This window comes from Culex pipiens, chromosome 3, assembly GCF_016801865.2.
Source record: "Culex pipiens pallens isolate TS chromosome 3, TS_CPP_V2, whole genome shotgun sequence".
NCBI classification, from domain to species: domain Eukaryota; kingdom Metazoa; phylum Arthropoda; class Insecta; order Diptera; family Culicidae; genus Culex; species Culex pipiens.
In genome coordinates, this window is record NC_068939.1 from 26,416,142 (window position 1) to 26,704,499 (window position 288,358).

The 288,358-nt window shown below is 36.1% G+C and overlaps 4 protein-coding genes and 1 pseudogene across 7 annotated transcripts; 2 read left to right on the forward strand and 3 right to left on the reverse strand.

The window, feature by feature from the left end:
* Window positions 1–39,995: 39,995 nt before the first annotated feature.
* Window positions 39,996–157,583, forward strand: LOC120417400 (uncharacterized). The gene is made up of 8 exons (XM_039579436.2): window positions 39,996–40,299; window positions 53,160–54,216; window positions 127,360–129,369; window positions 133,935–134,082; window positions 134,526–134,639; window positions 139,794–139,878; window positions 147,980–148,109; window positions 157,470–157,583. Exons 3-8 carry the CDS (start codon window positions 127,677–127,679, stop codon window positions 157,481–157,483), a joined length of 2,184 nt encoding a protein of 727 aa, XP_039435370.1. The 5' UTR covers window positions 39,996–40,299; window positions 53,160–54,216; window positions 127,360–127,676; the 3' UTR covers window positions 157,484–157,583.
* Window positions 84,573–88,421, reverse strand: LOC120417399 (agrin-like). 2 transcript variants are annotated; one of them, XM_039579430.2, is made up of 5 exons: window positions 87,551–88,417; window positions 87,287–87,490; window positions 86,034–87,234; window positions 85,573–85,981; window positions 84,575–85,520 (listed from the first exon to the last, which is right to left on the reverse strand). In XM_039579430.2, the coding sequence occupies exons 1-5, from the start codon at window positions 88,260–88,262 to the stop codon at window positions 85,446–85,448; spliced, it is 2,601 nt and encodes an 866-aa protein (XP_039435364.1). In that variant the 5' UTR covers window positions 88,263–88,417; the 3' UTR covers window positions 84,575–85,445. The 2 variants fall into 2 exon arrangements, with proteins under 2 accessions (XP_039435363.1, XP_039435364.1); XM_039579429.2 differs by having other exon boundaries at window positions 84,573–85,520; window positions 87,287–88,421.
* A 578-nt stretch (window positions 157,584–158,161) lies between the features above and the next one.
* Window positions 158,162–162,275, reverse strand: LOC120417402 (uncharacterized). Its single transcript, XM_039579441.1, has 4 exons — window positions 162,159–162,275; window positions 161,783–162,101; window positions 158,632–158,771; window positions 158,162–158,573 (listed from the first exon to the last, which is right to left on the reverse strand). The coding sequence occupies exons 1-4, from the start codon at window positions 162,258–162,260 to the stop codon at window positions 158,211–158,213; spliced, it is 924 nt and encodes a 307-aa protein (XP_039435375.1). The 5' UTR covers window positions 162,261–162,275; the 3' UTR covers window positions 158,162–158,210.
* Window positions 162,276–166,914: 4,639 nt separating this feature from the next.
* On the reverse strand, window positions 166,915–178,807 carry LOC128093465 (serine protease hepsin-like; annotated as a pseudogene).
* A 19,660-nt stretch (window positions 178,808–198,467) lies between these two features.
* On the forward strand, window positions 198,468–287,554 carry LOC120417401 (uncharacterized). 3 transcript variants are annotated; one of them, XM_039579438.2, is made up of 2 exons: window positions 198,468–198,880; window positions 284,884–287,554. In XM_039579438.2, exon 2 carries the CDS (start codon window positions 285,305–285,307, stop codon window positions 286,952–286,954), a length of 1,650 nt encoding a protein of 549 aa, XP_039435372.1. In that variant the 5' UTR covers window positions 198,468–198,880; window positions 284,884–285,304; the 3' UTR covers window positions 286,955–287,554. The 3 variants fall into 3 exon arrangements, with proteins under 3 accessions (XP_039435372.1, XP_039435373.1, XP_039435374.1); XM_039579439.2 differs by having other exon boundaries at window positions 198,468–198,668; XM_039579440.2 differs by having other exon boundaries at window positions 198,468–198,663.
* Window positions 287,555–288,358: the final 804 nt, after the last annotated feature.

The following is a 288,358-nucleotide window of genomic DNA, read 5'->3' on the forward strand; positions in this document are numbered from 1 at the left end:
TTCCGAGTGGTGTAATGTGTCAAATTTATGTTGGAGAAACTTCTTACTTTATTCAAATCATGAAATGTTATTTTTCTAAAACAGCAATTCCCCACGAAAACAGCATGATTCAAAAAAAAAGTTCTCCGATCGGGCTCAAAATTTTTCTGGGGGTCAAAATAATTCGACTAGTATTTTTTTGTTTGGCCATTAAGGTGGCATACGCCGTGTTAGGGTGGTCCAAAAAATGACAATTTTCGTCGATTTTCGCAAAAACCACTTTATTCAAAAAAAAACATATCTCCGCGCCATTTCATCCGATTTTAGCTGTCTTAGAAAGGTGGCAAAAGGCAAAAGAAAGGTGATTAGTTTGGCTATTTGGGGAAAATAGTAAGAAGTTCTAAAAATCTAGCTTAACATTTGAAAAGGTCGTATGAAAACTTCAAATGCTGTTTTGTAGGTCTCGGGACCAAAGAGCCTATGTCTGAAAATATTTTTATCAGATTCCTCGGAAGCATAGCATTTCAAAATATGGTTAAGTAATGTTTTCAATACTCTGAGATACGATTTTTTGAAAATAAAAACTGGGGTTTTCGACGCGCCACGCGCAAAAATGGGAAAATTACGAAAACGGGAAAAATCGACTTTTTTACTAAAATTACGATAACTTCAAAATTTCAGCGATGATCTTTACATGTTAGGGTACCAAAAGTTGCGTATTTCAATTACGAAAATTTTGGTACCCTAACATGTACAGGCCATCGTTAAAATTATTTTGCTTTGAAAACGAGCATAATTTGTATTTGTTTCGTGTTTTTTTCCCCATTCCAGGCGTTTGTTGCTAGTGGAAAAATATGAACAATTTAAGAATTAGTAATTGTTAAGAATTTTAAAGCACAGCAATTCTCTCAGATTTCGGTCATTCGATTTTTTTGTATTTTTTAATCCGACTGAAACTTTTTGGTGCCTTTGGTATGCTCAAAGAAGCCATTTTGCATCATTAGTTTGTCCATATAATTTTCCATACAAATTTGGCAGCTGGCCATACAAAAATGATGTATGAAAATTCAAAAATCTGTATCTTTTGAAGGAATTTTTTGATCGATTTGGTGTCTTCGGCAAAGTTGTAGGTATGGATATGGACTACACTGAAAAAAAATGATGCACGGTAATAAAAAAAATTGGTGATTTTTTTATTTAACTCTTTGTCACTAAAACTTAATTTGCAAAAAACACTATTTTTTTATTTTTTGATATGTTTTAGAGGACATCAAATGCCAACTTTTCAGAAATTTCCAGGTTGTGCAAAAAATCTTTGAGCGAGTCATGAATTTTTGAATCAATACTGATTTTTTAAAAAAATTGGTCGCAAAAATTTTCCAACTTCATTTTTCGATGTAAAATCAAATTTGCAATCAAAAAGCACTTTAGTAAAATTTTGATAAAGTGCACTGTTTTCAAGTTAAATCTATTTTGAGGTCGCAAAAAAAAAACAATTTTGAAAAGTTGAGAAAATTCTCTTTATTTTGCATTTTTGAACTTTGTTGATACGACCATTAGTTGCTGAGATATTGCCATGCAAAGGTTTAAAAACAGGAAAATTGATGTTTTCTAAGTCCCACCCAAAAACACACCATTTTCCAATGTCGATATCTCAGCAACTAATGGTGCGTTTTTGCGACCAATTTTTCGATTTTTTGAAAAAATCAGTATTGATTCAAATATTCATAACTCGCTCAAAGATTTTTTGCACAACCTGGAAATTTCTGAAAAGTTGGCATTTGATGTCCTGTAAAACATATCAAAAAAAAAAAATAAATAAAAATAGTGTTTTTTTGCAAATCAAGTTTTAGTGACAAAAAGTTGGGCATACTGAAGGCACCAAAAAAGTTTCAGTTGGATTAAAAAATACAAAAATTAAAATATAAGAAAAAAGACCAATTTCGTAGAGAATTGCTCAGCATGAAAAATTTTATTTCGGCATATATCAGCATTAATTTGGCTCATTAGGGTAAATTGTTAAAATTTTAATGTACAGATCCGCAAAATGCCTAGCGCTTTAAATATAATAAATATTATATTTTATATTTCATCAAACACCGGCATCATCAATTATTTATTATTATTATATTTTTCAAACTCCGGCATCTGGAGCACATCAGGACAAAAGAAGTGGCAAGGCGTAATTTTTTGCATAATGTTTTAGTTATTTTTTTTTATTAACAGAAACAGAACAAAACAGTTTGTACATCGATTTCAAAATGTGTTAGGGTAGAGTAGTCATCAATGAGACACGGGGAACAATGATAAAATGGCTCTCACAAGTCGTAGTTTCAACCAATCAGGCTCATATTTGGGGGAAAGGTGTGTCTACTGGATACACGTCTGCCATATAAGTGGCTTTGGTTATGGACGCTCCCTTGAAAAGTAATTCATAAATGTTTGATTCTGGGGTGTAGAAGTAAATCATGGACAAAAAATACTTTTTCGCTCGTAGGCTGCCATTTACACAAAAACTAATATTTCATCAAATTTCTTTCGACGTTCCATAGGGATTAAGTTGGGCTACAATGTCCTTTCATTAGATTTGGCCAAAATTTAGAATACACCCAGAATCCAGGACTGTCTCATTGTTCCCCACTCATTTCAGCCCATGGGTAACAATGAGACACTTTGATTTTTCTTAAATAAACTTTTCAAAATTGATGGAAATCTTTCAAAACATGAATTAAAAGTGATTTTTGGCATATTTATAGAGTTTAAACTTCATTTAACCAAAAATACAAAGTTATTTGGTATTAATATATGGATTTTACCAAATTTCAATACTTTTTAGTGTAACTTTTGTTATTAAAAGTTTTATGTTGGCAAAATTGCTCTAAAATGTTCAAGGCAAGTCACCTGCAATGGAACAATACAAAAACATGATGTTTTGCTAGAAAAATGTTGATTTTCGTAAAGTGTCTCATTGTTCCCCAGCTGTCTCATTGTTCCTGCCAAGTGCGTCTACAATGAGACAGTTGAATAACTCTGGCTGTAGATGTCGGATCGATCTCATATTTTGGTCAATGATAGAACACATTAAAAGAAAGATAATGCAACTAAAAGCTCATTAAGACATGCTGATGAAAAAATTAGAAAAATCGTTGAAAGTTGAAAACCAAAAGTGTCTCATTGATGACTACCCTACCCTACTCTAAAACCTCTTGTATGTTTTCAAACTGTTCCGTTTTTTCCCAGTTGGCGGTAGTGATTTAAAGATGATTTGTAAAATATGTTTTATATAATTTATAATTGATTACAATTTATTAAACTTATCTAAAGTGTTACATTGGTTGGTATCATTTGTTTTATTTCGTTTCTTGATTATAAAAAAAGTTTAAGAAATTTATTAATAAGAAACATGTTCATTGGATTTATTTTAAAAGATTTCCCAGGATTCCGGGAATTCCAAGGATTTAGAAAATATTATTCCCTTTTGCCGGGAAATCCAAAACCCGGGAAATTTGACGCCCTAGTTACGAAATTCAACCAAATTTTTCAACATTCTTGATCTTGAAAAAAAAACAAGACATTAATAATTATAAAAAAAAGTATGAAAAAAGAAGTTCAAAAATACTTTTACAAACAGGTTTCGAGCAATTCCATGTCAAATAGGGAATCGGTTGTACCCGACCCTCTTCGATTTCAATGAAACTTTGTAGACATGTTATCCTAGGCATATATAAGCCATTTTTGTGTATATGGAGCCAGTAACACTCGATAATGACATTTGAGAAGAGCGTACGTGTTTTCAATATTTTTGTATTTCGTAATTTAAATATTGCTGTATCTCGAAGCCGTTGCATCGTATCAAAGACAAACTTGTAGGAAATTTGAGGGCTTTCCGAAAAAAAATACACGGAAAGAAAAAAACACTCTACTTTTATGAGATTTTTTGATTTTTAAGATTAAAAGTCAAATTTGAAGGTGAGCTCACGATTTTTTTTAAGCTCAATTTTTTTGTGAAAATAGCCTAAGATGTTACAAAAAGACTCACGAAAAATGCAGGATGGAGCAACTCACCTAAAAAATACAAAAATCATTTACTGAAACAGTTTTTTTTGAAAAGTGCTCTAAACGTCAAAATTTTCAAAAGCCGATAATGGGAATCGATTCTCCAGACAATTTTACATAAAAGTCTCCATATTGATGGTTTTTGGCAATTTCTATATGACGGACTTGATTTTTCAGTTTTGAAAATATTTTTACCGAAAAGCTCGTCCAATTTCCCATAAGTTTATCTTTGACCACATTTCAATTGGATGTATGTGCTTACAGATATAAGCTATTTTTTCAACATTTTTATTTTTAAAACCGCTGTAACTTCACAAGGATTGGACTTAGGACAATGGTCAATATGGAGACTTTTATGTAAAATTGTCCGGAGAATCGATTCCCATTATCGGTTTTTGCAAATTTTGACGTTAAGAACACTTTTCAAAAAAAAACAGTTTCAGTAAATGATTTTTGTATTTTTTAGGTGAGTTGCTCCATCCTGCATTTTTCGTGAGTCTTTTTGTAACATCTTAGGCTATTTTCACAAAAAAATTGAGCGAAAAAAAACGTGGGCTCACCTTGAAATTTAACTTTTAAACTTAAAAATGAAAAAATCTCATAAAAGTGGAGTGTTTTTTTCTTTCAGTGTATTTTTTTCGGAAAGCCCGTCAAATTTCCTACAAGTTTGTCTTTGACCACTTTTTGATACGATGCAACGGCTTCGATTTTAATATTTATATTAAGAAATACAAAAATATTGAAAACACGTACGCCCTTCTCAAATGTCATTATCGAGTGTTACTGGCTCCATATACACAAAAATGGCTTATATATGCCTAGGATAACATGTCTACAAAGTTTCATTGAAATCGGAGAGGGTCGAGAAAAAAGTACCTAAAAAATTCCTGTTTTGGGCTGGAATTGCTCTTTCATAGAAATTTCGGGCACTTTTGAAATTTGTGCGGTTATGTTAAGGAATTCTTGGACCTAACTAGGGGAATAGCATCTAATTCCATCGTGCCTCTAATGTTGCCATATCAGCATTTTGGCTCATTAAAAGCGTTTTCAACTGAAATCGAGTGATAAATAGCTCAACAAGAAGTGAGCAAGCAAGTTTCTATCAAAAGTTTTGCAAAATTAGTTGCTTAAATAGTGAAAGTGAGCAAATTAGATAGAGTTGAGATCGAGTGCTTAACCTGCCAAACATACGAGAATTTCCCCTACATTATGAAAAATGTTTTAAATTCATTTGGAAAAAAGTTGCAAAATCAACACCGAAAATTAATCATATGATAAAGAACAACTGCTGATGGAAATTGAATCATCGGAATGAGTAATCGCATTCTGGTCAATCAAGTAAATTCCCGTTACTTCCATTTGGTTGATGGTAAGTATTTCAAGCTGCAAACTGGTCAATTGTGGATGCAACAGAATTATATTTAACCACAATGAAACCGCAGCAAAACAGTGGTCAATGATCTTTCTTCATACAATATGAGAGTTTAGACTTTACGGTGACGGGCTCGTTTGTCGATATAATTGTGTCAATCTGCTTAATTTCACAGACAAAAAACATGGTAATATTACATCTGGAAAGGGGTACATCTTTAATGTCAGAAAAAAATGTGTAATTTTACCTCTGAAAATGTGTAATTTTACCACCATTCTAGTGTAATGTCGCAGTTTCAGTCTAAATAAAGGTAAAATTACATCATAAAAGAGGAAATATTCAACCTACTTAAATTACACCTTCCAAATTTACACTTTTTTTTGCTGTGTTAATAATTGTAATGCTTTTTGTAATGTCATACTTTAGGTATATTTATTTCAAGCTTAAGAGGTCTTAAACAAGCAATTAAGAGTGTTTATCTCTTGTTACAAGAAGAACATTGTATGTGCAATGTTGATGCTTAAAGTTTGAAGTGAATGCATTAAATCATCACTAACCTATATTTTAGAAAAAAAAACATGCCAAACAAATCACTTCCATCAGACACATAAACTAGCCCATTCAAGTGCAAATAAAGAGCAAACTGGTCAAGAGAACGTGTACTGTGCATGCTGCTCAGACACAGTGTCAAACATCGATAACATCGATAGATAATGCTCCCCCCTCCTTCCCCATTGAAGTTCAGCCAAGCCGGTGTCAATTCAAGAGTCCTTCCGACTGTGCTGCTATCAGCATGTGAGTGTTTTGCACGTGCACCACACCGGGCAGCACACACTACTTGAAGTTATGCAATTTCAAGCTGAGTATCATTGACTTCTCACTTCTCGTGTGGTGTAGTGTCGTGTTAATTTTCTTGTTCAGCCACTCCATTTTACAGCAGATTGTGTGCATTTCCAAGCACTTTTCGATATTCTTCTGGTCGGTGTGCTGTCGATTTTGCTTGCTAGGGTGGTTCTTAGGAATAGTATTTTTTCGTTTATTCTTTGTGAGTTTAATTTTTAAAGAATCACCCCAAGTTCACATACTACATGTAAAGCGTCGACCATATTTATTCATGAACGTCGGTCAATTGCACGTCTACCAAGTAGAATGAACGTTTAATTAGGTTGTCCATGCTGGGTAATTACTGCTATCAGCTGCGGGCATTGACGGGTGGTGGTTATGGGAACGTGGCTTAGCTAAATTTACCTAGCAGGTGCACACATTACACACGAATAAGTTTTATCATGTTTTTTCCCCAACTTCAAGCTCGATTAAGATAATCCTTGTAAGTAGTCACTCCATTTTACACCTTGACAATGTCCTAAAGGCAAATGTAGTAAAAAAATGGAAAAATCTAGCCAACTGCTACCGCGAATAAGCCAAACAGCTTCCCGAGCTTGACGGAAAACGGAAAATACTGTCTGATGAGCTCTTGCAGGAATGGAACAAAAAAAAGTCCCACTTTACATTCCGTTGCAACGAGGATGTCGCGGAAACGAGCACTTTTGCTGTGGGTGGTAACTTTTCGAAAAGGAGTAGTGAGAAATTTACGATTGAAATTGTATTTATAAAAAAATTTAATTAAAACTAAAAACTAAAAACTAAAAACTAAAAACTAAAAACTAAAAACTAAAAACTAAAAACTAAAAACTAAAAACTAAAAACTAAAAACTAAAAACTAAAAACTAAAAACTAAAAACTAAAAACTAAAAACTAAAAACTAAAAACTAAAAACTAAAACTAAAAACTAAAAACTAAAAACTAAAAACTAAAAACTAAAAACTAAAAACTAAAAACTAAAAACTAAAAACTAAAAACTAAAAACTAAAAACTAAAACTAAAAACTAAAAACTAAAAACTAAAAACTAAAAACTAAAAACTAAAAACTAAAAACTAAAAACTAAAAACTAAAAACTAAAAACTAAAAACTAAAAACTAAAAACTAAAAACTAAAAACTAAAACTAAAAACTAAAAACTAAAAACTAAAAACTAAAAACTAAAAACTAAAAACTAAAAACTAAAAACTAAAAACTAAAAACTAAAAACTAAAAACTAAAAACTAAAAACTAAAAACTAAAAACTAAAAACTAAAAACTAAAAACTAAAAACTAAAAACTAAAAACTAAAAACTAAAAACTAAAAACTAAAAACTAAAAACTAAAAACTAAAAACTAAAAACTAAAAACTAAAAACTAAAAACTAAAAACTAAAAACTAAAAACTAAAAACTAAAAACTAAAAACTAAAAACTAAAAACTAAAAACTAAAAACTAAAAACTAAAAACTAAAAACTAAAAACTAAAAACTAAAAACTAAAAACTAAAAACTAAAAACTAAAAACTAAAAACTAAAAACTAAAAACTAAAAACTAAAAACTAAAAACTAAAAACTAAAAACTAAAAACTAAAAACTAAAAACTAAAAACTAAAAACTAAAAACTAAAAACCAAAAACTAAAAACTTAACTACTACATTCATAACTCTTAACTCTTAACTCTTAACTCCTTACTCTTAACTCTTAACTCTTAACTCTTAACTCTTAAATCTTAACTCTTAACTCTTAACTCTTAACTCTTAACTCTTAACTCTTAACTCTTAACTCTTAACTCTTAACTCTTAACTCTTAACTCCTTACTCTTAACTCTTAACTCTTAACTCTTAACTCTTAACTCTTAACTCTTAACTCTTAACTCTTAACTCTTAAATCTTAACTCTTAACTCTTAACTCTTAACTCTTAACTCTTAACTCTTAACTCTTAACTCTTAACTCTTAACTCTTAACTCTTAACTCTTAACTCTTAACTCTTAACTCTTAACTCTTAACTCTTAACTCTTAACTCTTAACTCTTAACTCTTAACTCTTAACTCTTAACTCTTAACTCTTAACTCTTAACTCTTAACTCTTAACTCTTAACTCTTAACTCTTAACTCTTAACTCATAACTCTTAACTCTCAACTGTATATTGTATACCATTTTGACAATCCTTTAGGTGTTCAATATTTTTTTTTATCTGACCACAATCGAAAATGTTTTTACCTAAAACTGACTGTGAACTGTAACATTTATCGATACCATTGAATTGCTGAGAACCAGTCCTTCAAAAATTGATGTTAGTCAATATCGGAACAAATTCAAGTCGATTTGATGTAATTGTTGGTAATGTTTAAATTAAAAAAATAAAATTAGGGCCACATCTCCTAAACCACTACACTTGTATTCAAGCAAAAACCTGCAAATTCTACAATCTGATTCTACGTTTGGACATTATAATAAAATAAAATATTATGAAAATCAATATAAATCATTGAAGCAAAAGTGATATTTTCGATATTTTCAAAATTCTGCTTTTAGAAGCACTTTTTCGTTTTAGTGCAAAAATTTAAAACATTTAAATAAGAAACCGAAAAAGCATTCCCCAAAAATTTAAAAAAAATCTTCAGCCACGGCTTGTCTAAAGGTTATTTTTATAAAACTTGAATGAACCTCGGTAATTCTTTCTGGAGCTTGTTTGAGGGACTGTCCCGAGTCAGGGAAATTGTTTATCGAAAAATTCTATCGGTAAACATTGATTTTATCTCATTTTGAAATTTTATTTACAATATATTCAAGCAAAAATCATAAAAAAGTATTGAATAAATTGTTGAAATTATGATGTTTTTTGTTGTTATTTCATCAAAGCATTAGTTTCAAGTTCTCTGAACATTTCTTCAATATAATACATCATGGAAAATCTTGGTCGTCAGTTTCGATAATAGGTGCAAAATAGGTTTTTTCCTAGTTTTTTTTTTTAATTAATCTGGAAACATCAACTTTATTCGTGTTTATCAAAACTGTTTACGTGGATTTGTAGCTAATTTTCAATTTCAAATTTTCGGTATTCTCAACTCAAAAAAGTTTAAACATAATTTTTGTTAGGTCATAATGGTGATTCCGGCCGCGTCAGGGAGGTTCAAAGATGACAATTTTGAGATTTAGATTTTTGTGGCCCACCCTAACGCGTCCGGAACCACCCTAATAACCTAACAAAAATGATGGATAAACTATTTTGGGTAGAGAATCCCGAAAATTTGAAGCCGATCAGAACACTTTAGAGTTTGGTCATGCCATTTGCTGAGGAAATTGTTGTATTGAAACACCGTAAATACAACATTTTTATTTTTATTTGTCATCCTGAAATTATTTTAAATAGTAATAGGCCGAAAAGGGAATGAATATCACAGAATTTTAAAATTTGCAACATTTTCTCTACATTAACATTGTTCTAACATTTCAGAAGTTTGATGTAATAGCATGTTTATTTTTCTAATTTATTTTGGATGTCATTTGCTACAAATCCACGTTAAAAGATTTGATAAACACGATTAAAGTTGATGTTTCCAGATTAATTTTAAAAACAAACTGGGAAAAAACCTATTTTGCAACTATAATCGAAACTGACGACCAAGATAAACATTTTTCCATCATGTAGGATATTGAAGACATGTTCAGGGAACTTGAAACTGATGTTTTAATGAAATAACAACAAAAAACATCATAATTTCAGCCATTTATTTAATACTTTTTAATGATTTTAGCCTAAATATATTGTATAAAAACTTCAAAATGAGATAAAATCAATTTTAACCGATAGATTTTTTCGATAAACAGTTTCCCTGACTCGGGATAGTCCCCCCAATAAGCTCCAGAAAAAATTACCGAGGTTCATTCAAGTTTTATAAAAATAACCTTTAGACAAGCCGTGTCAGCATCTTCAGCAAAAACGACCCTTAAATATTATACCTTCCCTTCAAAACACCATCCACCAGTAACGACAACAAAAAAACCGAGCACAATCCTCATCTCTTTGACTTCCGCTGTCCTTGTTGCTAGCAGCTTTTTAATATTAATGAAAAAAAAGCATCTGCTGAACAAGGTAGCGGGGAGGGTTCACAGAAAAAGTTTTCCGGCGTTTTTTGCTGCTGCTCACCCACGGATTTTACTCACCACCCACCTCCACTGGCTGAACCGGAAAACAGGAATTTTTCGGTTTCCGTCCACGACACGGGAAGCGCAACAGTTGCCAGCCAGCCAGGAACGTGCATCCACCGTAACCACTTTCGCGTTTTGGTGAAGTGCACTTTCAGGACTTTTTTTTTGTGTTGTTGCTATTTAGTTCAAGAGCATGCTAGTTATGCCGGGGGTGGGAGTGACAGTTGGGAATCTGAAGGGGAATATTTTAAGCGCAATTATTTTGATTTTTTTTTGTGGCGGTAGAAGTTTTTAAAATCTTGTCCAATGTATTCTCAATAATAATTTTTGATTCTTCAAGAATAAGTTTATAAACTTTTTCCAAAAAAGCTCCCTAGGCAGGTGCTTTAACCTTCGTCCATAAACATCTTCAACCCACAAAAGGAGAAGCACCCAACAACTTCTAGAACAGCACCCTGCCTACTTTAAGGCGCAAAAGTACCCACCGGCAGCATCTTCACAGCCCTTTAAACTGCAACCGACAGCATGTTTGTGGGTGGAATGTGGAAAATTTGCTGTAACTTTTCTCTGCCAAAGTTGCCTTCTTTTTCGCTCTCTCTTTTCAGAAGACCTTATTTGTTCAAGCACAATCATCCTGGCCCACATAATGCACATCCCGGAGCCTGAACACGTGGTACACGTGCATTCAGAGCAAGAGAAAGGAGCTCATTAGCCTCGCCCGTGTACACGGGGGTGTTTGGATGCACGTGCAACGTGCGGCACCTACATTGTGTACTGGGTGAAACACAGAAAATAATTTGAAAAATACTTGCGTTGAATTTAAGGATACATTATTGCTTGAGATTTTTACTCATGGAAACAAATATTTCTAAAATTTAATGATTATTTTTTCTCAGTGTAGTTCTACGTAACAAGGATGGATTAAAACAAGAGTGGAATGTTTGCGCAAGGAGGTGATTTTGGCGAGGAGGGAGGTGTTCTCTGTAACAAGTGCCCAGCAGTGATTCACAATGCGGGTCGGGCTGCCTGTTGCACAACGGAAATGCCGATGCTGGAATGCAGATTCAGCAAATGAGGATGTGACGTGGGGTGAGTAACACTGCAAGTGTACAACTTGCTAGCAAATTGTAGTGCTTATTTAAAATGAGATGGAAACTGCTGGCAATAGCTCACTGAATAATCTCCTGAATAATGTATTACTATGATTTTAAATATTTTTATATACTAAGTTCATTTTTCCATCGATACGTAGCAATTATTTACAACACAGCAAAAAAAAGGTGTAAATTTGGAAGGTGTAATTTTCGAAGGTTGAATATTACCTCTTTTATGATGTAATTTTTTCTTCAATTTAGATTGAAAATGCGACATTACACCAGAATAGTGGTAAAATAACATATTTTCAGAGGTAAAATTTCACTTTTTTCAGACATAAAAGATGTAATATTACAATGATTTTTTTTTTCTGTGAAGAGAGCAATTTTCTACCAAAACCGGTAATGGATTTTATTTGTATTTTTTGATTTGGCTCAAACTTTGTGGGGGCCTTCCCTATGACCAAATAAGCTATTTTGTGTCATTGGTTCACCCATACAAGTCTCCATACAATTTTGGCTGCTGTCCATACAAAAATGGTACGTAAATATCCAAACAGCTGTAACTTTTGAGTAAATTTTCTGATCAAGAAGACACCAATTCGGCAAAGTTGTAGATATTGTTGAGAAATATTGATAAAATAATAAGTACACGGAAAAAAATTTGCTGATTTTTTATCAACTTTTTTTTTCACAAAAACTCAATTTTCGAGATTTTTTGATATATTTAGGGGACAAAAACCCACAACTTTTTAGCCATAGAGAAACATGGTCAAAAAATCTGCCTACGAGTTATATTTTTTTGAAAAAAATGAGATTTTTGGAAAAAATCAAAATTTCTTGCAAAACAAATTTGACATAATTTTTTAATTTAAAATTGAATTTACAATCGAAAAGTACTCTACAGATTTCTGTTTTCAAGATATAGCCACCGAAAGTTTGATTTTAGCGAAATATTTGCAGTTTTTTTGATTTTTAAAAATAGTGACCATGAGTGACCATTCCTAAAAATATTTTTTTTGAAAAGTTCAGAAAATTTGCTATGAAATTATCTAAGAGACATTGAAGATTGAACCTTCGATTGCTGAGATACAGCGGCTTAAAAAAAAGAAACAGGAAAATTTAAGTTTTCTCACCCAAACAACCCAACATTTTCTAATGTCGATATCTCAGCAACTAATGGTCCGATTTTCAATGTTATAATATGAAATATTCGTTGCAAAAAATTAACATCAAGACTAACATTTCAAAACGGCCAAACTTTCAATATTACGCCCTTTTGAAATGTTAGTCTGGATTCAAAAATTTAGAAAATATATTTTTATCGAAAAGAAAATTTCACGAATGGTTCATATCAGGGGCGCCGACTAGTCCAAAATGTTGGGGGGGCACAGTTGTTTTCCGAAATCGATAGGTAAGAGTGGCGATTAGATGTTAAAGTTTCTTTCACGAATTTTAATAATTTTATTATGATGTGCTACGATTTTTTTTCATCCGGAATCGTTTTTCTTTAGAAAAAGATAATTTATAAAAACGTTATTGAGAAAGTTGATTAATGGGAATTTTTTATATGATTGGAAGGCGAATTCCTTCTCATTGGCATATTCTCACTTATTTTCTAGAAGTAACAGTCAATAATAAAAATAATCAGATATTTAGTTATTCAACAATACAAATATTCTAAAAATAAAAACAAAAGTAAAAAGCAAAAATTTTGAACTTCAGAAACTTAAGAATACAATAACACATTTAAAAAAACATCCATTTTTCAAATCTGCAATTTGAAAAAAATAACAGATACACCAAATTCAATATTCCAAAATTAAAAAAAAAATAATACAGAGAAGCTTTTTGAAAGCTTTAAAAAGCCTTTTGTAGATCTGAACAAAACCTACAAATTGCTTTTTAAAAGATTACAAAAATGTTGCGTCGTTCCAGAGAAATTTACAAATTAGAAAAACGTAACGCATCGCATAAAAAGAGGTTTCATTGCAGTATAAAAAAAATCATGGCCTGAAAATGTTAAGAAATCAAAAGCAGAAATTTAGAAATAACAATAAAATTCAATGTTTAAAAAAATCGAAAATTTCAAAATTATGATACATCAATTATTTTTCAAGAATTTAAGAATTTAAGAATTTAAGAATTTAAGAATTTAAGAATTTAAGAATTTAAGAATTTAAGAATTTAAGAATTTAAGAATTTAAGAATTTAAGAATTTAAGAATTTAAGAATTTAAGAATTTAAGAATTTAAGAATTTAAGAATTTAAGAATTTAAGAATTTAAGAAATTAGGAATTTAAGAATTTAAGAATTTAAGAATTTAAGAATTTAAGAATTTAAGAATTTAAGAATTTAAGAATTTAAGAATTTAAGAATTTAAGAATTTAAGAATTTAAGAATTTAAGAATTTAAGAATTTAAGAATTTAAGAATTTAAGAATTTAAGAATTTAAGAATTTAAGAATTTAAGAATTTAAGAATTTAAGAATTTAAGAATTTAAGAATTTAAGAATTTAAGAATTTAAGAATTTAAGAATTTAAGAATTTAAGAATTTAAGAATTTAAGAATTTAAGAATTTAAGAATTTAAGAATTTAAGAATTTAAGAATTTAAGAATTTAAGAATTTAAGAATTTAAGAATTTAAGAATTTAAGAATTTAAGAATTTAAGAATTTAAGAATTTAAGAATTTAAGAATTTAAGAATTTAAAAATTTAAGAATTTCTACTCCCTGATTTGTTGGCATATTTTTTCAGGGTGCAGTTGAAATTTCGATCATAAATTGCAGAAGGCGATACACTTGTGTTTTTTTTTAAATTATAATGTGGAATTGTCTCGGATCATGTTTTAATTTGTCGGTTTCTCAGTAAAGCGCTAGTTTTAAAAAATTTACTTTTTTTGAAGCAATTGTATTTTTTGGCTAAAATTAGTATAGAACGGTTAACAATTAACAAATGTATTTGAAATCTTTTCAAATCCTTTCTAAAATTACCAAAAAAATAATTGAATTTGTCAGCATTTTTGAAAATGTAAAGCAGCCAACAAATGACCATTTTGAAAAGTGTTTCAGTTTATATTTGCTAAATCCTGATCTACAATGGCAAATCGCAGAATGTTGCGTTGAAAACTTGATGATTGTTTTCGCAAGAGTTTGCGTAAGTTTGATTGTAGGTAAGGTGCTATGGAAAAAGTACATTGGTTTTGTTTTTGGAACAACATGCACAGATAAAAATCTTATGAGCAAATCCGTAAAATCTATGTTGACGACATCTCTCAAATCATATAAAGATGCCTCTGTGCTCTTGTACTAAGCTTACTGATTTTCCTAGAGAGCACAGTGGTATAGATAAAACGTTGTCGATTTAGAAAAAAATGCATCTAAATCCAGAAAATTGTAAACGATTTTGTTCGAAAAATTTCAGCGATTTCGAAAACAACAAATGTTTTTGAGCTATTTTACGGATTCGCTTAAAGAATTCTATACGTGTGTTCAAACAATGTTCCATTTAAGTTTTAGATATTAATTTCAATTATTATTGTATTTTTTTTATATATGAAATAAAAATATTTTTCTTCCAAAATTTCTGGGGGGGCACAATATATGGGCTGCCCCCCCAGCCAAATTTTAGGGGGGGCAAAAAGTACCGTGCCCCCCCAGAGTCGGCGCCCCTGGTTCATATTTAAAATTGTGGGTGAGACTAAGAAAACATAAATTTTCCTGTTTTTAATCACGTGCATGGCAATATCTCACAACTTAGGGCCGTATCAACAAAGTTCATAAAAGCAAAATATAGAAAATTTTCTCAGCTCTTCAAAAATATTTTTTCAAAAGTGGGCAAACATGTGCACTAATTTAAAAAAATGGAAAACTGCTACTATTTTCATAAAAGTTACCTAAAAATGGCTAAAACTTGAAAACGGTGCACTTTATCAAAATTTCACTAAAGTACTTTATGATTGCAAATTTGATTTTACATCGAACAATTAAGTTGAAAAATGAATCACTCAAATCTCAGAGAACTGCTTATTTATATTTTGTGAGTTTTTCCATGATGCTTTGAAAATAATGAAATCTTGTTTAAGTATTTATTATGGAGTTTTTTTTTTATATTAATTCAAATATCAACAGTTCTTTTAGAAGTTTTATGTGATTTTTAAATCCAAGTATTTTATATTACAACAATTTCTTCATTTATTTTTCTAAGTAGGGGAACGGCATCTAATTCCAGCGTGCCTCTAATGTTGGCAGGTCAGAACTTTGACATTCAATTAAAGCTAATTAAAAGCGTTTTCAACTGAAATCGAGTGATAAATAACTCAATGAGAAGTGAGCAAGCAAGTTTCTATCAAAAGTTTTGCAAAATTAATTGTTTAAATAGTGAAAATCAGCAAATTGGATGGAGTTAGGAACGAGTGCTTAACCTGCCAAACATACGAGAATTTCCCCTAGATGTTATTTGCAAGCATGGACAGGTTATTTACAAAAGAAGTGACATACTGTGACAAAAAATAATAAATCTTGTTTCGAACATGTTTCCAAACAAATATTATTATTTACTAAAAGAGCACTCAGTTAGCTGAAATTTATCTAAACTGAAAGGTTCTCCTAAACTCTGAACTGAAAATGTCAAATTTTGGGAACAAAACTGATAAATTCAAATAAATACTAAATTGAATTTAATAATCTTATTATAACTTCATTGTTTATTGTTGTTTGAGTCATAGTTTATTAATTCATTCAAACATTAACTGTCCTTTAAGTAATTTAATGAGAAAATCGTTCAATTCAAACGTGGTTTTTTACTCTTTCAAATTAATATTCTTGTATCTGCAATATTTTTGTGACTTTTTTTATTCATTGCATGAGATGAGATTAGTTTTGTATTTAACATATTATTCTTTTTAATTAATGTAGGAAGAGGGTAACACAAATGTAGGAAGAGGGTAACATAACATGCCATGGTTACAAATCAAAAGAAAATGAAGAAGTCCAGTTGTTTTTTTTTTTTGGTAAACATGATTGAGCTCATGCAAAATATGGTAAGCAGAGCACGAAAATGCATTTTTTGTATTCAGTTGATTTCACTTCTATTTCCAGAATTTTTTTAAACAAATTATATATTGTTTGCCTCCTGACTTTTTTTGGCCAATTTTGAAGGTAGGAGTTTATGAGTAGGGGTAAGACTTCTACAAAAAACGTTACTTAATCCACCTTTAGGTGGTTGGTGCCTTCCTCACATTCATAAAGTCAATACATTCAGTAAAAATAGCAATATTCCTCCTTAACATGTTTAACAAATCAACTTTATTACTTATTTCTTTTGATAGGGTTCGCAGACCTTCAATTTCTAGATCATCGGCAAGGTCTGATAAAAAACCTATTCAACGATAGTTCGCATGGAAGATTCAGACAATATTTCTATCACAATATCTGAAATCCGGCCTCCAAAAAGTGTATAAATAACACTTAAGTGATAATAACTTTTGATAGAGTTGTCAGATCTTCGATGTTTTAGGCTCATTTGAAAGGTCTTTTGATTATCTAACTAACGACAAGTCGCATGATTAACCCGGACATCATTTTTAATGAAATATCTGAGATCCGGCCTCCAAAAATTGTATAAATAACACCTAAGTGCCTAAACTTTTGATAAGGTTGTCAGATCTTCAATGTTTTGCGCTCATTGGAAAGGTCTTTTTAATACCTTTCTGAAAATGTATAACATGATACAAAAACCACCCTTTTTACAATTCTCCGGACATACGCCAAAATCTAAACTTGCTGGTTTTAAATAGAGACCTATGGGACCCCAAGACGGATCGAATGAGACTAATACGGTCAAAATCCGTTCATCCAGTCCGGAGATAATCGAGTGACATTTTTTTTGTACACCCACCTACACACATCCACAAAGACATTTGCCCAGAATATGATTCTGAGTCGATATGTATACGTGAAGGTGGGTCAAAAAGGAAGGAGGAAGGCAAAAATGAATAATAATATCGAATGCATGAACAAGTATGTTAAATCTAAAATCATGAAAAAATAAAAGTGAAAAGGGGCTTACCAAAACCTTGAAAGCAATGGTTTAAAATCTAACTTTATAGTTACAATTTAAAAAACGCATTAGAAAAAGTAGTTTATGCTGCAAGTTGCAAAAAGAAGATTCTTTCAGCACGATTTATCCAATGAGGTTCACCAAGTTGATAAATGCGATGGGTGCTGAAAAAATTAAGTTTTGCAACGAGCATCATGCAACACTTTTAGCAATTCCTAAATACACCTTTTGAATAAATTTATAAGTCAAATGTTTATGAATTTTGACAATTAATCATTTAAATAAAAAAGTTGAAAAGTGTTAATTTTTTAAACAAGTTCTAAAAAGTTTAACTTTCAGCATGCATTTCATAGCTGAAAATTGTTAGTATTCGATTCTTAGCTTTCTTCGATTCTCAATTTTCAATGAAAATAATTTTGACATATCGGTAAGACTTATTTATTAAGGTGAAGCCGTTGATCATTTCCGAAGAAAATTGATCATCACTGAGCAGTTCTCTAGGATTTCGGTCATTCGATTTTTTTTGTATTTTTTAATCCGACTGAAACTTTTTTGGTGCCTTCGGTATGCCCAAAGAAGCCATTTTGCATCATTAGTTTGTCCATATAATTTTCCATACAAATTTGGCAGCTGTCCATACAAAAATGATGTATGAAAATTCAAAAATCTGTATCTTTTGAAGGAATTTTTTGATCGATTTGGTGTCTTCGGCAAAGTTGTAGGTATGGATACGGACTACACTAGAAAAAAATAATACACGGTAAAAAAAATTTGGTGATTTTTTTATTTAACTTTTTGTCACTAAAACTTGATTTACAAAAAAACACTATTTTTAATTTTTTTTATTTTTTGATATGTTTTAGAGGACATAAAATGCCAACTTTTCAGAAATTTCCAGGTTGTGCAAAAAATCATTGACCGAGTTATGAATTTTTTAATCAATACTGATTTTTTCAAAAAATCGAAATTTTGGTCGTAAAAATTTTTTAACTTCATTTTTCGATGTAAAATTAAATTTTCAATCAAAAAGTACTTTAGTGAAATTTTGATAAAGTGCACCGTTTTCAAGTTATAGCCATATTTAAGTGACTTTTTTGAAAATAGTCGCAGTTTTTCATTTTTTAAAATTAGTGCACATGTTTGCCCAGTTTTGAAAAAAATATTTTTGAAAAGCTGAGAAAATTCTCTATATTTTGCTTATTCGGACTTTGTTGATACGACCTTTAGTTGCTGAGATATTGCAATGCAAAGGTTTAAAAACAGGAAAATTGATGATTTCTAAGTCTCACCCAAACAACCCACCATTTTCTATCGTCAATATCTTAGCAACTAATGGTCCGATTTTCAATGTTAATATATGAAACATTTGTGAAATTTTCCGATCTTTTCGAAAAAAATATTTTCAAAATTTTCAAATCAAGACTAACATTTCAAAAAGGCCAAGCATTCAATATTACGCCCTTTTAAAATGTTAGTCTTGATTTGAAAATTTTGAAAATATTTTTTTCGAAAAGATCGGAAAATTTCACAATTGTTTCATATATTAACATTGAAAATCGGACCATTAGTTGCTGAGATATTGACGATAGAAAATGGTGGGTTGTTTGGGTGAAACTTAGAAAACATCAATTTTTCTGTTTTTAAACCTTTGCATTGCAATATCTCAGCAACTAAAGGTCGTATCAACAAAGTTCAATAAAGCAAAATATAGAGAATTTTCTCAGCTTTTCAAAAATATTTTTTTCAAAACTGGGCAAACATGTGCACTAATTTTAAAAAATAAAAAACTGCGACTATTTTCAAAAAAGTCACTTAAATATGGCTATAACTTGAAAACGGTGCACTTTATCAAAATTTCACTAAAGTACTTTTTGATTGCAAATTTGATTTTACATCGAAAAATGAAGTTGAAAAATTTTACGACCAAAATTTCGATTTTTTGAAAAAATCAGTATTGATTAAAAAATTCATAACTCGGTCAATGATTTTTTGCACAACCTGGAAATTTCTGAAAAGTTGGCATTTTATGTCCTCTAAAACATATCAAAAAATAAAAAAAATTAAAAATAGTGTTTTATTGTAAATCAAGTTTTAGTGATAAAAAGTTAAATAAAAAAATCACCAAATTTTTTTTACCGTGTATTATTTTTTTCCAGTGTAGTCCGTATCCATACCTACAACTTTGCCGAAGACACCAAATCGATCAAAAAATTCCTTCAAAAGATACAGATTTTTGAATTTTCATACATCATTTTTGTATGGACAGCTGCCAAATTTGTATGGAAAATTATATGGACAAACTAATGATGCAAAATGGCTTCTTTGGGCATACCGAAGGCACCAAAAAAGTTTCAGTCGGATTAAAAAATACAAAAATTAAAATTGAAGAAAAAAGACCGATTTCGTAGAGAATTGCTCCACTATAAAATATTCTGTATAAATTTCAATTCAACGAATATCTGCACCAAAATGAATCAGCAAGTGCCGGTTGTTGCCTTCTTGAAGCCACTGAAGGATTTTTTGCTCTAAATCAAATGTGTTTCAAAATTTATATAATTTTGTGGAACAATCATTGACGCCCAAGTTCACAATCATTGATTAATGACGAATTCCATATCTTTACAAGGAATGGGATAATCGTTACCAAAAGGAATCAGCATGTGTAGGGCACTATTCTAAACAACTTGTTGAAGGAATTTTGTCAAAATATTGAAAGCGACGCAAAATTTATATCTTTGAACGAAAAAACATGACAATGATGGAAGTCTTCACTTAAACAGATGAAAGATGAAAAGATAAAGTTCTAGTAATTGCAAAACATATAAAACCACATGATGCTGGTGGAAGTAAAAGATTTAAACTGACAATGGAAAAATTTCTTATTCCAAGATGTTGTTCCCAATTTGTCTCGTATTTTCTTTTTTTCAGTAAAAAAGTAACAAGAAGTGTCCTTCGGCAAACATTTGCATTGCCGTACAATAAAAAAGTACACATTTTCCAACAGTAGATAAAACATAGCCTCTTCTTTGTCTGGTCGTTGTTCCAACTTTTCAAGGATTTCCCCGCAGCCAGCAGCATTTAATCAAGACACACGTCACCGGTGCCGTCATTCAAGTCATTCCGGCAAAATGGGAAAACAATGAACTTGAAAGGAAAACTTTTCCCGAAAACCCAAACCCACAGCAGAGACTGGCACAACTTCTCTTCCTGAAAAGTAAGTGTGGGGGCCGTCTGTCTCGATTGACTAACTTTTTGGAACTGCTGCAAAATGCTGGCTTTTCTAGACCACAATCGTGCACACACCTGCTGCGGAAAGGTGAATTCCGACCAATCTCATTTCACCGCCAGAAAATTTTCCATTTCCAGTGGCTGCTCAAAAATTTAAACCCCGGCCTGGGTGGCGACGGCGCGGAAGGAAGGACGGAGCAAAAATGACAGCCGCAACAAAATTGCAGGAGCAGGAGAAATGCAATTTTCCCGCCGTTTTTCCACCTCAAGTAGGGTGGGGTGGGGTTTGGTCGGTGGAAAAGGCTTATCTTTTGTGATTTTCTCTCGGTGAATCTGAATTCGCCCTGGCTGACTGGTGGGAGAAGAGTGCGCGCTGATAAATGTTTCACGCCGCAATTTTCCGCCCCATGGAGTGTCATGCATGGTTGAAATGTTGAGCCAGGCTGGAAAATGGCGAGGTGGAGACAGGTTCGCAAGTTGGCTGCTGAAAGAGGTTCAAAATTAAATAACGTGAGAAGCAGACGGTGGGGATGGAGGAGAGAAAACTTAACTGGTTAATTAACGGCGCAAAAAGGAGAATTATTGAGAAAGTTGGTCTTGTGAAGATTTCAACCTAAAAATAGTTGGTGATGGATTTTATTACTAAATGATTGTGATGATTGACATCAGCATATCTTGAAATTAAACTTATGCTACAGAAAATGATGAATTTTTTTAAATTTACCAAATTTTCGAGATGGATAATTCTCCGAGATGGATTCCAACTCACACCCCTCTTCGATTTGCGTTAAACTTTGCCCTAAGTCCCTGATCACGAATCCGAGGTCCACTTTTTTGATATCTTGTGACGGAGGGGCGGTACGACCTCTTCCATTTATGAGCATGAGAAAAAAGAGGTGTTTTTTCAATAATTTGCAGCCTGGTGATGAGATAGAAATTTGGTGTCAAAGGGACTTTTATGTAAAATTAGATGCCCGAATTGATGGCGTACGCAAATCGAAGAGGGGTTGGAGCAACTATTCCCGATTTCGTGTGAGTTGGTACACCATATTCTTGATTTACACAACGAAATGGGGGTGTTTAATTCGAGAATCGTTTAAAAAAAGAATGTCCATGACTTAAATTGAGAATATGACTTAAATTAAGAATCTTTGGGATTTCGTAATTTGTCGGAGAATTTTCAAAATGTATCAATAGTATTTTGTTTAGTCATGTTATAAAAACATTTAAGCATGGTTTTGGAACACCTGGGATGTTCTAGTCCATCCGAAACTTCCGGAAATTTTGTGCAGCAGGCTAACCGAAAAAACAAGTTGAAACTTCAAAATTTTGACAACGGATCCTACCCAGAGTGCTTCAGTGAGTGCGGTAGGCTACAGTGCATTGTTGTAACAACTTATTGGGATGATCTGGGACATCCAAGGACTCCCTGGAGTTAAGATCTGTGGGTCTACCACCGTAACAAGCAAGAGGTCGACGGATTTTGACAACGGAACATATCCGCATAGCTTCAGTGAGCATGGTAGACTACTTTGCTGATGAGTAGGAATGTCCTGGGTCATCCAAGGACTCTCTGGAGTTAAGATCTGTGGGTCTACCACCGTAACAAGCAAGAGGTCGACGGATTTTGACCCCGGAACATATCCGCATAGCTTCAGTGAGCATGGTAGACTACTTTGCTGATGAGTAGGGATGTCCTGGGTCATCCAAGGACTCCCTGGAGTTAAGATCTGTGGGTCTACCACCGTAACAAGTAAGAGGTCGACGGATTTTGACTCCGGAATATAACCGCATTGCTTCAGTGAGCATGGTAGACTACTTTGCTGATGAGTAGGAATGTCCTGGGTCATCCAAGGACTCCCTGGAGTTAAGATCTGTGGGTCTACCACCGTAACAAGTAAGAGGTCGACGGATTTTGACTCCGGAATATACCCGCATAGCTTCAGTGAGTATGGTAGACTACTTTGCTGATGTGTAGGGATATCCTGGGTCATCCAAGGACTCCCTGGAGTTAAGATCTGTGGGTCTACTACCGTAACAAGCAAGAGGTCGACGGATTTTGACCCCGGGACTTACCGGCATAGCTACAGAGCGTATGGTAGACAACTTTGGTAATGTGTTGGGCTGACTTGGGTCATCCAAGGACTCCCTGGAGTTAAGATCTGGTGGTCTATCATATCTCCAGGGAGTCCTTGGATGACCCAGAACATCTCAACACATCAGCAAATTAGTATATCATACTCACTGAAGCTATGCGAGTGAGTCCCGGGGTCAAAAACCGTCGACCTCTGACTTGTTACGGCGGTAGACCCTCAGATCTTAACTCCAGGGAGTCCTTGGATGACCCAGTACATCCTAGAACATCAGCAATGTAGTCTACCATACGCTCTGAAGCTACGCGGGTATGTCCCGGGGTCAAAATCCGTCGACATCTTGCTTGTTACGGTGGTAGACCCTCAGCTCTTAACTCCAGAGAGTCCTTGGATGACCCAAGTCAGCCCAACACATCAGCAAAGTAGTCTACCATACTCACTGAAGCTATGCGGTTATATTCCGGAGTCAAAATCCGTCGACCTCTTGCTTGTTACGGTGGTAGACCAACAGTTCTTAACTCCAGGGAGTCCTTGGATGACCCAGGACATTCCTACTCATCAGCAAAGTAGTCTACCATGCTCACTGAAGCTATGCGGATATGTTCCGGGTTCAAAATCCGTCGACCTCTTGCTTGTTACGGTGGTAGACCCACAGATCTTAACTCCAGGGAGTCCTTGGATGACCCAGGACATTCCTACTCATCAGCAAAGTAGTCTACCATGCTCACTGAAGCTATGCGGATATGTTCCGGGGTCAAAATCCGTCGACCTCTTGCTTGTTACGGTGGTAGACCCACAGATCTTAACTCCAGGGAGTCCTTGGATGACCCAGGACATTCCTACTCATCAGCAAAGTAGTCTACCATGCTCACTGAAGCTATGCGGATATGTTCCGGGGTCAAAATCCGTCGACCTCTTGCTTGTTACGGTGGTAGACCAACAGATCTTAACTCCAGGGAGTCCTTGGATGTCCCAGATCATCCCAATAAGTTGTTACAACAATGCACTGTAGCCTACCGCACTCACTGAAGCACTCTGGGTAGGATCCGTTGTCAAAATTTTGAAGTTTCAACTTATTTCTTGGGTTAGCCTGCTGCACAAAATTTCCGGAAGTTTCGGATGGACTAGAACATCCCAGGTGTTCCAAAACCATGCTAAAATGTTTTAATAACATAACTAAACCAAATACAATTGATACATGATGAAAATTCTCCGACAAATTACAAAATCCCAAAGATTCTTAATTTAAGTCATATTCTCAATTTAAGTCATGGACATTCTCATTTTAAGTCGTGACTTAAAAAAAGTTGCGTAAATCGAGAATCGTTTAAAAAAAGGTGACTTAAAAAAAGAATATGGTGTAGAGAATTACCCAGATTAAAACTTAAGCAAAATCGTGACAGTTCTGTGATTTTTAACCTTCACGATATTGAGATATTTTTCGAGCTTTTGGAAAATACATTCCACTTGTATATTGAACGAACCTTTCCTAACTCCTAAAGGTGCGTTCATGAAACAAGATACATTAAGTCTGAATCAGTCGGTGAAGTCAGAAGCCGGAGTTTGCGGAGGAGTTAGTTTTAAACAACGTGTATGGGAGTTGTTGTTGGAGCGCTAAAGTCGGAGTCAATAAATCCCATGAAACCGTAGGTGGCGTCACTTCATAAATTGCCCTACTTGGTTGTTTTGGCTTTCAACCAATATCAGAACAATAACATTTATAGTTATGATAACATAAACTGTTATTAAACCTGTTATTGTTTCGGGAGCTCTAATTTTATGAAATTATGTTTTGGAAATGATGATCTAAGAATCTCCCTACCAAAACTGTACACCCAATAAATACACTTAAGGGGTTACATACATGTAGAAAATCGCAAAATTTCATATTGCAGAAAATTTATTGAATCCACTAAAAAGATGATTTTCAATCACTCCTGAAAGTTTCATGAAGATATTTCATGATTAAACAGAGTTAGAGACGATTTTAAGTTCGCGCAAAGCGGACTGTCAAACTTTCTGAGCGTTTTTCTCGAAACACCGAGTTGATTTACGGGTTCCACGATATCTCGAGATGGGATGGACCAAATTGGCTGAAATGCAGGGTGAAGACTCTCAAGATATATCCCGTGTGCATGACGAAGTCCGATTTTAAAATTTTGCTTTTTTAAAAAATACAAAAATCAAAAATTAACGTTTTTTTATGTGAAAAAAACAAAAATATTTTTATCTTTTTTTTTAAATAATCTTTTTAAAAATCAGCCTTCGTCATGCACACAGGACCGGTTTAACGAGTCTTTATCAAAATTTTGAGCCAATTTGGTCAAGGCAGTGTTAATATATCGTGGCATCCGTTTTTTGAAACTGCTAACTTCAAATAGCTATATCTCGGAAATGAAACAGCCAAATGTCTTCAAATTTGTTTTGATAATAGATGAAAATGCATATTTTAATGCTCTGAAAACAGATTATAAATAAAACTAAGTGTGTGCTGACACCGACCTCTGACTGTGTTGTCGATTTACATGTATGTAACCCCTTAAATAGAAAGTGTTGAATCAGGGTCTCGTGGCGCAGGGGTAGCGGCTTCGGCTGCCGATCCCGATGATGCTATGAGACGCGGGTTCGATTCCCGCCTTATCCACTGAGCTTCTATCGGATGGTGAAGTAAAACGTCGGTCCCGGTTTCTCCTGTCTCGTCAGAGGCGCTGGAGCAGAAATCCCACGTTAGAGGAAGGCCATGCCCCGGGGGGCGTTGTGCCAATAGTTTCGTTTAGTTTCGTTGAATCAGGTTGACATGTGTTTTTTTCAATTTGTTTTTTTTAATTTCTTTAAAATTCCGATAGTTTTTGTTTGATTTGACCACTGTGCTTTAATTTTGCAGCATTTTTTAATTTTCAGGTGCCTTTTGATTTTAATTTTTTGTTTTAATTTTAATCTAGAGCGTTTTTAGACCTTCAAACATTTTGTCCCGATATCAATCAATATTTTGAAAGAAACCAATGCACAGTGGTCTGAGAAGCAAATCTAACAGGACAAAAAAATCTGTTTGCTTTGGAAAACATTTTGGAACTTATGTGTCAAAGAAACGTTTTTTTTTATATAAGATTCTGCTTTTTTGCAATATGAGTACTAGGGTGGTCCTAAATTGTAATAATGTATCTAAAATTATCTCTGAACCTTGAAAACATAAAGAATTAACGTCAGAGCCATTTTGAAGAACTTTGCTCAAGATACCAATTCCTTAATCCCTTAATTTGTTCATTCTTCAGCATTTTATATGAAAAGCACTAGGGTTACTCTTCGAACATGTTATTTTTCATATTTTTAAGCAATTTTGGTGACTCCGAAGCTTAAAACGCGTCTATTGACGAAATAACGAAGTCTCTGTTCTGGTCAGTCTGTCAAACAATTGCATCTTTTTTTGATTCAATTAGGCCGTTGCTAATATTTTTTGAAGTTTATGTCCCTCGACTCTGACCAAAGTCGAGGAGGAGGGGGTCAAACAAAAGTTTTAAAATTGAAATAACAGGCCACGGTTTCAACTATTAAATGAAAAAAATGTTTTGAAATGCATTATACATCTGTCCAGTTGTTTTCAAAATTTCAAAGTATTGACGAACATTATTTTTTTGTGAGAAAAAAAAGTTTTTGCGGTACTGAACATTGTAATTTCATAGAAATTCAAAATATTTTTAAATGAGCCCAAACATGCTCAATATGATTGTCAATGCGAAAAACGGGGTTTTAAACTGTTTTGAGTTGATTAGACTTTTGTTTTCATTGACATTTTTCAGTTTTAAGGAAACATATTTTTTGCCCCCTGATTTTTCGAACCAATTTTGAAGGGGGCGACATAAATGCTGAATATTTGCAATGGCCTAATTTGTGTCTAAGAAATAGTTTTAAATTTTCAAACCTTTTTTTTACTGTGGATTGATTTGATTATTTTTTATGTGAACACAGAGGTACTCAACCAAAGATTTACGTTGGTAAAAAAAAAAAAAATTTTAGAAACAAAATGTTACAATTTGGGCCAATTACTAACAAAGAGAATGAGCAACTTTCCACGAAAACAAGAAAAAGATTTCATTTGTATTTTAGTCATTGGTCGAAACCATTTTAGGTTGCGTCTCTATGACCAAGGAAACCAATCAGCATTGGTCTGAAAAATCAAGGGGCATTTTTAACATGTTTGGGCTCGTTTAAGTTTTGTTTTAAATTTTTAATGAAGTTTCAATGTACAATTTACAATGTACTTAGATATATTGGAAACTAATGATTGCAAAACAATTGCTCCTGACCAGTGCATTTAAAAACACTTTTGGGTAATTCTCCGCTAACTCACACAGCAGATGCCCCAACCCCTCTTCGATTTGCGTGAAACTTTGTTCTATGGGGTAACTTTTGTCCCTGATCATGAATCCGAGGTCCGTTTTTTGATATCTCGTGACGGAGGGGCGGTACGACCCCTTCCATTTTTTAACATGCGAAAAAAGAGGTGTTTTTCAATAATTTGCAGCCTGAAACGGTGATGAGATAGAAATTTGGTGTCAAAGGGACTTTTATGTAAAATTAGACGCCCGATTTGATGGCGTACTCAGAATTCCGAAAAAATGTATTTTTCATCGAAAAAAACACTAAAAAAGTTTTATAAATTCTCCCATTTTCCGTTACTTGACTGTAAAAAATTTTGGAACATGTTATTTAATGGGAAATTTAATGTACTTTTCGAATCTACATTGACCCAGAAGGGTCATTTTTTCATTTAGAACAAAATTTTTCATTTTAAAATTTCGTGTTTTTTCTAAATTTGCAGGGTTATTTTTTAGAGTGTAACAATGTTCTACAAAGTTGTAGAGCAGACAATTACAAAAAAATTGATCTATAGACATAAGGGGTTTGCTTATAAACATCAAGAGTTATTGCGATTTTACAAAAAAAAAGCTTTGAAAAAGTTGGTCGTCGTCGATCATGGCCGTTCATCGTCACCCGCGACAGGCACGGACGACGAAACAAAGAGAAACGCAAAAAGTAACTTTTTCAAAACTTTTTTTCGTAAAATCGCGATAACTCGTGATGTTTATAAGCAAACCCCTTATGTCTATATATAAATTTTTTTGTAATTGTCTGCTCTACAACTTTGTAGAACATTGTTACACTCTAAAAAATAACCCTGCAAAGTTAGAAAAAACACGAAATTTTAAAATGAAAAATTTTGTTCTAAATGAAAAAATGACCCTTCTGGGTCAATGTAGATTCGAAAAGTACATTAAATTTCCCATAAAATAACATGTTCCAAATTTTTTTACAGTCGAGTAACGGAAAATGGGAGAATTTTTAAAACATTTTTAGTGTTTTTTTCGATGAAAAATACGTTTTTTCAGAATTCTGAGTACGCCATCAAATCGGGCGTCTAATTTTACATAAAAGTCCCTTTGACACCAAATTTATATCTCATCACCGTTGCAGGCTGCAAATTATTGAAAAACACCTCTTTTTTCGCATGTTAAAAAATGGAAGGGGTCGTACCGCCCCTCCGTCACGAGATATCAAAAAACGGACCTCGGATTCGTGATCAGGGACAAAAGTTACTCCTTAGGACAAAGTTTCACGCAAATCGAAGAGGGGTCGGGGCAACTTTTCCCGATTTCGTGTGAGTTGGTAGAGAATTACCCTTTTATCATACAAATGTTAATACCATGAATTTATTTTTTGTCCCTCGCCCCTCGTCTTTGGTCAGAGGATATAAACTTCAAATAATATTTGCAACGGCCTTAGACAAAAAAGTGCACCTTTCAATTGTTATCTGAAAAAATATCAAACTTCATCCCTTCCTCCCCACTCCGATCGAAAGGACCTGCTCCTCCTCTCACAAACACGCCGGAAACCGCACAGGCCGCTCACAAAAGCCACTCACGCCACACACCATATCTGGCACGAACCCAGCCGTCAGCATCCTTCGAGCAGACCGCACAATCGTCCGAATCGCCGCTTGATGTGCGGAAATGGTGCCACCTCTCACCCCTGGTCCCTTTCCCCATTTCCTTGATTCACATTTCATCACCACCGTCGTCAGTCAGCGGAGACTTTCTATGGAACTCGATTTTGAACCGCGCCGGCCGGTCCTGTTTGCCTTGTCAGCTCGCAATGTGCTCTGCCGAGTGGAGATATGGTCGGAGTTGTTGGTCTGTGGGCGCTGTTTGTCGATGCAGAAGGAGCGAAGCCTGGGTGCATCCAGGCACCAGGAACGTGTCAGTTACGTGGTTTGAAGGTAGGGGAGAGTGGGGATTTATTTGGGGGTTTTGAAGTAATGTAGTTAATATTGTATTGCCGATTGCGGTGTAAAATTGTAGATTTCAGCGTTGACTGAACACCAACAGCGTAAACTTTTGTTTTGGGGGTTTCGAGGTTAGAACATTCCGATGTACTTTTCGGCCCCAGCATCCCACCGAAGAAGAAAGATAAATGAGAGAAAAACATCACAAGAAGCCACAGCAACCGAACGACGTGAATAGACGCTTCCCACTTGGCAGCTCTATTTTCGCGGGCGGAAAAGCACAAACAACAGCCGCGCCCCGAAACGCTTTATGAATCCGAAATCAGCCAGGGGAGAGACGAAATGAATTTCACATCGCAGCCGTAGATGCAGCCTGATGATGTTTTGCTTGGCAGGGACCCCACAAACACACACTGTACGAGTTCGAAGAGGCCTGGATCTTGTGCAGACCTCAACACATGCAACAGTTTGCCAGGATTCTCGAGGAGCGGAAATGATTTATCTGTGAAGATTGCCGCGACAAGCCGGGACGTTTAGCGTTGCCAGAAGTGGGACATCCTTTGGCTTTGGTGGCATCACTCAATGCAAGCCTGGGCTGAGCGACATGACAAATGGTGTTTGTGTGTTTGGGGTTTTGGCTTATTTCTGCAAACATCATCTACTCTGGTGGATAAATAAGTGCATTTGAATGTTTCAATTCGTCATCTTGTTATGACAGAATTTGGCTTCGTTCATTGTGTTGCATATGAATTATTTTAATGTTTTTTGAGGTTTTAATAAAATAAAAGCAACACAATATATTGCTTTTAAGAACTTCAGAACATCAACCACAATTGATATACTTTACTAAAATTTTAGGTTTCTTTATACAGCGGAAACATTTGGTATTGAGAATTACCCCCAACTATAAGTAATTTCAAAAATACTCAAAAAGCAAAAATAAAAAATATGCATTGTACGTTTACAAAAATCTCTGGATATAAGTAAAATACAAGTTTTTGGGGATATTCTATTAGGAATAAATTAAGAATGCAATAAAATAAAATTTGGATTATTGGACCCTCATGACAAAAAATCAGATATATTTTCCCGTTGCTTGCACGAATTTTCCTTGGAATATGAAAATGGTAATGAAGTTAAATGTATTTTAATTAGAATATATACAAAACTACTCTTCTGAGATACTCTCTTCTTTTAATTTTGTTTGCGAGTTTGGCAAACTATCTAACACGAAAAAGTGCAAGTTTGGTTTATTGTTTGCTGTAGTGTAAAAGCTCGTTTAGAAATTATGAAATTTGCAAATTTGTAATTCATGTTATTTTGCACTTTTTCTAAATGACCCCTGATTTTTTGGCTAAACAAATAAATTTTCAAATAACTGGTAATATCTATTTTTAATCTTTTCAAAAGATTCTTTCAATTTTCTAAGAAAGCATTTTTTTTAATATTATAAAACTTGATGGAAATTTAACACTGTAATGTTCGTTCCAACATTTCCAAAAGAAAAATGCAGTATTTTTTCACCTCCAAAGTAAAACATTCTATCATGTGTCAACAACATATAAAAACAGTATTAAGAATATTGGGTAATTTTCTAGAAACCATATATTAATTTGATTTGTTTGACAATATTATATTGGGCCAAGGTCATCGTATGGCATTCTTCATATTAGGGGAAACTCTCATACTCCTTAAAAAAGCTTACTCGAGAGGAATTTTTCTTTCTTATTGGTGCACTTCAACCAGAGCTTTTGCACCAAAATTTTTGATGCAGACATTTTAGTATTTTCAAAACTACGGGAACTATTGATACATTTTTTTATCCATCCCCTAAAGTGCAGTCTACCAAATAATTTACAACAAAGTTTGACTATTTTTACAAAGATTTTAGCAGGATTGGGTCCGTAATTTGTCAATTTTGGTATAAGAAGACAACAACTTCCTTGGTTGCTCAAAAATAAAAAAAAAACCAACTTGTTTTCAGCAGTTATCACTAGTCAAACGAGTTTTCCCTTTTTCAAAAAGAGAAAATTAAACGTTTGTTAGAGGTTACCATAAGCTTTTATAGAAGGGAAATCTGTCTTGAGATTACAACGCAAGCAGAACACTTTTTTTGTAAAGGTCTGCGTTGTAGCGTCATGTATACTGCCCACCATTGAAAAAACGGCTAATATCCACTTTTGGCAAAAACGAGTTATTGGCACCAGGTGGTAGAGGATGTTCCAACGCTGAATTTCACTGAAATAGTGTTTAGACTTGGCTGCCGATGCGAAAATCCAAACGGCTAATATGCCACTTTTATGGGAAATTGCTTTGACGGAGATTTTGTGACAAACACTCAAACGCGTTTTTCTTGATTTGGCATAATAGCCGAATTTTCAATTATCTAGTCTGTCCCATTTGTTAAAAACAGCAAGCCAAAAAAACGCAATTTGTCCTGTCCATAAGGCTACGTGTTATGATTTTACTAAAAAGTGAAATTTTCTACTGATTTTTTAAATAAACTTCTATATTTTATTAGTTTTTCTTAAAGTTCACATGATTTTGAACCAAACTGCATCATTTACTCAAAATAGACGAAATTACATATGGGACGGACTTGATTTGAGCGGCAGTATTAATAGTGGCTGCTAAAAAATAGCTAAACATTTTTCCTAGACCAATGACGGCATTCGACTCAGCATAGAGCGTCCAATTTCCCGGGGTTACAAAATTCCTGGGAAAACGGGAAATTTTCAACAAATTTCCCGGGAAATCCCGGGAATTCCCGTAAAATTTTAAATTTATCGAAAATTGTTCTGATTTTGGTTTTGCTTGATATTTTGCAAAAAATTGAATAGAATAGAAACTATAATGTTCAAAATTAATTTTAGGTTCAATAAATGCCTTGGCTGCAGGTATAAAAAAACATAAAGCTTGAAGAAAATATAAAGAGTTTTTCTAAAGGTCCTATAAACAATTGAAGCTAGGTATTATTTTTTTAATCGATGCCTCTGTGCTATCTTGTACAAATCTTGCTGGTTTTCCTATCTAGTTAGCATAAGAGAGCACAGAGGCATCGAAATATGTTTTTCATAGCAAATATTTTATGCAGAACAAATCTTACTGGCTTGAGTTCATGAACAAATAAATAAGCATTGAATTCACCTTAAAAATCTGCTATTCCTTTGAAATACCATTTTTATGCAACAACAACTCAAAGTTTTCAAATGTTTGGATCGAGTGTTTGAAATATATTTGTGTTTTTGGGCACCTTTTATATAATACGAAGCAGTTTTTTAAAATGATTTTTTAATAATTCGGTAAAAAATATTTTCATAGAAAAACAAGTAGTTCAGTTGTTTCATATTTAAACCGCCTAATACGCCCTTGGTAGCTCTAGTGCTTTACAAATTTTCAACTTTTAACTGTAATTTCTCGAAAACTTTTAAACAAATTAACCTAATTCTTCTAGCAAAAATCCTCTTCTCCTTTGGTCAAGGTAAAGAAAATGAAATAAAACTCTATTTTGATCTTGGCGGCCAGAGGTACCTTAGTTTCAAATAATATAACATGAATTTTTGTTTAAAAAGCTTACCAAAATTATAACAGTTTATTTTAATTCCATAATATCGTAATTTTTGTTGCCCAACAAATAAACAAGACCTGATCCCAGTTGTGAATGCTTCAGAAATTAATATCATCTGAAATAAATCTTGACATGAAATTTTCAGACGAACTGATAAGTTCACTAAAAACAGTAAATTTAATTTATTGTAATAAAATTGTTCTTTCATTATTTTTTTTTTGTAAGTTAAACAAAATTTTACCAAAAAGTTAGGAAAATGTATGCTTCCGCTTGCATTTCGGAAATTCCCGGGAATTTACAAATTTCCCGGGAAACGGGAAATGTTTTTTTTTTTGGGAAATCCCGGGAATTTTTTTCCCGGGACGGGAAATTGGACGCTCTAACTCAGCAGCCAATTTTAAGTTTAAAAGTAATGAAAAAGTCTAGTTTATGTTGATTGACACAACATAATCACAGCTTTCAAAACAATAGTTTAAAAACAAAATTCTCCACCGTTGTAACGCCACGCTACATATTCATAGAACTCATAGAAAAGCATCCAAAACGTCAAATCCTTAGCCCAAATGTTGATTGCTATTGTAAATTTAACGTACTTTCAGAATCTATAATAATATTGAGGTGTTTTTTTTAATTTCCGAGTTACAGCACGCCAGAATGTGTCTATGGCATTTTCTCTACTGCTTCTAAAACTTGAGTCATGAGGCAAACAAGTTTAGCCATCCTGTTTCACCTTAAGTTATAATGTTTGCATTAGACTTATGGGTAATTCTCCGCCAACTCACACAGCAGTTGCCCCGACCCCTCTTCGATTTGCGTGAAACTTTGTCCTAAGGGGTAACTTTTGTCCCTGATCACGAATCCGAGGTCCGTTTTTTGATATCTCGTGACGGAGGGGCGGTACGACCCCTTCCATTTTTGAACATGTGAAAAATGAGGTGTTTTTCAATAATTTGCAGCCTGAAACGGTGATGAGATAGAAATTTGGTGTCAAAGGGACTTTTGTGTAAAATTAGAAGCCCGATTTGATGGCGTACTCATAATTCCGAATAAACGTATTTTTCATCGAAAAAAACACTAAAAAAGTTTTAAAAATTCTCCCATTTTCCGTTCCTCGACTGTAAAAATTTTTGGAACATGTCATTTTATGGGAAATTTAATGTACTTTTCGAATCTACATTGTCCCAGAAGGGTCATTTTTTAATTTAGAACAAATTTTTTCATTTTAAAATTTCGTGTTTTTTCTAACTTTGCAGGGTTATTTTTAGAGTATAACAATGCTCTACAAAGTTGTAGAGCAGACAATTACAAAAATTTTGATATATAGACATAAGGGGTTTGCTTATAAACATCACGAGTTATTGCGATTTTACGAAAAAAGTTTTGAAAAAGTTACTTTTTGCGTTTCTCTTTGTTTCGTCGTCCGTGTCTGTCGAGGGTGACGATGAACGGCCATGATCGACGACGACCAACTTTTTCAAAGCTTTTTTTGTAAAATCGCAATAACTCGTGATGTTTATAAGCAAACCCCTTATGTCTATATATCAATTTTTTTGTAATTGTCTGTTCTACAACTTTGTAGAACATTGTTACACTCTAAAAAATAACCCTGAAAAGCTAGAAAAAACACAAAATTTTAAAATGAAAAAATGACCCTTCTGGGTCAATGTAGATTCAAAAATTTCCTATAAAATGACATGCTCCAAAAATGTTTACAGTCAAGTAACGGAAAATGGGAGAATTTTTATAACTTTTTTAGTGTTTTTTTCGATGAAAAATACGTTTTTTCGAAATTCTGAGTACGCCATCAAACCGGGCGTCTAATTTTACATAAAAGTCCCTTTGACACCAAATTTCTATCTCATCACCGTTTCTTGCTCCAAATTATTGAAAAACACCTCTTTTTTCGCATGTTCAAAAATGGAAGGGGTCGTACCGCCCCTCCGTCACGAGATATAAAAAAAACGGACCTCGGATTCGTGATCAGGGACAAAAGTTACCCCTTAGGACAAAGTTTCACGCAAATCGAAGAGGGGTCGGGGCAACTGCTGTGTGAGTTGATAGAAAATTACCCATATCCAATTTACAAACCTATGCCATCCTTTGTCAATCCGTACCCGGTATCGACACCTTTCTGTGTGCAAACCTATCAGCCGCAAAAACCAATCCCATTTCCTCTTGCCACCGTCGGAACGGAAAGTCAACTCAGTTAGTGCCCCAATTGGCAAACACTAATCCGCGCTCGCGAACCACGTTCTCGAATCAACAAATATCCCGCACAATGCCTCACCTAGCAAAAACCTCGACGACGACCGTTGGAACTGGTGTCGTCACCACGTGCCAATTCTCGGAATCGGGCATTCCCCGGAAAACCTATCGCGTCCACTTCCGGCCTCTCCAGCGCACCACTTCGACTCTCTGGAATGGCCCAATTTCCCGTACAGCCTCACACAACTGCTCCACCGATATGACACAGTGAGCTCGGCCAAGCTCACCGTTCTCACAATCATCAGCTCAGAAGCGCAACAGGACGACCGTCCCCAGCTCATCCTACCTTCCATCAGCTCTCACGTGCTTTTGTTCTCTCTCTCTCAAAGTGCTCTCTCACCGCTGATTTCCCCACGGTGGTAACGTGCGTTTTCCGTGGTGAGAGAATTTCCTCACTCGTGGTGAGTATTTTTCAGCTCGCTAGTAGGCCAGCTTGGACCAGCGAGTTCAGTGCCGTCAGGAACTTTGGCGCGTTCGGACAGCCGCCGCCTGCTTCGTCGTACGCGCGAAACGGTCAGTCACGGTGCTCGGTGAACCTGTGAAAGTGTGTGTGCGTGTTTGCATTACAGGACTAAGTAGGCGCTGCTAGATGTGGTAGTTGTCGTCGTCATTGTCGTGGATGATGACCTCCTTGCAAGGATCTGTATCACAAGAAGAATGCTTGGGGGATGCTGGAGTGAGAGGATTCTGAGAGCGGATGATTAACGAGGAGTGTGTGAGGAGAGTCTTTCTCGTTTTTTCTCTCATAGAAGAGTGTCCTGTGAACCCACGAGCTTGGATCAGTACGCTGTTTTAATTATTTTTTTTTTAAATATATTTCCTCACTTTTCAGTTTTAAATGACTTTGAAGTATTTTTAAAACAAAATTTGAAATAAAATATTGGATTAAATTCATTATAAAAATGATGTATTCTAAAATTGTAATCTACATTCAAATTCAACAATCTTTTTTTTCAAGTTTGCAAATTTTGTTGTTGTTACTTTCCTAAAATTTCTCCGAACGGATGCTGTGCACGTTTTTCCAACATTAGAAAAAGAGAGCGTGAGAGAATGTTAGTGCGAGAGTCACCTGCTGATTGCACGCACACCTGTGGGGAGAATTCCACAGCTGGGGGTCGTCCGGTGGGGGTGGTGCGGGGGTAGAGTGCAAGAAAGGTCAAGGGATCCGTCTGCGAATTGGGTGAGGATGACGGGGGGACAGGATGTGATAAGCTAGGTTGGAAAAGTGATAGGTGCTTTATAATATATTTTTTCCTCTCATTTATTGTTGTTTTGATTTGAGAATTAACAAGTGTATATACATTTATTGGAATTTTGACCATGAAGCAATGCTTTTGTCTATCCATCTTTAAAATTACAAATATTAACAATAATTACAATTTTTAAATATTAAAAACAAAAAAATCAATCGATTTTAAACTTTAAAAATACAATTCCATCGTTAAACAACTTACTACTCCTGTCATTCTAGAATGACAAAACAGTTTCCTTTCTCTACCATTTCAAAACTAACATTCAAAAATGTTAGACCAAAAGTATCACAGAACGTAAATTGTTACATTTAAGTTATTTGCATAACATGAATGAATTTAAGAAAGAAATAATCTATTTTATCTATTACGCATTCAACCGATCTGTGGTTTCAAATTCAAAATTTGTTAAAAGCTTAAACAGTTTTTATTTGATTAAAAATACAAAAAAACATTGGTACAATGTATTCTGAATAGTTTACCATGGATTTTTTGATGATAAAAAATAACAACTTAAGTCATTAATATTTGTTGCTTTCTCATTTGTAGGAAAATTTTCCCTAATAAGGTAAAAGTGCAAAAAAAAAAACAAATTAATAAATATAATAAAATATGAAGCTCGTTACAGTAATGCTGTTTTTTAAAATAGCAGAATATCAATGCGGATAAATACTACATTTCCTAAGGGTTAACATTAAATTGTGAAAGTCGTACCTACATTTATCCAACGAAGTTTACCGAGTTGCATAAATACGACGAGCTCTTAAAAAAATAAGTTTTGCAACGAGTTACTTACAATATTTTTAGCAATTCCGAATGTCAAACACAAAAAAATACTCAAAAATGTTACTTTTCGATATTAGTGCTGAAAAGTTTAACTTTTCAGCTCACATTTTAGTGCTGAAAAGTAGAATTTTTCAGCGCTGGTTTTGAAAGGTTTTAATTTTTCATTCTGTTATTTTTGGTAAAGAAAAGTAGGCCGTTTCGACGTTCGATGATGACAGGAAAAGAAAAAAAAATTTCGGAATTGTTTAGAATCACACTGACCGTGGTAGAGAAGTGTTTAAAGTACCCCAAAAAGAACTTTTCATTAAATTTTTAAGAGTTTCAAAAGTTAGTCAACTATAGTAAAGAAAATGTTTATGAAAGTCAATATTTTAAACTTCTCAAAGTGTCATGATTTTCTTAATGAACATGATTTTGAATCAGAAAACGGAATTCATTTTCGGATTCTTTGGACAATTTTCCACTAGGAGAAGGGTAAATAAGTAAAAATGATAGATAATACAGGCAATTTCAATTGAACAAACTTCATGTAAAATGTGAAAACTTTTGATTCGTGCTTCGAATTAGCATAGCATAGCATAGCATTGGTGTCTACCCGTAGCTGCTACTTCGTTATTGACCAGGACCCCCAAACATTGCTCCGTGGACCACAGATGAAAAGTAGGAACCAATCATCACCCCTTCGCCATTTTCAAAGGTCCCTATCGTGCTGATCAATACCGACGCCGGCCACGACCAGTGGTAAGACACGGGGAAGTGGATGGGAATGTTAGCCGATACTTGAGTGATGGGACCGCCAAATCGACTGCGTCTCCGACAAAGTATCACATGAGTTTTGAGGGGTTAGTAAGATGGGTATGAGGTCAGGATTCACTGTGGTAGGTGATGCGACCATGAGCAATTTGTTTATGGGTTGAAATTTTAAAAATCTTAGGCAGCCGGCTGCGGAAAGATACCTATCTAGGGATTTAAATATAGTATTAATTCGACCGCGATTCTCCAGAAATTCTCCGTCGGCGTGCCTTCCGATCAACGGTGATGTAGGAAGGGCTTCATTCATTTAAATTATTTTATATCATAAGCCTTAAAACATATCCGTCGACGTGCCTTCCGATCCTCGATGATATGGAAAGGACTTAATCCAGCAATACGACTTGCTTGTCTCAAAAAACAAAAATCGGATCGTTTCTATCGAAAACTATATAAAGAGAACAAAAATAAAATTCATCGGCCAACGAACGCGCGAATTTTGATTCGTGCTTCGAATTCAGTGAAAAATATAATATAAATCAATAATATTATAAACAAAACCAGTTTTAACAAATTTAACGGCAAATTCCGTCTTTTTAACAATTGTACCAAAAAATTATATGCATTTTGTTAAAAAGCTTATAAACTTAGTTAACTAATTATGAACATTGATTTTTTTTTCTTAAAAACTATATCAGCTATTTCAGTGATGGTACATCTAACGTGCAAATAAAGTTTAAACATCTTAAATATGATTTAACAAGAAAAACTATGATCATCAAAGTAACTCCGGAATTAAATTTTTAACGTAACTATTTTTCTAAACACTATTGAAAAAACTTTTTTTTTCCAAAATAGTACATGGACTTTGTGTGGCCTACCCCAGCACATGTTTTAAAAATAATAATCTTGAGAAAAACCTTACTTATTGGAAAATATTCCAAAAACAAATTGAAATCCTATCAAAGTCACCCCGGTTTGCAGTGTTACTTTTTTATAAAAATGTTGAAAAGTCTTACTTTCTAGCACCCATTTGAGTGCTTAAAAGTATTGCTTTTCAGTTCTTGTTTCAAAAAGTAAATCTTTTCAGTCTTTATTTTAAATAGTGTTACTTATCGATTCTATTATTATTATTTTTTTTGAGAAAAAATTTAGGCCGTAGTATCAGAATGACACAAAAAGTGAGTAGTTTTACAATGGTGTTGCAAAAAGTACCACCAAAAGACCATCTTTTAGTTTTGGATGACAAACTTTTATCATTAGAAGCATTTGATTGGGTGGTTGTCTTTGTTTATAAGGTAATTTAAATCTGGATTTCCGGATAGAGTCACTTCATTTTTCTTTTTGAAATCGCGCATATGTTTGCTAGGATCAAAGCTGAAATGAAAATTGATTTCTACAATCGAATTACTTCGATAACATTTTTATGTATTGTAAATATGAGACTAAAAAAATGGGTGACTAATGGGAAATAGATTGCTTTAAAATAAATGCTCCTGTATTTTTCAATGCTCAATTTTGCGTTCGGGTATTATATAATGATCATAAAAATATAGAAAAAATAAAATAAAAAAAACATGAATTTGTACATAAAACCATCGGTTTTCATCGACCTTTCTGAAAAAAATACTCAAGAACCCTTTAAAAATAATCAGATTCACCCCACCTAATTTCGAGAATGCGCCCTTCTTTCGTTGTGCAAAATATCAGACCTGCCTTTTTTCTTATCTTAAAGTTATCGGAAAAACGTGCTTTGTCGTATTGGTCATGTCTGTTACATAACCACTTGAAACGTTTTGTATTGAAGTTTTTTTTTCAATTGATTTTTTGTTTGCTCCTTGATTTTTGGGAATCCTTATTTAAACTTTTTAAACCTTTTCTAGGAAGATTATAAATTTATTTACGTATATTTTTATAAATAATGATGCAAAAGGTATAGTTCATTCAAGATTTTTCTCAAGCCATCTATTAAATGGAGACGCATGGTGATTAAGACATTTTTTTAAACTTAAAATACCATACTTCTCCATTTGTTTTGCAATCGTTTGTTGAATTTTTTATTTCCTTGTTGAAACCACCCTAATGTGCGTGTGCTTTTTGTCGGGAGATCGCTGCGTGCGTGAGTGAGATGTGAACTCGCAGGCGGCAGAGAGAAAACGACCCAGCTGTGTGAGAGAGTGGACTGAGCACGAGCGAATCTCGCCATTAACGAGTAGTGTGGGTGGAAGGCTGCCATCATCATCGGCATGCCAATGACGACGACGATGTTTCTGCTGGTTGGTTGGTTAGTTGGTTAGAAGATAGGACGTGACGACGAGAAAGGAGAAAGGAAAGAAAAACAGTTTTTAATTAGAGGAACAACCGGGCCAGGACGACGAACACACAATGGTCAAGTGGAGAACGAATTGTGGCACAGGAATTGTAGGTTTGGAGGGAACAGTGTGAAGGTGGAAAAGTGACCGAAGCAGATGAAGAGGAAGTTCTCGAAGTATTCATCAGGATTCGACGGTACGGAACGAAGTTTGGAGTTATTTTGGGCTGCCTGGGGGCGGCTAGAACCGTTGGACCAAAGTGGCTGGAAAAAGTTTTGGAGGCTTTTTTCTAGCCACAGTCGGGAAAAGTGTGCAAATTTTCCGTGGTTTTTTCGTGGTGGGAAAAGTTGAGGAAAATCGTTCACACGAACGCTGAATGCGAGATGGCGAACGCGCGGTGGAGTGATTTGACTTCGGAATTTTTGATTAGTTGATGCTGGAATGTTGCTGGTCTCGGATACACACAATTCGGCAATCCGCAGAGAAGAAGGAAAAGTCCCGGGGATTCTGCGGCCAGGGACGGAGCTGGAAAAACGAAATTGTGCATTTGTGCGTGAAAATCATTAATAAAAGCTCAAAAGTGTTCCCAATAGATGCTGGGTCAGTCGTCGACGTTAATTGAAATATAATCATCTGTTGAAACCCGGAGCAGAACCATCGGAGAAGAAGTCCTGGTGGCCCTCGATGCCAGCAGAAACTGGTGCAGCGCGCTCCAAGTGAGATGAGCGGAGACCAGACTCCAGGTGGTGAGGGATGAGGTGAGGTGATTCTCATCCTTCTCACTGTCGACGACGTCGGACGTCTCGTCCGAATCCCATCATCAAGACCATGGATTTGTGTGAATTTCACTAAAGTTTCTCAAACATAAAAAAGTGATTTCATGTTTGTTCGAAGGATTCGTTCCAAACAATGCATCCTTGAAGGGAGTCATCATGCTTCGAGTCAGTTTGCGGTCATTGTTGTTCAGCAAACTCAGTACAAGAAGAAAATACTCAAAGCACACAGATAGTAGCAAGTAACAAGTAGAAGAATTACACGGGAAAGTAATCGCCAAACGGAGAAGAAGAGAGTGGAGAGTGGAGTTGTGTTGTGTATTATGTAGCCTGTTGTCAGCAACAGGAGCCTGTGTGCTGTCGGGGAGTAACAGTCATGTTCTGTGTAGCAGCATCAGTATCAGCAGCAGGCACGAGAGTGATGTTCTCTGTTGTTTAGGGGAGGAAAAGGCAGAGAATGGACGGGGTGGGCGGTGAAGAAGCAAACATCACCGTTTTTTTTTGGTTGAGATTATCGATTTGTGATTGAAAAGTTGAACGGAGTGGGGAAAATTTTTCGAAGAGGAGGTCATGGTTTTGGAGTGCACTAGTTTAATAGAAGGATCAAGTGGAGAAAATTAATCTCACGAAGATTCAAAGGCCATGATTACATCAGCACAGTTGAACTCCTAAGAAGAACTTTTTCTGTCATTATAAGCCAATGCACCACGAAAAAATTTCTTTGTGTGACCACAACATCTTGCTTCCTTATGACTAACAGTTTATTTTTTTTATGTTCCAATATTTTGCATGAAAATACAAAAAAAGTGTCTAGACATAATTCTCTGGTATGCCCTTTAACTTCCAGAGTGGCCAGTGAAATCCCTTGTTTTTAATTCCCAACTTTTTCCAAACGGTTCCAGAATTTCAAATAAAAGGCATTTAGAATTCGAAGTACAAACTATAAAAAAGTATGCAATATTTATGAATAAATTTAATAAAATCAAACCATTACCAATTCAAATTACTTCAAAACTATCACAATTTTGATTCAACCAGAAAACTTTTACTATATTAAGCTTTTCAACAATAATTACATAAAATTTCAAGGCTCACTTAAAAAATGGGCAGGTTTCTGTTCCTTGAACTTTTTACTGGAAAATATAAAAAAGTAATGCAAAAAGTTATAATAAAATTAGACCGTTGCAAATATTTTTTTAAATTTATGTCGCCCCCTTCTAAATTGATCCGAAAAATAAGGGAGGAAAAACAATTTTTTTTTCAAAACACTTCAAAATTCTAATGGAAAAAGAAGTCTAATGAACTGAAAATAATTTGAAATGCATTTTCCTGCGTTCAAAATAATATTTTGCATATTTGATGCAAATCGATCAACAATATTTTATTTTTTGTGAAATTCCGTTCGCAAATAGTTTATTTTTTTCTCGACAAAAAAATAGTTCGCCAATGTTTTGATATTTTGAAAACTTAAGATTGCAAAATATATGGGCAGGTGTAAAATGCATTTTGAAACATTTTTTTTTGTTTGAAATGTTAAAACCTTGGCTTGTAGGTAATTTAAATTTTTATATTTTTTTTTGTTTGCCCCCCACATCGACTTTGGCCAGAGTCAATGGACATAAATTTCAAAAAATATTTGCAACGGCCGTAATATAATTGGAATTTTTATCTAAAAATGCTTAAAATAATTAATTTTTTGGTTGTTAAATGGTGCGTTCTTATTCAATGTAAAATCTAGTTTAATAAAATTTCATACTGTAAATCTCATTAAATGCAATGATTTCGCTAAGACATATTCTTAAACATTTGAATAACAGCCTAAACAAATTTGAAAACCCCATGGATCTTTAATCAAAACAAAAATAATAGGATTTTATTTTGTAGTTAAGCCAATGCAAATATTTTTCAAAGTTTTTGTCTCTCGGCTCGGGGGACAAAAAAAATAAAAATTGAAATAGTTTTCAACATTTAAATGCAAAAAGTTTAAGAAAAAAATTAAGGTTTGAGGAAAATAAAAAAAATAGCGAAAACAATCTTTTTTGCGATAATCGAATATTTTCAAAAATTCAAAATGTTGTTAATGAACCCAAAATTGCGAAAAATGATTCTAAACGCATTGAAATTTTGAAGTTTTTTGGAAAAATATTGTTATTGCCCCCTGATTTTTCGGGCCAACTTAGAAAGGGGCCACAAAAACTTTAAATAAAATTTGCACCAGCATTCTGATGAAATAAAAATTAAGCACTATTCACATGTTTTCAACACATTTTAAATGATTTTTTTATGGGATTCCTAAGGGCCAATGTCTCAAATATTGGTTTATTCTCAAGTAGATTGAAATGTTGAAAGGAATCTTTGAGTATGAACATTTTAATATCATGCTCATGACGAAGTTAAAGAATATTGTTTCATAATTATTTAAAAGCTATAAAATACTGTTCAATCAAGTATGCATGAATTTTTGCAATTTTCTTGACTTTGTACCAAAAAATAACAAATTCCCGACTTTAAAGATTTCACGACTTCAGTGGTCACCCTACTTTAATATTGTAGGTCAAATTTTATTAGAGTCTTACTGTCCAGAAACGCTTATCTGTTTCACGAGCAAAATTAAGCAATTATTGAGAAAATTGCGTTTGAAGTTTCTATTCCACCACCCTTGGTATACAATAAGGTTTGCACTAGGATTTATTTTTGTAGTTTTTTTTTACAAATTTGACGGTTTTTGAAAATAGGTAAATAATAAAATATGTAAGGCCACTACAGATATTTTCTGAAGTTTATGTCCCTCGGTTCTGACCAATGTCGAGGGGGGGGGGAGCAAAAAAATATAAAAATTGAAATTACAAGCCTAGGTTTCAACATTTGGATGGAAAAAGGGTTTTAAAATGCATTTTACACGCGTCCAGTTGCTTTCCAATCATGATTCTTCAAAATAACGATGTATTAATGGAATTTTTTTTTGGCGAAAAAAAAATTTGTCAGACTGTACTTTGGTATTTCATGGAAATTTAAAATGTTTTCAAAGGAGTTTGAACATGCTAAATATGATTATAAACGCATGAAAATGATTTTTAATTTGTTTTCAGTTGATTTAACCTTTATTTTCATAAAAATTTTGAAGTTTTACGTTTTTTTTGCCCCTTCCCCCCTCATTTATTCAGGCCGATTTTGAAGGGGAGAGGGGGGGGGGGGGCGACATAAACATTGATAAATATTTGCAACGGTCTAATTTAGTTCGAATAATACAATAATTACATGATTTCACATGAGGCAGTTATGCGTTGATGGGTAGTTTTAGAAATTATGAATAAATGTTCAGGTAGTACAAATGAGCAACTCTCTACGAAATCGGCCGATATCAACCATTTTTATTTTTTGTATTTTTTGATTTGATTTAAACTTTGTGGGGGCCACTCCTATGACCAATTAAGCTATTTTGTGTCATTGGTTCACCCATACAAGTCTCCATACAATTTTGGCTGCTGTCCATACAAAAATGGTAAATATTCAAACAACTGTAACTTTTGAGTGAATTTTCTGATCAATTTGGTGTCTTGGGCAAAGTTGTAGGTGTTGACTTTTGAGAAAAAATAGGTACACGGAAATTTTTTTTTGCAGATTTTTTAATCAACTTTTTTTTACTAAAACTCAATTTCCCTTAATACGTATTTTTTATATGTTTTAGGGGACAAAAATCCGCAACTTTTAAGCCATAGAGAAACATGGTCAAAAAATCTGCCGCTGAGTTATGAATTTTTGAAAAAATAGTGATTTTTGGAAAAAAATTGACATTATTTTTTAATGCAAAATTGAATTTGCAATCGAAAAGTACTCTACAGATTTTTTGATAAAGGGCTCCGTTTTCAAGATATAGCCACCGAAAGTTCGATTTTTGCGAAATATTTGCAGTTTTTAGATTTTTAAAAATAGTGACCATGAGCGACTATTTCAAAAAATATTTGTTTGAAAAGTTCAGAAAATTTGCTATAAAATTGTCTAAGAGACATTGAAGATTGGACCTCGGGTTGCTGAGATAGAGCCGCTTTAAGAAAAAGAAACACGAAAATTGAAGTTTTCTAAATCTCACCAAAACAACCCACCATTTTCTAATGACGATATCTCAGCAACTAATGGTCCGATTTTCAATGTTAATACATGAAACATTTGTGAAATTTTCCAATCTTTTTGAAATTTTTTTTTTAATTTTTTTAAATCAAGACTAACATTTTTAAAGGGCCAAACATTGAATATTACGCCTTTTTGAAATGCTAGTCTTGATTTAAAAAAAATACGAATGTTTCATGTATTAACATTGAAAATCGGACCATTAGTTGCTGAGATATCGTCATTAGGAAATGGTGGGTTATTTTGGTGAGATTTAGAAAAAATCAATTTTCGTGTTTCTTTTTCTGAAAGCGGCTCTATCTCAGCAACCCGAGGTCCAATCTTCAATGTCTCTTAGACAACTTTATAGCGAATTTTCTGAACCCAAAAAAAAACATATTTTTAGAAATGGTCACTTGTATGGGTGAACCAATGACGCAAAATAGCTTATTTGGTCATAGGGAAGGCCTTATCAAAGTTTGAGCCAAATAAAAAAATACAAATGAAATCCATTTCCGGTTTTGGTGGAGAATTGCTCAATTGCAGCTATACAACCTCAAACATTAGTGCCAATTTTGGGCGAAATTGGTTAAGATTAATCCATTGATACCCAACCCTGAAGTTGGTAAAAACATGTTGTTCATACAAAAATAACTGTTGTTAATCGCTTATAACTTTTCAGGATCGAGTTTTACGGAAATTTAATTTTCTACAAAGTTGTAGAGAATCACATTTCCAATGAGAATCTAATATTCGTATGGAATTAGCACACCTTGTAGACAAAACCGTTAGAAAATTGGGTTTTTCATACATTTTTTCGATTTTCCCATACAAACATCACCATCGAGTATCACAGGGTAAATGTAAACCGATTTTGCTCATATTTGACCCAGAGTCCTAAAATAGCTCAGCAAACAATAATCACCTTAAGGAGCGAGGTTTTAAAAAGAGTTCCATATTCTGGGCACCATTATGGTCATTTGGCTTTTTGTTGCTTGCCCATATATTCAGTTCTGATAAAAAACATTTTGAAAAGCTAGAACCAATTATAAGACGTCGCTCAAATAAAAAAAATCATTAACCAAAATAAAAGCATACCAAATTAATCACAAAACAAAACAAGTACCCAACTCTGCTCCAAGATTGAGTTATGCAGCAGTTGGAATCCCAGAAGTTTCCTCAACTCTCCGTGGGGCTTGTCATGCCAAAGTGGGCGTGAGGAGGACGCGTCCACCACCAGCAATTGATTAATATTTTAATACGTTTTTGTATTATTGCTCGCTTCCATATTCATGACCGAGAGGCGGCGCAAAACACGACTCCCCACAGCCGGCCTAGACTTGCTGGCACTCACTGAGCAGCTGGAAATCTTGCAGTCTTGCAGCACCAGTGCTCTGCCGTCGTCGAGCCAAATTGAATTTTTAATTTGTTGGTGAGCCAAAGTGGGGCAGAAGCTCGAGTGCATCGGGAGCTTTGCTCACGGGAAACTGAGGGCACGAGAGCAAAGTGCCAAGGTGCCAAGAGAAAGTTCATTAGGACAGTAATTTGGACAAGATGGGTTTTTTTAGATTGTTCTGTTTTCCATGGTTTGTTCTGATATTATCTTGTTGTTCATGAAATGCTTGATGAATTGCCAGAAATTAATTCTTTATATTACATTCCCAAGATCTCTGAATTGCAATGCAACCTTTAACAGTAATCCTATGATTTCAGCATAAAACACAGCCTCACTTACCAAGTAAAACTTTAACTATCTGGCACGATTCCAACGCATGTCCTTGTTGTAGCTCGGCACTTTTATACGCTTGGGTTCAATGACCATAAAATGGAACAATTTTGCAAACGCAGCTGATTGAGGCAATAATTCTCTCGAGTAAAAATAATTCCGCCAATTCAGGAAACTTACCTCATCAACGCAATAAAAAATCTTCATTGTCAAAAAAAAAACGAAATAAAAAAGTGCACTTTGAAACGAGTGCCCTCTAACCATTTTACGGGCACTTAAATGAGGCCCCATTAAGTAAATCTTTCCCAGTTCCTGAGGGGAACACCCTTGAAGAGTATCGGGGCCGGCATTTACAAAGCGGATTCAGTGGCAGTTTCTTTCTCAACTTAATGTTAACATGGTAAGGTTAATGATAACATTCCATAGGTCGCCTCCCTAAGGTGTCGTGATAAGGTCCAGTTTGTGACGATACACTACCTTCCCTTTACTAAGCAATCGAATCCAGAAGGGAAAAAGATCACCAGTTGTGTTGGTCCGAGCCGGGATTTGATCCCCGATCTACCGCTTACGAGGCGGAAGCGTTACCACTAGGCTACGTGGCTCGGTCAGGCCCCATTAAGGGGTCATTTTATAGTTTTTCATCAGCGAGATTAAGGATTTTTGTGACAAACTCAAGACGCAAGAAGTGAAATCCAAAAATCGATTCTATTATGGGTGGGTGGCAAAAAAACCTCCCTTTATTCTTTTGTGATTTTTTTTGCTCAGAAAAAATGCCAATTTTTCCTCAAGTTATCTCTCACTCAGCTAGGGCAGAGGAAATTTGAAGCGTCAATCTAGGCGTATAATATTTAAATTACAGCCAGATGGGATCATCCCGGATGAGAATGCGATTTAATATTGTGACTTGAGAGCAGCAGTAAAAAGAACCGAGCTAGAGAAAACCTGAAGTTGTTTCTTTGTCGTTTGGATGCCTTATGTCATGTTACTGTCGAATTACGCGAGGTTTATGAACCTTAACATGGGTAAATTTTCTGAACTTTTTCTAATGTACGATAGAACGGATTTTTTTTTTCAAATATTTACTACTTTGCTTGGAAACTCATCAAAAACAACACCAAGGCTGTTTGTCCTATCGTTACAGTTCTACGCATAATTGTCCCACCAATTATTTTCTATCTCGAAATCATTATTTATAACTGCAACCTTCCATCGGATGAGGTAGTAAAATGTCGGTCCCGGCCTTGGTTGTTAGGCCGTCAAGTCATTCCAGGTGTAGGAGTCGTCTCCATGCCATAAGTACAAACAACACACCAAACCAAGCCTACTCCGGTGGAATCGCTGGCGGCGGTTGGACTCGCAATCCAAAGGTCGTCAGTTCAAACACTGGGGTGGAAGGTTCCTTGGAGTAAAAAGAGATTTGGGTGCTCTCCCCATTCAAGCCTTCGGACTCCTAGGTTCGAGCAGAAACTTGCAATAGAGACCACAAAAGACCCGGGGGTCGTTAATGTGAATGGTTTGATTTTTTTTTCGTATAACTTGTCTCGTTTACATACTGTATAGCAAGAGGATCATAAATAAGAGTGATAAACTACTAACTGGGGCGATTGGGGACACTTAGGACGAACAAGAACCCACGGTACTTTTTTGTAACTTTTATTTATAACAGCATTTTTTAAACCATTACACTTTTCTGAAAGATCACACGATTCTGATCAAAACTGCATTATCAACTCATAAAAGACGAAAATGCATATGGGACATTTATGCGATCATGGGCAGTACAGGTGTTGAATGTTTGATTTTAAAATGTGTATTGCTAAAATTACAAAAATAAACCGATTTTTTTCGACACTTTTCAATATTCTTTATCCAAAATCTGGCTTAAAAGTCAGCTTGCGATCTATTTTTATTTTCTAATTATATGAAAAAAAAAATAGTTTGACAGAGAAATTTCAAAAGCATTTCAAGAAGAAGTTTTAAAGCATATTTAGAAACAGTGCAATGAAAGATAACAGTTATTACGAAAATGTTACTCATTAGGAATACAGTCGTGCCTCGGTTTTGCACCGCATATGGGGGATGCTAAACCGAAGCGTGCATAACTGAAGCACTGAGCTTATGGGATTTTGGCTATACAGGTGACATTGGCTATAGTCGTATGAAAAATCATGCAAACCTAAAAAAATTAGTGTTTTGGAATCGGGATGATGTCAGCTAAAAAAGTATATTGTTATTGCAATATGGGTATCAAATTATCAGATTTTTTTTTTCATACATTTCGAATTATAAATCATTATTTTTAAATGCTCAAAATTTTCACAAAACTACGTATGTTCGAAAAAAAAAATACTCAAAATTTCAGTTTTTACAATATGGGTATAGCAATTGAGATTTTTTTTATGCATTTAGATTGTAATAACAAACTTTTTTGAGAATATTCATCATTTTCACAAAACTACGTTTTTTTTAAAAAATACTCCAAATTTCTGTGTTTACAATATGGATATCAAACGATCGGGATTTTTTCATACATTTCGAATGAAATAACAACATATTTTAAAAATTCTCAAAAAAAAAACATTTCCATTTTTAAAATTTGGGTATCAAAATATGATAGGGATTTTTCATACATTTCGAATGCGATAACAACATTTTTGAAACTACGAAAAAAATACTCAAAAATACAGTTTTTACAATATAGGTTTCAAATGATCGGGATTTTTTCACACATTTCAAAAGTTATAACGCAAACTTTTGAAAATACTCCAAATTTTCACCATACTACGTATTTTTGAAAAAATACCTAATTTTTTTTTAGTATTTTCAGAAAATGTTATTTTATTCCAAATGTATGAAAAATCTCAATTATTTGATACCCATATTGTAAACACTGAAATTTAGAGTATTTTTTCGAAAATACGTAGTTTTGTAAAAATTTTGAGTATTTTCAAAAAATATTGTTATTACATTCGAAATGTATGAAAAATCCTGATCGTTTGATACCCATATTGTTAAAAACAGAAATGTTAAGTTTTTTTTTCGAAAAACGTAGTTTTATGAAAATTTTGGGTGTTTTCAAAAAATGTTGTTATCGCATTCGAAATGTTTGAAAAAATTCCGATCGTTTGATACCCATTTTGTAAACACTGAAATTTTGAGTATTTTTTCGAAAAAACTTGGTTTTGTGAAAATTTTGAGTGTTTTCAAAAATATGTTTCATTTAAAATACAGGAAAAAAAGTAATTTTGGGAAAATTTTCATGAAACTATAATTTTAATGGATAGCTGACATCATTCCGATTTCAAAACAATATAATTTTTTTATGTTTGTATGATTTTTTATACGATTAAAGCCAATGTCTCCCATATAGCCAAAACCCCATAAGCTCAGTGCTTCAGTTAAGCACTGGACCGTGCTTAACCGAGGCAGCTGAACGAATCAAAACTGGGGCAGTGCAAAACCGAGGCGTGCAAAACCGGGGCATGACTGTAATTAAATTTTCTTAAATTGTCATGATTTCTGTGAGAGTTTGAAATAAGTTTTAATAGGAATTTGTACATTATTTCCATATTTTTTGGCAATTCTTATTAAGAGCTGATAAAATTTAATTTTAAGTAAATAAGCGTATGTATACCATAATTTGAAATCTTATGATTACAGAACATTTGGGCAGATGTAAAATGCATGTTGAAACCCTTTTTTTCATTCTAAGTTAATATCATCGCTTGTAATTTCAATTTTTATATTTTTTACATTTTTGCTCATTTTAAAAGGGCAAACATTAAAAAATTCAAAAATATTTTTTCGAAAAGATCGGAAAATTTCACGAATGTTTCATATTAAAATTGAAAATCAGACCATTTGTTGCTGAGATATCGACATTAGAAAATTGTGGGTTGCATGGGTGAGACTTAAAAAATTTCAGTTTTCCTGTTTCTTTTTCGTTAAGCCGCTGTATCTCAGGAACCAGAGGTCCAATCTTCAAAGTCTTTAAGACAATTTTATAGCAAATTTTCTGAGCTACTCAAAAAATCTGTAAAGTATTTTTCGATTGCCAATTCAATTTTACATAAAAAAATCTGGTAAAATTTTTATGTCATAAAATTTAGATTTTTTTTTTCAAGAATCACTATTTAAAAAAATGTCTCAAAAGTGGCTTTTGTCCCTTAAAACATATCAAAAAATGTCGAAAATAAAAAAACACGTATTTTGGGAAATTGAGTTTTTGTAATGAAAAGTAAATAAAAAAAATCGTAATTTTTTCCGTGTACCTGGGTAATTCTCCGCCAACTCACACAGCAGTTGCCCCGACCCCTCTTCGATTTGCGTGAAACTTTGTCCTAAGGGGTAACTTTTGTCCCTGATCACGAATCCGAGGTCCGTTTTTCGATATCTCGTGACGGAGGGGCGGTACGACCCCTTCCATTTTTGAACATGCGAAAAAAGAGGTGTTTTCCAATAATTTGCATCCTGAAACGTTGATGAGATAGAAATTTGGAGTCAAAAGGACTTTTGTGTAAAATTAGACGCCCGATTTGATGGCGTACTCAGAATTCCGAAAAAACGTATTTTTCATCGAAAAAAACACTAAAAAAGTTTTAAAAATTCTCCCATTTTCCGTTACTCGACTGTAAAAATGTTTGGAACATGTCATTTTATGGGAAATTTAATGTACTTTTCGAATCTACATTGACCCAGAAGGGTCATTTTTTCATTTAGAACAAAATTTTTCATTTTAAAATTTCGTGTTTTTTCTAACTTTGCAGGGTTATTTTTTAGAGTGTAACAATGTTCTACAAAGCTGTAGAGCAGACAATAACAAAAATTTTGGTATATAGACATAAGGGGTTTGCTTATAAACATCACGAGTTATCGCGATTTTACGAAAAAAAAGTTTTGAAAAAGTTGGTCGTCATCGATCATGGCCGTTCATGGTCACCCGCGACAGACACGGACGACGAAACAAAGAGAAACGCAAAAAGTAACTTTTTCAAAACTTTTTTTCGTAAAATCGCGATAACTCGTGATGTTTATAAGCAAACCCCTTATGTCTGTATACCAAAATTTTTGTAATTGTCTGCTCTACAACTTTGTAGAACATTGTTACACTCTAAAAAATAACCCTGCAAAGTTAGAAAAAACACGAAATTTTAAAATGAAAAATTTTGTTCTAAATGAAAAAATGACCCTTCTGGGTCAATGTAGATTCGAAAAGTACATTAAATTTCCCATAAAATGACATGTTCCAAATTTTTTTACAGTCGAGTAACGGAAAATGGGAGAATTTTTAAATCTTTTTTAGTGTTTTTTTCGATGAAAAATACGTTTTTTCGGAATTCTGAGTACGCCATCAAATCGGGCGTCTAATTTTACATAAAAGTCCCTTTGACACCAAATTTCTATCTCATCACCGTTTCAGGCTGCAAATTATTGAAAAACACCTCTTTTTACGCATGTTAAAAAATGGAAGGGGTCGTACCGCCCCTCCGTCACGAGATATCGAAAAACGGACCTCGGATTCGTGATCAGGGACAAAAGTTACCCCTTAGGACAAAGTTTCGCGCAAATCGAAGAGGGGTCGGGGCAACTTTTCCCGATTTCGTGTGAGTTGGTAGAGAATTACCCACCTATTTTTTCTCAATAGTCCTCAACAATACCTACAACTTTGCCGAAAATTCACTCAAAAGTTACAGCTGTTTGAATATTTACGTACCAATTTTGTATGGACAGCTTCCAAAATTGTATGGAGACTTGTATGGGTGTACCAATGGCACAAAATAGCTTCTTCGGTCACAGGGAAGGCCCCCACAAAGTTTAAGCCAAATCAAAATATATAAAAAATAAAAAAAAGTTAAAATTGTCCAACTTTGTAGAGATTTGCTATTTTTTTTAAATGTATTTTAACAATGTTGAATCAAATTTAAAATCGAAATTTTATTTACAGAAATTTTAAGAAAAGTTTTTTTAAAATTGTGTCTTTTTTAACCTGTAAAAAGAATTATCAGAAAATTTCCTTTAGTTTTCATATGCATATTTTGTTTTTATTATATTTTAGATATTTTTTAGAATTTTTTCAGCCAATTTTTTCAAAAATTTGTGTTGATCATTTATGTTTGTAATATCTTGTTTTCAATTTTAAAATATACAGTAGACTTTCACAGCATCTGGATCGAATCAAATTTAGGTAAATTTCAACAAATGAAAACCAGCACAATATTTTTGAGCAAAAATCAATAATTTATCTGTAATTTAGTTTTTTTTTGTTTTTGAAAAAATCAGTCATTTTTTTCATATTAATAGTCATATTTATAGCTTTTCAAAAAGGTTAATGTTTTGAGGAAAAAGTCGTATTTGTGCTATCTTGAACAACGTCTGAACATGTTTGAATTGACAAATGAAAAGTTAGCACATCATCATGAAAATCCTTTTTCATGATCTTCAACAAATTAGTAAAGCAAGTAGTTTTTGTGTCTAAAAGTGTGTATAAAGAAAGAAAAATCATGAATATACCACCAACAAATTCAGCGTGACGATGAAATCCTTTGGAAAAGTCATCTAAAATTGAAAAAGTGCATCGAAGCGAAGTTTTATCAAAATCCAGAAAAAGCACCGACGACGTGAAGAACCAGAGTGAAAAGTTTATCCCCACTGCTGAGAAAGAGGGGAAAAATTCGATTTGAGAATATCAATTGAAGAGAAGACCGCCAGCGATAAGGTGAAGAGGCAAATAGAATTGCATATAAATCAAAAAATAATAATGGAGCGAAATTGATGACCCAAATTGGATTGGAAAGTGAACCTGAGGTGTGCATTTCGTGAGTGAGAGGAGGAAAAATCAACTACCCAAGGATTACAAGTTCATTTATCATAGCGGGAGAAGAGATAGTTGAAGAAGGAAAAAAAACTGCTGACATTCATCCGAGGTCTCCAGAGGCGATCATCATGGATTCGGTCCGTCGAAGCTCCATCTGTATTCGGCTTCCCAAACCAAACGACGAAGAGGAAAAATCGAGAGAAAAAGCTATCGCAGCCCATAAAGCAAGTGAAAAATAGAGTGCTGCTATTTTTCTGTCTGTGTGTTTTGGTCCAAAATAACCCGAGGGCCCTGAAAAAAGCAAAAAAGAAAAGAAGAGTCCCATCAGTGCACAAAATCTGTACACGCTCGATTGAGAAGCCGATGTGGTGATTTATGTGAGTGTTTATATGGAGCAATATAACCAGAGAGTCGTCCTTTGAGCAAAAAAAACGGTCCTTTCGAGGGGTCCTATCGAAAAAAAATAGTAGTAATATAAAAGTCGACTGTCTGTCTGCTTGTCTGGCAGCACTGCCCTACTCGTCACCCTCCTCGGTTGATGATGTAATATTGTTTGGTCTGGCAACCCTGCACTCTCGAATGATAATAGTTTATGTGAGCCAGTGAAGAGATCCTCGACGAAAACGGACCATACCGGAAGAGGAAGCAGTCTGCGGGAGGTCCCAGTCCCCAGGAGCCTTCAAAAGGCAAAAGGTAAGCATCATCAGCAGTCCTCTCCCTCCCCCCTTCTCACCCAGTCATGTTTGTCTGTACACCCAGGGTGGTGGAATCGTTATTTCTGTTCCGAGTGTGTTGATTGATGGTTTTATGGGTTTTCACGCTTCACGGAAGATTAGATTTGTGCTGGCTTCTGTGCAGTTATAGCCGTGGAGCTTTACCAGAGTATGGACGAGATTGATTCTGATGGGTCTGTGATTGCGCTGGCAAACGACCTGCCATTATTGCTCAAATGGACTCCAATTGACGAATTGAGACGGGGAATAGAGAAAGGGAGCAGGATGCATGCCTGGATGAGCAAGGAATGGTTTGACGTGGTGAATTTATTGCGTCGTTTAGCGAATATTTATCGATGTCAACGGATATTGATCCCAAATGTTGTGATTTTTCTGCAGCTACATAAAAACATATTCTGTGGATATCATTTTGCCAACCAAATGGTTTTGTAATACTATATGTAGAATTCTAGGAGCGAGTAATAGTACTTATTGATGTTAAATTGTATGGAATTAAACCGACCAACAAAACTTCTGCGCAGACTAAACTCGAGAAGAAGCATGAATTTTGGGGTCCCTAGAATTACGTGCATTTTGAATTTTTCAAAAATAGTTTGTCTGGACCGAATGGTTTCTACCCAAAGTTTGTATGGAGAATTAGTGCGTAATGCATGCAATTTTTGGGTTGTATTCAAGAGCCAAGAACCACCCTAATTCTCCATACTAATTTTGAAGAAAAACCATTCGGACCAGACAAACTATTTTTGAAAAATTCAAAATGCGCGTGATTTTGGGGACTACAAACTTTATGCTTCCCATCGAGTTGAGCCAGCGCAGTCATTTTTGTCATTTCTTGTAGGTCAGTGTTATTATATTAAAAAGTTGAAAGAAAAAGGAAACACATAAGAAAATCTGAGTACTTTTCAGCCCACAAGTAGACCTTTTTAACTGTTACCTTTTTATTGCCAACTTTGGTCATTTGTTGACAAAAACTAACTTAATCCACCAAGAATCAGAAATGATTAGCATCAGAATTGTTGACTTTTTGTAAAACTACTAAGCAAGATGGGTGAGGAACCAGATTTTAAAAATTCATAAGAGCAATTCTGTCCCAAAACCGGAAATTTAAATTAATTAATCAGCAATTCCATTTGAAAAAAAAATTCCATTTGAAATTTTTTTGTGGGGGTTCCTTGGACAAAATGATTAGACCCGTGGATTCAAAAGTGGCAATTTTCGTTAAATTTTCGCAAAATCAACTTTTTTTTTAAATATACTTCCGCATCATTTCAACCAACTTTAGCTGTCTTCGATGAAATGAGTTAGTTGGCCTTTCAAGGAAAAATAATTTGAGGACCGAAAAACATTTGGAAAAGTCGTATGAAAACTTAAATTGGCGTTTTGACGGTTAAAGGGCCAATGTTTGAAAATATTTTCATCGGATTCCTAGGAAAATTTTACGTAAAATACTCAAAAATTCCGAGATATGATTTTTTGAAAATAAAAACCGGGATTTTCAGCGCGCAAAGTCAATAAAATGATGAGAACGGGAAAAAACTACTTTTTTCACAAAAAAATGCGATAACTTCAAAATTCAAGCGATGCCCTATACATGTTTAGGTACCAAAAGTGGCGTCTTTTAATTAGGAAAATTTTGGTACTCAAACATGTATAGGTCATCGCTGAAATTTTTAAATTATCGCAGATTTAGAGAGAAAAAAAGTTTCGTTAATTTTTCGATTTTTCGCGTGGCGCACCGAAAATGTCGATCAAATGTTAGGCTGGATTTTTTTTAGAAAGACTATTTATTACCAATCATTTGCGTCCAAGACAACTAAAATCGGTTGAAATGGCGTGAAGTAGAGCGTCCAATTTCCCGGGGTTACAAATTTCCCGGGAAACGGGAAATTTTCAGCCAATTTCCCAGGAAATCCCGAGAATTACCGGGAAATTTTAAATTAATAGAAAATTGTTATGATCTTGGTTTTAATTAATATTATGCAACAAAATTGTATAGGACATCAACATCAATGGTTAAATAAGTGTCAAGATCAATTAACAGCTTGACAGCTTGTATTTTTTGATGAGAAATTTTAAACTTGCCTCTGTGACCAGTTTATTGAAATGAGAAAAAAAACATGCAGAAATTATGTTTTTCATGACCAATACTGGTTTCAGCTCTTGAACAAATGGTAAAGCCTTTTAGTGTTGGTTTTACTCCAAACAACCCAATGTTTTCAAATATTTGACGCAAGCTTTGATTATATTTTTTGCATTTTTTGAGAACAAACAATAGAAAGTAATTTTAAAATGATTTTTTTGTATTAGTATGCAACATGATTTAAATTATACGATAAATTAAAATCATTTCACAAAAAGTCTTCTATTTTTCACATTTAACCCTCTAACCTGAAGTTGCACCAGCGCTCCATAATTCTTTTACTTCAAATTGAAATTTCTTCAGTAGTAGGCATTCAACCAATTGAATTAATTCTTTTTGCACAAATTCGATTTTCATTTCATTTGATCATGATAAACAAAAACGTAAAAAAATCTCAATTTTAATTTGGAGGTAAGGAGTTAATATTGTTTTGATAAAATGACATGAACCTGTTAAAAGCTTACCTTATGGAGCACCCGCAGTCGAGCAGTTTTTGACAGTTCGCTCCATAAGAAATACATTGTAGAAAAAAGCAAAAACTGCTCGAATGGAAGTGCTCCATTGTAATAATTTAATACTCATTAATAGGGTTAGTGAAATTTCGCGATTTCGCGGACAGCGTGAAATCCGTGAAATTTTGCTTTTTCCGCGAAATCCCATGAAATTGTATGTTTGTGTGAAACTGTAACAATATTTCTCAAAATAATTTATTCAACTCAAATAGGAATGAAAACAAATTTCAATAATTACTGCAAAGTTAAGCGGTTTAACTACTAATATAGGGTTAGTGATTTTTGACAATTTCGTGTACGTCTTAAACTTCGTGAAATTTTCTGAAATATGTTTTTTAAATAACAAAATAATAAATATTCGATCCATAAAGACTATTTTAGTAAATTTTATTATTTTTCAATTGAAAAGCTTGATATGAAGCATTTGAAGAATTGTTCAGTTTTTTAGAAACTAACTAAATTTAATAATACACATTTTGCTGCTATTTTATTTGAAAGGTATTGTGTCAATAGAAATTCGAATAATCCAGCTTTGTTTTATTCAAAATAAAATGAAGAGCTTTTTTTATTTTTCAAATAACCTTTCAAAAACCCTTTCTGAGTCCTGTTTAATTTTAACAATATTTGATTATTTGGGTGGATAATTCCCGTGAAAGATAAAAAATACTTTTTTTTTGTTTTCTATTTTCATTTTGAATTAAACATTTCGATTTCGTTACAAATCATATTATTTTTGCCTATTGATTTTAAATTAAGTTTTTGATAAGTAAAATGAAAACTAAAAAAAAATATTTTTAATGGGCTTACTGTCGCAGAAAATTCTAATAATTTTACTCATTTTGGCTGATCTTGTTTAATCTTGCTTCGATATGAAATTTAATAAAATGCAAATCAGTGAAAACTTTATATCTTTACTAGTCGAATATTAAAAAAAGCAGTTCAGTAAATGAGAAAACGCATACCCTACATTTTGTTTCAAAAAGTATAAAGAGCTCATCCATAAACCAGGTGAAAACTTTTTTGAAAATTAGGAGAATTTTGTTTTTGTGTCACGTTCAAATTAAGTGAAGTTTTTTTTAGTTTATTGCAGAATAATATATAATGAAGCATAAAAAGTAGTTTCTGTGATTTAAACATAAGATTTTCAGAGTTATTTTAACATTTTCACGTTCCGCGAAATTTGCGTGAAATTTTGTGTTTTGAAATGGAGGTCCCCGTGAAATTTGCAATTTTGAAGCGTGAAAAATTACTAAGCCTACTCATTAAGCAAGATCTATTCCTAGTTGCTTCACATTTTTTTTCAGTGATTTTTTTTCCGGGACGGGAAATTGGACGCTATAGCGTGAAGTTATGATTTTTTTGAAAAATGTGGTTTTTGCTAGACAAGGAAAAAAAACGAAACTATTGGCACTACGCCCCCCGGGGCATGGCCTTCCTCTAACGTGGGATTTCTGCTCCAGCGCCTCTGACGAGACAGGAGAAACCGGGACCGACGTTTTACTTCACCATCCGATAGAAGCTCAGTGGATAAGGCGGGAATCGAACCCGCGTCTCATAGCATCATCGGGATCGGCAGCCGAAGCCGCTACCCCTGCGCCACGAGACCCAGGCTAGACAAGGAACTTTAGGAAATATTTTGAGCCCGATCAGAGAACTTTTTTTCTACCCTTTTCAAATGGAATTGCTGCTATATTTTATGATTTGGTTCAAACTTTGTGGAGTCCTTCCCTTTGATCAAAGAAGCCATATTGTGTCATTGATTCACCCATACAAGACTCCATGCAATTTTGGCAGCTGTCCTTACAAAAATGGTCTCAAAGTATTCGAAATTTTGTAACAATTGGAGAAATTTTCTGATCGATTTGTTGTTTTCGGCAAAGTTGTAGGTATTGATGATGACTATTTAAAAATAGGCATACGGAGAAAAAGTTGCCGATTTTCTAATTGACTTTTGTCACTAAAAGTAAATCACCTAAAATCCATAACTTTTAAAAATTTGTGATTTGTTTTAGGAGACAAAAACCCGCAACATTCGAGACATAGATAAATATTGACAAACATTTTTGCCACAGATTTATGAATCTTTGAAAAAAAAAATGTTTGTTTGAAAAAAAATATGTTTGTTAATATTGTGTTTGATGTAAAATCAAATTCACAATTGAAAAGAAACGTACAGGTTTTATGATAAAGTGCTCTGTTTTCAAGGTATAGCCACTTGAAGTTTAATTTTAATCAAAGAATTCTTGTTTTTGGTTTTTTATGTTGTGTCCAAGATTGTCCATTCCTGACATTTTTTTTCAAAAGGATCGGTAAATATCTTATAAAATTACCTACGAGATATTGAAGATTGAACCTCTGGTTGCCTAAATACAGTCTAGACTCGATTATCCGAAGTTTCGATTATCCGAATTCCGATTATCCGAATATTTGTATGGGACTTCGGATAATCGAATCACGAATAAAAAATAATTTCGTTTTTTTTTTTTTATTTTCTTACGTTTGACGACAAATTAGAGTTCTGTGACCCCATTTTAGTCAAATTTGAATGGTTGATAGCCTTAAAAATGAACAAATCCAGAGTTTTTTTATAAGGTACTATTAACATATGAAAGACAATTTTTTTAAAAACTCAAGAAATGTATTTTTTTCAGTATTTCGTAACCGCCATTTTGACCACCATCTTTGATTCGAAAAGTCTTAATTACTTTAGAGTAGTTGAGGGGCCGTACTTATGCTTGACGATCGAAAATAAGACAAAGAAAAAAAATCTTTTTTATTGATTCGATTATCCGAAGTAAAATTTTTCTGAAGCCTTCGGATAATCGAGTCTGGACTGTACAACAAATAAAAGAAAAAGAAGGTTTAATTTATCATCCAAACATTCCCACATTTTCTAAAGCCAATATCTCAGCAACTAATGATCCAATTTTCAATGTTGAAAAATGAAACATTTGTAAAATTTTATGATCTATTGAAAAAAAAAAAAACTTTGAAAGTTTTGGAATTAAGACCCACATTTTAGTAGGGCCTAAACAGGGGTGCCAGGTTGCCAGACAAATCTGGCATTGCATTGATTTTGGTTAAAATGAATTAAGTGCAACAACATAGGTAAACATTGCTTTTTTTTAAATTATAAGATTTTAAGTGCTCTTAAATTCTGTGTTCTTATTCAGACTGTTTTTCTTTGAAATTAGACAAAAATATTAAAAAGTATCGGTAGTTAGACTTATAACATTTATTTGAAAGAAAAAAAATGATAGTTTGTCTTTTGACTTGATTCAACATTGAAAAGCTCCAAAAGTATTTTTTAATGGTTTTTATAGTTTTGTGGAATGTTTTATTCTGGGGTTTTCCATCCTAATTTTGTTACCAGGCTCCAATTTGATAATAATAAAACCACCAATTTTTTTAAGGTACAAAAAACCAACCTTTTCTATGATGCCTTCCCTACTCGTCTAAAGAGGCACTTTCTAGAGAAAGGGTCCTTAAATTGCAATTTGTCAGATCCTTGGCTGCCAAAAAGCGCATCCCTGAACTGCACTTGCTCATCGCTCCTTCAACCTCTAAGTTCGGTTCAATTTGCGGTAACCCTGTACTGCCTGATATTTATAAACAGGGTTTTTAGCTTTTCTATAATTTAAAGTGATTTTATTCAGGCAATTCAATATTCAGCAACATTCTTTTCCATTCTGCTATTTAAAAAATAGGCCTCTACCAACCCATATCACTTTCCAACTTAGTGGTGAGGAAAACAGGCAAATAAACAGATTCCGGACGCGAGTTTGTGGCTGGAAAAGCGCATCCGCATTGAAAAGTGAGAAAAAGAGTGAAAATTCCATGTTGGATGGTGGGGGTGTTGTGTGGAACTAATTGAAACCGATTACCGGCTAATTTGTTTTCAATTTGTTGCGGTAAGTGTGAGCAAAAATGTGGAGCATGTGAATTGCACTCGTTTACCTTCAATAGAGGGTAATTCACAGGTGGTGCCAGTGTTGAGCTACTTTTAGAAACTCAACTTATTTTTAGCTGATTAATATTTGTGTGCATAACACAAAAGTGTGCCAAAGTATACCTTGAGGAAATCAAATTTGTCGAAAATTCGTTTTGATTACTGACAAAAAGCCAAAGTCAATAACAATAAACCCATACGAGCCTCACTTCCTAACTTTCTCACTTCATCGGAGTATGTTTTTGCCACTTTAACCCAAAAGGAGGAGGGATCCTATTATTTCCCCCTTAATTCTCCCGTAATGGGACATAATCTGAGTGCAAAAGACTACCTCAATCCAAAGTGTACGCAACCCCTCCATCTCATCACGAGAAGAAATCCATATTCTGAACGTGCCTAAATTGTGTCCCAGCAGCAGAAGCAGACGCCTTCCCGTATCGATCCCCATTCGTACCAGTTGCGCCACAGAAGTTGTGAAATCCGGCAAAAGGACCAGCACGCCTGTGTTCCGTTCAATGTCGGAACTTGACTTGATGCGTAATCCCGTAGCGCCCAATCCTAACCCATAACGACGACGACGACGATGGAGGACGGACTAAAAGCAGTGCCCCTTAAATATGTCTAACATTTCGAATCAGGAGGAAACTTTTTCCAGTGACGCGAACAAACACATGTATAAGATTGCGCGTGTGTGTGTTTCTGTACGTGTGAAACTTTCCTTTTCCGTTGAACAAAGACCGCTGGCGAAAGACTACCTTTTCATTCCGGCTTAGCACTCGGAAGTTGATCCTTAGCTCAGCCTCCGACTATGTTTACTTGTGTTTGTGGGGGTATGAAAAAGAAGAAACGAACGTTATCACACGCACACTAAACCACCAACACTAGCATATAATCGCACTCAAACATATGAGCGCTCTGTAGTTATGTGTCTGGCCAGCGAACGGGACGAGGACCAGTGTGTTCTATTGCTTGCTGATTATGCTGATGAAGGCATTATGAAAGTGAATTGGACAATTCTATTTTCCAGTCGTTTCGTTTTTTCTTACTCCAGTTTGTTTGTTGGGGATGCTGCTGCTGCTGCTGAAGTGCCTTTCCATATTCCGGTAGCACGATATTGTTGGTTCTGGAGATTATTTTCCAATCTTGTTCGATAAGGATGAAGTTTTTGTACTTGGAAACGTTTTCGAGAGTTGCTAGTAGTTAATTGCGAGCAACTGTGTGCATCCCTTCTATTTGCTTTGAATAAAAGTTTTTTTTTGTTCGGATAACTTTTCTTTTGAGTTGTTCTAGAAGATCTACAAGTTCCATCAAGTCTCAATTTATTTGATATTGATCTTTTTTTTAGTTGAAAAAACTAACAACTAAATATACTAACAAAACAACACTCAAAATACTCAAAATACTCAAAATACTCAAAATACTCAAAATACTCACAATACTCACAATACTCGCAATATTTAAAATACTCAAAATACTCAAAATACTCAAAATACTCAAAATATTAAAAATACTCAAAATATTCAAAAAATACTCAAAATATTCAAAATACTGAAAATATTTAAAATACTCAAAATACTCACAATACTCAAAATATTAAAAAAAAAATTAAAATATTCAAAATATTGAAAATACTCAAAATACTCAAAATACTCAAAATACTTAAAATACTCAAAATACTCAAAATACTCAAAATACTCAAAATACTCAAAATACTCAAAATACTCAAAATACTCAAAATACTCAAAATACTCAAAATACTCAAAAAACTCAAAATACTCAAAATACTCAAAATACTCAAAATACTCAAAATACTCAAAATACTCAAAATACTCAAAATACTCAAAATACTCAAAATACTCAAAATACTCAAAATACTCAAAATACTAAAAATACTCAAAATACTCAAAATACTCAAAATACTCAAAATACTCAAAATACTCAAAATACTCAAAATACTCAAAATACTCAAAATACTCAAAATACTCAAAATACTCAAAATACTCAAAATACTCAAAATACTCAAAATAGTCCAAATACTCAAAATTCTCAAAATACTCCAAATACTCCAAATACTCAAAATACTCAAAATACTCAAAATACTCAAAATACTTAAAATACTCAAAATACTCAAAATACTCAAAATACTCAAAATACTCAAAATACTCAACATACTCAAAATACTCAATATACTCAAAATACTCAAAATACTCAAAATACTCAAAATACTCAAAATACTCAAAATACTCAAAATACTCAAAATACTCAAAATACTCAAAATACTCAAAATACTCAAAATACTCAAAATACTCAAAATACTCAAAATACTCAAAATACTCAAAATACTCAAAATACTCAAAATACTCAAAATACTCAAAATACTCAAAATACTCAAAATACTCAAAATACTCAAAATACTCAAAATACTCAAAATACTCAAAATGCTCAAAATACTCAAAATACTCAAAATACTCAAAATACTCAAAATACTCAAAATACTCAAAATACTCAAAATACTCAAAATACTCAAAATACTCAAAATACTCAAAATACTCAAAATACTCAAAATATTCAAAATACTCGAAATACTCAAAATACTCACAATACTCAAAATACTCAAAATATTCAAAATACTCAAAATATTCAAAATACTCAAAATACTCAAAATATTAAAAAAAAAAAACTCAAAATATTCAAAATATTCAAAATACTCTAAATATTCAAAATATTCCAAATACTCAAAATACTCACAATACTCACAATACTCACAATACTCGCAATACTCAAAATACACAAAATACTCAAAATACTCAAAATACTCAAAATATTCAAAATGTCCACAATATTTGAATGCAGCTAATTTAAATTGGTAATTTTTAGACGGAACTTCTTTTCGTGTAATGTGTCATATAAGTGCTCATTTTATTATTTATTAGGGACCGTCCATAAACCACGTGGACACTTTTTTGAAAATCTTTCCTCCTCCCCTGTGGACAATCTTCCATACAAAAAAAAATCATTGGAGCGTGTACAATTTTTTGAAATCTCAGATCCCCTCCCCTCCGCTCTAAAGTGTCCACGTGGTTTATGGATGGTCCCTTACAGTTTTGATTTTTTTTTGCCCGATAGATGTCTTGTTGATCTTTAAAAAGATTTACCACGATGTTATTTATGTTTTAATTTGAACCATTGGGATCATTCTCTGCCAACTCATACATCAGTTGCCCCGACCCCTCATCGATTTGCATGAAATTTTGTTCTAAGGGGTAATTTTTGTCCCTGATCACGAATCTGAGCTTCATTTTTTGTACTTTTCATCAAAATAAAGTTAAAAAATAGTTTTAAAATCGCTGCCATTTTCCGTTACTCAACTGTCAAAAATCGTGAGATTTGTCATTTTAGGGGAAATTTATTATACTTTTTGAATCTGAACTAACTGACTGAGAAGGGTAATTGTTTTCATTTAAAACAAAAAAAATCAATTTAAATTTTGTGTGTTTTTTTTCAAATTTTCCAAAGTTATTTTTTTAGTGTGTACCAATGTTGTACAAAGTGGAAGAGCAGACAAAAAAATTTGATGTGTAAAAATTGGGGCTTCGTATGTACTTTTGACGAGTTACCAGAATTTTACAAAAATATGTTTTTTTGAAAAAGTGATAATTTTTACCATTTGAGCAATTTTTTGATTTTTTAACCCCTAAAACTCAATCGTTTGCTTTAGAAAGATTTTTTTTTATTAGTTCAGCTAATTTTGCATGATACTAACCCTTTGGACGGTCGTACCGCCCCACCGTCACGAGATATCGACCTCGGATTCGTGATCGGGGACCAATATTTTTCCTTAGAGTAAAATTTCACGCAAATCGAAGAGGGGTCGGGGCTTCTTTTTCCGATTTCGTCTAAGTTGACGAAGAATTATCCTTGACCCATTTAAATTTGGACGATATTTGCTGAAGGAATCCTGTTTTACAGAAAGCAAAATTTTTTTTCCTGACACAATTAAATACGTCACTTCATCGTAAACAACAGGTGCCTGAGGACGACAATTTTGTTCCGGTACAATCTACAAGACAAGACGAGTGAAACGAGTAAAACAGTATGACATGCTCGAAGTACAATTCCACGTTGAATAGGAAGAACCGAACAGACTCTATACAGACCGGAAGTTGTAAAACTTTACTATGTAACAACTGCCGAAAATTGGATAAGAATTCATTTCCTTGAAAACATATGGAGATGCATGGTAGTTGATAAATTCCATGAAATACTCGGCGTCACCATCAGATTGGTTCAAACAGAATGTCAAACAAAGTTGAAGAGCAACTTCAGATCACGCGCTCATGCTTGCTCAAGAACCACTCAAAAAAGTTCACACTATATGCATACGAGTAGCTTTAAGTACGTGGAAGAATCGACCAAAAGGTTACACCACTAATCCAGAAAACCACACTAGACTCTTCAACCGCTCGCTCCAACGATGAATACATTGGACCATAGAAACTGGGAGGAAAAAGTCCCACAAGAGTGGATATCATGTCGAGGAAATGAACACATCTGTCGCCAACGTCGTCGCAGTTTGGCTATTGTTGTTGAAAGCGAGCTTGAAGTGCGGAGCAGGGATATGTTGTCAGAAGAGGAAACTTTTTTTTGTATCAGCAGCACTTTTCCGCTGGATTTCCCCTTGTCTCGCCACTTTCCGCTGAAAGCTCGTTGGTGCTAGTTTTACCAGTGCATGTTTTTCTTTTCTTCCACTAGCACTTTTCGCTCTCAACTTTCGCGGCAGAATGACGCTACTGTCGTATACTTTTATCAAGTTTTGGGAGACGATAAAGTTGTGGAAAATAGTACAACAGATTACAAGTTTTCTAAAACAATTACTAGTTTCGAAGTAATTTTGGTTTGCAATGAATACTTCTTACAAATTAGTTAGCATTAGTACGATTTTGAGTTACATTAAACTTACAATTTCATCACCGAAGACAAACAAAATTTATTTAAATTCCATCAGTGTCTTGCGAACCTTCGTGGTGAACGGACACTAGAGCTGCGGTATTTTTTACTACCTAAGCTCAGAGTTATTTCAAAACAAAATTCACAGTCTTTTTAAAGACTACCTGAGTTATTTTCCAAAATTCTAAACAGTCTTTTCAAGACTAACCCCGCCTGAAATTTTGTTGTATTTTACAAACGAAGCCATCTTTTTAAGAGAACTTTGCTTGCAAAATGCGTCAAAACAAAGGTAAACGCAAATCTTCTGAAGATTTGGTCGTTACGTCGGTGAAGCGTTTGAACGCTAAACCGGCTAACGGAAACAGAAAAAGAAAACAGCCTCTTCTGAGGTCTGATTCTGATTCTGAATGTGAGGTCAATCCTCCAATTCCATTGACAAACAGTTTCGGTGTTTTATCCGAAACTGATGACAAGGAACCTTCTCCTCGTACTGAGCCTTCTGCCGTCGAGAAACGAGTAAAGGCTCCGCCAATTGTTGTGACTTCCGTCTCCGATTTGGCCAGCTTTCGAACGCAACTGAAGAATTGCAAGGAAACTTGCAATTTGAAGGTTTCGTTCCAGCTTGGTCGAAGAGGAGAATGTCGCTTGTTGACGGAATCTTTACAAGATCACCAAACTTTTGTTGGTTATTTGAAAAACCACAAACACAATTTCTACACGTATGAGACCAAGAATGCTCGGCCATTCAAGGCGGTATTGAAAGGTCTCTCCAACGACTTGTCGGTGGATGAGATCAAAAACGAACTTAAGGTGTTGCTTGGCTTTGCCCCATCCCAAGTAATACCAATGAAGAAAAAATCAAACGGGAATATTTCTCGCTTTGGTTTGACTTCACAATTTTATCTGATTCATTTCAACAGAAATGAAATCAACAATTTGAAACTTTTGGACAAAGTTCAGTTTTTGTTCCATGTACGGGTAAAGTGGGAGCATTTTAAGAAACATGGCGGTAATGGCCAGAATCTGACCCAGTGCCGGCGTTGCCAGGCATTCGGTCACGGTACTGATCATTGCGCCATGGTTCCAAAATGCATGGTTTGCGGGGATTCTTCTCACGACAAGGACAATTGTCCCGTGAAAGAAGTCACCCAATTTAAATGTGCAAATTGTGGTGGAAATCACAAATCAAATTTCTGGGATTGCCCCATCAGAAAAAAGGTTTTGGATTCTCGTGCTAAGCATCAGCCGAAATCCAAACCGAAATTTTCTCAAAGTCAGGTTGTACCTGCATCTTTAAATCAAACGTTCGTGCTGTCTCACTCGAACAATTCTAGAAATACCCCTACCGTGGAAAAGTTAGGTAACAACAATGGCATTTCTTATGCTAACGTCGTTTCGGGTTCGGGTTCATCCACGAATTTTAAATCCTCTACCAATCTTTCTGAAATTGGGCAGGTACCTCAAATCTCATTTGAAAATTTTTCTGCTGGCAACGCTTTGGGATCTTCTGATCTCGGCGATGTTACGTTTGAAAAAATGACCTTTTTGCAAAACTCACTGTTTGGTTTGATTCAAACAATGAGTAATGCTACATCCATGATGGAAGCAATCCAGATTGGATTAAAATTTGCGAATGATGTTGTTCTTACCCTGAAGTTTAATCATGGATCTAAGTAATTCCATCAATATTATGAATTTTAATGCTCGCTCTTTAAAAGCGAAAGAAAATGAATTTTTCAACTTTTTACGAGTTCATAACGTGCATGTTGCTGTTATAACCGAAACTTTTTTAAAAACTGGCACTTATTTGAAAAGTGATCCAGATTATAAAGTTATAACTAATAACCGAATGAATCGAAATGGCGGTGGAGTTGCAATAGTTATCCACCGTAGTATGACTTATAGCACGTTACGTGACTTTAAGTTAAAAGTTATTGAAAGTTTGGGCATTGAACTTGAAACTTCTTTTGGGAAAATTATGATTGCAGCTGCATATTTGCCATTCCAATGCACTGGGGAAAATAAAAATTATTTCAAAGGGGATTTGAATAAACTTACTCGGCATAGATCTCGATTTTTGATAATCGGTGATTTTAATGCCAAACACCAATCTTGGAATAATTCAAAAGTAAATTCCAATGGTAAAATTCTGTTCAGAGATTGCACTTCTGGTCTTTATTCGGTTTTATACCCGAATGGGCCAACTTGCTTTTCTTCTGTTAGAAATCCATCAACAATTGATTTGGTGTTGACAAATCAAAGTCAGTATTGTGGTCCTTTAGTGACTCATGCTGATTTTGATTCTGATCATCTTCCAGTAACTTTTTCACTTTCTCATGAAGCAGTTACCAGACCCAATAGTTCTGTGTTTAATTACCACAAAGCTAATTGGAACAGGTATCAGCATCATATTGAGAATAATTTAAATCATGATTTTGTTTTAGAAACCAAAGCTGATATTGATTCAGCCTTGGAATCTTTAACTAATGCAATTTTGGATGCTAGGAATATTGCTATTCCTAAAGTCCAAGTCAAATTTGATTCTCCCATTATTGATGACGATCTTCAGCTTCTGATTCGTCTGAAAAATGTTCGCCGAAGACAGTATCAACGTTCTCGTGATCCTGCACTGAAGCGAATTCAAAAAGATTTGCAAAAGGTTATTGACCACAGATTCACTCTCCTGCGAAATGAAAAGTTCGCAAGAGATGTCGTACAAATTTAACCTTATTCCAAACCTTTTTGGAAACTTTCAAAGGTTCTTAAGAAACCTCAAAAACCCATCCCTTCTTTAAAAGATGGTGATAATATTCTATTAACTAATGGGGAAAAAGCTTAAAAACTTGCTCAGCAGTTTGAGAGTGCTCATAATTTCAACTTGAATGTTTTGAGTCCTATTGAAAATCAAATTTCAATAGAATTTCAGAATATTGTTGAACAAGAATTTTCATCAGATGAAGTTTTTAATACGGATCTGAATGAAATAAAATCTATTATCAAAAAATTTAAAAATATGAAAGCCCCTGGTGAGGATGGCATTTTTTACATTTTAATTAAAAAATTACCAGAAGCAACTTTAAGTAGCTTGGTCAAAATTTTCAACAAATGTTTTGATTTGGCATATTTTCCCAGTAGTTGGAAAAATGCCAAAGTAATTCCGATTTTGAAACCGGATAAAAATCCTGCTGAAGCCTCAAGCTATCGGCCCATTAGTTTGCTTTCATCTATTAGTAAATTATTCGAAAGAATAATTCTTAATAGAATGATGACGCACATTAATGAAAATTCAATTTTCGCTGATGAGCAGTTTGGATTTTGCCTTGGGCATTCAACTACTCATCAGTTGTTGAAAGTTTCAAATTTAATTCGAAGCAACAAATGTGAGGGCTATTCTACTAGCGCTGCTCTTCTAGACATAGAAAAAGCATTTGACAGTGTTTGGCATAAAGGTTTGATTGCGAAATTGAAATGGTTTAATTTTCCGATTTATATCGTGAAAATTATTCAAAATTATTTGACGGATCGTACTCTGCAGGTATGTTATCAGAATAGCAAATCTGATCAACTACCTGTACGTGCTGGCGTCCCTCAAGGAAGCATTTTGGGTCCAATTTTATACAATATTTTTACTTCTGACTTGCCTGATTTGCCCCCAGGATGTCAGAAATCACTTTTTGCTGATGACACAAGCATCTCCGCCAAAGGCAGAAGCCTTCGTGTCATCACAAGAAGATTACAAAAAAGCTTGGATATTTTCAATTCTTATTTGAAAGAATGGAAAATTACTCCAAATGCTGCAAAAACTCAACTTATTATTTTCCCTCACAAACCAAGGGCTGATTTTCTTAAACCAAAAAGTCATCACATTATAAAGATGAATGAGGTAAATTTAAAGTGGGAGGATCAAGTGAAATATCTTGGACTTGCTTTTGACAAAAACCTTACTTACAAGGATCACATTGAAAGTATCCAGGTTAAATGTAACAAATATATTAAATGTTTGTATCCACTTATAAACAGGAATTCTAGACTTTGTCTCAAGAATAAACTGTTAATTTATAAACAAATTTTCAGACCTGCCATGCTTTATGCTGTGCCGATCTGGACAAGCTGTTGCTTAACCAGGAAGAAAAAACTTCAGAGGATTCAGAACAAAATTCTGAAAATGATTCTGAAACTTCCTCCCTGGTTCAGCGCCAGTGAACTTCATCAATTAGCCGAAGTTGACACTTTGGATGTTATGTCCAATAAGATAATTGATGCATTTCGACAAAAATCATTGCAGTCTTCAGCTGCATTGATCCGCTCTTTATATAGTTTATAAGTTAGTTTTAAGGTATCCCTTTTCCCTTTTGTACATGTAGGACCTCCTACATTTGAAATCACTGAATAGCGAAAGCTACAATATTTCATGAATAAATGAAAGTTGCTAGTATTTAAAATTGAGGTGAAAAGTCATCGTTTGTGATTGGACACTCAATAATATTTTAACTGAATGAATGTACATGGAAAAGAAATTTGAATAAATATAAAAAAAAAAAAAATAAAATAAATTCCATCAAACCATTCTCATCGCTTTGTGCAGCTGCTTCCATTTCATAATTTGATTAACCGGCTAACTACTCTTCTTTCTCCATCGCCAATTGCCACTGTGTTGCTTTCGTCTTGAAGCGCCAGCCACTTCTCAATCTCTGTTCTTCAACTGTGCCCTCCTCGTTCTTCGGTCCTCATTTCTTCTGTGTAACTTCCGGCGACTTTTCCCGACGTCAGACGTGCCGCCGCCGTCGAGCGAGAAAAACTTCTTTACCACCGAAATTCAATTATATCAAATTTGATTCAATCTTCATTCACTACGGAGGAAATGAAGACGGACTCTCCTTGGACGTCTGGGCCAGTTTCATACGCAGCGAAGCAGAATTTAATACAATTTATGTCCTGGTATTCTGGAACGTGGTCCCCAGCCAGCTTTTGCCTCTGTTTCTGGTCATCGTCCTCACCAGTATAAATCGTACCGGTTTCGTTGGTCAGCCAACAGGGCAGTGTATTATGAATCACCCAAAGAAGAAACCTTAACCATAATGGTAACCGTAAATTTATCCATTGTCGTTTAGAAGATTTACAGAACGACCCTTGAAACGTTGGCTGGAACGTGTCAAAATATTGCGGGCCACACAAAATCGGTTAGGACCAAGACTATTTTGAGTAAACTACCCGGGCAGACGGTAATAACAAAATTCATGCAATTGCAATAACAAATACTGTTAAAACAATAATTTTTGCATAAGAGTTCAATAACAAATAATGTTATCATAACAAAAATTTTAATTGGTCTGATATTGATTGGTTGAAAGCCAAAACAACTTGGGAATAACATTTTTTTTGTTATGGAAAAATACCACCAACTGTTATTGAGATGATCGGATTAGTTGTTGAAATAACAAAAAATAATAACAGAGAACAAAAAATAATATCAGAGATTTGATCGAAGAATAACTAAAAATGTAGTCTGTTATTACAATAACAATCCAATAACAAAAAAATCATAACGACGAATAACAAATCTTGTTATAAATAACATACAATGTTATTGGTCTAGTACAGGGGTGCTCAAAGTTATTGAATGCCGGGCCAAATTTGTAGCTCACAAGAGCTTGCGGGCCAAATGTAAAAATTGTTATTTGAGAAAAAATAAATAACTTTATTTCAATCCATAATAGCAAAAACTATAACTACCGGGTTTTCTTTTGTATTCATTTTGTTTTTTTTTTCGTCGTTGAAATATTAGTAAACAAATAATAAATTTTTGCTATTTTGTTCCAAAAAGCTTACAATTTCAAGTAAAAAGTAAAAAAAAATGCATAACATATTATTCGAGAGCCAAACATTCAATCAGGAAATACAGTATTTTTTGTAAGAATTTTAAATACTATGGCCTGGTCAAGGTCGAGAGGTGGTTGAACATTTTGTGGCTGAAAACAGTCACATTTTCACAAAGATAGTGGAATTGGAAAAAAAAATTAATTATTTGAATTCACTTGTATTTTCAACGATTCTTATTATATTTTAAAAATGGTAAAATAAACTTTGAAAAATAAAAATAATTCGTTACAAAAGATTTTTCATCAATTCTTCAATAAAATTTCAATATTTTTTGTCTGTCTGAATCAGATGTTATGCACTCAGATTTGTCACCAAAGGAGAATGGGTAAATTTGTGTGGGAGCTGGTCCAAGGATGTACACAAACGCGAGAAACTTTATTCGAATGATCTCGCCGAGACATGAAAAAAAGTCTTCTGGACGATTTCTCTAAACCCTGGGGTTCAAAAGATACAAGTTGGTGAAGTTTGAGTATTTTAGGGTTAAAACGTACAAAAAATCGTATATTTGCTATTGCTAAAATCACTCATAAAATTCTTATTTTATCATGGATTTCGATTATCTTGACTTCATTCGACGCGTATCAGCAAAAACTATTAGTTCTGATATGTTTTAGCATGATTGAAACATGACTTCTCTGGTCTTTATTTTAAGGCTCAGTCCTTTAAAAATGGTGCGTTCTGAGTTTTGAATTATTTTTTAATGGAATGCCTATATTTTTGATATCTTTACAGTTTTTTTCAATTTAGTCAAATTTGCATTCTACTAAAACGCTTAACCAAACCACACCTGAACTAAACCTTATTTTTTAAAAATTACAAATTACTGTACAGATTGGTCAAAGGGCCATTTTACATGATCATTCGAAATGGGCCCGCGGGCCACAAAAAATCACCTCGCGGGCCACATTTGGTCACCCCTGGTCTAGTATTTTCAAACATCATAAAATGTTATTTCCAAGTTATTTTCGTCTGCTCGGGTATAGGTTGGCAAAACCGCTTTTTAGGAGCCGTTCATGTGAGCGGTTCTTTTGAACGGCTCTTTCGTCGTTTTTTTTTTTTTTTTATTTTGAAGAAAAAAAAAACTTAAAACGAGATGATTCGCTTGAAACCATAGGTCTTGGTGGTCTCTTTGTCAAGATTTCTGATCCAATAATTTTGAAATACATGAAAAGTTATTTATTTTGAAATCATTCACATTTAGAGTAATTTCAATGAAACCTAAAAATCTTAATTCTTCATTAATTTGTTGGAATTTTAATTACAACAAGTTTAAAAATCATTCCTTCATGGAACGGTTCTTTCAAGAGACTGGAATTTAAAAGAGAGCCGTGGTTCATTATTTTTTAATTGCAGTCAATATCAATAAATTCCTTTACTACATTTTTCTTCATTTTCATTCCTTGCAAGGCCACATCTCAGCAGCCTAAGGTAGGAAGAACAATATTAAAAAGAAGTTGTTGATAGTAATTTGCATAGCAATTGGATTTATTTTTCTGATTTTTTTTAAGCTAGAACAAATATTTTTTGTCATGAATTTAACTCTTTTTTTATTCGCATATTTAAATTTTCATCCGAAAGTTATGTTTTTCGAGATTTTTGTGCACTAAAAGAAATGTTTTGGTGCATAAGACTATTAATAATATTTTTCAAAGTTTGTCTATGCATTCCCCATGTCAAAAGAAACAATTTGCATCATTTGTTTTTTCATATAATTTTGGGGGCTGGTAATACAAAATGGGTATGTAAACGTATGAAACTCTGTACCTTGGAAAGGATTTTTTGATGGATGGTTGGCAAAGTTGTAGGTAATAATTAGGACTTTTCAGAACAAATAGGAAGACAAAAAATATTATTATTTTCATTTAACTTTTATTTACTGAAAGATAAAAACATCCTAAAATGCTTTTTTTTTTAATTTTCGAGATTTTTAATACATCTTTTGAGTCAGAGTTGATTGAGATTTTGAACTGATGGTTCATCTGGTTTAGGCTATTTTTTTAAATCGTGTTTTTTTATTGAAAATATCCCAAACCTAGACAGACAATATTAAAATCATTTTTTAAGCAAAATCAAATCTGAAATCTTAATCTTGATCGTTTTTGCCTTCCTCACCTCAATGAGGAAAGGCTATAAAATTACTCGAAAAATGAACTTCTTTACTCGACCTCGTAGACCCACCTTAACGTATACCTATCGACTCAGAATCAAATTCTGAACAAATGTCTGTGGGTGTGTATGTCTGTAAGTCCGTGCACCGAACAATATGCACACGGACTGGCTGAACTGATTTAGACTGTTTTGGTCTGATTCGATCCGTATTGGAGTCCCACAAGACCCTAGTTAATGCTATGAAGTTTAAAAAAGTACTTCAAAAGTAATGCTAATAAAACGGTTTTAGCTAAATTTCGGAAGATTGTAAAAAGGGTGGGTTTTGTAAGGAAACCCATCATGCTATACATTTTTAGAAAGGTATTTGAAAGACCTTTCCAACGCGTTGAAAAGATTGAAGATCTGACAACCCCATCAAATGTTATAAGCACTTAAGTGTTATTTATACACTTTTTTGAGGCCGAATCTCAAATATTTTGATGAAAATTTGTCATGCGACCCATCGGTGGATAGGTAATCAAAAGACCTTTTCAACAAGCAATTTCAACATTTTTGATAAAAAATAATCGTTATTTATACACTTTTTTGGGGCTGTGTAGTGTATTCACTTTATGAATGCGAGGAAGGCACCAACCACCTAAAGGTGAATTAAGTAACGTTTTTTTCAAGAAAACCCGAATATGTGAATCAACTATTCGCTACACAAACTAACTTAATCCACCTATGTCATTGGTGCCTTTCTCACTCTTTACCACCAATGGGTGCTATGATGGGTTTGGTTTGAATTATTTTAGATCCGATATGAAAAGTACTCAGATTTTACTTAAAAGGTAAGACAGGGACAGATCTTCAATGTTTTGGACTCTTTGAAAAGGACTTTCGATTACCTAACCAACGATGCACTATGGGGTTTCAGGCGGCCATAAATCGAAAAACCGACATACTCTAATTATTTTTTTGGTATTTTTTTTCGAAAATAAACATTCTAACTTAGAAAAATCCGGAGTTTGAAAGTTGTAGGTTTAAAATTCACTGAATTGCAGACCTTCAAAGGCGAAAATGGTAAGAAAAAACATGTTTTTTGACAAAAAAATGATTATTTTTTATAGTTGTACTGTGTAGCTGTTTATGTATTTTTTCCTGCATCATTATATATATTCAGAAAGGTAATTGATTCAACTTTTCAATAAAATTTTACAAAACACACTTTTACAGGCTAAAAAAAATAATAAAAATCAAAAAAGTTGGATTTTTATTCAAAATTTAGTTTTTTTCAACTTTTTTAATGGAGTACTTTTTTTGTGTGCATTTGTGCGATCTGAAAATTTTGCAGCTTAAAATTTGAACCATGTCCTAACTTGTCTCCAAATTTCAAAGTGCACTTATGTGCACTTTTTGAGTTATGCCATTTTGAACATTTTTATTCATGCAAGAAAATTAATGATTTCGCGTATACGCTTGGTTAAAATCACAATACCGGCTCTGTGGCTTAATGGTTACGGCTTCTGTCTCACAAGCAGAAGGTTCAGGGATCAAATCCCGGCCGGTACCTTTGAAATTTGGAATCAGGAATTTGAACTTTGAATATGAACAAAAACGAAAATGAATCAGGTGGGATTCGAACTCACACCTCTGGATTGGTGGTCTGGGACGCTAAGCATTCGGCCATCAGAAGGTTTACACTCTAGCAGTGAAATTATCCGTAGTGTTGAAACATGTTATCTTCTCATATTATTATATACGCGCTGATCCCTGATTTGCCTGACGGGATTGGAAGTCTAAATATAGATCGAGTTTCCTTCAGATGCTTGCTTCTATGTTTAGGCGGGGCCGAACAATGCCCAGCGACCTCGGAATTGGACCGCAAGGAGCTCTGTCATTCTGAAACGGGTCGTTGGAAGCAGCGCGAGGGCTATCACCACCTAATACCCGGGACTGAGATAAGTTGTATCAGCATTCGACATATACAAAGTCTGATACAAACTATGCTTTCCCATAATATCGCTACCGGTTAGCGGGTATTGGATTGGATCACACACGCTTGGTTAAAATCACATTATTTACCTGCGGAGACAGAAATGACGTACCTGCTATGTATATTTTGAAATTGATTTGATATTCATGACTTTGTTGGTACTTAGGTACGTTTAATAAAATTAGAAATTCCTATTCTATGTATTTTACAGAAACGATTCGTCGAATATTCATATCAGTTCGTTTTTGTGTCCTTTTGAAAGTATGGATAACAATACCGTAGTGTCCCTGTACGATATAACGAAGCACTATTCTGAAAACGTGAGAACTGCTTTCGAGTATATTTGTAAGAATTACAACATTGCAGAACCATCACATGATCAACTCAGGGAAAAACCACAGAGGAAAAACTACGCATGTTGTTCTGTAGCTTCAAAACGAGGTATACAAAAGCCCATAGAAGAAGTTCATATTTTAAGTAATCTAACGACAATCGGCTCCATAGTGATTTTGATTTAGAAGAATTTATCGTGGAAAACGTGAATTTTGCAAGTGGATCAACAAAAAACGTGGACGAGAATCCATACAATGTTCCATAAAATAAACCGTCTAAAATTCTAAAACACCGCAAAAATCAAATTTTAATTGGAAGGGGAGAGGAGGGGAGGGTCTTCAAAGAGAGGTGGATTTTAACTCAAGAAGAAGGGGAGGGAGATTGAACGTAAATCAGAAACTTTAACATAGCATAAACCGCCATTCCGTGCATCAAAAAGACAGAGCAAGAATATTAAAATTCACCACTTTAATGCATGTGGCCTCAAATATATGAAAAAATCGAAAATTAAACTTTTTTTTTGGAAAAATATCAAAATTCATTTGTTTTCATTATACTAAGTACAAACACACAAAAAAGTCACAAAAAAGCAAAAAAATATTTTTGGCCGCTCGCTTATATGGAAATACCCCATAGTGCGATGGTTCGTATGATGGATTCGGACATAGTTTACATGCATTTAAATGAGATCCGACCACAAAAAATACATAAATACCACTTAAGTAATCATAACATGAGACAGGGTTGTCAGATCTACAATATTTTAGACTTGTTGGAAAGGTCAATTACCTATTCAACGATATATGACATAGTGACATTTGGTACGATTTCAGGTAATTTATCGTACTTTCGGATATATGCGAAAACTATTTTACATTTTTTACCTAATGTACCGTTTTCAAGTTACAGTTTTTTTGCATTTTATTAATATCCTTGAAAGAATAATTTTGAAAAGTTGAGCTTTCTCAGACTTTGATACCCGGGAAATTCGTTTCTGAAATACAGCCAAATAATTCGAATCGATGAAAATGAGTTATTTTAAGTGTCACCTAATTACCTTATAATTTTCAAATGACAATATCTCGGAAACTATTGGTTCAATTTTCAGTGTTAAAAATTAAACTTTTGATATTTTTATTTAAATCAAGTTTTTCTTTGGGAATAATCTAAAACTGGATAGTTTTCCTTATTGCATAGTTAAGACCAAAAATGTATTTTTTTTTGAAATATTTTTATTGAAAAAATCTTGAAATTTCAGAAAAAGTTTTATTCATCAACCTTGAAAAAAGCTTGAAATTTGTTTCACCCTCTCCCCAGAAATTGATCCAAAAATCAAAGTTGCAGTACGGTGACAAGAAAAAAGACAATTTTGGAAAATTTCAAGAGATTCCTCCTGGCTCGATTCCTTAAGCAAAAATAATAATCTACGCTATTTTTGAGTTCCATCGGCGAAGGTTTGTTGATCACTGTTAATCGTTGAAGTTTGCATAGAAAAATCGAAAAAATGTATGGGGAAAAGCAAACATTTCTAAATTCCTACAAAAAGTGGCATTTTGTAAGTCGGATCATTGTCAAGTGTGACATTGTTATGGGAAATTGTATGACTAACATCTTTTTCGAAGACCGCAGAACGATCCGAGTTAACCCTGACGAGTTATTATTGAAAAAATCATTTGTAGTTCTTTTCATTTTATTATGTATATTTCCGTTGAAATTTTAAACTTGTTTGAAACCACTATTTTTGCAAAAGAAAGCTCATTTAACTCATATTTAAATATATTAGTTCATCACACATGGCAACAACAAGAAAGATTAACGGAAGCGAAAATACAGATAAAACCAAAACAGTTTTCTCCGCAATGACTGTCCCAAGGTAGAAATAATACCAAACGACATCCAAACTACTTCCAACTGAAATGTGCTCCGGATGTAACACAAACTGGCCACTACCGTTTCATCCGACTTTAGAGTTCGTAATGAAATTTGCATAAGCACCAGGGGACGGACTCGTAAATTACGACCATAAAAAGAAAAGCAGATCCTTGCTGATTACTGTGTGGCACACACACACACATTACCGTACAATCACAACCGGCGGACACTAAAAACTCTGTCTCTCTCGCTCCTTACCGGTACACCAGTCGGACCAAGTTGGAATCCAAAAGTGGACACAAAAGTGCTCACCGTAAACGAATTTGAAAGCCTCAATCCTCGTTTGCTGTGTGTGTGTGTGTATGTGTGGGAAAATCTCTTATTTAGATCAATCAGTACCGGTGGGATTAAGTTGGACGGTTTTAAAACTGCTGAAACTGCCCGAGAAAGTGTGGAATGGACCATTTTGAGGTGGTTAGAATTTTGATGACAAATTATCTTAAATAGCATATATATAAAAAAAATAACTTGCCCTTATTGAATCATTGATACGCTAAGGGAATCTTCAACCAAAACAATAAATACGAGGTGTTCATTTTCAAGCACCACTTCTATCTAATATCTACCTCTTGGCTTCGGAGTCTGCACTGAAATAACTCAAATTCCTGGGGATGACCCCTTAATTGACTCTCGGCCAGAAGGAAAATTTGCGGCAAGCTAGCAAGCAGTCTCATACACCAAGGTACAGTTGTTGGTAAATCATAACCAGTTTATTTATGCAACAGTTTGAAATATGACTGTGAACGGAAGAGAGAAAAGCAAGAGTTTATTTGTGCACGTCAGATTTGGGTGTGGGAAAACTGAATGAATATCTGCAGATTGTTTCTGCTTCCGGCTTGTGGGAGCATGCAAGATACCAAGACTGGGACACTGAATGTCGATCACCATAAACTAAATCTCACCTTAAATTCATCACTTTTCTAGAATTTTGCTCTATTTACGACAGGACTCTGCACCGTCATCAACCTCCGTCAGGAAAAACATGGAAATTTAATTTCCCAAAAAGTTTCCTCCATTTTTTCCAGCGTGTGCCAGCAACTTTTCCACAAAAACATACCGCAGCGAAAACCTACCACCTTCTACTCTGGAAGGTCCCGGCGGACAAACAGCAATGTTTTGCTTGCCCAGGTTAAACTTTTCTGTGCGGAGGAAAATTTTCCGGCCTTCGTCCACTGCCCCATTTCTTTCATTCCGCGGTGTGTTTATATAAGCGGGGAAATTGTGTTATTTTCCACCCCCCAAAAACCGGCTTTGTTTCGGTAGGGCTTACCAAAAAATGTGTACATTGTTGATCGAGAATGATTGAAAATTATATTTTTAATTGTTATTAAAACTGAAAAAACTTGAATATCTAAGATTTTTTTCTAGAAATACTAAATTACCCCACTAAACGGTATTTTCAAATACCTACACAGCAACTTTTCCCACAGCAGCCTGTCTGGCAGCGAACAGAAATGTGAGCGAATGGGCAGTTTTTCCACCCGCAAACAAAACACTTTCTCTGAACCGGACCCTCCCGAGGGGGGTTTTTCTCCCACCCTTCTGTATTCCAAAGAAAATATGACAAAGATTTGAAGAAAAGTGAGTGTGGGCCCCCAAAAAAAGAAGAAGATAAAACACACTTACACTACAGCAAAAAAAAACCAGAGATCGTTGCGAGTGGTGGTGGTCGTAAACAGTTTAAACTCAACCAACTGGGAAAGTTTGGGGGAAAAAACGCACAGAGCGCGAAAACACACGTGCGTAAAGTTATGAGTTGTGATTTTTCCGGTTTAATGGATATAAAAGGTCAAGCATAAACTTTTTTTAAGTTTAAAAATTTTAATGTTTACTAAGAACATGACTACAACCTGATTTTTTTTCTAGATTTCTAGATTATCTCAACAATCAAGGTGATTTCAACAAAAAAAACATAATTTCAATGGAAGTATTACAAAGTTTTTTAGTTTTTTTTTAAAACTATACTAAACATTCTGAAGATTTTGTAACCTTTTCCGAGAATTTATTTTTACTATTTTTTTTTATTTATACAAAACTTGTCCAAGCATTCCCTGTCCTCACAGAAAAAATGTGCATGCTAGTTTTTTTCCATTCAATATTCCATACAATTTGGTGGACTGGGCAAACAATACACAGAAAAAAAATTCATGGTAATATTACATCTGGGAAGGGGTACATCTTTTATGTCAAAAAAAAGTGTAATTTTACCTCTGAAAATGTGTATTTTTACCATTTTTCAGGTGTAATGTCACTTTTTCAGTATAAATTGAGGTAAAATTACATCATAAAAGAAGTTATATTCAACGTTTCAAAATTAAATCTTCCAAATTTACACAATTTTTTTTGTGTATGGTACGGTACCTTTAAAATGTAAAAAAACGGATTTTCTGATCAAATTGGTGTATTTGGCAATATAACAGGTGGTAAAATAAAAAAAAAAGTTCGAAAAAACATCTCGATTTTATTGCACTTTTTATCACTGAAGTTGAAACATCAAAATACGTTTTTTGTAATAAAAAAAAAGTAGTTTACACAGTGTTGTGTAAATTTGGAAGGTGTAATTTTGGAAGGTTGAATATTACGACTTTTATTATGTAATTTTACCACAATTTAGACTTAAAAGGTGACATTAAACCAGAAAAGTGGCAAAATTACACATTTTCAGATGTAAAATTACACATTTTTTCTGACAGAACAGATGTACCCCTTCCCAGAAGTAATATTACCATATTTTTTTGCTGTGTATGCAACAAGAGGCAAAATGAAATTTTGTTCAGCACGAGCCTTGAACCAACAATTCTTGCAATTCCGAAAAAGGTTTTTTTATGTAATTTTATGTCAAACATCCATGTGTTAAGGAAATCAACCATTCAAAACAAAAAATATTGGAAAATGGTACTTTTCGATACTAGTGCTGAAAAGCAGTCTTCCCGAAACGCCCGCACGCCGTACACGCCGTACAAGTTTTCAGTGCAGAAGAACCTTAAACACACCAGGCTACCATGTTTGAGTTCTCCCCGCACGGCGCACTCAAGTTTACACGCGGTGTAAACACGGGGTGCACACCTCGGGTACAACGCCGTGCGAGCGAAGAGCGTATAAAGAGACGAAAAAAATGACTGCTTCTCATTCTCTCTGTGGCAAACACTGTAGTGTGACTGAAGCGGAGAATGAAACACCGCTTTACAGCAGAGGGAGCGTGAGGGAAATATTTTTGTCTCTTTTCTGCGTCGTCGGCCTGCACGGGGTTTGTACCCGAGGTGCAAGGTTCGGTTTAAACTTGAGGTTCGTGTACAGGTACAGCCTGTACACGGCAGAGTTTAGGTTTGCTTGTACGCGTGCACACGCGGTGCTGGTGTTTGATCGAGTACAGAAAACAGAGAACGCGGTGCACGGGGATCACTGCTGAAAAGTGTAAAAGGTACCAAAATTTTCGTAATTGCAAGACGCAACCTTTGGTACCCAAACATGTAAAGGCCGGATGTGCGACAAAAGGTCGAAAGACATAAGGTCGAATGGACAAAACGTCGAAAATGGACAAAAGGTTGAATGGACAAAACGTCGAAAGGTAGGTCGAAGTGTAAAAAGAATAAAATACCTATAATGTTTAATTTAAAAAAAAAAAATCGTTTATTATAATTTTTAAAAACAACCTTTTATTTGCAACAACCTTTATATTTGCGAGTTTTTCCATTCTTTCAAACATGAGCAGTTCTTTGAAAGTGGAACTTCGACTTCTATAATATTTTGGAGGTGTATTTTTATTTTCAAAAACAACCTATTCTTGTTTGTCGTAATGTTTTTGTGTGAAAAGCATGAACTTTTCTTCCAAAAAAAGTTCGACTTCTAAAATATATTTGAAGTGTTTATGTTTTTCAACCACTTAAGTTTTTTTCATTTTTTCAAATATGAGCAGTTATTTGAAAATAAAAATTCGACTTCTAAGAGATTTTGAGCATGAGCATGAGCATGAGAGACCACCCATGACCCATGATGATGATGCGACCCAATAATCAATGAATTTTGTTTAATGATGTAATGTATTATGGATTCTCAAGGCAAACAGTCGGATGATGCGGATGAGATTATTCCCGGTTATTTGGTGTTGAGTTTAGCATAAATGATTCAATCTTAGACAGCCGGCTGTGGAAAGATAAAACCAAATAAAATGCGAAAACGCGAAACCGACCGGACCGAAAAACACACACAATCGGGGGGAATACAAAGACGGAATCGGCAACGAAAAACCGGCGTGTTGACCGCGACCCGCACCGTTCGAATTCTCCAAAGCAACTGTCAAACATCGCGAAATCGTCCGGGTCGAAATACACACACAATCGGGGGGAAAACAAAGACGGAAACGGCAACGAAAATCCGGCGTGTTAACCGCGACCCGCACCGTTCGAATTCTCCAAAGCAACTGTCAAACATCGCGAAATCGTCCGGGTCGAAATACACACACAATCGGGGGGAAAACAAAGACGGAATCGGCAACGAAAAACCGGCGTGTTAACCGCGACCCGCACCGTTCGAATTCTCCAAAGCAACTGTCAAACATCGCGAAATCGTCCGGGTCGAAATACACACACAATCGGGGGGAAAACAAAGACGGAATCGCCAACGAAAAACCGGCGTGTTAACCGCGACCCGCACCGTTCGAATTCTCCAAAGCAACTGTCAAACATCGCGAAATCGTCCAGGTCGAAATACACACACAATCGGGGGGAAAACAAAGACGGAAACGGCAACGAAAATCCGGCGTGTTAACCGCGACCCGCACCGTTCGAATTCTCCAAAGCAACTGTCAAACATCGCGAAATCGTCCGGGTCGAAATACACACACAATCGTGGGGAATACAAAGACGGAATCGGCAACGAAAAACCGGCGTGTTAACCGCGACCCGCACCGTTCGAATTCTCCAAAGCAACTGTCAAACATCGCGAAATCGTCCGGGTCGAAATACACACACAATCGGGGGGAAAACAAAGACGGAATCGGCAACGAAAAACCGGCGTGTTAACCGCGACCCGCACCGTTCGAATTCTCCAAAGCAACTGTCAAACATCGCGAAATCGTCCAGGTCGAAATACACACACAATCGGGGGGAAAACAAAGACGGAAACGGCAACGAAAATCCGGCGTGTTAACCGCGACCCGCACCGTTCGAATTCTCCAAAGCAACTGTCAAACATCGCGAAATCGTCCGGGTCGAAATACACACACAATCGGGGGGAAAACAAAGACGGAATCGGCAACGAAAAACCGGCGTGTTAACCGCGACCCGCACCGTTCGAATTCTCCAAAGCAACTGTCAAACATCGCGAAATCGTCCGGGTCGAAATACACACACAATCGGGGGGAATACAAAGACGGAATCGCCAACGAAAAACCGGCGTGTTAACCGCGACCCGCACCGTTCGAATTCTCCAAAGCAACTGTCAAACATCGCGAAATCGTCCAGGTCGAAATACACACACAATCGGGGGGAAAACAAAGACGGAAACGGCAACGAAAATCCGGCGTGTTAACCGCGACCCGCACCGTTCGAATTCTCCAAAGCAACTGTCAAACATCGCGAAATCGTCCGGGTCGAAATACACACACAATCGTGGGGAATACAAAGACGGAATCGGCAACGAAAAACCGGCGTGTTAACCGCGACCCGCACCGTTCGAATTCTCCAAAGCAACTGTCAAACATCGCGAAATCGTCCGGGTCGAAATACACACACAATCGGGGGGAAAACAAAGACGGAATCGGCAACGAAAAACCGGCGTGTTGACCGCGACCCGCACCGTTCGAATTCTCCAAAGCAACTGTCAAACATCGCGAAATCGTCCGGGTCGAAATACACACACAATCGGGGGGAAAACAAAGACGGAATCGGCAACGAAAAACCGGCGTGTTGACCGCGACCCGCACCGTTCGAATTCTCCAAAGCAACTCAAAAAAAAATTCGACTTCTAAAAGATTTTGGAAGTTTATTATTATTTTAAAAACAACCTATTCTATATTATCAAAATATTTTTGTGAGTGTATCCATTCTTTCAAACATAAGCAGTTCTTTAAAAAAGGTCGACTTCTGTATAATTTTTTAAGTTTTTAAAATAAAATAACCTATTCTTGACTGTCGTATTGATTTTAAGATATTTTTTTCCATTCTTTCAAACGTGAGCAATTCTTCCAAACAAAGTTTGACTTGTAAAATATTTTTAAAGTTTATTTTTTATTTTTAAAAACCTATTCTTGACTGTCGTAATGATATTGTGATTTTTACCATTCCTTCAAATATTGGCGTTTTTCAAGTTTTATTTTATTTCTAAAAATCAATGGAATATTTTAGAGACTTTTACATTCTTTTAAATTTAAATTAAGTTTGAAAAACTTCAGAATGGCTTAAAAGATGCGGGGTTTTGTCGCTTCAAACATATAAAAAATTTAAAAAAAATTATAAAAATACGGATTGTGGGAAATTGATTTCTGGTAAAAAAATCCATGTACCTTTTTTTCCTGTATAGTCCTCATCAATACCCACAACTTTACTGAAGACCAATCAAAAAAATCCTTGAAATGTTACAGATTTTCGAATATTTATTTCCATACAAAATTGTGTGGAGATTTGTATGGGTGAACCAATGACACAAAATGGCTTCTTTGATGATAGGGAAGGCCCCCACAAAGTTCGAAATGGGCCGATTTCGTAAAGAATTGCTCCTATGATAAAACTACTAGCAAAAATGTTCAAATGAATGTTTGAAATTTATTCAAGTAATCTTCTTAACAATTTCCAGATTTACTATTTAAACAATTTAAAACCAGATTTTAAAATAAAATGGATGGATTTTAATAGATGCCCTACCGGCAATCCACATACTCACAAATCAATCAAACAAACAACCCATTTTTACAGCCCAATCTGGCACAAACATCGACGTCAATTGCCTCATAATCCCCCGGGGGGACAAGCCGTTTGAATGTGGCTGATACCGGGAACAGTCCGATACACACACACACACCCACCCACCGGAAAACCCATCATTTTATGCCGGTTGCATGCGTAATGAACCGGAGCGGCTGGTTGGTTCACAGAGTTCCGGAGGCCACTCGAGATTGCAGCTGCTGCCAAACTTCCGGTCCGGGGAGGGGGAAAAAAAGCCCTGGGAGGACTTTACACATCATTCCAAGGACGACGTGGCGGCCAGATGGTGCCACCAACCGCCAAGCCCCTTTTTAATGGGAAATTATGTGGTGGAATAATTCAGGGTTCGCGGGTCTGTTCGGTTGTTCCGGGTAGAACTTTCGGACAAGTTTCGACACAATCAACAGGGAAGATGGGGACGTGTTACAGGGAGTCATAATTTTAATTACAGTTTAATTTTTATTGCTGGCGCGATCGCAGTTTGGGCGCAGTTAGTGGCAATTTTCGACGTTTTTGGCGTTGCTGAAGCTCGTGGACATGTTCAGTGGAACGTTTGAGATTGTCAGCTGGAATGAAGTTACTTTTAGTTAGTTATCTATTAAGGTTTTTCAAACTAACCTCTCCAATGCATCCGCTGAATCCTATCCTCGATCCATTGAATCGATAGCTATTGATGTGTTCATCCAGTCCTCCAAGATGCAAATTGCGATCCCTTTCGTCCGATCTGGACGACACATTTGTAATCAGAGCGGATTCGTAATCGACTTGGAAGTAGACTTCTTTTCCCTGAAGTTCGATCAACACGGAGTACCAGTTGTCTAACTTTAGAGCAACTGATGATTGAAGAACCAACGGTTTGACTTCCATATCTTGGAAAATTTGCAGCTGCAGCTTATTGTCTGCCAAAAGTAGAGCAATACCATTGTTGGCATCATAGTTGTCCTCCGAGAGGAAGGCAACCAAGCTACGTTGCTCTACGCTGATTTTCACTTGGAATCGTATCTGAAGATTGGTTGCACTGGTGATTCTGTAAACAACAAAGTCGTTAAGATTCTGCTGAAATCTGCATCGTAGCTCACCTGTAAAGTGCATAACCGTACGAGTCAAATCGTAACGATTCACCAGATAGAACGTTTGGTCGCTCACAGAATCTCCCAGTTTTATCGTTTGGACACATGCAACGAAATCCTTCTTCATGATCCTTGCAAATCCCATCCCGACATGGATTCGAACTGCATCCAGTCCCTCGGTTAGAACATCTCCTGCCTACGAATCCTTCTTCACAAAAACACTGAACCGGATCCGACCCAAGTGATTCCACACAGACGCCCCCATTTTGGCATGAATTCTCGAAGCAAGGTAAACACTGAGTTACATTTCGGACTCGAGTAGAACTTTTCCACAAATCAATCTGCTCGTCGTTCAACACCAAACCACTAATGCATCCAACAAGTCCACTTTCGACGGAATTTTCATAACCTCCAAGGTAGACAAAGTTTTGACCAACATAACAACTTTCAGAAGCGATATCCGCGTGGAACAACTCCTGCAGTCGTTTGTCCAACAGGAATAACCCTTTTCCGTGAAGTATTTTGATTTCAAGCTTGTGCCACTGCCCCAGCTGAACCCCATTCTCCAAGCTGGTAATCTTCCTCGTAGTATTGCGCTCCGTCCAATACTGAAACTCGACTTTTCCATTATTCAACACAACGCTAACCAACTCCTTACCGCAGCCGTCCTCCGCGTGAAACAACGTCCCACTGAGCTTCTCAACGTGGAAACTCAACTTCAAGTTGAAGTAATCCCCACGAATCCTAATCGGAAGCGCCATGTAAGCTCCCCGATCAAACCGGGGAATCACTCCAATCACGGACACGGTTCGGTTATCCCGAACGCTTGTTCGATCACCGTACTCCACAGCGCAACTGTACCGTCCCGAGTGGTCCGCTTCCAGGTGTAGCAACGTGAGAATGTCATTACGTACGGACTCTCCGTAGGTTAGATCCGATGAGAGTTCCACCTGTTGGCGGTATTCCCCGATTTCACGCGTCCACCGGATTGACCGGATTGTGCTGTTTGGCTCGTAATTACACACCAGTGAAATGCTGGAGTTGCGTTCCGCAATGAATACACTTTTGAACTGCTGGAAGCACTCCGGAGGAGTTGGGTTAAGTGCGGTGTTCGTTGGGGGGGACCACGTCGTGGTACTTGTAGTTGTGGTTGATGTTGTGGTGCTCGTACCAGTACTGACGTCAGGATTCATGATGCGTGGTACCCGAACTACAAGAGATAACTGTTATGAGATATCCGTACTATATTGTGCACAGCTTACCTTGCCTATCAAAAGAGTCCAACTCCTGTTGGATCCACTCTTTATAGTGTGGAACATTCACAAACACCGCAAAGCTGTACAAATCACAGAGATTTGTTCCGTCACGCGTCGCTCCAAACGAGACTACTCCTCGCAGCTTCCACTGGTTATCCCTGGACGACACGTACATCCCACCACCACTGTCACCATTACAAACGGAAGAACCTGAAACCAAGTGATACCAACCGTTACTAACAGATCCGCCACGATGTTTCCGGGACCAACCGTTCTTCGCTCCAGCGCAGAACATTCCCGTGTGGATCAGCTGGCCGAACACGGCCGGATTGCTCATGGCACAGTCCACGTAGCGAACGATGGGCATCTGCGCTAGCCGTAGTTCGTTGGAAAGCGTATCACTCTCAGTAAGTCCCCAACCGACTACCGTCCCTGAAGTACCCGCCGATAGCTCGATCCACGAGCTATCTCCAACATCCAAAGCAATCGGACGCACAAACTGATTCAGCTCGACGCTCTTCTTCAGCAGCATCAGTGCAAGATCATGCCGGTGACCGCCCGTGGTAAACTCCGGATGGACCTTCACCGAATCCACTTCGTACTCCCAGGCCGTGCGCTGATCAACGTGATGCTGACTCAGATCAAACACACCCAACTTCACTCGTAGCAACGCCACACTGAAGCCGTACCCGGTGTCCGGATTGAAGCAGCAATGAGCCGCCGTCAACACGAACCACTCGTTGACCAGCGTACAGCCACATTTGTACAGTCTCCCGAAAAACAACGCCCCATGCCATGGCCAATCAGACTTATCAGCTTCTTCGCCATGACCAATCCTCGGATCGAATCCCGCATCCAACACGGCACATTGCTCGTCCCGATACACTTCACCGGCCAAACTTTCGCCAAGCACTAAACCGAGAATCACAACTCTCAAAACCACTCTCAAGAAGGAACCACCGGACGTGCTTCCCGCCAACATTGTAGACTCGGACTGGAAGCGCACCCAGCAGGGTGCGTTGTTATCACGTGTGACGGAGTGACCTTGACCTACAGCAGCGTCAAGATAACGACGACCGGGAAGTGTTCACTGTTTTGGTGGAGATTTGCAGAACCACGCGGAACAACAGTTTCTTCGCCGTTACTGGTGAAGCTTGTTCGGGTGGGTGATTCCCCGGTGAGATGAACTTGCGTTAATTGCCGGAACGTGATTCATGCAACGTTTTTGGAGGAACAGCAAGTGATGTGAGCTGTTTACGACCACGATTTTTTGTAAAACCTGTTGAACAAATGAGGCCTGAAAAAAAAAATTCACGACAAAAAAAACAACAACAACAAACAAATTTCATGAATGTTTCATGTTTTAACATTGCAATGGGACCATTAGTTGCTGAGATATCGACATTTGAAAATGGTGTGTTGTTTGGATGAGACTTAAAAATCATCAATTTTACTGTTTCTTTTGCCTTCCTCACTGAGCTAAGGCTATAATCCTGCTCGAAAAATGAACTTTTAAAAAACAGCTCGTAGACCTATATTCATGTATACCCATCGACGCAGAATTGAAAACTGAACAAATGTCTGTGTGTGTGTGTGTGTGTGTGTGTGTGTGTGTGTGTGTGTGTGTGTGTGTGTGTGTGTGTGTGTGTGTGTGTGTGTGTGTGTGTGTGTGTGTGTGTGTGTGTGTGTGTGTGTGTGTGTGTGTGTTTGTGTGTGTGTGTGTGTGTGTGTGTGTGTGTGTGTGTGTGTGTGTGTGTGTGTGTGTGTGTGTGTGTGTGTGTGTGTGTGTGTGTGTGTGTGTGTGTGTGTGTGTGTGTGTGTGTATTCTCCTTGGTGCTAAAAATTCTTGTTTTCTAAGCACTGGCTGATCCGATATGGGTCAAACAAGTTGCATTCGATCCGGTTTGGTGCCCTATACTGCGCTATTGAATTTTTTGAAGATCCAAAAAGTAGTTCAAAAGTTACGTATAAAAAAGTGTCTGAGTTGTGAATCGGGTGCTGGAATTTTGATGCCGGATATCACTTAAATGCATGTAAACTATGTCCGGATCCATCATCCGACCCATCGTTGATTAGGTAATGAGTCCATGAGTCCTAAACATTGAAGATCTGGCAACGCTCAGTCTCAAGTTATGACCGCTTAAGTGATATTTGTGTATTTTATTATTGAGAAATAGATGGAATTTGTGTCCAATCCATCATATCACCAAATTATGGTAAAAAGTGAGGAAGGCACCAACCACATGGGTGGATTAAGTAAGTTTTTCTTAAAGCCGCTGTATCTCAGCAACAAGAGGTCCAATGTTCAATGTTTCTTAGACAATTGTATAACAAATTTTCTGAACTTTTCAAAATAAAAAAAAAATTAGAAATGGTCACTACTTTAAAAAATCGAAAAACTGCAAATATTCCGCTAAAATCAAACTTTCGGTGCCTATGGCTATATCTTAAAAGCAGAGCCCTCTATCAAAAAATCTGTGAAGTACTTTTCGATTGAAAATTCAATTTTACATTAAAAAATTACGTTAAATGTGTTTTTGCATAAAATTTCGTATTTTTTTCCAAAAATCACTATTTTTTTAAAAGTTCATATCTCGGCGACAGAAAATCAAAAAATACGTATTTTGGGAAATTGAGTCTATGTGAAAAAAAAGTTGATTGAAAAATCTGCCATTTTTTCCGTCTGCCTGTTTTTTTCTCAATAATCCTCAACAATACCTATAACTTTGCAGAAGACACCAAATTGATCAAAAATTAACTCAAAAGTTACAGCTGTTTGAATATTTGCATACCATTTTTGTATGGACAGCAGCCAAAATTGTATGGAGACTTGTATAGGTAAACCAATGACACAAAAAGCTTATTTGGTCATAAGAAAGGCCCCCACAAAGTTTGAGCCAAAACAAAAAAATAGAAATGATCGAAATCGGCCGATTTCTTAAGAGTTGCTCCCTTAAAATGTTTGCAAAATTGTTTTCAAGTAATCTTAGAATTTGAAGAAATATTAATTCAATAGGGTAAAAATATCGAGAGCAACGAAGATTTCACTAATGCACAGGAATTTTTTTTTAGCAGTGATGGTTTTGGAATGTCAAAAGTATTTCCAAGAGATCTTAAGAGATTTTGTTTTTTTTTGTTTTTGTAGTAAATTTGATTGGAAAAACTGCCATTTAGAATGAATAAAAATATTTTTTAACAATTTGTTGGATTAGGGGTAAAACAGGTTTTCGCCTACTTGATACAGCATTTGACGTATTGATCATAGGGTAAATAAGATCCATTTCTTTTTTCAAAAATGTTTTATTTGATTATTTTTTAAATCCAATTTACAACTCCAATACTTCTAACTTACGTGAAATTGTCCGAGGATTCCGAATATGACATAATTGAGACCAAAAAGTGCTGCTATGGCGGCCTACAGGGCAAAAACTAACGTTGTAAAATGTTTGTTCTAGAAAAATCGAAAAACTATGAGAAAAACTGCGATTGGCCAAAAAGTTAACACTATAGGCTTATAGTCCATGTAATTACCTATCTTTTGACCTATGGGAGTATGGGTGTTGGAGGCTGTTGCAAACAGATATTAGGGTTTTAAAAAATCAATTTTTGACAGTAATTTGCAAAAGCTAAGAGAAAAAGTCGATTCAATCCTGGATGTCTATGGCACATTTTGAAGTGCTTCAAAAGACCTTTCGAATGCATCTAAGAGAGTTGGAATTGATGAAGTTTTACGGAAATGTGAGCAATTTTAAGATCTTTTTGGTTTTTTGGACCTCAAACTTCAAAGCCCGTTTTACCCCACTTCCCTTTGTCGTAGAGGGCTCATATTTGGCATGAGTTCATCTCATGTATAGACAAACAAACGCTGATAGTTTCATCCAAATCGGAGCACCTCGATACGACCTCTAGAACAAACCGAGCAATATTTACAAATACTGCCTCTTAACTACAGTTGAAAATCAAATGCTAATGATAAACAAAAAATAAAAAAAAATTAAATAACGACCACGGTTTTAACATTAAATTGAATAAAGAGTTTAAAAATGCATTATACACCTATCCTGTTGTTTTGCAATCATCAGTTTCCAAAATTGTCAAATATTGACAAAATTTGATTTTTACAAGAAAAAGAAAAGTTATTGCAATGCTGTACATTGTAATTTCATAAACGTTTTATGTTTAAACGAGCCCAAACATGCTAAATATAACTATAAATCGTTAGCTGTGTGCTATCTTGTGACATAGACCATTTTGGTCGAAAATGAGTTAATGATGACGTTTTGCTATACTTAACAAACACTACAAAATGCTTTAACCCGATTTTGGAAACTCGTTTCCGTTTCCCGGATATCGCAATACACACTTGTGACATAGACCAATTTATCATCAAAATGATTGTGCACACTTGTGACACGTCATACATGTTGTTGGAAAATGTGGAACATTTTTCTTGTTTTTCACAAATTTATGTACACACATACTTTCTAAAGGCAATGCAACCTTTTGTTTATAAAAATATACTGATTAAGGAATTCTGTGCACACTTGTGACATGTAGTACAATTTTACTTTCGAAACACACTTGTGACACGTGCTTTTCAGATTTTTGTAAATGGTCGTTGTCACAAGATACACAACTGATGAAATATAGAAAAAGGAATTTTAGATTGATCTAGCTGATTAGACTTTTATTTTTATTGATGTTTGGATGTTTTTTGAAAATATTAATATTTTTTTGCCCTCCTGATTTTACGGAGCAATTTCGAAGGGGCGACATAAACTTTGAAAAATATTTGCAACGGCCTAAGTTCAAAGTTCTCACAAAATTTCAAACAGTCACTCAAATACATATTTATTAAATGCTTACTGGCATCATACGCTGTAACATTTTGAATTGATGTTCACTACATTTTAGTTTTCAATAAAAATACATAAAATTCACAAAATACCGTAATTATATAAAAAATAATGTGATGGGGGTATCAAATGACGATAAATTAATTACAAATGTTTACTGTTTATTTAATTTACATCAGGCCCTTGCAATTTATTATGGATCTGCTCTCGGAATGGACCCAAATTACCAAATTATCGATTTTTTGTCATATTTTGGATTTATATGACAATTTTACATAAAAACTTAAAATATGACCAAAAGTCGTTATTTTAAATATTCTAACAATGAATTTGTCAAGAAAGGGAAAAAATACAAAAATAACCTTAGAGATATTCTAAGGAAAAGGATAGATACGATATATAGATGATATGATTACCCCAAATGGGTAATTCTCTACCAACTCACACGAAATCGGGAAAAGTTGCCCCGACCCTTCTTCGATTTGCGTGAAACTTTGTCCTAAGGGGTAACTTTTGTCGCTGATCATGAATTCGAGGTCCGTGTTTTGGTATCTCGTGACGGATAGGCGACAAATATGATGAAAAAGACCCGGACTAGGAGTCCATGTTGACAAATCCTGTAAATATTATATCGTGCCATCATGTAGCACGTCGCTTTTTGACATACCGAGAAAAAAGCGTTTTAATGTTTGGCTTTGAATGAACAAAAACTAGAGCACGCAATCTAAACAATAACAAACACGTTTTGTTTGGCTGACCGTTCTTTGAATTGTCCCTAGTTTTGGTTGAACTTGATCGGGGGAGTTATAATTCAAAATGTTTACAATAGTCGGGCATGTACGTGTGTCAAACGCGTTATGACTAAAATCCCTTTATCCGGTTGTCACACTTGCACCAATTTTCAGGTTGTTTCAGATAGCAGATCGAAACTTGTTTCATATGAGAAGTGACAGAACGCCTGGTTTGAATATCTCAGGATTGAAATCTAATTTTCGGGATCTGTGAAGATCAAAAGGTGAGGCACTGAGTGCTCCACAAAATGCCGTTCTAAACTCATATCGGCCCAAAATCGACGTGCGACAAAATAGCACGATCACGACAATATCTTAATTAGAAAGCTTGAATATTTCCAAGAATTGCCCTACTCCAAATCTCAGAAAATCAATATTCTAAACCATCTCGATAAGACACTTTCCTCAATAGCTCAATTTGCCGCTCAAAGAGCGTGGTTGTAAAAACGGTAGTCCCGTCTCAATTTACCCTGCTCAATGTCCCAATTATCGCGAACGCGTCACGTCATGCGATCTCTGCGCCCCGATTAACTGCGGCAATTTATTCCGGAACCCGTGTGATAGGCCATCAATCCGCTTCATTCAGTACGCAGAATTTTGGCGGGGGTTTTTGTAGGGTGGATCTACAACAAGCAACACTCAATTTGATAATTTAAAGTTATTTTCAATTTGATCAAGAACCACCCTAACCAAAATCTTCGCAGTTCACTTCCCGCCAATATTTTCGATATCTCTCTCGCGTGTGTCGGGTCGGTACACTTATAAATCCATCATAAAAGCTCCTCTTATGTTTGCTCTTGCCACCCCCGAACATCGGTATCGGCAATGAGAGTCTGCCTGTTTATGTTTACGTGCTTTCATGATAATCCTCCCGAAGGGTAGTTTGTGCTGTCTCATTTTTTTCGGAGTCTTGCCTTGTCTCGGGGAAGTTTTCCGACACCGTGGAAGACCGCGAGGGCGAAGTTTGCTGACGATGTATCAGATAGCGTCGTAAAAAAATGGCAGAGTAAAGGTTGAGGAGGAGCTTCTTTACTTTCTCCGGAGGAAATGGTTCATGGATACACGTGGGGGGACTCATCGGAAGTTGTTCTTCTGAAATATGATACGAGGAGAGATATGAACTTTCCCACCATAGCCGTTATTTTGACCGTTTTGATAGATTTCATAAAATCAAAATAATCTCAACCTTGTCTTGTCTTACTCTGTCAAATTTCAATCAACTTCATACAAAATTCTCAAATACCATCGCTCCAAACCTACCGGCTGTCATAACCTAATCCAAACAAAAACGAATCCCAAACGCCCAGCCGGTCGATAGTGCGGCAAGCCGCCGAAACGAAAATATAGTTCAGGGTTAATTTTAGCTCTAATGCATCTCAGTTTGCCCGTCCCTGCCATAGAGCGCAAACATAAACATTGACCCGCGCCGCCTGAATGCAAAGGTAAGATCGTTGGCCGGTACTGGCTCTGAAATCGCCGCGGCAGTATCGAAAAATTTCACGTGTTTTGTGTGCTGTACGAGGTTCGATCAGAGAGCGATCGATATTACGGCGATGACGATCGGTGGATGTTTCCGGGAAATGTGACTTAAATGCCTGTTTTAGTATTTGTATGAAGAATTGTGGATGAAAAACGTTTTGTACATTTTTTTTAATTTATCCTCCAAATATTTTTGTATCTTAAAATATCCATGTTTATTTTTTTATATTGCAAAAATGGAAATTTATCCTTAAATCGACTGTAACTTAGACGGTGAAATTTTATTTGACAGTATTTTTTTTTCAAAAACAAAATTAAAAACAAAAAAATATTCGGTACAGTCATGCCTCGGTTAAGCATTGTATATGGGGGATGCACAACCGAGGCGTGCGTAACTAAGTCACAGAGCTCATGGGATTTTCGCTATCTGGAAGACATTGGCTATAATCCTATGAAAATCATTCTAACATTAGAAAAATTATAGTGTTTTAGAATCTGGATGATGTCAGTTATCTACAGGGCTGCGGAGTCGGGTCATATTTCAAGCGACTCCGACTCCGACTCCGACTCCGGCTTTCTGAGATTAGACGACTCCAACTCCGACTCCGGCTCCGGCTTTCAGTCCCAACCGACTCCGACTCCGACTCCAACTCCGGCCTACCAACTCTAGCCGACTCCGACTCCGACTCCGACTCCAGCTTTCTACAAATTGTTGGCTCCGACTCCGACTCCGACTCCACATATTTTGAAATGTTTCAAAAGTTTGTTAACTATTATTTTGAAAACATTGATAAATTGGATTATTTAAATACTCTCTACGTGCTATGTTTTTCTCAAGGAAGAATCAACGGAAAAAAAAATGTCTAGGTTACAAGTTTTATACGTTGTTGAACGAAAAAACGAAGTTGACTTTATAGCTGTCGGCCACCATTGCTAGTACCAACCACTAGTGTCTTCCTTTTTATCTACAAGGACTTCGCCGCCCTGGGCTCCTAAGTGTATGAAAGTATGGCACGGAGCGACGGCGCCGAATACCCATATTTACACAAAGAATTTTAGAGCGCCCGCCGCGGGATTCGAACCGACCTCTGGATTGTAAATAAGTATCGAAAAGTCACATTTTTCAATATTTTCCAATAATTATAATAATAAAAATAATAAAAAGCGTTTTTCGGAATTGCAAAAAATGTTGTAAGCAACTCGTTGCAAAACTTTTTTTTTTTGCAGCACTCATCGTATTTGTTCAACTCGGTAAACCTCGTTGGATAAATGTACGACTCGTGCTTAAAACAGCTTCTTTTTGCAACTTGCTGCATATACTACTATTTAAAGATTATGATCGCAAATCAAGGTATCTAAAAAATGTCTTCGTGGAAAAAGTAATTAAGGGGTCCTTTTAAAATATCCGTGAACTAGAAAATGGGTAATTCTCTACCAACTCACACGAAATCGGGAAAAGTTGCCCCGACCCCTCTTCGATTTGCGTGAAACTTTGTCCTAAGGGGTAACTTTTGTCCCTGATCACGAATCCGAGGTCCGTTTTTTGATATCTCGTGACGGAGGGGCGGTACGACCCCTTCCATTTTTGAACATGCGAAAAAAGAGGTGTTTTTCAATAATTTGCAGCCTGAAACGGTGATGAGATAGAAATTTGGTGTCAAAGGGACTTTTATGTAAAATTAGACGCCCGATTTGATGGCGTACTCAGAATTCCGAAAAAAACGTATTTTTCATAAAAAAAAACACTAAAAAAGTTTTAAAAACTCTCCCATTTTCCGTTACCCGACTGTAAAAATTTTTGGAACATGTCATTTTAAAGGAAATTTAATGTACTTTTCGAATCTACATTGACCCAGAAGGGTCATTTTTCATTTAGAACAATAAAATATTTTTTAGAGTGTAACAATGTTCTACAAAGTTGTAGAGCAGACAATTACAAAACATTTGATATATAGACATAAGGGGTTTTTCTTATAAACATCACGAGTTATCGCGATTTTACGAAAAAATAGTTTTGAAAAGAGGTACATTGCACAGTGGGAAAAAAGGGCCCAAAAAATTACCGCAACATGATTTCGCGCAAACCATCGATTGCTATACACCAAAAGCTTCGTTTTTGCACCAGGAACAATTATCCGATGAAAAATCGCACTGCACGGACCGGTGGCCGGAGTACAGGCCACCGGAAGATCCGGATTTTTGGAAAAAGTGTCCGATTATTCCAGTTGTGAACTGATAAGCTTTCTTCTACTATGAATAGTCATGCAAAACAATCCTAGAATAATATTAAATAACATAGGACCCATCGGAACCGGTTCCACCGATCTCCGGTGGCCAAATCCGGAACCGCATTAGAAAACAGTGTTAACCAGTCATGCGACGTATCAAACTTGATTTGCAATGATAATCACCTTCCGAAATATTGGCGTGGGACATACAATATGAGAAAATTATTAACGGTTGAATAATATTTTAATTTGGTGTACTTTTTGGTACTGAAATCTTGAGATTTGTTCAACGATTTTTTGCAACGATATCAAAATAGTTTGTCAAGAATCAACATTCTCAGATTTTAGTAGAGAAATAATAAACATTTAGATAATCGATATATTTAACATATTCAATGATTATTTCAAAATAAGTTGCAACTGTATTGATAATTTTTGTCAGTTTCAATTATTTTAAATGCAACCCTTTGATTTTTTTGTACTTAGTTTAAAACAAAATGCACATGTTGATTTCTTAGAAATAGATTGTTATATTGATTGAATATTTGTTGGAAGAGTTATACTGTCAGTGACATTTTCCGATTTCCAAAAACAGCAATTATTATTTTAAATCTTTTTTTTATACCTCGTATTTTTTCCCTGAAAAATGATTGACTTAAAACCTCCAAGACATTCGCTATCAGGGTAAAAGATGACTATGTGTGTACTTTTGTCAGAGAGAACTAGATTAAATTTGGTCAAATTTTGATTGAAAGGGATGCAGTCAAGAATCAATTAAATATTTCTGACTACAAAAAGTTATAATACTAAATACTTGGGTAAGAGGGAATAAACAGGTTATCATTTAGTAAAATAACACAATAAGAGTTTTCCAATCACAATAAAAAGCTTCAAAAACATAATGGCATCTGATAAATCTTTAAAAAATGGCAATTCAGTGCATACGACTTAAAAAAACAGTTAAAAATACAAGAAGTTTTGTAAATTAAGCTGTTTTATAGCAAATACTGAACAACAAGATTTTTTTTGCATTTAAGATGACTCCGACTCCGACTCCGACTCCGACTCCGGGTTATCAGAAATTTTCGGCTCCGACTCCGACTCCGACTCCAGCTCATAAAATTTAGCCGACTCCGGCTCCGACTCCGACTCCAGCTGTTCGAGTTTTGACGACTCCGACTCCGACTCCGACTCCAGGTCCCCAAAAAGACCCGACTCCACCGACTCCGGCTCCGACTCCGACTCCGACTCCACAGCCCTGGTTATCTATATTGGAATTAAAATTACACGAAAATTTTCACAAAAATACATTTTTTTCTGCATTTTCTTCTCGAAAAAATACTCAAAATTATTAATATTATCAAATGATCGGGAGTTTTTCATACATTTCGAAAGTTTTAACAAACATTTTGATAATACTCAAAATTTTCAGAAAACTACGCAAGGCCGTTACAAATAGTTTTTGAAGTTTATGTCCCTTGACTCTGACCTGCGGAAAAAAATCAGTTTTTACAGTATGGGTGTCCAATTTTTCAAACATTCAAAATTAATAACACAAATGTTTGAAAATACACAACATTTTCTCAAAACTAAATTATTCAGTTTTTACAGTATGGGTTTGAAACGATCAGGGATTTTTTCATACGTTTCGCTGTTAATAATATTTTTTGTGAACTAGACAATTTATTTTAAATTTTTTACAAAATTACGCCTTTTTGAAAAAATATTTGATTTTGTTTGTTTTTTTTCAAAATGGGTGTAACATGAGTGAGATTTTTTAAAATAAATTTCGATGTATTCTTTTTTTTTAAGATAACTAAAATTTTCACAGAAATACTTGCATTAAAAAAACTCAAAATTTCAGTGTTCATTATATGGAAACTTTAAATTTTTTTAGATCCGTTGTTTTATGAAAATTTAGAGTGTTTTAAAAAAAGTTGAAAAATCTCGACCATTTCATACCCAATGTAAAAAAACTTTTTTTCAGTATATTTCAGTATTTTTTCAGTAATTTTTGATAATATGTAGTCATGTAAATAATTTAGGTTTTTCACAAAAAATATTATTAATATCGAAATGTATGATAAAATCCCGATCATTTGATACCCATACAGCAAAATCAATAATATTGAAAAAAAAACTAAAATTTGAGTATTTTTCAGATAAAATGTAGTTTTGTGAAATTTTTGAGTATTTTCACAAATATGTTTTTCCACTATCAAAATGTATGAAAAATCCCGATTATTTGATTATATTGTAAAAATTAAAATTTCTATTATTTTTTCAAAATATACGTAGTTTTGTGAATATTTTAAGTATTTCCATAAATGTGTGAAATGTATGAAAAAATAATGATCATTTGACACCCGTATTGAAGAAACAATATTTTTTTGTATTTTTCGGCAAAACATTTCATTTCCAAAATACAGGAAAAATACGTATTTTTGTGAAAATATTCATGTAATTAAAATTGGGGTCGTGCTTAACCGAGGCACCTGAACGAATCATAACCGGGGCAGTGCAAAACCGAGGTGTGAAAAACCGGGGCATGATGTTTTGCTTTTTTGCTTTTTTGCTTTTTTGCTTTTTTGCTTTTTTGCTTTTATGCTTTTCTGCTTTTTTGCTTTTTTGCTTTTTTGCTTTTTTGCTTTTTTGCTTTTTTGCTTTTTTGCTTTTTTGCTTTTTTGCTTTTTTGCTTTTTTGCTTTTTTGCTTTTTTGCTTTTTTGCTTTTTTGCTTTTTTGCTTTTTTGCTTTTTTGCTTTTTTGCTTTTTTGCTTTTTTGCTTTTTTGCTTTTTTGCTTTTTTGCTTTTTTGCTTTTTTGCTTTTTTGCTTTTTTGCTTTTTTGCTTTTTTGCTTTTTTGCTTTTTTGCTTTTTTGCTTTTTTGCTTTTTTTGCTTTTTTGCTTTTTTGCTTTTTTGCTTTTTTGCTTTTTTGCTTTTTTGCTTTTTTGCTTTTTTGCTTTTTTGCTTTTTTGCTTTTTTGCTTTTTTGCTTTTTTGCTTTTTTGCTTTTTTTCTTTTTTGCTTTTTTGCTTTTTTGCTTTTTTGCTTTTTTGCTTTTTTGCTTTTTTGCTTTTTTGCTTTTTTGCTTTTTTGCTTTTTTGCTTTTTTGCTTTTTTGCTTTTTTGCTTTTTTGCTTTTTTGCTTTTTTGCTTTTTTGCTTTTTTGCTTTTTTGCTTTTTTGCTTTTTTGCTTTTTTGCTTTTTTGCTTTTTGCTTTTTTGCTTTTTTCTGAGATTTTGAAGGTTTATTTTCGCTTAGTAAAAATGTGAAAATATTATTTTAGAATGCAGTTAATATTCATATAAACGTTTAGCAAATACGGTAACCAGAGAAATAATTAACAAAAAACTCAATCTCAATAATTCTAATTATTTTGCCACTTACTCCAGATAGTAGAATTTAAGAAATTGTTCTGTTGTATGCAGCAGACATTCTCTACCGAAAATGCACGGACACATACAAACACCAACATGGAACGGTTTGCAAGCAAACATCAAACAAAGATTGATGGGTGATGTGTGTGTGCCAGTAAAGGTGAATGTGTCTGTGTGTTTGTGTAGATTTTAAACATTTTCAGATGGTTTAATCTAAATATTATTCAAGCGGAGGAGTGAAAATTTCCCCTCCCAAGATTGTGACGTCTGGAAGGTTATCGCTGTCCAAAGTTTGCCCAATATATTTTTGTTTACATGTTCGGAATCTATTTTTTATCGATTTCAGCTTGGCTTATCCAAACGCTGCCGAACTCATTTTAATTGCATTCCATGTCATTTAGTGTTGCCTATGAAACGAAAATCGAACAGAATAGAAGTGAAAATGGAATAGTGCAATTCCATTAACGACTTCCGATTACGAGGGAAATTCTGTATTTTCGGTCTGGAAGCACTCGACAACGAATAGTTCGATGGACGATGACCTTCCGTTGTTGGTAGCTCGTTTCGATACCCGATAATTATGCAGCCCCCCCCCAAAAAAGTGGAATTCAGGAGGATGTAATTAAAATCCACTGAGTTCTTTTTCCTCGCTTATGGCGCTCGGTTCCGCCTTTTTCCGTTAATCGATTCGAGTGAACTAGTAGTGATCGATTTTTAGGGAAATAAAAAAGGCTGTAATGTAGAAGTAAATTAATGAAATGAGGGTTTTTTTATTCGAAACCTTTTTTCTCGAGATAAAATGAATTATTAGGCACTAACAGACTTTGTTTCTGCTATAATTCTGGTTACGTACTCTCCTCCAGTAGTCCGATAATAATCGTTAGCCACTATTAAAATACAGTCCACAAGAAGCAAAAGTGTCCCGTCTAAGAACATAAACGAAAATAGCCCCATAAAACAGAAATCATCCGCCCAGTGATTACACCTTCTGGCCTTCTACTTGTACGACACAAGGAGGAAAAAACACCCCAAACTACAGCTTAACAGCCAACTTTGTCCAATTTGCGATTATTATTTTTATCGCGCGCTCAATTTTGTCATTTGCAACATAAAGTCTCATCTACTACAGGGAAACGGCAAACAACTACCCCGCAAGTACCCACCAAGTACACAAGCACACACAACTTGATTTATTCCATTAATCACCCCATTATTTGTGCCTCATTTACCATCTTGACGCCCCGGTGGTGGTGGTGACGACAAACTCGCTCTTCATCGCCACCGCGCCATGCCAAGATGGGTCCCCTGCTCTGGGAAAGGAGAGAAACGCAACGTCTTTGGCCGCAGAAGTGCCAACGTCAGCTGCTCATCCACTCATCAGCAGCTCAGCAACCCGAGCATGGGTAAATAACAAGGGAAATGCGTAATAATACCTTTCTCTGGTATCAATACCAAATTTTGGTATTCCTGGACCCTTTAAAATTTGTCTTAAGGATTATGCAAGAGCAAAATGTGGTATCATACCAATTTAAGGTATTGTTTTGATATTGCAAAATTGCAGAATTTGTCAATGATCGAACACCACATTTTGGTATTCTTTTGGTATTACAGTATTTTATCAAATTCCTTTGCAACTATGGGAAAATTTTGACCAATTTTGACAAAATAATTAATTTTGCGCTATAATGATGTCTCAAAGCGAATGCTTTCATTCAAAACCGGAAATTTCAAACTTGATTTTAAACATTTTTGATATACCCCCTATAGAAATGACTTGAAATTGTGGAAAATTTTCAAAGTCAGGATGGCACATTTTGGTATTATTTTGGTATTTAAGTGTTTTATCAAATTCCTCTGAAACTATGGTAAAATTTTGACCAATTTTGACAAAATAATTAATTTAGCGCTATAATGATGTCTCAAAGCGAATGCTTTCATTCAAAACCGGAAATTTCAAACTTGATTTTAAACATTTTTGATATACCCCCTACAGAAATGACTTGAAATTGTGGAAAATTTTCAAAGTCAGGATGGCACATTTTGGTATTATTTTGGTATTTAAGTGTTTTATCAAATTCCTCTGAAACTATGGGAAAATTTTGACCAATTTTGACAAAATAATTAATTTAGCGCTATAATGATGTCTCAAAGCGAATGCTTTCATTCAAAACCGGAAATTTCAAACTTTATTTTAAACATTTTTGATATACCCCCTATAGAAATGACTTGACATTGTGGAAAATTTTCTAAGTCAGGATGGCACATTTTGGTATTATTTGAATATTGAAAGGTTTCATCAATTTTCTCTGAAACTATGGGAAATTTGTTAAACAAATTTTACGAGTTAATTAATTTTGCGCTAAAATGACTTGAAACCCAAAAATGTTAAAGATGATTTTAAAAATTAGTGTGATATACCCACTAATATTTTTTTCAAAAACGTTGAAATATCTCTAAGTCGGGATAACCGAATACTTTGAAAAACGAGTCAATCGACAGATTAATGAATTTTGGTGAATTTCAATTCAGTTTCATTTTAATAATACTTATTTTTCAATCTTGTTATTTTTCAGAAGCTTCAAGAACTTCAAGCACAGGCCGTTCATCAATGACAAATGCATTCGGTGTGGTGAAGAATATCACTAATAACAACATGGAATCATCAGGTGAGTAGATTTGGCTGTTGCATACACAGAAAAAAATATGTAAATTTACACAGCACGTAATTACTGTTTCTTATGTAAACTCACTCAATGTAATGTTGAAATAAGATGTAAAGAGTAAGAAGTCATGGAAATTACTCCAATGTAAATCTAAATCTAATGTAAATCATGAATCTAATGGAAACGTTGAGCATGGAAACTCAAATCTGATGAATTTCTACCCGTGTTCGGCTTCCTGTAAATTCCTATTTGATGTAAATCATATATCCAATGTATTTCTGCCAAACGTTGACTTCGAAGCTACCCGAACTAAAAATAGTAATATTTGGTTCTCTTTCTATCGCTCTCATACTTCGCTGGCCCACTGCCTGAGCCTCGCCCTGAACAAGTTGATGCTTTAGCCGCTCGTTTATAAAATGCGAAGATGGCTCAGTCGGCAGCGGGTAGCAGCAGTAGGTTGGCGAACGACTGGACATGGCGTACCATAGGTACTTCGAGTACCGCAGGAATAAAATAGACCCACCAAGTGGTCCATTAGCCTCTTGTCCAGTAACTCCGATACCCTGGCCTCCCCGCGGCGCTAGCCGGGATACTAGTAACCATTGGAGAGATCGGGTAACCAACCCCGGTGGGAACTATGGTAGTATGCTGACAGGGAAGGGGGGCTCCATCCTCTTCGGAGGGTGTAGCTATACCGTTAGGCCTCGAGAGAAAGGCCCCCGTTACGGTGTCGAGAGAAAACCGGAGCTGGGTCTCGGTAGCTTCAAGGTGGCAGCCCCACCCCGAGACTAGGTATCGCAGCCCCAATCCGGCTGCATACCGAAATCAAAACCATTACGAACAATCAAGAAGGAATAAGGATCCGGAACAAACGGCATAGACCTAGGCACGAAAAGGACACCGATTGGAAACTCGGAACATGGAACTGCAGATCGCTACGTTTCGATGGGTATGAGTACGCTCTGTTGAACGAGCTCAAACCCCGCAACTTCGATGTTGTAGCGCTGCAAGAGATGTGCTGGAAGGGAGCGAAGATGTGGGAGGATGATGCTTTGGAGCTCACCATGTACCAGAGCGGCGGAGCCGAAAACAAGCTGGGAACCGGCTTCATAGTGTTGGGCAAGATGCGGAGTCGTGTGATAGATTGGGAGCCGATCGACGACCGGATGTGTAGATTGAGGATTAAAGGCCGTTTCTTCAACTATCACATCTTCAACGTACATTGCCCACACGAGGAATCATCCGATGCCGAGAAGGAAGCGTTCTACGCGAAGCTGGAGCAGAAGTTCGACAGCTGCCCGCAGAGGGACGTCAAGATCGTCATCGGAGATATGAACGCCCGCATAGGAAGGGAGGAGATGTACAAGCCGGTGATCGGGCCGAACAGCCTGCACACCGTCACGAACGACAACGGCCAGCGGTGCATCAACTTCGCAGCCTCCCGCGGTATGGTGGTACGGAGCACATTCTTCCCCCGGAAAGACATCCACAAAGTCACCTGGACATCGCCTAACCAACGAACAAAAACACAAATCGACCACGTCCTCATCGACGGCCGATTCTTCTCGGACATACGGAACATCCGCACGTACCGCGGTGCGGACATCCACTCGGATCACTACCTGGTGGGTGCAAGCATGCACTCAAAACTGTCGACGACGTATCACCGACGACGGAGCCGGCTCCCACCGCCGTTCAACACCGAGCGGCTGCAGGACACGGCTGCGGCTCAGCACTACGTGCAGCAGCTGGAAGCGAGCCTGCCAACGGAGGAGGAACTCGGCGCTACCTCGCTCAACGATGGATGGAGCAGAATACGCTCGGCCATCGGCAGTGCCGCTGAAGCCGCGCTAGGTAGTACGGTCCGAGTTGGAAAGCAGCGCTGGTTCGACGAGGAGTGCCAGCGGCTACTTGACGAGAAGAAAGCAGCTTATGCGGTGAAGCTGAGAGCTGCAACTGATGAGAACGTGGCCAGATACAAACAAGCGCTGAAACAGCAGAGAACGGTCTTCAAGCTCAAGAAGCGCCAGCTGGAAGATCGCGATCGCGCCGAAATGGAGCAGCTGTTCCGGCAGAACGAGACGCGTAAGTTCTACGAGAAAGTTAACCGGTCCCGCAAAGGCTATGCGCCGCAAGCCAACACTTGTCGGGACGCCGAGGGAAACCTTCTTATGGACAAAGGCGAGGTGTTGAACAGGTGGCAGCAGTTCTTCAACGAGCACCTCAACGGCGATGTAGCGCATGGAGACGGCTTTGAAGCCCAACTTGGACCGCCCGCTGCCGACGAACAGTTCCCGGCACCTGATCTGGAGACGGTGAAGAAGGAGATCAGGCAGCTGAAGAACAACAGGGCCGCCGGTAAAGATCGGTTACCCGGTGAGCTCTTCAAATATGGAGGAGAGCAGTTGGCGAGGGCGATCCACTTGGTGATTTCTATGATCTGGAGGGATGAATGGAGGCAGAATGGATGGATGGTGTCGTGTGCCCCATCTACAAAAAGGGCGATAAGCTGGACTGCGGCAACTACCGCGGTATCACGCTTATCAACGCGGCCTATAAAATCCTCTCCCAGATCCTCTGCCGTCTGCTGACACCGTACGCACGGAGGTTCGTGGGCCCCTATCAAGCGGGGTTTACTGGCGCTCGGGCCACCACGGACCAAATTTTCTCGCTCCGGCAGATCCTCGAGAAATGCCGTGAGTACAACGTGCCCACACATCACATCTTCATCGATTTCAAGGCAGCGTACGATACAGTCGACCGCGAACAGCTATGGCAGATCATGCACGAGAACGGATTTCCGGACAAACTGACTCGGCTGATCAAGGCTACCTTGGATCGTGTGATGTGTCACGTGCGAGTGGCAGGGGAGCTAGCGGACCCCTTCCAATCGCATCAAGGGTTACGACAAGGTGACGGCTTATCCAATGCGCTGTTCAACATCGGACTTGAGGGAGTTGTGCGAAGAGCGGGTATAGACGCGAGAGGCACGATTTGCAACAGGACAGTCCAACTTCTTGCTTATGCGGACGACATTGATATTATAGCGAGAGACCTAGAGACGGTGAAAAGGGTTTACACCGCCTTAAAGACGCAAGCAGGACGAATTGGATTGGCCATGAATACGACGAAAACAAAGTACATGAAAGGGAGGGGCTCAAAGGACGTTGACCCCCCAAGACTCACCCCTCTAGCTGTGGATGGCGATGTGCTAGAGGAGGTGAGCGAATTCGTGTACTTGGGATCGCTGGTAACGGCCGACAACGACACCAGCTTAGAGATCCGGACTCGTATCCACTCCGCGAATCGCGCCTACTTTGGATTACGGAAAACCTTGACATCTGATCGAGTGCAACGCGCCACGAAGCTGACCCTGTACAAGACACTGATTAGACCGGTTGCCCTCTATGGCCACGAGACCTGGACGCTGCGGCAAGAGGACGAACGAGCCCTTGGAGTTTTCGAACGGAAGGTGCTGCGAACGATCTACGGTGGAGTACGTACAGCTCAGAACGAGTGGCGAAGGCGCATGAACCACGAACTGCACGCGCTGCTGGGAGAACCGACCATCGTCACCCTGGCGAGAATCGGGAGGCTCAGGTGGGCCGGCCATGTCGCGAGGATGGATGAAGACCATCCTGTCAGGATGCTCTTTGACCGCGCGCGACCGGATGGCGGCACTGGCCGAAGAGCAGGAGCGCAGCGTGCACGATGGGGTAATCAGATCGAGGCGGACCTAAGAAAGATCTGCAACCTAGGAGACTGGCGAGCTGCAGCCCAGAACCGAGCAACATGGAACAACCTTCTTGATACAGCACGGGCACCGCGTATGGTGTTCTAAGCTGTTTGGTATGGTATGTAGCAGCAGTAACACCGAATATCCTACCCGTCGTCCGTTCGATTCCAGTCCAGCGTTTTTCTACTTGGCCGTCGACGAGAAAGCGTCCCCTACCTGTGAAACAACGTTTTAAAATCCGAATTTCCTTTTGCTGCCCGTTTCAATGATTTTAAAATAGAATATAGGCCACACCCTTTTCCTACTGCAATCCAAGTCGAGCTTCTCATTCCCATTGGCCAATCAGAATTAGTTGATTTGAAATAATGTAAATTCCAAAAGTAATGTAAATTCCAAAACTAATGTAAATTTTCAAAACTAATGTAAATTTCCAATGAATCTAATGTAAATTTCCAATGAACCTAATGTAAATATACATCATTTATCATGATACCTTTTGGTACATGATAAATAATGTAAATTCACAGGAATATTTTTTTCTGTGTATGAATAATTTCCGTTTTTTCACTAACTGCAACTGCTGCACTAAAAATGGTATGAAAATACCAAATTTTGGTATTACTTGTTCAAATACCAGCGACCATAATGTGCTCTTGGTTGCCCAGTAATAGATGGTAAAATACCATGAAATCTTACCAAAATCATGTATGTGAAAGACCACAGGAATACCAAAATATGATTTTCCAAGGGCGCGGGAATACCTAAAATTAAAACCATGACAATACCAAGTTTTGGTATTCAAGCAATGTTCAAAAATCCAGAAGACCTCAACTTGGTATTGAAATGATTTTATTTTGTGGTATTATTTTACCCTTGGAATAACATGGTTTGGTATTGTTGTGCCCTTACACATACAAGCTTTTGGTATGATTTCATGGTATTTTACCATCTATTACTGGGCAACCAAGGGCTCATTTTGGTCGCTGTTATTTGCCCAAGTAATACCAAAATTTGGTATTCCCGTGTTATTTACCCCTGCTCGGGAAGACAGCTACACGAATCCAACAGTTAAGGAGTGGTTAATTTGAACTTGAAAAGGTGACTTTAAATCATATTTGTTAATTTTTATTTGAGAGAAATTAAACATTTTTGAATTCAAAAAAGTAGTTTTACAAAAAGACATTGAAATTATAGAGTTTAATATAATGAAAGATATTTATGACTTTCCTAAACAATCTAAACAAATAAATATATTTTGCCCCAAATGTAAAATTCATGAAATAAAAAGTACACTTTTGGACTCGACCTTCACTGATTTTGAGCAAATTTGGAGGAAACGTTCATCTATCGATAGTAAACAGAAATTTCTAGTTTGGTTCCGATTGAACCATCTCCCAATTTTAGGGCCGCCGATTTGACGATTTTCAGAAAAAATCCCTTTTATTCTTTTACTCATAACTTTGCATGTTTTAAAGCAAAAGACTTTCTTCAGTTTGCATTTTATAGTGTATTTGTCTTTATTTTGGACATAGTACCTATTTTGGATCTACCAAACTTAATTCAACGAAATTGTGCATTTCGCCAAACCTGATAGGAATCTGCCACACTTGAGAATGAAACAATCACTAAACTGCCACCAAATCAATAAAATAACTGATTACAGAGAGCATGGATATATTTACGGTACAATTCTACAAACTGTTACAGTGTGTGTGTGCGCTTCTCGAATGTTACAGTCTTTCTTGCATATTCCGGGCTTTTTGTTTGGATACGCAGTAAATGTTTAATTATGTTTAGAACGCTTAAATGAATGATATAAATGATTTTCAAGCTTATTATGCACGTAATGCGTCAAAAAAGTTCACCCCGTGCTTCGAGATTCCAACCAATCAGAAGGTTGGTCGAAAATATGCGCATTGAAGTTCGGGTTCTATAAGCAATAGACCTTAAATAGGAACAAAACATGTTCTAGTTTTTCGGGCTTATTCAGTGATAAATTCCAGCATTTTTGTATGACCCAATTTCACCCCCAAACCCAATGTCACCCCTAATGACCCCCCATTGACGAGAAACAGCGATTTTATTGAAAATTTTTGATTGTACGAAAAGTAGCACACGAAAGTTGTTTAAGCAAATCGTCGCTCTCGTGCTTAATTGTCGTACGTGCATTTTGGGCCAAATGGAGTTAAGAACGCCATTTTGTGTAGCTCACAATGCCTCACTTTTGACCTTCACAGATCCCAAAAAATCGATTTCAATCCAGAGATATTCAATAAAGCCTGAAAAAACTCCGTGCATTTTTGTCACTTTTCATTCTCCGCCAACTCACACAGCAGTTGCCCCGAACCCTCTTCGATTTGCGTGAAACTTTGCTCGAAAGGGTAATTTTGGTCACTGATCACGAATCCAAGGTTCATTTTTCGATATTTCGTGACGGTGGGGTGGTACGACCCCTTTCATTTTTCTGGTTTTTTACTGAGACACGTTTTTCAGTGATTTGTAGCACGCAACCATGAAGAGATAGAAATTTGGTGTCAAAGAGACTTTTGTGTGAAATTAGACGCCCGATTTGATGGCGTACTCAGAATTCCGAAAAGACGTATTTTCATCAAAAAGTGTTAAAAAATTGTTTTAAAATCGCTGCCATTTCCCGTTACTAGACTGTCAAAAATCGTGAGACATGTCATTTTATGGGAAATTTAATGTACTCTTCGAATCTGAAATAACCCAGAAGGGTCATTTTTTCATTTAGAATAAAATTTTTTATTTTTAAATTACGTGTTTTTTCTAACTTTGCAGGGTTACATTTTAGAGTGTAACAATGTTCTACAAACAAAAATTTTGATATATAGACATAAGAGGTTTGCATGTATTCGTCACGAGTTATCAGAATTTTACAAAAAAGTTTTTTGAAAAAGTTATGATTTTGACCATTTTTTACCAGTTTTTTTAATTTTTAACCCCTAAAACTCAATCGTGTGCTTTTGAAAGTATTTTTTTCGGAAAGCTAAGCTAATTTTGCATAAGAACGACCCCTTGGACGATTGTTGTGACTCGTGCATTGCGAGAATCAGATTTTTTTTTCAAAAGCATATGTTTGTGGTGGTCCCCACATAAAAGCAGTGCACGAGCCGTTTGCGAACGTTTGCGAACTATAAATCACAGAAAAACGTGTCTTATTAAAAAACCAAAAAATGAAAGGGGTCGTACCGCCTCACCATAACGAAATATCGAAAAATGGACCACGGATTCGTGATCAGGGACCAAAATTACCCCTTAGAGCAAAGTTTCACGAAAATCGAAGAGGGGTCGCACAGTGGGCGAAATGGAACCCAAAATCGGACTTAATTGAACGCGGCTGGTTCCCTGATATGAAAAATAGTGTTTCTTATGTAAAAAAATCCAAGGAATCGATTGATGATGGTTTCATCCACCGCACAAAACGGCAAAGGGTCCATTTTGCCCCAATTCCCTATTTTTTAACATTTTTTCTTGAAAATTGGTCTGTATTTAGAGCGGAGGCTTTATGCGGCCATCCAAAATGCACTTAACTTATGTGAAAATGTTCCAGGAATCCAGTAAAAATAACCACTTGCACCGCAAAAATCATCTAGGGTCCATTTAACCCCAATTCCGCTGTAAAAGCATTTTTGGCCCTTTTCAAATGTTAGGTCAGATTTTAAAAATCTGAAAATATTTTTATCGTAAAGATCAGACAATTTTACATAAGGATGACGATTTGCACTTGTTAGTTTGATACATTTATGTTGATATAGAAATTAAATTAAATAAAAAGATTGAAGAATCAGTTTCAAGCCAATTTTCCCAAACGCAGAATAAACTGCCTTTTGCATTTTTTTTTATTTTTATCAGCATAAATGTGTCAAACTATCAAATGCAAATCGTCATTCTTATGTAAAATTGTCTGATCTTTACGATAAAAATATTTTCAGATTTTTAAAATCTGACCTAACATTTGAAAATGGCCAAAAATGCTTTTATAGCGAAATTGGGGTTAAATGGACCCTAGATGATTTTTGCGGTGCAAGTGGTTATTTTTACTAGATTCCTGGGACATTTTCACATAAGTTAAGTGCATTTTGGATGGCCGCATAAAGCCTCCGCTCTAAATACAGACCAATTTTCACGAAAAAATGTTATAAAATGGGGAATTGGGGCAAAATGGACCCTTTGCCGTTTCGTGCGGTGGATGAAACCATCACCATTCGATTCCCCGGATTTTTTTACATGAGAAACACTATTTTTCATACCAGGGAACCAGCCGCGTTCAATTAAGTCCGATTTTGGGTTCCATTTCGCCCACTGTGGGTCGGGGCAACTTTTTCCGATTTCGTGTGAGTTGGTGGAGATTTACCCATGAAAGAAATTTCAATCTTGTCGTGCTATCTTGACACAACCTGAAAATTGATGTAAGTGTGACAATTGGCCAGAGGGATTTCAGGTCAGAACGCGTTTGACACAGGAACGCGCTCGACTACCGCAAACATTTTCAATTATAGCTCGCGTTTTCGTCAACCAAATTCAACCATACTTCGGTTAAATGGACAGAATGGTCAAATGACAGTGGAAACATGATGTCTTTGTAGGTCATAAATTTGTTAAATTGACGCTTGCTAGCAACAGCTATGTCTGTATCCATGTTCTTTATTTCGCACAATCAAACTTTTTTCAGTAAAATCGCTGTTTCTTTTCAATGGTTAGTTTTAGTTTGAGATTTTCCTTGATCTTGAAGTAAAATTTTCTGGGGAACACGATCAATCAAATCAAACCATCCACATTAACGACCCCCGGGTCTTTTGTGGTCTCTATTGCAAGTTTCTGCTCGAACCTTGGAGTCCGAAGGCTTGAATGGGGAGGGCACCCAAACCTATTTTTACTCCAAGGAACCTTCCACCCCAGTGTTTGAACTGACGACCTTCGGATTGCGAGTCCAACCGCCGCCAGCGATTCCACCGGAGTAGGCTTGGTTTGGTGTGTTGTTTGTACTTATGGCATGGAAACGACTCCTACACCTGGAATGACTTAACGGCCTAACAACCAAGGCCGGGACCGACATTTTACTTCCTCATCCGATGGAAGGTTGCAGCAGATAGGAATCGAACCCAGAATCATCCGCTTACAAAGCGGACAGCGTAACCATTCGGCCACGTACTGCCACATAATGGGAACACGATGGTGATATAAAATAAAAATAACAAAAATAGGCATTGGGTCAAAACAACATTTTTAAACTATAATGGAAAAAAAATGGGGTTTATTCGAGGGTTAGAATTTTATTTTTATAGAATTTCTTGGATAATTTCCTTTCAAATGCAACCTGAAGATAGTCTTTCGCTGTGATAGTTGCAAAGTTTTGAGTAAAAATACGTTTTTTTTTTTGAAATTGTCAAAAAGGGGGCGGTGCCAAAATAGATGAAAGACCCATCGGCACCAAACTTGGGATTTCTCATTACTATCGATGGATGAACGTTTCTTCCAAGGTTTGGTCCAAATCGAAGGTGAAGGTCGTGTCCAAAAATTCTTGGGACTACTGTTTCCCACGTGAGAAACGCTTGACAGGTACCCCACTGTCTTCTTCTAGTGCACTTTTGGCAACCGCTGTGATGTTTGGTGTGAGGAGGTGAGCGTGACGATGATGGAACAGAATCGTTAATTTACGCGCCAGCTCTTTGCTGTGTCTTGGAAGAGGGGGGCCTTTTATTTATGTGAGGAAAATCCGAAATTATCTTTTATGTTTTTTTTTGTTATAACGTACATGAATTCCGGGTGAAATTTACAGTTTGACCAAATTGAAATAAAGATTGAAATTCAAATTAAACCTTTTTGATAATTTAGCAAACTGAAAGATTTAAAAATGTTTTTAAAAGTGCTTAAATAATTTTTGAGAGTCAATTGTAAATAAAATATTATCAAATTGAAAAAAAAGCTTAATTTGTATAACCTAATTCATCGTTGGGCTCCTCACTGTCAGAGATCTCCTCAAGCCGCAGAATGACAAACGACAGACAGTCGTGTTACCCCCGGGCCAAAAACCCCGCGGGAGTCGGTAGCTCACCGTTCGTCTTCTTCGCTGTTCATCAACCGCCAAAAATTTCCCTAGAGTCAATTTGCGATGCCGTCGTGTCACGAGAACGTTCCCGCAGCGGGTTAAACAGAACGCTCAAGAGGAGCACTGCTAATAAATTGAATCAATTGCACTTGGCTTGGCTGAGTCTAACGAAAGAGTGATGAACAGTAGGTTTGATGAAGTGATGATTAAGTTTATTATAATCAACTAAACAAAGAGAGAATGAATAATGTTTGAACAAATAAATATTCTGGTTGATCTAGGAACTGTAATCGTTCATCAAATAGTCAATCTGTAAACCATTTAAAGCTACCAAATAATCGAAAGCTTCTGATTTTTCCCTCAACTGCCCCCACAAATCGATCAATGTCATTTGCACTGTTCGCACCAGGATTTCGATTTCAATGCGTTGCTTTTATGCTCTTTTGTCACAAATATTTTATTAATTCATTTATTTTTGCTATTTGAAATAGCTTTCAGTGATTTTAGTTTTGATTCAGTTACAAAAATCTTAACATTTTGGTTGAAATTTCAGCATCCTGCCTTCTTTGAAAATGCTGTAAAAAACCATATTGGTCAACCGATCACAACGAAGACCAATCGCTCACGAAATCGAGAACAAAAAACGCTAATGAATGGAATGGCAGTGGAATAACTTCCCAAGGACCAAGAACTTGTTCAATCTTCTCCGCCGTCTTCGAACGATTAGCTCTCATAATGGGACACTACAAAACGGCCAGACCAGACCAGTCCTGAGGCAAGGAGGGTGCGGCAGAAGTAGACGACTTCTGGTAAGCCAAGCCTCGACAATGAGTAAGAGAGCCTGAACTGTATTAAAAGCTCTCTGGTTGCGACTGAAAATCCAGGGACAGGGAACTGGGGTGGTAGGAGCGAAGCACTAGCAATTAAGAGGAACTAGGGTGATTGGTTATATTTTGAGTTGTTGACTTTTATTATTATTTCTTTAAAAATAGTTTATGTTTGAATAAACATTTAAACAATCCCAGAAATCATAAATGTTTTCAGAATTAAAAATAATAATTGAATAAAAATCAAATTGCAGTTCTTCACCCTATTTTTTTTTTTTTTGGATTTCCAGTACAGTACACACCATTGCACAGTGGTCCAGATCGCAAAATTAAGTGGAAAATGAATTTTCCGAAAAATGGTGACGTTTTGGAGCTTTGGTGTCTTCAGAAGATATGTTGCAAATGGAAAGGGGCAACTTTTGGTTTGGTTGAAAATTAGGGTGGTTCACGATTAGGGTGATTTTGAAAATCTAACTTTTCAGGAATATTTTTGGGAATTTTTATGTCTTCTAAAAAGTTGTTGGGCTGGCCAATTCAAGCAACTTTGTCGAAGACACCAAAATTTTATCTCGTAATCTACGCCTTCTATGACCTAATTTATAGAAAGCATCTGAGCAAACCTTCAAAAATCAGTTTTTTGAACGTGGCAATTCAGGGTTAATTTTTAGAGAAAAGTGTTATTCGGAGCACTTTTAGAGCTCTACAAAACAAACATTTTCATTTTTTGACATGTCAATTTGGACTTAAGGGTCAAAAGTTACAGCCATTTTAAGGTAAAAAAGATGCAAATTTAAAACTTAAATATCTCAAAATGGCGCAAGCCAAATTTTAAGCACTAGGTTGCATTTGAAAGAGGAGATCCAGCACTACAAACGCTGAAAAAATCTCAGGGGTGTTTTTCTTTAAACTTGAGATATCTTCATTTGAAAAAGTCTAATTTTCAAGGGAAAACCATATGGGACCACCCTAACGAAATTCGAAAATTGTCCAAATATATGTTTTTCCATGTAATTTTGCCCGCTGAATCTGAATCTGCCCTCAGAATTGAGCTAAAATGTCAACAAATCGATTTTTGGTCATATTTTGGGTTTCCATGTAAAATTATCATTTAAACCCAAAATATGACCAAAAATCGATTTGTTGACATTTTGGCTCAATTCTGAGGGCAGATTCAGATTCAGCGGGCAAAATTACATGGAAAAACATATATTTGGACAATTTTAGAATTTCGTTAGGGTGGTCCCATATGGTTTTCCCTTGAAAATTAGACTTTTTCAAATGAAGATATCTCAAGTTTAAAGAAAAACATCCCTGAGATTTTTTCAGCGTTTGTAGTGCTAGATCTCCTCTTTCAAATGCAACCTAGTGCTTAAAATTTGGCTTGCGCCATTTTGAGATATTTAAGTTTTAAATTTGCATCTTTTTTACCTTAAAATGGCTGTAACTTTTGACCCTTAAGTCCAAATTGACATGTCAAAAAATGAAAATGTTCGTTTTGTAGAGCTCTAAAAGTGCTCCGAATATCACTTTTCTCTAAAAGTTAACCCTGAATTGCCACGTTCAAAAAACTGATTTTTGAAGGTTTGCTCAGATGCTTTCTATAAATTTGGTCATAGAAGGCGTAGATTACGAGATAAAATTTTGGTGTCTTCGACAAAGTTGCTTGAATTGGCCAGCCCAACAACTTTTTAGAAGACATAAAAATTCCCAAAAATATTCCTGAAAAGTTAGATTTTCAAAATCACCCTAATCGTGAACCACCCTAATTTTCAACCAAACCAAAAGTTGCCCCTTTCCATTTGCAACATATCTTCTGAAGACACCAAAGCTCCAAAACGTCACCATTTTTCGGAAAATCCATTTTCCACTTAATTTTGCGATCTGGACCACTGTGCATTGTCTATGGAGGAAAATGGGGCAGCTGGAAAATGAAAACAAATAAAATCACTTTATTAGACTTTACGTGGCACCAAATGGCTATCAAGTGCAGGCTGGGATTTGTTGGTCATTTGTACATAAATCTGTAGATTATATCGAGAATAGTGCTTCGTTTATAGACCATCCTAAAGTGGGTTATCATTAGACGACAAATCTTATCAAACATTATTTGTGTAGTACAAATAACGTTTATTTCGTTAATTTTCATTTCCATTTACTCAGAAGATGATCCAAGTCTCGCCAAACGGTCCCTTAGATGATGAATGGTGCAGGGCCGTATCTAAGGGGGGTGTTATGGGTGTTCAACACCCCCCATGGAAAAAATGGCTTACACCCCTAACGCCCCAAAAAAAACACGGCCCGAAGGGCCGCCATTTTTTTTGATCATCCACATCTAGACTCTAGATACGCCCTCATGGAAAATTATAGACATTAAAAAAAAGTGATGTAGATGGATGAAGCCTTCTACATAACTAACACTTAAAGAAAAACATCACTATCACTAGATACGCCATCATAAACATGTTTAAAAAGGACTTTGATCGCTAATTCCCATAGAAAAACTCAACTTTCACTAGATACGCCCTCATAAAAATATTTAAAAAAACTTTGATCGTTGAAGCCAATAAAAAAAACTCAACTCTTACTAAACACGCCCTCATAAAAATATTAAAAGAACGACATTGATCGTTGACGCCAAGAAAAAAAACTCAACTCTCTTTAAATACGCCCTCATAAAAATATTTAAAAAAAAACTTTGATCGTTGAAGCCAAGAAAATAACTCAACTCTTACTAAATACGCCCTCATAAAAATATTTAAAAAACGACATTGATCGTTGACGCTAAGCAAAAAAATTCAACTCTCACTAAATACGCCCTCATAAAAATATTAAAAAAAACTTTGATCGCTGACGCCAAGAAAAAAAATCAGCTCTTTCTAAATACGCCCTCATAAAAATATTTAAAAGAAACTTTGATCGTTGAAGCCAATAAAAAAAACTCAGCTCTCACTAAATACGCCCTCATAAAAATATTTAAAAAACGACATTGATCGCTGACGCCAAGAAAAAAAAAACTCAACTCTCACTAAATACGCCATCATAAAAAATATTTAAAAAAAACTTTGATCGTTGAAGCCAAGAAAATAAGTCAACTCTCACTAAATACGCCCTCATAAAAATATTTAAAAAACGACATTGATCGTTGACGCCAAGAAAAAAAAATCAACTCTCACTAAATACGCCCTCATAAAAATATTAAAAAAAACTTTGATCGCTGACGCCAAGAAAAAAAACTCAACTCTCACTAAATACGCCCTCATAAAAATATTTAAAAAACGACATTGATCGTTGACGCCAAGCAAAAAAATTCAACTCTCACTAAATACGCCCTCATAAAAATGTAAAAAAAAACTTTGACCGCTGACGCCAAGAAAAAGAAATCAGCTCTTTCTAAATACGCCCTCATAAAAATATTTAAAAGAAACTTTGATCGTTGAAGCCAATAAAAAAAACTCAACTCTCACTAAATACGCCCTCATAAAAATATTTAAAAAACGACATTGATCGCTGACGCCAAGAAAAAAAATTCAGCTCTTACTAAATACGCCCTCATAAAAATATTTAAAAAAAACTTTGATCGTTGAAGTCAATAAAAAAACTCAACTCTTACTAAATACGCCCTCATAAAAATATTTAAAAAACGACATTGATCGTTGACGCCAAGCAAAAAAATTCAACTCTCACTAAATACGCCCTCATAAAAATATTTAAAAAAAAACTTTGATCGTTGAAGCCAATAAAAAAACTCAACTCTTACTTAATAAGCCCTCATAAAAATATTTAAAAAACGATATTGATCGCTGACGCCAAGAAAAAAAAACTCAACTCTCACTAAATACGCCCTCATAAAAATATTTAAAAAAAAAACTTTGATCGCTGACGCCAAGAAAAAACTCAGCTCTTACTAAATACGCCTTCATAAAAAACTTTGAACGCTGACGCCCAAATCAAAAATCAACTCTTAATAAACAAACCCTCATAGAATAATTTTGAAAAAACTATTATCGTTGACGCCCAGAGAATAACTAAACTCTAACTAGAAACACCCTTATCAAAAATTATTGAAAAAAAAAACTTAGATAGTTAACGCCAAGAGAAAATTTCAATTCTCAATTCAAATTCAGCAAAATCGATTTCGAGTGGTGTGCCGCGTAAAATGCCCCTAAGCCTTTGTATGGGCAGCTTCGAAGTTTCTATGGAAACCTGTACGGACGAATCAATCAATTTATTTAAAAAAAAAGCTAAAATGCTGGTAAATCAGGTTTGAGAACGTTCTATTGGTGTTCAAAATTAGGGGCATTTAGCCTCAACTGTAAACGAAAATCAACAAATTCGAAATCGAATTTTTCAAATTATGCTCAAATTTAGTGGGGCTATTGATCTGTTAAAACACGGCACCGCCCCAAAGTTTTGCGATTTTCGTCAATTTTCCAAAAAAACCTCTTTTTTCATTGAGCATGTCTTTGAAACAAAAATTAATAGAGCAAAACTCGACTGTTATTATTAAAAGAAGTTGGACGCTGAATTGCGCCCCGCCCATGTGGATCAATCGGACCGCGCACTGGACTCACAATCCAGAGGTTGCAGGTTCGAATCCCGCGGCGGGCGCTCTAAAATTCTAAGTGTAAATATGGGAATCCGGCGCCGTCGCTCCGTGCCGTACTAAAACACTTAGGAGCCCAGGGCGGCAAAGTTCTTGTAGTTAAAAGGAAGACACTAGTGGTTGGTACTAGCAATGGTGGCCGACAGCTTCGTTGGACGCTGAATTGAATGATGTCAACAGATCTTCGATTGCTGCATTGAGCATTTTAAGCAATTGAAAACTTTTTCAAGCATTTTTTTCAACTTACATGTGATTTAATTTCAAATGATTTAGATGTTTTTTGGATTGATATGTAAATAAATCCATCGACTTTTAGCGACTTTTCTGAAGAATTATCATTTATAGGGGAAGGTGGGGCAAGACGACCATATGGGGCAAGAGGAACAATCGCTCTTACGGCCGTAATTTTTACAATTTTGATTATTTCCAGTATGAGGAATTGTTGCTAGCAATGCAATCAGCTGATTCTACTACCACATAACCGCCAAAACAACGTAAACGCCACGGGGCATAAGATTTAATGAAGTTTTTTAAAAACCTTTGTTTTCTTATAATATTTGGAAAGTACAAAATAAGGCTTAGGGTTCGTTTTAAGGCTCATTTTATCAAAATGCAATTTTTCCTAGATCAGTAGTGTCCCTACCAATGATTTGCACCTATTAGATGATTTTAGTATGATTTGACTTTTGGTTATTTTTGTTGAGAGCTTTTAAAAAATCTTGTTCAGGTGGGGCAAGTGTACCATATGAATTTTTAGTATGGAAAAAAATACGAATTGCTGCAGCAACATATTTTATTGGGAAATAAATACAAAAAAGTTCTTAAAAACTGATAAACAATTGTTAAAAAAAAATTTCCACGCAAAATAAATTGATACTATGAAAATTTACTATTTATCATCTAAGTAATTATTTTTTTCGTAAGAGCGATCAAATTTTTAGTAAAATATTATTATTTAACCTAAAAATGAAAGAAACGTTTCAAATACATTCTAATCTGATGTTTCAAAGTGATAGCAGTTCACTTGTTAGCAAATTAACATGTTTTTTCATGCATTGTTCCTCTTGCCCCAACGGGTTGTTCGTCTTGCCCCACTAGTTGAGTAGAACGTACGGAAAATCAAAAAATTTAAAATCAATTTTTAACATTGAAAAACAGGATTTTTTCAAAATTTGTTCTATCAAAGTCTTAGTCAAGACCTGAAATAAGATGATTATGATAAAATCCGGCAGATGTTTTAACATTTTAATGGGTTTTAACGAGCATTTCCTTAGCTTGTTACACTTGCCCCACTTTCCCCTAATTAAAACAATCTTCAAAATAAAAAGATGCATTAAACTCCTCGACGAAATATTTCAATAAACCTCGAAAAGTTTTGAGAATAAACCTCTTTTCATGGTGCCAAATATCACCTGCGATTTTTATTTTAACTTAGGCCGTTGTTTTTTGAAGTTTATGTCCCTCGACTCTGACAAAAGTCAAGGGGAGCAAAAAAATAAAAAAGTTAAAAAAATGAAATTACAGGCCACAGTTTTAACATGTTCAATACACCTGTCCAGTCGTTTTGCAATCATAAGTTTCCAAAATTTAATATTATTAAAAAAAATTGCGAGAAAAATGTTATAAATAACACTGATACAAATCTTGTAAGCATATCCGGTAACTCTATGTTTATGAATTCGTAAATTTGGATTTTTTTTCAAAATCGTCAAAATTTTTCTTGAACTCGATGTAAATGTAACTCGATGTTGTCTTCGGCAAACTTGTTCCTTAAAATACGAACAATAACCTTATGACGTTTTTGAAAAATAAAAAAAAAATCCATAAAACGGTAATAACCAAATTGTGTTGATTTCCTCTAAAAATTGATTTTGTTTCGGGGGATCAATCTGTGAACACAGAAAAAAAATCAATTCCCGAAATCGTGAAAATTGTTCATGAATGTGAGAACCACGAAGAAATATATTCATGTTAGTAGTGTAAATGCACCAAACTCATGAATAAATTCCTCCGCGGTTCTAACATTCTTGAACAGAATTCACGATTAAGGGAATTGAATTTTGTCTGTGTACTACAGCTGAATAGAGTCATTTGTATTTATTTTTTTGTGCATCCCTCCCTGAAAAAAAATGGGGGCAAAACAAATTATTGATGAAAAAATAATAACTTTTGGAATCATGTACAATAGATTGTAAATTATTTAGGATTTAATATCGTTAAGTTTTATAATTTCAATCATATAGAGCATTCAGAAATTTACAAAATAGGATTTGGGGATCGCAGAAATTAAAATATATAATGAGTTTATTGATGTTGTTTGCGCATGCAAAAGGTTCAGATTGTAGATTTGTATCAGTTCAGTTAGATCTAGTACAACAGAATAATTCTAAGCATCTTCAAATGAGTTCTTGGCATTGTTATAGAATTTCCCGCTAGAACTACCAGCTTTGGTCACAAGAATCTCCTCTAGAAGTGGCAATTGCTCCGCGAGACACAGTACAGAACAGATCAGACAGAACAGAACCGTCCTGTTCTGAAATACAGCTCAAGATGTAGAAAGATACAGTTTTCTCGTCTAATTACCGTCCAGTACAGTTCAATAAACCGACAGAAACCAAGAGCAATAAAGTTTTGATTACAAATAACTGTGCACTAGCTAACCCGCGAGCTTCAGTTCTGTTCAGATCCGATTATGCCACGAACCAAGCACCAGACGCTCTTATGTGCGTTAACAGATGTTTAGATTATTTTTTAACATTACTGTTACAATATATAAAGCAAATATCACGTTTTGGCAAAAAATGTTTGAATTTTAGTTTAAGGATTAAGGGATCGCAGAAATTAAAATATATAATGAGTTTATTGATGTTTAGATTATTTTTTAACATTACTGTTACAATATATAAAGCAAATATCACGTTTTGGCAAAAAATGTTTCAATTTTAGCCAAGGGACAAAAACTTTAAATTATTTTTTTACTAGCCATAACCAATTCCACCACAATTCATCATTTTGTATCAAAAATCAGCGCCCAAGGAAGGTTTGTCAACTGCGTTAACATATGGCACTGAAATAAACGCCTATGTTGACTGTATACGCCCTTCCTACCACACACATACACCCCTAACGCCCTATTGGGGAAAACACCCCCCATTGAAGAATCCTGGATACGGGCCTGGAATGGTGTGCGAAAACGACGGAAAAGGTTGCGATAATAAACGTCGAAAGGTCGTTTTGGAGCGTAATTAAATTCATCTTTTGTGGCGTGTTTTCACTTATTTCTGCTTGTCGTTGTTATTCACTCTTCAGCGATTAATTAGAATTTATTGAAGCTGTTTGGTGAAAGCGATTTGAAGATTCATTGAATACCATTTTTAAAGATTTAAAGCCTTCTATAACCGAGTTAAAAAAAACTCAACTTCCCAAAAGGTCGTAAAGTCAAGCAGCCACCAGACTTCTGGCAAATTTCCACATTCCTAGAGAAAGCGAAAAAAAAGCCCACCCCTTTTCAACAATTCAATCCAACCGAACCAGATTGAATTCCAAATTGAGTTTCGTTTTCATCGTGGAAGGAAACCCTTTTTTGCAGAAGGCAGAACGCACAAGAATATCATATTTTCAGCTCGCCTTTCGAGTGCATCTCCGTGGGTCGGAGAACCTTCAAGATGGCACAGGGAAAAAAGACCGAGAAAAAACGATAAGGATCTTCTGCCAAGCGTGGATTCAGTGCCAGAACTACTTCGCTTCAATGGACCTTCCTTTTGTCCCCCTTGTCCCCGTTGTCGTTCGAGTGCCTTCCAGGTATACCTAGCTTGTTCTGGAAGTGGATCCTTTTGCCACTTTCTGCAAGTTGAGAGTTGTTCTCGCGCTGGTACAGCGAGGACTGCATCTGGTGTAAGATCCGATTATAATTATCTTCATCGGGTTGAAATATGCTCTAACCAGGTGGCTTGCGTTAATGATTGTGCTTTAAGAGGTTGATCACTGGAAGGACAAATTTTCATTTCAAAGCAAACCAGGTTTTTGATCAGGAAACATTTGATTTGATTTCAACCGATTCCCAAGCAATTATCAGACCACAACTTCCATTAGTTAACCACACGAAGCCATCCCCGTCGTGCAATTTACCGTCAATTTAGCAATGCCCACACAAACGCTTTTCGAGCAGGTTGCCGTAATTCATTGTGGCAATCGATGACCAAAAGGACCAGCGTCCATCGACAACCATATCGGGTGGGATGAGGCAGATAAATTACAATGCAAATAAAATTCAATTAAATCGATAAACATAAATATGAAAACGAGTTGCAAGTTTGTACTTCCACTGAAGCATTCCAGGACGAGGGTGCTGGAAATATTTATGACGACATGTATGTTGGGAAAATTCGATAAAATGTCGTGATGTTGTGCTACCTTCTGGCTATCTGTGCGTCGTGAAACGTAACTTTTGGAATAATTTGCTATTGGAAATGGCCATTAAATTAAATTAATGATAAATTTCATCATGAATCCAACGATTTATTAAACCTAACGTATAAAAAATTAATTTGCTAAATAAAATGGTGCTAACACAGACAATATATTTTTAACAAACATTAAATTAAAAAATTAAATCCCACCAAAAACAACCATCACGTAATGGCAATCGATGGCAATGGCGGCACTGGGTAAACTTGTGACGATCGACTGCGACGATTTGAACAATAAACAGTCGGCAGGATACTGTTTTTAGCTCACAAAAAAAAAACACAAAGCCAGCTCTTCAGTGGATACCTCAACAAGCATGGCAGAATATTCATGATGGGAAAGGACGTAGCCGTAGTGAGAGAATGAAATATGCATGGTCTTTTGTGAGTATATTTGGAAAGATATTAGAGTTTGTAGAGGAGTAGATTTGTATGTTTTGATGAATTTTGAACAAATTTCACTTAGCTTATACAAAACATATACTCTTTAAAATGCCCATCTAAGTAGACAAATAATTGCTTTGAACACGATTTATTAAAAAGATTTCAAATAACAGGTCCTAGTCCGGTATAAAAAAAAATCAGATTGAAGTTTAGCAATTGTGACTTACTCTTGATAATTAAACATTAATTACATATTTTGTATTACAAAAGTATTCAATACTTCAAACAGATCGTGCAATTAATCCGGACAAATCAAAGATCACATTTATTTTATTTGAAATAATTTTGCATAATATCGTCTGACTTTTTCCAAATGCAAAAATTTGAAATAATTTAAAAAATGAAATAATTAAATGAAAATTTGTTGCCCTAAATATATTATTAAGTATTATAAGTTTCTAACAATTTCTTAAAGAAATCAGTTAAGCTAAGGATTTTGAGCGATTAAACGGAGGTGAAATTTGGTAAATACCGTGAAATGCCGAAAAGTTGGAAATAATCTATTGTCAAATAGCTGCTTAATGTAATTAACTGAGAATTTTTTATTTAATCACTCCACATGTTTGAAAACGGCTATTTGGAAAATTCAAAATGCATTACAAATTTAAAACTGTTATTGAAGATGTTATTTATTACAACATTAAAAAAATGCAGATAATGGAATGCATTTTTCTAGTGAAAATAGTTTTGATTGGTTATTATTAAGGCTACAAACTCTAAAACTCAAAACTGTCAAGAATTATTTTTACAAATGAAATTAAATAAATTTGAGAAATTTGAGAAACTGTGTCGTTTTTACAACTAACAAATTTCACAAAATGCTATCAGAATGCTTATGACTTGCACGTTTAAAAGTGTTCATAAAATAAACTGTGATTTGAATCAAAACATTATGTTCTTATTTTTTTTAAGTTTAAAAGTTAATGAATTGTCAAGTTTGCTTTAACGAATAATATCGTTCTCAGTGTTTTCACGAGCACATTTCAAAAAAAAAATTATTGAAAAGGTTCTATAACATGTGAAACACAACAGTTTATAGGAAATTAAAAAAAACTCTAGATTTGTTAATTCAAATGTTCAAAGGTTTTCAGTTTATGATGGCCTTTGGATCTTTTAATGGATAAATATATTTAGTATGGAATTTCTAAAAGAACAATTCGATTTTTTTTAAAGTTCCTATCAACATATAAAAGACAATAGTTTATAGGAGTTTAAAAAAAACTCTAGGCTTATTGATAATCAGGTTTGAATTGAGGAAACTCTGAAATGCTCTTTTTTTAAATCAAACTCACAGTAAAATAAAAATAAAAATGTCTAGTTAAAAAAAGCTTTGACCAAATAAAAAAAGCAATTCAATGTTTAAATAGTTGTTAAAATTCCGTACAAATCCGTATTATGCGAAAAACTCCCTACAATAATTCCGGCCTGTTAATAATCCGCGATATTTTAGCAAATTTTCTTAAATCTCGGTTAAATAAGGATAGCAGGATCTTAAACTTAGCAGATGAAAATTCTACGACATTTCACAAAGTTGATAAATTGTTTTATTTTTTGCAGTAATATTTTTTTGTTAAGGACTTATGTTTTGCATCTTGAACTACTGCTAACTTTTTCAGTAACTATAGTTTACACAATTATAATAAAGTAAATTTTCATAAAATTCCATTATTTTGTAATAACTTACCTTAGTAATTAGGCCAGTATAAATTTTATTTAAAGTTTTTGTCCCTTGGCTCTGCTTGAGGTCGAGAAGAGTGGGAGACGTTAAAAAATGCAAGTTCGTGCTCTTTTGTAATTTTGAAGCAAAATGTATTGCATAATGCTTCATTTATCGATATAGATATGCTACAATCAACAATTGGTAAAATATCAATGATTTCATCTTTTACCGCTCTGTGGTCGCTAATTTAAAAGAAAGTAAATTATTAAAAAATCTTTATTTGATTGAGAATGCATCTATAACTGGTCAAATTTTTATTCTGAATGTGTATTAATAATTGAAATTTAGAGATATTCCGGGTGATATTCCGTTGTACAGTACCGCAAAAAGTTTCTTTTTCCGGGAAAAAATGCGTTTATGCTTGGTTATTTTGAATACGAATGATTGCAAAACGCATGCTAAAGCACTTTTGTCATCCAAATTTAAAAACCATGGCTAATGATTTAAATTTTTATACTATTTTTTTCAAAATCGTGCCGAAAAATCAGGGGGCAAACAAATATTTTTTTCAAAAAAACTTCAAAATTTTAATGGAAATAGAAGTCTCATCAGCTGAAAACAAATTAAAATGCATTTTCCTGCGTTCAAAATTATATTCAGCATGTCTGACAACAAGTTTTTTTTCGGCTGAAAAAAAGGTTCGTCAATATTCAAATATTTTTAAAACTAATGATTGCAGTACAACTGGGCAGGTATATAATGCATTTTAAAATAGCTTCTTCTCGACTTTGGCCAGAGATGAGGGACATAAACTTCAAAAAATATTTGCAACGGCCTTTTTTTTAAGATAGGGCCAATTCTCTCCCAAATAAAAGGGAGTTCAGGGGCCTGAATTAAACCAGATATCGTCAGTTCTGCATATTGAGCTACCCTAATCCTTACTGATTAATCATCAAAATTTGTCCAATATATCTAACCATTTTCGAAGAGATATTTTATTTGAAGAATTTAAATTCTGCCCCCATATCTCCAACCACGTGTGCGTCCTTATTTATAGCGCCATTAATTACCGACGACCGCACGTTGTAAACAAAAAGCTATATAGTATATTGGACCCGGTGGGGACCAACAAACAAATAAACACGTCAAAATGATCGAGTGTGTACGACGGTTTTTGTATAAATCGAGATTCCCAAAATCGTTTGCTCGCAAATGGCAGCAAGTCTGGGACGGAAATCGGACAAAAATATGCGTGGGAGCAAAAAAAAAAAAGATTGGCGCCCGATAAAAATCGATCCACGCACATGTTTTGTCCCAGCTTACGTAACAGTAAACACTGGAACTGGGCACGTGTCGCGTCCCAGGGCCACCCGTTTTTCACTTCGTCAACTGTAAATAGATTGAAATGTATTCTACGCACATCACCAAAATGGACCAAATATTAACCCGGTGAAATTGAAAAACATACCGCGTTAGCGATGGTTATCTCTCGGCACGGAAGATTTCCACGCGGACATTTGTACCGTTCTCCACGGGGAGGACAGCAAATCAGACTCAGAAGGCGAGAAAAACTTCGCCGGTTGATTAAACATTCTCACGTTCAGCTAATTATGAGCAAATCAACGTTCAAAAGATAGTGACTCCGTGGCCAGAACCTTCCGGTGGAGCCTGGGGCCGGAGGGAATGATAAAAGCAACACGGTCGTCCAATTTAGTATTCCGAGAGCAGCGCCACCAAGTGCTGCACTTGTGAACGACGATGGCACCGGATTCGCTCCAAACCAGGGGGCCAAAGGACTTCTGGGAAGGAGGGGGTGTTGGGGGTTTCTGGTTTAATATTTACTTGGATTTCATGGTCCATGGCGGATTGGACGGTTTTGAGCATTATCATAAAAAAAACTGATGACAGCTGCTCTGCGGTAACGCATTTCTTTGGGGGGTTGATTTTGTGTTGTTTGCTGCATAAAGTGCGAAAATTAATAGGTTGGTTTAATTAGGTGGAGATTTGTTGAGTTTGAGTGTTCAAAGTGTTGATTGCAAAAAATGCCTCAGGATGAAATCTTGCAACAGTAAATGTAAATCTGATTCACTTGAACCTTCGATTAGATATTAGAAAGTTTTTTTTTTTCAAATCAAAAATATTTATCTGCCCACCATTGAAAAAACGGCTAATATCCACTTTTGGCAAAAACGAGATATTAGCACCAGGCGGTAGAGGATGTTCCAACGCATCTCCTGGAACTTGAATTTCACTGAAATAGTGTTTAGACTTGGCTGCCGATGCGAAAAACCAAACGGCTAATATGCCACTCTTATGGGAAATTGCCTTGACGGAGATTTTGTGACAAACACTGAAACGCGTTTTTCTCGGAATACTTGATTTGGCATAATAGCCGATTTTTCAATTATGGGCAGTTATGCAACGCATACTGATAGTTCTGGAGTTTTTTTTAAAGGTCCAATAAACTAAATTTCCAGTATTTGCTATATGGGTGTTTTTAAACCGCCTTGAGTCAGGGGTATTAAAAAACATCCAAAAGCAAAAACTGAAAATTTGGTTTATTGGACCTTTTCAAAAAAAAAAACTCCAAAGTTGCTTTGGGTTAACTGTAAGTAATTTTGATGAACATATTAAATTATTTTAAAATATTTCAAGATTGTACTAAAAATTTTCCCAAAAGAAAAACTGCCACTGTATCGCATAACATCACCGGCCACAGAATCAACCCACCTCACCTTGAAACGATTCATTTCCCCGACCTCATTACGAAACCATAACCAAAGTTAGTTTTCTTCCATTTCACCCACCCACAATGGACAGCCTCTCGGTAGAGACAACGGAGAAAAGCCTAATTTGTTCTTCGTCTATCTTTCATTTCAGATCTCCCCCCGTCGCCAACGAAACAAAATGAGATAAAATGAAGATGATGTCATCATCAGCCGGCTGTTTATCAATCGAACTCCATCTCCTGCGACTGGTCCTCGAAGGGCCGTAGCATTCACCGAACCCCAATTTGTCCTTGTCCCGTTGATAGCTTCATTTTTTTGCGACCCCCCTCTCCGTTACCCCAACCAAGTTGTGGGAACTTTTCTGTGGAATGTGGCCGAATCGGTAGACACGCAGATGCGACACCGTTACGCCGTACGATCCGACGGCCTTGGCAGACAGCTGGCCAGGGTTAAACGGAAGCGGAGAAGATGAAGGTCGACAAGGCCGTGTGTACGACGGACACGTACGAGGATTTGAACCGGGCGATCCGGTTCGAGGCGGTTTTTTCGACGCTGGTCGAGAACAAGATCCTGGCGATCAAGCGGGAGTGCGAGCTGAAGAAGCGGAACAAGAAGTCGCGGGCTTTGCGGAGGATTCTGTTTGGGAGGAGGTCGTGCAAGAAGACGGTGGTGGGGAAGAATGGGGAGGCTGGGAAGAGGAAGAGCAATGGCGGGGTGGCGGTGGAGGGAGGAGGGGACGGGGAGGAGGAGGAGACGGGTGGGTTGGGGGCTGTTGGAGGATTGCCGGTTCAGGAGTACTCGACGGTCAGCGATGGAGTGGATGAGGTTATTGTGGAGATTGGAGACTTTTCGTCGCTGGTCGATGCCATTGGAGGGGTTGGGGCGGAGGGGAGGGATCGGGTTGAGGGGCTTGGAGTTGGGCGGGACGATGACAGCACTAGTGGAGCCGTTGGAGGTATGACCTTCGGCGATGAGTTGCCTTCGAAGAGTGAAGCGATAGCACAATCATTGGAGGATGATCGGAAGTCGATCCGATCGAACGATGTCCGGTTTAGGGACCGGTGCGGCACCCTGGAACCGGTCAGCGTGTCCATCGAGATAGAGCCACATTCCGATCCGTTGAGCACCCAGTACGACATGGAGGATAGCGGTACCAACGTGTCCATCGAGCTGGACGTCAGCGAGATATCCGAGATGAAACGAAGCATAGCTTCCGAACCGGTTCCGATCATCAAGAACGTTAGCAAGTATCGAATGACATCGACTCGACAGCCGGCACTGCTGGGTACCGCTTCCCACAGGTTACGAGTCCTCGAGGCCAAGTCCATCAGTGCCCAGAACAGTCCGGTTCTACCCCGACAAAAGTCAACCGAAGCACGCCATCTTACGTTCAGCACCGCAACCTACCAGACGACGACAGCGCCGTCGACGAAATCGAAGAAAGACATCGAAGACACCTCATTCGTGATCGATCTCAGCCGGAACGCCGAGGACGCCGCCCTCCCGGAAGCCGGCAACCTCAGCAACAGTAACTCCAATGTGATACCGAAGGAGAAGCAGCCGCAACCGCCGGACAGGCGGAGCAGCAGCAAAAAGCAACAGCAAGCCCTAGTCGATAGCAGTAGTAGTAGCGCTAGTAAATCCAAGCTCAACAAATTGAACGCCGTCAAGCGGTTCAGCGACGTGCTCGTGTACGACAATCCTCCTCCCCCGACGCCGGGACTCATCGAAAGCTTTAATCAACTGACGGCCCCGAACCTACCTGTGATATCGATGCGCCAGTCCGCGTCGCCGGTTAGTGATATGATCAAGCTGCACCGACTATCCACTGCCGCCGCCGCCACAACTCCAACGGAACACCCTGCGACGACAATCGGTGGCGGCGGCGCTGAATCCAGCCGAAAACCGCCGCGCCACGGCTTTCTGCGGCAGTCGAGCTGCGACGTGGAGCTGCACTATCGACCTGCCGGAAGTGGTGGTCAGCAGAAGCACAACACTAGCCGTAGTCATAGGGATAGCTTTAGTAGCAATCGTGCAACGACGACGACGACGACTATGGGGATGGCGCTGGCCAGGGATCCTGGAGACTGTGCGGACGATCCGCTGATGATGGGCGAGCTTAACGAGAGCGACGAGGAGAAGCTCAACAAGCGGAAATATAGTAAGTATCTGGTCCAGGTTGGGCTTTTTAACTATTTGCTCTCTGTAGTCTCAACTTTCTAGCGTGGTGTAACAGCACTGATCATCACTTCACTGTATTTGGACGCACGAGAGGTTGCAAAGTAGTAGTTGCCCTGCAAATCGATTTAAAATTTGACTCAGTTAATTAAATCCCAACAGGTCAAAATTATATTTAAACCACAGACAATCAACTTGGAAACACTTTCAAAATGAAGACATAACCAATAAATTATCCAACAACCTGTGAACACTAGAGCCATAAATCACACTCGCACCATATCAATTTGCACATGAATGCTGGTACTATTTTTAATACGTGCCTCTGGCCACGTGTTCTACGCGATACATTGGTACTGTCGCCAACAACAAATATAATGCATCATCACGTTCGTTGTTAGCCGTTATCGCCTCCAAACATAAATCATTTCACACGTGTGTACATATTCCGCGGCCAATGCAATGCATCCTTCCACTTTCTGAGCATCCTGACGTAGTGAAGCCTTCACAAAGCCAATAACGAACGATGAGTATTATTGGCTCGTAAAAGCCAACGTTGACAGCCGGCGGTGGATGTGAGGTTTTGTGTGTGAAGGGAGGGGAAAAAGGATCCTCCTAGAATTTTTCAACAAAACTGTCCCCCGACGACACCCACATGAACTCACAGAACAGCAAAAATCTTTAGGAAAAATGCATTTTCTAAATTTGCTGTATTATGTCCAGATCATTTTGAAAAATGTCTTAGAAAATTATTACACAATTTGACATTTTTGAAGGTGTTAAAAAATAATTTTATTTACTGGGAACGCATTCACTAAAATTCAATTCAGTCGATTGAATCGTGTTCTAGGAGTCCAAATCTATCATACCATGACGAAACTGAAACGTTTACTGATATCAAAATCATTCAAAATTGTCGAGTTGTGTTATTTAAACCTAAATCTTAAACATCTTGTAAGTTTCAATCTTTAAACAAAACGTTAAGAAAAAGCCAGAGTTCATAAGGGACCATCCATAAACCACGTGTACACCTAAGGGGGGGGGGGGGGGTAATGCGATTGTCCACGATCCATACAAAAAAGTTTTTTTTTGTATGGCCAATTGTCCACGAGGGGGGGGGGGGGGGGTAACAGATTCCCAAAAAAGTGTCCACGTGGTTTATGGATGGTCCCTAAAATGTTCATCAAATAAATAGATGCCTTCAGTAACCATTAGGGTGGTCCAAATCCGGACTTTTTTGGGGCTACCCCCTGAAATCAAAGATTGACCCATCACTAGGCTAAATTCCAAATTTGAGCTCATTCTGACCACGGGAATGGTATTTCTTGTAACAAAAGCAGATAAATTAAAATCCAAAACGTTTGCAATTAGGTTTGGATCAGAACAGATGACGATTCATGGATGAACTAATTCATCAAATTTGTATTCTCTCTCACACGCTCTTATAATATGATATCTTTTGTTGATCACATATTACATAAAATTTTATATCTCAAAACAAACCTGCTAATTTAGTTGAAAATTATAATAAACATGCCAGAAACGCAGCGCAGCGGATAGCAAACGAAAACGACGACGACGACTAAAGTCCAAGCAGAGAAACAGCGCGCGCTTGTAGGTAAACAGGCAGGCAGGCGAGCAAGCTCGTGAGAGAGTTTGAACCTGAGAGAGAGCACGTGCGTGTACGAATTGGAAATAAACATCGTTGTTAGGTAGCCCCTTACAGCTGGCTACGCAAAAAGGGTCAGTTTTGGGCGCTAATAACTTCGCGGGAAAAAAATCCTAAAAATATGGTGTCTTCGGGAAAGTTGTTCTAAATTTAATGAAGGTTCTACATTTGGGAAATGGTAAGAATCGGATAATTATGGCGCCTTCCACAGGTAAACAAGTAAAACAGTTGCTTTTCTCCATACATTTTGACGATTTTTCCCAGGGCTGCGGAGTCGGGTCATATTTCAAACGACTCCGACTCCGACTCCGACTCCGGCTTTCTCAGATTAGCCGACTCCGACTCCGACTCCGGCTCCGGCTTTCAACAAATGGTTGGCTCCGACTCCGACTCCGACTCCGGTCTACCAACTCTAGCCGACTCCGACTCCAACTCCGACTCCAGCTTTCAACAAATGGTTGGCTCCGACTCCGACTCCACATATTTTTAAATGTTTCAAAAGTTGGTTAACTATTATTAGTTAATTATTTTTAAAACATTGATAAATAGGATTATTTAAATACTCTCTAAGCGTCATGTTTTTCTCAAGAAAAATAAGTTAAGTAAAAGTAAAGTAAATAAACGGAAAAAAAGTTTCTAGGTTACAAGTTTTATACGTTATGGAAACAGAAATCAAAAAATATCTTCAGTTTTAGAGGCATTTTGAGAAGAACAGTTTTGTAAGTAAAATTGGATTTATTTGCTTAACCTCAAATTTGAAAATATTTTTTTCAAAGCTAATAAATTTAAATATTAAATTGTTATTTTTGAATGAATAACTAAAAGAAACCTGGCCTTAATGATCTATTGAACATTAAAATTAAATTTGCTCACATTCAGGCTGACATTTGTAAGAAGCACAGTGACAGGCACCTTGTTTTTTTGAAATGACAATTTTAAACGAAACATTTTTTTTCGTTTTTTTTTAAGACGTTCATGGACATCACGCCATGGCTGAAGGAGATTATTATTGCAAATCAATGTATCTAAACAATTTATTCGTGGAAAGGACGCTTAAGATGTCCTTTTCAAATATCTGTGTGACAAGGAAAATATTTTACCATGTAAATTTTTAATTTATTTTAATTTTAAAATTTTATATACTTTAAAAAGGAGGCGCACGATACTTCGTGAATCTTCACCTAAAACGAAGCTTTATGAATGATCTTGCGCCTCCATCAAAATATATGAAAAAACTTAAAATATAATAAAAAACAAATATCCACAAGTAAAATATTTTCTAGGTCACAAATATTAAATTTTTTTTAAGGTACATTGATATGCAATGATTATAACCTTCTGTCATATTGGCGTGGGACATACAGTATGAGAAAATTCGTACCAGTTGATAATATTTTGATTTTGTTTTTTTTAAAATAATATTTGAAAAATAAATTAAAATCCTTTATTTTGTTCTATACATTTTTTTATTAGTTCATTTTTGTACTGAATTCTTGAGATTTGTTCAAAGATAATTTGCAACGATATCAAAATAGTTTACCTAAAATCAACATCAACATCAACAATCAATGATTATTTCAAAATTTGTTGCAACTTCTTTTGATATTTTTTGTTAGTTTCAATTATTTTAAATGCAACACTTTGATTTTCTTGTACTCAGTTATAAACAAAATGCGCATGTTGAGTTCTTAGTAAGAGATTGTTATTATCGTTGATAATTTGTTACAAAAGTTAAACTGTCAGTGACTCTTTTTCGATTTGCAAAAACAGTGATTTGGTCAAATTTGAATTGAAAGGGCACATAAATATAGGCAAAAGGAAGCATTCAAGAATCAATTAGATATGTCTGACTACATAACCAATATTTTTTTTATTTTTTTTTAAATGATGATACTACATACTTGGGTAAGAGGTTATCATTTAGTGATTATAGTGTAATAACACAATTAGAGCTTTTCAATCACAATAAAAAGCATCAAAAACATAATGGCATCTGATAAATCAATTAAAAATATAAGATGTTTTGTAAATTAAGCTGTTCTATACTGCCCCTGATCGCATAAATGTCCCATATGCATTTTCATCATTTTTGAGATATTGATGCAGCTTGGTTCAAAATCGTGTGGTCTTTCATTAGAGCCTATAACATCCAGTACTTTGTTCTAGAAATCAGGAGGAAATCCAGTTTTTTTCGCTAAAACTTAACACGTAGCCTTATGTATGGGACAAACTTCAAATGCGTTTTTCTCAGCATGCTGTTTTTGCATATGGGACATTTATGCGAACATGGGCAGTATAGAAAATGCTGAACAATAAAAAAAAAACATATTTTTTGTTGAATTTAAGAAAACTCCGGCTCCGACTCCGACTCCGGGTTATCAGAAATCTTCGGCTCCGACTCCGACTCCGACTCCAGCTCTTAAAGTTTAGCCGACTCCGGCTCCGACTCCGACTCCAGCTGTTCGAGTTTTAACGACTCCGACTCCGACTCCGACTCCAGGTCCCCAAAAAGACCCGACTCCACCGACTCCGGCTCCGACTCCGACTCCGACTCCACAGCCCTGATTTTTCCCATACCCAAGCGATTGGAGGGAGGGGTTCCCGTGGTCAGAATGAGCTCAAATTTGGAATTTAGCCTAGTGATGGGTTAATCTTTGATTTCAGGGGGTAGCCTCAAAAAAGTCCGGATTTGGACCACCCTAGTAACCATGTATTTAAAAAAAAAAAAGCTAAAACGATCACAATGTTCACAGAGAATCGCACAAGCACACAGTCACAGTCACATAGTTTCCCACACACTCACACTCACGGTGTTTAGTTGTCGATTCGGTGTCACGAGCGTCGATTTTCTCAAAGTAACTTTGTCTCTCATCCTCCTGTTCTAGAATATCTGAAGCGCTGTTCGGATCCGGTAATTGTATTTCCCTCTACTAGCACGGCGGGAGGATCCGGAGGCTGCACTGCCGGAACCAGTGGCGGCGGCGGCTTGCAGCACTGTATCCTGAGCCGGCCGCCCAACCAACCGATGTAAGTTGACACCCCGTGGGGAGAGGACCCCTTCCGTTTCGGACCTCCGAAACAAGTTCCGGATACAGGTGGGATTGTGGAGTATCTACGGGGAGTGGTTGCACGTTTTTCTGTTTCATTTCATGCAAGCAGTTGGAAGCACCAAGATTGTTAAACAATAGGTTGGAAAGAATACAAAAGACAAATATTAAATATTTTTGAAATAGAGTGTTTGACAAGTTTGTAAAAGCTAAATGCCTCTTCTAGAGTGTGTTTAAACTGTTCCAACCTCTGAGTTAACGATCTCGAACCAGCACATTTTCCACAACAGTCCTTGGAATAATATTCTACAAAAATACTAGGACCTCTAGTCCAAACATCGCAATGAAAAAAAGCTTAGTTGCTTCAAAATGTTCCACCTATTTAAACATTTTTATTCTTCTTCTTCTCGCTTGAATGTTTAGCCAATTCCCGTACGACGAGGACTTCATGTACGACGTCTCGCTGCAGCTTGATCCGGACCGGCACGGGGAGCTTGATGCAATAGTGCCTGAACATAGGAGAAGACATAAGCATAGGTGAGTGTGGCGTTTAAAAAAAAAAAGTTTTGGGTTAAGAGCGAGTTTTTCACCGATGTGAAACAGGTCGTATCGAGGTGCTCCGATTTGGATGAAACTTTCAGCGTTTATTTGTCTATACATGAGATGTACTCATGCCAAATATGAGCCCTCTACGACAAAGGGAAGTGGGTTAAAACGGGCATTGAAGTTTGAGGTCCAAAAAACATGAAAAATCTTAAAATTGCTCGCATTTCTGTAAAACTTCATCAATTCTAACTCTCTTAGATGCATTCGAATGGTATTTTGAAGCCCTTCAAAATGTGCTGTAGACATCCAGGATTGGCTGGACTTTTTCTCATAGCTTTTGCAAATTACTGTTAAAAATTGATTTTTTTTAAATCTCAATAACTTTTGGCAACAGCCTCCAACATCCATACTCCCATAGGTCAAAAGATAGGTAATTACATGGACTATAAGCCTACGGTGTTAACTTTTTGGCCAATCGCAGTTTTTCTCATAGTTTTTCGATTTTTCTAGAACAAACATTTTACAACGTTAGTTTTCGCCCTGTAGGTCGCCAAAGCGGCACTTTTTGGTCTCAATTTTGTCATATTCGGAATCCTCGGAAAATTTTACATTAGATTGAGGTGTTGGAATTTTGAATTTGATTGGAAAAATGCCATTTAGAATTAATTAAAATATTATTTAGTATTTTGTCAGATTAGGGGTAAAACAAGTTTTCGCCTACTTGATACAGCATTTGACGTATCGATCATAGGGTAAATAAGATCTATTTCTTTTTTCAAAAATGTTTTATTCAATTATTTTTTAAATCAAAATTACAACTCCAATGCTTCTAACTTACGTGAAATTGTCCGAGGATTCCGAATATGACAAAATTGAGACCAAAAAGTGCCGCTATGGCGGCCTACAGGGCGAAAACTAACGTTGTAAAATGTTTGTTCTAGAAAAATCGAAAAACTATGAGAAAAACTGCGATTGGCCAAAAAGTTAACACCGTAGGCTTATAGTCCATGTAATTACCTATCTTTTGACCTATGGGAGTATGGGTGTTGGAGGCTGTTGCCAAAAGTTATTGAGATTTTAAAAAAATCCATTTTTAACAGTAATTTGCAAAAGCTATGAGAAAAAGTCCAACCAATCCTGGATGTCTACAGCACATTTTGAAGGGCTTCAAAATACCATTCGAATGCATCTAAGAGAGTTGGAATTGATGAAGTTTTACGGAAATGCGAGCAATTTTAAGATTTTTCATGTGTTTTGGACCTCAAACTTCAATGCCCGTTTTAACCCACTTCCCTTTGTCGTAGAGGGCTCATATTTGGCATGAGTTCATCTCATGTATAGACAAACAAACCCTGAAAGTTTCATCCAAATTGGAGCACCTCGATACGACCTCTAGAACAAACCGAGCAGAATCTACAAATACTGCCTCTTAAGATGAATCTTTTAAAAAAAAAGTGATTTTTCTACGAATTTAATTCTGTTGAAAGGGTTGTGTAGTAGATATCTTAAGATGACTTTGCTGGAAAAATCTTGTTCATAGAACAAGTCGTGACATTTTGACCAAAAACTACCCCGTGAAAAACCCACTCTTGAATATTCGGGTTGGAATTGTTCTAAAAGTACCCAAATGTTTGAAAATCTCTACTTCAAACACTGTAGCATGTCAATACGATTCCTTCGAAACACTGCAGCATCATTTTAGTTTCTTTTGACCCAATTTCACCCCCTCTAAAGGGTGAAATTGGGTCAATTTTCAAACGATTGGCATTTAAGGTAGAGTTCATCAAATTCAACCAAATTTCGATAAAATCTTAGTAAACTATAAAAGAAAAATTCTACGTTAGAAGTTTTTCGATGTCATTTAAATTGTTTTTTTATTATTAACGAATTATTTATAGTCACTAACAGTACTTATAAACAGTTTAAGGGGTTACATACATGTAAATCGGCAAAAATGGCAGGGGTTGGTTTGATCACACACTTAAACTGTTTTCAAATCTGTTTTCAGGCCATTAAAAAATACATTTTCATCTATTAACAAAACAAATTTGTAGACATTTGGTTGTATCGTTTCCGAGTTATAGCTATTTGAAGTTAGCAGTTTCAAAAAACGGGTGCCACGATATCTCAACACTGTTTTGACCAAATTGGCTCAAATTTTTGGTGAAACCTCGTTATACTAGAGATCCTAAATAGGGAGACTGGACGAAGTGAATTTGACGTACCCAAACAGACGCGAGTTTGACGTATCCAAACGAGCATTTACCTTTACGCTCGGCAAAATTATCAGTGTTGCCAAGCTCAAAACATACGTTGCCAGATCGATTTAGCAAGCTTAGACCAGTCTCCCTATTTAGGGTCTCTACGTTATACAAATCCTGTGTGCATGACAAAGGCCAATTTTCAAAAAAAAATATTTGAGAAAAAGATAAAAATATTTTTATATTTTCCATATAAAACGTTTCTTAATCCACCATTAGGTGGTTGGTGCCTTCCTCACATTAAAAAAGTAATAATGAAAATAAGTTTGTGAAAAAAATATATATAACTGATACAGACTTTTCCAGAAAACATGCAGACTCTCATTTGAGGCAATGTGGCAACCGGGCGTTTCGCATCTGGCGCGACTCTCGCACGTAAACAAAAAGACCCGGCCTTTTGAGGTTATGCAAAAAATCACCCTTTTTTGTAGATATAAAAATCTTTTTCTTAGCATAACTTTTTTAATACTTTACCAAACAGAATAAATTTTAATAGGGTTTTATGGGACCCCAAAACGAATCGAATAAGGCTGACCTGGCCAAAATCGGTTCAGCCAGTTCTGAAAAAATCGTATGGAAAAAATCATGTCTACACACATCCCCACAGACATTTGCTCAGAATTTGATTCTGAGTCGATATGTATACGTGAAGGTATATCTAGAAGGTATATTTAAGAAGTTCATTTTTAGAGCAGGATTATAGCCTTACCTCAGTGAGGAAGGCAAAAACCGTTAGTTGATTTTTGAATTTTTTAAAAAGCTAAATTTTAAAATCGGGCCTCGTCATGAACACGGGGTGTGTCTTGAGAGTCTTCACCCAAAATTTCAGCCAATTTGGTCCATCCCATCCTGAGATATCGTGGCACCTGTAAATCAACTCGGTGTTTAGAGAAAAACGCTTACAAAATTTGACAGTTCGCTTTGCGCATGGCAATATTTTGAAATTAAATCGTCTCTTAATCAGTTTAATCATGAAACTTTCAGGAGCGATTGAAAATCATCTTTTTAATGGATATAGTAATGTTACTGTAATATGATTTTTTTATTTTCTAAATGTATGTAACCCCTTATAAGGATTCATTTGTTTAACGTTTAATGCAATTAAAGAAATCGGACTGAGACAATTTCAGTGTACTTTTTTTCATTTAGTTTTTTTTATTTGGGCTCTAAAAATAGTTACATTGAACATTTATAATTTGGATCACCGTATTTCCAGCTGAGTTTAACACAACCTACGGACTGCTTTTCAGACTTCTATAAAACAAAAGGCAATGAAAATTGTATTTTACTCAATTTAATAAAACACCCAATTTTAATCATTGGTTTATAAAACGAAACAATTTTATGATTTTTAAATTATTTGAAACTGTTTTTTAAGGAAAAGCTTAGAATCTGTTGTAATTTTCAAAGTATTGTGAAGTATGGAGCTCAACTTTGCCTTTTTCATAATACATTTTTTGTACTGAATATTTTTTGTTAAACCTAGAAACCTTCAATTTGAAAACCTTAAAAAAAGAAAATGCGATGTTTGTTCTCAATTCAAACTAATTTTTAATCAGAAAATCTTGACCTTTTGAGAGCAATAAAATAATCCGAATTAGAAATTTTTTTTTTTTGAAAGTTTACTCCAATAAAAATGTTTTTTTTTTTAATTTGTGTCATCCCCTTCAAAATTTCTCCAAAACATCGGGTAGTTAAACGAAATTGTTGCTAAAAAATCAAAAATTCTACGAAAAGTCATCAAAAACCGTTTCTACACTACTTCCATTACATTTAAAAAAAAAATTAAATCAGACTAAATTTTGGCTTTTAACCAACTTTGAGTCACAGATCAGAAAATGATGTTAACCCCAAGAAAAAAATGTCATACATTTAAAGAACGTTGTAAATCCCTGACAGAATCCTAACCACAATTATGTTTAGAGATTTTTGTATTTTTTTTTATAGAGCTTGATTTTTTTGCCCTCCGCCTTGACTTCACCAGAGCTGAGGACAACATTTTTAAGTAAAATTTGTCTTCACCTTACTACTTTTTTAGATTTGAATGATTTTGAGCAATTTCATTCGTATGCGCATCGTTTTTTTCATTGAGTAAAAAGCTGGCAGCTTTCAGGGTCATCCCGGTTGATTGCTTAATTTTTCATACCTCAATCCTGAAAAACCTTCATATCAAAATAGTATTTAACATATTATACACTGGAAATTTTTTTGATTAAAGAGAGTAACAGATGATTTAAGCTTGAATTATTGCCATGCGCAAAGTAAACTTCATATTTTTTTTATCATTTTTCTCAAAACCGCGATATAGGTTAAGAATTTCGTTTGGGCATCAAGTTGTCTCACGGACGGAATCAAAGAAATAAACATAAAAAACCTGTATGCATGAAGAGGCAAGATTTTTAAATTTTGTTTTGAAAGAAAATACTAAAATAAAACAAAAATGAGATATTTTATGTTAAAGCATAAAAATATTCCTATTTTCTTTAAATAAACTTTTTGGACCGGTTTCACGAGTACTCACCAAAATGTTGTGCAGATTTGGCAAAAGATGTGTTTTAGATATCGTGAGCTGTGTTTCGGCAATGATGCAACAAAATGTTCTCAAATTTATTTTGTAAAAGGGATCTAAAACACTTTGATTTTTTAGAGTTGACTCACTCAGTTTTACTTCAATATTTTTTAGCACTTATAAAAAAAATTACCCGTCACTGTTAGGTTCTTATATTATCCAACGTTGTACCCTGCCAACAGTCACCTTCTTGTGTTTACCAACAAAAAGACAAGCAAAATCAATTAACCCCCGCTCAACCCCTTCACGCTCATCATTCACTTTTTTTTTTAACTCTTTTTTCCACGTGGATCCCCTTGCCGTCGCCGCCACCAGACATCACCACCATCGACACTGCAAGAAGAAAAGACACAAGAAGCGGAAAATCCTGGTTCACGATCTTGATGATCAAAGTGTGAAGGTAAGTACTACTTCCGACCCTTCCCCCATTTTCCACCGTTTGGCCCTTCTTGGAAAACCCCTGGGAGGCCCTATCACATTAACGAGCTTTTTTGTGCCGTTCGTACCCCGTTCGTCCTCGGCGGGACGTGACCAACGGACCCGCTTTTTTCCCACGCTAGACCAAAAGTGTCACTCCGGAGATTAGTTTTGCGGACGGTCCTTTCCGCTTCACGGGGTGCTGTCCTGGTTTGGGATGGGGAGGGCGGTATACATAGGTCCGAGAAGGACCAGTTAAAGGGAAGCTGAGAAATTCTCTGCAAAATCTTTAAAATGAAACTTTTAATTAAATTGGTCTACTACAAAGGACAAGAATTGATTTGAAAATTAACAGAAGATTAAATAATTTCTAAATTTAAAGTGATCAAATCGCTAAAATACTAGATTTCCAGCAGAAAACTCGTTTTACAAAATGTTAAAGGCAAAAAAACTTGACAATCTCTGCTGCCGCCTCTATTGCCCGTTTAGTTACGGTCATTACCAACTTTGGGGTTTTACCGGAAAAGAGGTAACGCGGAACGGGAATCCAAGAAGGGACAATTTTACACCCACCTTTTTTGGTCTTTGGTTTGTCGGTGGGTTCGTTTTAAATGTTTTTTTTTTTTTTCTTAGCTTCCATACGCTTGACTCGTTTTGTTTCAGTTCCCCCCTTTTCCTTAGTGGGATTTCAGTTCGAGCCACGTAGGGGGAGCTTTTTGTCGGGGTAATAAAAGCACAGCCCGCACATTTGGCGTTGAGCATCCGTTTTCTAGGAGCAGAATCTGGAAATGCACAACTGTTGCTTAGCTGGGAAATGCCGGGAACAGATTGTTGGGGCGGTTTGGAACGATGGGTTGAGCCAGTTGGCAAGCTTCGCTGAGCTATTAAAGATGGGGGTGATCTAAGAATATGGGTTGTAAACACCTGTTGAATTGTAAGATATGGCTTTTTAAATGTGTCCTGAGGTGGAATGCTATTTATTTGAATGAAATTTACGCTAGACATTTTTTGCCTTTCGCACTGAGAAATGGCTACAAAATCTCTGAAAAAATGAACTTCTTAAATATTCCTCTTCACAAATAATACCATTCTACACATAATTATGATATATCTATCATAAACTCCGTTTTAATGATAATGTTTTTTGCAACTTTGAGTAAGCTATCAAACCGAGTCTACTCATGAAACCTAATTTTACAAAAAAAAAGCCTCTTTGACACAACATTTCCAAATCATCACGAATTTAAGCTGGAATTTATTGAAAAACTCGTATTTTTCAGCAATATAAAGTTTCATACGAATTTTCTAATTTCTAAAACCTAACCCGAGCAGACGGAAATAACCTGGGAATAACATTCTTTGTTATTTGAAAATACTAGGCCAATAACATTTTTTGTTATTTATAACAAGATTTGTTATTCGCCGTTATGATTTTTTTGTTAATGGATTGTTATTGTAATAACAGTCTAATAACATTTTACGTTATTCTTCGAACAAATCTTTGTTATTATTTTTTGTTATTTTAACAACTAATCCGATCATCCCAATAACAATTGGAGGTATTCTTCCATAACAAAAAATGTTATTCGCAAGTTTTTCTGGCTTTCAATCAATATCAGACCGATAACAAATGTTGTTATGATAACATAAACTGTTATTGAACTCTTATGCAAAAATGGATTTTCCAAGAATATTACATAACACTTTCTGTTATTTTAACAGTATTTGTTATTGAAATGGCATGAATTTAGTTATTACCGTCTGTTCGGGAACTAATAACCATTCATTTTCGTCAATGAGAGCTTGAATCGGTTAAAATGACGAGAAGTTTAGAATTTTAAAGAAAATGTTTTTGCTATTTTTAGGAAAACTTATATTTTTGGACCCACCTTAACTTGGCCCGTATCACCCTTAAGTTCAAATGATTTGAGCCAAGCCAATTATTCAAAGTTTCTAGATTTAACTTTTACATGGAATTGATAAGTTTAAGAGTTAAAAGAAGTTTAAATTGCCTCACAGTTTCAAGCCTCCGGACACCAACTTTCGATTAACGTGAAGACTTCCAAAATTGTCATGATTTTTCGTTCAAAGGTATAAATTTTGCGTCGCTTTCAATATTTTGGAAAAATTCCTACAATAAATTGTTTAGAATTGTGCCCTTCACATGCTTATTCCTTTTGGTAACGATTATCCCATTCCTTGTAAAGTTATGGAAATCGTCATTAATCAATGATTGCCAACTAGGACGTCAATGACTGTGCCACAAAATTATATAAATTTTGAAGCACAATTGATTTAGATCAAAAATTCCTTCATTGGCTTCAAGAAGGCAACAACCGGCACATGCTGATTCCTTTTGGTGCTGAAACTCGTTAAATTGAATTTATCACAGAATATTTTATAGTGATGATCAATTTTCTTTGAAAATGATCAACGGCTTACCCTTAAGAATCTCGCAACAGAGAATGCCAAGGCCATGCTGTGTAAAAAAAATATTTATTTTCCATGGAATTTCTGTATATCAGGGGTGCCCAACCTTTTGGCCCTGCGGGCCAGATCTGATTTTTCTAAAGCAGAGGCGGGCCGGAACTAATGTTGGTGAAAATAAAAAACAGTAAACATTTTTTTCATAAAATTCATTTTAATAGGCTAATTCAAGTAAAAATATACATAAACAAGTGTTGCAAATAAGATTCAAATTACTTGATTTAAAGAAAGAAATACAAAGTCTACTTTCAAAGATGTGTTTATTTGATTTACTTTTATTTTGATTTGGACAAAATTGTATTGTAATTGTTTTTGTCGATTGAAATTGAATTCCCTGACATCATTAACTTAAAAAAATATCAAAATTTTATCGCTGCAAGTTTTTATTCAAGTTTAAAAAATCAACGAGACGAGATAAAATTTATTAAAACGAAATTTGGATTCAAATCTTCTCTACGAAAAAACATTTTTTGCGTTGCTGTGCACCTTTATTCAAATATTTTACAAAATATTTCAAAATTATTTTAAAGACATGAAATTAAAAAAAAGTGTTTTTCCCAGCAAAACTTTATCATTGAAGCTCTGAAAAAAAAAATTAATCAAAATCCTCAAAAAAGAAACAATTGAATTAGGGGAAATATACCCATTTTACTCACTCTAACCGTTCGACCAATTCTCATCACTTTTGCCATTGTATCAACAATGGAGAGTTGCTTGCTCACTTTTATTAGAGCTATTTATTACTTTGGAACAGTCAAAAACACTTTATGAAAGCTGTCATTCATGATCAAAGTGCTGATAGGCCGATAATAGAAATAGGCTGAAAAAGGGTTTAGTTCCCCTAGAAATAAAAACAGCCAAAACTTTAAGAAATTGGAATTCAGTGTCTTTTCAATCTTTTTGCATATTTTTCAAGTTTAATAATTAATTCTGATAACATCAATATTGAAATGATAACAATTAAATTCAAACATAAAGAATGTTTAGATGTGAAATAAAATCATTTCAAAAAATACAAAGGCATAATCCTAACAAACGTATGTCAAAAGCAAAATAAACAAATAAATGTTTTGTTATAATATCTGAAAAATTGATCACAAGATATTTTTTTTTTATCTAGACACTTAATTTATTTATTGAATATTTTAGGAAGGGCCGGTCAAAGAACTATTTTGAAAAGCCGTCGCGGGCCGGATGAAATGGCTTCACGGGCTGGATTCGGCCCGCGGGCCGGACGTTGGGCAGGCCTGTTGTATATAAACAATATCTTTTTTAGACAATGTCTTAATATTTATTTTATGAAATAGTGATCCTCAACCAGGGCTGTGGAGTCGGAGTCGGAGTCGGAGCCGGAGTCGGTGGAGTCGGGTCTTTTTGGGGACCTGGAGTCGGAGTCGGAGTCGGAGTCGTTAAAACTCGAACAGCTGGAGTCGGAGTCGGAGCCGGAGTCGGCTAAACTTTAAGAGCTGGAGTCGGAGTCGGAGTCGGAGCCGAAGATTTCTGATAACCCGGAGTCGGAGTCGGAGCCGGAGTTTTCTTAAATTCAACAAAAAATATGTTTTTTTTTTATTGTTCAGCATTTTCTATACTGCCCATGTTCGCATAAATGTCCCATATGCAAAAACAGCATGCTGAGAAAAACGCATTTGAAGTTTGTCCCATACATAAGGCTACGTGTTAAGTTTTAGCGAAAAAAACTGGATTTCCTCCTGATTTCTAGAACAAAGTACTGGATGTTATAGGCTCTAATGAAAGACCACACGATTTTGAACCAAGCTGCATCAATATCTCAAAAATGATGAAAATGCATATGGGACATTTATGCGATCAGGGGCAGTATAGAACAGCTTAATTTACAAAACATCTTATATTTTTAATTGATTTATCAGATGCCATTATGTTTTTGATGCTTTTTATTGTGATTGAAAAGCTCTAATTGTGTTATTACACTATAATCACTAAATGATAACCTCTTACCCAAGTATGTAGTATCATCATTTAAAAAATAATAAAAAAAATATTGGTTATGTAGTCAGACATATCTAATTGATTCTTGAATGCTTCCTTTTGCCTATATTTATGTGCCCTTTCAATTCAAATTTGACCAAATCACTGTTTTTGCAAATCGAAAAAGAGTCACTGACAGTTTAACTTTTGTAACAAATTATCAACGATAATAACAATCTCTTACTAAGAACTCAACATGCGCATTTTGTTTATAACTGAGTACAAGAAAATCAAAGTGTTGCATTTAAAATAATTGAAACTAACAAAAAATATCAAAAGAAGTTGCAACAAATTTTGAAATAATCATTGATTGTTGATGTTGATGTTGATTTTAGGTAAACTATTTTGATATCGTTGCAAATTATCTTTGAACAAATCTCAAGAATTCAGTACAAAAATGAACTAATAAAAAAATGTATAGAACAAAATAAAGGATTTTAATTTATTTTTCAAATATTATTTTAAAAAAAACAAAATCAAAATATTATCAACTGGTACGAATTTTCTCATACTGTATGTCCCACGCCAATATGACAGAAGGTTATAATCATTGCATATCAATGTACCTTAAAAAAAATTTAATATTTGTGACCTAGAAAATATTTTACTTGTGGATATTTGTTTTTTATTATATTTTAAGTTTTTTCATATATTTTGATGGAGGCGCAAGATCATTCATAAAGCTTCGTTTTAGGTGAAGATTCACGAAGTATCGTGCGCCTCCTTTTTAAAGTATATAAAATTTTAAAATTAAAATAAATTAAAAATTTACATGGTAAAATATTTTCCTTGTCACACAGATATTTGAAAAGGACATCTTAAGCGTCCTTTCCACGAATAAATTGTTTAGATACATTGATTTGCAATAATAATCTCCTTCAGCCATGGCGTGATGTCCATGAACGTCTTAAAAAAAAACGAAAAAAAATGTTTCGTTTAAAATTGTCATTTCAAAAAAACAAGGTGCCTGTCACTGTGCTTCTTACAAATGTCAGCCTGAATGTGAGCAAATTTAATTTTAATGTTCAATAGATCATTAAGGCCAGGTTTCTTTTAGTTATTCATTCAAAAATAACAATTTAATATTTAAATTTATTAGCTTTGAAAAAAATATTTTCAAATTTGAGGTTAAGCAAATAAATCCAATTTTACTTACAAAACTGTTCTTCTCAAAATGCCTCTAAAACTGAAGATATTTTTTGATTTCTGTTTCCATAACGTATAAAACTTGTAACCTAGAAACTTTTTTTCCGTTTATTTACTTTACTTTTACTTAACTTATTTTTCTTGAGAAAAACATGACGCTTAGAGAGTATTTAAATAATCCTATTTATCAATGTTTTAAAAATAATTAACTAATAATAGTTAACCAACTTTTGAAACATTTAAAAATATGTGGAGTCGGAGTCGGAGCCAACCATTTGTTGAAAGCTGGAGTCGGAGTTGGAGTCGGAGTCGGCTAGAGTTGGTAGACCGGAGTCGGAGTCGGAGTCGGAGCCAACCATTTGTTGAAAGCCGGAGCCGGAGTCGGAGTCGGAGTCGGCTAATCTGAGAAAGCCGGAGTCGGAGTCGGAGTCGGAGTCGTTTGAAATATGACCCGACTCCGCAGCCCTGTCCTCAACTAACTCGTTTAGCATTATCGATTGAATTTCAAATTTTATTCTGATTATATTCTTGTCACCAGGTGTTAATTTTTTTTATAGAATTTCTAACACATTTCAGCTTTGGAATTTACAGTCTTTCACTGATTTTAGAAAACGAGTGTATTTTTCCAGACATTAAAAAAATATGTTTAAAAAATGTATGAAAATGTTAAATAAAAAATATTTTTATGTTGAGCTTTTTGGGTGTTCTACCGCTGACTCAAGGTGGTTTCAAAAACACTCGAATATAAAAAAAAATGTTTATTGAAAAAAAACTCCAGACTTGTCCTCTTTGGATTAGCTGAAACATTTTTTTTTGCAAATTGCGAATTCTTTTGGATTTTCACAACTTAATGTTGGGTTTGGGTTTGCCCCTGTTCGCATAAATATCCCTTATACATTTTCATAATTTTTGCGTTATTGATGCAGCTTGGTTCAAAACCGTGTGCTCTTTTAGAAAACCAAAAATATGCAGTAATTTGTTCCAGAAATCTGTAGGAAATCCAGTTTGTTCCGGTTTGTTGTGTGAGACACCTTGCCGTTTATGCATATTGAGGGTAAAATAGTTTTAAATATATCCTATTTTCAAAATGTGGATGCAAAAATTATCACAAACTGCGTAAGATGGATTATAAATATGCTTCTACCAAAAGTTTGTAAAACATCTAAAAAAGCATGAAATATTATTTTTCTACAGTCTCATGTCAACAAAAAAAATTTGAAAAAAATGTGATATGTTTTTTTGAAAATTATAAATGGAATGTAACCTTTTTATACTGAAAATAAAAAAAAACTGGTTGTTAGGTGCTGATCTAAGATCTTCCTGATTTTTGAAAAAAAACCTTTTTTTATTTTCTGGAATGAGTCCCTTGCATTTTTGAAAGTTTACATCCCTCGAATCGACCGAAATAGATGTTTTCCGATGATTAGTTTTCAAAAAAAAACAATCTAAGCTTTGTAGAAAAAAAAAAAGTTTTGCAAAATAGGTAGTGTAAAGTGATGCACTTCTTTTAGCATTGAAATATCTAAGTTTTATCGAAATTTTGTTTGAATGAATTTAAAAAAAATGTTTACTTCGGTTGAAATTATCAAATTTGATTCCCAATTGTTATCAAAAAACTGGAACTGATTCATCATTTCAAAACATCAGAAAATACATTTTTCTGAATGACATACAATTTTAATGATTTTCATAGCAAAATTTAGAAAAATAAAATTAGGCCGTTGCAAATATTTTTTGAAGTTTATGTCCCTCGACTCTGACCAAAGTCAAGAGGGGGGGGGGGGGAGGGGGGCAAAGAAATAAAAAAATATAAAAATTTCAATTACGAGCTCAGGTTTCAACATTTTCATGAAAAAGGTGTTTTAAAATGCATTATACACCTGTCCAGTTGTTTTGCCATCATTAGTTTCCAAAATATCTGAGTATTGACGAAAATTTTATTTTTTTCGAAATTTTTTTTTTGCGGTGCTGTACATTGGAATTTTATAAAAATTCAAAACATTTTTGAACAAGCCCAAACATGCTAAATATGATTATTAATGCAGAAAAATGCATTTTAGATTGTTTTCAGTTGATAAGACTTCTATTTTCATGGAAATTTTGAAGTTTTTTGGAAAAATATTTTTTTGCCCCCTGATTTTTCAGACCAATTTTGAAGGGAGGGGGGGGGCGACATAAACTTTGAAAAATATTTGCAACGGCCTTATTCTATTTAAAAATAAAGGAAGATTTGCATTGACAGGTTTTCATGCATTTTTTCCAATATTGAGATTTTTCTTAGGTAAATTTTAAAGATATGCAAATGAATATATTTTCTTAAATTTTGTTTATTTATTTTTATTGACTGCTTTTAAATAATGTCAGCCATTTTGTAAACTTAGAAGTTTAATTTTATATAATGCAAAAAAAATCAAAATCATGCCCATTTTTTCCTCCCCCCGCAGGTGATAGACCCCGACGATCTTCCGAAGCGCGCCCGCTGGACGATCATCGCGACCGCTTTCCTACTGCTGATAATGTGCCTCTTCCTCGTGGGAATCACCCTGCGGATGGCTCCCATCATCGACGATATGGGTAAGTTTTATAGCGGCGTTTATGGCAAGACTCGCGCCATCTCGCTTGCACGCGAGCTTTCGGCGGCGAGCTTAAAGCTCACGTTGCTATAAACTCACTCAATGCTGAGCTTCGAGAGAGCGAGTGAGAGCGTGATTCTGCGCGAGATTTTTCCCTCTTTTCCCGCGAGAGGTGAAAATGTTTGCTTTCTTCGCCGGGGACCACGTGTTGTGGTGCGGTGCCGGAATGGTCCAATTGTTGCTTGTGTTTTGGGAGAATGCATTTTCCTTTGTTGGGGGCGAGAGAGAGATGAGAGTGAGTTACTGAGAGAAAAGCTTCCTTGGAAATGAGGGGAAAATGAGTGGAATTTTCGGGGCTCTCCCGAGTGCGTTTGGGTGGGTTGGAAAATAATCTCCAATGAGATGTTTACTCAGTTGGCGGCTGACTTGTTGCAGGGTCAGGTGGAATTCTCATGGTTGATGGAGGGTTTTTTTTTCATGTGAGAACATTTTATGTAACCAGGGACGATCTGGGTGCAGCCGGTGTTGTAACGAATTGCTACATACATCTTAGGCAAAACTGAATTTTTAATAACGGCCGGGTTCTCAAGGCAATTATACTAATCAGAATGTTAAAACAAATGTCTGCGTAACCCCCTTTCATAAATTATAGATTTATTTTAGAATTATCTATTTTTTTAAACATGGTTTAATTGTTCAAACAGTCGGTTTGCATTTAGGAAAAAAACTGATTTGGAAGTGTCCATGGGACTGAAACCTAGAATTCACATAACAACAGTGGAGTAGTTTTAAAGAATAATGAATTAATAAAAAACAGATTTGGAATATTTCTTCAGAATCTCTTTCTTGTCTTAAATTGTATTAAATGAAAAGAAACCGATCACACTGCCGAGCATCCTAAAGTTTAATTCTGCCATTCAAGTTTCAACAAGATTAAGTCTTTGTTCATCAAACAGCTTTGAATGGTATCATCCCCAAAAATCTCATAGCTTATTTCTTAAATAAGTCTTCGTAACACGGCCCTTGAATTGGATTGAGATTTCGCAGTACTCCTTTCATCACACGAAAAGTTAATTTGTTCCCATTATCATCGCCATCATCATCATCATCAACACAACATCATCAACTGTACAAAGCCACGCCCACGCTCCCTTTTACCTCCGGTAGTTCGTACGATGGTGGGCGGCCCACAGTCAGTTCAAGCTTATCTTAACGATGAACCTAAAATTCTACCGAGACATTAAAAGTTGACTTTGTGTTGACCAGCTACCCTGTAAACACTTTACGACAAAATTCCCAAGAAATCCGTACTTTTCCAGAGTTTACTGTTTCACATGCTTTCGTCTGAAAGTACTTGCCGAAGCAATTAAGTGCTCCCAGGAGTCGGCCCCCGGAGAATCCGTCTTCATCAAAGAAACAGAAGAAATGTTGGACCAAACAGAGTTGATGTCAATCAACGGACTCGGCTGGCCGGGTTGTTCCGAAAATTCAACGCGTCACCAGCTTGACCGCTCAGCTTTGTCTGTACATTACTCATCATTAGGCGGTTGGTCTTTGACGCGATATCTGGACGACACCATTTCCCGACATCAAGTACGATTTATGGGGCGAGTTGAGCGTTTGCAACGCATGTTGGCGTCCAGTGCTGTCAGTTTGACCATTTGAAGATAGTTAGAGGATAATTTCAAAGATGTTTTAATATTGTTCCAGATTACATGGTAAAGTTAAGAAAATAACCTAACATTGAATCAAAGGGTCATTCTCTGCCAACTCACATTTAACCTTTTCTTTTTTTAGTTGTTGACAAACATTTCAATTTTTATTTGAAAGCTTTTTATCGTAAATGAAAACTATTGAAGATACATTGTTCAATGCTTATTAATGCATATTAGAAAAATAATCACTTTAATATTTTTTAATATATTTTTGGGACCAAACGTTAAACGATGAGGAAAAAAATATGTTCTAAACACATTGATTTTTTTGCAATTTTTTCATGGTATCATGACTGTTGAGCAGTTCTCTACGTAACCGGTCTTTTTTCTTTAATTTTAATTTTTGTATTTTTTAATCCGGCTGAAACTTTTTTGGTGCCTACGGTATGCCCAAAGAAGCCATTTTGCATCATTAGTTCGTTCATATAATTTTCCATACAAATTTGGCAGCTGCCCATACAAAAATGATATGTGAAAATTCATAAATCTGTATCTTTTGAAGGAATTTTTTGATCGATTTGGTGTCTTCGGCAAAGTTGTAGGCATGGACTACACTGAAAAAAATGATACACGGCAAATTTTTTTTTGTGATTTTTAATTTCACTTATTGTCACTAAAACTTGATTTGCAAAAAAACACTATTTTTTTTATATGTTTTAGAGAACATCAAATGCCAACTTATCAAAAATTTCCAGAATGGGCAAAAAATCTTTGACCGAGTTATGATTTTTTGAATCAATACAGATTTTTTCAAAAAATCGAAATATTGGTCGCAAAAATTTTTCAACTTCATTTTTTAATGTAAAATTGAATTTTCAATCAAAAAGTACTTAAGTGAATTTTTGATAAGAGCACCGTTTTCAAGTTAAAACCATTTTTAGGTAACTTTTTTGAAAATTGTAGCAGTTTTTCATTTTAAAAAATTAGTGCCCATGTTTGCCCACCTTTGAAAAAAATATTTTTGAAGAGCTGAGAAAATTTTCTATATTTTACTCTATTGAACTTTGTTGATACGACCATTAGTTGCTGAGATATTGCCATGCGAAGGTTACAAAACAGGAAAATTGGTGTTTTCTAAGTCTCACCCAAACAACCCACCATTTTCTAATGTCGATTACTCAGCAACTATTGGTCCGATTTACAATGTTAAAATATGAAACTTTCGTAAAATTTTCCGATCTTATCGAATTTTTTTTTCTCAAAAATTCAAAATCAGGACTAACATTTTAAAAGGGCCAAACATTCAATATTACGCCCTTTTGAAATGTTAGTCTTGATTTTAAATTTATTTTTTTTCGAAAAGATCGGAAAATTTCACGAAAGTTTCATATTTTAACATTGTAAATCGGACCATTACTTGCTGAGATATCGACATTAGAAAATGGTGGGCTGTTTGGGTGAGATATAGAGAATTTTCTAAGCTATTCAAAAAAAAACATTCAAGAATGGGCAAACATGGGCACAAATTTAAAAAAAATAAAAACTGCGACTATTTTCGAAAAAGTTACCTGAAAATGGATTTAACTTGAAAACGGTGCACTTTATCAAAATTTCACTAGAGTAATTTTTGATTGCAAATTCAATTTTACATCGAAAAATGAAGATGAAAAATTTTTGCGACCAATATTTCGATTTTTTTTTTAAAATCTGTATTGATTCAAAAAATCATAACTCGGTCAAAGATTTTTTGCCCATTCTGGAAATTTCTGAAAAGTTGGCATTTGATGTCTTCTAAAACATATCAAAAAATAAAAATAGTGTTTGTTTTGCAAATCAAGTTTTAGTGACAAAAAGTGAAATTAAAAATCACCAAATTTTTTTTACCATGTATCATTTTTTTTCCAGTGTAGTCCATATCCATACCTACAACTTTGCCGAAGACACCAAATCGATCAGAAAATTCCTTCAAAAGATACAATTTTTTGAATTTTCACATATCATTTTTGTATGGACAGCTGCCAAATTTGTATGGAAAATTATATGAACGAACTATTGATGCAAAATGGCTTCTTTGGGCATACCGAAGGCACCAAAAAAGTTTCAGCTGGATTAAAAAAAAACAAAAAAAATCGAATGACCGAAATCTCAGAGAATTGCTCTTTTATGATCTATAAAAAAAATCGTGATACTTTTTGTTACAAAATTCCGAAAATAAGGTTTGAAATTCACCTAGTTGGAAATCACAGAAGCTGATTTTATTTTATTTTTTCAGTTCCTTCCTTAAATTTAATTTGAGATTAGAATGGCAACTATCATTTTTGTAGCTACCAAGGCGAAATTTTCAGAAAAGTGAAAATTTGACCATACGGGAAAATTTCACCAGATTTTCTTCTGTAGGGTTGTTTATCATGCCAAAACTGGACCGAAAAACCTATTTAGTTGCATTTTTAAGCGACTTTTTTTTATAAATATCAGCAAAATCAAACCAGGATAATTCATCTACTGATTTGGCGATGGAACTTTTTTCAATGGTGGATTCCTTAACAAATTTCCTACAAAGAAAAAACAACTTCTTTATAGTTTTGAGATTTTCTGCTAAATTCGCAGAATTTTATGAGATTTCATTCCTATGTCAAAAGAAACAATTTTGCATCATTATTTCATTGATCCATATCATACATGGCTCAATACATATTTTTTTTGAGCTGGTGAATATTGGAAAATCCGAATTTTGAAAACATATTTTCTGATCGATTTGGAGTCTTCAACCGATCTTTGTTGTTTAATTCTCCATACCCTTTTAAAAATTACTTCTGATAAAAAGATTTTCTAGGATTTCAAAGATTTTTTGAATTGTTTTATGTTACCAAACAATATTATTTAAAAAAAAACGTTTCTTAATCCACCTTTAGGTGGTTGTTGGCTTCCTCAAATTAATCCAGCCTTCAAATGGATTAACATAACACTAAGTGCTCATAACTTTTGATAGGGCTCTCAGATCTTCAACCCCTTGTGCAGGGTAATCCGATCTTCGATTTTGTCTGACCATTTGAAAGGTATTTCAACTATCTAACTAACGACGGGTCGCATGATGGACCAGGACATCATTTTAATCGAAATATATGAGATCCTGCCTCGAAAAAGTGTATAAATAACACTTAAGTGCTCGTAGCTTTTGACAGGGTTGTCAGATTTTCGATGTGGTGGGCTCGTTGGAAATTTCTTCTCAATACCTTTCTAAAATTTTATAACAAGACTTACAAAAACCACCCTTTTTGCAATCTTCCGGAATGTAGTCAAGATCGTTTTTTTAGCTTAACTAAACTTGTTGATTTTGAATAGAGACTTATGGGACCCCAAGACGGATCGTATGAGACCAAAACGGTCAAAATCCGTGAATCCAATCGAGTGACAATTTTTTGTCCACAGACCTACAAACATCCACACAGACATTTGCTCAGAACTTGATTCTGAGTCGATATGTATACGTGAAGATGGGTCTAGGTAGTCAAAATAAGAAGTTCGAGTGTTTTTATAGCCTCTCCTCAGTAAGGTGAGGAAGACAAAAACACACAATGTATTTTTAACACTGCCACAAAAGTCCAAAGTCATTCAGTCCCCTGGCGCGCCACGTGTTTGCGTTGAACGATCATGCTGTGCCTTAATTTTATGGTCTCCCACCCAGCCCCCCAAAAACAGCTCCTTTTGCGGCTCCCCATCGTGATTTGACTCTTTCATCTGCCGAGGCCGTCAAGTTGCCCAAACCTTCGACAACCTCTCTCTTCTCGGAAAACTTAGTCCACACACACACACAATTCCCAAACTGACAGCATTCGTCAGTGTTGGGCTTTCCTTTATTTTTCGTTCGGTGTCAAGGGTCTCCTGAGGCGTTGGAAAATCTTTTCCCCTGTAAATACAGTGTTGCCAAACAAATAACACACAATTTAGGGCCGATTTTCTCAAGCTGTGAGCAGAGGGTGGTGTCGAGGGGTGACTCAAAAAGCACAAAAGAAAGAGAACTCGCTCAACTGTCTAACTGACTGTCAACGGGGGTGGATCCCCCTCTCCTCAATCCAGATTTGCCAACAATGGTCTTGAGAAGGAGGGGGTCACACACACGTCCGTGTCGTTTGAGTGTTTTGTTGACAGTTTCGGTGTGCCGGGCACTACAAAAAAGGATCCATCTTCATAAGGATGCTCGGGTTGTTTTATTATTTGTTTTGTCTGCCCCTCGGACACCCTTTCCCCTCGTTGCCTCGCGTCCGTCCGTTGTCCGGTTTTTCAGAAGGTGACGGGGCAAAACTTCACAAGCACTGGGGGTTTAGTCCAGGTGGGCCAGGGAAAAGAGGGGCCTTTTGAGGACCACTTACAGAACTGGAAAAGATCAAGCGTGAACAACGCGCACACACACACGTTTGGGACGAGCGGAGGCCCAATTTTGGGGACGAGCGGAGTGAACTGATGTGTGTTCTCTATTGGCCATTTTATTGCCGCAATGGCCCTGAGGGAGTGTTTGGAGTTGGACATGGAACGTACAACAGACTGAGTTTTCGTTTTTTCTGAGTAATTGTCTAGAACTTCGCAAATTTTTCAAGATTTATAATTTTATTATTTTTGTCTGCCTGTGTGGACCAATATGGACTAACAATTCAGAGAGCACCGGTACGAATCTCGCGGTGATTGGGCATGTGAATGTTCGAAAATCATGTTGTGGCATGATTTTATTAAGTTATGGTTAAGACTTTACAGGGAAAAAAACTTAAACGGGAAAAATCCTGGAATTTTATTTCACATTTTTATTGTTAAACGTTAAAAAATTTGAAAACATTTCCATTGAAAATGAGGAAAATGTTGACGATATTGGAAACGTTTCAAAGTTTACGTATTTGAAAACATAGAGTTACCGGATATGCTTGCAACATTTCCCTACTGTACAGTGTATGAAGCATTTGTTTTTTTGTTTGGAAAAATAAATAAAAAATAGGCTTGAAATTTGAAAATATTTTTTTTTGCCTCGACCTTGACCAGAGCCGAGGGACTCAAACTTTAATTAAAATTTCTATGAAATGTATTAAAATGCCTTATGATTATTTGAATCAATAGCACAAACGGTGATAAAAAAATTAAAATTATTGTTTTTTTTCGTTCGGATTGAAAAAAGTATGTTCAAAAAAGCTGAGAAAATTTCTTACAATTTTTGCTTTTAGGGTTTTTTGATAGGACTGCATATTACTTAGATGGAGCATTTGAATGTTTAAAGTGAGAAATGAAAGAGATGAGTTTTTCAAAGTTTAAATTAATTAGCCTCCAATTATTCAACTGCCGATAATTCCAAACTATTGGTTCGATTTTCAATGTTAAAAAAGATGCAATTTTGACATTTTTATCTGCCTGATTGATATAATCAAATGAAAAAAGTGTTTTAAAATAAATTTTATACCAGTCTTGTTGTTTTTCAATCATTATTTTAAAAAATATCGAAGTTTTGACGAAATTATTGTTTCTCGTAAATAAGCTTTTGCGGTTCTGTGCATCTCAATTTCACAAATATGCAACATGTTTTATAGCGAGCCCAATAATGCTTAATAATATTATAAATGCAGGAAAATGCATTTAAAATGGTTTCCAGTTGATAAGACTTCTTTTCCCATTAAAATTTTTAAGTTTTCTGGAAAAATATTTTCTGCCCTCTGATATTTCTGGCCGACATAGCTTTGAAAAATATTAACAACAGCCTGATATCATTTGTTCAAATCTAAACTTAAATTTGAGAAGACAAAAAACACTTATTTTGAACATTTTCAAATATTAGTCATTTTAAGTCAAACTATGTGAAATAAAATGTAAATTTACACAATTTTGACGTTTTATCACAAACATTTTTCCCAGATGTGAATAATATAACAAATGATTTTTTACACTTTAAGCAGTTGGATCTGTTTATGTATTTCGTTTTAAAATTTCCGAAACAGCTCGAGGATCTTTTAGTTATTTTATATAAATTGTTGGCATAAGTTTGTGAAAAAAATAAAATTGCACGAACAATTTTTTATACAAATTCAATATTATTCTTTCGACTTCAATAAGGCCACTACACACATTTTCCATTGTTTTGTGTATTTTATATTAGACTTTTTTGAAGAGCTTTGAAAAATATTAAAAACTCAAGAAAAACATAATTTCACAATACTCTTTGAGATTTCAATAGAAGTGAAATCAAGTGAAAACAATTCATATCACATTTTTCTGTTTTAATTTTCATTAAAAAGTTTGTTAGGGCTCATTTTAAAATATTATGTAAATTACTTGAACCGCTAAAAGTTTTTGTATGTATGTATGTATGTATTTGAACCCCCGTCTTGGCAGGACTTGGCCATGACCACAGTATATTTCAACTGAGACGGGTCGGTTAGTATCCACCATGTATCTCAAGAACCTTTGAAGCGAAATACATTGATTTTCTACTTGTACGTAACCCCTTAAGCCACGGAGCCGGACTACTTAAACCGCTAAAAGTTTTTCGTAACAAAATGTTGATATTTTCCCCATAAATTCCTTCAAGAGATCTTTTCATAATAGTTTCGACATTTTTCCAGTTTAAATGTTTGGTGTTATTTTTATGTAAAAGAATGGTTTGCTTTATAGACTTGTTATGTTCCCTTTCAAATTGGAGTTTATGTTTTTCAGGATCTGTATGTTTACTCCAAACCCAGAAAAGTTCATTTGAAACCAATCAGCAACAACCTGGGGAATTTAGGGGAAATATACCATTTCTTAGCCTATTTCTATTATCGGCTTATGAGCACTTTCATCATAAATTACAGCTTTTATTAAGTGTTTTTGACTGTTCCAAAGTAACAAATACCTCAAATAAAAGTGAGCCAGCAACTCTCCATTGTTGATGTATCTAAAAATGTTGATTTAAACAATAGCGGAAAACTGCAAAAGTGATGAGAATTGGTCGAACGGCTTAGAGTGATTAATATGGGTATATTTCCCCTACCAGTTTTTCAATACAAGCTTGTAAGCATATACCACCTAATATGAACCCTTGGAATACTCCCAATGCATAGCTCCAAAGAGCTTACCAACTGGAATGCAATCTAAGTGCATAATTGCAACTTCAAAGAGAAACGGTTAGGGGTGGAATATAGGGTACAAATAATTGGAAAGATTATTTTTATATCCTTCATTGTGAAACTTTTGGATTGTTTTTTTTTTTCAAATGTTTAATTTGTTAAATATAATAAACTTATTTTTAGTTGAGTTGTCCTAGTTAATTTTGACCCAACTTTCCCACTTTCGACAGCGATTGACAATCATCAATTGGAGCTTATGATCGTAAACGGAACAAAAAAATGACTTTCCTCGATGTCCCCACCTGCAGCTTGATTACTGTCATTTTAATTCCCATTTCAAAGGGAAAGGGGGGATGAATATCACAAAAACACACTCAAATGGAACTATTCAACTCTCGCTAAGCTGCACCTCTGTTGAAACCTGTAACTAATCAGAGAAGAAAGGACAATCACACGTGTGCACAATGTGCACCGAAGTGCAATCCAGGGGATTAAGGTGCAAGGGACGCGCTCGGTTGGACGATTTTTAATTTTCGATTCGAGCAAACATTTTCATCGGTGACCGTAGTGAATGCTTCCCAAGGCAGGTTCCACAAAAATACAGTTTGTTTTTCTCTTCTATTTCAGGTAAGTCAGCGTGATATTCACTGGTATCGAAAAAACCTTGATCAAATATTAAAAATACTCGGCGTGCACAGCAGGTAAGTAGCAAAAGTTCCACCCAAAAAAAATGAAGAAAAACGAAAAAAAAAAATCAATCAGCTCTCGCCGCGAGCATTGCCCCAAAAGAAAATAGATATTTTTCCCACCATCAACAACATCTCGCGAAATAAAAAAAAAAATATCGCCCCAAATCAACACTGCGAACCAGAATTACGCAAAAAAAAATCATAAAAAGAAAAAAAGTCACTTTTTTGCAGAGGGGGAACACCATCTTGCGCTGCTGCTAACTAAATTAATTCACCTCCGGGGGTGTAAATTTTGGGGCGAAAAATTCCTTGAAGGTTTTTCGTACTTTACTTAGACCGAGGGGCAGATTTCAACGTCAATCGCATTATCAGCCGCGCCCCGATATGGCCTAGACAAGTCGGCGAAGATTTTAAATTGGCCTCCGCGCTAAGCTTTACCAGAGTTGTCCTAAGGGAGGATCTTTTTTGTCTTTTTCGGGTTTTTCCCTATTTTTATGTCTATTAAATTTGATTAAATTATTGGAGTTTGATGCACGCAAGAGGCATTACAGAAATAAAATAAATATGAACTTGTTCCTGAACCCCTTTATATTTTAAAATTAAGATCAAATCCTTCCAAAATAAATCATATGCTATGCATATATTTAAGTGATCAACACCTTAATCAAGGTATTGCATCTCAATAATCACGATAATCCTGCTGGCACAGCGCGTACAGCTTGGTATCACACGGGGCATCGTTCACCGTCCACTGGAAGCCCTGCCTGGGCCAGTAGTACAGATTCATGCAGTGTTCCGGTCCTCCGGTGGGCTCTCCGGGCCTCCACTTGACCCAACCGACCCGCGATCCCGTCGGTTGCCACACGTACGTTCCGATCCGGCCCAGATCCGTCGCACCAAGCCACAGGCCAAAGAATCCGGACGCTTGCTTGCCGGTCAGTTGGGCCTCTCGTACGGCTTCATCGTGTTTGGCCGGAGTGTCCAGGATGGCCGGGCGCATCCCCAGACGGTTGCAGTACTCGACCGCCTCGAACCAGTTGAACTTGGGTGGGGTTTTTAATGGTTTTTGGTGGGATTTATTGGTGAATTTTGTTACTTACCGTGGTACAAGATATGTGATAGCGTGAGTTACAGCTGAGACCCTGCTCAGCAGCAAGAAGAAGAAGTAAAACGAGCTTCGCTATGGTACAAAAAGAACGAGCCATAATTGCAACCTCGCTTATTCTGACTAACTGATCAACTTGCAGTAAGATAGGGGAAAGTGGGGCAAGTGTAACAAGCTAAGGAAATGCTCGTTATAATCCATTAAAACGTTGAAAAATCTGTCGGATTTGTTATAATCATCTTATTCCAAGTCTTGACAGAGACTTTAATAGAACAAGTTTTTAAAAAAATCCAGTTTTTTAATGTAAAAAATTGATTTTAAAATTTTTGATTTTCTGTACGTTCTACTCAACTTGTGGGGCAAGACGAACAACCCGTTGGGGCAAGAGGAACAATGAATGAAAAAACATGATAATTTACTAACAATTGAACTGTTATCACTTACCCAAGTAACAAGCAAAATGCTTCTACTTCTTAGCAGGTTTTATAAAAGATTTAAAATTTGCTACTCGGTGTTGTGATGATATTGAACAAAACTTTAAAGATTTACGATAGAAATCTCTTAAAAGTATCTTCAAGAGCACTTTAGAACCATGACACATAGTTTTGTGCCACTCTTCGTTGTTTGACTTGAAGTTATCCCAGAGAGGTTATTTTTAAGACCATTTTACATTGCCAAAACTGCCTTAAAACTGAACTAAAACTTCTCCGTTTTATGAAAGCATAATTCAAGAGTCTTTGAACTTGATCTGTCAAATCACTGAATATTCGTACAGTCAGTCAGTTTAGTGACCTCTCCGACACGCAAAATCGGCACGACGCATCCGGACCAGAATTAGGCGTTTCGAGAATGGAGAAAAATGTCCCGCGGAGTGCTAGTGTTTTTAAACCATCGTGTTGATTACTGTGACTAAAAATTATCGTTATTTCTACTTTTTTTTTTCCTGTGATTTTTTTTCGACAGGTGCTGGCCGAAGAAGCCCACCCGGTTGAGGATCTGGATGCCGGTGCGTGCCGCGAGCTCCTGTCCGGCGCCCAGAGCAAACTTTCGTCGGCCGCTACTGATGTGGAACGCGCCGAGGCTGAATTGCCGTTGAAGTGGCCAAGGCTCTCGTCAAGGCTGTCGAATAAGGTGCGAGCAAAACACCAACCTGCCGGTGAATCCGTGTCCAGTACCCGTCCTTACATTTAGATTCAATTGCGAGATCAGTGTTTTCTTCAAAAGTCGCGGCCGTTCAATGAATAAATAAAATGATTTGAAAAATAATTAACACCATTGTTTTAATCCAACGACAAAAAAGCATTTCCAAAAATCTTTTTCGGATCTACCTCCTGCAAACAAATATGTGCATGCGCTACGGTCGCAATACTACGCGTTTTACTCTGCGATAAAACCGCATTAAAGCTTACTGCAGTCTACATGTTCTTACTTAATCTTGAACAAGAGCTTCTCAAGAAACATAGCTCTAATAACTGCTTTGAGTAAGAGAGAATAGATTTGATGAGATCAGCCATATTAACATGAAAAAATAACGCCCAAAAACGGAAGCCATGTTGATTTTTCTGCTGATGTAGAATTAATTGTTCGATTAAAAATTACAAATCATAGTAATTTTGAAAGATTCATACCTTCGATGCATATTTTTTCGAGGCATCTAAGAAAATTGATCAGTGAAATTTTTATGGCAAGAATTTTACGATAAAAATGGCTGCGTAAAGTCACAGTTATATTTATTTGGTTATTATAATATAATTATCCGTGTAAGCTTAAGTTGATCGGCCATTTGTGAATTCATTTCGAAAAGATTAAATGGATTTCACGAAATAAAATTCAGAACTGGTTTTTCTTCGACAAATCTTTTTTATCATCAACGAGAGCAAATAAGTTTAAGTTCACTTTATTACAGTCTTGAAGATCTCTTCTATGATGTTATAAATTTTTGAAGCTTGAGAATAAGTTTTAGAATAGCAATAAAGAGCATTTGCAGAGTATTGTAAAAATCAACGTCAAAGTTGCTTAGTTTTAAATAACTCCGCATAAACGCTCTTGATAACCTCCCAAAATAGTCCACTTTGCTCTTAACTCAGGTTTAACGCTGATTTATTGTTGTTCTGGAGAAAGTTATGCTTTATGATAATTTTTGGCTAAGATAACTTGAATCTATCTTTAAGAAAGTAAAAAAACTTAAATTGTTACTTGGGATTAGATACATCAGATTAGAATGTATTTGAAACGTTTCTTTCATTTTTAGATTAAAAAATAATATTTTACTAAAAATTTGATCGTTTTTACGAAAAAAAAAATATTACTTAGATGATAAATAGTAAATTTTCATGATATCACTATATTTTGTATGGACAATTTTTTTAAACAATTGTTTATCAGTTTTAAGTACTTTTATTTATTTATTTCACAATAAAATATGTTGTTGTAGCAATTCGTATTTTTTCCATACTAAAAATCCATATGGTACACTTGCCCCATCTGAACAAGATTTTTTAAAAGCTCTCAACAAAAATAACCAAAAGTTAAATCATACTTTATAAAAGGTGCAAGTCATTGGTAGGGACACTACTGATCTAGGAAAAATTGCATTTTGATAAAATGAGCCTTAAAACGAACCCTAAGCCTTATTTTGTACTTTCCAAATATTATAAGAAAACAAAGGTTTTGAAAAAAACTTCATTCAATCTTATGCCCAGTGGCGTTTACGTCGTTTTGGCGGTTATGTGGTAGTAGAATCAGCTAATTGCATTGCTAGCAACAATTCCTCATACTGGAAATAATCAAAATTGTAAAAATAACGGCCGTACGAGCGATTGTTCCTCTTGCCCCATATGGTCGTCTTGCCCCACCTTCCCCTATTTATATCATCACGTTATATATATTTTTCTTTGTAGAATGCAGGAACTTGTTATCAAATATTTGCAAATATCTACTTGTTATCTCTCATCCAACTAGCGACATTTTATATTTTGATTGTGATAAGACCTTCATTCATAAATACAATTTATGACTTAGTTTGCGAATTACAAGCTAGGAACTACTGAAGCTGATTCACTCTATAAATAACTTAACATTACCAGTTCTTGACATTCACTACACTTTATAATCGTGCTGGCAGAGCGCGTAAAAACGCAGTTCACAGTTGGCATCGTTCGTCATCCAGTAAAACTCTTCCTCGTGCCAATTGTACAGGTTCATGCAGCGTTCGTTTGCACCTCCGGACGGTTCCCCAAACTTCCACTTGGTCCAGGTAACCTTCGTCCCCGTTGGAAGCCACACGAACGATCCCTTCTTGCCGAGATCGCTACCACCAATCCAGAGGCCGTTGTGGAATCCCGAAAAGTCTCGCACGGTGGCCTGGGCCTCGCGGACGGCTTCGGTGTGTTTTTCGAGCGTGTTCAGAACGGACAGCCTCATGCCAAGCCGGCTACAGTACTCTATGGATTCGAACCAGTTCAGCTTCAAACGATTTGAGCAGGTTAGTTTTGTTCTGTTCTTAATCGCGTCGAGACTTACCCTCATTAGAGATATATGATAACGACTGTTACAGCTGGAGCTTTGTTGGAGAACGAGAAGTAAAAGTGCCACCTTCAGGACAGGATGAGATGCTCTGGACATGACCACGTTTGTTTACGTTATGCTTCTTGAATAGTCATCGTACAGCGTTTTATACGATGACGATGTAGAGAATAATTGCTTGCTCATCAGCTGTCAGCATAAGGTGGCTTGATAGCGAAAGATTACAACAGAGAGTAATCATTACACAGTCCAAATGAATTATATTTCATTCCTTCAAAAACATCATACGTTCTTCTTTGTAACCCAACATAATTCTATCATAAATGTGGAAGTTATATAATAGGATGTAACAAAAATGACTTTTTATTAAGCATTCAGAAGTTTGTTCCGATGGGTGTACTGAGCCCATAACCGACATATGAGCTATCGCTTTGCATTTTTTTTTTTGCAACTTTACAAAAAGAAGCTTTTTAAAAAGAAACAGTTTATCTGTTTTCTTTTTTTGCATAAATTCAATTTGGGACATTCAATCATTTTCGCTACGAAATTTTAAAAAAATATATCCTCACATTTCGAGGCCTACTGTGCTCTGACGCAATATATTGTAGAAAATTTATGGACAAGTTAAACATTTGATAAGCAATACACTGTCCCTGATCGCATAAATGTTCCATATGCTTTTTCATCACTTTTGAGTTGATGAAACAAACAAAAAGCAAAGCAATCCACTTTAACGACCCCCGGGTCTTTTGTGATCTCTGTTGCAAGATTCTGCTCATTTCTAGGCGTCCGATGGTTGTGTGTGGTGAGAAACCCAAAACGTCTTTTACGCAAATGGACCGACGTTTTACTTCCCCATCCGATAGAAGGCCAGGAGGATAAGGCGGGAATAGAACCCGCGCCCCATAGCAACTTAGGGATCGGCAGCCGAAGCCGCTAACCACCGCGCCACGAGGCCCTCCTCTGGAAGTTTTACAATAGAATGTAATGACAATGGTTTTTTTTTGCGGGCTTTCAGGGATTTGTTCCGGAGTAACAAGTGCTAGCGCTTAGCATTTGAATTTTAAATAGGATTTTACCACACCCGAACGGCGGTCGCATGATTGTGATGCATGGCGGCATGAAAGTATATCAGAATCTGCAAGAAAACTGTCCTCATGCATTTTTTGCGATATAGGGGTATGACATTTTTGCCCGTTACCGACAATTATCGACATTACCGACGGCTTTTTGGTTGTATTTCACAAAAAAAAACCCTTAACAGAACGAGGATTGAACCACCAACTTCTTGGTTTTTGATCCAACACGCTACCAACGCGCCATGGACCCTTGATGAAAAGTGAGTGAAAGAGCACCAACATATGCTTCTCTTTGGAGTGTTGCTCAAGGACGGGCCAGCTTTATATGTGTTTGTGAGAACTGCAGATCGCTGAAATGTTTACACGCGGGCAAAAATAATCTACGGGCTTGCTGCAAAAAATGTTATAAAATGTGGCATTTTCTGCAGCAAATCCACTGTTGCAGATTTTGAGATATATTTTTCCTTTGGGTGCAGTAAAAATACATTTTTAATTACGATTTTTGGCCTCTATTGCTTTAACTTTAAACATCACTGGCGTGTAGGCCAGATCCATCCTCAAATTTTGGTACATATAACATTGAAGATACGCGCACTCTGGAGCTCTGTACAGACCTCCAAGATTCGGATTTTTTTTTCGAATACCGGCTCCGAGGTGCGACGCCAATCCTTATTGCTGGTGCTTATCTAAAAAAAAATGCCAGTACAGAGCTCTAGAGTGTTCAATGTTATAAATACCAAAACCTGGGCAAGGATATGGTCTATACACAAGTAATGTTTAAAATAAACGCTTTAGTGGCCATAGTGTTAAAAATTACCAAATTTGAAAAAAAAAAACTTTTTTCGGGTTAGATCCCAAAGAATCCTAAGTTTGGTGACCTTTGGTCCAACCTCGCGCGTTTAGCACCCCCTCTTTTTGTTGAGATGTTTGAAAACCCTCATTTTTTTAATGCTTTTTAGAAGCTTTTTATGAAACTTATTGATCTTTAAACTGTTTAAAAATTCATTCATTTTCGTTACGAAATTTAAAAAAATTCTTAACATATTCGAGGCCTACTGTGCTTTAAACATTTGATAAGCAATACAGCACTTACTAACTTAAAAAAGTGATATCTCAAGAAATTTTCAATTTACCCTGAGGTTTTGATTAAGTGCTCGTCCAAAGGGTTAAAGTGAGCAGATTTGGTGAAGGTCGGTTTTTTATTTACAGTTTTTCCATTTTTGAAAATTATTTTAAAAGCGCCACTTTCGATGACTTCAAGAAACATCATTCGTGTCAAGTTCTTGTTTACAAAAAACTAAAATAATCATTCTATGTTTATGCTATAAAAACCAAAATTGACGGGATCTTTGCTATAAAAACGTGGTTTGACTCAAATTCATAAAAACCTATCTTAAAATTAAAATAATTCAAAAGAAATCCACACGCAAACTATCAGATGAAATTTCGTCGGACTGTGTTTTGGATTAACCCACTTAATCAAACAAAGACAACAAATTTGAAAAAGTATTTAAGAATAAAATTATCTTTGAAATGGTTGCTTCCAACTTATATCCTACAAAATAATTTTAAAGAAGACTCTCAAGAAAATATATACAATAAATGTCTTAAGATTTGGTTAAAAATCGAGCAAACGCCTACCAATTGAATTGCGAGTGCGGTATAAGAAACCGTGCCATTTCATATTCATTTTAACTATGCTGTATTATTTCTCAATACCGTTATTTGGGATGAACCGGGACAGCTAATTAGCCATCATATGATCCTATTTTTAAATATTTTTGATTGGTTTTGGTTAGAACTGCCACAGAACTACAACATTATTACATTGATTTCCAAATTTGAAGCTTTTAGGTTTTTAAGGGGTGAAATTGAGTTTACTGCCCCTATTAAGACAATTGTTCTGGTTCGACCCAGTTGACAAGTGGCGATGGGTGTTAAATCTGAACTTGGCTCTAAAATGCTGCGTCATGTGTGGATGGCACCACAGTAGCAGCACCGCTAGCATGATTCACGGATGAACGCACGTTCATTACTACACGCAAGAGTATAAACAAAAAAAAACAAGATTCTAGTTACACGAGCTTATCACATGCTGGTCATCCGAATAAGGTGCATATTTGTCTTCGGGGCAAATACGCGTTCAACTTGTATTGAGACCTCTGGTGGTCAACGACCTTTTCTCTCATTATATCAAACGCGTTGCATAAATGAGCTGAAATTTGATCAATGAATATAGTTCAAGCTGAACCGTTATGAAAAGACAACGTCTTCTGCCAAAAGTTGGACAAATCAGACGTAACAATATCAAAAAAAAATCCTGCGGATATTTGTCAAAAAGCAGTGCGACCCACTCATTCCTATTGATAACATTAACTAACTTCAGCAGCGGCTACTATTTTATCGATAGGTAACATCAAGCCTGTCATCCTCTATGGTTCAATCGGACCGCGTACTGAACTAAGAATCCAGACGTCGCTGGTTCGAATCCCGTTAAATATATATTTGGCACCCTCTCCCCGCGCCATATCTTCACACTTAGGACAGCCGGGAGGCGAAGTTCTGAGACTCATGACTACAAGACCTCCAATCTTCGAGTTCATTTCAACCGATTCACCAATAAGATCATCTCAACTGAGTGGCGTTATCGAAGTTCAAACTTTACCTAAATGAATCAGAGAGTAAAATGCTCACGATCGTTACATGATTTTTTCCCAAAATCTTAAAGATACAATTTTACTACTAGTTTGAATGCTGTTTGAATGCTGCTTCTCCATGAAACTCATAGAGCAAAATTTGAGTAATTAATGTCATAAAAAAATTAAATTATTATCAAACGACGTGGACAATTTCAGGTTTCATTTTGTATGGACAAGCGGGACATGGGTGTCCGTACTTTCCAAGAAAGTGTCCACGTGCTAGATAAGAACACAATACTTTGTCATTGACAGGAAATGTAGTAATGACGTCATTTGATTTTATTATGAGTATGGTTCGATAAAAATACACGGCAATGACTTCTATAAATATCCGAGAACCTCAACTGCGAGGAATCCAACGATCACGTAAACAACTATGAAACGGTGTTTTTGTGGGCATGACCTTCCTCAATTCGCAACCTCCTTCTGGCACAAAGCATACAGCGTGGTATCACAGGGCGCGTCATTCGCCTCCCAGTCAAATTGCCGTTCCGGCCAGTAGTACAGGGTCATGCAGTGTTCCGGCGGCCCGGATGGCTCCCCCGGGCTCCACTTGGCCCAGGTGACTGGTGCTCCCGTCGCTTGCCACACGTACGAACCAGTTTTGGCCAAATCGGAAGCCCCGACCCAAAGGCCGAAAAATCCCGCCGATTGCCGTCCGGTGGCTTGGGCTTCGCGCACCGCCTGATCGTGTTTGGCCTGGCTGTCCAGGACGGCGGGACGCATCCCACGGCGGTTGCAGTATTCGATCGACTCGAACCAGTTGAGCTGGAAATTAAGGGTGAGTTAATTTGAGATATTTTTTTTTTGTTAACAAGAATAAATTTACCTCATTCGAAGATATATGATACTGAACATTGCAGTTGACACATGGTTGAACTGAAAATTTTCAAAAATTAATAAAAATTGGTTGAAATTTAATTAACACCAACATACCATTCGGTTTCTTGGTTGATCGCTCCTGGCACATTGCGTACAGCGTCGTGTCACAGGGAGCGTCATTCGTCTCCCAGTCAAATTGCCTTTCCGGCCAGTAGTACAGGGTCATGCAGTGTTCCGGTGGTCCAGATGGTTCTCCCGCGCTCCACTTGGCCCACAGGACCGGTGCACCCGTCGGTTGCCACACGTACGATTGATGCTTGGCCAGATCGGAGGCGCCCAGCCAGAGGCCAAAAAAGCCCGACGATTGCCGTCCGGTGGCCTGGGCCTCGCGCACCGCCAGATCATGCTTGGCCTGGCTGTCCAGGATGGCCGGTTGCATGCCACGCCGGTTGCAGTACTCGACCGCTTCGAACCAGTTGAGCTGGAATATTGAGGTCAATTAAATTTAACGGTAGTTAATTAAATTTTATACTCCTCCTGGGAGTTATCAGATCTTCAATATTATTGGCTCTTTAAAAAACATTTTCAAAAATATAAAATTCATAAAATCAAGATTTGTGAGATCTTTTTATTATTATTAAGGGGTTACATATATGTAAATCGACAAAAATGTAAGAGGTTGGTTTGGCCACACACTTAAACTTTTTTTAATCTGTTTTAAGGGCATTAAAATATATATTTTCAACTATTATCAAAATAAATTTGAAGATATTTGGTTGTATCATTGCCAAGATACAGCCATTTTAAGTTAGCAGTTTCAAAAAACGGGTGCCGCGATATCTCCACACTGCTTTGACCAAATTTGATCAAAATTTTGGTGAAGCCTCGTTAAACCGGTCCTGTGTGCATGACAAATCCCGATTTTCAAAAAGTTTGTTTGAAAAAAAGATAAAAATATTTTTATGTTTTTCATATAAAAAATCGCCAGTTTTTGATTTTTGTATTTTTTTAAAAAGCAAAATTTCAAAATCGGACTTCGTCATGCACACGGGATATGTCTTGCAAGTCTTCATCTCAAATTTCAGCCAATTTGGTCCATCCCATCGCGAGATATCGTGGCACCCGTAAATCAACTCGGTGTTCAGAGAAAAACACTCACAAAGTTCGACATTTCGCTTTGCGCATGGCAAAATTTTGAATGTAAATCGTCTTTTACTCAGTTAAATCATGGAATATCTTCATGAAACTTTCAGGAGTGATTGAAAATCATCTTTTAAGTGGATTTATTAAATTTTCTGAAATATGAAATTTTTGATTTTCTACATGTATGTAACCCCTTAATGAATTTAACTTAGCAATACTAACCTCAGTTGAAGAAATGTGGTACCGTTCATCTAAGAAAAGAAAGAGCAAAATAAGTTAATCATCTTCAAAAAAATGTACCAATGTTTATAAAAGTACAACTTCCAAGAATCACGGATATCTGTCCCACCCTGCCTAATCCTTGTACGGTCCAGAGCGCCCAACCCAACTCTAACTAACTCTAAGGGCATCCCGGCATGTTGGCGCAAAAAAGAAACTGGGGACGTGCCGAAGGATACGCACCGCGTGTCAAAAACATATGCAAATTCGTACAAATTGTACTCGCAGACAAAAGGTCAAGTCTCGGTGAGACAACATAATCTTTGTCTGTGTGTAATTCAATTTGGCCCGGGAAGGGCGTCGTTTTCTACTTCTTGTTTTTTGTTACCTTCATTCTTCTTCGAGAGATGGTGCTTCCTTTCATGACCCTGCTCGCAATCATCCTTTATTCATGATAAAATTTCAAACAGCACAAAAATGCCATCAACAAGTTCGCACAGCTATATTGAAGTTCCACGCGAAAACAGTTATAAATGTTTTTTTCATTAATTTTAAATGATTTAAGACGTATTTAATTATGTTTATTTTGATAAAAATTTACAATAACTTAAATTTATAAGAAATGAAAACATTTTTTTCCTAAAATTAATTTCGTTGAAATTTGGGTTTTCACATGGAATTTCCTTAGGCAGCAACATAACCCACATTTTTCCGAAGCGTGTTCCTTGTTTCCAAAAATGGGCACATTTTGCTCCGGACAGCAAACGGGGAGATCCCGTCGGTTTTTGGAGTACGATTGCTCGGTCCTTTTTTTCGTTTTTTCGAATGTTGAGAGAACTAAAAATGGCCAGCATTTCGGGGGCTGAAGCCCGCGAGGGCCGACCGACCGAAGGCCAACAAACCCGAAACAAATAATCTCAACAAAAAAAATGGTCCCGGTATGTGGCATTTTGGGTCGGCGACGACAATCTGGGGGGAACGAAAAAAAAAACACCCAGGAAGAGGATCCAACGCATGTGCTGGTTGGCCCGAAAACCGACCCATATGGGCGTTCGATATGGTTCCACTTTCGTTATTATCGTGTGACGGAATAATTGAAATGAATCGGGTTTAACGTTGTGTCCGCACTGGCCAGTAACGGCAGGACACAAGTTCAGAGTTGATCGAGAGTGGCTGGTGAAATTGAAAAATGGGCTAATAAATGTTGGATTGAAATTGATTTTTCAATTTTATTTTCAATTTTTTTACTGGTCAATAAATCGATGTGAGCGTGATAACTTATCGTTTGTCGCTTTTTGACGTTTCGAGAAAAACGAGTTTTAATGTTTGACCCGAGGTTTGACCTCTCTTTGAAAATATTTTGTTATGTTTGGTTTTCAACGTTAAATATTTCTTAATTGAGAAAATGCTTACAATTCAAAAACGGTGAACATTTAAAAGACATGTTTTATTGAAGATATGATTTGAATCTCAAAATAAATTTATGAGATCTAGACTAGTGATTTTTCGCTTTTTCACGAAGCCAGGTAATCGAAATTTGGTAAATACCGCGAAATGCCGCGAAATTTTAAATAATTTAGTGTCAAATTGCTCCTCACCAACAATGAAAGAATCTTAATCTAAAGAAAATCTTTTGACGCTCATCAAGAGAAAAAATCGAAAGAATCTTGGCTCTCTTCTTTTGCGCACGAAAGATCGATAAAAGGAAACTCTTAAAATCATCATCTGGATTATTCGGCGAAACACCGATTTCACTACTACACTTTCATGTTTAACGTCGCACGTCGAAAAATGACCTGTCACATGTTTGTAAACAAAACGTAATAAATGAATTTCAGTGGTACTAACAAAGTGAGTCATAGAAAATCTTCTGTGATTTACTTCGAGAAGTTCGAGAGCGAAAAAGATTTTTTGGAATTTGTGCATCCCTGCTCCTCACTATATTTAATCATCGATTTTTTTTTATTCAATCACATGATTTTTAACAGGCAATTTGAAAGCAGTTGTAAAACATGTCAAATAACGAACTCGATTTTTAAAGATTTTGTTCATTCCAATGTTTTATGAAATATAGATAAATGATTGCAAATTTCCAATAAATCGAATAGTTCCAATAAATTAGCAAATGAAATTTTTTATTTTTTATTTTTTTAGGCGTCATCCATAAAGTATGTCACGCTCTAAAAAGGGTGGGGGGGATTTTGGCTAATTTTAGCGTGATGTACTTTATGGATTAAGCCATTATATAACTGATTCAACTTTCGGTGAATGTGTTATTCAGGATGAGCTTTGTTATGGCAATATTTAGAAAATTATTTCTTTACTAAATCTCAGTAAAACGACAACAGCTGTTTTATGAAGTAAGCTGATGAAAAATCTAATATTTTTTTTCCTGTACATGATTTTGCACCATCCTCAACTCTAACAAAATAGTTACCTTTTTAAAGTCCAATATTTTTTAAAATCCCGCTTTCAACGCGAATTTAAAAAAAAAAGATTTTTTTTGCATACTTATTTTTCTGACAACTACCTACAACTTTGAAAAAAAAAATTAGAAAAAAATCAAAAGACATTACAAAAATAGCAAAATTCTTTAGAATTACTGAACTATTGACATTGTTTGATTCCATTTCTTGAATAACAATTTAATGGCACGTAAATCAAATTGAATGATTGGTTTTTCTACATTTTTTATTATGGCTGCCACAAAGCGAAATAAAAAATAAAAATAAATCCAACTGAAGAATGTCAGATAACGTATATATTGTACAACAATAATATTCTACGTTCAAATATTTAAAGTTAAGTGCATTTAAAAAATAAGAACCGTTATTTGAGCAAATCTAAAAACCTCTCTTGAAAATCTGCTTTGCCCGAAATATTGACTGGATGCAGAGTGCAGATAGAAAGCCATCATGTCAAATGTGACATCCTTTTTTTTTGTTATTTTGATCAGATTCAGATTGTCAAACATGAACTCGTGACTCCGAGAATCGGAATAACATCTGAGATATTCATAAAACTATGCCGGGTCCGGTGGTTTAGTGGTTAGCGTGGTAGCCTCCAAACCCCAGTATGGCCTGGGTTCAATCCCAGACGGACCCGGTGGCATTTTTCGAGACGAGATTTGCCTGACCACGCCTTCTATCGGATGAGGAAGTAAAACGTCGGTCCATTAGCGTAAAAGAGGTTTTGAGTGACTCACCACACATAACCTTTGGACGCCTAGAAATGAGCAGAAACTTGCAACAGAGCCCACAAAAGACCCGGGGGTCGTTAAAGTGGATTGCTTTGCTTATATTCATGAAACTATAAAGTTTGGCATAAGGGTAATTTTGGCCTAACAATATACGACAGAAACGCACATTGTTATGCAAGCTTTTGAAGCGGTATTCAAAACACACCACCCAGTTTCCACTTACCACTACTCGCCTCCGGCAACGACCCAACCACACTTCGAATCCACGGCACAAACACGACCACATTCGTAAAGGCCGCGTAGCTGTCAACCCGACACAGATTACTGTCGGCATCTCGCGGTGTCGTAAACGAAATGATTCCAACCACAAACCAAGCCGATCCTCTCTTCACGTGCAACCCTCCGCCGCTGTCCCCATTGCAGACGGCCGTACTCCCGTTGGTATAGCCGGCACAGAACAGGGTACTGTCCAGGGCTAGCCCGAAGGTGTCCCGGTTGCTCTCGATGCACTGGCTGGTGTCCACCACGGGCATCCGAGTGGCCTTCAACACCGGCGACAATTCGTCACTCTCCGTGAAGCCCCAGCCGACGGCCGTACCGAGCAGTCCGGTTATGGCCGGTTCTTGGTTGACACAAGCCGGTTGAACGAACTCATCAAACTGAGCTTCGGTACTCAGCTCCAGTAACGCAATGTCGTTCTTCTTCCCGTTAGCTTCCGGAACCCGGTGAATCGTCAGCACTTCGTGCTGCTGCGTATTCCGTAGATTTGGAGCGTTCAGATTGTTCAGCCCGAGCCGTACAAAGATCCGCTTCGGCGACAACACGAACCCGTTGTCGTCCTTGACGCAATGGTCGGCCGTCATGACGAACCGGGCGTTCAGCAACGTTCCACCACACGCGTAGCTATCCGAGCGGCCCTTCCGGTGGTAGATGGCCCCGTGCCAGGGGAAACTCCCCGGTACGGTGTCCCGTCCCCGTACGATCACTTCGTTGATGGTCACCTTCCGGGCGCCGCACTGCTGCGAGTCGATGACCTTGAACAGCTGCGCGACGGCGACGCCGATCGTCAACAGCAGCGCAACGGTGAAGTTCATGGTTGAACTTGCGCAGAACACGTTTAGCTCGAACGAGACGTTACATTGAACTGTTGCAAGAATACGCAGCGCTCAGATTCAGAACGCGGTCGAGATTTGTTTTCAATCAAAATAGAACACAAAGTTAAGACCGTCTCGACGAGATAACCTCCACAACTGAGCTGGTTTTTGGGTTGTGGTGTTTTTGCTCGATAAGACAGTTGACTCATGTGTAGTAATCTTGGGTAATCTGCGTTTGAAGCCGAAACCGGTTTGACTCTTCTGCTTGAATGGTGGCATAAAATGGTAACTGTTTAGTAAAGTAGAGGTAGCATTGCTTGATCAAGACACTTTTTGTTATTTTGAATAATTGAAATACAATTTTCGCAGTCTTCGCTACAGAAATGGTAAAAATATTCGATTTTTTATCTTTTGGCGGAATTTCTTGGTGTCTTCTGTTGTAGGTATTGATAGAAACTATTAAAAAAATAAGCACGCAATTATTTTTACATAAGATTTTTTTTATTAACTTTTAAAAAAATCGAAATTCATATGTTTAAGTTTTGTTTGTTTTAGGGAACAAAACCCGCAATTTTTGAGCCAAAGAGAAGTAGGATTACGGACCAAATTGTCGTTTTGATAGGGTTGTCAGATCCTCGTTGGAAATGTCTAATTACATTTCCATAAATGTATAGCATGACGGTTTTTCTTACAAAAACAAACTTTTTCAAATGTTCCGGACATTAGTTAAAATTGTTTTTTAAGCATAACTTTTAAAATACCTACACGGAAAGGGGATCGATCACCAAACCAGCGACCGAATTTTGCTGGGTTGGTTTTGCTGATATCAGCGAAATTTTTCTCTAAACCAGCGAAATTTTTCGCTGAAAAAGGTGGTTGCGCGAAATCAAATCCAGCAACTTGGTTTCGCTGGTTTGTTATTTCCGAAACGGTTTCTTTTCCAGCGAAAGTTTTCGCTGGTTTGATACACATCCTTCCGACAGCCGTCATAAATGTTTGTTATTGTTCACGTTTGGAAGCGATTTGTGGCAATCGAATTGCTTCAGGGGTTTTTTTTCAAAACAAAAACGTTACTTAATCCACCAGAAGGTGGTTGCTGCCTTCCTCCTAAAAGCCTTACAACCTCACACTACGAAAGTTTTGGCTAACGCTTACTTAGTAAAGACACTATACATCTGAGTGCTGCCATCTATGATAAATTTATTGAACGATTTGAAAGCACTGCAGTGTTTGTGTGCGTGCACTGAGCGGAAAGTTCCGACAGCCTTTCGCCGGAGCTTTCAAATTATGTAAATAATTACCCTTTTTATTATCAACCAAAACAGTTTTTCGAACATAACTTTTAATGTACTGCACCAAACCGGATGAAATTTAAAAAAGACTTAAAGAACCTGAAGATTAATCCAAAAACAAAGATCCGGACAAAATCGGTCGAGCCAGTTCCGAGAAAAGTGAGTGAGAAAAAAAATTCTACGTCCATCCACACGCACAGACATTTGCTCAGAATTTGATTCTGAGCCGATATGTATACGTAAAGGTATATCTTGGAGGCTTATTTAAAAAGTTCAATTTTTGAGTGATTTTATAGCCTTGCCTCAGTGAGGTGAGGAAGGCAAAAAGCATGAAAAAGTTCTGCATCAAGTGTTCAGCATTAAAATACATACTCAACAGGTAATGGTTCTTTTCAATGAAAAGAAGCACGTTTCCATAAAGTTCTCGCAGCAGAAAAATATGGTGCAGTGAAGCTGGAGATGTATTTGTACTGCTGCATAGATGAGTGCACAAATTGTCGCAGGTGGCAGCAAGAATCGTAGGCGAGGAACTTGACCATGGCCGCGGAACAGTTTGTGCTGTGGCAAGTAAGTACAACCTGGTTGGACTTTCTTTTAATTCTGCTTCCGTTACTTCGAAATCTTTTCTGACGATTGTTCCATCCGTAAACCTCCGTCAACCGGAACGGAACTTTAAGATTTTTAGGTCGGTAACCGGTCACGCGCTGGAAAAAAACAACATTTGTTCAAAACTGTGTCTTTCTTTACACCACCTAGACTTTTTTTTATAAAACTTTACATTCCATTTTTCAAAAATTGTCCAGCGTAAAAGAACACCAGTTCAGTGAAAAAATCCGCTGGACCAGCGAATTGTTTCCCAAAACCAGCACAATAATCTACTGGTTGATTTTGGTACGAGCTGCTGCCGCCGGAAAAAACACCCGGACGTCAGCGATAGAAAACGCTGATCCAGCGTAAAAGAACACTGGTCCAGTGAAGAAATCCGCTGGACCAGCGAATTGTTTCCCAAAACCAGTACAATAATCTCCTGGTTGATTTTGGTGCCCTGCCGCTTTTTCCAAATCAGCGAGAAAATTTTCTGATTCTAGCAAAACTGATCCCCCAAACAGCGACATTTTTCACCAAACCAGTGTTTTTTTTTTTCACTGGTTTGGTAGAATTTCATCGGTTTCCAAACCAGCGAAAAAAAATAGCGATTCTAGGTAATTTTTGTGCAGGCTGAGAAATTAGCGACATTTTTCGCTAGTTTTAGCGAACTTTATCGCGATTTGGCGATGGATCCCCTTTCCGTGTAACTAAACATCACCATTTATAGGTATTGACTTATGGGACCCCAAGATGGATCGAATGAGGCCAAAACAGACAAAACCGGATCAGACAGTCCCGAGATAATTATTTTTATCCAACCACACTCACAGACACTTGCTCAGAATTTGATTCTGAGTCGATATGTACACATGAAGGTGGGTCTAGGAGGTCTAATTAAAAATTTATTTTTTCGAGTGATTTTATAGCATTACTTTATTGAGATGAGGAAGGTAGTTTTCTCCATCAACAAAGAATTACAAAATTTATGTTACATCAAAAACACTAGGACAAATTTTAGTAATATTCCAATTATTTTTCCAAAAATCGCAATTAAAAGTAAATCATAACTCGGTGGCCGAATTTTGGTTTGTACTTCTCCGTGTACCTATTTCTGTCTGAATAGTCCTCTAAAAAACCTATAACTTTGCCGAAGACATCAAATCGATCGAAAAATTCCTCCAAAAGAAACAGATTTTCGAATATTTATGCACAATATTTTTGTTTACAATACAGCAGCAAAAAGTGTATGAAGCCTTGTATGGGTGAACCAATGACACAAAATGGCGATTTGGTCAAGGCTGCCACAAATTTTCAACTAAATGAGGATTAACCTTTATTCAGAATGCAGCAGATTCATATTAAAGTTACAACTTCAAATTTGGAAATGTCCCAACAATGATCAAGAGGTTCCTTGGTCCAAATAATCAGACTCGTTTTTTTTTGTTTTGTCATTAGGGTGATTCTAGCAAAAGTTTTTCCTGGTCGTTTTGAATAATTTAAACTCTGTTGGCCGTAAATAATTGGTTATGGGTTAGATTTTACGAAAAATTGTTCAGAGACTGAAAAATCAATTTCAAAATAACTGCATTTTGAAAATAAACGGCGCATAAACGAAACATTTTGATAGTTAATGTTTTTATCGCAATGACCTTTTTAAATAAGAGCGATAAACTAACAGTTAAATACTGAAAATTTATAATGAAAAGAAAAAAAACTTTTGACGCTATAATTTTTAACTTATGACCATTTTCATAAAAATGTTTTTTTTTCACAATTTTTCTTGTTAAAGAATCTCTTCCATTATAGAATTTGTTGAGTAAAATTCAATGAATATTTACTAGACATAGGCTCTGCGTGATATATTTTTATACGACATTTTCAAACGTTTGTCTTTTTTTCGATCCTTAATCTATTTTTCCTTAAAATCTCCACTAATAACCTATCATTTGTGTTCAAGAGATAATAATGATCGGTTGAAATAACTACATTTTTTCCGAAATTTAAATTTGTAGTCACCCTTTTTCAGCTAACTACTCTTATAAACGTGTCAAATTCTAGAGTTTATTTTGAATAAGACCTATAAACTATTGTGTTTCATATGTTTATACTGCCCCTGATCGCATAAATGTCCCATATGCATTTTCATCGATTTTGAGTTATTGATGCAGTTTGGTTCAAAATCGTGTGCTCTTTCCAAAAAGCCTATAACATCCAGTACTTTGTTCTAGAAATCAGGAGGAAATCCAGTTTTTTCGTGAAAACTTAACACGTAGCCTTATGTGTGAGACAAACTTCAAATGCGTTTTTCTCAGGTTGCTGTTTTTGCATATGGGACATTTATGCGAACATGGGCAGTATAGGACCTAATCAAAAAAGTCTAGAATTGAACTTTCAAATATAAATTTTTGTGCGAAATTACCTTTAGTTTCTGAAAACTGTAAAAAATGCTAATCGAAGATGGGATAAATTTTAGTATTTTTCCCCCAAAGAGTGGTCAAGACAACAGAGAGAACGACCCATGTGAATTAACGGAACCGGTTCAACTGGGCTGCCAATAACTTGCCGTGATAATTGGAATCCCACGACTGTGACAAGATCAGTTGTAAATACACAGAAAAAAAAATGATGGTAATATTCATCAGGAAATGGTGACAGATATTGTGTCAAAAAAATTATTAATTTTACCCCAGATGATGAATTTTCATCAGTTTTTGATGAATATTGATCAGGTTCACATTGTTACACTTTTTTTATGTAATATTACTCAAAAAAGAGGTAATAATCAACCTACAAAATTTTCAACATTCCAAAATTCAATTTTTTTTCTGTGTATGGGAAGGTGTACATATCTTAAAACCTCTCGACTCAGATCGATAAACTGAGCAATTGGTTTTTTCTAGGCATGGTGTCTACCATAGTTAGTTTTTGTGCAAAGTTTGATGAAATGAATAATTAGGATCCTTTTTCGGTAGAAAATACTCTCCTTTCAAATTAAAAATGAATAACTGTCGCCCAACACGACCCCATCGCATCTGATGAAATATCAATTTTCCGAACCCCAATGAAACCCCAATCATTCACTCACACAGTCTGTCTCGAAATTCAACCCCCCAAATGTAGTCCCAGACAGCGGGCACCAGCAGGTATATTACCCCTAGGCCGGTCTACGGGCTACGGCCCATTTGTATTTATAGCGCGCGCCATCTACGCACTCGCTCTCCAGCAACACGGCTCTCCCTTAAAACAGCACCACCCGCCCACGCAAATGATGATCCGCCGGAATGTATGCAAATGTCGTTTGTTTGACATCACGTCGTCGTCGGCTTTTGGCGTAGGTGGAAAACTTGCACAAACCCAAAAATTTTCCGCACATCAACAACCGACGAGGGTTTTCTTTCGAGAGAAACAAAACGACGGCGGCGGTACCGGGTTTATGTTTTCCGATCAGGTTTCACCTTTTCCGGGAAAATTAGGTTCGTTTACAAGCCGCGGGATGACACGGCGAAGCCGTAACGGAAGCTGCACATCATTAGAGGGTGGAAATATTAGAAAAATGGGGGGAAAATATTGCCGGATCTAGGCTAGGTCTGAACGGGGGGACTAAAGCAGCCATAAAAATGCCGTCAGAGACTTTGGAATGTCTTTGGAAGTTCAAGGTGTGTCCGGAAAAATCAATTTCAGGCTGCACAACGAGCAGTTATTCAACGAGGTAATTTAGCTTCTTCCTTTACCGGTTACGTACGGAAGGCATCAATGGACAACAACTGAAACCTTATACTGAGGAATTCAGATTTCATTAGGAATTGTGGAAAAGGATGATGTATAAGATTGAGATTATATTGATATTGAGTGATCATTCTCAATACGGAGCCTATCCAAACGATTGACTATTGATACCGTCACGGATGAATTGTGATAGCTTTGGAACATGAGAATCTAATCTCGTTGGAATTCTGAGGTGGTTGTTTGTGTAGAAGAAATGACAACTGGTTTATGCATTCCAATGTCCTTGAATGGGGAAATTGGCCATAGAAAATTTAGTTGAATTCCATCTATAGAATGATTAGTTTTGTTGTTGTCTATCTTTTCACAAATAGATCTTGATTTTCCTTTAACCCTTTAATTTTCATTTAAAGCAGATAAAGCATGTCAAATAGCTGCGGTAAAATATATCTTCAAAGCTAAGTTTTATCCCTAATGTACAAACCCGGAAAATCATGTACAATTAATTGCAGCTCACCGTACAGTTCCGACCTGGCCTGCCATCGTTAATCTCGTGGACCTGGGTGCCGTAACTTGGTAAGTTCACTTACAGTGTGGTACCGCCAGTAACCAACCAGACGGTTCCCAGTCCCATCTTGGCGTGTGATAAATTGAATTTAGGGCCTCACGCAGCACCGGAGCCTGATGCTCTAGCAACAGATTGACCGTATCGTACCATCTGCTTCACAACACTGACAGCAGCAAAATGGAGAATGTCCACCCGGCGGGGCGAAGACAGTTAAGCTCATCGCGCTCAGCTGCTTAACCTAATGAAGATAAAAGCGGAATTTAATGAATTTAATTCCGTTTTGTTTACTTCCGGGTATTTGGAGACGGATTCTGGCAAGGCCATGGAATGATTTTAGTTTGATGAACTTAAGAAAAATCGTCCGTACAATTTAATCAAACTGACATAACTGCATCAATATTTTATAAATCATTATACAAATCAATAATGGTAAATCTAACAGAGGAATAAATAAAAGACTCGAAATGATTAAAAAGTCGACGTCGTCGTGCTATCTTGTCGCACCCGCCATTTCGACGTTCCGAGAAAAAACGCGTTTTAATGTTTGACCTTGAATAAACAAAAACAAAAGCACGCAATGTAAACAATAACAAACACGTTTTGTTTGGCTGACCATTCTGTGCATTGTCCCGAAGTTTGGTTGAAGTTAGTTGCTGGAGTCCCGAGTTATAATTACAAATGTTTACGGTAGTCTAACTTGTACGTGCGTCAAACGCGTTCTGACCTGAAATCCCTTTGGCCAGTTGTCGCACTTACATCAATTTTCAGGGAGTGACAAGATAGCACGACAAGATTGAAACTACTTTCATATGTAAAGTGACAAAAATGCACGGAGTTTTTTCGGATTTCGTTGAATATCTCAGGATTGAAATCGAATTTTGGGGATCTGTGAAGGTCAAAAGGTGAGGCATTGCGAGCTGCACAAAATGGCGTTCTTAACTCAATTTGGCCCAAAATGCACGTACGACAATTAAGCACGATGGCGATGAAGTCTAAATTTTGTCGAGACTTTCATTTCAACGCTGTCGTGCTATCTTGTCGTACGTCGCTTTTTGAAGTTCCGAGAAAAACGCGTTTTAATGTTTAACCTTGAATAAACAAAAACGAGAGCACGCACTGTAAACAATAACAAACATGTTTTGTTTGGTTGACCATTCTGTGCATTGCTTCGAAGTTTTGTTGAATTTGGCCAATTTTCGCACTTACATCAATTTTCGGGCTGTGTCAAGATAGCACCACAAGATTGAAACTTCTTTTATATGAAAAGTGTCAAAAATGCAAGGAGTTTTTTTTTTTGTTTTTATAGAATATCTCGAAATGAAATCGAATTTTGGAGAACTGTGAAGGTCAAAAGGTGAGGCATTGTGAGCTGCACAAAATGTCGTTCTTTACTCAATTTGGCCCAAAGTGCACGTACGACAAGTTAGCACGACGGCGACGATGTATTTGTTTTTATTGAGTTTGACTTCCTTTGTCAAAAAAATCCATTTATATTTTTAGCTTTGATAAAAATTGAGTTTTCAGAAAAGTCTGAAATAGTATCACAAAACAAACAACTTAATTGCTAAAAACATTTTTAGACGTAAGATCAAATTTTATATCAAAAATGATTTAAAAAAATTAAAAGCACCATTTTTAAGTAATAGGTATTTTGAGGTTATATTAATGTTCTTATTGAAAAGTGCCGGTGACTAAATTGGGCGAAAAGTTCATCGCCCGGAGATCACGAGTTGGCGCGAGCGAATGAACACCGCGAAAACAGATTCGAGGGTGCATTGGGGTTAAATGATTATTTGGTCATTCGGTTTAATTACAAAATAATTAATTTTTCGTAAATATCGCTACTTTAGTTCGACTTTGAATGTTAAAATTAACCCACATGGGAAATATCCAAAATAAGGAATTTTAGCCATTTTAAAAGTTTTCTCTTGATTCATGAATTTGGAATATTTTTTTTGAAATTAGTACAAAATCATAAAAAAAATAAAATATGCATTTTTGGAATTCCACATAATGTAATAGAAAGTCAAATAGAAGACGGGATTTGTTTTCAGAGTATCTATTTTCACTTAAAAGTCCTGATCATAATTAAGGTCCGTGAAACTTGATAGTTTCCGTGAAAACCCGTGAAATTTAAACACTTTCTGTACACTTAAAAATTATAAAATTTAAAAGAATCCTGATTTCAAATAGCCAAATTTGCAAATTAATGATACAAAGAGTGTTAGCTTAAAATAACATCACTTTATGTTTCTGCAAATTATTATTATCAATATAAATTTATTAAATATATTATAATTTTCCGGCTTGTAACTCCTTTTTAAAAAAAATTAAAGTTGTCAAAATTTCAAAGCATTGCAATTAGTATAAAATGTTTGTTTGAGTTTTGTCAATATTTTTTAACATGTTTTTTTGGGTCCTTTTTTCCTTATTTAACTATATTTTTAAAGAAAGTTAACGACTTTTTTTAACCTTTATGATATTGAAGAATTTTTAATTTGTTTTTCGTATAATTATTTGAATAGTTTGTCTAATATTGTTTTGATTTTTAATTCAATAAATTAACGTAGTATTAATGACATATTTTTTTATTTAACTCTTTTAGCCTTATAAACCACATATTTAATAAAATACATTAAAAATAACCATGCGTTACTCAAATATTCGTTATTGAACACGCATTATTATTTTTTATGAAGCGAACAAAATAATAAATAAAAGTTAGTCTTATAAAATTCCACTCTAAATTATGCTTGTTAGGCTTCATCCATAAAGTACGTCACGCTAAAATCAGCCAGTCACAGTTGTTGCCGAAGCTCTTATTTAGGATTTGGTCTCAGTTCGACCAAGGGATGTTAGATGAAAAGAAGATTTGTTCAAAGTGTAGTCATGCTTTTTATAAAGAGCTTAACTCACTTACATTCATCATTATGCTTAACACAACAAATCGGTGGTGGTTTTCAGACATAGTTAAACATAAAATAATATCTCTCAAATCTCAAATTATTGACTGCATTCAAGAACTCTTTAAATACAAATCAAAAGCAACTGGTGAAAAAATATTATTAAAATATAAAAATTCCTCGGATTGCTATGTTTATAACCACTAAACTGTAAAAAACTCTCAAAACTTCATCACCCATTTATGTGGTTAAAAGCACACCACCCAGGAATGTTGAAAAAGTTTGAGTTCCCCCCAAAGTACCCGACAATTACACCCCTTTAAAAAAGCTCAAAAGAAAGAGGCAAGGGGTAATCTTCCACCGTCAAAATACTTTTAAATCACTTTCAAGTGTTTCTGGCGCGCCAAGCTCTACCGCCAAGATGTGTGTTTTTTTTTATTTTTATTGTTTGGATCCGACGAACAGTGCACAAGTATTTTACGCGTCTTCCAGATTGACGACTACGACGATGGTGCGGCTGTGGATCTTGAGATGAAAAAAAAGATACGAGCAGAAACTGTAGGGAAAACATCGAATAAAGAACGTAAAAAGCAAAAAGTTGGATCTTTTCAGCCTTTTTGAACATTCTTCTCGCAGACGATTATGAGGACGACGAAACTGAGTGGAAAATTATGAATTCATCCTGCTTGGAGTTTGTTGTTAACCTGTCTTACTTTTCAGTATATTAAAGGGAATTTTTTGGAGAAGGATTAATTTTTTATTTTTTTCAAAACGTTACAAAATTTTGGATAATTTTTTTTGGAGGAATTAATTCTCACAAATACAAAACTGTTATTGCATCAAAACTCAGCTCATCCAACGACGGAAATAACGAGCTAAGAAACGCATTTTTGTCCTTTACCACATTTTTGTCAGCCGCAATCCTGGTGCTGCACAAAAAAAAGGTTCACACAAAAAAGGAATATATTACAAGTACCTCTCTCAAAGTCCCGAAAGCCGTACATGCGGTGCTACTTTACCGAGCTAAGCTTTGAGCGGAGGGAACAACCGGAAAATTGCAAAAGCAGGACATTCCTGGGTGGGTCGGAGCGGCCACGCACACACACGGCGCGGCGTGGCCCACCCTTAAAAGGTGGGAAATATGAAAAAGTTTTTAGATTTCCGTTTCGTGGAATCAACGTCGACAACGTCGGTTGAAACTTTCGAGGGGAGGGGGGAAAAACCGAGCCAGCGGTGAACATGATAACGAGAAACGTTTTAAAAGATTGGAAAAGTTGGCAAATACTTGGGATTTCCGCCCAGGCTGACCTATGAAACAATTTACAATAGCACCGCTGGGAACGCTGTTGAATCTTACAGTGCTGCAAGTTCCGAAGAAGCTGGGCGAAAACTTTCACCGGAGTTGCTCTTCAAAGTTGTCTGATCTGTTGTCGATCTACAATTATGGTTGAAACATCTTTCTGCGCGAGATAACAAAATGTTGATGCTCTACAAAGTGCCAACTTTCGAGAAGATTCGTGGCCGAGACAGGAAAACGAAAGCTTTCGGGGAGGTGTTCTTTCAAAGTTTCAGAATCCAAGAAGTCACCGTCGGGCCGCTTTGGAATCGACGGAGCAAAAGTTGTTGCAACTTGCAACCATTTTGGGGTTCACCTACAATTTATGACCGCTCTTAGTGTAAATCGTTGTTAGCGGGAGTTCTGGGAGCAAGTGCTCAGCGGGAGCAGATAAAGTTTCCCTAATGTTGTTGGAACGTTTAAACGCTTTAAAGCAGTCAGCTAAAAGTTAGATGCTCGTGGTCAATCTATGCAATTTGCTTCTTTTCAGTTTTGTTATAAGGTTTAACTTTTAAGGATCGAATTCTAAACTAAATTATTTAAATTTTTATCTTCAATTCTGCATTTTTTAAGCTAAAGATGATGCAAAAGTATATTATTACAACAAAATAATAAAATAAGTTTTTGCTTTTGGGGCCTGAGCAAGGGCGAGTAAATCAATCAAATGTTACGCATTTCTTTCCCATATTTGGCAACAAAGATACACATAATTACAGTTAGGCCGTTGCAAATATTTTTCAAAGTTTATGTCGCCCCCCCTTCAAAATTGGTCTGAAAAATCAGGGGGCAAAAAAAATATTTTTCCAAAAAACTTCAAAATTTCCATGAAAATAGAAGTCTAATCAACTGAAAACAATCTAAAATGCATTTTTCTGCATTGATAATCATATTTAGCATGTTTGGGCTTGTTTAAAAATGTTTAGAATTATTATGAAATTCCAATGTACAGCACCGCCAAAATTTTATTTTTCGCACAAAAATTTTTTTTCGTGAATACTTAGAAATATTGGAAACTAATGATGGCAAAACAACTGGACAGGTGTATAATGCATTTTAAAACACTTTTTTCATTAAAATGTTGAAACCATGGCTCGTAATTTCAATTTTTATACTTTTTTTATTTTTTTGCCCCCCCCCCCCCTCGACTTTGGTCAGAGTCGAGGGACATAAACTTCAAAAAATATTTGCAACGGCCTTATAAAAATGTTGAAAATATCACAAATCTATGAACTCTTGAAAAAAAATCATGAGAATTCACGTATTTCTCCGATGGGAGGTTCCAAAATTATATTTATATTTATGAAAATTGTACATTAACCTTATTGCAAAAAAAGCAATTCTCCACGAAAGCCAGAATTGCACGTTTGTTGTGGCTGAAACTTAGAAGAGCTAACCCGCGTATACATTTTTTTTGATCTATTGCCACTTTTTCAGTCTAAATTGAGGTAAAATTACAACATTAAAGAGGTAAAAATCAACCTTCCAAAATTACACCTTGCAAATTTACACTTTTTTTACTGTGTACACCTCCCGCATCGTAAAAAAATTATGGGTCGAGGACAATTGTGAAAAAAAAACATTGTAAATTAAAATTGTAGGTAGATTTCTCAGCTATTCGATTTTTTTTTCCAATAACGGACTTACATGGACATCATCTTAAAAAATCAAAAATATTATGATTTTACCAAATGAGTTAAACTGTAAAACTGTACAATCATTCAAAAATAAATTAAAAGTACCATTTGATTGCAACTTGGTTTCACTTTAGAAAAATACTGTTTTAAAAATGGAAAACGTTTAACGTATTTTTGGAAAATCATGATTTTTCAAATCAATTTTTCACCTCTAAAAATAAATTAACACTGGAACGCCCAACGCATGTCCAACTTACACGGATGCCCAATAGCGTGGTTCACGTTTCTATGAAAAAGACAAAAGTTGTTATTTTGTCTTGCATCAATCGGAATTTCGTTCTTTTATGTCCCCAGAAGCACTCCTGAAAATTTGAGTCCATTTGGTAAGGTCTAGGAGCTCCAGTTTTAATTTGAAATTTATATGGGATTTTGATTTATTTTCCATGGGAAACTATCTTTTTTTACATTGTATTAGGATTTTTTTTTATAAATCGATGAAATGACTTGATTCTTATAGTAGGAGATAGGTTTTGAACTGGGGAACAACTTTGTAGAACATACCAACATGCTAGGAAGTGACCCTTTAAAGATACAGATACTTTTAGATGGTGGCTGGCCCCTTCAAAAGCCATCATCTAAAAGTATCTGTATCTTTAAAGGGTCACTTCCTAGCATGTTGGTATGTTCTACAAAGTTGTTCCCCAGTTCAAAATCTATCTCCTACTATAAGAATCAAGTCATTTCTTCGATTTATAAAAAAAAATCCTAATACAATGTAAAAAAGATAGTTTCCCATGGAAAATAAATCAAAATCCCATATAAATTTCAAATTAAAACTGGAGCTCCTAGACCTTACCAAATGGACTCAAATTTTCAGGAGTGCTTCTGGGGACATAAAAGAACGAAATTCCGGTTGATGCAAAACAAAATAACAACTTTTGTCTTTTTCATAGAAACGTGAACCACGCTAATGCCCAAGCCTCCCAAAAAAGTTGGAACGGTAACTTCAACTCGCTGGTTCTCGGGCATTACTCAACCAATCAAGATGATTCTTGTTCCCACTGATTTGTAAGAATGTCTAGATGATTCTAGAACTTTGCAGAACTTAATTTGATCAAATCTGTAATTTTTGCGATCAAAAACATCGTTCCACCTTTTTTAAAACAACTGCCTCCGCGGAATTTTTGGCGATTTTTTTTTACACGCGAAAAAAAAAAGTTGGAACGATGTTTTTGATCGCAAAAATTACAGATTTGATCAAATTAAGTTCTGCAAAAGTCTAGAATCATCTAGACATCCTAACAAATCACTGGAAAGAAGAATCATCTTGATTGGTTGAGTTATGACAGAGAACCATTGAGTTGAAGTTACCGTTCCAACTTTTTTGGAGCCTTGGGCGTTGGAATGTTAAAGTGATTTTTGGAATTATACGTCTTAAGAGAAAAAGTTTAAAATATATAATTTCACAAAAGCAGTTGCAAAAGGAGGGGGGGGGGGGTTTAACACTTTGATGAAACAATATTTGCAACGGCCAAAAAATAGTCCATAACCCCTTCCCAAGATTCAGTTTTTCAAATACAGCAATTTCCCACGAAAACAGCATGATTCGAAAAAAAGTTCCCCGATCGGGCACGAAATTTGTCTGAGGGTTCCTTGGCCGAAAGAATAAGACTCGTATTTTTTTGTTTGGCCATTATAGAAACCTACGCCGTTTAAGGTGGTCCGAAAAATTGCTATTTTCGTCGATTCTGAAACTGGAAAATGACTTCAGGGGAAATTATAGTTTGGCGTCATCCATAAATTATTTCACGGTCTAGGGGGGAGGGGGTGGGTCTGAGGAAGGGTGACATTGCATGTTATAAGTATAGGATAAGCGTGACAAAAAGGGGGGGGGGGAGTGGGGTAAATTTTGACTGACTTTAGTGTGACGTACTTTATGGATGAAGCCTTTCAAGAATTCTCAGATATTGTTTCTGCAGATGCATAACTGTGATAATTTTGAAAATAAAAATTAAAACTAAAAGTAAAGTTTAGTGTGAATTCGGTATTAATTTAAAAAAAATATCAGCATTAGTTCAGTTCTTGCAGAAATGAACGCAATTTTAAAATTAATAGCAATTTTTCCAGCATCCTAGATTAATGTTTGAATGCCATTCAATTACTCGAATGTTTAGGTTCGAGTAGAAATCTTGACATATAGACCTCCTAGATCTATGGTTTTCAAGGTCATCTTCTCGTTTTCAGTTTTAATTTTTTTTTATCAAATAATTTATAAAAGTCCAATGTGAAACAATTTATAAAATCACACGATTCTTAAAAAAAAACCCTTTTCATACAAATTTTGAAAAAGAGCGAAAGAGCCTTTCAAAAGAGCGGCTCTTTTTAATGAGCGAACGAAAATGAGCGGCTCCTAAAAAAGAGCAGTTTTGCTCACCTCTAGTATGGAAAATTAGTGCTGTTCGGTTCTCCTACATATTGTATGCAATTTTTAGTTGTATGCAAGAGCGACGAACAAACTACAAACTTTGGAGGAAAACCATTCAGCCCCGCTTAAATATTTTTGAAAAAATCAAAGTGCACGTGTTTCTGGGGACCCCAAACTGCATGCTTTCCTTCGAGTTGAGCCTGCGCAGTCATTTTTGTCATTTTGTAGGTCAGTGTTATTGAATTAAAATGGTATAACAACATCTATTTCAATTCTAAGTAAAGCTTTTATTATTCATTATACAAAATTAACCCGAGGATTGTTGGATTTGCTATGATTCTTCTCAATAAAAAAAAACCACAATATTTAAAATTTAAAGTAATCGAATAAGGACTACATTTGATTCCTACAAAAATTCGAAACGTATTGAGGAGATCCGCAAAATTTGTAAGAATTCATTTCACAACCTTATTCATTTTTTTTCTTTCAAATTATGTACGAAACCACACCAATTTGGTTGATCTCCCCCTCCAACACCTCTATTTGGCTTTTAATAGAAATATAGCCAAAGTGCGGTCCAAACTGCGGAAGATTTTTGACCGAAATTTTCTTTACGATGAAGCTATTTCCTACTTTTACAACTCGCCCAACCAAAGTGTCCAACTTTGGGGGAAAGTTGCAAAAACGTTGACTAAGGTCCCGTAAGCGGATAACGGAGCCGCTGACGGGCGACGACGGTGTCCAAACTATTACCTAAACCGGAGAAAGGGTGGGCGTCACACTTTATGACTTGCTCAATATTTAATTGAATCAATTATCCTAACCCGAGGCAAAACTGGGAACGATGGCTGTGTCGGCTGGCGATGCCGATAGCCGTAGGACACGTAGACTGCCAGCAAGTGCCGAAAGTGCATTTTAGTCGAGTCCTTCAAGGGATAGGAGTGTTCGAGCAGCTGTTGGAAAGTTGGCCAGCTCGTAAAATATCAAAGAACGACCTACGCCAGTAGTTGGGATGTTCAAGCTTTAAATTTGCACAGCTAAGTTCTTTTTTTTTTTTGTAATATTAAAACTTGAAAATTGCAACTTAAAATTACAAACTTGAAACTTAAAACATGAAATTTGAAAAGTGTTACATTGCTTCGCCAAACTTTTTTCCATGGCCATCCTTAAACTGTGAATACTTTCCCTCTTCTAAACTGGACCAAAAAGGTTTTTCACTCTGTAGAACCCAACGCTGGAGCTGTTTTACGAGGCATTCCATCCTCGTAAAGTTGTCCCCACTTTGAACACATTTACACTTATGCACACCCTCACACAATCTTGCTCTTCACACTCTTACACACTTGCTCGGAGAAAAAAAAAGAGTTATGCGTCTGAAGTTGCAGGAAAAACAGCACAAGTCCATTAACGCATCGAATCTCGGAGATCCCCGGTTCTACACTCCTTCCTTTGGGGCGGCAGCCTCGAGGCCATCGATTCCGGCCGGAGAAGGTTTTTTTCTTCTTATTTTATTTTTCTTCGTTTGTCCGTCCCCGGTCAAGGCTTCACGGCCTCACGTGCACCGGCATCGATAGCGGAATTTATGGGCCGAGGATTTGATTTGGCTTTTTATGGGGTGTTTTGGGCGTGCGTGCGATTTTTTTTCCTGATTTAATTTTGGTGGAACGTACGACAAATCAATTAGGTATCGATTTGAGGGTTACTTTCTTTTAATGAAAAAAAAAAAAGAGTATGCCTTCAAATTGGGAGTAATTTGGAAAAAATAGGATAGCTTGAGAAAATTTGATTATTTTACACTAAAAACTCTAGTGTAATAAAAATTTACCGTCATCAGGGGTGACATTGGGTCTGGGGGGTGAGATTGGGTCAAACAATAATCCTGAAATTTGTATGACCCAATCTCACCCCCCAGACCCAATGTCACCCCTGATGACGGTACACCAAAAACTCTGGTAAACCAAAAAAAAATCTATGAGGGTCATTCCATGTAAACTGAGTACACTTTTGGACTCGACCTTCACCCATTTGGACCAAACTGGGATGAAACTTTCATCATTCGATAGTTGACTGTAAGGTTGTTAATCGATAAAATCATCGTCGATGATATTAGCGTCTAACGATAAGGATAATAGTTATCGTTATCGTCATGACGCTAACAACTATGTATTGTTATCGTTATTTTAATAACTGTATCGGCTCAAAAATTTCACAAAATAACGTTTATTTTTAAAATATTCAAATTTTAATAATTTCTAACAGCGATAGAAAAATCTTCATCGAAAGAAAATCTTTTGACGCTCATCAAGAGAAAAAATAAAAAGGAATCTTGGGTCTCGCGCACGAAAGATCGGTAAAATAAAAACGAAATACTTATCATCTGGATTATTCGGTGGAACACAAATTTCACTACTACTCTTGCAGGTGTAAAGTCACACGTCGAAAAATGGCTTGTCATTTTTCGTAGATAAGCAATGTATGTAAACCAAACGAAATAAATTAATATAAGTGGTGCTAATATTAAAAATCACAAAAAAATCTTTAACTGATTTTTTATAGGGGTTCGGAAGTGATTTTTTTTGCGAGTTTATCCTCCTCTCTCTTTCGCGAACGAAGAAAGTTCGCAAGCGAAAAAGATTTTTTTTGGGAGTATTCCATCCCTGATTTCCAAAATGGGTATCAAACGAAGAGAAATTTTGTATGAATAATCACTTTTATAAGAATTGTTTTGTAAAATACTCAAATAAAAAAAAACGAAAATACTCATTTTTTTCCATTTTGCAATGTGGCAAACTAACGAAATGAAACTTTGTTTGCATAATCACTTTATAGGAGTATTTTTGTAATTCACTATATGGGTATCAAACGAAGCGAAATTTTGCATGTATTTTCACTTAATTATAGTTTTTTTTTCTGTAAAACACTCAAATTTTCACTAAATACCAAATTACAAATATATTTTTTTTAATAAAGTTTTGAAGATGTTTTCAAAAAAATATGGTTTTTTGATAGCCCCCCTTCTAAGTTGGCCCAAAAAATCAGGGGGCAAAAACATATTTTTTTCAAAAACAACAAAATTTCAATGGACATTTAAGTACAATCACCTGCATTCGCCTGCGTTTAGAATCATTTTTTGAGCTTACATTTTTTGAAAACTAATGATTGCAAAACAGCTGAACTTTTGTTAAATGCATTTTACAACTCTTTTTCCATGCTAATGCTGAAATTATGGCTTGTTATTTCAATATTTATATTTTTAATTTTTATTAGATTAGATTATCGTCATTGTAACGACGATAACGATAAAACTATCGTTATCGTTATTGAACCTCGATAACTTTGATAATTTTGGTTGACAGAAATCCATAGTTTGTGGGCTGTTTCTCGGCAATAGCTTGGTTTATTATGAGATTCTTAATGATTCTTATGTAAAATTATCCGAGGGACACGATGGTGATAAAATAAAACTAACAAATATGGAAAAAGGTCTATAGTGCGTTTTTGATATTAACCATTTTAGACCTGAATTTTCAAAAAAATATTTTTTTAGTTAATGATGGGAAAATGATCCTGAGGACCAAACGAAACTTATAGGCTACATTAGAAAATTTTGATTTTTGGGTCATATATGACCCATCAGGCCTGAAAGGGTTAAACAAATAATAATAATTATTGAATTTTTAAGTTTTACGACCTTTGATCTCAAAATGTAAAATTTGAGTAGTGCGGTGCCTGTGTGGACGCGCAGTCCTGTTTTTTCGTGTTATTTTCCGTCTCTTTTGTGTCGCTGTTCGAGTGCATTGGGTGATTGGCTATTATAATTAAATAATGGCATCAGTAGTGCGGTGCCTGTGTGGACGCGCAGTCCTGTTTTTTCGTGTTATTTTCCGTCTCTTTTGTGTCGCTGTTCGAGTGCATTGGGTGATTGGCTATTATAATTAAATAATGGCATCAGTAGTGTGGTGCTTTCGGGACGCGCAGTTCTGTTTTTTTACCTTCTTTTTTTTTCATTGTTTTTTTTTCCACTCGCGTTCGTTGGCCGATGAGTTTTTTGTGTTGTTCTCTATTTATAGTTTTCTATAAAAACGTATCTATTTTTGTTTTTGAGACTAGCAAGTCGTATTGCTGGATTAAGCCCTTTCTATATCATTTCAATAATCATTTCAATAAATGAAGCCCTTCTTACATCACCGTTGATCGGAAGGCACGCCGACGGAGAATTTCTGGAGAATCGCGGTCGAATTAATACTATATTTAAATCCCTAGATAGCTATCTTTCCGCAGCCGGCTGCCTAAGATTTTTAAAATTTCAACCGATAATCAAATTGCTTATGGTCGCATCACCTACCACAATGAATCCTGACCTCATACCCATCTTACTAACCCCTCAAAACTCATGTGATACTTTGTCGGAGACGCAGTCGATTTGGCGGTCCCATCACTCAAGTATCGGACTAACATTCCCATCCACTTCCCCGTGTCTTACCTCTGGTCGTGGCCGGCGTCGGTATTGATCAGCATGATAGGGACCTTTGAAAATTGCGAAGGGGTGATGATTGGTTCCTACTTTTCATCTGTGGTCCACGGAGCAATTTGGGGGTCCTGGTCAATAACGAAGTAGCAGCTACGGGTAGACACCAATGCTATGCTATGCTATGCTTTGATCTCAAAATGTAAAATTTCTGAAATGTCCAAATATGCCTTTTCAGAATAGTTTTGCCCCTGATTTTTTTGAGAAAATTTCGAAAGAGAGATATAATTCGCATTGGCTTACTATTGAAATTGTGGTATGATGAGTATTTAGGATTTTCTTAAGTTACATCCAAATTTTTCTTTCCTCAAATATCTTGTTTCAATTTAATTACAGAAATTTTAAAAAGTAAAAACACTTGCTTCAGAATTTTGATTTTTTAAAGCATTCATGTTTTTCGAATCGTTTGATTCATGCTCACAAAAATTCCCAACTTTTATGTAAATTTAATGCGTGCAAATATAACCCAGTTAAATTCTGACTGGGCAAACTGAACTTTTGCTCCATGCAAATCCCATCATCACAAAAACACATCATTTTAAAACCAGCAGTTGAATGAATTATTCATAGCACAGAAATACACACTCACAAAACATTTATCCTCACACCACCACCCCTGCCATATCCTCTTCTGATGCCGTACCAAATTGGCATCAACAGGTGCAGCTAATTTATTCATAAACCCTCTGAAGCATGTTCCGGGACCAGTTGTTGCATCTGCCCGGACCCGGTTCTGTTCGGGTTCGGGAGTTCTCTGCTGGGGCCAGCCAGCATGTTCCCCAATAAACCCCACACACATGATGATGAAAATACCGTTTGAAGTAGTAGAGAGCAACAACAACCAACAACAGTATCAACAGGTGGCCTCGACCCGTTTTTGCCACCCGTCCCGGAGAAACTCCTCCGGTGTCCCGGGTGTACACATACGGGTGTTTACTTGGACCCTCTCCTCCCCTCGCTTTCCCAAGGTTCGGCAACCAAATGGCATCACAAGCTTTAATATTTAATGTTAATCATGAGCAACATCACCACCAGAGCGTGTGTACTACTCAGTGTTGGAGTTGCCGCGCGAAACGGACTCCTCGCGAACCTGCTCCGGAGGAGACCTCCCAGAACACAAAGGCCAAAGGACGCCGGCCGTCCGACGCACGCTCGGTTCCGGTGAGTTCCCCCGCGCGGGTTCCACCTTGCTCCGAAAATTGTACGAAAAATGTGCAACAATTTGCCGAAACACACCCCGTCCCGAAGTCGTCGACGGTGAGTTCCGATCCGCTGATTCACGTGACCGGTTTCGGGCGCGGAACGAAAATAACTGGAAAATGAGTGCCTGGCGAGGTCGCACCGGTGAAAGTGAGAGTGCCCGTGAGTGACCACACCCCACCTGAACCAAGGACAACACAACTCGTGACCACAATTTTCTCTGAGTGATTGCGGTAAGGCGTTGTTTTACGTTATATCATATTGCCTCGCGGATTTCGTCCGTGGATGTGTTGTACACGTTATGGGATAAGGGGGGCGGGGGTCTCGGCCTAGGTCCTAGAACACCAGACTCGGCGGGGACGGCCTCCCACGCCTTGAACGAGACCATTAGGTGAGGTTAAGGCTTGTGCTAGGACGAGGCGGTCCTTTGTGTTGACTCAGCAGGTGGTCTTCGACTTTGTAGAGCTTCGACCGAGTGGAACAACCACCCACTTGGTGTTGGGTTGGGGGCAGTTCAAGGATGGCCATGAGGTGGATCGTCGGTTGAAATTCAATCATGTCGGGATAAAACAGTTAGAATCGGTTGATTGCAATTTAATCAACATTGATGTTTTAACAGAAAAATGTTCAACAGTTAACTCTTCTGAACAGAGAAACCGTAATTCTTAGGACCACTCTAATTCCCAAATCCTAAAATTACGGTTAATTTTGAACTAGAAACTCTTAATCCAATTCAAACCACTCACTAAAAAGTTCAAGGTTTGCATTGGCATTACACTCTTTATTCCAAAACACAAACAAGCAAGCAATTAAAACAGAGTAAATAACTCATCCGCCCTCATGGGTACCAAATCAAAGTACGAGCAAAAACCCTACCCCAGGCTCTGTCCCCGGATGTGGGCGGGGATGGACTTGTACTCCATCACACAGTTTAGTACCTCTGTTGAACCACCTGCAAATTGAAACAACTGATTGTCAATTACGTTTTAAACGATCGTCGGCGCGGGTTACTCCCTTCTTCGTGCCCATAAAAAAACGACCGTAACTCATTTTGCGACGTGTTTTATGATGTAACCACCAGCGATTATTCGTCCCTCGGCATTCCACCCACCGTAATCCGACCCCATTTCAGGAAGCATAATTCCGTTGCATTTTCCCTCCTCGTTTCTGTAATGGGGAAAACGCGGTTTTACTACTATTTGCATCCCACGACAGCAGAGCGGCACTAAAACAGCGCCAGTGCATCGCAGCATCTTTTCGCTGTAAAGTTGAGATTGTATGAAACTCGCGAAAATTTTCCTCGCTGTAAGGGCAAAACAAACCATAAAACGGTGGGGCTGAGTGCTCCGCTCTCTCGGTGAGTTACGCGCGTGCTTTTTCTCACTCTCTTACTCTCTGGATTACAATAATAACAAACGTAAGCCAGTAAGAAGAGTTGAGGAGACTGTTACTCAATGATGATGATTTCAGGTCAGAAGGAAAACTCTCAACGGTATGGTGAACTTTGAAGCTGATAAGGGTGTTGCATCGTTTGGTTTCTCAGAATCTTAAGAGTCGTATGCATCTAAGAAAATTCACAACAATTTTTAATTTTAGAAATGGTATCGACGGTATGTCAGTTTTCAACTCAGAACATAAATTTGAGTTTTTATTTACACTCTGAGAAAAATACAAAAAGAAAATGGTGATGTATTCCAAATCGTAAATTACAATTTGACATTTCAATTCGAATCAATATTTTCCAAAATATAACCAAGAATAGGATTTTCTTAAAATTTGTGTCTTCGGAAAGCTGATTGCAAATGAAAAGGAAAAACTTTAAGCTTAGTTGAGTATAAGGGTACACGCAAAAACATGAGTTTCGTAATCGTGTATAAATTTGATACCATCGGGAACCAACTTTCATGGTTAAAAGAAAAGCTTGAACAGTTTCTTTCTGGTTCCCAATGGTATAAACTTTGTTTACGCTTACGCGAACTCTTTTTTTACGTGTATTGATGTTTTGGGTACCATAAACCGGGGTCGTTAGCTCAGTCCAGGTGTAGGAGTCGTCTCCCTGGGTCCTGCCTCGGTGGAGTCGCTGGCAGGCAGTTGGACTCACAATCCAAAGGTCGTCAGTTCGAATCCCGAGGTGGATGGAAGCTAAGGTGTAAAAAGAGGTTTGCAATTGCCTCAACAACAAGCCTTCGAACACCTAGTTTCGAGTAGGAATCTCGCAATCGAGAACGCCAAGGCAAAGCTGTAGAGCGAATAATTTGATTTTTTTTTTTTTTGAAACCGGGGTGAGATTGATAGAATCAAGATTCATAATGGAAAATACGAATTTAATACAAAAGGAGTGGTATGGAACCATAATGAACTTTATTAAGAAGTGTTCAAATCACCTCAAGTTAGTTAACTGTAACTATTAAAACTAATGAAGCGTGTTATTCAGAAACTCTCAAAATTTTATGTTTTAATCAATGAAAATGAGTTCGAATTGGAAAAGTAGAATATAATAAGTGTCTTAGTAAATTTGGAAAATAATTCATGTTACTAAATTGGCTACAAAAAATTAAATGCCTAGAAAAAAAATACTATTGAATTGAATTTATTGCATCAGTAAAACCATAACATTTTGGCAGCTGTTCATATATCGAATCCTCTGTGCTTTCTTGTGCTAAGCTTGTTGGTTTTCCTATCTAGTCAGCATAAGAGAGCACAGAGGCATCGTGTCTGGCTTCTGATAAGGATCGGAAAACTATTAAGAGTGGTTCTCTACAATTTCGCAATTTTTTTCGAGATTTCAAAATTTTCATTTTTAGACACGGATGAAACTTTGTCCGGCATTCCCTGTGTAAAAAGAAGTATTTTTGCTGATCGATTGGGTGTGTTCGGCCAAGTTGTAGATTTTGATTAGGACATTTCAGAAAAAAGATACACAGTTTTTTTTCTATTTAACTTATTATGACGAAAATTTGAAGTCCCAAATAACGTATTTTTTTTATTTTTTATTTTTTTTTCTTTTGACATCTTCTGTGGAATAGAGCGTGATGGTGCAAAATCTGGTTCTGGAGACATATTTTTTGAAAAATAGTGCCTTTGAAAAATATTGAAAATCTGTTATCTGTTAATTTTGTTATCGAAAAGTACTTGACAATTGCTTTATAAAATGTACCGTTTTCAAAAAAAATAAGTCTCAAATATGAAATAAGGAAAATTATCTATTTTTCGACATTTTCAAAAAGTAAACTTGATTTTAAAATTTTGAAGGAAGTTTTATTGAATAAGTCAGAAATTTCGCAACAGTTCCAATGTTTAACGTTGAAAATCGGAACCATAGTTTTCGAAATATCGTCAGTTGAAAATTACAAGCTAACTAGGGGCCACTTAGAGAAAATCCATTTTTATCGATTCGAATTCTTTATAAGGCTGGATCTCAGAAACCAATTGCCCGATTTTCAAAGTTCCGGAGAGAAAATTATAGGATTTTTTTCAGCAATTTAAATATAGTTTTTCAATATTCAACAACAACTTCCATGGTTGCTGTGCACCCTTAAAAACCTAAAAAAAATCACATATTTAAGCCTAAATAATACGTAATTAGAGAATTCAACATTAAGTCATAAAAAGTTAAATAAAAAAAGTTTTAATTTCTTTGTACATATTTTTTTCTGAAAAGTCCTAATCATAACCTACAACTTTGCCGAAGAGACCAAAAAAATATAAAATGTGAAAAACATGCCGAAACTTGAAAACTAATTACAGTCCAGACTCGATTATCCGAAGGCCTTGGAAAAAATTCACTTCGGATAATCGAATCACATTTTTTGTTGTTGTCGAGCTTACCCATAAACTAGTCTAATTTGGTTTAGAATTTTTTAATCCAAGAAGGCGGCTAAAATGACGATGATGAAATGTTGGAAAAATTCATTTTGTTTCTTAACAGGCAATCAACCATTGAAATTAGACTAAAGTGGGGTCGCAGAACTCAAATTTAACCCTCTACTGCCCAATTTTTTTTCATTCATTTCTATTTTCCCATAACCGCCTAATATTTTGAGCAACTTTTGTTCTACAAAAAACTTAACTTCTCTTGTTTTATTTTTAATATTATAATTTGCATTTATCTTGTTTGGTTTTTGTTTGTTTTTAATAGTATTTGGTTTATTCTACTACTTCCTATCATTTCATTTTTGCTTGTTTGTCACATTGTCTGCTATAAAATGGCACCATTATCACTTAAATTGTAAAAAATGGGAAGAGGCATAGTTTGGGACACTACAAAAATTACTGCATACTTCTTTTTATTTAAAACTAAGGAAATTTTAGTAAAAAATACAGCCAAACTTGACCCCTGAAAAAATGACATTTTTTTACATATTGGCAAAGTCACATAACACAAATAAAACTTCTTCTTTCCAATGCTTTTTAAAGATCATAAATCGGTTGAAAAATTGATTTTTTGCGATTTTTTAATCGAAGCCCGTCTAGAGGTGGTAGAGGGTTAAGGTTAAAAGCAAGAAAATGATAAAATAATATGAAAAACTCCAAATACGCAAAAGATGATGATTGAAGTTTGTAGAACAGGCCTGATACTACTAATAAAAAAACAAAAACTAATCATGACAAATGCATATGAAAAATAAAAAAAGAATAAGGAAAAACATGAAGAAGTTAAATTTTTTAAGATCAAAAGATGCTCAAAATGACATAAAATCGAAAGAAAAACCCCATCCCATGTTACAGATTTTTTGGACATCCACATGGAGACTTGTAAAAAGAAGTAAATCAATGATACAAAATGGCTTCTTTTAACACAAAAATTTGATGGACAATATATCACACAGATTAAAAAATATATAATTAAAAATCGTGAAAAAAGCGAAATGCTAGAGAACTGCAAAAATGCCTAAAATGTGAATTCACTGTGAAGCTTTTCAAGTAAAGAGTAGATGGAATTTGAAAATGGTACACGATGTTTAACTAGAATGGAGGGAGGATCGTCGATTGTTTGAATCGTGTAGGAAATGAAAGGAAAATGATTAGGAGGAATATGTGCAAATTAAAGGATAGTTTTAGAAATTTGGATTTGTGGGAAATATATGATCCACCGGCCTAAAATGGTAGTCAATTTTCAGAAGCTTAATTATAATCTTAAATAACTTTTTGCTTAACCTGATTACATTTTTTAACAAACGAATTTGCTCCAAGTTTTGGATTCCTGTTACTTGTAGGGGGTGTGATCCGGAGATTTCCATATCAGAGGTCATGAGTTCAATTCCCAAACTGGAATGATGAAATTTCTAAAAACAAATTACTTTCTATGAATTTTGTAATCTTGCAAGAAACTTCTCCAATTGCATACCATCCTCTCAAGCAGTCAACAATAGTTGTTCTGAGCGATCAAATTGCATCGCATCTCATTACTCCCTCTCACCAGTATCTCACCAGCATTGGCGTGGCAGTGTCCGAGACCCGTAACTCAGCACCCATTTTCCAGCTTCGTAACTCTCTCTCTCCCTCTCGGTTTTCCTGCGCTTTTGGCGCGCCTTTTTTACACTGAGTTACAACAACAAACCCGAACCCACTGACTGGACCTAAAGAACCGGGAGTGGCCGCTTGTTGCTTTCGGCACGGGGAACTCTCGCGCGCGCACACGTGAGCGACCCCGGTGTGTAACAGGCGCCCCCATAGCGTCCGGAATTGGCCAACCGCCCTGCCAGTACCAATTCACAGTTGGTGGCGGCCGGAGATCTCTTTCGATCCGACACGGGAAGAGCGCACGCACGCACACACATACACACATACACACCCGCACGTATCTCGTCCACACACACACTTACACCCGCACACCGTCGCACATACGAGCACACACACACACAAACATTGGAAAGCCGCCGCGCAGCGTATTGTTCCGTTGTTCCGGTGTGTCTCACGGCGATAGTTCCGTTGTTGCCGAAGAAGGGCGCGTCCGCGGGACACAGAGCCAGCTAGTCAGCACAGTCTATCCGTTCCGGGGATCCGGCGCGAACGGACACACGGACCTTTGCCAGCCTTTTGCGTGTGCGGTGGGGTTCGTGGGGCAAAATCAGTGTCTGTGTGTTTTTTTCTATCGTTGTGAACTTTTCTTTTTTGATGTTGTCTTTTTCTACAGATTTATGGGATTTTTAAAAGGAAAATTTGGATGACTTTACTGGAAACTTTCGGACCGATTGAGACGCTTCCAAAATGTGAGCTTAGTGTTTATTTTTTCGAACGCATTTTCGCGCAGTAAACGTAGTCCAGGTAAAGTAAGAGTCGGGTTTTGGAAGGAAGGAAAAATGTGTGAAGCAAAATCTGGATACTTTCTCACTCCCGAAAACCAACGTCACTGGGTAACCTACGTCACCTGAAGTGAAACATGAGAAATTAATGATTAAAAGTGCGCGGAGCTCACGTGTTCGGAATAGCAAATAGCCGCTCCCAAATTGGGCGGAGGAGGAGGGAAAATCGAGCACAAAATTGAAATTTCAAGTGATTTATCTTGTTTCGAGTGAGAAAAGACGAAAGAGCGTGCATCGAAATGAGTCAATTTTTATTGAAGGCAAACGGGCGGCGCAGCGATCGACTTCTGGGGGTGTTGATGTAATACGTGTGTGTGTGTGAGGATTTGTGTAAACATGTGAGATTTTCCCAACTCCAACTCACTCTTTGATGAAAAGAAAATCTTTCCAAGAGGATGGGAAAAATTGAAAAGCGCGCACTCTGCTGGAAAATGAGCACGTCACACGACATGAAGAAGCAGAAGCAAAAACAAAGTGGATTAAAACGACCAAGAAAAGTGTGCTTGTGTATGTGTGTGTGTGCACTACCTGGTACGATGTTTCCCCCTTAACGTTCGACAACCGTTTAGAGTGTGGTGGCTTTGCGGGAACAAAAGGCTAAACGACACACAGCGAACACACACACATACACACTTCCACAGAAGTATCAAAAGTGGTTGTTGTGTTGATGATCTATATTTTCACACCTGTAGAGGAGACAGAGAGATTGCGGGAAAGGATTACTGAGCATAATTTACAGTGAAAAGTGAGAATTAATTGTTCAGCGCTATTAAAAAGAAACACACACACAGAATCTTACAAAAGTGACGAGCGAAAGCTGCAAGGACAATTTCCAAGAAAAAAAAGGATATTTAGCGCGCAAATCTTCTCCTCCTCGAAGCACACGAACAAACGCACAACCACCCACAAGCGAAGCAAACGTTGTGTTACATAATGAGCGCCATTTTTGCCCCCGTGGACGATGTTGGTGTTGTTGTTGTTTTGTAACTCTCTGTAGTAGTAGTTGTTGTTGTGGTGTGACGACAAACAAAGAAAAAACATGCAACTTTATGCATCTTTTGCAAAGTTGAACGAAGCCACTTTTTGATGTTTTTCACTTCTTTCGGAACGAACTTCAAACGGAGCAAACTACTTAGTGGCAGTTACTTGCAGACGACGACGACGAGGGAGCAAGGAGCTGCCCGCCGGAGATGAATGTCAGGTAACACATGTAATCGCTCTCCCCCGCCGAGGAAAAGTGGAATGAAAGAAAGACAAAGTTTTTCTTTTCATTTAAAGTGAAACTAAACAACAACGGCAGCTGTAACTGGGGAAAAGAATTAAAAGTTATCAAGCTTCTTAGTTTGTTTTGCAGCAAAGGGCGTATAACACTAGCGTAAACTAGTATAAAACAAATAACAACAACAACAATTACTCTCGATGAGTATACTTTTAGTTTCTCTCAAAGGTACTCGCCGTACTTTTTGGGGAATACGCACAATATTCAATAAGTCACCAAACCATCAGATTATAACATTTAACAAAATCTTGTTTTTGGATTAATAATTGTTGATATAAGCAAAAATAAATTATTGAATACCTTGAACTAAGACAATAATGTAATTTGGAGATTCACTGAAATAAACTCACTTTTGATCAGGTTCCATGCAGTATCGGTTTTGAAGAAACAAATTACAGCACCTACTGTTCGATTTTCATTAAGGACCAAGCAATACAGTTATGAAACATTCCATAACATCCATAGCTAATAAAATTTCTGAAATTTGGTAATTTTATTCAACCAATAATGTTTTTTTACAAAGTTTTGCCAAACCCCGAGCAGGCCGCGGGTATTCGGCTTCCCTCCCACTAACATTTACACACAAGATCCTCTGTAATTACTCTTAGCTTTAAGAAAAATGTAATTACAAAGCCGACTCGGTCCTAAGCCGGTCCCAGTGCCAAAAAGGACCTAATAAAAATAATTTTATGAAAAAAAATGTTTTGCCAATGTGTTATACACAGATTAAAGATGATAAAATTACATCTGGAAATGAAGACAGATTTTGTACAAAAAAAAAACCTCTGAAAATGGTGAAATTTTCAAGAATTTTGCTGTTTTTCTCATTTTCAGGAAAAAATAAGTTATAAAAGTAGTTAAATTCAACCAAATATATTTTCAACCTTCCAAAATTAAACTTTTTGTTTTTGTACTCATGAGAAGCAATTAAAAATAATTTGTTATCTGTAACATTTTGGTTTAAAATTCAAATTTATGAGTAAATTTCCCTGAGTTCAGCTGATCTCTTGAATCATAATTTCACATTTTGAGATTTCGAAACTAAAAGTCTTCGTACAATTAAAGTAACTTTTCAAACAATTTTTTATGTGAAAATATTAAAAACCTGTGTATTGGTAGGGAGATTGTTGATCGATTTGGAGTCTTCCGCAAGTACTGATGAAGTAGCTTAAAAAATGGAGCTGTATTATTAGTATAATTCTCTGAATCCCTTTTTTTCTAAATATCATCAAGTTAAGATCTGAAACGATTCCTGTTCACAAAATTCATAGAAATGCAAAATATTTTGTAAGTGAATCAAACTCATGTACCTTTTTTTTTAATATAAATTTTACGCATTTATCACGTGGACTCGGTGGCGATTAAAATTGAACTCCCCTAAGGTGTCTGATAAGGCTAGAGATGATACACTACATTTGCTAAGCAATCGAATCCAGAAAAGGTTTTAGCGTTTAGATTTTCCATATATAACTACTTATTAAATCAAATATTGTATGCTAGACATGTTTGATTTTACATTAGTAACAAATGAAATTTTAAATTTTTGTAGAGTTTAAATTTTTAAACTTAAATTTTATTTAATTCCACAAAAAGAGGTGTTTTTTAATCATTCAATTTACAACTTTTTAAAACTGTGTTGGAGAGACCTACAGCTATCGGCTTGTCTGATTTTATCACATATTAGCCGACCAGAGAAAAAATAAAAGCAGTAAAGAGAGTATTCAGTAGTGACTGGTTTCATGCACAGAAAAAAAGTTTAATTTTGGATGGTTGGAAATTTGGTTGGTTGAATATTTCCTCTTTTTATGATTGATTTTACTTTAAAAATGTGTAAAAATTTGAACCTGATGAAAATTCATCAGAAACTGATTAATTTTCACAAATTTCTGATGTAATATTACAATTTTTTTTTGACACAAAATCTGTCATCATTTCCTGATGCATATTACAATCATTTTTTTCTGTGTGGTATGGTAGTTACAATCTATAGGATTTCATTGGAATAGTTTTGCCTTCAATTTAACACAGTAAAACGAGCTAATTTTGGGCTTTGATTTTTTTTATTGTTGATATTTCGTCTTTTCCTATGTAATCTTACATTATTTTTCTTATATAATATTTAAAGCTACAAAAAAAAATATTTGCAAAACGTACACAAATTTCGAATTAAAAAATTGTGAAGACAATACCAAAATTATAGGCAATTATTTTTTGATTGTTTTTGTGGATTTATATTTACTTACATTTGTATTTGTTAATTTTAAGGAACTGTCTGCTTGTGGGCAGAAACTCAATTCTATTATGAAACCCATTTAAAATTTAAACGAAACAACAGTAAACGACTAATATCAATATTTATAACAAAATTGAGTTGTTTAAACTATTGGTTGATAGATTATTTAATCACATTGACATTTTTCATTTTCCATTCCACCTGATTACAATCTCATACAAAATTTGAGACGATTTGGTCAGTGATGGTATATCGTGGCACCCGTATTTTAATCATTATAAATTAAAAGCTAAAAAAAATCTTTTTGTACATGGTAATTCTCCGCAAACCCACATGGAATCAAAAAAAGTTGCCCCGACCTGTCTTCGATTTTCGTGAAATTTGCTCGAAATTCCGAAAAACGCATTTTTCATAAAAAAAAAGAGTAAAAAATAGTTACTCAACTGTAAAAAATCTTGAGAGATGTCATTTTATGGGAAATTTTATGTATTTTCGAATCTGAAATAACCCAGAATGGTATTTTTTCATTTACAACAAAAATTTTCATTTTAAAATTACGTGTTTTTCTGACTTTTCAGGGTTACTTTTTAGAGCATAAATTGTAAAGCAGACATAAATAAAATTTTGATATAAAAAAAAATAGAAAAAAGTCGACGACTTGTCAATTTGTTTGCATGAAAATAATAAAACAAAATCAGGGCCCTATTGCCTTAATGTCATTTACAGCCCAGCAAGAATTATAGGCCCGATGCATGTCTGATCTTATTAAAGATCCTCCGTACTGGTCCTACATTTCTCACTGGGCTGTAAAAGGCACTCAGAACAAGGATCCAGGCAAATTAAATTCATCAGGTGCATAAGACTTCTCATTAGTTTGATGTCAAAAATCAATGATTTAAAAAAGAACAAATATTTGTTTGAATAAAAGTTAATAAATTTGGAGACTAATAGGGGAAAATTATGAACAGTTTGGTTTTACTGTTAGACTAATAATTAAGTCATGAATAGATTGTGTTTATGTTGCTTCAACAATAATTTCAACTTAAGTGTCACAACCTTGAAAAATATCAATCTTTTCTTCAACCTCAATAAACTTCCCAACGTCCACTGCAAACCCTCCCACCCTATAACAGCACCATAACGATTCTAAAATCTCAGCACATTTTAATTGAATCACACCAGTTGAATGTGTTCTGTTCGCCGGAGCCGCTCGAAAAACCGCAGTTAGACCGTATGTAATAAAAATAAAACCCGATGGGCAAAGGCGTTTTCCTTTTTGAGGGCACCCGAATTTTCACGACCCGATGGGCATTCGTCGTCACTCACACGCACCCACTCGGTAGGCACTCCGTGAGAGCCAACCCCACCTCCTTCCGACCCGTTCGCTCATTGAGAGTTGTTACATTTTTCGTGTTTGTGGTCTCTCGACGGGAAAACCGACTCGTGATCGGTTTTTGGCTTTTTGTAACTTTTGCCGCTGGAAAGTGAATGAAAAACGTGAAAATATCACGCATCTGACATTGACAGCTTTCTGGCTGCTGCACACGCGATGATTGCAGCAGCAGCAGCTAGTGTGTGTGTTTGTGGTTTTGAAGCAATTTATCGTCGTAGTGAGAAAGCGTTTTTAATGTGTGGAAGTCGACTGTTTTGACACTTTAAAGGATATAAATGATAGATGAAAAAAGTACTGATATTTTTTTTAATCAAATGATTTAAAAGAATCTTTAACAAAGTGTAATGGAAGATGTGTCGATGGGAACCTTTCAAAAAAGTGACACATAAAAAAGAAAATCCATTCTTGCAGAATCAATCAATCTTTCGCACTGCCAGAAATTCAATCCACTTGAAAGTTAACACTCCACGAGCCTACAGCCCCGTGAACCCCAACGGAAACTTTGAACTTTGTCACCACCTCTCTGCCGTGATGGATGAGCTCAATATCAGACATCTCATCGCAAGTCAGCGGTGAAGACTGCTGTTGTGTCACAACATAGCACCTAATCGATGAATCGCATTATCTGGCGTGACTTTCGTGTGCCTTCAAAGACAGAACTTTCATTCTCAAGGGAGATTCTTTAAGTGTTTTTTTTATATTAAAAGTCCTGCTATGGACAATTTGCACTTCCCACTATTGTCAATATGTGCAGATATTTTTCCTTTTAAAATTACTTTCAGCACGAATTTAGTGAAAAATCTCCAAACACATCTTCCAAGCTTTTTTGCGTTCAACAATAGATTTTTTCCCCCTTGTTTGCGCACATACTGTCAATTGTCATTGCCATCCCCTAGAGATAGTATTTTCACACATCATTCTCTCTCAAATTTCACGGAACAGTTTTTCTGGCGAAACTTGAGCCTTGTTTCATTGGAAACGTCACCAAATCCCTCGTGTGTGTGTGTATTTTGCCAAGCCAAGCACAAAAAACACACACTCGAGCAGATTTTCACGCTTTTCACGAAACTCGTGAGAATTACAAGTGAAACAGAAGCGGAAAAAACACCAAATTACACCAGAATCCGTCCCTCACTCAAACAAGGATGAAAACGAGGATCGTAAATGGGCGTGGGATTTTGCTCCAAATGACTTCGATAAGCGTTAAACGGGGGTGGGTTGGAATTTCGACGATTTAAATCAGTTTTTTTTATTCGCAAGAGAATATTTTTAATGCTCTACTCTTGAATGATTCAAACATTTTGCTTATTTAAACGGTGCATTTAATTTAAAAATAACACAAAGAATTAACTGATGGCTGTACAAATACGGCTCGAGTGAAATGGCACCATCCTGAACAACCAAGCTGATGGGTTTCAACGAATGGGCTCTTAATGTTATTGTTATTCGCGACTCGTCTGCTCTTAACAGAGTGCGCAATTTTTGGTAGAAACTCTTATTGAGGGCAAACAGGGTTGAACAGACATTCGAAATCTTTATTCAGCATAATTTTAAAAAGAGATAATCATCACAATAGAAGAAAAAATCTTAAAAATAAACATAAATTGATCATACTAAAGCTGGTAAAAATTTTATTTAAAGTTTTTAGCTCCTTCAAAATAAGTCCGAAAAATCAGGGGGCAACAAAAAAATATTTTTTCAAAAAACTTCAAAATTTCAATGGAAAATTAAGTGCAAGCAGCTTAAATTAATTTAAAATGCCTTCCTCTGTGTTAAGAATCATTTTAGGCATGTTTGGGTTGATTTTAAAATCTATTAAATTTTTCAAAATTTTCGATGTTTATTATCGCAAAAAGTTTTTTTCGCTAACATTTTTGTTTTCCTCAAATCTTACATTTTTTGAAAACTTTGAAAACAACTGAACTAGTGTAAAATGCATTTGAAACACTTTTTCCATGCAAATGTGAAATCAATGGCTAGTTATTTCAATATTTATATTTTTTTTGCCTACCCCTCGACCCCGGCCAGAGCCGAGGGACAAAAACTTTGAAAAATATTTGCATCGGCCTAATAAGATTAATCTGAAAATATAGTGAAACATTACATTATCAAAAAAATGTGATACAATTAAATAGAAATTATCTACTCAAATCATCTTGAAATATTTTTAGGCTTTTAAAAAATTACAATAATTTTATGTCGATTTTATTTATGTCTGTAAAAAACATGTCAACGGAAATGTAAAAAAAAATCAATAAATTTTTAAGCAACAAAGGAGGTTTAAAAAAAAATAAAATCATTTATCGAAATATAGTGAAACATTACATTATCAAAAAAAAATGTGATACAATTAAATAGAAATTATCTACTCAAATCATCTTGAAATATTTTTAGGCTTTTAAAAAATTACAATAATTTTATGTCGATTTTATTTATGTATGTAAAAAACATGTCAACGGAAATGTAAAAAAAAATCAATCAATTTTTAAGCAACGAAGGACATTTAAAAAAAATTAAAATCATTTATCGAACCTGAAATTTGAAAAAAAGATCATTTGAATTTTTTCAAGACTTTGTTATTTGACAGAAAAATAATTATCTTAGAATCAAGTTTTTTTTAGATTCTGATGAAATTTTGCAATTTTGCAGTCAAGTCAAACATATTAGGTATAGAAATATTCGAAAAGTTTATCTTGTGAAGGGACTTTCTGATTGATTTTGTGACTTTGACAAAGTTCTAGATTACGATTAAGACACTTAGAAAAAATAAGCACACTGAAAAAAATGATCTATTTCTCTTTAATTTGACTTGTTAATCCTTAAAAATAATTTGCAAAAAAGAATTATTTACGATTTTTTTATATTTTTCAAAGGGAAATAAACAATGTATCTATGTGCTGAATTTTATATGTTCAAACAAAATTTCAAAAATCACTTTTAATGCAAAAAATGGTAATTGAAAAGGAATTTTTAAATGCACCATTTGCAAGTTAAAGGCGTTTTAAGGTTATTTTAAAAATTCAATTGAAGATAGCAAAGAAAGGCATACCTGCAAAAAATATGTTGTAGGCTTAGGAAATTAACTACAATTCTCTAATTTTGATAATGTCGATGGCACTGCTGGTTGCTAAGACACAGTCTATTAGGGTGAAACGGGATGCACTTCTATTCAACTTAAACCAATTTCTGAACTCGACAGATTGCTTGCTATTCACCTATTTAGCATCTGTCAATATGGCATTACCGTCCCGTTTCACCTTAAACTATATATTTTGTAAAAATGAGTTTTTCTCAGTGTCATCTGACAAATTCTCATTTTCTACTCGCATTTTTTCGGAAACTATTGGTTCGATTTTCAATACAGAAAAAAATAATGTTATTAGATTTCTGTTTTTTTTAATATAAAAATAATTTGATAAATTTAAGTTTGAACAATCATTTTAAAATGTAAAACAAATCGTAAAGGTTTCAAACCCGTTTGACCCTTCCATGAAAAAAAAATCCGCAACAAATGGTCCGATTTTCATTGCTGAAAAATGAAACAATCGTGAAATTTGCCGATCTTTTTGAAAACAATATTTAAAAAAAACAAGACGAACATTTCAAAAGGGCGTAATATCGAATGTTTAGCCCTTTTAAAATGTTAGTCTTGATTCAAAAAAATAAAAATAAAATCGAAAAGATCGGAAAATTTTACGAATGTTTTAATTTTTAACATTGAAAATCGGACCACTAGTTGCTGCGATATCGACATTAGAAATTGGAGGGTTGTTTGGGTGAGACTTTAAAAACTTCAAATTTCCTCTTTCTTTTTCTTTAAGCCGCTGTATCTCAGCAACCAGAGGTCCAATCTTCAAAGTCTCTTAGACGAAATTGTAGGAATTTTTCAGAATTTTTCAAAACAAAATATTTTCAGGGATGGCCGAACTTTGCCGAAGACACCAAATCAATCAAAAAATACCTTGAAAAGTTACAATATTTACATATCATTTTTGTATGAACAGCTGCCAAAATTGTATGGAGATTTTTATGGGTGAACCAATGACACAAAATGGTTTCTTTGGTGACAGGGAAGGCCCCATACATTTTGAGCCAAATCAAAAAATGGTCGAAATCGGCCGATTTTTAGAGAATTGCTCTATTCCAAAAATTTGGTTACCATTATTACAATAAATTAATGATCTTAAATAATAATAATGTTAATATTTCATGATTTAATGTTGATATCTTCTAGGCATACTATTAATAGGTTTTGGAAATCGTAAGAATAATGTAATTCATTAGAAATCTGAAAGCTCCTTAACCTCACATGACCCAATTCCACTTTAAAACATTTTCAAGATATCAAAAAAAACTTTTGTTTCTGTTAGTCACCCACCTCATTGTTTTTCTCTTTCTCTTTCGCTCCACCCACTCACACACACACGCACACTCACAGCGACCTGTTCCATGACAATTATTTTCGTGCCAGAAATTTGCATATTCCACAGGGCACGACGCCTTTGTATCCCTTTATCCTTACGTTTTTCGCCTGGTCGCGCGCCCTGGTTGAAGTTGCTTGCATTTTGACAGCAGGTTGCTGCTGCTGCTACTTTTGCAGCCTTGCGCGCCGTACTCCAAGGATTTTCCATCTTTCCCCCCCACCCACTGCGCTGCGTTTTTCCGGGAGGCATTTCGGGGGAAAATATTTACACAAAGCAAACATGCAAATTATTTTTTTGAAATTCTAACCGTACGCTGGCCTGGCCTGGGCCTGGTTGTTGAAACTCTGATACTCTTGTGTCTGATGTTGCGGGGCTTGTTTTTTTTTTTTGTTCGCTGGCCACAATGACAGCCTTTCCTCAAGAGCAAGAAGAAGAGAAAGAGCACTCTTGCCGTCACGTGATAAGGAACGGCTCTCCGACAAATCAACCGAAAAGGTTTTCGTCATCTTTGGAGAAGGTTTCAAACCGGAGAAAGATAAGAACCAGCAAAAAATGTGCCCGGAAAAACCAAAGGAAGACTTGCGACCGACCGACCGACGGTCTTTTTTTTCTGGCCTTTTTTTCGGAACAATTCGCAAATTTATCATTCTTTGAAAGATTTTTCGAAAATTGAAAACGTCGGCCTCGCTTTCCACTGGTTGAACATGGAAACTCTTAACCACCGAGCATGATGCTGGTGGAGGTGGTGCAGGTGGGGGGAGGAGTCGTGTCATCGGAGAAGTTTCGCTTGTTGCTCCCAAATGGCCAATTTGGAAAGGTATAAGGCCGCCGCTGGCAAGGCAAGGCAGGAGGCTCAGCAACTACCTGTTGATACTTTCTCTCTTATAGAACTGGAAACTGTTGGGGTGTTTAAGGGGCGGAACCTGCTTGGCTGAACTTGAATGAACTGACAGCAATAAGTTATGAAAAATTAGGATCGTTTTTTTACCTTTTTTCTTATGTAAATCACAACGCTATCGGATAGAATTTCTAGCCTACAAAACATTTTTTTAAACAAGATAGTTCTAAATAGATTTTAAAATTATGTCTCGTCTTTATTATACAAATTTTTAAAAATATATTTGAATATATTGAATATTATATATTGAAAATATTATTAGAACAAATAAAAGATCGACTGTCCAAGGTACCGTAAACCGGGGTGACATTAATAGGATTTCAATTTATTTTTGGAATATTAGAACTTTTGGAAATTTTGGAATATGTACTGCGGTAGGCCAAACAAGGTCTATGCACTACTTTTGAAAAAAAAAGTATTTTCAATAGTGCTTAAAAAAATAGTTGCGTTGAAAATTCTAATATTGAACTCCGGGGGGACTTTGATAGTCATAGTTTTTCTTGATAAAATCAGATTTGAAGTGTTCAAATTTTATGTTTACGTCGAATCTACCACCGTTGTTGATATACAGTTTCTCAAAAAAAAATTGTTCATTTTTTATTAACTTAGTTTATAAAACTAAAAAGCTATAAATATAAATTATAGGTAAAACTGTTTAAAAGAAACAATTTTGCCTGAAATTCACTAAAACTAGTTTTGTGTATAAATTTATCGATTCATGTTGCATTTTAAACTGAATTCGAAGCACGAATCAAAAGTTTCACATTTTATACAAAACTATTTCTACATAATAAAGCCTATAAATTATGATTTTTTTGAAATTTTATTAAGAAAAACACATAACATTTATTATTTACAAACTATTTACCTTCACCTAAAGAAAATTGCCCAAAAAATTCGAAAATGCATTCCGTTTTTCGATTTCAAATCATGTTCATTGAGAAAATCATGACACTTCGAATGTATTAAAATAATGCTCTTCATCAAAATTTTCTTATTTATAGTTAAATAACCATTTGATTTTTTCAAAATTTTATGAATACTTCTTCTTGAAGTACTTTGAACACTTCTCTACCATGGTCAGTATGATTCCATAGCATACAAAGCAAAAAAAAATAGTAATTTTGAAATGTGTAATTTTGGAAGGTTGAATAAAACCTCTTTTATGATGTAATTTTACCTCAATTTAGACTTAAAAAGTGACATTACACCAGAAAAATGGTAAAATTACACATTTTCAGAAGTAAAATTACATATTTTTTTCTGACATAAAAGATGTACCCCTTTCCAGATGTAATATTACCATGATTTTTTAAACTGTTTACCGTACGTATTTAATTTGTACTCTTCATTTTGCGGGAAAATCTCAAACCTATCAAAGTCACCCCGTTTTACGGTATGTCTATAACCAATTAGTTATTTTCCGACCTGACTATTGGCTGCGTCCAGATAGATAAAAAATGTTTAGCTTAATTTTCCTTTAAACACAGCTTAGCAGGTTTATCAGCTAATTACATAAAAAAAAAGTACACAAACTAGCCTCTCTTTTTGCTCCTCATCAAATTATCAGTCATGTTGGAATATAATCAATCGATTGTTTGATTTGCGTCGGCCAGTCTCTATGTAAAATAAAAACATAAAACTCAAAACTTTTACAAAAATCATCAATCATTAATCATTAAATGATTTGAAAATAAGGCTGCTTGTTGTAAACGAGCTAGAACTTTCTTTCGGTTTTAAGCCGTTGATCATTTTCGAAGAAAATTGATTATCACTATAAAATATTCTGTATTAAATTCAATTTAATGAATTTCAGCACCAAAAAGAATCAACATGTGCCGGGTGTTGAGTTCTTGAAGCCACTGAAAGAATTTTTGATCTAAATCAAATGCGTTTAAAAATTTATATAATTTTATGGTACAATCATTGACGTCCTAGTTGGCAATCATTGATTAATGACGATTTCCATAACTTTACTAGGAATGGGATAATCGTTACCAAAGGGAATCAGCAAATATTTTTTAGGTTTTTAAACAAATGTGAGCTCGAAAAAAAATACTTAAACCCGCTTACAAACTTAAATCAAACAAATATATCGATGAATTACATTTGTGACAACTGCAGTATAGTTCAATTCTGTTAAAAAATAAAATAAAAATGAATTGAAATATAAATAATAATCACCAAAAATATTTTATTACGTCGCTTCATTCATTCATTCAAACTTACTTTCAGCAAACGATTGAAAATATTCGAAAGTTATTCAAATTTCGACCGTTTTTTTTTCTTTCAAAGATAAATCTAATTATTAACTAGCGCACATATACGTCAATTTTGTATAGTTCATGCAGAAGCTTACAGATTTTTTTTGCCTTCTTCTCCTTACTGAGGAAAGACTATAAAATCACTCGAAAAATGAACTTCTTGATTCGACCTCCTAGAAAATATCCGAATCGATAATGCGATCCATGGATAATCAAAAGGCTTTTCAAGTATACTATAATCGGTTGGTTGAACACTTTTATTTCACCAAAACCAAAACTATGTTATTGTGAGGAAGGTATCAACCACCCTACGGTGGATTAAGTAACGTTTTTTTCGATTAAATAAACTTATTTTAAAAATCAAATAACAGCAAACATGCAGTAGATACAGTCGACTTTACTGAGTCGATATTTCAGGGACCTTAGTTGGGGGAAGCATCCTTGATAGAAATAAAATTATTGCTGTAATTGATAAGAAGGAACTGAAAATTCAATTAAAGTAGATAAAAATATAGATTTATTTGTCTTTCTATAGTTTTTATCAGCTTTTCTTCGAAAACTCACTTATTTAAATCATGCCCATTCCCTGTAATAACAATTTGATTACCATTTTATTTTGAAGGCAGAATTCGAAAGGCAATAGATGATCCAAACTTCGTCTATGCATGTTTAATTAAATTTGAATGATTTTTTCAAAGTCCCTCAAAATTTTCGCGATATTTGATTTTGTTTGATGAAAAATTGGAAATTTAAAAGTTAAAACAAAAATAAAATTATAAAGATTACAGAATTCATTTTTTGCATCTAGATTTTTTTATGAAACTTTTGAAGAGGTAGATGAAATCTTTCAAGAATATTCACTGAGCTTTAAAAGTCTTTCAAATTTCGGAAAAAATAATGTTATTTTAATCATTTTGGCTGCTGAAGACTTTGACCTTGTTTTGATTTATTATTCGATTAAATGTAAAATAGATAAACAAAAAAACGAATCTGAAATAGTTTTAAGTTCTATAAATCGAATATGTTGAGAAAAAAAACAATGCAAACAATGAGCATGTGCAAGATGCAACTTATTTTTCAATGCCTATATAAGTCAACTTAACTAATTTCGCTCTAAATCTTTGCTTAAGTTTTCTGTTCGGTAGATAATATCATCTTACGTAAATAAAAGGAACAAGGAATTTTAATTTAGATTTTCTATGAGTCTCTCGTTAAATACTGGGGAAGAAAGTTATAGTTGATTGAAGAATAATATAAAATAAAGTATAAAAGTACTTTCTGTTATTATAACATACGACTTTCAAAGTAATTTTAACATTTCCGTGATTTTTTTTGTTTTGAAAAATGAAATGGAAATGAAAAATGTGTTTTGGGAAGTGAAGATTTCAATTTTTGAGTTCAAAAAATCACCAAGCCCATATTTTGAAAAAAAAATAATTTCCAAATTTTGAGATAAAGTGGCAAGCTTTGAACTGCCCATGTTTACATAAATGTCCAATATGCAAAAAAAAATTCAGCTGAGAAAACGTAAGGCACGTTTGTCCCACACATAAGGCTACGTTTGAAGTGTTCGTGGATGTTTTTGGTTTTTTTTTTTCTGAAAGAGCACATTAGGGGAAATATACCCATTCTAATCAAACACCTATCTCGTCATATGGAGAGTTTGATGCTCGATTAAAGCTCCAAACATACTATTTAGGCTATAAACATACCAACAACAGCACCGCCTCGAGTAAGCACGCAAATTTATGTCATTTACTGGCCAAAAAGATCAAATTTAATGCACTTTTGATCATAATTTCTATTTTGCGAGACCATTTCTCATCATTTTGGTGGCACACACATCCACACGCAAGATGAGAGGTTAACTGCTTAACGAAAGTCGCCATCAATATCTTTTCACTTGCGCTAACGATTTCAAAGCGCTTAAGATATAAAATTGCTTCCAACTATCGACAACATGTTCTTTTGCACATTAGTTAGTCACTCACTTGAAAAATAATCCCGAAAAATGTAAATAATTAGCAAGCACCATCAAAAAAACAAACGCGCCAAGTCTTTTGACGTTTGACTTTTGACGACCCATTCCAATCGAAGGCTGAAGAAAACCGAGCAAGAAGAGGAGGCAAATAAAGAACAAAGCGTGGCCACCAACACCACCAACATGCTGGTGCAGCGCCTGTTGGAGTGAGCAAGTGCTGCCAGGAAACTTTCGCTATAAATGCTACTTTTCGTGAGTGTTCGCTTAAAATTTCATCAATTTTGGCAGCACTAAGCAGACCCAAAAGAGCGCTGGAAGAAAAAAAGAACTAAGCTGAAAATAGGAAAATGGGCGTGGCCCAATGCACTCGACTGATTAGAATGCATTTTTGAAATATTTTTTTTAAATGCTTGTATATTCCTTTTAACTTTTAATAAAAGAGAAAATAAACAGAAATATTCACAAAAAAGTTGCTCTACTCGTTGGTGTACTTGGTTTTAGTGAATTTCAAGGAACAATCCAGATTATCCAGCATCATTCAAACACGACCGCTTATTAGGCTTGAAATGGGCATATTTCCCCTATTTAAAACTAAACTGCATCAATAACTCAAAAGAGATTAAAATGCATATGGGAAATTTATGCTAACAAGGGCAGGGAAACAAAATGCGTAACTCAATATTTCACCACTTAAAAAAATGAGACGCATTCCAATAAGGTGGGCAAAAATCACTGGAAGCACAAACATGATGACTCAAATTAAATTTCTAAATTGTCATCTTCCCACAGTCCCTACAACAAATTTCATAACCAACTGTACACGTGGAGTGTGCTAGCAAGATGCACAAGACGCTTAAATCAATAATATGATATAGTAGAAACACAAGTGAGGTGAAATCTTAGATAAACCATAAATATTGAACAGGTTGTCATCAGATTAATTTGATTTGATATGTCTCTGCAAATATCTCAAAAACAAATAAATAATGAAATAACTCAACGAGATTCGACTCACAAAAGGATTGCTTTCTCAGAAAAGCCAAACAATCAAATTGAAAATACTTCCCATTGGCTTCCATCAAACTCAACAAAGCCAATGTCGAAGAACACTCAACCATCCGGTACCAGCTCAACTCATGCGGTTCCAGCACACTATACATTGTTCACTTTTTCCAAAAGGGCGACCAGCTTGAGACGACTACTATACGAAACTTTCAGGGCTGGCAAAGTTGACATACCTTCGGTTTATCTATTGTTTCCCACTCACATGCACTATGTAACAACCTTACAAAATGGGTAGTTTCAGTAACGTCAACTTACGTCACTTTGACGCTCGTAAGACTTCCCGGACACGGTGTTGCTGGCAAAGGAGCTTGACACGCCAAGACCTGGCACGTTCCTCCCCTAGGGGACCCAAAGGATGCCGACGATGCACCGAAAAGTCACGTCACAAAAGTTCATACAAAAGCCATAAAAGGCTGCCACGCTGCCGCCGGCAACTAAACTTATGTTAATAATTTGTAAGCTTACGTCAGCCCAAACCAGAAAGCTTTTGCGTTACCCTCCCCCGCTTCTTCCCCCGCTGCACAAAGTACACAAACCGGAAACCCGATGAAAGGGAATGAAAATTGCTGAAATAGATGGGAAATAAATTCTTGTCTTAAGCATGGTTAACTGCTGCTGCCGACCGACCTCCTCCTCCTCCTCCTTTCTAGCTCAACTTTGCAAGAAAGACCCCTTTTGTGCACTGCCGGAGATGGTTTATTGTAGGATATTCAGAGGCTGGAACTATAACAGCTAGCGGATACTGGGACGGGAGGTTCAGTAACCCTCGGGGCGTGTACTGACAGAAATAATGTCGAGTGATTTTTCTTTGAAATTGTTTGGCCAGCGGAAGAAAGCTGTGTAGTTTTACTAACACTTTTTTAAATTTTATATGCGGCATAAACATAACAAATATCAAAAATATCTACATGACGAAATCCAGGCTGCCAACGGTAAAACTCGCCTTATTATTCCGAAGCGATTTTGACTTTTGCGAAAATTTCATTTAACCATGATGAAATCAGAATGCATGAAATGAGTCTACATTTTTCGCATAGTCCTGAGAATCATTTTTCAAAAATATTTGTTTAGCTTTGGCCCAAATGAGACTCTGATAAAATTAAACTAGAAATAAACAAAAAAATTAGACAATGAAAATTTGTACCTGAAAATATGTCAATATTCTTAATATCTCCTAAAGCTTATATTGGCAGTGCTGAGGCTAGGTTAGAAAGTTTTCCCTCTATCTGTGAGTGTGTCCAAAGGCGGAAGCCAAGTCGGGAAGAGGCGTCGGTCTGCAGTAAAGTTTCCCTCATTTCTCACTTCATAGTCGAACCAAGGAAGATGCCATTTCTCAACCCCGTGCGGTCGTTCGAACTCTCTCGCTTACCCAGGGCGGAGCAGGAGTAAAATTGCCAGCTGATAAATGGCCCTTCCTCAAACCACTTCCCAACCACCAACCAACTGGGAGTCGGTTTCTACCAACTTCTTGGACGAATCTACAAGTTCTTGGCACACTTTTGCCGAGAATGGGTCGTGCTCCGAAATACCTACCATAAACAATTAGCAGAGGTCGTGTTGAGATTTGCAGCACAGTTCCACAGGCGAAAGGGTAAAGTCATTATTATTTTGTGGGGTTTTACGGGGTCAGGTGGCCGGAGGAGTTTTCATAATCTGTTTGTGGCAAATAATCTTGAGCCATCAGTTGGTGAAATTTTTACAATTGTTTGTTCAACAAAAACGTCACGTTGAATGCAACTGCTAGATTAAATTTGGCAATGATTTTTTTATGTAACTTAATAAAAATCTTAATTTCAAATATTTCTATGGAGTGTTCAATTCTAGATTAAATTTTCAAAACAATCTATCCCTCATGGGTTTCCTATGCAGATAGGACCTTTTGAAAATTTAATCTAGAATTCTTAGTGATTTCTCAACTCGATTTTCCTGCCATGAAAAAAATTAATACACTAAACAAAAAGGAAAAAAATAAACAAAGCATCAGCAGCAACATCTTATTGAAATTCATCTCTGCAGTTGTTGAGATAATCCATCACGGCTAGTGATAATACTTTGCCAGCATCCACTTTACAAAAGAAGACGTTATAGAGCATTCAGCCGTGTATTATCCAGGGGAAACAATAGAAGGTTTTCCACATGAAGTAAAGAATTCATTTTCATTAAGTAGCGTTTTAAATACATAAAAACTCTTTTAAAAATCAAATCATTTAAATTTGTATTTTATTATTTTAACTCTCTTAAGAAAAAAAGTAAGCTTAGTAGTCAGCAATACTTTTTTTTATTTTGAGTGCATTAAATATTTTAAATAAATAAGTAAAAATATTCCAAAATCTTTGATGAAGTTTATATTCTGCAACTCTAGTTGTACTCAAACGAAGGAAGGAAAGACATTTTTTTCAAATCTTTTTTAAAAAAAGCGTTTTGAAATTACCAGTGCACTGCGCAGTGCTGTTTATTTTGAACTATTGGTTTTTTTTCTAATGTAAATCAATTTGCACAGGATTTCATTTCAATACAGTCTAGACTCGATTATCCGAAGGCCTTGGAAAAATGTTACTTCTTCTCAGAAAATCTGATCACAAAAAAAAGTTTTATCACTGTCTTATTTTTACTGTTTAACATTTTGTTTTTTATTATTCAATAATTACAACTTGACTAAAATGAGGTCATAGAACTCAAATTTGATGCATACAGAAAAAAAACAAACTTTGATTTTTGCTTAGGCCGTTGCAAATTTAAATTACAAGTCACAGTGTTCACATTTGAATGAATGCATTAGCCACCTGTTTAGTTGTTTTGCAATCATAAGTTTCCAAAATATCGTAATACAACAATTCTCCACGAAAACAGCATGATTCGAAAAAAAAGTTCTCCGATCGGGCTCAAAATTTTTCTGGGGTTTCCTTGGCCGAAATAATTAGACCCGTATTTTTTTTTTTGGCCGTTAGGGTGACCTAAGTCGTGTTAGGGTAGTCCGAAAAATGGCAATTTTCGTCGATTTTCGCAAAAACCACTTTTTTCAAAAAATCATATCTCCACGCCATTTCATCCAATTTTAGCTGTCTTAGGTGCAAAAGAAAGGTGATTAGTTTGGCTATTTGGAAAAATAGTAAGAAGTTTCAAAAATCCAGCTTAACATTTGAAAAGGTGGTATGAAAACTTGAAATGCTGTTTTGAAGGTCTCGGGACCAAAGAGCCTATGTCTGAAAACATTTTTATCAGATTCCTCAGCAAATTTTATAGAATGTATCAAAAAATGGTGAAGTTTTGTTTTCAATACTCTGAGATACGATTTTTTGAAAATAAAAACTGGGTCTCTCGACGCGCCACGCGCAAAGATGGGAAAATGACGAAAACGGGAAAAAATTACTTTTTTCACTAAAACTGCGATAACTTGAAAATTTCAGCGATGATCTATACATGTTAGGGGAACCAAAATTTTTGTAATTAAAATACGCAACTTTCGTCATTTTTCCATTTTGCGCGTGGCGCGTCAAAAACCCCAGTTTTTATTTTCGAAAAATCGTATCTCTTTTCAAATGTTAAGCTAGATTTTTGAAACTTCTTACTATTTTTCCCAAATAACCAAACCTTTCTTTTGCGCTTAAGACAGCTAAAATTGGATGAAATGGCGCGGAGATATGATTTTTTGAAAAAAGTGGTTTTTGCGAAAATCGACGAAAATTACCATTTTTCGGACCACCCTAACACGGCGTAGGTCACCCTAATGGCCAAACAAAAAAATACGGGTCGTACGGTTTTTCGTATCATGCTGTTTTCGTGGGGAATTGCTGAATAATATTAAGTTAATATTGACGAAATAAAATTTTTGAGAGGAAAAAAAATGTTTGCGTTGCTGTACATTGGAATTGAATTACAAATTCCAAAAAATTCTTAATAACATGCTTAATTCTTAATGCACAAAAATGCATTTTCGATTGTTTTCGGTTGGTAAGACTTCTTTTTCAATTGAAATTTTTAAGTTCTGTTGATAAAATATTTTGTTTTCCCCCTGAATTTTCGACCTAATTTTGAAGGGGAGCGAAAAATATTTGCAACGGCCTTATGATCCGATTATCCAAAGTCCTTTGCAAATCTTCGAATAATCGAAGCAAAATTTAAAAACAATAAACTATATTTTTAAGCACTACAAAAACGTTTCAGTTTCAAAGTAGAGCTAAAAACTTTTTTGTTCTTTAGATTTCTTCATTAAAATTTATCACTATTGACAACACAAATTTTAACAAGTAAAATTGTATTTAAAACAGTGCACCGTATTTTTATTTAAGTGATTTGGAAATCAAAATCCGAGAGTAAACAAAATTTTACATAACTTTTTGATTTTGTGACTAAACATGGATAAAAAAATCGCACATATTATTTTAACCTTACACGAGGAATGAAACAACTTTCTAGTTATTTTATAAAACTGTATACTTTTACTGGGAATAACTATTCTTGTTACTATTGAATAAACTTTTACTTCCGTCACTTTATCTGGAATCACAACCCGCGATTTTTCAAGTGCATCTAAAGTGTATCCTTCTCGCGGAACACTTGAAGTAAAAAAGCGAGCCTTTCGAAGCGTTTTTACTCAGCGATAATATTCAAGGACTTTTACCTCTTTTGGTTTTTCCTATTCTCCATAGCAGATCTCACCCATCATAGCAAACCACGTGGCCACCATCACACCCACCCACCCAGCGAAAAATCTAATAAAGATAACCAGTTCAGTGGAAAGCTGCTGACGCAGCAGCAGCAGATCCCCTCTCTCTCTGGTCTCGCGGGATCACTCGGAGTCTTCGACGACGTGCACGTGTACGATATGCGAAATGGACACGTCCTTGAAGACATCGGAGCCCAGGGGGGGTGGGGATGGTCATAAATACCGAACATGTGGAAAGTTTTTCCCAAGGGGAAAACAACAGCACAAACAATAGCATATATTTCCTCGAAAAGCTTCCCATTTTCACCTGTTGATTCGCCACAGGTAGCAGCATATATAAAGACACACGTAGACTACCGACAGGCACCACCACCTGGTATACTTACACGCACATGTATGCATGCAAAAAAACACGTAGACTTTTGACCTTTATAATGGCATCAATTTGTACTTCAGGATAAGGAAACTTGTATTTTAGGTGGTTTATTATACAAAAAGCTTTTTTTTTAACGAATTAAAGCATTTTTTATCAAGTATAAAAACAAACTTATTTAAACACACCCTGAATCTGCTGCAAGGAAATTTGCTACGGGATAACAAAAGCTGTACGCGACTACAGGTGAAACCTTCTCCTGCCCAGGTCAGGCACTAGCATTCGGAAAGTCCTTGGTGAGCTGGCGAAACCAACCAGCCAACAATGGAAAATTTTCGTTTGAAGCTAAGAGGGTTGGAAAATTTACTTTCAAGTGAAGTTTACTTTGTGCAAACATATCCCAGCGAATTGGATTACGGATAATCCTGTTCCTGTTTGGATGGAGACAGAGAAGAGTTTGAAGTTATTTTTTCAGGGGAACTATACTTTAGCAGAACTGAAAAAAGTAAATATGCACTGCTGCAGCCAACACTTCATTGGATTTCCCCGACGACAATTATCAAAGTATTAAACTTTTAACCAATTTCCACTCTCGCCCCCAAACTCTCAAAACTACTTATTTCCGGAGTCCCCTGAAGGCAGCCGTCAATTTAATTAATTTTATCATAATTCAGCGAGAAAGTTTGGCGGAGCTCTTTTCCGCCCCTTTTGGTAGCACCAAAATTGGCCTGAACTGATTATGCCGTCGAAGCTGATCATGATACCGTGGTTCTGCGAAGTTTTATAAGAGGTTGAGACGTGGAACGATTATTATCTTTGGTGAAAAGTTTTGCGTGTTGTACCATTAACAGGATGACTATTGTTGCTCCAGATCAAAAAAAAATAAAAATAAAACAAAGGAAGATTTCAGCACAGTTATCATTTAGCATAATTTAGTTTAATTATTTCCAAAGTGTCAACAATCCAATCAAAATCAAATGATTTTCATGCAACTAATGTCTTGTAATAATTCTACAATTTTCTAGAATGAATTAATTGAAAACAAGAAGCTTGATCTACCAGGTGGTTGATATCGATAACTATTGGCAGTGTTCCCAGATTTCCAGAATATTTTAAAATTTATCTCTTATTATTGAAAAATTTATATCTTATTTGGGAGCACAGCAACCAAAGAAGTTGTTTTCTTCTTATTCCAAAATTGTCAAACATACGGACCCAATCCTGCAATAACGGGATTGTAAAATTGATCAATTTTTTTTGCAAATTACTTTGTGGACAGTACTTTAGGGGATAAATAAAGAAATATTTCGAAAGTACCCGTAGTTTGGAAGATACCAAAATGTCTGTAACAAAAATCTGGGTGCAAAAAGCTCTGATTGATGTGCACCGTTAAGCATAAGATTTCCAGATTTGCCTAACACCACAATTTACATCATCTTTAAAAATTAACAAAAGTATCTTTGTTGATACCTCACATTAGGGTTGCCAGATATTCAAAGATAACAATTCTTTACAATGTAAAACTACCGGTCTAAACAAACAAACAACAAACAAATCCATCTTAAATATTGATATTTCGTGACATGGTTGTCAGATTTTCAACCTTTATAAGTGACGTACGACAAAAACGCACGACCTCGTCGATTGCCCTGAAACAAAAAAAAACAAACTAAAGTACATTTCTGGAGTTTTTTTCAATTTTTGCTTTTTGAGTGTTTTTTAATACCTCTGTCTCAAGGCGGTTTCAAAAACGCCCAAAAAGCAAAAAACTGGAAATTTGGTTTATTGGACCTTTTAAAAAAAAACTCCAGATTTAATCAGCCATTCCATTTGAAAAGAGCCTAAACCGAAAAAAAGTTCACCGACCGGGCTCAAAATTATTGTGGGGGTTTCTTAGCCGAAATAATCAGCCCCGTATTTTTTTTATTGGCCGTTAGGGTGACCTACACCGACAAAAACCACATTTTTCAAAACATCATAACTCCGTGCCATTTCAACCGATTTTAGCTGTCTTGGGCACAAATGAAAGTTGATTAGTCCTTTCAAGAAAAAATAATTTGGGATTCGAAAAAACAGCCAAGCATTTGAAATAGTTATATGAAAACTTGAAACGGCGTTTTGACCGTGTCTGAACCAAATAGCCTATGTCTGAAAATATGTCTATCCGATTCCTCGGAAAATTTCACATAATTCATGAAATTGGCGAAGTTATATTTTTTTGAAAATAAAAACTGAGTTTTTCGACGCATCACGCGGAAGAACAGAAAGATGATGACAAAAACGAGAAAAAAAATAACTTTTTACTAAAAATGCGATCAAGGGCCCCGATTTTCGGTTCAAAGATCAGAAATCACTCACTCATCGCCGAGCGAATCTTCGCCGACTGGAGCTCGTAACCATTCGCGAGCGAACACGACACTCAGGCTACCAGCGACTTGCTCAATCGCTTCTCCCACTCCGTCCGTCGACCCGAGTCACACACGAATACGTTCATAGAGGAGATCGGCGTTCTTTTGGCCTGCACTACCACAGTTTGCCGTAAATTTGTATTTGGCATGATGGAAATTGCTTGTAAATGTGTCTTTGATGTCGTGTTATCAACAAAATTGCAAAACATTTTTGATAACATAGATTTTAAGCAGTTTTAAAGCCGATCGCAAACTGTTTCGACTCAGCGACTGAGCGACATAACGCAATTGGTCTCTCTGAACCATTCGCTGTACTATCCGATTGAAGTGAGAGGGAGAGCAAAGAGAGAGTATTCTGTAGCGATTGGTGTGGAAGTGACAAACGGTAGGAAACGGTCAAAGCAGTTTTTTGTCACTTTCGATTTGTGGTCGCGAGTGAATGAGTCTTTTTTGAGCAATCAGGACCCTTGAATGCGATAACTTTCGAATTTAAGCGATGACTTTTGGTACCCAAATTATCGCAAGTTTAGTGAGAATAGTTGATTTTTTCTTGTTTTCGTCATCTTTCTGTTGTTGCGCGTGGCGCGTCGAAAAACCCGGTATTTATTTTCATAAAAACATATCTCGGTAATGTACGGGTCGACAACGCCAAATTTGTGATATGTTATGTGATATTATCCGAAGAATAATAAAATATTTTCAGAGACGGTCAAAACGCAGTTTTAAGTTTTCATAAGACTTTTTCAAATGTTTGGCTGGTTTTTTTCGGATCTCAAATTCCTTGAAAGGACTAATCACCTTTCATTTGCGTCCAAGACAGCTAAAAACGGTTGAAATGGCACGAAGATATGAATTGTTGAAAACTATGTTTTTTTTTGCGAAAATTGACGAAGGGCTCGGCATAGGTCACCCTAACGGCCAAACCAAAAAAAAAATACGGGTCTAAGGAACCCCGAGAAAAATTTTGAGCCCGGTCGGAGAATTATCTATTCGGTTTGCTGTATTTACTCTCGAACAAATTTTCAAACAATATTTGTAAAAATTAGGAAAATTATTATTCAAACACAATATTTCTTAAATTTGGTTGCCAACTTATGGGTTTTGTAAATTTAGCTTGACATTATTATTAATATCAATTTACTCAATCCAAGTTCACAGATACCTAACAGAAAACCTTTTAAATTCCAAGAAACCTTATTTTTAGATATGCAAAACTTCCGGTGAAGCACTCAAACTAATTCTGCATCTGCAACTTCCTGCTGTACAACCTTGTAAATTATCCCGTCCCGTCTTGCAAAACATTGATTACATCCTTCTTGAGCGTCCTTTAATTGAGCGGGGGGAGGAGTACCAATAGCATCGCAAAAAAAAAACTCCTCAAACCCCCTCGAATCAGGTGGAAACTAAGGAGGTGGTAAATGAGCCGGAATTAAAAACCATCTTCCCTGCCCGTGCCGGAAGCCGGAAAAGCTCACTGCTGCTCCTTCTTCTTTTTCTTCTTTGTGTTCCACGTGGACGATAATGAAGCTCCCTCGGGGTGGTGAATCCTCTTGATGACGCAGGGAGGCATCTGACGTTACCTAATTGATGGTGATTTTTCATCTGACGACGACGGAGGCTACGCCCGGTTGACACCCTGTCCAACTGTTATCCAGGGAGTTGCTTACGGAACGGGTTTGAGAAATGATGCAAACTTTTGTGTGACAGAAAAAGAGTTTTGCTTTCATTTGTCAAGCAAAGATATCGAGGGCATTTGTAATAGATCATGAGTAGTTTTGACAAGAAAACTTTTTGAAAGTGAATGATTTGAATTTCAACAAACTCAACGGTGATTACTGTTAACGAAGAGATACTGATGTCAAGTCTGTAAAGGACACATGCATTTCTCGACCATTTCGGCTGTAAGAAAAGCTTGCTAATTCTCCATACTTAATTACCATTCATCAAAGTGCCGTCCACTATCAAACACAGTGCCCCAGTGGAACACGTTGCAAGCTTGCTAATTAGAGCAAAAGTCCTCGTCTGAAGTGGACACCCGCCCAGGAAAGCCAAATGAAGCTAAACTGAGGTAGTTCAGCAATCGGCTTATGCAGAGTTGCTTTCCCGAAAGCATATGTAGCCATTCAGGTGGCTTCTCCAATGTGTGTACCAACAGACTCTGGGACCGTTCTCGGACAGTTCTAGTCTGGGCGTTTGGGTTGGGCCCGGCTCTGCATGTGGTAACCACACCACCCGTTGGACAGAAGGATACACAGGATCTGTTCCGGGGAATCACTCATGTACGGGAACGAAATTAGCTCACTCATAGCAGGGGGTGTTCAATATAAATCAATCGCTGGCAGGGATGCCGATGGATTGGAAAGAGCTCATCAACTCTCGATCGAACGTTCAAATAGGGTAATTTGGGTTTGGTTAAGATTTGGTCCTCGAAAAAAGTGTGTTTAGACTAGAGGTGGGCAAAAAAAGAGCGAGCCGCTCACAGAGCCGGTTCACTAAAAAGAGCGAACGAACCAAGAAGCGTAGTTCTCTAGGATTTCGGTCATTCGATTTTTTTTTTGTATTTTTTAATCCGACTGAAACTTTTTTGGTGCCTTCGGTATGCCCAAAGAAGCCATTTTGCATCATTAGTTTGTCCATATAATTTTACATACAAATTCGGCAGCTGTCCATACAAAAATGATGTTTGAAAATTCAAAAATCTGTATCTTTTGAAGGAATTTTTTGATCGATTTGGTGTCTTCGGCAAAGTTGTAGGTATGGATACGGACTACACTGGAAAAAAATGATACACGGTAAAAAAAAATTGGTGATTTTTTATTTAACTTTTTATCACTAAAACTTGATTTGCAAAAAAACACTATTTTTAAATTTTTTTTATTTTTTGATATGTTTTAGAGGACATAAAATGCCAACATTTCAGAAATTTCCAGGTTGTGCCAAAAATCATTGAGCGAGTTATGAATTTTTGAATCAATACTGATTTTTTCAAAAAATCGGAATATTGGTCGCAAAAATTTTTCAACTTCATTTTTCGATGTAAAATCAAATTTGCAATCAAAAAGTACTTCAGTGAAATTTTGATAAAGTGCACCGTTTTCAAGTTAAATCCATATTTAGGTGACTTTTTTGAAAATAGTCGCAGTTTTTCATTTTTTAAAATTAGTGCACATGTTTGCACACTTTTAGAAAAAATATTTTTGAAAAGCTGAGAAAATTCTCTATATTTTGCTTCTTCGGAATTTGTTGATAAGACCTTTAGTTGCTGAGATATTGCAATGCAAAGGTTTAAAAACAGGAAAATTTATGTTTTCTAAGTCTCACCCGAACAACCCACCATTTTTCAATTTCCATATCTCAGCAACTAATGGTCCGATTTTCAATGTTAAAATATGACACATTTGTGAAATTTTCCGATCTTTTCGAAAACAATATTTTCAAAATTTTCAAATCAAGACTAACATTTCAAAAGGGCCAAACATTCAATATTACGCCCTTTTAAAATGTTAGTCTTGATTTTAAAATTTTGAAAATATTGTTTTCGAAAAGATCGGAATTCGAAAATTTCACAAATGTTTCATATTTTAACATTGAAAAACGGACCATTAGTTGCTGAGATATCGACATTGAAAAATGGTGGGTTGTTTGGGTGAGACTTAGAAAACATCAATTTTCCTGTTTTTAAACCTTTGCATTGCAATATCTCAGCAACTAAAGGTCGTATCAACAAAGTCCCAAGAAGTAAAATATGAGAATTTTCTCAGCTTTTCAAAAATATTTTTTTTCAAAGCGTGCAAACATGTGCACTAATTTAAAAAAATGAAAAACTGCTACTTTTTTCAAAAAAGTCACCTAAATATGGATTTAACTTGAAAACGGTGCACTTTATCAAAATTTTACTGAAGTACTTTTTGATTGCAAATTTGATTTTACATCTAAAAATGAAGTTGAAAAATTTTTGCGACCAATATTTCGATTTTTTGAAAAAAATAGTATTGATTCAAAAATTCATAACTCGCTCAATGATTTTTTGCACAGCCTGGAAATTTCTGAAAAAATGGCATTTTATGTCCTCTAAAACATATCAAAAAATAAAAAAAAATTAAAAATAGTGTTTTTTTGCAAATCAAGTTTTAGTGATAAAAAGTTAAATAAAAAATCACCAAACAAATTTTTCCCGTGTATCATTTTTTTCCAGTGTAGTCTGTATCCATACCTACAACTTTGCCTAAGACACCAAATCGATCAAAAAATTCCTTCAAAAGATACAGATTTTTGAATTTTCATACATCATTTTTGTATGGACAGCTGCCAAATTTGTATGGAAAATTATATGGACAAACTAATGATGCAAAATGGCTTCTTTGGGCATACCGAAGTTACCAAAAAAGTTTCAGTCGGATTAAAAAATACAAAAATTAAAATTGAAGAAAAAAGACCGATTTCGTAGAGAATTACTCAGATAGAATGATTTTTAAACTTGTTATAAATATAATTTATCGAATTTCGAACAAACTGCATCACGAAATTTGTTTTTAGAATTGAATGCAATTCTCAATTGAAAAATAATTGCTTATAAAAATTAATCCCAAAATAGCATTGCTGCCAAACACCACTTTAAAGTTTTAAAACTTATTTTCAGTTTCCTACTTTTCTTTGAAATTCCAAAAGTAAATGATTTTCTAAACAAAATGAAAAAGCTTTTCATTATATAACTGATCGTACATTGAAGTACCATCCGAAAACAAATTTGAGCATTTAAAATTGCATAGCTTGTAAAATATTACCAAAAATCTACTAAATAGCTGAGAGATTATGGAAAAAAATTCTCTTGCCTGATTTAACTTCAATGTTTATAGACTTCATCGATTAAATCTCTTTTCTAAATTAAAGAATTTAGAAAAGAGTTCGCAAAATCACACAGTTCTTAAAAATAACCTTTTTATCAAAATTTTGAAAAAGAGCAAAAGCGCCGTTCAAAAGAGCGGCTCTTTTTAGTGAGCGAACGAAAATGAGCGGCTCCTAAAAAAGAGCGGTATTGCCCACCTCTAGTTTAGACTGAATGTCAAAGGACTGAAAAAATAAAGCTCAAGACGGAAGAGTAAAAAGTCGAAAAATAATGTGTCGTGATTCAATCCCCAGACCTTTAACTAGGCAATGCGTTGCCTTTACAGTATCGGCTACCACGTATTGTTAGTAATAGGAAGATAATAAGCCGACTTTCGTAGTAATTTCAAACTCTTATGTGGACAAAAACCAGCTCAGGGTTAACAGTCCCGAACTCCCGGAAGCTGGCTGCGGTGAGTCCCGCTGGCACTTCCTGACACGCGCTAGCTTTCGCCACAGATTTCGTTCGATCATAAATCAATGTGCCAAAGTGCCTGTCGCTCGGGCGAGTTCTCAGAGTGGTCCCCATCCTCCCCGTGGGGACCATCAACCAGTGCGACCACCTATGGGAAAAGGGAGCACACCAGTTGCAATCTGATGTGCGCTCGAGGTTATTACTTTGAATTACAGCAATTGTACGTGAAAAATTGCGGTTTCACTCTGGTGCACCGGACGACCCACACCGCACACAGGATGTGACCGACGACCATGGTGTTGGTGCTGGGGTGATTGTAAATCGATGTAAAATCGAACACAGCTGTGACCAACGCTGCGTGGTGAAGTTCAATTAAATGAGCATCGATTGAACGTGATGAAATGGGGTTGAATTGAAGTGGTTTTATTTTTTATTTATGCGTGGATATTTTTACCGGTAAAAACGTGTTAAAGTCCAAATATCGCTACAATTTTGTTTTTTAAAGAAATTTCAATGTTCTACAAGCTGTCACTTGTTCCTGAAAGTAAAAGTGTTCCTAAACAATGCAAGGTTGTAGTTTTTGTATGAAAATGAAAAACATACCAAAAATCTCAACTTTCCGTTGGAAAAGCGTACACAAAATCAACCAAAGCCTGGCGGCAAACAGGACGGGAAAACAAAACCAAGACAAGGTAATCCTTTCCTGAAAAGGTCACGCATGACCAAATTAACATCACGAGGATATCATGTATGTTTTGCAGCGGTTTAGGAGAGACAGTCCAATTTTAGTGATTTAAGCATGCTGTAGTTCAAAGCTTTTCGAGCATGACTTTTGTCGGGCAAAAAATCATAACGAAATCAACGCCTAACGAAGAAGACTTCAATCACTGTCATATTCCCCGGAATCATTTGATGCTTTTCCGGGAAGCTCTCCTGACCCATTACGACCAACAAAGATTTGTTTGTCGTCCCCATCGCGTCATCCGAGAACAAACAACGCAAGCGATAATTATGGCCAGAAACACCATCCCGGGAACGCCCTGAAGCGACGCCGCCAAGAATCCACTTGAGCCCTGGGCGACCACCAAAGGATCAAGGAGATTCAACAACCGAGGGACAGCGAGAAGGCGTGGTTGTGTGTGTGTGTGTTTGTACGTACTGTACACTGGAATAAATTTCCATAATTCAACCACGTCGTGACTTGTTGTGGGGTGGTTGATGGCTGCACTGAGAAAAGTTGAAAGGTTAAGACAGGTGTCAATATCTTAATTCTTCGACCTCTAAGTGAGTTGTGACAAAAGGTCGAAAGACATAAGGTCTTATGGTCAAAAGGTCGAATGCCATAAGGTCGAATGGACAAAAGGTCGAAAGTCGACAAAAGTCGAAAGTGGACAAAAGGTCGAATGGACAAAACGTCGAAATGACAAAAGGTCGAATTTAAAAAAAACATTACAAAACAAAACTTTTGATTTGAGCCTAAAAACACAATTATTGATTTGAACGCTTTTATTTACTTCCACTTGTATAATGTTAAAAATTTAGAGGTCTTCTGAATATAAACTTGCCCCCGGACTGTTGGTGACTTTTTGAAAGCGAGGGGGGAAGGGGGCGTTAGAGGGGGTTTTTCATTTTTCGAAACTATTACAATTTGAAAGAATGTAAAAGTCTCTAAAATATTCCAACAATTTTTATAAATAAAATAAAAACTTACAAAATATTTAAGAAAAAGTATTTTTTTAAAGTATCGCTAATTTTTGAAAGAATGGAAAAATTCACAAAATCATTACGACAGTCAAGAATCAGTTTATTTTTAAATTAAATAAAAACTTTAAAAAATATTTTAGAAGTCGAACTCTTTTTGGAAGAACTGCTCATGTTTGTAAGAATGGGAAAACTCACAAAAACATTACGACAGTCAAGAATATGTTGTTTAATTAAAAAAAAAATAAAAAATATTATAGAAGTCACAATCAAGAATAGGTTGTTATAAAAAATAAAATTAAACTTCCAAAATATTTCAGAAGTTGAACTTTTGTTTTAAGGAACTGCTCAGGTTTGAAAGAATGGAAAAACTCACAAAAATATTTTGACAATCAAGAATAGGTTGTTTTTAAAAATAAAATAAAAACTTAAAAAATATTTAAGAAGTCGAACTTTTTTTGTAAGAACAGCTCATGTTTGAAAGAATGGAAAAACTTACAAAATTATTACGACAAACAAGAAAATCAGACTTGTTTGTAAAAAAATATTTTTTTCAAGATTTTTTTTGAAGTTTATAATTATAATTATTTATTCCATTTTTTACATTCGACCTTTTGTCCTTTCGACGTTTTGTCCATTCGACCTTTTGTCCACTTTCGACCTTTTGTCCATTCGACCTTATGTCTTTCGACCTTTTGGCATTCGACCTTTTGTCCATTCGACCTTATGTCTTTCGACCTTTTGTTGCACATCCTCTAACACCTACTTTCATTACATTTCGCCTATCTAATTTTTTCATGTTTTACAGTCACTTTTTCAATTTTTTACTTGTTTTTCACATTTTCTGCTATAGAATGGCACCATTATCATTTAAATTGTTAAAAAATGCGTAGAGGCATAGACTGGTACGCTACAAAAATTACTGCATACTTATTTTTACTTAAAATATAGGAAAAACACAGCCAAAGTTGACCCCTAAAAAATGACATTTTTTAAAAACATTGGCAAAGTCACATAAAACAAGTAAAACTTCCAACCCTAAAATTTTCTAAAATTTTAAGAGTTCTTCTTCCAAATGCATTTTAAAATTCAAAAAATTATTGAAAAAATGATTTTTAGTGATTTTTCAAATCGAAGCCCGTCTAAAGGCGGGGTTAGGTTGTAGAGGTTTAATAACCAATTTTTGAATGACAGAGAACCTGGCGACCAAATTCCGAGGTTACCCTAGTAACATTTTAGGTTTTAAGTAGGCCATTAAAGCCTATTTAGGCCGTATGAGGGTTTCCAGAACCATGATAAAACCTGTAAGTTTAAAAATGTTACTAGGGCATTGGGCCTCTCCAAAATCTTCAAACACTCTGGATTGTAAGTCTAGTGCGCGGTCTGATTGAACCACAAAAGCAAACTTTTTTCTCATGCAACCCACCAATAAAAAGCGCCATGAAATGAAGATCCGTCAAGTTCAACCTCGCCAGTTGAACCGGAAAATGCCCAAAAAAGAAATAACTGTAAATAATAGATCAACCTATTGAGTGCAAATGTCCGGACCATGAAAACGAATGAACTCAAGGTCTGAACCTTTTTTTCCAACCGAGTCCAAAACCCTTCAACTGGAAACATGAAAATTTGCCATTTCTGCCTACAGCTGAAGGATCCAACGACGGACATGAATTTGACATGAGGTTCTCCATTACAGGTCTCGGACAGGTGGGATGCTTTCGTTTCACATTTGTTCAACCCTTTAGAAGGAATGTATCATGTTGCTAGAATTCACGTTGCAAACAAAAATCTTCCTGGAAACTTGTAAAAACAATCACCTTGCCTAACCTGAATAATCTAATTGAATCATGGCAAGGCATTCCTTCGCAATCTAATCAGAAACTCCTTCATAAGCATCATATAACAAGGCCCTCTCCAAACAGAATCCCGATTTGAGAATCCGGGCTCAACGGAAGGATATCACGTCTCCTGAGCCGGATAAGAATGTGTGCTAGGACTTTTCCCCACGCCGTACACGTGTGTGTGTGTGTTAGTGCTCCATTCATGAATATTCCCATCCTGAACCAAATCATGCGAGTGCAGGTGAAATAACAGCCAACAAACGGGGAGACCAACTTTGAACAGCTGGAAGAAATGGAGCGCAAGCTTTTCCGGTTGTGAATTGCGCCGTAGCGGCTCAAATATCGGGAACTTGCATCCTGACGACGTCGCATATTCGACGTGCTTGGGATATCTTGCCACACGTGTCTTTTTTGAAGTTTCCAGAAAAAATGCAGTCAACGAAAACAATAACAAACACGTTTTGTTTGGCTGACCGTTTTGTGTATTGTCTCGAAATTTGGTTGAATTTGATTGCCGGAGTCCCGAGCCATTATCAAAAATGAACACAGTGGACGTGACGTGACAAGAGTGACAAAACGGCCTCTGACTAAATTTCCTTTGGCAAGCTGTCACACTTGCAGAAAGTATCAAGTTAGCACGATCTGTTCGAAACTAAATTTTATATGAAGAGTGGCAACATTGCACGGGGATTGAAAAAGAGCTTTAAAGATTTGTGAAGGTAAAAATATGAGGTATCGAAGGCTGCACGGAATGGCGTCCCCAGCTCAACCAAGTTAGAAATGCACATACGACGAGATAGCACAATAACAACGGTATCGCGAGTCCTCACGAGTCATCAGTACCAGTTCCCAGCAGAGCTCAGTGGAATTTAAAGGTGAATTTTGTTCATGTGTGCTGATATCCATACGTTGTTGTTGGTAAAAGCTTTTGCCAACTTATTGGATTCTCGAAATCGAAATCGAATACAGTGCTAAAAATCAATAAGTTGAAATCATTTCTGAGAGAAATTTTACAAAAACAGTATCAATTATATGAAGTAGCAATAAATGAAATCAAATGAGAATTTAAAAATTTACACACGAGGCTTTAATATGTCCTCCAAAAACCCTTCTCACAGGAACTGCTTTTGAGGAAACAAAAATCCCATTTAACTTTTCCCATTTATGAGAGGATAACATTTAGGGATAATCCCGGCTTACAAGCGATTTGGTTGGAATACTGAAAATGTTTCAACGCCAAAGGATACTCCTATATCCGAGTCAATTATTTTCTATCTGAATGTCTATTTTAAAATAGCTCTTATTGCAAACGTCATGAAATTTACATTATTACTTCTCAAAACCTGAAAACAACACTGCATCCAAAAGCAAACAAACAAGTTGATCCGATTAAGCGCTCAAAATTGCATTTTTAGTCTTTTTCATCCTTCAAACCGTTGACAACTACCGATTTCCATCGTTTCCGATCCGTCATGCATTCATTTCCATCATCAGAACGTCAGCAAAAACAAGTGCAAAATTTATTTATTTTTTATCAACACCCAACTGGCAGCCAACAAGCGGAAGCACGATAAGCTGCAGAATGATAATAATTTAACTGCCACAGGGATAATTGACCTCTGCTGGCCGGTTTCGCGGGAAATCGAGCGGAAATGAACGGACACGGGCGAACCAATTAGTGCTTGTTTGGTTGGAAGTTTTAAAATACTGGTCAAACGGTCACGCACAATGAAGACGATTTTTTAATGATTTTAAGTGACTAGTGAGGAAAGTTTTGTCAATGCACATTATTTCTGATTTTTGGATTCAAGTACAAAAATTTCTTTTCCTTATTTCCAATGAGCTTGATATTTGTGTCAAGTAGGGTTTCCATACGGATGGGCTACATATTTATAAACAATATTGCAAAAATTATGTAACGTTCTGGGATTCAGGCCTTTCACACGCAGAACTCACTTCAAATATGGGTCATTCCATCTGAAGCAGAACAGCATTTGAAAATTACCATCTCCGATTCTGCTCAAATTTGGCAGAGCTGTTGAGACAACATGCAACATGCAAAAATCCCGAATTTCGTCCAAATCGGACCACCCCCTCCATTTTTGTACCCTCCCAAAAAATCGACTTTTTGGCGATTTTTGAGCGAAACCCCTATCTTCAAACGACGATAACTCAGGAACCACAAATCTTAGAGGGTCGGTCTTTGATTCATTTTTGAAGGAAATTGGACGTAGAATCCATTTCCGTGATCAAATTTTAGATTAAAATATTGTTTCTACCTGTATTGCGCAATTGAAAACTTTAAATGGCCGTATCTCAAAACAGCCCTATTTATTTTTTAAATTTGACCTCACCATCGTATTTCCCGGCCAATTTTACATAAGAATCACTTATCGACAGAAAGGAATATGTTTCGTTCCAGAGATATCGAATTTTAAAGTTTTAAGTATTTGAGATTACCTACATCAGCTACACTCGCCGCATCTGCTAGAAGCACTCAGTCGTGCTGATCAATAATTACTACCTGCCGTTCTGTAAGATGAATTATTTTTATAATTTTATACGATTTTGAGATAATCAATACCTTGAACAATCTATTTTTTGTTTAAGGAATATTTACTGGGTAATTTTTAATGCACTGTTTTTCCTGATCTCACTGTCATTCAACCATATTAAGTAAAATTTGAACTTTTAATATTTATTTGCAAATGCTATAGAGTTTTTACAATACAATTTTCAACAATTTATCATTATTTATCTATTATTTTTATATTTTTCCTAATTCCTCATTTATCAAATTATTTCTTTTATTTCATCTTTTATTTGAAGCGAGTACAAATGTAGAGCTGGCTGTAGTAGATGAAATAATTCGTATGGGTTCTAGAGCTTTTGCCATGTGCGGTAGCGAAATAGTGCCATTCAGGAAAACCCCCAATATCTGCCTGAAAGATTGATCAAACCGATTTTTTATATTGTGAGCCAGTTTCATCTGAATAATTGATGATTTTTTTCAATTCTGGTACATTTGATTTCAAAAACAAAACCATATACTTCTGATACATGTGGACAGCAGCTGTATCGTTTTCCAAGATTTCGAAATGATTGAAAAACAAAAAAAGATTATTGTTCGGACGGTGTCGAAATCAACACAACTGAATTTGATCTTCATCAGGTAATAAATCAGATTAATCTCTGTGATTTTCTTACATTTTTCAGTTTTATACTTTCCAGAAATCCTCCTCATTAATCAGGCTTCACGAGAGTTTTATTCATGTTAATTCATAATTTTCAATACGATAATGTATCGTACACTTTTTCTTAAGTGTTACTTACAAGATCAATTGCAATTTCCTGCTAGCTCTGCGGGAATTCCATTCTGCCCTGTATTGCGTGTCGTTCTTGCTCTGTCCTGTGGGCTAATTTGCTAATGATAATTTGGGATGAAATCTTATTTCAATAAATAACCAGGTAGCAGTTATTGATCAGCGCGCCCGAGTCTAGCAGATGCGGCGAATAAAGCTAATTTAGGTAATCTCAAAACTTTAAAATTCGATATCTCTGGAACGAAACATATTCCTTTCTGTCGATAAGTGATTCTTAAGTAAAATTGGCCGGGGAATACGATGGTGAGGTCAAATTTATAAAATAAATAGGGCTGTTTTGAGATACGGCCATTTAAAGTTTTCAATTGCGCAATACAGGTAGAAACAATATTTTAATCCAAATTTTGATCACGGAAATAGATTCTACGTCCAATTTTCTTCAAAATTGAGTCTAAGACCGACCCTCTAAGATTTGTGGTTCCTGAGTTATCGTCTTTTGAAGAAAGGGGTTTTGCTCAAAAATCGCCAAAAAGTCGATTTTTTGGGAGGGTACAAAAATGGAGGGGGTGGTCCGATTTGGACGAAATTCGGGATTTTTGCATGTTTTGATAGCCTCAACAGCTCTGCCAAATTTGAGCAGAATCGGAGATGGTAATTTTCAAATTTGCATTTTTTCTTGCACACTTCAGGTGGAATGACCCAAGAATGACCCATATGTAGAGTAAAAGTATTGCATGAAATCAAGATATGTTTTGTAACTTTGTGAATAGAAATGCACCATAAAAATATTTGAATCGAGTTTTACCAAGTATATTCCAATTATAAAGTAATATTGAGATTAAACTCATAAAAACCAAATTTCCGAAAACAAAATTAGTCTGATGAAATGTTGAACATCCGAAACATTTAGGATTTTCTTAAAGTTATGATGATGTCTTGAAAAGAAATCATTTTTCCTAATGAATAATAAAACGAAAAAAGAAATAAATTCTTTTATTGTTTCTTCAGGGAAATACAGAACAAATCTGTTATCTTTGAAAAGCCATACATATTTTTGAACCCGAATATTTTTTCTCATTTTGAAACCATATGATTTTTTTATCGAAAAACTAAGATCAAATTTTAAACAATTATTCATGTTTTTTTTTTTAAATCTTTGTACCGTATATGCAGTAAATACAGTATACAATGTACGGAGCACATAGAGCTACATTGGCTTTGGTCGTTCAGTTTTCACAGCGGCGAGTTTTTTTTTTCTGTTTGAGTATTAAGACACTTAATCCTGATTACAAGGACTATTGTATCGTGTTACCCATTTTTACTGTTATTAAGCATTTCCAGATCTATAACACAGTCCCTATTGAGAGGGAAAGTGCTGTTCCATCCAGATGCTGTAAACCATTCCTTGTGCCTTGTGCGCTATGTATCGCTAGAACCGCGGTGACAATTTTTTCGTGTCATTTTTCAAGCTCTTCCCAGCAGCTATTATTTGCCGCGCGGGGTCTTGTAAAGACAATTGTCTTTTTGCGGCGCTACTCTTGCGGTGTTCCCTTTGCTCTGATCTGGACAATGCGACTGGACTGCAGTGCAATACCGATCGGCTGGGCATTATTTACATGCGAAGGCAAGAGGAATGTATTTTGGGAAAGAGGCGCAAAGGAATATCCCAAGATCGATCACATGCTTGAAGAGCAAGCGAAGCAACCGTTTTATACTCATGCGGTTGCTGCTACCTCTGAACTTAAACCTAAGGCTGCCACCCTGAGAAGAACCCATGACATTCCGCTTATGAGGCGAAACCCGTAACCATTCGGCCACAGAAGGTTGGCAAAAAAAAAACAGCGGCGAGTTGGCCGTGCGGGTTGGGGCGCGGACTTAGTAAGCTAGATATAACTATCGCCGGTTTGATATTTTTTTGGGATTACAGATATTTTTTCCTAGCGTCTGTCAGATGTAAATTTACACATTATTAGAGGTAAAATTAAAGCTTTTTTCTGACATAAAAGATGTACCCCTTTTTAGATGTAATTTTACCATGTTTTTTTTTTACTGTGTAGCGCGACCGAATGATTAAACTAAACCTAAATTTTAAATAAGTGTTAAATCACTTCACAGATGGGTCAAAGGGCCATTTTACACAATCTTTCAAAATGTCCCGCCGGCCGTTCTTTGGTCACCCCTGAGCTGAGTGGAAAATTGTATCACAAAGAGTAGAAAAGTTGTAAAAGCTGTAACTCTCTGACAAAGCATATAAAAATGCGGTGCGTAAAGGATTACTGTGGCTTTTCATATCAACAACATTACTCGTTTTTTTGTGAGTAATGATCCTTATATGGCGAACAATAAACACAGATCAAAACACGAAAATATTTTTTTTTTTTTAGAAAGAATGTCTAGCCTGAAGACTTTTTAAAAAGTGGGCATTACAATTTAAGTTTCATGGTTGGACTCAAACTAGAAACACTAACCCTTCAGCTCTATAATCATGGGTTTGCCCACGCGCGCTCTTGTGTAATATGGGTAATAAGAGTGTGGAGAAGCATAAATCTGCTTCAAATATTACATTTTCCAACAAGCTCACTTATCCTCACTTTTTTTTCTATGTGTGTGGGGAGCAAACAGGGAAAAGCTGGTTTTTACCACCACCCACACACTATATATTCCTATTAGCTACGCAATTTAAGTTTGCCACAGCTCACCCCCAGCTGATGAAGAGCGTTTGCACCACTCAAAAGAGTGAAGTTTCATGACTAACGACGGCCATGACCGCCGCACACCGAGGTCACAAAGAGGATCGCTAATGATTGTCCGCAATGGGAAAACTTTTTCCACCAAAGTCATTCTTTTGCCTTTTTAGTAGGTACAGAGAAAAAAGTCGTGGGAAAAAAGCTCGGACGATGAATATTTAATTCGGTTCTATTTCATCCATCCGGCGAGGAGCAGCAAATTGGCTAGCCAATCGTAAAGTGAAAAGTTCCTTGGAGAAATGTGCCTAGGTTTGGGTCATCAATTTTCGACAAGAGTTTCAAAAGAGGAATTTAGAGGCTATTTTAGGTGTTATTTTGGGATGGCGAAACCAACCACGAATCTTTTAGCTGATTTCGATGGGCATTTGGTGAAAACCTCCAATGCTTTGTTTTTAAAAAGTATAAAAAAATAACAGTACTCATAATTCAAAGTTAAATTTAAAGTCAGTATGCACTCAAGCCAGAGCAAGTCCTCAAAGGCCTTGCACAACTAATTTTCCCGTGTCAACCAAAATTCTCCTGAATTGCTTTTCCAGACTTTTCAAGCTGGTCTGCCTGAAAACAGGCTTAAAAAAAATTCAACCTGCAAAAAAACCGTCCCCGGTCCTTATCGTCCTTAACGGTCGCTCGACGGCATAATGGAAAATATCCTTCTGTGGCAACTTTTGCATCATGCATTACTACCCTCCCTCTCACTAGTTGCAAACATTCATGGATGAAAACCGTTTTCGTGGCCGCGGCTGCTGGTCTTGAGGCCAGGCTCTGGGCGAAGGATGCAGATGCAGTAGATTGAAGGCCCACGGGTGTCGGCCTGCCGTTAGTGGGATTCAAGCCGCTTTTTATACATGCAGGGAAAATATGTCCTAGAATTTGCCACAGAAAGAGCTTTTGCAAGCTTTTGAATGCACTGGATGGTATGCAGATCAAAATAGTTTCCTAGACATCTTTTGACAACTCTTTGTGAAACGACTTACCTTTCCTATATATCAAATGATGAAACGGCCTACATTTCATCGCCAAAAATAACAGTACTAAAAATTACTTTTAAACATTCATGCCGAAAAAATCTACTTTTCAGCACTTGTATCGAATAATAATATTTTTCAACACTGCTTAAGAGTTTGACACTTATCATGACGGCAAATAACAACAAAGGGGTAACAGATAAATAAAATGTAAAATATTTTGTGCTCGTTGCAGATCGTGTTTTTTTTTAAATTTAATGTTTGGGTATCAAAATTGCGTCTTTCAATTACGAAAAAGTTGTTTTTCCGTTCTCGTCATTTTCTCGTTTTGCGCGCGGCGCGCCAAAAATCCCAAGTGTTATTTTCAAAAATGCTGGTAATGAACTCCTCCCATTTTCGAGTATGTAACGTAAAATTATCCAAAAAATACGATAAAAATATTTTCAGACATAGGCTCTTTGGTCCAGACACGGTCAAAATGGCATTTTAAGTTTCATACGACCTTTTCAAATGTTAGGCTAGAGTTTCCGTCCTCAAACTATCTTCTTTGAAAGACCAACTTATTCACGTCCAAGACAGCTCAAATCGGTAGAATTTTTGGGAGCACACCCTAGCACTAGCACGGTGTAGATCACCCTAATAGCCAAACAAAAAAACGGGTCAAATTATTTTGGCCAGCGAACCCCCAGAAAAATGTTGAGCCCGATCGGGGAACTTTTTTTTTGGTTTAGGCTCTTTTCATGATTTCACTTTTTTGTGCGCTTAGGTTTTTGACGTAACGAGAATGATTTGAAATGAAAAAAAAAAGTTTGTGTCTCCAAAAAACATTTTTTTTTTAGGATCATGTCAAAACGGATTAGAAATTCAAGTAAGATTTCGAAACTAACTAATGTTTAGAAGAACTCTTCTCTAGATACCAGCGAATCAGGAATGAATGAGATTCAACTATATTATATAACAGTTAAATGATAATGAAAAAGCAAACTCATGAGTAGGCGAAATATACCCATTTAATCACTCCAAGCCATTCGACCAATTCTCATCACTTTTGCCGTTTTCCGCTATTAAATTAACATTTTCAGATGTATCAACAATGGAGAGTTGCTTGCTCACTTTTATTTGAGCTATTTATTACTTTGGAACAGTCAAAAACACTTTATGAAAGCTGTAATTCATGATCAAAGTGCTGATAGACCGATAATATAAATAGGCTGAGAAAGGGTATAGTTCCCCTAAGTTTTCAATTAAACTCCAATAATTCTCGGGATATTCGTATTTTAAAGGGAGAAAAACTGTTTAAATGGATAAAATCGAAAAAAGATTTATGCTTCCAAGAATGCATCACTGAATGAAAAGATTGATTAAAATTCATTTTGCTGAAAAATACTAAAACTACAGCGCTGGCGTTTTTTTTTGTTTGCGATTGTTAATTTACACATTCTTCAAGTGCCCTAAACTAAAACTAAATTAATTTTTATTTAAATTTGTAGAAAAACGAAAATCAGTGTCGGAGTTCACGATGGCTCTTACGGCTTTTTGAAAACTCACCCGAGCAATTGTTGTGTATATGGAGCCAACTGTACTCGATAATGACATTTGAGAAGAGCGTAATTTATTTAAATATATTTTTGTTGTATTTTGAAATTTAAAAAAAATTGTACCACGAAGCCGTTGCATAGTATCAAAAAGTGGTCAAAGACAAACTTGTAGGCAGTTGGATGGACTTTCTGAAAAAAAAAACACTGAAAGAAAAATACACGCCGCTTCTATGAGATTTTTCAATGTTTAAGTGTAAACGTTAAATTTTGAGGAAGTAGCCTAAGATGTTACAAAAAGACTCACGAAAAATGCAGGATGGTATGTCTCTTCTGTGGAAATACAAAAATCATTTACTAAAACTGTTTTAAGAAAAGTGGTCTAAACGTCAAAATTTTCAAAAACCGATAGTCGGAATCGATTCTCTAGACAATTATAAAAGTCTCGATATTGACCATTGTCCTATGTCCATTCTTTGTGAAGATACAGCGGCCCAAAAAAAATAAAAATGTTTCCTGATTTGAGCTGAAATTGCCCTTTAAAATAAAAAATTTACCCTTTATTTTTCGGGCCACTTTTGAAGATGTATATAAAATATTTGCTACGCCCTAGAGATTTTTTTTTGTTTTTTTGCTGTGGGCTTTAACATCCCAGTCCAAAATTTTCCATCATGTTCCGTGCCATATTTTAGCAAATTAAATGCACTTATGTTCCGTCGAAAACTTGCATGAAGAGAACCATCACTCCACTCAGCAGTAGTGCAAGCAATCTTGAGCTGAAACTGTATGATTTAACGAACAGTGCCAGTGTGCCTGCGGCATTCCCGGAAAATACTGGCCAGAGCTACTGACTGCGAGCAGGAACCACAATCCGGGCGGACCCCACTACAGAGCGTAGAGTGGAGTTTGGAACGTGTTGATGCATAACTTTGGACGTGGAAATCTGAACTGCATCCCACCACTGCACACACGGAGCTACCGGGGCTTCTGCCTTTTTTATTCTAGAGTTTGTTTTTGTTTCAGAAATTTCTGTACGGAAGTGTATTCCCCGGCTAGACATGTGGGAAAACTTTGAAGATGAGCACACGAGCTGAAGCGGTGAAAAACTTGTTTTCGAAAGATAGCATTTTTACGTTCGCTGAGGATGAGGAAGAAGTAGTAGGAGGCAACTTTTCTGGAGCACGTTCGTGAGAGTTTTGGAAAAGTGTGTGTAGATTCTGGAGACGTAGCAAAATGAATACATTTATCCATATGGGAACTAATGGTACAGAGGGGTGCAAAACTTTGTGACGTGGTACTCGTTGTTATCTCCCCCCTTTCCCTACCCCTTTGGAATGTGATTAGAGCAACGTGGAAGATTTCCCCAAACAAGGTAACAACTATCTGACGTAATGAAGCTAGACAGATTTCATATTTTCCACTGGTTTGGATGTTTTTGTGTGGCAATGTGGGTGTGCTGGCAAATAGAGTTTGTGTTCAAGCAAATTTATCGTGACAAATGGTTTGTTTGCTTCCCTGACTCAATTTGTATAGAATATAGAGAAAATTTTTAAATTTCCACCTATCAGAAAAAAAAATCACTCTGGAGACACAATTTTTTGATACGGGCATGTTAGTATCTTTAAAACTAAGGGAACTAATTGTATAATTTTTTATTCATCCCCTGAAGCTAACTACAAAATGTTAATAGCAAAGTTAGACTATTTGTTCAAAATAAAGCGATTTCAGGTTTGGGTTCATAATTGTAACTATTTTGAAAGGAAAAGACTTTAATTTCCCCGGTTAAAAGTGTGTGAGGATTCAAGAATTTCGATTCATAAATTCTCGAATAATTGGATTCATGATTTAGTTATGCTTTAATGAATTTTATTCATGAAAAAAAATCAAATCAAATTATTCGCTCTACAGCATTGCCTTGGCGTTCTCGATTGCGAGATTTCTACTCGAAACTAAGTGTCCGAAGGCTTGATTGTTGAGGCAATTGCAAACCTCTTTTTACACATTAGCTTCCATCCACCCCGGGATTCGAACTGACGACCTTTGGATTGTTAGTCCAACTGCCTACCAGCGACTCCACCGAGGCAGGACCCAGGAAGACGACTGCTACACCTTGACTGAGCTAACGACCTAACCATAAGGTTAGTCCGGGGCCAACATTTACTTCCCGTCCGACGGAAGGCGTGATCAGACAAATCTCGTCTCAAAATTTGCCACCGGGACCTTCTGGGATCGAACCCAGGCCGACTGGGTGAGAGGCAATCACGCTTACCCCTACACCACGGTCCCGGCATGAAATCGTGTATAAAAATTCATGAAATCGTGAGTAAAAATTCATGAATTTATGTTTTTTAATGGTAACAAAAATATGTGTGAAATTAAATACTTTCAAAAATCAGGATTTAAATATCCTGGGCAAAATTTTGCATCATATTTGACAAATTATTCATTTTATGATTTTGAAAATCGGATTAAAACCGTTTTTCTTTATAAAGTCTCTATCACATTCAAATAAACCACAAATACTCGGGGACCTTAATGCAAGTCGACATCCCAGCTGAACATCGTCCAATATATACACAACTATGTTTTCTCCTTTTTTTCCCACGTGACCGCTCCAATCGGTCTTCTCCACTACACTCTGCCCGGTATTACCCCGATAACGATTCCCTGCCAAATAACCACTTCCCGACACGTCAATAAATCTGAGCTGAATTTGTTGGGAGGGGGAGTTGCTGCTAGAACCGTATTTCAACGCAATCCTCTTAACCGCAGGACCACCCCCGCCATAGCGCGCTGAAAGCTTCCAGAAAAAAAAGTGCAGGGCAAAAAACGACTTTCTGTCTGTAATCCCTTTCGTTAGAAAATGTTTTCCAATTTCCGGGAACATTTCCACCGTTTCGAGCGATATTTTTCCTCCACTCATTTCGCCGTCGTCGTTCCGGTTCGATCTAAGCCAATTCCGGTTTGTTTTGGGGTAAGGTGGCCTAGATTTGGACATTTTTTGGGGTTGTCAAAAAATCTTCTTGAAATATTAACGCCGTTTTCAGATTTGTTTTTTAAAGTTATCTTCACTGGTGTTTAATTTGTGACGTTTACCCTAACCTTAATATCAAATTTTCTCTACGTTGCACTTCTCGTTATGATAGGTGTTAGCTTTTTCCAATGAGACGTGGTGGAAACAATTGCAAACCCGCGACTATAAATAGTCAACGTTCTGATTTAGCAGGTCCCCCCTTAATTGAGCTCTAAAAATAATTGAACAACGACAAAGAAGCAAAGAGTCAGACTATTTCCGGTCAGCCATCCACAATGTTTGTCATTTGGCAATGTGGCTTTCCCTTTTTGGAAAACGGAAAGAAAATATTTTGCTGACATGTACATTTATCAAAAGTGCACTCCTCTTTTTTTTTTGTTCTGTGGATCAATTTTTCGACACAGAGTCGTTGCGAGACCTGAACGAAGCAGACACATAAACCGGAAAGCGTAGGAAAACATTCGTTATGTTTGGGTACAATCAGAGCTTTCCGGGTTGTGGTTGTGGGAGACACTTTTCAAATCTTCGGGTGAAAGAAGATATCTGAGTAAAAGACGAAACTTTAGTTCGATAATTTAGTTTGAAAATAAAAACTATTACTTTGTAATATAAAAACAAACATATTAAAAAAATACTCAAATTAATTTCACTTCTTGTAAGGCAACAAAATGAAATAAAAAATAATAATAATAATAATAAGCAGTGTTGCAAATGAGTGATAGAAAAGCTATCAATTGATTATCTCTGCACCAAAAACATCCGAGAGTATAGCGGCCGTCACTATAGCTTCTGAGATCTCTTCTTGTGTCTCGTGATTCCCAGCGATGTCATTCTCTCTCTATCACTCTTCCCCTTTTCCTCGACTATGCGCTCTCACCGCTGAGTCTCTCAATCTCTCCGAAAACTGCAATGAGAGAACGCGAGATGACGATTAGGAGCCGACCACGCATGACGTCCCGTTAAATTGCGTTTGCGAAATTGGTTTTGTGGCGGCTTTTGTGGTTAAACGCTGATGCGGTAGGATGATCGTGGAAGCGGGAATGAGAGAGAAAACGAAAATGTCCATCGCGAGTGTGCAAACACTAAAACGTGTTCGGCTGTGTTCGGCGCTGAGAGTTTCAATAAGGAGAAAAGAGCAGTTGTATTTGAGGCATGAATATTCAGGCAGGATAATTGTAGTTGCTGAGAGCTGATATTTTGATATTTTAACAACCCTGATAATAAGATACTAAACAGCATTTTGAAATTAATCACCACTGAATACAATTTCGCTTCTGATAGCATAACCTTAATTTCACTTTTAAGCTACCTCCTGTAAATATTTCTTGAACGAAATCTTCACTCACTTTCTGTAAACCATCAATCATCCAACCATCAAAAACCCCTCCCAGTCGGTCGAAACATGCTGCCAAAAGTCAAACACAGATAAAGTCAAGCCAAATTTCGCTAATTGGCGAACACACTCTTTGTCCCTCTCTCTATCTCCCTTTTCCAAAAGATGAATCGAGCGTTGAGTCCTTTGAGGCCAGATTTGCTCCCTTTTGTGGTGAATCTCGACGTTTCAAACATGGCCAGAAGGGAAGCCAAAGTTTCCAAAACCACCCACCCCACCCCTTTTTTGCAGGTCCGAAAGAACTCCGTCCTGTTGCTTGATTCAACAAGGTTTTTCGAGGGACCCGATAAAATTAAAGGTTAGACGAGCGAAAAATTAAAAAAAAATATACTGGAAAAAGGGAAATCAAATTAAAAACAACAATATTATTGAATTTAAAAAAAACAAGTAGTTAAATTAAAAACGAAATTAAATAATATTAAAAGATATCAGGTTACGTTTTTGCTCAAATAACAAATTTTGTTCTTACTCAGCCAAACTCTTTTCCTCGGGTCACCGATTGCTGGCCCACTCCCAGCGGAAATTAAATTAAATTTCTATTTCTTCACACAAAAGTTGGAAATTTTATCGGCACACTTCAATCTGAACGTCGCAGTCAATTTCACCCCTTGCGGCAACCCCCTCGGGAAGAGACCCCACTCCCCCACAGAAAAATGGGGTGTAGTTTGACTTTCGTGTCTTCGTTCGTGTTGTTGTTGTTAGTATTGTTGTTTTCGCCCGAACGACAAAGCCATCATTTTGAAAGATTTCCTCCGGAGACTGTAAGACCGAACTAAGACATTGTGGAGATCCACGCCAAAACTAGCAAGTCGAAAAATTTAAACGGTTTTTTAACGAAATTTGAAGCTTTTGAGCATGTGTATGGGCAAGAGGGGAGCCATGCAAGAAAAAAAAATATTTTCAGTGCGTAGAGTATTATTATTTTTCATTTTTGATGTACAACATTTTTCTTATTTTGCCTATTTCACTATTTTGCTAGAAAATTAGATATCTTTATTTAAAGATACAACAAATCGTGTTATAATTTAGTCCAAAGAATTACAAATAATACAGAAACATTTCAACAAACAATATAGGGACCTAAGCTGAAATCAAAAAAAAAATACCGTGAACAGTGTTATAGATGTATGAAACAAATTAAACAACTAAACCAAAAATATTCTGAAACTTTAGAGTGAGCAAATCTTTCAAATATGAGCAAATTCATTGAAAACTAATTTCCTTATTTCATCCATCCAAGTCTGCATACAATTCTGGCAGCTGTCATTACAAAAAACGCTATTAAAATATTCAAAAATCTGTATGAGCATGGATTTTCTGATTAATTTGGTGTCTTCAGCAAAATAGAAAGTATTGTTACTTAGAACTTCTCTGAAAGAAATGATTACAGAAAAAATCACTCTGTTCTCTAATTCGACTTTTCACTCTAAAAAATAATTCGACTTAAAAATGATCATTTTTTAATTTTTCTTTAAAATGAAAAAAATGCCATCTTTTGAGCTATGGAACAATTTGTTCCAAATTAATTTAGCAGTGTTGCCAATTTTTTGAAAGATCAAGATTTTCGAAAACTGTGGAAAAAGTCGAAAAATGTTCAATCTTTTACGATCAATCCCATGAAAATATTTCAAGAAATTCTATATCAACCCTAACATAAGTTTTATTTTTTGAGTCATTTAAAAAAAAAATCAGAAGATGTTCCAATCCCATGAATACAAAAATAACAAGAAAAGAAATAACGGCTGTAATTTTAAAACGTCGCATGATATCGATTCTCAAAGTTATTTTCGAATGCAAATTTGATTATATATCTTAATTTAAATTTGTTGACTCTTTTTTCCATATTTTTTTAAACTATGATTCTATTGGTAAAATGACAACACTGCCAAATGAATTTTGACCAACTTGTACAAAACCTCAAAAGATGTTTTTTTTGTCGTTCAAAAAATATAAAAAAATGGGAACATAAAAAAATATTATTGTGTTTTAAAAAATTACAGTCTTTTTCTATGGCTGCTCCAAAAATTGTTTAGAGACTTGTATGAACAATCTAATGATAATTTAAAAAACATGAAAGTATGAACAAACTAATGATGCAAATTTCATATTAAAGTACCTACAAAGGTTCATCTAAATCGAAAAAAATCACTGTCCTGCTACAGTATCTAAAAATATAGCGGTGCTGGGATTTCCAAAGTTTTCCTAATTACGCATGGAAAAGCTCCAATCTTTGTCCCATTATGCTCCTCCAAGAAGGGACAAAGAAGCTCCAAACAGCATTCTTCACTCTTGATAATATAGGTGGAAAATCGGGTGCCATTTTCGGTGGCTTAAACCGCCAGTTTGGGCGGAAGCGTCGTTCCTAATTGGGCATTAAATCAATCCCCAAACAGAGGCTAATTTTGTTTAGAGGGAGAAAGTTTTGATGTGGTGCCCTAATTGGGGAGGGCAAGTTGATTAAAAAGCCAAGTGAAGCGTAAGGTTGGAGTAGATTTTTGGCTCGATTAGGACTGGAATTTGCGAACGGACGGAAAATGTCCAGAATTGAAACGATGATTTTATTCTGCAGCCACCGGAAACTGATGGGAGACTGTGGTGGACCGGAATAGCATCGTAAAGAGAGTTTGATTAGACCAGAATCGCAGACGACGTCTGTCATTTCGGGAACCAATAAGGCTTCGATCGAATATTGATTGAGGTTTTTCTATTTCGATACAACATGTGGACTTTATCCTACTGGACAGAGTTGGTCAATAAAAGGACAAAGTTTTTACAGTTGTGTGGTATTCGTCCTACTTCAATGAGTCTGATATAGTCAAAAAGTTTATCTGTTTGTTACGAAAAATAACTCCAACTGGACAAACATGATAAAAAAGAAAGTTTTATACACATTCGATACGACTCTAACTACTGCTTTTGGTGCTTTCTACTAGATGTCGTTGTAACAAAGTATTTGCCTTGTATGCAACTTGTTCTTTTACCTTTAATACAAGTTGAAAGATTTTAGTATGTTTCATGCAAAATCCGAATAGAACGAAAAAAAAAACAAAGATATTTGCATTTTTAATTTCAATATTCTACAAAGCAAGCATCACAAAAAAGGGTTAACAATATTAAATATGTATCGAAAATTCGCCAGTCCTATCTCATTTGAACCGCCCAAATAATTTTCTATTTTTAACCACCGACTGTGGGCAAACGGGTTACACCACGTTGCCACAGGCCAGTTTTGCTTCCACTTTTATTCCCACACATCAAATTTTCCCACCCGATCAATATGGTCGGGATCCCATGCAGCGCGCGTTTCCAATCGAGTGACCAAAGGGTGGCCCAACCATATCGCTGGGTGAGTTTTATTGTTTTTGCTCTCTCTCGAATATTAATACCGGGAAAGTGCACGCGGCTGAACGCAAATTTTGATGCTCGCTCCGGAATTGTGGAATTGGCCTGTCCTGGCAGATAAATGAACGCATGAATGGATCGGAAAATCGTGTACCTCCAAGAGCAAACATGGATGCGAAAAAAAATGAAAAATTCCCAGAAAACGGTCGTGATTCTCGTGTAATATCGGAGATTGACGGTAAAGGTTCCGGTTGGAGGAATTGGAGCGATAACTGTTGCAAAAAAAAAGAAAAAAAAATCATGGTAATATTACAACTGGATAAGGGTACATCTTTTGTGTCAGAAAAATGTGTAATTTTACCTCTAAAAATATGTAATTTTACCACTTTTCTGTTGTAATGTCGCTTTTTCAGTCTAAATTGAGGATAAAATTACATCATAAAAGAGGTAATATTCAACCTTCCAAAATTACACCTTCCAAATTTACAGAATTTTTTACTGTGAACAGGGAAGAAAACACGACAAAAAATCCGATGTATGCACACAGTTTTAATACACACAAAACACAAAAATGATACTGAGCGAGTTGTGGCGCTATAACCACGGCAAATAGTGTCCTGGGCATTTGTGGAAATACAATGTCCCATCCAAGAGGGTCCCGGAGTACCAAAACTTCTTAGCATGGTGCTCCCAACGAATAATAACCTAAAACCAAAACTCGGAGCGTATGGTGGTGTGTCCCCACGCTTCTTCCTCCCCTGTAGATTCAGAACTGTATTGTTTTTTTAACACCCCGTGCTCAAACTCAATTCAATTCAACGAATCATCTCTGCGGTAAACTTTACGCAGTAGGCCTGGCCGGTTTAACGTTTTGTGATGTTTCAATGCATTCTAATGCAATGGTGCACTACAAATGTTAATAAATGACAAGAAGAGGCTAGGCGTAATCTAACCTAAAGGCACTCTCCAGGATCCCTTCGAAAGATTGGCTGCGCTAGGGTTTGATTAGATTTGATTAGATGATTAGACAAAACACAAAAATGTTACACAAAATTATGTCTTCTCCTAATTTAAAAAGATAAATACTATTAAAAAAACTAATAAACTAAATAGATGGTGCACTGTAATCCAAAAGTGAAGAGGGTATTAGACTATGACAAACAAACAAACAAACTCGCACTTTTTAACAGTTTGTCAGTTTGCCTGCTTTGTTTTCCCTGAATATGTTTGCAGAAACATGTGCCTGCATTTTTTTTTTTTTTTTTGCTTGCGATAAACACGAAAAAGTGCGAGTTTGTTTGTCATAGTCTAATACCTCCTGAGAACATTTGGCGAGTTTAAGATTTGAAGGCATACATGTAACCTCCTAAAATTTGAAACCAATCGTTTGCCTCCACACTTTGCGCATTTCATGTTAATTTTGTATGGAAATTTGATGGGAAAACTCACTTTTTTGTCTTAGATTTCAACAAAGTGCCCACTAGGGTGGGTACGTTTTTCAAAAAGTTCTCGGATCAAGGTTTAGTATGGTTCCCCTTGTAGGGCATGCCCATAGGGACTTTCATGCCAAATATCAGCTCATTTGGTTGTAAACTGGCTGCGCGCATCAGGGTTAAAGTTTACATGGGAATTACTATGGGAAATTGTAACTTTTTGTTCAAACGCTCCTACAGGTCTGGGAAAATAACGCGCCAACTTCTGATATGGTCAGGCCTATGGGGAATGGTCTGGAGAACACTTTTCCCGAAGAGAGCATATGGATTCGTTGTCCCTAGACCTGGCGCATCGGCAAACAATCCGATGTCTCCGGAATCAATTGTTTTCCCTGAAAAGCATCAAATTTTCCTTAGCATGCTATGAAAGTTTGATGAACACCGCGACACCATACGTCAGGCAGCTACCACGTGGGTGAGAAACGGCTGGAATATTCAATTGCAAACCTTCTTTTAACTAGAAAATGATCATTCGAGCAATCCTGATATTATTTAGTCGAATTCAGAATCTTTGCATAGCAAATTTGTATTTTTTTTGCAAATATTTCAACCACGTGGTAGCTGCCTGACGTATGGCGTCGCGGTGTTCATCAAACTTTCATAGCATGCTAAGGAAAATTTGATGCTTTTTGAGGAAAAACCGTTGATTCCGGAGACATCGGATTGTTTGCCGATGCGCCAGGTCTAGGGAAAACGAATCCATATGCTCTCTTCGGGAAAAGTGTTCTCCAGACCATTCCCCATAGGCCTGACCATACCAGAAGTTGGCGCGTTATTTTTCCAGACCTGTAGGAGCGTTTGAACAAAAAGTTCCAATTTCCCATAGTAATTCCCATGTAAACTTTAACCCTGATGCGCGCAGCCAGTTTACAACCAAATGAGCTGATATTTGGCATGAATGTGCCTATGGGCATGCCCTACAAGGGGAACCATACTAAACCTTGATCCGAGAACTTTTTGAAAAACGTACCCACCCTAATGCCCACGGCTTTACATCGATCATAATTTCGAGCTTTAAATTGATAAATTCAATGTAAAAAAAACATTCTAGACTGTTCGCCATCATAAGAATAAAAAATTGGAAAGATTTCTAAAAAGAAGTAGTTTAAAAATATAAATAAATGATTTTTGTTAAGAATATTTATAATACAACTCTACAAATCAGACCATGAGTTATACAAACACCTATTTCTACACACATAAAAATAAAGTAAAAAATTCCTTTATTCTAGAAATTTTGCCACCTTTCCATCCACTAACCCGAGTAATTTACAGAATTCAAGGATTTGCTAGCATGATAAAATCGATCGATTCTTAAAAACTATCAAACTAGCCTCCATCAAATTGTTTGCGCCCTGTACAAGATTATGGGAACTTTTCATGTTTTGTTTTGACTTGATTAGGAATTTATAATTATATTAAGAAGTTTCAATAACAGTCGTGTACATTAGAGTGCTATAAAGAAATAGATTTTTACTGTGTAGAAACAATGAAGATGCAACTTTTCTGTACTCAAGTGAATTCAAATGATAACCAAGAACAACCGGATTCTTGCTTTCGCCCTAAACAAACAAGAGATCAGGTGTTATTCAATCCCGTAACGCACTTGCATAGCTTTACAGAGTATGGTAGACTTCTTTGTTGACGTACTGTGATATCCTAGCAAAACAAAGAATTGCTTGGTGTTAAGATTTGCGAATTCGCTAAAGTCTGCTTCTTTTATTCTATTAAAATTTGCTATATTTTTTACTTTTTTTATGACCTTATTCTTCTGGGGTGACAGTGACAGGTGAATGAAATGATGAATGATGAAAATAACTTTAAATTTTCAAGTGTAGGCTTATCAGAACTCTCTTCTGTTGATGTATTTTAGATGCTGTTTGAATAGCGGCAAACTGCAAAATATTACGAGAAAAGGACGAAAAGCTCAGTGTGACGGAAATGGGTATGTTTTCCCTATCTTCTTAGAAAACTTATCGCTACTCCTTGAGGTTATTGCTCGCTTTCATTATTATTTGATCCGGCCTCTTCCAATAATGCCAACATTATTCGAACCAACTTTTCCGACTTCCTTCGACACTGTATTTCTACGCCGAGAGGGGCGTTATAATTAATTTCCCCTCTCAAATATTAGTCTTCTCAATTTCAACCCGTTCGCCGTTTCCCGGGACCACACAGGCATACCACTTTCAAGGCGCAAATAAGACACCACCCCCGTTTCGCCGGTCCGAGACGCGATGAATCTTCAAAATTTCGAAACAACACTCATCATTACGCAAACACACACTCATACTTCACAGTTTGAGGAAAAGTTGCCGAAAAGCGATTTTCCAGTCGCGCGCACTCGGTGAAAATCGCAAAGTGCCCTAATCAAAAGATAAACAGCTTTTCCCCTAACAAATGTTTGTGTCGCCGCCACCTAACCTCACTTTATCCAATTTACAAATTTACATACATACAAACGCACACACACACACATGTGTTAGCATGTTCTAGCAATCGAGCTGGAAGTGAGCAAGTGTGTGTGTGTATTTAGGGCAAAACAAGCGCAACAAGAGTTTTGATGTGCGCCGTTGTTTGTAGGGGAAGCTGGGGCAAAACTTTGGGCACTTGATGGAAAAAGTTGGTCTTTGAGGAGCAGTTCGTCGAACATCACTTGTCGAGGAACGTTGCGAGTTTGTAAAAGGGTAACACGCAACAAACGTTAACTTCAGCGTAGGGTAACTTGGACAGTTATCGTTTTTTTATAAATATTTTTTTATCATATTTCAAATTCTAGAGTCTATTTAAAACCATATTAAAGTTAAATTTCTCTGAAAGCAGAATATCACTTTAACATTTAATGTTAACATCAAATATTTCTTTGCATATAGCCCTGAAATGAAAGCTCTATTTAAACCGTATTTCTTTTACACTAAAACCCCGATGGTTTGACACCAACTGTTGTCAAACGAACGGGGTCACGTTTTAGTTTGACACCCCTTTTATACGGGGTTTACACACACTACCAAACGTTTGTTTTGATAGTGTGCGTGAGCGCCGTGTAAAAAGTGACAGTTCGTCACTTTTTCGTTTGACTTTGACCATCCAACGGGGTACAAACTAAAAAAGTGTCAAACAAAAAAGTGACCAACCACCGGGGGTTGAGTGTACTAGGGTCAAGCAGCAAAATTCAACTCGACAATCTAGGTACCGAAATGTCTCTTCTTACTCTTCTACCGTCACATTGCTTTCAATGAGGTACTAATTTGAGCTGTACACAATCCTGGTGGATGAGTGCCCTACTTTTCCTAAGTTTAGCCTTTGAGAACAAAATTATAGGGTAATAAACCCTATTTTTGAAATGTTCCATAAAAATGACAAGTATTTAACCTGCCTTTTTCAATGTGACAAAATCAAAAGAGCAAACTTGACACTCTATGTTGACAACATTAAAAACCATCAACATAACCATCAAAACCCACAGAACAAGTTTAGCTGATTGTCAGGGGGTTGTTCAGTGAGCCGGAACGGAGTATTATTTTTTTTCCTCTACCGGATATTTAGTGCCACTCGGAAATGGACACTTCACCGCACACGTTTACGTTTACGTGCGCCTAGTGAGGAGAAAGTTTTTATCGTTGACATTCTGAGTGTGTGTGACCGTGTCATGTGAGGATGCTTCATGTGTGTGTGTGTTGTGGTGAGATTAGAGAAATTTGCTCCGTTATAATAGAGTAGTTTTGGGGGGAATTAAAACTTTTTCGGTTATGTTGTGGAGGATTCCTGTGAATTTAGTAAATAGGGGCTTTTATGGACCGTGATTATTAGACAATTGTTACTCGGGTAAAGTTTTAGCTTGGAATACAGTTTCAAAGTGTGGGGGAATTCACAAATTGAGAATTATGGCTTCGTCAAGATTGAATACAGGCAAATGTGATTTTTGTGAGCACCCAGTATCCTGTCAAACCCATTATTCTCAAAATTTCCTTGTTCAGAAGGTCAGCTCTGTCCCTACGAAAAATTATAATTATCTTGATTTTAAATATAGTATTTTGTATATAATTTTTTTAATAACGCCTAGAAATTTGGCAATTTTTGGCATTTGGCATAGCATTTTTTTAATAGCACAAAATGACAAGTCATGGAATTCTTCATTTCAAAAAAAATATTCCACCCCACGGTGTGTTTCGTAATTTAAACTTCAGATAAGAAAAACATTAAGTCTGATATTTGACACCGTGAAAATAGGCCTCTGTCCTGACATTTTGCGGGGTGAATCGAAATATTTCATCAGTTTATACAACTTTTTTTTTAAAGTATTTTTTATCAATTTTATCGGATATTTCTTTGGACAGGTTATACAAAATTTTGAGATAATTTATTATTTGCCAAATGTATCATGAACATGCCTTGAAAATTTCAATTAACATATTTTGCCAAAATTTGATCACCAACAATAGCTTCCAAATCCAAATTTGAAACTTTTTTTCAATTAGGTACATAAAAAACCAAGCTCAAGGGCATTTTAAATCAAATTTAAAAAAAATATGCACAAATGACCATAACGATGCCCGAAAGTTTGAACATTTAAAAAGATTAACTTAAAAATTATTTAACACCTCATAAAATTCCAAAAAAATATATGTTTAATAACTATTCAGAAAGTCAGAATTCAAATCACGAAATTACTCATATCTTAGTTTATAGTGAACAAAAGCTGATACAGTGCAGGCTCGATTATACGAAGTTCGATTATCCGAACCTTCAAAACTTTACAAAAATGACTGCACAGTAGGGTGCCCAGAAATTATAACCCCCTGCTTCACAAACGGGTTTTGGGTTATTTTTAGCATCTGTACCAATTGGGAGCGAAATTTGTAGAGATTAACCCATCGATACTTGAGCCTGAAGCTGATGAAAAAAAATTCAAACAAAAATTACATTCTTAAATCGCTAATAACTTTTCAGAATCGTGTCTGACAGCCTTGGTGTGTTCTACAATTTTTTTGATAGTTATAATCGAAGAATGGCATTTTTTTTTCATATTAAACTATTTTCTTACTTTTACAATTTGATTGTCTTAAAAATTACAAAATGCTTTTTTGCCTTACTCACCTTACTGAGGAAAGGCTATAAAATCACTCGAAAAATGAACTGTTTAATAAGACCTCCTAGACCTACCGTCATTTATACATATCAACTCAGAATCACCAGCTGAGCAAATGTATGTGTGTACCGAATCAATGTCACTGGAATATCTCGTCACTGGCTGAGCCGATTTTGACCGTATTGGCCTCATTCGATTCGTCTTGGGGTCCCATAAGTCCCTATTGAAATTTATAAGATTTAGTAAAGCACATCAAAAGTTATGCTTAAAAAACTGCTGCATATAAATTTCACAATTTGCAAAAAAGGGTGGTTTTTGCATGAAAACCTGCCATATTATATATTTTTAGAAAGGTTCTGAAATTACCTTTCTTGTGGATTAAGAATTTTCAAGATCTGACTTACCTATCTAAAATTACAAGCAGTTTAAAAAATGCTCTGAATTTACATAACCTCAATCTATTTCCCAACGGCGGTGTATGTACAATCTTGACGAAAAGTCTGCAGGCAGTCTATTTTTTTGCACATGTTCATCATCCCGGTACGAGAATCGAACTCACGACCTCTGGATTGGAAACCTAGCACGCCGCTAGTCGAAACCCATCCCCTACCGGTCAGTATTCCCAGTGAGCATATTTACTCTTTTAAGGGATCTGACTTTGCCGAGCCAGACAGGAATCGAACCCATCACCTTCCGCTTACAAGGCGAAACCCGTAACCTCACGGCCACGGAAGCTCGGCATCACTCACTACTCATCACTTATTGTTATTAGGACCTCTTTGGTGCTGTGATCACGTTAGGGACGATCCATAAACCAGGTGGACATTTTGGGGGGGTTGGAATTACTCTATAAATGAGAGGAAGGCACCAACCACCTAAAGGTGGATTAAGTCAGGTTTTTCAATATCTCTTCACCGCGATTGTAGCCGCCATTTTAGGTTCGAAAATTCTATAGCACTGTTTAAGGGTCACACTTAAGTTCAACAATCAAAAATAAGACAGTGAAAAAATTCGTACTTTTGATTATCCAGAGTGACTTTTATCCGAGGCCTTCAAATAATCGAGTATGGGCTGAATAGAATTTCAAAAACTTGATCTGCAAACTATTTTCTTCAATTTGATTTTTAAAAGTGTTACTATTTGATTTTGTTATTTTTGGTACAGAAAAGTAGACTCTCTCGTCGTTCGAGAATGACAGGAAAAAATTGTAGTTTTACGACGGAATTGCAAAAATATTTTTTGGTAATCGCATTGGTCACTTAGGCCTTTGTAATTATTTTTCAAAGTTTATGCCAAAAAAAACAATGAAAATGAACCCCAAACTTTGGGTAGTACATGAAGAATTCAACAATATTTTTCAAGGCAGTGTAACATCCAACTCTACTTCACATGGGTTGAGACGGATGGTGTAATCTTTCATCCCGATCACTTCTTCTCAATATGAATTATTAATATCTTTTGCTGAGGTTTGCTTCTTCTGCAATATACGTCTACTTTATGTCAACTCAATGTGCAGTGCTGCTCTTTTCGATCCGATATTTTTATAACGATGCAGGTACAACATCTCCCACCAAATGCTCCTGCCTAGATGGGTTCCTTCAACAGCATTTCAATTTTGAAATGCTTTTCAACCATTTTTTTACGCGCTCTCAAGAAAGGTGGATCACGAAGCCGCCTTCCAATGGTAACAGGTATTCGGATATGTATCTCGTGTAGCAACAATTTTCAACAGATTTCATTTATTCTACATGAATCTGGCTGAAAAGCAGCTAGAATCCGCTCAATAGCGAAACATGTTACGTAATACGTATGGGGATCCCAACCTGCACTGCTGCAGTGCACAACGGTGATGAACTACTCTTCATGTACTCCCGAGGGGCGATTTTCCATGCAACAGTCAGTGGTGGCAGCGCGCACCGTTTGCCGTGAATTATTAACAACCCACACAGTCTCCAATCGGAGACATTCAACCAACTCCATAACTAACGATTCCCGACAAAGGACTCGAACCCATTCTGGGTCCCCGGAGAGCGATTTAATTATTAACTGTCGGAAAACGGGTGGGGGACACCAAATTTTGAATTGAATTGTGCAAAGATGTCGCCACGCTGGTTCTACAGTGCTGCCAGACCGTCAGACCATCTCCGGATGAAAGCGTTTTGAAAGCGCGGAAGTTGCACCAATCGGGTGAATTGACGTCATTTTCTCGAATATACATCCGGAGGATGACGACGCTCTGGTGAATGGGAACCTCTTTTCGGTGCTACACTTTTGCTGCACAATGCATGTTAGCTTAGTGGGGTGGGTTTCGGTGAATGTGAAAAGTTGCGGGTGGTTGAAAGCGGGCGAGTTTTTGCTGCAATGACAATATCGCGAAAAATTCTTTCGCCAATGTGCATTAAGGTTTATTGTCTGTGTCGCAAGTACAACCAAACGAAACGAGAAGCTGAACGTTTTTACAAGACACTCGATTTTAAAGAGTGTTATATTTGGGTGATAAGATAAAACGAAAATTTTGGAAAATCTTAAGATATACCCATTGGTTCGATTCTTTAGGTAAAAAAAAAGTAACTGTGCAAATTTGGAGCCAAATCGGTTAAGGTATAAGGGTCGCTTTTTATAGTTGAAGTTTGTCCATTGTCCAAAAACCGCCAAAATTCAAAATTCCATCAAAAAGTGGCTTTAAATGTGTCGGATCATTGTCAAGTGTGAGATTCTTAAGTAATTTCCTTTTGTTAAACAACTTTGTCCAACAACTTTGCCGAGTTAACCCTGACGAGTTTGGGGAAATATACCCTTTCTAATCAAACACCTATCTTCGTCATATGGAATGTTTGATGCTCGATTAAAGCTCCAAAAATACTATTTAGGCTATAGAGCAATTCCAGCTCAAATCAGGAATTTTTCTGGTACTTTTGTACCCGACCCTCCCCGATTTCAATGAAACTTTTTAGACATGTTATCCTAGGCATACACATGTATCTCTAAGCCGTTACATCGTATCAAAAGTGGTCAAAGACAAACTTGTTGGAAATTTGACGGGCTTTTTGAAAAAAATACACTGAAAGAAAAATACACGCCAATTCTATGAGATTTTTCAATTTTTAAGTTTAAAAGTGAAATTTTAAGGTAATGTCACGATTTTTTTGCTCAAAATTTTTGTGAAAATAGCCTAAAATGTGACAAAAAGACTCAAGAAAAATGCAGGATGGTATGTCTTTCCTAAAAAAATACAAAAATCATTTACTAAAACTGTTTTTTTGAAAAGTGGTCTAAACGTCAACATTTTTAAAAACCGGTAGTGGGAAGTGATTTCCCAGACAATTTTACTTAAAAGTCTCCATATTGACCATTGTCCTAAGTCCAATCCTTGTGAGCATTTCAATTGAATGTACGGGCTTACAGATATAAGCATAATTACATTGCTCATAACTGAAAATAGAATATTTTTTTCAGTGTGGTAGAAACCTGGATGGTAAATAAGCTTACGTAAATATTTAAACGAGTCAAATTTAAAAGCTGTCAAAGACAAACTTATGGGAAATTGGACGAGCTTTCCGGTAAAAATATTCACGAGACTGAAAAATCAAGTCTGTCATATAGAAATTGCCAAAAACCACTAAAAAACCTATTTTTACAACATTTTTATTATTAAAACCGCTGTATCTTCACAAGGATTGGACTAAGGACAATGGTCAATATGGAGACTTTTATGTAAAATTGTCTGGGAAATCGATTCCCACAACCGGTTGTTAAAAATTTGGACGTTTAGACCACTTTTCAAAAAACAGTTTTAGTAAATGATTTTTGTATTTTTTTAGGAAAGACATACCATCCAGCATTTTTCGTGAGTCTTTTTGTCACATTTTAGGCTATTTTCACAAAAATTTTGAGCAAAAAAAATCGTGACATCACCTTAAAATTTCACTTCTAAACTTAAAAATTGAAAAATCTCATAGAATTGGCGTGTATTTTTCTTTCAGTGTATTTTTTTCAAAAAGCCCGTCAAATTTCCAACAAATTTGTCTTTGACCACTTTTTGATACGATGTAATGGCTTAGAGATACAGCAATATTTAATTTACAAAATACAATAATAATTAAAACCCTTATGCCCTTCTCAAATGTCATTATCGAGTGCAATTGGCTCCATATACACAAAAATGGCATATATAGGCCTAGGATAACATGTCTAAAAAGTTTCATTGAAATCGGAGAGGGTCGGGTACAAAAGTACCAGAAAAATTCCTGATTTGAGCTGGAATTGCTCTATAAACTTACCAGCAACAGCACCGCCTTGAGTAAGCACGCAAATTTATGCCATTTACTGGCCAAAAAGATCAAATTTAATGCACTTTTGATCATCATTTCTATTTTGCGATACCATTTCTCATCATTTTGGTGGCATACACATCCACATGCAAGAACAGAGGTTAACTGCTTTACGAAAGTCGCCATCAATATCTTTTCACTTGCGCTAACGATTTCAAAGCGCTTAAGATATAAAATTGCTTCCAACTACCGGCAACATGTTCTTTTGCACATTAGTTAGTCACTCACTTGAAAAATAATCCCGAAACATGTAAATAATTAGCAAGCGCCATCAAAAAAACAAACGCGCCAAGTCTTTTGACGTTTGAATTTTGACGACCCATTCCAATCGAAGGCTGAAAAAAACCGAGCGAGAAGCGAAGGCAAATAAAGAACAAAGGGTGGCCACCAAAACCACCAGTAGCGCCTGTTGGAGCGAGCAAGTGATGCCAGGAAATTTTCGCTATAAATGCTACTTTTCGTGATTGTTCGCTTAAAATTTCATCAATTTTGGCAGCACTAAGCAGACCCAAAAGAGCGCTGGAAGAAAAAAAGAACTAAGCTGAAAATAGAAAAATGGGCGTGGCCCAATGCACTCGACTGATTAGAATGCATTTTTGAAATATATTTTTTTAAATGCTTGTAAAAGGAATAGCATAACTTTTAATAAAATTGAAAATAAACAGAAATGTTCACAAAAAGTTGCTCTACTCGTTGGTGTACTTGGTTTTAGTGAATTTCAAGGAACAATCCAGATTATCCAGCATCATTCAAACACGACCGCTTATCAGGCTTAAAATGGGCATATTTCCCCTATTAGCGATTTAAAGAAGACGTTTTTGCATGAAAAGATTTTTTCTCCAACTTTAGCGATAAAAAGCGGTGAAACCTAAACCGATTTACTTATTTTTGCCTAAGGAATGGAATCAGGGGTATCGCTGAGGTCGGTTTTTTATTGTCACCCTAATGTAAAATTATTTTTGTTTTATTTTGAAACCATTGTCGATTCAGACTAAAATTTTAATAAAGTCACTATGTTTACTTCAATTATGATTAAAAAAAAACGCCACTTCCATTCAGTTTATCTCTCCTCCAGTGAAATTCATCCGTAGCAAAAACTTGGCCATCGCGGTTGTTACCACAACCTAGCTCGCTGTCAGCTTATGGAAAATTTAAATCAATGTCGATAGAAAAACTTTCAACTTAACTGCCACACCATTAGACTGGAGCGCGTTCCCACACCCACTTCGGTAGCGAAATCAATATTATTCCAAGAAGGACCAGAACGCGGTAAAAAAGGGAAAACGCAAGTCAACGTTTAATTTGAATAATTTTATCCACAGGGATGCCTCCATTTCAACGGAGAAGCTTGAAGCCATTAAAGCACTTTCTACGTTGGTGCTCGTTAAATGTTTGAAAACTGCACTCGAAAAAACAAGCACTGATATTTTAGGCTAGGAAAACAAAATTTCCAATTTCAGTTCGAAAATCGCATCGTAACCATCATAGCTGCGCCAAAATGATCTCGTATCCATCGTGAACGGCAATGCAATTTCATTCACTTTTCCATCAACCTCGTCATAACTCAGCGTCAGACGTTGCATTGCCTTTTTGGCCGCGGTCCATCGCCGGATGATGTGCGGACGTAACTAACCTCGGATGCACTGGGGTGCGCTTTTCCCATCAATTTTCTGATGGCAAAAACTGGGAGCACCTAGTGTTGATGGAGACCGATAGACCGCAGACATTCGGGCACTCAAAATCATTGTTTTGGCCCTTTTCAAATGTTAAATGTTAAATTTCAAAATCACTGTAAAGTTGAATATTTTTCAAAGTTTATGTCGTGGCGAACCGGCTGAGAGAAATCTGTTCTTATATCTCAAAAGAATATCAGTGAATAAACGTTTTTTTTTTTTTTGGTGAAAATCTCTGTTGCAGATTGGTTACAAACTACGGTTTGTCTGTGAGAGACGATGAGATCCAATTAACTTTCTGAGCTGTACATTGGTGCAAATTTGACCGCCTAAGTGATTCCTACCTAGTTGTTTCAATTCACATATGACCACCGTCATGAATTGCACAGTGTGGGAATTCTCATTTGCAACATTTGCAACTGGGCCCGTCAGTCGTACAAATGGATGCTGACAACTGCATCTGCAGTAGGTACAGTGAGTCAAATATTTGTCCGTACCCCCCCGTACGGAAAATGTTTGTGATATAAAAGTACATAAAATTCGACTAAAGTGCCATGTTTTGTACATCAATCGACGCGGCAGAATGTCCTCTTTAAGACACTTTTATTGGATTTGCAAAAAACTTTTTCTTAAAAAATACAAAAATAGTTTACTGAAAAAAGTCAAAAAAAGAGGTCAAATAATTGTCCGTACCCCTAGTAAAAGTACAAAATCTGATCGATTCAAGTGAATTTATTTATGAAATGTTGTTTCTGTGTCAAATAATAGTACCTCTAGCCAGTTTGTGACAACTTTGAACTTCTGATAACTTTGTTTAGTTAGTTTATATTAAAAATTGGTTTAAATTTATTTTTTTTAAGTAAAACTTATCAAAACTTAAGTTTATAAACAACTATTTTTATAAAATTGCTATTTTATGTTGTAAGAGTCTCTATTGAACAAGTTTCAACAATATTTGTTCAAAATATACATTGTTTTCATCTTTTTTATTGACATTTTTCGATCAAAAATACTGTTTCGGAACAATACCGTTAAACAATCCGGATTGTCCCGGAACCGGTATAACCCATCGGGGGGAAATTTTGTGGTGGTCAGATAGAGGACAAAAAAACCCACCTCTTGCAATTTGAAGCATCCAATTTCGTCCACTACAGCCCGATTACGAGTCCCTAGTCTGAAATTTGAAATTTTCAAATTCCTCAAGCAAATTCCTCAGCAAACTCAAGCAAATTCCTCAAGCAAAACCCAGGACGGTACAGAAATTCTCAGCACGGAAAGTGAAAATTTAAATTTTCAGACTAGGGACTCGTAATCGGGCTGTAGTGGACGAAATTGGATGCTTCAAATTGCAAGAGGTGGGTTTTTTTGTCCTCTATCTGACCACTACAAAATTTCCCCCCGAGGGGTTATACCGGTTCCGGGACAATCCGGATTGTTTAACGGTATTGTTCCGAAACAGTATTTTTGATCGAAAAATGTCAATAAAAAAGATGAAAACTATGTATATTTTGAACAAATATTGTTGAAACTTGTTCAATAGAGACTCTTACAACATAAAATAGCAATTTTATAAAAATAGTTGTTTATAAACTTATGTTTTGATAAGTTTTACTTAAAAATACTAAATTTAAACCAATTTTTAATATAAACTAACTAAACAAAGTTATCAGAAGTTCAAAGTTGTCACAAACTGGCTAGAGGTACTAGTATTTAACACAGAAACAACATTTCATAAATAAATTCACTTGAATCGTTCAGATTTTGTACTTTTACTAGGGGTACGGACAATTATTTGACCTCTTTTTTTGACTTTTTTCAGTAAACTATTTTTGTATTTTTTAAGAAAAAGTTTTTTGCAAATCCAATGACAGTGTCTTAAAGAGGATATTCTGCCGCGTCGATTGATGTATAAAACATGGCACTTTAGTCGAATTTTATGTACTTTTATATCACAAACATTTTCCGTACGGCGGGGTACGGACAAATATTTGACTCACTGTAGATGTTAGTGCTTGTTCGATTTTTGCTTCTATGGAATCACACTCGCTTTCCAAGAACGATGATTTTCTCAATTACTCATACATTGTTTGCTTGTGTTTATCATCGTAACTTTTAGCTTGATATATTGCTTATTTATATTAAATCTCTATTATAATTCCACAATTAAGGTTATCCAAATTACTTGAAATTTTCATTCTCTTATCTCAAAACCAAACCGTGACAAAATATTGAATTTGAAGAGCCTAACCCAAAATCTGCTAAATTTCCACGAATTCAAATTATATCGGTTCGAAAATCTCGCTAGACCAGGAGTATGTTGCAAAGCCAGAGAAGAATGAATAATGAAGCCAAGCCCATGTTTATGTTAACCCATCGAGAGTTTCAAGCAAACTGGCAGCTACATGACCACCCACACAAGAGCGGCGAAGAGAAGGCAGCCTTCAGACTCTGTTTACAACAGCTCTAGCCTCTGTAAAACCATCTCGTGGCCATAGTTATCAGCACAACTTCCCCAACCCATCATCGCTTCATCACTGCCATCATCATCAGCCAACATTGGCGTCCTTCGTATCCTGACCCGATAGTATAGCGTCTACCAAGAGTGGGTCTGAGTTCTGCGTTGGATGTAACAACATTAGCATCACATATCGGGGGCCGGATCAGATACGGTTACCAGGGGTTGGGGCCATGATACGGCGATCCGATGCTTGGCCAACCAATGTGTCTACATCGCTTACAATCACAAGTTCTGCTGCATCACGATGGCTTGATTATGTCACACTTGGCCGAGGACGTAACTGGGAGGTTGGCAGTAACTACTCTATCCCTGATTCCTTGTATCAGAGTGTAGAGTTTAGAGAGGTATTGACAAGATTTTGAATCATGTTAAGAAAGATCACGTAATCACAAAAAAAACCTCTAACCTTGCTTTACAACATCCTTGGTATCACCCCACCTTATATCAAAATCTGCTCAAACGCCCGCAGATGGCAGAACCATCATGAGGATGTGTGTATTGATCTGATTCTGACACATCACATCCAGGCAGGTTCTAGGCCGCCACCGCTGCTGCATCATCATCATCTGGTCTGGAAGCTGTATCGATTTTTCCAGCTCTGAGACTCTCCTCTATTTTTAGTGCAAACGTTCCACGTGTGTGTGTGTGCCTTCTGTTTACCCATATTGGTAACAGACCAAAGGGGAGAACGAGATAGATAACTCATTGATTTGGCGAGTGGCCCAAATGATGCGAGTAATTCGTTCAGGTCATGGTTCGGTGAGGTCTCCCCCTCCCCAGAACCTTCCTTACCCCTATCGGGATACAACATGTGTAATTTCAGCCGGTGTGCCTCATTGGCCTTACGGAGAGTTTTGCAAATTAGGAAGTCAACTCACGCAACGAGTTCAGATGAAGGCTGAAGGGACTTTGAAACTGTAGGCTGGGTTAGACATGATTAGCAAATCAATTGCACCACTTGAATACGGCAGAAATAACCCTCTACGTGCCCTGACTGATCTTGACATGAATTGTAGGTTTGTTTAACATAAAAAAGGTAAAATCCAGCGTACTTATTCAACATTTCCTACCTGAAAGGAAAACTCATAGCTGACAGGTTGTAATGGAAAAAAAATATTTTTTTTGAATTAACGTTTTAAGAGCGAGTCCACGAACAGGGCTTTGTATGGGACGTCGTTTGGATCTCACCAATCTGCCTGAAATTTTCAGGGGTTGTTTGTACATATAAAACTAGCATCTGGCCAAAATATGAGCACTCTAGGTCAACGGGAAGTGGGGCAAATCGGGACACAAAGTTTGAAGGTTCAAAAACGTCAGAAATCTTAAAAATGCTATAACTTTGGCAAAATTCAATATAATTTCAAAATTCAAAATGCATCTGAAAGGGCTTAAAAAATGCAACAAAATGCAGGGAGAAGCACCCCAATTGGTTAAATTTAAAGGGAGTTATTGGCATTTTAGTGAAAAAAATAGCATAATTTTCAAACTCAAATAAAAAAGTGTTCCATCCAGATATCAACTCGGTTCGACCTGCAGCTTGTAGGGGACATCTGGGACTACCATCTGAGACTGAGAACGCTTTGGGTAAGGCAGTTTAACATATTAAATAGACACTTTTACTTTTTGTGAATTTTTTGGTTGTACATTTTTGCTCGGGGGACCCCTTAGATCCCATTTTCTGGTGATAATTTTATCATATTCGTGTTCCTGAGACAATTTTACAACAGAAACATCCATAAAAATGTTTATTTTCATCCATTTTAACCCTTTAAAAATGAAAGTTAAAAAAAATCTTCGATTCACATTTATTGAAAATCAAGTTCGTTTCCAAGGATACTAGATGACACCAGAAAAAATGCAGCTTCTTAATTTTTTTAACTTTCATTTTTTATAGGGTTAAAATGGATGAAAATAAACATTTTTATGGATGTTTCTGTTGTAAAATTGTCTCAGGAACACGAATATGATAAAATTATCACCAGAAAATGGGATCTAAGGGGTCCCCCGAGCAAAAATGTACAACCAAAAAATTCACAAAAAGTAAAAGTGTATATTTAATATGTTAAACTGCCTTACCCAAAGCGTTCTCAGTCTCAGATGGTAGTCCCAGATGTCCCCTACAAGCTGCAGGTCGAACCGAGTTGATATCTGGATGGAACACTTTTTTATTTGAGTTTGAAAATTATGCTATTTTTTCACTAAAATGCCAATAACTCCCTTTAAATTTAACCAATTGGGGTGCTTCTCCCTGCATTTTGTTGCATTTTTTAAGCCCTTTCAGATGCATTTTGAATTTTGAAATTATATTGAATTTTGCCAAAGTTATAGCATTTTTAAGATTTCTGACGTTTTTGAACCTTCAAAATTTGTGTCCCGATTTGCCCCACTTCCCGTTGACCTAGAGTGCTCATATTTTGGCCAGATGCTAGTTTTATATGTACAAACAACCCCTGAAAATTTCAGGCAGATTGGTGAGGTCGATGCGAGATGGGTATGCTTTGCTCGTGGACTCGCTCTTAAAAATCAGCCTTCTTCATGCAACCCATCTGGCGAGTCTTTACACAAAATATGAGCCGTTTTGGTCAACCCAGTGATTAGGCAACGTGGATCGCAATTTTTGAACTTGTAATCTTTAAATTATCATATCTTAGTCAGTTCTGACAACATGTCACCAAGTTCTTATTTTCAATGTTGCATTTCACGAGTTTATGAATGGCGTTCGTAACTCAATTTGGCCCACGTGCAACAAGATAACACGACGACGAATTGGCAATGGCAAAAATAGCAATTGATATTAGTTGAGTGAAGGTGTAAAGTGAAAGAAAAAGAACGAGTAATTTTCTTTATTCTATTTTATAAATAAGAAGTATTTAGAATTTTGCAGAAAATCAGACAATTTGTTCTCAAGGCACATATTTTGCCAAATATCTTTTTTGATCATGGAGACGGTATCCAAAAAGTTTCAGGCAAATTTAAAATTCAATCATAAAATTTTCAGAACAAGGTATTACTTGGAAGAATTGCTCAACGTTTCCAAAAAATTTTCAACTTTCTTTTCTAATATTATTTCAACCAAAACTTCATAAATCCATCATTAAAAGTTAAACTTTACTGATTTTTTGAAATCATAAGAACAAAATAATTTTAGGAAATAAATTCCTAGGTTCAAAAGTAGTCCAAAAAACACGTAAGACGTTACACTTAAGAAAAAAAAAACTGTTTTTTGCAAAACGCATATTTTTTTAATGGAACTAGCTATAAAATTTGAATAAGTTTCATTTCTCAGCAACTACTATCACACCCGAAATCTCATATCCCAACTTTGACTGCACTTCTTTCCGTCGCGAAATTCTCAGCAAAAATAATTAACCCTCTACTGCCCAAATTTTTTTTTCGAAGATATTTATTTTTCCCGTGTTCAAGAGGTCATTTTGAGCAACTTTTGTTCTACGAAAAACTTTATTTCTCTTGTTTTATGTTTTTCTTGTTTCATTTTTAGTATTTTAATTTGCATTTATCTTGTTTAGTTTATGTTTGTTTTTGGTAGTATTTGGCCTACTCTACCATCTAATATAATTACATTTCGCCTATCTAATTTTTTCATGTTTTTACAGTCACTTTTTCAATTTTTTGCATGTTTTTTTCACATTTTCTGCCATAGAATCGCACCATCATCATTTAAATTGCAAAAAAATGCGTAGAGGCATAGTCTGGGACACTACAAAAATTACTGCATACTTCTTTTTACTGAAAATATAGAAAATGTTAGTAAAAAACACAGCCAAAGTTGACCCCTAAAAAAATGACATTTTTAAAAACATTGGCAAAGTCACATAAAACAAGTTAAACTTCCAACCCTGAAATTTTCTAAAATTTTAAGAGTTTTCTTTCCAATGCTTTTTAAATATCAAAAATCGGTTGGAAAATTGATTTTTGGCGATTTTTTAGATCGAAGCCCGTCTAAAGGCGGGGTTAGGTTGTAGAGGGTTAACGGTCACTATCTCGTGTTCACACAACTCCATACTTTCCACATTCACAATTAGGTTCTACGCCGACTTGATTTGGAGGTTAGAAAAGGGTGCACTGTTTACATGGACTCAGCACAGTTCGATGCGATCGTCGATTTTGTTCGGGGAAAAGCTTCAAAAACAGTGCATCCGAGCTATCAAATGACGTCACGATGTAAAACCTAATAATCACCCCACAACAGAGCGTAGGTTCCCTATCCCCCTCTCACGTTCTTTTATTACATTTTGCTGAGAAAACAAAAGAATCTTCGGAGAGTGTGCGTGAACGAGAAAAGAGAATTAGTGATAGAAAGATAATGCTCTTGTTGGACATCGCGAGACACAGGAAAAATCTCACAAGCTATAGTGACGGCAGCTTAACTGTTTGATGTTTTGATGCAGGAATGATCAAATGATAGTTTTTTGATCACTCATTTAAAACACTGATAAGTAGGAATATTACTATGTTGACAAAGTGTTTTTTTTTATGTCGTCGAAACATTATCTAAAAATAATTTCAAATTTCAAATTATCAGGCATGTTTAGAGAAGAATTTTTATGGAAAATATGTAATTTATAGAACCAGATAAATTCAATCGAAAACCAATGTCTGGTACAACCCCTGTTGTAATTTTCTTTCATTTAATTTGCAGACATCCTGCCTCTTTGAAGAGTTAAATTTCAGTATTTTTTCAAACATGAGGGAATTGAAAAATATAATAAAAATAGAATATCAGAATCAATATTCATTAAACGCTTCAATTCATCAATCCAAAATACTATGACATTAAAAAATCAGAAATAAAAAGCGTCAACAGTTGAGGGTTAATCAACTATATCACCAAAACTACGCGGTTTGGTCAAATAACAGCGCGTAACGATTCAATTAGCCAGCGTCCACATAATTACCCTAAAACAGCACGTAATTGCCAAATAATGCGTGTGCTTGCGTGTGTAACATGTTGCAAAACCAATTAACACGCTCTTATACCTACTAGCGAAATTGGTTTTGCAAGCAAGTGGAAGTCGTTAAATTTTGGGCGTCGCCTTACTGGCGGCGTCGCCATGCCGTAAAATATTAATTAATCAAGGTGATCTTTAGTTTGGCTAATTGAATAATTATTGCACTTAATTTTTCTAATTTTTATGATGATTTTTTTTTAAATCCGTTGAAACAAACTTAATAAATTTTACCGTAACTCGAATGACCTATTTCATAAAACGGAACTATGGCAGTTAATAAGTGAAATTCCATCAAACGCAGAGCACCACGAAAAACGTTAACCCAGTGAAGTGCACCGAAAACCAGACTTCATATTTCCCAGCCAGAGCAGTTTGAAGTATCGCTTTTCCGCTTCAAATGGATGCATTCCGGCTCGTACAAATGCACAGTGCAGTCGAGCAATCGTCTACTTTGAAGTGAGGCATTTTCCGCTTCTTCGTCTCCTTCTACTTCATAGTGGAACGTACTTGAAGCAAGAGTCATTTGTTTTCCATCAATTATGGACAGCACTTCAAAGGCGTGTAATATCTGGCTTAACCAGGCCAGCAGTAAGTAATTGTAAGCTCATTTGTGTTTGAATGTCGATTTGAACTTGATTTAAACTTAACAAGCCGGAGCTAGAAAACAGTCAGTTTTGTTTAAAAAACTTTGAGTGTTAGGTTTGCTCTAGACTTAGCGTTATCTTTTATGTTTCTTGAAACAACATTATTCATTCAAGCATTTTGATATAAACTCCTGCTCGGAATGCCAATCCGAAATAATTTGTTTCAAATTCAAAAATTTGCTTAAGATTAAAAGGATTTCGCTGAAAAAGATTACACAAAAAAAATTCAATGCAAAGAGAACCTCTCAAACGTTGCTCACTTATAATAAGCATGAAAGTTTTTCACAGAATTAATTCTGCCCAGAGGAAAAACTTTGCTCATCAAATACAAACATCCCCCGCAGAGCCTCACCTGTCCAACACCTAACCTCGAAGGTGCGAGGCATATCTTACGCCCGTTGATTATTCCGTAATTAGAAAGCTGAAGCTGTCAGCCGCCGTTGTCGTCGTTGTCAACTTGAGACGGCCGTCAACGCTTTCAAACCCGTCACCGTAATTAACTGCGTACGTACACCGGGAACCGGCAACTCATCCGGACTTTGAACTTTATTACGAGGATTGTTTGATGCTAGGATTCGAGGATAACGGTCACTCTTTTTTTCCGTGTAGGAGGTCGAGTTGTAAGAGGACACTCTCCTGGTGGCACTTGTGGTATAATCACTTCTGAGCAGGGATGGAATAATCGCAAAAAAAAAAATCATTTTTGCTTGCGAAATTTATTCACCCGCGAAAGAGAGAGGAGGCAAATCACGCAAAAGAAAATCGCTCCCGAAGATTCCTTTTACCGATCTTTCGTGCGCTCCCTTCGGATTTTTTCTCTTGATGAACGTCCAACGATTTTCTTTTGATGACGATTATTCCATCGCTGCTTCTGAGAAACCATTCTGGGACCGCATGATGATGACCTTTTGAGGTTAGTTTGATGGCACAAACATAAAAAGAGGGTATCAGTAATGGGTGTGTTACCCCTTTTGGAAGGTAGCAAAAAGTGGGCGTTTTATTGTGTGGCATGGTGTTAATCGCAGCATTTTGAAACTGCAGAATAGAAAATAAAGTCAAGGAAATTTGAATTTGTCGGCCACAGCGGTACAAACAGTGAAGTTCAATCTACAAAACTTACCAATCAGCAACTTAACGGTCAATTTGAACAATCGAGAATACACCACGCCAGATTTGAATTCACCACAGCTCGATTACACGCGTTTGACAGTTGCTTGAAACAGAACGCACAACTGGCTCTAGTGAGAATTTTCCATCTGTTTATCGAGAATGAACTTTTCAGATATTTCGATTGTTAGTCAAGAGTAAATCAGGAAAATATCGGAAATTGATTTGTGGTGATAATGGAAATTGCTTTTGGAAACTAATTTTCTCTTCATAACCAACTAAGGCTTCATCCATAAAGTACGTCACGCTAAAATCAACCAAAATTTACCCCCCCTCCCCCCCCCCTTTGTCACGCTTTTCCTATACTTATAACATGCAATGTCACACTTGCTCAGACCCCCCTCCCCCCCTAGAGCATGACATACTTTATGGATGACGCCTAACCACTGCAATTTCCGGTCCTGAAGGAAATCAAATATTTCACATAAAAACTCTCAATCGAACTGTTTGCAACTCCAACCAATATATATTTTTAACGTTATTTTTGTTTAACTCATAAAATTTATTTTAACCAAAAACAACCCACCATTTTCTAATGTCGATATCTCAGCAACTAATGGTCCGATTTACAATGTTAAAATATGAAACATTCGTGAAATTTTCCGATCTTTTCAAATACAATATTTTCAAAAAAAAAATCAAGACTAACATTTCAAAAGAGCCAAACATTCAATATTACGCCCATTTAAAATGTTAGTCTAGGATTAAAAAAAATTAAAATATTTTTTTCGAAAAGTTCGGATTTCACGAATTTTCATGTTTTAACATTGTAAATCGGACGATTAGTTGCTGAGATATCGACATTAGAAAATGGTGGGTTGTTTGGGTGAGACTTAGAAAACATCAATTTTCCTGTATTTAAATCTTTGCATGGCAATATCTCAGCAACTAAGGGTCGTATCAACAAAGTTCAAAAAAGCAAAATGTAGAGAATTTTCTGAACTTTTCAAAAATATTTTTTTCAAAAGTGTGCAAACATGTGCACTCATTTAAAAAAATTAAAAACTGCGACTATTTTCAAAAAAGTTACATAAAAATGGCTATAACTTGAAAACGGTGAACTTTATCAAAATTTCACTGAATAACTTTTTGATTGCAAATTCAATTTAACATCGAAAAATGAAGTTGAAAAAATTTTGCAACCAAAATATCGTTTTTTTGAAAAAAATCAGTATTGATTAAAAAAATCATAACTCGGTCAATGATTTTTTGCACAACCTGGAAATTTCTGAAAAGTTGGCATTTTATGTCCTCTAAAACATATCAAAAAACAAAAAAAAATAAAAATAGTATTTTTTTGTAAATCAAGTTTTAGTGATTAAAAGTTAAATAAAAAATCACCAAATTTTTTTTTACCGTGTATCATTTTTTCCAGTGTAGTCCGTATCCATACCTACAACTTTGCCGAAGACACCAAATCGATCAAAAAATTCCTTCAAAAGATACAGATTTTTGAATTTTCATACATCTTTTTTGTATGGACAGCTGCCAAATTTGTATGGAAAATCATATGGACAAACTAATGATGCAAAATGGCTTCTTTGGGCATACCGAAGGCACCAAAAAAGTTTTAGTCGGATTAAAAAATACAAAAAAAAATCGAATGACCGAAATCTGAGAGAACTGCTCATTGATGTTTACCATCAAAATATGCCTCACCTCAAAACTTAGATTGCCTCCTACTGTTTGCATTACTAATCGCAAAAACAAAAGTTTATTCTCTTCATTTTGGATTACTTCCACCCACCTCAAAGTAACGCAAACACACACACGACCTGCCAGTAAGTCCTTGTGGATTACGGGTTGAGCCTTCTCGAGGCTTCCTATAGCGTAAACTGAAACTATTTTCCAGCCTGTTTCGGTTGTTCCTGTATGGGTGCGTGTGTAGCGCTAGAATCTACGGATAAGAGGAAGGATCCTTCTTTTACCCTGGATGGCCTTAGTGAAGCCTCAGTTGGTGGCTTTCTGACAGTCAAGTACTGGAGAGCTCCGGATTTTACAGGACGACCCCAAATGGGAGGGGAAGCTGAGGTGGGCGTAGTTGTTTTCCCTATTGTTCATCGTTTATCTTTAAATTGAATTCTGTTCAGGCATGCCACAAAAGAGGGGGAGGTTGAGTGGGTTGGGCAGAAGGGATATCATCGCCCCAGAACGGTGCACGTTCCATGCTATTGAGCAAGAAGCCTTTTGGTCCTTGGGTTGGAACACTTGGAGAGCTGGTATTGGTGTTATTTTGTTGTTGTTGATAGATGATGATACGATACGGTTGGTGGGTTAATTGTTTTGTGAAGTAAATGCCAGTCTGCCTGCATAACTAACGAGACAAGAAATCTTTTAAGCATGTTTCTTGTAATGGAGTGGGTTTTGATTAGTCTGGTTAGTCTTTTAAAAGAAGGGATTACAATGGTGATTCACAATCAGTTGCAAATTTATTTGTGGATTAAAATTAATATATTTGTTGAATGTATTTCTTAATTTGGAAATTAATTATCGACTTCATCCTGAAATCAAACCCTGCAACTAGGTGGGTTCGGTCTATAATAATTAACAAATTTTTATATCTTAAAAAAGCTTTTTATCACCTAAACTCCCAAGCTTGAGAAAAAGGGGTGGTAGTTAATTTATTTCGGGCAGCTTTAACATTTATGTCATTCGCTGCCTAAGAGAAAAAGGGGAGTTTCCATATAAATTCCCCATTTTGCTCGAGTTTGGGAGAAAAGATGTTACATTTTTCTAGTCTTTTATTAAAAATGTTGAAACAAAAAGTATGACAAAATGCTTCATACATCATCACAGTTATGCTATTATCAAAAATTTACTAAATATCACTGAATTGATGGGTTCTTTTCTAATGGTTTTTCTCTTTTTCCGTTCTGTCCGTCTGGTCCTAAAATTCTCAATTTTCAAAAATTCCAAGAGTGCCCTATTGATTGAAATTCCAAATTCAACATTATACAAAGTATTTGAAATAGTTTAGAACCAGTTTTATGTGTTTGTTTTATGAAAAAATTATGTTCAGATTTTTTTACCCCTGATTTCTTGGGAAATTTGAAACTTGAAATTTGAAAAACTTGAAATTTGAAAAACTTGAAATTTGAAAAACTTGAAATAATATTAGCAATTGCCTAAATGAAATCGAGAAAAATGGCAGAAGAAGGTGTAAAAGTTCACAAAAAGCTGCGTTTGTTTTTTTCTTAATACATTTGAGATTATCTGATTATTTTTTCTCTTTTTATATGTTTTGGAGCCAAACATGCATTCTTTTTAATAGTACATGATGGTGGAGATTCTAGTTCCAAAGTCAGGATTTTTGTAATAACAAGTTTGTTAGAAAACATCGAAAAGCTAGTCAAATTTATGTTTAGATTTCAACTCCGATTTTCTATTGCAAAGAATTTTTAAATTCTGTTTTAATTGGTTTAAATATTTCGCAATTTAAAAATATTGATGAAATTTCCAGCATCATATTTTTTTAGCTTTGTTGAACAGAGCTAATAGCTGACATACGGCCTCCAAAATACATAATTTTGAGAAAATTGAGCATCACCAACAAACCTTCATTTTTAACTGACGATATTTCTGGAATTCTGGTTCAATGTTATGAATAAATGATCAAATATGAATTCTATAATTACTTAAACCCTTTTTGAACAGATAAAAGGTAATACATTTTAAATTCTTAAAGTATATTGAAATCTTATGAAAATTCGAACAAATCGAACAAATAATCACTATTAAAAAAGTATGAAAAATAATATGAAAAAATACTTTTTCTAATATAATAAATATATGACATATGTGTTAATTGCGAAAAGAAAATGCTAAAATCTATAAAAATAATTCAAAAGGTAGTGCATAATTTTAGGTTTTTTTTATATATTTATATTTTGTTGGCAATTTTGATTCATTTTTTTTTTTATTTCAATAAAAAATAGATTCACTATAAAACCCAAAAAAAATTATCCGCCTCATTATTTCGTCCAAATTGGATTAATAATCTCAAACAATCAAATATCAATATTTCGAGAACTAAAAAATAATACATTGATCAAAATTGAAAAAAACCTACATAACATTTGCTCAGGAACCGGATGGTTAGTTAAAATTTTAAATAAAATATGCGCCCAATGTAAAAATTAGGTAACAAGTTTTCATTTTTGCAACCTTATGGACTTCGCCAATCCATTCTAAGTTCAATTTTCTTGGCTCGACTTTGTACGGGTTGTGGTTGATCCGATTTGAACGTATCAACAGCACCAGCAAATCTGAGCTTGTCCAGAATATGTTGAATTCGAGTGTTAACGCTGACTACTAATTCGGTAATGTTTTGCTTAATTTGACATGTTCTTCGTGTTTTTGTTATAATAAATCAGAGTTTGTGCCATTACAAATTTTTATTTTATGTTTTTGTTCGTCGGCTTTAATTGTGGAAAATGACCAGCTTATTTTTTTACAAAATTTTGAAACGAAAAGTATCAAAATTCTTAAGGTATGATTACAGTTTTGCAACTATCTAAGAATTCACGAAAATTGGAAGCGTTTATGACTGATAGGCTCGTTAATAAATCTAATCTACACAGCTAAAAAAGTAGTAATTCAGCTACGTGTAAAAGGCCTGGGTGTAAAATAAATATTGCATTATTTTAGGCAATTTTATGTAATTTTACACCCTGAAATATGTAGCCCATCAATATGGGAAACCTACTTGACCGAAATGTCAAGCCAATATATGAGTTTATCCTTTCAGCTTTACATTGGTCTGATGGCCGAGTGGGCTAAGGCGCCAGTCCTTACTGTTGGTGCTAGGTTTGAATCCCGTCGGTTGCAACTTTTTTTTGTGTTTGCAAAAAATGTACATGCAGTGTGTAATATTAAGTGTTTATTTTGACGAAGGTGGTGTGCATGCTTTTGCATGCGATTTTACCATCGGATTTTTTGCTGTGTAATCTAATCTCACCCTATCGCAGCCAGTCTTTCGAGGGCATCCTGGAAAATGCCTTAGGTTGATTAACGCCTAGCATCCTCTTGTCGTTATTAACAATTGCAGTGCCCCAATGCAATAAATTGCTTTGAAACATCACAAACGTTAAAGCGGCCAGGCCAACTGCGTCAAACTAACCGCAAAGATGGTTCGTTGAATTGGGTTGAGTTTGAACATGAATGTTCAAACAGCAATACAGTTCTGAATCTACAGGGAAGGAAGAAACGTGAGGATCCCCCGCTCACGTTCCTATTTGTTTAGTCAATTTATCGTTGGGAGCCACCATTCTAAGAAGTTTTGAGGCTCCGGGACCCTCGGGGATGGGACATTGTATTTCCACAAATGCCCTGGACACTATTTGCCGCTAAAGACAGATAAAAAAAAAAAAAACGAAGTTGACTTTATAGCTGTCGGCCACCATTGCTAGTACCAACCACTAGTGTCTTCCTTTTTGTCTACAAGGACTTCGCCGCCCTGGGCTCCTAGGTGTATGGAAGTATGGCACGGAGCGACGGCGCCGAATACCCATATTTACACAAAGAATTTTAGAGCGCCCGCCGCGGGATTCGAACCAGCGACCTCTGGATTGTGAGTCCAGTGCGCGGTCCGATTGATCCACACGGGTGGGACAAAAGACAGATAGGCTCGTTAATAAAGACAACTTACTTACAAATAATCTTTTCTGAACAATTTTTAATAGGCAATTTTAGGCAGAAATACTGAAGGGGAGGGGACAGACCTTCAATTAACATTAACATTGGCCTTAATGCCAATCGTCACTTGTGTGCTATCTTGTGAAACGTTCTGCCTTTTTACAGCACACGTGTCACAAGACAGCACACAAACGACATAATATTAACATTAAAATCACGTTCTGTCGAATTTATCCAAATCAAGTTCTCAAACCAGCAAAAAAGGGATAAACGCTCAGAGAAGTGCCATTCACTTAAATCTAATTGAAAAGCAGTGACGACGACGACGACGAAATACTGCACTTCAGTGGAGCAGCTCTTAATTGAATTCAACGTTCTTAAGTGCTTAATGAGTTGCTCAACTGATGTGACATTGCCCCAGCTCGGAGTTCTGTTCAGTCAACGTGGGCACGTGTTTTTCAGCACAGAATTTCCATGAAATTTTCCTCCACTTTTCTCCCAGCCCGGATAGTTTGGCTTGCTGCTATTGGCATTTCATTTAATTTTCAACTTTGTAACCGAGTTTTTCCCTCGCTCTAGTGTGCACCGGAGTGCAGGACGGCGGCGATGATCACAGCTGTGCTGGTCTCCCGTGTCAAATGACCAGGAAGGGAATATTGAATAGCTTTCCTGACGTCGGATTACAAGGCTCTGGACAACGATAGAGTTTACTTGTTTGTTTTATCCATTGAGCTAATTCATTATTTACAATGGCATGGTTTTTAGAACGTCTCTCAGGGGAAATATTGTTTTAGGAAATTACTCGAGTTTTTTTTTATATTATTTTAAATTGTGAATTTATGTATGTTTTATAAAGTTATTCAAAGATTCCTTTGCATAGCTAGCACAAAATATCTTTCAGAATTCGATGACACACAAATTCTGCTGACTTGCACCAATTTCTCGCTTTCTAGCAACTTGAGGAATTGTTTCCCAACAAACAGCTCTGCAGCGAATTCTGCGATCCTTCCGGGAATATCATCTTCACCGTTCAACGTCAAGAAAGAAGAGATATCAATTTCAAAAATGGAATGTGACGCTCAGATATCTTTGCCCTTGCTGGGAAGTTTGGACGGACATTCCAGGATTCGTTTTCGGACTCGAATCGGGATAAGAAGTGGCATGCGTTTGAAAAAGAATGTTGTATCCATGCCTCGAATGATTCCCTCTCCATGAGGGTGGAAAATTTCAGATATTCGAATTCCAAATTCTGCATTGTTTTACCTATTACATAGATTTTTTTACTCAATCTAATTGAAATGCTCAAATCATCCAACTCTCAAATATTTTTTATCAATCAACAAAAACAAACTTAATCCCTTTCCTGAACAGTCACGATTGACACCAATCCGCTTAAAACTTCGATCCTGGAAGCACAAAGAAAATCTCCCCCCGAGCAATTAATCTGCTCCAATTTTCCACCGGTTTCCACGGAAAGTTCCCATTATTCGTCATTAGGGCCACATCTACCGTGCTTCCCAGATAATTACATCACTTTGGTCTTGAAATAAAAAAAAACGTCCATCTATCGCCAGGGCCACCTGAAAACTTGAACAGTCCCAAACGGAGCACGTATCAGGAAAGAAACCCGGCTCGATTTGGCGAGGTCCACTTTTAGGTCCTCAAATATATAAATGGCATCTTGGCGGCAACGTGAAAAGTAAAAGCGAAACTCAATTTTAACTTTCTCGTATGTTGTGAAAGAAAGCGGAAACTTTTCAACCATGACACAGTGGACAGAACGCGAAAGAAGGAGACTGATTTTTTTTGTTTTGCGAAAGAAAGAATAAAGAAAGATGTTCTTTTTTTTGCTTTGAAAGATAAACCAAGTTACATCGTCGTTTACAAAGTTTTCCGTCCAAAGGTCGCTAAATTTAAAACGGTGATGGAGCGTGCAAGTTGGACATATTGTGGAGGGGGGAAGAGATTTTGCAACAAAAATCGATAAAATGCAATTTCGTATGGTTTTATAACCCTGCAGCATGGAAAGATGCTTTGTTCGTTCTTGCAGCTACTTTCAGAACGTTTCAAAAAAGCGAAAAACTATAAACTAAGCGAATTATTTATAGTAGCCAAAATGAACTGGATACGGAGTATATTTTACACTGACCCTGTTGAAAAGTTTCTGCTTCAATATCTCTTGAGGGAAAAAATGCCCCAAACTGAAACGTACTTTACACAGTAAGAAATTGTATAAATTTGGAAGGTTAAATATTACCTCTTTTATGATGTAATTTTACCTCAATTTAGACTGAAAAAGTTTCATTACCATAGAAAAGTGGTAAAATTTCACATGTTGAGAGGTAAAATTACACATTTTTTCTAACATAAAAGATGTTCCCATTACCAGATGTAATATTACCATGATTTTTTTTACTGTGTACTCATTGAACATGGCGAGAAAAGGGCGGGTTGACAGCTGGAACTATTTTCAAAATCCGAGACAATTGGTAACTGTTTAACCAAGCTGGCATTTACAGCAACACAGAAAAAAATAATGTAAATTTGGAAGCTGTAATTTTTGAAGGTTGAATATTACCTCTTCTATGATGTAATTTTACCTCAATTTAGACTGAAAAAGTGACATTACACCAGAAAAGTGGTAAAATTACACATTTCCAGAGGTAAAATTACACCTTTTTTACTGACATAAAAAATTTACCCCTTTCCAGATGAAAAAAAAATAAAAATAAAAAAATATAAAAATTGAAATTACAAGTTTTCAACATTTGGATGAAAAAAATGTTTAAAAATGCATTTTACACGCGTCCAGCTGTTCCCGGGCAGACGGTAATAACAAAATTCATGCCATTTCAACAACAAATACTGTTAAAATAACAAAAAATGTTATGGAATATTCTTGCAAAATCCATTTTTGCATAAAAGCTTTATAACTGTTTATGTTATTATAACCAAATTTGTTATTGATTTGATATTGGTTGAAAATCAAAACAACTTGGGGATAACATTTTTTGTTATGGAAGAATAACTCCCATTGTTATTGGGATGATCGGATTAGTTGTTAAAATAACAAAAAAAGAATAACAAAGATTTGTTCGAAGAATTACGCAAAATTTTATTAGTCTGTTATTACAATAACAATCCAATAACAAAAAAATCATAACGGCGAATAACAAATCTTGTTATAAATAACATAAAATGTTATTGGCCTAGTATTTTCAAATTACAAAAAATGTTATTCCCACGTTATTTCCGTCTGCTCGGGTTTCCAATCATTAGTTTTTTCATTTTATTTCATGAAAATTTAAAATGTCTTCAGAGGAGTTCATCCATACCAAATATGATTATAAATGCATTTTAACTGATTTTCGGTTGATTAAACTTTAGTTTTCATTAAAATTTTGAAGTTTTTCAAAAAAAAATGAATGGAAGAACATCCAAAATTTAAATTAGTTATCAAGTGAAACTAAATGTTATGATACAAAAAAATGCCCATTCCCGGATGTTGATACTTTGTTAGTATCGAATTGGCGTTAAAAATTACATTTTGACTTCATGCTTGATACAATTTCAGTTCAAATCAAGTATTAGTGGGGAAATCAAATATTGAAATGGAATCAAGCACTTGTTAGGTTAGCTTGTTTCGTTTGCTATTTTTGGACAAAATTTTAGAATTGCTAAAAATTTAAATGAATGAAAGTTAGAACTCAAACTATTATTTGTTTTCTTTCTGAATATTTTCTAGTAGTGCTTTTAACTTGTAAGTTTCGAGAAAATAAAAGTTTAAAGGCTTTGACATTACATCGTAGTGGATTCGTTATCGTTATCTCTAGTTTCACCACCCTCTTAAAAATGTATATCTGAAGAACGACTTTCACAAGCAGATCAGTCTCTTCCCCGAAATCCCCCGTTATAAAACTCATCATCTCATAAAATTTTCAGCACATAAATGCTCCCAAAATTCATTCCTCCTCTGCTTTTGTACGCCCCCAGAACGCCAACAGCAGCAGCAGCAGCATGGTACACGGTAGAACAACAACAAAGAGATAATTCCCCCGGATAAGAAGCCTGTTAATTTTCGCCGGTAATCATATTTCTCGAGTTCACCACACGAGAAGAACAGGCAGAGGGGGGGGGAGGACTTACCAGCCAAAATCCGCTTATAATCTAGATTCTGGCCAACCAGCCAGCCATCGTTGTCGTCATCGTGTCGTAGAAGCTCTCTCCTTGGGCTGAGCTTCCAGGAAGGAACCATGCTGGACTGTGTCCCGAAACATCCCATGGATGCCGGTATGTACGGTGGCAAAAACGTGCCCTGGGACAATTTGAAGTTTTGCAAACGGTCGGAACCGGTTATGGAATGGACCTCCCCTGCATGAATGTGCTCACATTTGTGTGCGCGGTACACAAACAAGTAGACACTTACCACCACCACCACTTGAAAATGCATAAAGAGATTGTACGCGATGATGATAAAAGTGCTCTTAGGGAAATATCCGGACGTACAGTCGATGGCTGCTGGTAACCCAACCATGAGATCCTCGAACTATTTACGGAACAATCATGCACTTTGCCACGTTGCTGCCAACTTCCAGGAGAGTTCACGAGGATGGAAAAATGCTTGCTCAGTAAACCCGAGCATGGGTAAATAACAAGGGAAATACGTAATAATACCTTTCTCTGGTATCAATACCAAATTTTGGTATTCCTGGACCCTTTAAAATTTGTCTTAGAATTATGCAAGAGCAAAATGTGCTATCATACCAATTTAAGGTATTGTTTTGATATTGCAAAATTGCAGAATTTGTCAATGGTCGAACACCACATTTTGGTATTCTTTTGGTATCACAGTGTTTTATCAAATTCCTCTCAAACTATGGGAAAATTTTGACCAATTTTAACAAAATAATTAATTTTGCGCTAAAATGATGTCTCAAAGCGAATGCTTTCATTGAAAACCGGAAATTTCAAACTTGATTTTAAACATTTTGGATATACCCCCTAAAGAAATGACTTGAAATTGTGGAAAATTTTCTAAGTCAGGATGGCACATTTTGGTATTATTTTGGTATTGAAAGGTTTCATCATATTCCTCTGAAACTATGGGAATTTTTTTTATAAATTTTGATGAGATAATCAATTTTGCGCTAAAATGACTTGAAACCCAAAAATGTTAAAGCTGATTTTCATTTTTTTTTTTTATATACCCGCTAAGATTTTTTTTTTTAAACAACGTTGAAATTTCTCTAAGTTGGGATAACCAAATACTTCGAAAAACGAGTTAATCGACATGTTATTGAATTTTGGTGAATTTCAATCCAGTTTCATTTTAATAACACTTATTTTTCAATCTTGTTATTTTTTAGAATCTTCAAGAACTTCAAGCACAGGCCGTTCATCAATGACAAATGCATTCGATGTGGTGAAGAATATCACTAAGAACAACATGGAATCATCAGGTGAGTAGATTTGGCTGTTGCATATGGATCATTTCCGTTTTTTCACTAACTGCAACTTTTGCACTAAAAATGGTATGAAAATACAAAATTTTGGTATTTCTTGTGCAAATACCAGCGACCAAAATGTGCTCTTGGTTGCCCAGTAATAGATGGTAAAATACCATGAAATCATACCAAAATCATGTATTTGGAAGACCACAGGAATACCAAAATCTGATTTTCCAAGGGCGCGGGAAAACCTTAAAAATTAAACCAAGGCAATACCAAGTTTTGGTATTCAAGCAATGTTCAAAAATCCAGAAGACCTCAACTTGGTATTGAAATGGTTTTGTTTTGAGGTATTATTTTACCCTTGGAATAATATGGTTTGGTATTGTTGTGCCCTTCCACATACACGACTTTGGTATGATTTCATGGTATTTTACCATCTATTACTGGGCAACCAAGGGCACATTTTGGTCCCTGTTATTTTCCCAAGTAATACCAAAATTTGGTATTCCCGTGCTCGGGAAAAACTCATCCAAACTTGAGCGGCCAATTCTCTGATTTTTTTTAAGCTGAAACTTTTTCAAGATTTATAAAATTCTAGTTTTTGGTTTGAATGTCATTTTTTCCATGTATTCTCTATGTCAAAAGAATCCACTTTGCATCATTAGTTTTTTCCATACAAATCTCCTTAAGTTTTTGCGGAACTTTTTGATTGGTTTGAACGCAAAAAAAAAAGTTGTGGGTATTTGATAGGGACTATTCAGGAAAAGGATAGTGCACCAAAAAACATTTTTCCTATTTTTACTTAACTTTTTTCACAAAAAATTAGTATCCCAAAATCCATATTTTTCAATTTTGTAACTTTAGATGTGTTTAGGGGACAAAAAACCGCAACCTTTGTGCCACAGAAAAGACATTTTTCCGCCAAGTTGATTTTTTGGAAAAAAATGTTTTTTTTTTTTAATCGAATTATAACCCAAAAAAAGATTTTGATATAAAATTAAATTTTCAATCGAAAAGTAGTGTACAGATTTTTTGATAAAGTGCACCGTTTTCAAGATATAGCCACTCAAAGTTTAACTTCAACTGAATAATTCCAGTTTTTCAGAATCAACAGTAACATTTCAAAAGGGCGTAATATTTAATCTTAGACCTTTTTTTCAAATGTCAGTCTTTATTATATATATATTTTTTTCGAAAGGATCGGAAAATTTACAAATGTTTCTTATTTTTTAAATTGAGATATTATTAATAGAAAATAAAAGTCTGTTGAATTAGGCAATAAAAACTTTAAATTTCTTTTTTTATTTTTCTTTTATTTGCTTTGTTTCAGCAGATCAAGGTTCAATCTTAAACTGACTCTTATGCAATTTTATTGCAAATTTCCTCAGCTCTCGAAAAAATATTTGCAGGAATCGACAATCACGCACACTATTTAAAAACCCAAAGCATGGAGTATTTCAGTTAAAATTAAATCTAACAAAACGACAAACAAATTGTTCTAAATGAAAAATGACCCTTCTGGGTTAATGTAGATTCGAAAAGTAAATCAAATTTTCCTTTAAATGACATGTTCCAAAATGTTGAGTACGCCATCAAATCAGGCATTCAATTTTACGTAAAAGTCCATTTGACACCAAATTTCTATCTCATCACCGTTTCAGGCTACTAATTATTGAAAATCACGTATTTTTTCGCATGTTCAAAAATGAAAGGGGTCGTACCGTCCCTCCGTCAAGAGTTATCAAAAAATGGACCTCGGATTCGTGATCAGGGACAAAAGTTACCCTTAGAACGGGGCAACTTTTCCCGATTTCGTGTGAGTTAGTAGAAGATTACCCTTAAACTTTTATTGAATCAAACTTTTAGTGATTTAAAAAAAATCGTACATTTTTTCAAATTTAAGAAAACAATTTATTTTTCTGATTCTTTAACATTCATTTCATTTGAGAAGATTAAAAGTGATAACGTGCAACAACTAAAGCGAAAAATAAATTGTACCAAAGGTAAGGACAACCAGCATGTCTAGGATATCAGCATCCAAAACAGATAAGACGCTTTTCAGAATACGTGCTGATGGTTTAACGTTACTTTCGGTGGTAATTGGTATGCTAGGAGAGCGCGTAGAATTAATGGGAAATGTGATATGCAAATCGGTAACCTAATTAGCATAGCTGCTAACAAAGGAATGAGTTCAGCCAAAATTCAGCGAAAGATTAATTTCGACATGTTTCCAGGAGACCGTGAGAAGAAAACTACTTTTACTTGAAATCTCGATGGTATTATAGAAATCGTGACACTTAAAAGGTAGGATTTTTTTACTTTTGCAAAAAAAAATCGAAGCGTTTTAACTCTAACAAGTGTACTCGGAACAAAAAAAAAGTTTAACATTTTATGTTTTAACCATCCTATTCATCACCTGGCTGCAACATTCCGTTTTCTTTAGCTGATAACTTCGCAAAAAAAAATAACAGGTAAAAAACTCTTTAGCATCTTGCCCGAGGAACGTAGTTATCGTCGGAATCTTTCCAGCAAATAGGAATAAAAAGAAGAATTCAAAAGTTCAGAAGTTGTAAAGCGTAGCACCGGATAGTGGAGGACCGAGCAATCCGTGGAGACCAATCCGGTCCGACGTGAAGCCGCAAGCATCCGCTCCTCTGTCCTTTTTTTCTCCCTGCCAGAATGCAACAGGGCAATCGCACGTGGGGGTGGGGGGCGTTCGCAAAACGGGGTAAGTTCAAGGAAAAACTTTTTCCTCGAAGCAAAACACAGCCGAGTTGCAGCAGCCAGCATTATTGGCTCGTTGGCCTGGGGCAAACTTTCCTTTTTGCAGGCCAGCTTATTTATTCATAAGCATGAAGCACTCGGATTTCCGTCGGTCCTGGCTGCACCGGGATCGACCTTGCTGGCTGTGTAGTGGTTCAGAACTTGGAGCTTAAGAGGTAGCAGCTGGTGAAACTATGCCGTCACAGTGGATTTGCGGGATGAATTGTGTAGTGGGACCATGGGGGGGCATAGCTTAGATCTCCGGATTGTCTACCATGGGCACTATAAAATTAGTTTATTTTTAAATCAAAGTAGAGGGTGACGATTCTCGAGATTTTCAATTTCCCGGGAATCGAGAGTTGAATTTGGCAATTTCCCGGGAATTCCCGGGACCCGGGAGTTTTTTTTTCTATGCATTAATTTAAAAGAAAATGTAATAATATTTTAATTTTAATTTAATCCTCTTTATCTGAGGAACTATATCTACCTTTTGATTATTTTTTTTCTGAATCTGCAAATACAAGATTGTTGCTTGTGCTTTTTAGAACTCATAATTGTTGTTTAAAATGTTAACAAATCTTTATTCGCACTGAGTGATTTTTCAAAAGTTTCACAAGCTTGTTGCATGAACTTCTTATTAGATTTTTGTTAAGTAAAAAAAACTAATATATAATTTCCTAGTATCGGGATATTTGCAGAATGATAAACGACGACCCAAAACAACAATTTAAACTTGTTTTTTTTTCCTTTCTAAGGTCAACTGTAAATATTCATCGAAGAAATATTTACAGTTATCAGGAAAATCCGAAATTTCACAATTGGTGGACTTTACAAAGATTTACAGAGTGTTTTTTTCCAAAATATAATTGAATATTGAGGTTGACGTAAAACAAAAAAATACTTATTGACATCTAAAAAGGAAATTACCTTGATACAGCGAAATTACCCTAGGGACATTGAATTTAAAAAAAAACAGGTTATGAGGATTGCTGTGCTCGAGAGAGGAAATGGAAATTGAACTAATTTTTAAAAAGCTTTTCCCTCTTATAAATAATAAATAAAAGTAATTAAAAAAAAACTTTCGATTTCATTTCTGGGGTGCAACTGCTAAGTATGCTTCAAGATAAATTTTGGGATCCAATTTTTTTGGCTTCTCTCAATTACAGTTATTGGAATTTTTGACAAGTTAAATTTGAAACTTTCTGAATAAGAAGATCAGAGAAGCATTGGTTTTTTCGAACTTGGACATCGAACATTGAACTTCCAATGTTCTATACAATTTCGAATTTTTCAAATAATTTTCTTATTAGTTTATATAATTTATAAGCATAAAATTTCCCGGGAGTCTCGACCGAATTTCCCGGGAATCGAGAGGTCCAAAAATGGTCGATTTCCCGGGAATTTTTTCCCGGGAATTCCCGCTCGTCACCCTCTAATCAAAAGGATTATTAAAAAGACATTTTTACTACCTTCACTCTACAAAAAATACCTTTTATTAAAGTCAATCAACCTGATATTAACCCAGCACAACCGCACTTCATATTGATACACATAATCTTCCGAGGAGCAACAGCTGCTTCTCCGGGGATTCCATCCACAATCCCAAATTTATGGCATCGTTAACTCCATCTATCCTCATTGGCGACCGGAATGGCCACCGGGTCCAATCGTTCCATCCAAACTATTAACATAACACACACCGTTCGCCCGATGAACCCATAAATCTGGCCAACTAGCCCGCCAAGGAGATAGCTTCATCCGTTGGAAGATCCCTTATCCTGGTGGGGTCATTATTGGCGGTGGTCACACACGGGGACGTTATAATAACACCTCTCCCCTTCTTCGGGATTATGGCCGTTGTTTATTGAATAGATTGTGTACACAGAGGGCACATGCCGAACTGACGAACTTTGGAAGCTTCTTATCTCCAAGGTATGGACGGAACGTTACAGCTGGTGTTGTTGTTGTTTATCAGAGGGAATTTAGTGAAACTTTAAGTTTGAGCGATTACATGTGTTACCTGTTGATCGTGAATGAACAGCATGTCTTACAAGATTCTTTATTTTCAGAAAGAAACGTAGCTTTTGTACGACAACCGCCTAGCAAAACAGAAAACAGGAAACAGTAGCTCCGTAGAACAGAAAGTGTAGTGTGAACTAGTTGTGTGATCGAATGAAACGACTTCTAATGGTGACAATAATTTAGTAACAACAGAAATCCCAGCCAGCCAAAACAACAAAACCGTGTGCAGAGAGACAGAACCACGTGATTCCAGAGTGAACGAAGCCCAACCAAATCCACCAAATGCCACACAAGCGCGTTGATGTCTTCCGGTGTTCCGAGCAAAATTCTAAAGACTTCCTACCGCTATCTACGATCCACCACTACCATCACTACCACCGAAGGCTACCCTCAGCCGATCATCTGATATCGCTGCGCCGCTCCAACTCCCATCTACCGTCGTCTCTGTACGTACAATAATCTCTGGAGATGGCGAAGGTCTCGGCTACCTCCCACCAAGATCCTACCATAATCGACATGATGGAGATCAGCAAGAAGCGTCCACCGAAGCTCAAGTCCGCCGATCGCACCGTGTCCGTCCGCATCGACAACTACTCGCCGAGGGCCGCCGGCGGTGGCAACAGTCCAATCATGCTGGACAACAGCCTTATCGTGCACCACAGTCCCATCGAGCGGCTGTCCCCGGTCTCGCACGCCAAGCAGCACCAACAGGATCCGAAGGTGTTCTTCGTGAACGAGTCCTCACCGACGTCCCTCAAGGTCGAGGACTACAGTGCCGGTCAGCGGAAGCCCCTGCGGAGATCCGATACCCTGCACGTGTACTCACCGTCGATGCATCAGCTGCGGAAAGCCACATCGTTCCACTCGAGAACCAACAGTGGCGGCTCGAACCCGGACGAGATTGTGGCCGCACCCATAATCCGGCACAGCAGCGTTCGGCACTCGCACATCTACCCGCGCGAGTACCTGGTCAAGCAGGACAGTGGTGGCGGAACGAGCAGCGGTGGTGGTGAGGAGGAAGAAGAGATACGCCCAGCTCCGGCATTTGTCCATTCGCCGAACACGAGCGGGAATCGCCGTAACTGTCACATGCATCGGTCGTTCAACGATCAGCAAAAGCAACGCAACGCCGCCTTCCAGCGAAGGGATTCCGCAAAGTTCCACTCGCTGGGAGACGACATGCCAGCGGAAGTGATCGAGCGGAGCCCACGAGAAGGTAAAAAGTTCAGCTCGGCCAACGCGAGTCTCGAGAACGAAGTGTACCGATCACGGAGCAACAGTAGATCGGAGAAGAAAGCCGAATCGTTCTCGGACTTTGTGAATCGACAAAACAGCAAAAAGTATAACCAGAAGAACAGCACCACTAGTCTGGATCAAGCGTTGCCGTACATCGGAGGTAGCGGACCGGGTAGCTTTCGCCGGTCACTTATACAACATTCTAACGCACACCTGCTCAGCCCTAACCCTCCCTTCACCGATGAGTTCCAACCCCAAAAGTCACCCATCTTTGATCAGAAGAAGTCGTACAGCTTGCGGTACAAAAATGGCCGCGATGCGCGCGAGACGTTCAAGGCGAAAAAGTCGAAAAGCTTCATGATCGACCTGGAACCTCCACCGGCCATCATCAGCGGTTCCAGCAGTCCCTATCGAAAGGAAAGCGTTGCGTTCACCGCCGAAGAGGTGGACAAGATCTACAAGGCCTCACGCAAGCTTTCGCCCAATCTGATACTGGACGACATCGGCCGGGAGATTTCGCCCGTCCCGATGGACATCATGGACATCAACTACGGTGTCATCATGAAGACCTACCAGATGAATCGACAAAAGTCGATGCGCAAGAGCCGGCGGAAAGGCACCGACGACAAGGCGAAGCTGGAGTTTGACGAAGACTCCGAGTCCAACCGGAAGCGCAAACGGATAGCATGCATCGTGATGACCGTGTTCATAGCCTTAGCGATATTCAGCATCCTCGCGGTCATCGTCACCCTGACGCACACCAGCGCTGGTCCGTCGCAGACGAAACCGACGTACACGTTCGCCCGGGACACGCCGATCCACGCGATACCGACGTACCAGATCTCGAAAGATTCGCCAAAACACTACAACGGCATCAATTGATGCGGAAGCAATCGTAGCAACCGGTGGCTGCAGTCGACATGCCCGCCGGAAGCGCTGTGGGTCGCAGCAGGCTGCGGCAACCCGGCGGCCATCCTCTTCGACGAGCTGTTTAGTTAGCGATTACTCACACCAGTAGTTGCAGTAGTAGGCGGTGCGCGGCGAACGGAGTGCGATGTAGACTACGTTGATTTGAGATGATGAACTTGTAATACACACACATTACATACACAATATCCAACGAAGTGCCAAGGACGACCCCGGAGCGGCGCTAACGTCGCCTCGCGAGGGCGGCCACTCTTTTTTACTCCAAAACAAACAAAAAATCAAAAAACATTTCAAGAAACCACAAAACGAACGGACATACGCAGTGACACACACAGTGACAGTGAACGCAAGTGTTTATAAGTGTTTTTTCGATGCGCGCGGACAAGGACGATTACACAGACGCTAAAACAAACGCAAGAAGACGCAAAGCTGGAAAAGATGGAGAAGAAGAAGCAACACACATACGATATACGTGACCTAGTGTTAACTAATGTTAAAATAATCAGTATTTTGAACCGGTGAATAAAAATAATCAATAAATAACCTACCAGTAAACTAGTACGATAACGTTAATCTAAAACCAAGGTGAAGTTACGATAAACAAGCATACAGTAAACCGAAAAGGAGACGTTAAATAATATACCTAGTAACCTAAAACTTAAACAAAGCAAAGAATATTATAATACTCCTAAACAACTAACAAAAAGGATTGAAGAATGGAACTGTGGTCCGAAGCAGAGAAACGAAGCGTTGTTACAAGAAAACTAAATCAAAGCACAACTAACCATAGAGAAAGCAACAAAAAATAACCAAAATCAAAAACAAAAGTTTCATACACTCACAAACAAACCATATTTAAAGTTATCGAATATAAACTAACATGAATGCAGAAGAAGATACGGATGCCCACATTCAACGAAGAAACAAAAAAAAACACTAGTAACTCGAGAAACCTGTGAAAACCTCTGTCTATCTGTCTGTCTGTACGTCTGTCACACTCACCGCTCTATCAATGTCTGTGTACCACCTGTGAGTGTGTGTGTGTTATATTCAAACGAGACTACCACGCACACCCTATACTGACTGAAGAAGAACAGGAAGACAAACAACAGTTTCAACTCCAACGCGCTTTGATTCAGTGAACTGCGCGCGTTTATTAGAAAAGGCGTATGTGTGCAATGTGTATGTGTGACAACAGGTCGAACCGATGTGAGACACGTCGCTTGGAGGCGTTCCGCTTTTTTTTGTTGGTTAGCATTTGATGATCTGCAAATAGTGATGGATTCTGTCCTTTGTCCCCGCGAGGGATCTCCCCCGGGCATTCGGCGGCAGCACACTACCTGGGGCGCTGCAGATAAA

What these genes read in the sequence shown, in the direction of transcription:
- LOC120417399 (XM_039579429.2), bottom strand. Translation starts at nt 88,262, where the DNA reads ATGTTGGCGGGAAGCACGTCCGGTGGTTCCTTCTTGAGAGTGGTTTTG. An exon ending in GGACTCTTTTGATAGGCAAG is followed by an intron (nt 87,235 to 87,286) that starts GTAAGCTGTGCA and finishes TATCTCTTGTAG; the next exon opens with TTCGGGTACCACGCATCATG. An exon ending in TACGGTTATGCACTTTACAG is followed by an intron (nt 85,982 to 86,033) that starts GTGAGCTACGAT and finishes TGTTGTTTACAG; the next exon opens with AATCACCAGTGCAACCAATC.
- LOC120417401 (XM_039579438.2), top strand. Translation starts at nt 285,305, where the DNA reads ATGGCGAAGGTCTCGGCTACCTCCCACCAAGATCCTACCATAATCGAC.
- LOC120417400 (XM_039579436.2), top strand. Translation starts at nt 127,677, where the DNA reads ATGAAGGTCGACAAGGCCGTGTGTACGACGGACACGTACGAGGATTTG. An exon ending in AGGAGAAGACATAAGCATAG is followed by an intron (nt 134,640 to 139,793) that starts GTGAGTGTGGCG and finishes CGCCGCCACCAG; the next exon opens with ACATCACCACCATCGACACT. An exon ending in TTGATGATCAAAGTGTGAAG is followed by an intron (nt 139,879 to 147,979) that starts GTAAGTACTACT and finishes CTCCCCCCGCAG; the next exon opens with GTGATAGACCCCGACGATCT.
- LOC120417402 (XM_039579441.1), bottom strand. Translation starts at nt 162,260, where the DNA reads ATGTCCAGAGCATCTCATCCTGTCCTGAAGGTGGCACTTTTACTTCTC. An exon ending in ATCATATATCTCTAATGAGG is followed by an intron (nt 162,102 to 162,158) that starts GTAAGTCTCGAC and finishes AATCGTTTGAAG; the next exon opens with CTGAACTGGTTCGAATCCAT. An exon ending in ATCACATATCTTGTACCACG is followed by an intron (nt 158,574 to 158,631) that starts GTAAGTAACAAA and finishes ACCCCACCCAAG; the next exon opens with TTCAACTGGTTCGAGGCGGT.